Source organism: Pristiophorus japonicus, chromosome 19 (genome assembly GCF_044704955.1).
Source record: "Pristiophorus japonicus isolate sPriJap1 chromosome 19, sPriJap1.hap1, whole genome shotgun sequence".
Classification (NCBI taxonomy): Eukaryota; Metazoa; Chordata; class Chondrichthyes; family Pristiophoridae; genus Pristiophorus; species Pristiophorus japonicus.
Window position 1 is genome coordinate 76,380,551 of NC_091995.1, and position 288,358 is coordinate 76,668,908.

At 47.2% G+C, this 288,358-nt stretch overlaps 4 protein-coding genes across 8 annotated transcripts; 1 reads left to right on the plus strand and 3 right to left on the minus strand.

Annotated features, from left to right (window-relative positions):
• Positions 1-33,788: 33,788 nt before the first annotated feature.
• On the minus strand, positions 33,789-155,484 carry LOC139229965 (protein Tob2-like). 4 transcript variants are annotated; one of them, XM_070861651.1, is made up of 5 exons: positions 155,406-155,484; positions 149,787-149,904; positions 148,790-148,813; positions 100,966-101,111; positions 33,789-40,459 (listed from the first exon to the last, which is right to left on the minus strand). In XM_070861651.1, exon 5 carries the CDS (start codon positions 40,392-40,394, stop codon positions 39,477-39,479), a length of 918 nt encoding a protein of 305 aa, XP_070717752.1. In that variant the 5' UTR covers positions 40,395-40,459; positions 100,966-101,111; positions 148,790-148,813; positions 149,787-149,904; positions 155,406-155,484; the 3' UTR covers positions 33,789-39,476. The 4 variants fall into 4 exon arrangements, 3 of the variants coding, with proteins under 3 accessions (XP_070717752.1, XP_070717753.1, XP_070717751.1); XM_070861652.1 differs by lacking the exon at positions 149,787-149,904 and having other exon boundaries at positions 155,406-155,458; XR_011587869.1 differs by lacking the exons at positions 100,966-101,111; positions 148,790-148,813; positions 149,787-149,904; positions 155,406-155,484 and adding an exon at positions 66,982-67,069 and having other exon boundaries at positions 33,789-34,123; positions 37,264-40,459.
• On the minus strand, positions 118,647-155,475 carry phf5a (PHD finger protein 5A). The gene is made up of 4 exons (XM_070861653.1): positions 155,406-155,475; positions 148,790-148,813; positions 121,875-122,041; positions 118,647-121,258 (listed from the first exon to the last, which is right to left on the minus strand). Exons 1-4 carry the CDS (start codon positions 155,455-155,457, stop codon positions 121,169-121,171), a joined length of 333 nt encoding a protein of 110 aa, XP_070717754.1. The 5' UTR covers positions 155,458-155,475; the 3' UTR covers positions 118,647-121,168.
• Positions 155,485-155,916: 432 nt separating the features above from the next.
• aco2 (aconitase 2, mitochondrial) lies at positions 155,917-234,261 on the plus strand. Its single transcript, XM_070861654.1, has 18 exons — positions 155,917-155,970; positions 159,794-159,933; positions 164,993-165,251; positions 167,675-167,767; positions 171,388-171,546; positions 179,466-179,616; positions 184,543-184,647; positions 190,782-190,873; positions 195,828-195,933; positions 206,899-207,056; positions 211,122-211,195; positions 214,345-214,456; positions 219,716-219,838; positions 222,591-222,746; positions 224,353-224,544; positions 225,559-225,691; positions 227,873-227,994; positions 233,667-234,261. The coding sequence occupies exons 1-18, from the start codon at positions 155,935-155,937 to the stop codon at positions 233,799-233,801; spliced, it is 2,346 nt and encodes a 781-aa protein (XP_070717755.1). The 5' UTR covers positions 155,917-155,934; the 3' UTR covers positions 233,802-234,261.
• A 14,357-nt stretch (positions 234,262-248,618) lies between these two features.
• Positions 248,619-285,813, minus strand: LOC139230495 (GATOR2 complex protein WDR24-like). Of its 2 annotated transcripts, none has more exons than XM_070862318.1 (9): positions 285,541-285,813; positions 272,447-273,070; positions 269,527-269,704; positions 267,125-267,895; positions 262,986-263,110; positions 259,721-259,825; positions 256,392-256,729; positions 252,804-252,988; positions 248,619-249,863 (listed from the first exon to the last, which is right to left on the minus strand). In XM_070862318.1, the coding sequence occupies exons 2-9, from the start codon at positions 272,925-272,927 to the stop codon at positions 249,695-249,697; spliced, it is 2,352 nt and encodes a 783-aa protein (XP_070718419.1). In that variant the 5' UTR covers positions 272,928-273,070; positions 285,541-285,813; the 3' UTR covers positions 248,619-249,694. The 2 variants fall into 2 exon arrangements, with proteins under 2 accessions (XP_070718419.1, XP_070718421.1); XM_070862320.1 differs by lacking the exon at positions 285,541-285,813 and adding an exon at positions 283,238-283,262.
• Positions 285,814-288,358: the final 2,545 nt, after the last annotated feature.

The window sequence follows — 288,358 nt, forward strand, 5'->3', positions numbered from 1 at the left end:
CAGTCTCATGGTGTGGGAGCAATGATCAGTCTCGGGGTATGGTGTGTGAGCAATGATCAGTCTCGGGGTATGGTGTGGGAGCAGTGATCAGCCTCTGGGCACGGTGTGGGAGCAGTGATCAGTCTCTGGGTACGGTGTGGGAGCAGTGATCAGCCTCTGGGCACGGTGTGGGAGCAGTGATCAGTCTCTGGGTATGGTGTGGGAGCAGTGATCAGTCTCTGGGTATGGTGTGGGAGCAGTGATCAGCCTCTGTGCACGGTGTGGGAGCAGTGATCAGTCTCTGGGTATGGTGTGGGAGCAGTGATCAGTCTCTGGGTATGGTGTGGGAGCAGTGATCAGTCTCTGGGTATGGTGTGGGAGCAGTGATCAGTCTCTGGGTATGGTGTGGGAGCAGTGATCAGTCTCTGGGTATGGTGTGGGAGCAGTGATCAGTCTCTGGGCACGGTGTGGGAGCAGTGATCAGTCTCTGGGTAAGGTGTGGGAGCAGTGATCAGCCTCTGGGTATGGTGTGGGAGCAATGATCAGTCTCTGGGTATGGTGTGGGAGCAGTGATCAGTCTGTGGGCATAGTGTGGGAGCAGTGATCAGTCTCTGGGTATGGTGTGGGAGCAGTGATCAGTCTCATGGTGTGGGAGCAGTGATCAGTCTCTGGGTATGGTGTGGGAGCAGTGATCAGTCTCTGGGTATGGTGTGGGAGCAGTGATCAGTCTCTGGGTACGGTGTGGGAGCAGTGATCAGTCTCTGGGTATGGTGTGGGAGCAGTGATCAGTCTCTGGGCACGGTGTAGGAGCAGTGATCAGTCTCATGGTGTGGGAGCAATGATCAGTCTCTGGGTATGGTGTGGGAGCAGTGATCAGTCTCTGGGTATGGTGTGGGAGCAGTGATCAGTCTCTGGGCACGGTGTAGGAGCAGTGATCAATCTCTGGGTATGGTGTGGGAGCAGTGATCAGTCTCTGGGTACGGTGTGGGAGCAGTGATCAGTCTCTGGGCACGGTGTAGGGGCAGTGATCAGTCTCTGGGTATGGTGTGGGAGCAGTGATCAGTCTCTGGGCATGGTGTGGGAGCAGTGATCAGTCTGTGGGCATAGTGTGGGAGCAGTGATCAGTCTCTGGGTATGGTGTGGGAGCAGTGATCAGTCTCCGGGCATGGTGTGGGAGCAGTGATCAGTCTCTGGGTACGGTGTGGGAGCAGTGATCAGTCTCTGGGCATGGTGTGGGAGCAGTGATCAGTCTCTGGGTACGGTGTGGGAGCAGTGATCAGTCTCTGGGCACGGTGTGGGAGCAGTGATCAGTCTCTGGGTATGGTGTGGGAGCAGTGATCAGTCTCTGGGCACGGTGTGGGAGCAGTGATCAGTCTCTGGGCACGTTGTGGGAGCAGTGATCAGTCTCTGGGCATGGTGTGGGAGCAGTGATCAGTCTCTGGGCATGGTGTGGGAGCAATGATCAGTCTCTGGGCACGGTGTGGGAGCAGTGATCAGTCTCTGGGCACAGTGTGGGAGCAGTGATCAGTCTCTGGGTACGGTGTGGGAGCAGTGATCAGTCTCATGGTGTGGGAGCAGTGATCAGTCTCTGGGTACGGTGTGGGAGCAGTGATCAGTCTCATGGTGTGGGAGCAGTGATCAGTCTCATGGTGTGGGAGCAGTGATCAGTCTCTGGGCACGGTGTGGGAGCAGTGATCAGTCTCTGGGTATGGTGTGGGAGCAGTGATCAGTCTCTGGGTATGGTGTGGGAGCAGTGATCAGTCTCTGGGCACGTTGTGGGAGCAGTGATCAGTCTCTGGGCATGGTGTGGGAGCAGTGATCAGTCTCTGGGCATGTTGTGGGAGCAGTGATCAGTCTCTGGGTATGGTGTGGGAGCAGTGATCAGTCTCACGGTGTGGGAGCAGTGATCAGTCTCTGGGTATGGTGTGGGAGCAGTGATCAGTCTCACGGTGTGGGAGCAGTGATCAGTCTCTGGGCATGGTGTGGGAGCAGTGATCAGTCTCTGGGTACGGTGTGGGAGCAGTGATCAGTCTCTGGGTATGGTGTGGGAGCAGTGATCAGTCTCTGGGTACAGTGTGGGAGCAATGATCAGTCTCTGGGCACGGTGTGGGAGCAGTGATCAGTCTCTGGGCACGGTGTGGGAGCAGTGATCAGTCTCTGGGTATGGTGTGGGAGCAGTGATCAGTCTCTGGGTATGGTGTGGGAGCAGTGGTCAGTCTCTGGGCATGGTGTGGGAGCAGTGATCAGTCTCTGGGTATGGTGTGGGAGCAGTGATCAGTCTCTGGGCACGGTGTGGGAGCAGTGATCAGTCTCTGGGTATGGTGTGGGAGCAGTGATCAGTCTCTGGGTACAGTGTGGGAGCAATGATCAGTCTCTGGGCACGGTGTGGGAGCAGTGATCAGTCTCTGGGCACGGTGTGGGAGCAGTGATCAGTCTCTGGGTATGGTGTGGGAGCAGTGATCAGTCTCTGGGTATGGTGTGGGAGCAGTGATCAGTCTCTGGGCATGGTGTGGGAGCAGTGATCAGTCTCTGGGTATGGTGTGGGAGCAGTGATCAGTCTCTGGGCACGGTGTGGGAGCAGTGATCAGTCTCTGGGTATGGTGTGGGAGCAGTGATCAGTCTCTGGGTATGGTGTGGGAGCAGTGATCAGTCTCTGGGTATGGTGTGGGAGCAGTGATCAGTCTCTGGGTATGGTGTGGGAGCAGTGATCAGTCTCTGGGTATGGTGTGGGAGCAGTGATCAGTCTCATGGTGTGGGAGCAGTGATCAGTCTCTGGGCACGGTGTGGGAGCAGTGATCAGTCTCTGGGCACGGTGTGGGAGCAGTGATCAGTCTCTGGGTATGGTGTGGGAGCAGTGATCAGCCTCTGGGCACGGTGTGGGAGCAGTGATCAGTCTCTGGGCACGGTGTGGGAGCAGTGATCAGTCTCTGGGCACGGTGTGGGAGCAGTGATCAGTCTCTGGGTATGGTGTGGGAGCAGTGATCAGTCTCTGGGCACGGTGTGGGAGCAGTGATCAGTCTCTGCGCATGGTGTGGGAGCAGTGATCAGTCTCATGGTGTGGGAGCAGTGATCAGTCTCTGGGTATGGTGTGGGAGCAGTGATCAGTCTCTGGGCACGGTGTGGGAGCAGTGATCAATCTCTGGGCACGGTGTGGGAGCAGTGATCAGTCTCTGGGCATGGTGTGGGAGCAGTGATCAGTCTCTGGGCACGGTGTGGGAGCAGTGATCAGTCTCTGGGTATGGTGTGGGAGCAATGATCAGCCTTGGTGTAAGGTGTGGACATTCTGGATCATCGGTGAACATGAAGCATAGGCTAGCAAATTTTCTTTTCAAATACAGAACTACACCTCATTCTACAATAGGGTGAATTATTGATGATGCGTAGGCTGAGGACACGTCTCAGTGTATTACAACCGAATCTGTCCGATAAGGAGGAGAAGGTACAATCTGTGCAGAAACGCTATTAAACCTGGTGCTTTCAGGCGGGTGATCAGGTCAGAGACCTCAGTCTGTCGAAAGAGGAAAGTCCACGCAATTGGGACATTGGTTCAATTATTCGCACATGCAGTACTTGGTCAAAATTGGTGACTGCATCAGGAAGGTTCATGTGGATCAAATGTTTCTAGCGAGTGATGCACCTTTGGTAGATGAGCAGATGAGTTGGCAGGTCCAAGTACTTCAACAGAAACAATGGTCACAATGTCCATATCCCCACCAACTCAGATACAGCCAACTGAAGACGGTTCTTCAGGTATGGGACAATCTCGCAGAGACTCTGTATCATCCCGGGTGGGGGGTGGGGGGGGGGGGTGGAGTTGGGGTTCAGTTGAGAAGATCAATGAAAAAACGCAAACCAACCAGACTTGACAACTGGGAATATCAAGATCTTAGGAAGAAAGCTAACACTAGGACAGATGTAAGGGTTTCAAGGAAACTCAAGAGGGCACAGGAAGATCGAGATCAGGAATCCTAGGCTCAGAAATTCTCCAAGACGGTCTCCAGAGCCGAATAAGAATATAGTAAACGGACAAAGCCAGCCAACTGCAAAGAAATGGAGGTTGCAGCAGGTGGAAGATAAAAGCTTGCAACAAGATATTCAGGCTCAGCAGTCAAATTTGTAAAACGGTAATCATGATCAGTAATCTTTTGAAATATTGTACAAATACCTTGCTTCTAAAAAAAAAAGGGGGAAGCAATGTAACGTATGCACCTGTGAGTATGCTCACAGGTTTGTAGAGCCAGGGTGTCCTTGGAGATGGAGCACGCGGTGTCCACCGGTACGCTTGCGGCCTTCCGCGAGAGGTGGGCGCCGGAGGGACTGGAGTGCATCATCACCCCCGGCAACCAAATTTTAATTTGATTTCACATGTTTTAAAGTTTAATTTGTTCTCATTGCCGTTTTTGGTGTCCCCCGAGTCAGGGGGCACTAGTATAATTTGCCTCTCTGTGCCCTAAAAAACCCCACAAAAAACCCCACTAAAAAAACAAAAGAAAAAACGAAAAGAAAAAAAAAGGGCACTTGAAAAGTATTTGGAGTGCTTTCCCCCTTTAATAAGGGGGCACTTGAGTTAATGTTTGTTTTGTTTTTGCAACAAAAGAGTTGTAGAGCTGTTGCATTGTGAGTGGCTCGGTCAGTCACATGATGTTCACAAGACTCAATAAAACCCCAGCCAGTTGGGTTCGGGGGACCCACGATGAGGTATGCAGTTGTGAGCCTAGTGGATGAACTGGCAATGTGTCGTGTGATTGTTAAACGGTTGTTAATAAACCAACTCGTTCTTAATAGCAATATGTTGCTATGAATTCTTAAGCAAAGAACCCACGAAGCAAATACATTACATGGTGAGCCCCCATTTCAGAGGGCAGTTAAGAGTCAACCACATAGCTGTGGGTCTGCAGTCACATGTATATAGGCCAGGGCAGGTAAGGGCAGCAGATTTCCTTCCCTAAAGGACATTAGTGAACCAGATGGGTTTTTACGACAATCCAATAGTTTCATGGTCACCATTGGTGACACTAGCTTTTTAATTCTAGGTTTATTTAACAAACTGAATTGAATTCCCCAGCTGCCCTAGTGGGATTTGAACTCATGTCTCCAGATCATTAGTCCAAGCCTCGGGATTGATTAGTCCTGTAACATAACCACTATGTTACCAATAGAAGAGACAACTCAGAGGGGAGAGTGACAAAGAAGGATTCCCCACGACCGTTCCATCGACAGGGAAGTGTTAGCCTGCCTCAGTGGGTAGCACTCCCGGCTCTGAGTCAAGAGCCACCCCAGGGGCGCTGAGCACATAATCCGGGCTGGCACTCCAAAGCAGCACTGAGGGAGTGCTGTGCTGGTCGCTGCACCATTGCTGGCCGTGCCTTCAGCTGCCGAGGCCCTAACCTCTGGCATTCCCTTCCTGAACCTCTTCGCCGCTCACGTTGCTGTTGCTAAACCGAGGCCCTGTCTGCCCCCTCAGGTGGCCGTACACGGTCCCACAGCACTGTTTGAAGAAGAGATGGGGTGTCGATGGGCTGGAAATACTGGCCTCCCTGGGTCCGTGCGGAGCATGCGCTGAAGACCAACTTTTCCGATCTACCAAGCTGGAGCTCGACGGATCCAATGCATCTCAGGCGTGAGGACATTGTGGGATTTACCCATATCTTGCCCAGCAAATGTCCTCGAAACTCAAAATTATAGTCTACTTTTACAGGCGTAAGAGTTTAAAAACATACAAAAATATAATTAAATTAAATTTTAAAAACACATTATTTTTTAAAACCTTGCCCACCACGTTAGTTATTTTTACCATAATTTTAAAAAGCTTTGTAAAACTCGAAAAAAAATGTACTCTAAGGTATTTATTAACTTTAATTTTAATGATGTGAGGTGTGTTTTTTATTATGTGTTTAGTGTGTTTGTTTTTTTTCCCTCATTGATAGCAATGAGAACTGGTAGATACGCAGCTCCCGTTGCTATTAATGAGAAAGCTGTGGAATACTGTACCTGATTGGCTGAGCAGTCACACGTGACTGCACCGTCTGCGTAGGAACCTGAAGGACGGGAGCGCGCTCCGTAGCGCGGGAAGAGAAGGCCTCCCCACCGGAATCCCACGCTCCTCCCGGCCCACCCGCGGGAAGCCTCCGACCGCAATTTCAGCCCCAATATTTATCTCTCAATCAGCATCATTATCACAGGTTAATAATGCCATAAAATAAGCAAACCAAGCACTAGGGTTTATTTCCAGCAGGTTAGAATTGAAAAGTAGGGAAGTTATGCTAAACTTGTATCGAACCTTGGTTAGACCACACTTGGAGCACTGCGTACAGTTCTGTTCGCCATATTATAAAAAGGATATAGAGGCACTGGAGAGGGTGCAGAGAAGATTACAAGGAGATAGACTATGAAAGTAAACGAGCGCAAAATATAAAAACAGATAGCAAGAGTTTCTATAGGTATATAAAAAGGAAAAGAGTGGCTAAAGTAAATGTTGGTCCCTTAGAGGACGAGATCAGGGAATTAGTAATGGGGAACATGGAGATGGCAGAAACTCTGAACAAATATTTTGTATCAGTCTTTACGGTAGAAGACACTAACAATATTCTGATAGTGGATAGTCAAGGGGCTATAGGGGGGAGGAACTTAACACAATCACAATCACTAAGGAGGTGGTACTCAGTAAGATAATGGGACTAAAGGCAGATAAATTCCCTGGACCTGATGGCTTACATCCTAGGGTCTTAAGACAAGTAGCGGCAGGGATTGTGGATGCATTGGTTGTAATTTACCAAAATTCCCTGGATTTTGAGGAGGTCCCAGCAGATTGGAAAACTGCAAATGTAACGCCCCTATTTAAAAAAGGAGGCAGACAAAAAGCAGGAAACTATAGACCAGTTAGTCTAACAGCTGTGGTTGGGAAAATGTTGCCGTCCATTATTAAAGAAGCAGTAGCAGGACATTTGGAAAAGCAAAATTCGGTCAGAGTCAGCATGGATTTATGAAGGGGAAGTCATGTTTGACAAATTTACTGGAGTTCTTTGAGGATGTAACGAACAGGGTGGATAAAGGGGAACCAGTGGATGTGGTGTATTTGGACTTCCAGAGGCATTTGACAAGGTGCCACATAAAAGGTTACTGCACAAGATAAAAGATCATGGGGTTGGGGGTAATATATTAGCATGGATAGAGATTGGCTAACTAACAGAGATAAATGGTTTATTCTCTGGTTGGCAACCAATAACTAGTGGGGTGCCGCAGGGATCAGTGCTGGGACCCCAACTATTTACAATCTATATTAACGACTTGGAAGAAAGGACTGAATGTAACGTAGCCAAGTTTGCTGACGAAACAGATGGGAGGAAAAGCAATGTGTGAGGAGGACACAAAAAATCTGCAAAAGGACATAGACAGGCTAAGTGAGTGGGCAAAAATTTGGCAGATGGAGTATAATGTTGGAAAGAGTGAGATCATGCACTTTAGCAGAAAAAATCAAAAAAGCGAGTTATTATTTAAATGGAGAAAGATTGCAAAGTGCCGCAGTACAGCGGGACCTGGGGTTACTTGTGCATGAAAAACAAAAGGTTAGTATGCAGGTACAGCAAGTGATCAGGAAGGCCAATGGTATCATGGCCTTTATTGCAAAGGGGATGGAGTATAAAAGCAGGTAAGTCTTACTACAGTTATATAAGGTATTAGTGAGACCACACCTGGAATACTGTGTGCAGTTTTGGTTTCTATATTTACGAAAGGATATACTTGCTTTGGAGGCAGTTCAGAGAAGGTTCACTAGGTTGATTCTGGGGATGAGGGGGTTGACTTATGAGGAAAGGTTGAGTAGGTTGGGCCTCTACTCATTGGAATTCAGAAGAATGAGAGGTGATCTTATCGAAATGTATAAGATTATGAGGGTGCTTGACAAGGTGGATGCAGAGAGGATGTTTCCACTGATGGGGGAGACTAGAACTAGAGGGCATGATCTTAGAATAAGGGGCCACCCATTTAAAACAGAGATGAGGAGAAATTTCTTCTCTGAGGGTTGTAAATCTGTGGAATTCGCTGCCTCAGAGAGCTGTGGAAGCTGGGATATTGAATAAATTTATTACAGAAATAGACAGTTTCTTAAATGATAAGGTGATAAGGGATTATGGTGAGCGGGCAGGGAAGTGGAGCTGAGTCCGTGATCAGATCAGCCATGATCTTATTAAATGGCGGAGCAGGCTCGAGGGGCCTTATGGCCTTCTCCTGTTCCTACTTTGTTATCTTCTTATGATACCAGAAATGCGAGGGTATACATATCAGGAAAGGATAAACAGTCTGGGTCTCTTTTTTCTCTTGGAAAAAAAAGGCTGAGGTGTGACCTAATAGAGGTCTTTAAAACTATGAAAGTTTTTGATTGAATGGATACAGAGAGAGTGTTTCCAGTTGTCGGGAAGAGCAAAACTCGAGGTCATCAATATAAGATAGTCATTAAAAAATCCAATAGGGAATTCAGGAGAAACTTCTTTACCCAGATAGCGGTGAGAATGTGGAACTCGCTGCCACAGGGAGTGGTTGAGGCGACTAGTATCGATGCATTTAAGGGGAGACTGGACAAGCACAGGAGGGAGAAGGGAATAGAGGGTTATGCTGATAGATTTAGATGAGGAAAGACGGGAGGAGGCTCGAGTGGAGAATTAACACCGGCATGGACTGGTTAGGCCGAATGGCCTGTTCCTGTGCCGTATATCCGATGTAAATCAATGGTTGGGCCGAATGGCCTGTTCCTGTGCCGTATATCCGGTGTAAATCAATGAAATGCCATTTCTGGGATCCTGCTGTGTGCAAATTGGCAGCTGGTTTCCACTGGGCCTCGGGCCCTCAGCTCCTCCCGCCACCCGTCAGATGTGGGCAGGGTGGATGTAAATCATCGAGGGGGTTGGATGAGGCCCCGGAAAACACACACATCAGAGAGTAATTATAGATCCTGGACGTAAAGGGTTCGATTGTCCGTGCACAAATTCCTGGCCTGACTCTCAGATTCCACAGAATCTTCTGCTGACAGAACACGCGCAGCATCTCCGGGGCTGCTTGCTCCCTCCACACACAGAACACACACTGTCTGACCTACTTAACTCAATAGACTCCTGCTTTCTGCCTTCCTGTCCTTCTCCAGTCAGTTCCTGCTGTTAGGAATAAAAAGAAAGACTTGGATTTATGTAGCGCCTTTCACGACCACCAGACGTCTCAAAGCGCTTTACAGCCAATGAAGTACTTTTGGAGTGTGTAGTCACTGGAAGGAATAGCAACAGGAGCAGGCCATTCAGCCCCTCGAGCCTGTTCCGCCATTCAATGGGATCAAGGTTGATCTGTATCGTGACTCCATCTACCCGCCTTATCGCTTAATATCCCCGGCCAACAAAAATCTATCTATCTCAGTTTTTTAATTTTCAATTGACCTCCAGTCTCAACAGTATTTTGGGGGAGAGAGTTCCACGTTTCATCTTGTTTGTGTAGCAGTGTGTTTGCTGCAGTCATTCATTCTCATTGTACAAATGTTTCTCTTCCCCCTCCGCCCCTTGGTCATCTACACGTTGCCCCTCGGCGACATCATCCGAAAACACGTTGGCAGTTTCCACCTGCACGCTGACGCCACCCAGCTCTACCTCACCACCACTTCTCTCGACCCCTCCTCGGTCTTTCAATTGTCAGACTGCTTGTCCGACATCCAGTTCTGGATGAACAGAAATTGTCTCCAATTGAATACTGGGAAGACCGAAGCCATTGTTTTCGGTTCCTGCCACTGACTCCACCCCTCTCTCCAACTTCTGTCTGAGGCTGACCCAGACCCAGACTTAATCTCATACTTAATCCTGAAATGAGCTTCCGGCCACATATCCGCAGCATAACTAAGACCGCCTATTTCCACCTCCGTAACATCGCCCATCTCTGCTCTTGCCTCAGCTCATCCGCTGCTGAAACCCTCATCCATGCCTTTGTTACCTCTAGACTTGACTATTCTTGGCTGGCCTCCCACATTCTCCCCTACAGAAACTAGAGGTGATCCAAAACTCGGCAGCCCGTGTCATAACTCGCACCAAGTCCCGCTCACCCATCACCCCTATGCTCGATGACCTACATTGGCTCTCGGTCTGACAACGCCTCGATTTCAAAATTCTCATCCTAGTTTTCAAATCCGTCCATGGCCCTCGCCCCTCCCTATCTCTGTAATCTCCTCCAGCCCCACCACCTCCTCTAACTCTGCCCTCTTGAGCATCCCTGATTATAATCGCTCAACCATTGATGGCCGTGCCTTCTGTTGCCTGGGCCCAAAGCTCTGGAACTCCCTCCCTAAACCTCTCTACCTCTCTCTCCTCTTTCAAGACGCTCCTTAAAACCTACCTCTTTCACACCTGCCCTAATTTTTCCTGATGCGGCTCGGTGTGAAATTTCTTATCTCATAATACTCCTGTAAAGCGCCTTGGCACTTTTCACTATGTTAAAGGTGCTATATAAATACAAGTTGTTGTTATTGTTGCCCTTTATGTTCCCGACGCCCAGCACTGTCTGTGTCGAGCAGGGGGTGTGGGGATGGTGGGGGGAGATGTGGAGAGGGGGGTGTGGGAAGAGGAGGTGTGGAGAGGGGAGGGGTGGGCTGTGGAGAGGAGGGGGGGGAGGGGAGGCGTGTGGGCTGTGGAGAGGAGAGGGGGGAGGGGAGGCGTGTGGGCTGTGGAGAGGAGAGGGGGGAGGGGAGGTGTGTGGGAGGAGGGGAGGGGGGGAAGGGTGTGGGGAGAGGAGGTGTGGGAGGAGGGGAGGGGGGAAAGGGAAGGGTTTGGGGAGGGGAGGTGTGGGGAGGGATGTGGGGGGGGGGGAAGGGTGTGGGGAGAGGAGGTGTGGGAGGAGGGAAGGGGGGAGGGGACGGGTTGGGGAGGGGTGTGGGGGGTAGGGGTGTGGGGAGAGGAGGTGTGGGAGGAGGGGAGAGGGGAGGGTGTGGGGAGTGGGGGGAAGAGGTGTGGGAAGGGGAGGTGTGGGGTATGGAAGGAATGGAGTGTGAATGCCCGTGTTGGCTCGTGTACAACACACCGTCCCGTGCGCAGCTGCCAGTTTGATCCGCGGACTGAGCGGAGTCATTTGTGGCACAGCAGTTGGCCTCGGTCCCCGAGTGGTCCCTGTGGGTCCCCCGCTAGTGCGGACATCGGGCGAGGTCAGGATCTAACTCCCAACATCCAGGCTCCCATAGGTAGACTGGCCCCTTGATCGGAAGTGACCGGCCTCTGGAGATCTGCACCCCAGTGACAGTGGCCCTTCAGAGCGGATGAGGGGAGAAAAATAAAGGGAGGTTGGACGAGACAATAAAGGCAATCAGATCCTCTGTGTTTGGCCCCGCTCCTTGTCTCTAGCTGCTGGTCACCTCACCAGTCCTGGCCAAGCTCACCAACTCAAACATCCAGGTGAAGGTTCCAGGGATTTCTCACCGTTTTCTCTCCACTGAACCCCCTCCAGTCCCTCCCCCAACATACTAGGAGTGCAACTCCTCGATTTAAAAGATCTCATCCAAGGCCTTGCACTCCCCCCACCCCCCAGCCCTACTCTTATCTCTGTAACCTCCTCCAGCCCTACAACCTTCCCAGATCTCTGCACTCCTCTAATTCTGGCCTCCCCAATTTTGATCTCTCTCCACCATCGGCGGCTGTGCCTTCCGCTGCCTAGGCCCTAAGCTCTGGAATTCCCTCCCTAAACCTCCAGGCCTCTTTCCCTTAAGACGCTCATTAACACTTATCTCTTTGACCAAGCTTTTGGTCATCTGTCCTAATATCTCCTTATGTGACTCGGTGTCAAATTTTGTTTGCTGATCGCTACGCCTCACTATCTCTCCTTCTTCCTTTAAGACGCACCTTAAAAGGGAGGATGTTTCCTCTGGTTGGAGAGTCTGGAACCAGGGGTCACAGTCTCAGAATAAGGGGTTGGCCATTTAGGACTGAGATGAGGAGAAATTTCTTCACTCAGAGGGTGGTGAATCTTTGGAATTCTCTACCCCAGAGAGCTGAGGAGGCTCAGTCGTTGAGTATATTCAAGACAGACCGATAGATTTTTGGATATTAAGGGAATCAAGGGATATGGGGATCGTGCAGGAAAGTGGAGTTGAAGTAGAAGATCAGCCATGATCTCATTGAATGGCGGAGCAGGCTCGAGGGGCCGAATGGCCTACTCCAGCTCCTAATTCTTATGTTCTTATTAAACCTACTTGTTTGACCAAGGTTTTGGTCATCTGCCCTAATTTTGCCTTATATGGCTCTTTGGGGCAAACTTGGTCGCCGCCCATTTCTTGGCGGTCCCTTTTTGCCGCTCGCTGCCGCCGGGTCCTGTCGGAAGCCACTTTCGGTTCCGTTGTGTGGGCGGCAGCATCAGTGGCAGGCAACAGCAGTCGGCGGGCGGGAACGGCAGTAAGCGGCCAGTGTCATCAGTGTGCGGCAGTTGGAGGCCTCTCCACTCGGGGATCTTTGGAGGGCCTCCAATGCGCATGCGCGAGTCTCCGCCTTTATTTTGTTGTCGTTTTTGTCTTCCGCTGTGTCGTCATTTCGGGGCCATTTGAGGCTGATTGCTGTACTGCGCATAAAGACACAGCACTTTATTCCACCTGTGAGTGTGAGAGGGGAGAGGAGAGAGTTGGAGGTTGGAGAGGAGAGAGTTGGAGGTTGGAGAGAAGAGAGTTGGAGGTTGGAGAGGAGAGAGTTGGAGGTTGGAGAGGAGAGAGTTGGAGGTTGGAGAGGAGAGAGTTGGAGGTTGGAGAGGAGAGAGTTGGAGGTTGGAGAGAAGAGAGTTGGAGGTTGGAGAGGAGAGAGTTGGAGGTTGGAGAGGAGAGAGTTGGAGAAATTGAGACACACAAACTGTTGAGCAGCCATTTGTTTCATCATTGACGATGAGTGGCCATAAACCAGCCATGAAGACTGGCAAAACCAGGCACAGAGCTCCCTGGTTTAATGAGCAGGAATTGGAGGAGCTCATGACGGAGGTGGAGCGCAGGTATAAAGACCTCACCCAGGATGGTCGTGGCAAGCCTCCACCACCCCAATACTGACGCATTTGGAGGGAGATTGCTGAGATCATGTCCACAATGGGCAACGTTGAGCAGGATGGGACCAATGCTGGAAACGTTGGAACGATTTGCTGGCGGCAACAAGAGTGAGCAAAAATGTATTCGCCCCCTCCTGTCCAACGCCAAAAAGGTTGTGCGCCAGATGTGCGTGTGTGTGTGTGTGTGTGTGTGTTGGGGGGGGGGGGGTATTAGCAAAGGGGCTAAAAGCTGCAACGTTTCTTTGTGCAGAAGAAAAACGCATCCAAGGCAGCGAGCCTGAGTAGGACGGGAGGGGGAGCAGCAGAGGTGATCGAATTGAGCAGGCTGGAGGAACGTGCGTTGGCATTGGTGGGTGACTGCCATGCAACCACAAATGTTGATGGTAAGGTTATACTAATCTGCGGTCTGAGCGATGCTCATGGCACGAAAGGACATGCAATGTTAAGGCACTCGCAGTCTACCACATACTTTGTTGCCCAGTATTGGTGTGCCCATGTAGAGATGGAACTCCTTGGTGGCAGAATGTGAGATGGCATGGCTGACATCTCAGCTTGCCCAGCACCACACTCCCCTCCCCCTGCCCCCACCCCCCCCACAGACTGAAATGTCTTCCTCTACTTGCAGATGTTGACTCGGACAGCACAGATCAAGGCACACCATCGATCTCTGGCCTTCAGAGAAGCCGTCAGACTCCCATCGTTTCCCACCCCAACGTTGCCCCCAGCGGCTCCTTCCTCCACCATGCCCCTCCCCAGATCACCCATTTCCACTGCTCCCACCTCCGCCACCCTGAGCCACGAAGAGGAGAGAGGAGGGAGAAGGGCTCGTCTTTGAGGCCCTTGAGCGCCAGGAGCAGGAACAGGATGACAGCAGCCTCCTGCCATGTGAGCCAGGCGTCAGCAGAACCTCGGCGTCGGGCTCCGAGTTCCCGGGGTTTGGAACGGACTTCACACTGACAAGCTCAACCAAGCGCAGAGGCCGTGGTGCGAAGGCAAGCGAGGCGCCAGAACCCACCAGGAGCGAGCAACCAGCTGAGGATGCAGCACCGCTCTCTGCAATTCAGGAGATGGTCCAGCTATCACGGACGAGCGTGCAGATAGGTCGCGCTATGCTCCAGACCATGGCTGTGATCGCTGGCAGCATGGCCACCTTCACCCAGCAGCACGATGACAGGATGGACCGGCTCATCACCGCGTTGGAGCGCACAACCGAGAGCGTTTGAGGCGATGAGGCAAGAGATGGCTTCTGGACACGTAGTGCAAGCCCCCGAGCCCACCCCCTCAAGGCAGACAGGTCTGGAGGAGCAGGAGATCCCGGTGCCTTCGGTCACGGCCCCTGCCTTCTCACCAAGACGCACACGTCTGCAGACATCCCGTTGTCCTCCTGCACAACCTCGACAACCAGAGGCAGTGAGGGGCAGGGGAGTGGCACACCTTGGGGCAAGGAAGAGGAGCTTGGGCATCGCTTCAAGGGAGGGGGGAGGGGGGGGGGAAGAGAGGTGGTCGTGCCAGGTAGAGGGGTAGGTGTTACTGGTGTAAATGTAATAATGTTATGTAACCTTTGTTATTGTGTACTTGTAAATACACTCACATTGCTGACCCTCTCTTGGTGAGTGTCTGATTTTAACGTCATGTGTGGTGCCTTGTGAGAAACACACATCTGTCCCTCAGGTCATCAGCTTTATCAGGAATATCTTCCCATCCCCATATGACTGCGCTGTATAATGGGCACGGTCATCAGGCCATCACAACACGCTTTATGTGCTGTGAGGGTTCTTCGATGTGTCAGATTAATTACATCTCTCAGAATAGACTTATGTCCGTCACCACAGCAAGGCACGCTGGGTACAGGCCTTTTGTGATGAATCAACAGATTTTATGAAATAGTTTTCTTGCCGTACAAAGAAAGACACATTAACAAGGCGATAGTGTAAGTGTAGACGTTGAAACCTCAACGGTCAGCCACTGAGTCACCACGCGCTTGTCTCTTGCTGTGTTCTATTGACCGTCGTCCTTCCTCAGTTTGGACTGTAATCGCGCTGCCCCTAAAGTCAAATAGCTGTAACTTTATACCCTTTTCCTCTCAGACAAATGTTGTCAGAGTCTGCAGCTGTCTCAGGCTTACAATAGATCATTCTAACCCTAACCCTCTCACCCTCTGTGTGATATGTAGTGCTTCCCTGAGAACTTCTTGAAGGGCTGTGTCACAGAATTCATTAATCAGCTTGGACAGACAAAACGTGACTTTTCACTTATATTCAAGATTATTTTGCCTCGGCCATTGGGCTTCTCAATGAAGGTTTTTCTGCAAGGTCAAAGAACGTTTCCATCATCCTGGACACATTTCAGTCGCTTTAATTACATCCAAATTAAGCCTGAAGTGAAGCAACATCCACCTAACTTTTTCCCAGCAGTCCCGCTCCTGATGGTCGAGCGACTGCACGATCCCCGCGCTGTGCAGCGCTGCAGCACTCAGAGCCCTTCGCCCTGCGCCTGACTCACGGCCAGCTCACACCTGCTTTTTGCCAGCGGTCCTTCTGGCAGGTCGATCTGAGGCCACCGTCCCTCACCGTCTGGCCGATTTGCAGCATCCTGCATGGGCGAGCGGCATGACGTCCGCAACCAATCCCGCACCAGGCGCAACCTGGACAGTCCAAAGTCGCCCAGAAAACAGACAGACATTCCCAGCGGATCCTCGTTCTGAGCAGGATTACTATTGCAACAACACACCATCAGTAGGGTAAAACTAACCTGCCTCAACAACGTGCATTTATAAAGCTCGCCTTACTACATTAAAGGCACCATATAAATGAAAGTTGTTGCTGTTGCCTGCTATGCAATGCAGACAGTGAGACCAGGCGGACCCCATTGACTCTGTGGCCCCGTCACTGCTCCCCCTCTGATCCCACAACACTCGGTGCCCTGCTGGCAGGGGTGTGGAAGGGCGAGTGGCCGATCTCTGCCACTGAGTAACCTCCAGAGGGAGGCTCCCTGCCAAGGGAACATCTTACAAACAATTCGGCGGGCAAGGGGCAGGCTGGGAGTACAAGGGGGGACTCGCCGAGACTCTGCCATTAAAAGCAGAAAGTGCTGGAGGCGGTGATGATGATAGATTGAGCAGACTGGGTCTTTACTCGTTGGAGTTCAGAAGGATGAGGGGTGATCTTATAGAAACATTTAAAATAATGAAAGGGATAGACAAGATAGAGGCAGAGAGATGGTTTTCACTGGTCGGGGAGACTAGAACTAGGGGGCACAGCCTCAAAATACGGGGGAGCCAATTTAAAACCGAGTTGAGAAGGAATTTCTTCTCCCAGAGGGTTGTGAATCTGTGGAATTTTCTGCACAGGGAAGCAGTTGAGGCTAGCTCATTGAATGTATTCAAGTCAAAGATAGATAGATTTTTAACCAATAAGGGAATTAAGGGTTACGGAGAGTGGGCGGGTAAGTGGAGCTGAGTCCACGGCCAGATCAGCCATGATCTTATTGAATGGCGGAGCAGGCTCGAGGGGCTAGATGGCCTACTCCTGTTCCTAATTCTTATGTTCTTATGGAAGGGCAAAGGGCAGGTCAGTCAGCTGCTGAAGGGGAAAAAGACCGGTTAATGGCTGGGCACCTTCCATCAGCCTCGATGTTAACCTGCCGTTTGCTCCCCAGGCCCAGTGCTTTCTGTCCCAGACAGAGGATGTAGTTGGCAGTAGTTGTTTTCGATACATGTTCTAATCAGCAACACCGGGAGCAGTGTGGAGACATGCCACTGCAGGGAGCAGCACGAGCTGGTGCAGGAGGCCGACGGCTTGGGGAAGGGTGCAAATTGGCTGCCGTGTTTCCTACATTTCAACAGCGACTACACTTCAAAAAATACTTCATTGGCTGTAAAATGCTTTAAGGTTGCGAAAGGCGCTATATAAATTCAAGTCTTTCTTGACCAGATAATCGGTGTTAGTAATGTTGGTTGAGGGATAAGTATTGGCGGCCAGGTCATTATTTTTTTCTCCCTCTCCAACGAGCCGCCCCTCCCCTCCCCCACCCCTCCAGACACGGGGGTGGATTTAATGAAAGAGAAAGCGTAGTGCTAATAAATTTAAAAGTCATTCAATTAGAGTGGTAAACACAGGCAGCAAGAGGCCAATTACATCTCACGCTACAGCACGGTTATATTTAGCAGCTAGCTTTCATATCTGGCCCACTCACCACAGCTGATGTACTGAAGGCATCAACTGCCAGGAAAGGTAGGAGTTCTGGCTTTGCTTTGGTCCTTACTGGGGGGAAATCTCCTTCGCAGCCAATCAGCTTTTGCTGAACGATTCTCAGCTTTTTCTATTCATTCGCAGGATGTGGGCATCGCCGGCAAGGCCAGCATTTATGGCCCAGCCCTAGTTGCCCTCGAGAAGGTGGGGGTGAGCCGCCTTCTTGAATACACTGAGTGGCTTGCTAGGCCATGTCAGAGGGTGGTTAAGAGTCAACCACTTTGCTGTGGGTCTGGAGTCACATATAGGCCAGACCAGGTAAGGACGGCAGATTTCCTTCCCTAAAAGGACATTAGTGAACCAGATGGGTTTTTAACGACAATACGGTAGTTCCATGGTCACCATTACTCATTCTTGCATTTTATTCCAGATTTATTTATTTAACTGAAATGAATTGCCCCAGCTGCCGTGGTAGGATTTGAACTCACGTTTCTGGATCATTAGTCCAGGCCTCTTGATTCATCATCATCATCATCATAGGCAGACCCTCGAGTCGAGGATGACTTGCTTCCACGTCAAAAAGTTCACAGGTGTTTCAATGATGGACCTAATATTCCAGTCCTGAACTACATGTTGAAGGATGGAAGATGCCTGTGCGTGGATTTTTTTAACGTGTGGTGACCGTTGTACACCAGCCACCACACGGGCTTGACAGAGCTCGGTCTTGGTCCAGTGGCGACTTGAGACCTGCTCTGCTGCCCCTGGGCCCTTGCCTCTCCTGGGCCCTGATCACGTCCCTCTACAATCTCTCGCCGCTCCTTTGCCCCGACCTTGCCGCTGCTGCAGTACCTGCCCACGCTCCAATCACCGACCTGGACCTTGATGACCTCTGGATTACTAGTCCAGTAACATCACCACTTTGCTACCATACCCATATTTTCATCTGAAAATATTAAATATTAAAATGAAGCCTGCCTTAGTAAGGCTCTTTTGTTACGCTCAGTGCACTTTAATCAGGTGCGAGCGAGTGAGTGAGCACAGCTCTTTCTGACCGTATTATCGGAGCTATTGACATCCCATAACCGGCAACTCTGAAACTAACATTGATGCAAATGGATAATGGTCGTTTGTATAAGCGACGGCCCATTTTAAGCATGGGCGCTTTAAGTGGTGGGGACCGTATATATCCAATCCCGTTTGAAAGCTATGAAAGGGGAAGAGAATGAGGGAGGGTAGAGAGAGGAAGAAAGAAGGAAGGAGTGTAGAGAGGGGAGGAGGAATGTTAGAGAGGGGGGAGAGAAGGAGGGAGGGTGTAGAGAGGGAGAGGGAAAGAGGGGAGAGAAAGAGAGGGGAGAGAAGGAGAGAGGTGAGGTGAGGAGGGAGGGGAGAGAACAGAGAGGAGGGAGGGTAGACATTGGGGAGAGCAAGGATGAGTTGGGCAGAAAGAGGGAAGGGACAGGGCAGAGGGGGAAGATGGAGGGAAAGTGAAGAGTGGGAGGGTGAGTAGAGGGAGGAAGGGTAGAGGAAAGGAGTGAGGGTGGGAGTGTGGAGAGAGGGAAGGAAGGAGGGTAGGGAGAGAAGAGGAGTGGGTGGAGGGAGGAGAGAAGGAAGGGAGGCTGGAGAGAGGAGGGAGGGGGTAGAGAGAAGGGAGGGGTTAGGGAGAGGGAAAGAGGGAGGGTAGAGGGAGAGGGAGCGGAGGGTGGAGAGGTGAGGAGGAAGGGTGCAGAGGGACGGGAGGGTAGAGAGAAGTGGGGGGGGGGGGCGGTGGGCAGGCATGGTATTAAAATGCACAGTAGCACCACCAACCTCCAGCCTATCAGAGGCGAGGAAGCTGTGAATGGAGGCGACTATAAATGTGCTGGCAGCGTATTTATAGATTCAGCATTCACTGAAGCCACAAAGCCTCTCTGTGTCTGAGGAGACCACTCTGCCTTCACTGCTGGAGTCATTGCGATTGCTTCCAATCCCAGCACTTTGCTGCAGTGTTTGCCAACCTTTCCTCCTGTTAACCAACTATCAGAGATGGTTTGTGGGGCTAACACTGCTGTGACCCACCCCTGCCAAAGGTGCACACCGTTTTCCGAGGTCCACAGGCACGAGGCACCTTCCTCTACCCTGCCCAAGTGGTCTGGGTCGTTTACACAGCCTGTTAGGTACCACGGCCAAACCCAGGCCTGACCACATCCTAGGCCCACCCACAGCAGCGACCCGTGGCCACCAATCAGGAATCCTGGCTGACTTTCACTCTCTCTCTCTCTCTCTCTCGAGGTGAGGCGACCCTTCAGCCAAATGTGGTGCCTCATGAGGTCAGTTCGAATCATAGACTCATACTGTAATGTATTTGCTTCATGGGATCTTTGTTTAAGAATTCATCACAATACATTGCTATTAAGAACTAGTTGGATTATTAGCAAAAAGGTTTAACAATCACACGACACATTACCAGTTCATCCACCAGGCTCACAACCACCTGCCTCATCGAGGATCCCCTGAACCCAACTGGATGGGGTTTTATTGAGTCTTGTGAACATTACGTGACTGGCTAAGCCACTCACATTCAACAGCTCTACAACTATTTTAGTTGATCTGTAAATCAAATGCCCCCTTATTAAAGGGGCACTAAAAACCAAATAAACAAATTAAACTTTGGACATTAAACGGATCAAATTAAAATTTGGTTGCCGGGGGTGATGATGCACTCCAGTCCCTCCAGCGCCCACCTCTCGCGGAAGGCCGCGAGCGTACCGGTGGACACCGCGTGATCCATCTCTAAGAACACCCTGGCCCGGATGTAAGCGTGGAAGAGAGGCAGGCAGTCAGGCTGAACGACCCCCTCGACCTCCCGCTGCCTGGACCGGCTGATGGCATCCTTGGCCGTGCCCAGGAGCAGTCCTCCAAGGAGGCCCTCGGACCTACCCGCTCCCCTCCGCACAGGGTGCCCAAAGATCAGGAGTGTTGGACTGAAGTGCAACCAGAATTTGAGGAGCAGCCCCTTTAAATAGTGGAATAGGGGCTGCAACCTACACAATAACATGGAACACTGACTCCTCTGGACCGCAGAAATTGCAGGCGGCCTGGGAGTCCGCGAACAGACTTAAAAATCTATTGCAAAAGACTGCTCTGTGCACCATCAACAGCTCTACAACTCTTTTTGGAAACAAAAATAAACATCAAATCAAGTGCCCCCCGATCTGGGGGACACTTCAACAGCTCTACAAACCTGTGAGCATACTCACAGGTGCAAACATTAAACATACAAGGGTACAAAAAAAGATTTTCAAGGAAGAAACCAGAACTGAGAGGTTATAATGATCAGGAAAGGATGAACAGGCTGGGTCTCTTTTCTCTTGGAAATAGAAGGCTGAGGGGTGACCTAATAAAGGTCTTTAAAATAATGAAAGGTTTTGATAGAGTGGATGCAGAGAGAGTGTTTCCACTTGTCGGGAAGAGCATAACTAGAGGCCATCAATATCAGGTAGTCACCAAGAAATCCAATAGGGAATTCAGAAGAAACTTCTTTACCCAGAGAGTGGTGAGAATGTGGAACTCACTACCACAGGGAGTGGTCGAGGCGAATAGTATCGATGCATTTAAGGAGAGGCTGGACAAGCACAGGAGGGAGAAGGGAATGGAGGGTTATGCTGATAGATTTAGATGAGGAAAGACGGGAGGAGGCTCGAGTGGAGCATAAACGCCGGCATGGACTGGTTGGGCCCAATGGCCTGTTTCTGTGCCGTATATCCTGCATAATTAGTGCACGTCTTTCTTTCTTTGAACCGTAATCAAATATGTTATGTTATGTGCAATAAACAGCAATGAAATCAGTGATGCGGTTATTGTGTTTTGGGGGTGTTGGTTGAGGGATGAATGTTGGCCGGGACCCCACCAACCCTCCCTCTGGCCATAGTCAGACAGTGGCCCGGAATTTGCTGCAGTGACGATATTAGCGGCAAACACAGTGACGAATTCTTGCAAGGAATTACTGGGAAAATAATACTCGAGGGTGAATACCTTTCCCAGCTGGGGCTAATTGTGGAGCAGCAGGCAGTGTGAGAAAGACTTACCTATCCAATCCTGCTGGCTTCAGCTCCGAGGTCAGGAAAACATATTACAGTAAGCTACGGTTTGAATACTGCTGCTTCCTTGGGAGCTGCGGTTCGGCTCATCTCTCCATTACAATAAAGACCTTTCCTCCTGCGATCCCACGGGAATCAAGATCCCGGCACTCATTCCACCCACGCTGAGCTTTTAGAGTCCGTCGTCCAGCAAATAGCCAATCAGGTCAACGGCATTTCTAAAATCTCAGCCTGACCCAGCGAGAAATAAATTGTCTCAACCATCATCGACACCGACAACTTGCATTTATTTAGTGCCTGTAACGTCCCAAGGCGTGTCACAGGAGTATTATGGGATTTTAAAAATTTAACACCGAGCTGCACAAGTAGAAATTAGGGCAGATAAGCAAAAGCTGGGTCAAAGAGGTATGTTTTAAGGAGCGTCTGGAAGGAGGAAAGAGAGGTAGAGAGGCGGAGAGGTTTAGGCAGGGAGTTCCAGAGCTTGGGGACCAGGCAACAGAAGGCACGGCCACCGATGGTGGAGTGATTACAATCAGGGATTCTCAAGAGGGCAGAATTAGAGGAGCGCAGACATCTCGGTTGGGGGTGGGGGGGGGGGTGGGGTCGAGGGGCTGGAGGAGGTTACGGACATAGGGTTGCAGAATAATGGACCACAGGAGGCCAATCGGCCCATCGTGCTGTCCCAGATCTCTGAAAGAGCGATCCAATCAGTTCCACTCCCCCTGCTCTTTCCCCATCCCCCCGGAATTTTTTTTCCCATATTAAGTATTTATCCAATTCCCCTTTGAAATTCACTATTGAATCTGCTTCCACCGCCCTTTCAAGCAGTGCATTCCAGATCACAACAACTCGCTGCGTAAAAGCAAATGGAATGTTGGCCATTATTACAAAATGATTTGAGTATTGGAGTAAAGACGCCTTACTGCAATTATATAGGGCCCCGGTGTGACCACACCTGGCCGATTGTGTAGTTTTGGTCTCCTTACCTGAGGAAGATAACTGTTAAGGGTATTGGTGAGGCCACACCTGGAATACTGCGTGCAGTTTTGGTTTCCATATTTATGAAAGGATATACTTGCTGTGGAGGCAGTTAAGGGAAGGTTCATTCGGTTGATCTGGGGATGAGGGTGTTGCCATAGAGGGAGTGCAACAAAGGTTCATCAAACTGATTGCTGGGATGGGGGCGGGGGGGGGGGAGGGGGATTGTCCCATGAGGAAAGATTGAGTAGACTAGGCCTATATTCTCTAGAATTTAGAAAAATGAGGTGTGATCTCATTAAAACATACAAAATTCTTACAGGGCTTGACAGGGTAGATGCAGGGAGTCTAGAATCAGGGGTTAAAGTCTCAGCATAAGGGGTTGGCCATTTAAAAACATGGAAATCTACAGTGTAGCGCATTTCAGCCCATCGTTTCTGCGCCGGCCGACAAAGAGCCGCACGGCCCTCTGTCAGTAGCCCTGAAGGTTACAAATTTGCTGGAATTCTTTGATGTAATGAACAGGGTGGCTAAAGGGGAACCAGTGGATGTGGTGTATTTGGACTTCCAGAAGGCATTTGACAAGGTGCCACACAAAAGTTCAACATAAAAGTTCACGGGGTTGGGGGTAATATATTAGCATGGATATTAGATCGGCTGACAAACAGAAAAGAGAGAGTCGGGATAAATGGTTCATTCTCTGAATGGCAACCAGTAACGAGTGGGGTGCCACAGGGATCAGTGCTGGGACCCCAACTATTTACAATCTATATTAACGACTTGGAAGAGGGGACTGAGTGTAACGTAGCCAAGTTTGCTGACGATACAAAGATTGGAGGAAGGGCAATGTGTGAGGAGGGCATAAAGAGGCTGCAGGAGGTCATAGACAGGCTCAGTGTGTGGGCAAGAATTTGGCAGATGGAGTATAATGTTGGATAATGTGAGGTCATGCACTTTGGCAGAAAAAAAATCAAAGAACAAGTTATTATTTAAATGGAGAAAGATTGTAAAGTGCTGCAGTATAGTGGGACCTGGGGGTACTTGTGCATGAAACACCAAAGGATATTATACAGGTACAGCAAGTGATCAGGAAGGCCAAAGGAATCTTGGCCTTTATTGCAAAGGGGATGGAGTATAAAAGCAGGGAAGCCTTGTTACAGTTATACAGGGTATTGGTGAGGCCACACCTGGAATACTGCGTGCAGTTTTGGTTTCCATATTTACGAAAGAATATACTTGCTGTGGAGGCAGTTCAGAGAAGATTCACTAGGTTGATCCGGGGATGAGTGGGTTGCCTTATGAGGAAAGGTTGAGTAGGTTGGGCCTCTACTTACTGGAATTCAGAAGAATGAGGGGTGATCTGATAGAAACTTATAAGATTATGAGGGGGTTTGACAAAGTGGATGCAGAGAGGATGTTTCCACTGGTGGGGGAGACTAGAACTAGAGGGAATGATCTTAGAATAAGGGGCCACCCATTTAGAACTGAGATGAGGAGAAATTTCTTCTCTCAGAGGGTTGTGAATCTGTGGAATTCGCTGCCTCAGAGAGCTGTGGAAGCTGGAACATTCAATAAATTTGACAGAAATAGACAGTTTCTTAAAACGATAAAGGGGATAAGGGGTTATGGGGCGTGGGCAGGGAAGTGGAGTTGAGTCCATGATCTTATTGAATGGTAGAGCAGGCTCGAGGGGCCTTATGGCCTACTCCTGTTCCTATTTCTTATGTTCTTATATAAACCTATGAACAATGAACAATGGCAGAAAGGTAAAGAGCACCCAGCTGTCCCAGTCCGCCCCACACAACCGCGACACCGAAACATTCTACACTCCACCCCAACCAGTCTCCTGGGAGAGGCAAAGAACAGATAAAAACCCAGGCCAATTGGGGAAAAAAAAATCTGGGAAAATTCCTCTCCGACCCATCCGGGCGATCGAAACTAGTCCAGGAGATCACCCTGGCCGTATTCTATTCACTGCAGTACTTGCCACTGTATCTGCGCCAGCCAACAAGAGGTTAACCAGTCTAATCCCAATTACCAGCTCAAGGTCTGTAACCCTGCAGGTTACGGCACTTTAAGTGCCTATCCAAGCACCTTTTAAATGTGGTGAGTGTTTCTGCATCCACCACACTTTCAGGCAGTGAGTTCCAGATCCCCACAACCCTCTGCGTGAAGAAGCTGCCCCTCAAATCGCCTCTGAACATTCCACCAACCATGTTAAAACTATGCCCCCTCATAATTTATCCCTCCACCAAGGGAAATAGGCCCTTGCTATCCACTATATCCAGGCCCCTAAAAATGTTGTACACCTCAATGGAGCACTTCTCTTAACCTCCTCTGTTCCAATGAGAACAAACCCATCCTATCCAATTTGTCCTCATAGCTAAGATTCTCCATTCCAGGCAGCATCCTAGTAAATCTCCTCTGCACCCTCTCTAGTGCAATCACGTCTTTCCGATAATACAGCGACCAGAACTGCACGCAGTACTCCAGCTGTGGCCTAACCAGAGTATTATACAATGTAAGCATAACCTCCCTGCCCTTGTATTTTATGCCTCAGCCAATAAAGGCAAGCATTTCGCATGCCTTCTTAACCACCTTATCTAGGACTGAGATGAGGAGAAATCTCTTCCCTCAGAGGGTGGTGAATCTTTGGAATTCTCTGCCCCAGACGGTTATGGAAGCTCAGTCTTTGAGTATATTCAAGCAGAGATTGATAGATTTTTGGATATTAAGGGTATCAAGGGATATGTGGATAGTGCAGGAAAGTGGAGTTGAGGTAGAAGATCAGCCATGATCTCATTGAATGATCTACTGCTCCTAATTCTTATGTAATGAACTTTTGACTTTTTGGCTAATTGAAAACCCAGCTTGCAAATTAACTATAAACTACAGACTTCTGTCTTTTTTATTTCTGGGATGTGGGTGTTGCTGGCGAAGTTGGCATTTATTGTCAGTCCCTAATTGCCCCTTGAGAAGGTGGTGGTGAGCTGCCTTCTTGAACCGCTGCAGTCCGTGTGGCAAAGATGCTCGCACAGTGCTGTTCGGGAGGGAGTTCCAGGATTTTGACCCAACGACGATGAAGGAACGGCGATATATTTCCACGTTAAGACGGCGTATGACTTAGATGGGAACATGGAGGCGATGGTATTCCCAGGCACCCTCTGCCCTTGTCCTTCTAGGTGGTAGAGGTGGCAGGTCTGCTGCTGAAGAAAAACAAGAAACTGGCAGAACAGAAAAGTTTGCTACTTTGGACACTGCAACAAAAAGGACGACGAGAGAAGAGGAGGCCCCGTTTATGGCAGGTGGTAGCGATAAGACTAAGCCTTAACTTTATAAAAAGGAGAATGAACGCTGCCATTAGCAGGAGAAACAAATGACAAAGAAATCCAAGAATCGTTTTGGTCGTGATGCCCGGGTTCATGGGTCTGGTTAATCCCGTGGTATGAACCGTATTCCACAGTTGCGAGTATTGTTTAGCTCTGTTGTTTATTGTTGGGCAATCGAATAAAAAGTGTTTAGTAATCTTTATTCGTCAACCACCATCACGAACACAGATTTAGCCATTATCACGTTGCTGTTTGTAGGAGCTTGCTGCGCGCAAATTAGCTGCCGCGGTTCCCACATTACAACAATGACTACACTGCAAAAAGTAATTCATTGGCTGTAAAGCACTTTGGAACGTCTTGAGGTTGAGAAAGGTGCTACATAAATGCAACTCTTTTTAATCTTGATACCAGTTTCTGTGATTGTTGTCTGCGCTCAGGTTTGGAACTAGTTATCAAAATTATTAATCCTACACCTGCGCCCATCTTTCAAAACCTCCAGAACTCTTCGCTCCTCTCCTACTCCGTGTCCACTGCTGTCACTCCTTTTCCTTTCGTAACTTCCACTGCCCCGAGTGAGTGCAAGATTCTCACTCTATTGGCACCTCCCCCCATCCCTCACCCGAATTGGGTGATCATCTCCAGCCTGCATCGCCCAATCCAGGTACCTCCATCAGCAGCAGATCATTCAGCTTTGCCTTTCTGTAACTCCCTCTCAAAACATTTCACCTCATTACCTGGACGCTGACCTCCAAAATCCTCCTCTTTGGCAGCACATTTAATATCTCTAACCTCTCCTCCCTCAAAGTCCTGCAGTTTTCCTCTTTTTATATGGAATGCTGTACTATTGGAAGTGGTTGGTATTGTCAGCCATTCCCACAGGGAAATTTCAGAACTCTAGTGGTCATCTCCTACAGTGAGCTAGTTTCCAACCAACCCACCTCAGAGCTAACGCACGGTAATGATTTGTAGATATTCCAGCCTTGGCAGCTTACCAGAGCATTGCCTGACTGGACATTAATCTTTGGAACAGAATCAATATCTTCATTTCTATGGAGAAGGGCATTGCAACCTTAGAGGTCTATAGAACATGACTTCACAATTGCAGATTAAACGCAAATTCTGCATATTCATTGTATCACTGCCTGGAATGACAGCATTCATTACTTACAACCAGTAACATTTTAATACTTTTGTCTTTCGGATGAGGCATTAAACCAAGAACCTGTCTACTCTCTCAGGTGGACGTCAAAGATCCCATGGCACTAATTCGAAGAGCAAGGGAATTATCCCCAGTGTCCTGGCCAATATTTATCCCTCAACCAACATCACTAGAACAGATTATCTGGTCATTGTCACATTGCAGTTTGTGGGAGCTTGCTGTGCACAATACAACAGCGACTACACTTCAAAAGAAAAACCCTTCATTGGCTATAAAGAGCTTTGGGGGGTGGGGGGGGGAAACATCCCTAGGTCATGAAAGGTGCTATATAAATACAAGTCTTTCACATTCATATACCCAATGACCCCACTGATCATAGCTCTATAGCCATGTGGTGTTGGCCCTCGATGAAGTCAAGTTTTGAACAGCATTATTTGCAGTAATGCCCAGCATGCACTCTGGCTTTTCCACTTGCCTTTGGTGAATTTTGCCCTTACATTTAACATGGCAGTACAGGCTGGACTGTTGAAAGATTGCATGCTGAACTCCCGTCAGATCAAAGAGACAGGCACAGAGTTAGGCTACACCACTGCTTAGGCCACAGCTGGTGCACTGCGAGCAGTTCTGGTCACATTACAGGAAAGACGTGATTGCACTATTAAGAGTGCAGAGATTTATGGAGGATGTTACCAGGACTGGAAAATGTTAGCTGAGGTAAGATTGGATAGGCTGGGATTGTTTTCCTTGGAACAAAAAGGAGGCTGAGGGGGGACCTTATTGAGCTGTACAAAATGATGAGGGGCTGAGAGAGGATAGGAGGGGTCAAGATTTAAATTAGTTGGTGGAAGGTTTAGAGGGGAGATGAGGAAACATTTTTTCACCCAGCGGGTGGTGAGAGTCTGGAACTCACTGCCTGAAAGGCTAGTAGAGGCAGAAACCCTCACCACATTTTTAAAAAGTTACTTGGATGTGCACTTGAAGTGCCGTAACCTACAGGGCTACAGATCAAGAGCTTGAAGGTGGGATTAGGCTGGCACAGACACATGGGCCAAAATGGCCTTCTTCTGTGTCGGAATTCTCTATGATTCTATAAGCTAGGAGGACACTACTGGAAGAGAGAGTCTGTACACTCAACCAGGTTGAACAGAAATCCTGAGCATAAACTGCCCAAGATTTGGCACACATTATACTCGCTCCAAGATAAATTATTGAACGTTTTGCTGTGCATTAGTGTCCATTTAGAACCAGCTCAAGATCACATCCAAACACAGTTGGGAGCGGTAGCATAGTGGTTGTTACAGAAGTGCCGAGCAGATGATCCATATCGGCCTCCTCCCGAGTCCCCACCATCACAGAAGTCAGTCTTCAGTCAATTTGATTCACTCCACGTGAAAGCAAGAAACGGCTGAGTGCACTGGATACAACAACGGCTATGGGCCCCCGACAACATCCCGGCTGTCGTGCTGAAGACGTGCTCCAGAACTAGCCGTGTCTCCAGTCAAGCCGTTCCAGTGCAGCTACAACACTGGCATCTACCAAACAACGTGGAAAACTGCCCAGGTATGTCCTTCCCACAAAAAGCAGGACAAATCCAGCCCGACCAATTACCACCCCATCAGTCTACTCTCAATCAGCAGCAAAGTGATGGAAGGTGTCATCGACAGTGCTATCAACTGGCACTTACTCCTCAGCAACAACCTGCTCACCGATGCTCAGTTTGGGTTCTGCCAGAACCACTCGGCTCCAGACCTCATTACAGCCTTGGTCCAAACATGGACCAAAAAGAGCTGAATTCCAGAGATGAGAGTGACTGCCCTCAACATCAAGGCAGCATTTGACCGAGCGTGGCAGCAAGGAGCTGTAGTAAAACTGAAGTCAATGGGAATTGGGGGGAAAACTCTCCACTGGCTGGAATTATACCTAACACAAAGGAAGATGGTTGTGGTGGTTGGAGGTCAATTATCACAGCTCCAGGAGTTCCTCGGGGCAATGTCCTAGGACCAATCATCTTCAGCTGCTTCATCAATGACCTTCCCTCCATCATTAAGGTCAGAAGTGGGGATGTTCGCTGATTGCACAGTGCCATTCGCAACTCCTCAGATAATGAAGTAGTCCATGCCCGCTTGCAGCAAGACCTGAACGACATTCAGGCTTGGCCTGATAAAGTGGCAAGTAACATTTGCATCACACAAGGTGATCTTATCGAAATGTATAAGATTATGAGGGGGCTTGACAAGGTGGATGCAGAGAGGATGTTTCCACTGATGGGGGGAGACTAGAATAGAATTAGGGAGCACAATCTTAGAATAAGGGGCCGGCCATTTAAAACTGAGATGAGGAGGAATTTTTTCTGAGGGTTGTAAATCTGTGGAATTCACTACCTCAGAGCGCTGTGAAAGCTGGGACATTATCTCTGAATAAATTTAAGACAGACAGTTCCTTAACCGATAATGAATTAAGGGGTTATGGGGAGCGGGCAGAGAAGTGGACCCCAGTCCATGATCGGATCAGCTATCATCGTATTAAATGGCGGAGCAGGCTCGAGGGGCCGTATGGCCTACTCCTACTCCTATTTCTTGTGTTCCTATAACAAGTGCCAGGCAATAACTATCTCCAACAAGCGAGAGTCTAACCACCGCCCTCAACATTCAACGGCATTACCATCGCCAAACTCGCCACCATCAATATCTTGTGGCTACGAGAGGTCAGAAGCTGGGTATTCTACGGAGAGTGTCTCACCTCCTAAAGCCACAAGGCACAAGTCAGGAGTGAGATGGAATACTCTCCACTGGTCTGGACGAGTGCAGCTCCAACAACACTCAAGAAGCTCAACATCCAGGACAAAGCACCCCATCCACCACCTTAAACATTCACACCCTCCACCACCGCACACAGTGGCTGCAGTGTGTACCATCTACCACCTAGAAGGACAAGGACAGCAGGCACATGGGAACACCCCTCCAAGTCACACACCATCCTGACGTGGAAATATATCACCGTTCCTTCATCGTCGCTGGGTCAAAGTCCTGGAACTCCCTCCCCAACAGCACTGTGGGAACACCTTCACCACACGGACTGCAACGGTTCAAGAAGGCAGCTCACCACCACTTTTGAGGGCAACTAGGGATGGGCAATAAATGTTGTCCTTGCCAGTGATGCCAACATCCCATGAACAAATTTTTATTTTTTTTTATTTTTTAAAGTCTACTTCCTATGGCAGTCTGGGTACTAATGTGCTTAATAAACCCAATATGCTGTAATGCTACATTGTTCTTAATTTACCATCTCAATATGGTCTCCAATCATAGAATGGTTACAGCACAGAAGGAGGCCATTCGGCCTGTGCCAGCTCTCTGCAAGAGTACTTCAGCTAGTCACACTCCCCCACCCTTTCCCCATAGCTCTGCAAATATTTTTCTTTCAGGTACTTATTCAATTCCCTTTGGAAAACCACGATTGAATCTGCCTCCACCACCCTTTCAGGCAGTGCATTCCACCATTATCACCAGTGGCTCAGTGGGTAGCACACGTGCCTGAGTCAGAAGGTTGCAGGTTCAAGTCCCACTCCAGGCCGACACTCCAGTGCAGTGCTGCACTGTGGGAGGTGCTGTCTTTCAGATGAAACATTAAACCGAGGTCCCGAGGGAGTTAGTTATGGCCCTTACGGCCAAAGGGATCAAGGGGTATGGAGAGAAAGCAGAAAAGGGGTACTGAGGTTGAATGATCAGCCATGATCTTATTGAATGGCAGTGCAGGCTCAAATGGCCTGCTCCTGCACCCGATTTCTATGTTTCTATGTCTGCTCTCTCTCAGATGGTCGTAAGAGATCCCATGGAACTATTTTGAAGAGCAGGATGTCCTAGCCAGTATTTATTCCTCAACCAACATAACAAAAGCAGATTATCTGGTCATTAACACATGGCTGTGTGTGGGAGCTTGCTGTGCGCAAGTTTGGCTGCTGAGTTTACCACATTACAATAGTGGCTACACTCCAAAAGTACTTCATTGACTGTAAAACAGACATCCAGTGGTCATGAAAGACGCTATATAAATGCAAGTCTTTATTTTATAAGCAACAAACTGTAATTACCATTATTTCATCCATCTATGCTTAAAATGCTTTCGTTAGATAGCTTCATAGATATGAAGGACAATCTCCAATTGTTTGTCAACAATTTAAATGGGCACCCACCCCAAACTTACATTTTATTGGACATTTAGTAAGCACACTTGGCCCTTTTAAGGGATGCCTTGTCTTGCGAGAGATTGTCAGCCTATTTGAATCCCGGTTCTGGGAGGTGAAAGGACAGTGTTTAAGAGACAGAATGATAAAACTCAAGCCCCTAAAATCGGGTCAGACAACATCAGATTTCCCAACTGGCGGAGCAACTAGATTGATTGCCCCTTGAAAATTCTAAGTCTAATTCTGCCTCCTATAAAATGAGAGGATGGTTTCAATGTTCTTGTTAATTTTTCGTTGGGGCCATGCAGCCCCTTAAATACCACACATGCACTTTTCTTCCCCATTTAAAAGCTGGTGAGTCAGCTGCGCGGGGTTTTAGCGCTGCGTGGCTTAAAGGGAACATTGGTTGGTTTACACCAGTCTTTTCCTCTCCCCCCCCCCCCCCCCCCCCCCCACCCCAAATAAAACCTGCTCCAAATTTCTCCCCTCGTCAAGCATGGTCCCATGGTACGAGAGTTACTGCTTTTGTGCTTCCATTAAAAATATATCCAAGGTGGGTGGGTGGGTTACAAGATTTACCACATTTCTACGTGCAGTACAAGTCACGTCACTCAAGCTGCACTTAATGTGGACTCTAATATTTGCATTTATATAATCACCTTTCACAACTTCAGGATGTCCCAAAGCGCTTTACAGCCAATTAAGTACTTTTTTGAAGTGTAGTCACTGTTGTAATGTAGGAAACACTGCAGCAAATTTGTGCACAGCAAGCTCCCACAAACAATGTGATATAACCAGATCATCTGTTTTAGTGATGTTGATTGAGGGATAAATATTGGCCCAGGACACTGTGGATAACTCCCCTGCTCTTCTTCGAAATAGCGCCATGGGATCTTTTATGTCCACCCGAGAGCAGACGGGGCCTCGGTTTAACGTCTCATCTGAAAGACGGCACCTCCGACACAGAAGCACTGAGTGTCAGCCTAGCTTTTGTGTTTGAGTCTCTGGAATGGGACTTGAACCCACAACCTTCTGACTCAGAGGCGAGGGTGTTACCTCTGAGCCACGACTGAGAACTCCACAAAGCGACGATGTTAAACATTTCTGATGTTACGACTTAGTGGTAAGTGAACAGCCTACATTTGGATCCGAATTTTCAGATCGAGAACATCTTCAGTACCAACTTTTTTTGGTTGTTTTTAAGCCGCCCCTATTTAGATTAGGGATTCTCTTTGGGGGGCTAAATTGGCAGCAAGCTTTCTGGTCAACGAGAGACAGGAAATTAGCCAATGCTTTGCGACGAAAAACAGAGTGGAACGAAATAAGAACTCATCAGTCAAACATTTTCTTGGGTTGCTGCAAGGGTCAAGACACCAGGCTGACTGAAAAAAAGTTACTCCATCCCCTAGGCAAACAATTCCATGTCATTAGGACAACAGGTGACATACAAATCAAAACTGAATATCTTTGCTCCTGTGAACGTGCTTAACAAGTTAGAATTTTTTTTCTTTATATAAAAAAAAGGAAAAAAGTGAAATGCAAGGTTTTAAAGAATTGAAAATAGCAAGAGAAAATGCAATACTTAACTTGTTTTCTTAGTTAACTGTTGAAAGATGAGTGATCTCACTAATCCATGCTGGCGTGTTATACCAATGTTTCCTTTGGCTACATCCTGCGCTCCTCCAATTAGAACGTAACACAAGAACATAAGAAATAGGAGCAGGAGTCGGCCATTCGGCCCCTCGCGCCTGCTCCACCATTCAGTAAGATCGTGGCTGATCTGATCTTGGCCTCAACTCCACTTCCCTGACCACTCCCCATAACCCTAGACTCCCCTGTCGTTCAAAAATCTGTCTATCTCCACCTTAAATATATGCAATGACCCAGCTTCCACAGCTCTCTGGGCTACAGTCAATAGTGAGCAACCACTGTGGGCGCAAGATCAAGCAAACGAATATGCTCCCCTTTCATCCTTGTAGGAAGATGGCCCGCAGCTGCCAGACATCTTCTAACATGCAGCGCAGTTCGGATCGGGGGAAAACCAAAGCTGAATACAACTGCTCCCTGGAGCAACATAGAAACAGAAACATAGAAAATAGGTGCAGGAATAGGCCATTCGGCCCTTCGAGCCTGCACCGCCATTCAATAAGATCATGGCTGAACATGCAACTTCAGTACCCCATTCCTGCTTTCTCGCCATACCCTTTGATCCCCTAGTAGTAAGGACTACATCTAACTCCTTTTTGAATATATTTAGTGAATTGGCCTCAACAACTTTCTGTGGTAGAGAATTCCACAGGTTCATCACTCTCTGGGTGAAGAAGTTTCTCCTCATCTCAGTCCTAAATGGCTTATCCCTTATCCTTAGACTATGACCCCTGGTTCTGGACTTCCCCAACATTGGGAACATTCTTCCTGCATTTAACATGTCTAAACCCGTCAGAATTTTAAACGTTTCTATGAGGTTTAAACGTTTCTATGCGTACTTTGGAATTCTCTACCTCAAAGAGCCGTGGGTGCTGAGTCGTTAAGTATATTCAAGGCCGAGAACGACAGATTTTTGGACTGGCGGGGAGATGGGGAGGGAAAATCAGGTGGGAAAGTGGAGTTGAGGTCACAGATCAGCCAGGATCTTATTGAATAGCGTGGCAGGCTCAAGGGGCAGAATGGCCTACTCCTGTTCCTATTTCTTATGTTATGTACACCAGACAAGTTTTTAAAACTCTGGTTTCGTTGAACATTGCATGCAGGAACCCAGTGCCCAGCAGAGAGGTTAATTGCTATAAAGAGCTGCCCGATTTAATCTAGAAATCATTTTTTTTTTAAAAAAAAGAGGTACTACACACCAGAAGCTCCAATTTTCATGCTTTTAATACAAACTTAAAAAAGATCCGGAACATTATAAACTATACAGCTCTGACCTCACCTACAACAAATCTGCAAAAAACATTTTAGCGTCAAGCAAGTATTGCACAATGTTCCAAAGTAGAAAATTGGGATATTTTTCAGTCTACAATAAAGGAATTATTTGCATCCGCTTTCCTTAACAGAAAATAACCATTCCTTTCAAAAAAGTAAAATGTACATAATTTGAAAAAATCCTGCCATCATTTTCTTTTTCTGAAGCATACAATGTCAATATCTCTTGGTTTTCAATTTTTTTTTTTGAAAAAATAATTTGTTGCATATGAAATCTGAAATGAAATTACAATAATGTACATTAGAAATATATACTCTTAACCTTTACAAACATAGTCAATTATTTAAGCAAAAGGAAACCAAAAGAGGAAAAAAAAAACAAGATTCCGATTGGTTAGTGCCAAATCTTTTAAAAATAAAACAATAAAACCAAGCAGTGTTTTTATGTTCAAATAAAGAAAGGCTAACATCTGCATAATACATCACATCACCTCAATGAAGAACACTTCGGGGTTGGGTGGGGAAGGAGGGGGAGGAGTAACAAAAAACCCTCAGAACAGCAAGATAGCAAATCACCAGTTTCTCTCCCCCCACCTCCCCACCTGAAAAACCTCACGAAACAGGGGTGCACTCAAATTGAAACCAAAGTATGTGCCTCCCAACTAGTTGTTTCTCTTTAAAATCGTCTTCCAATCCTTCGGCCGAGTTGAACAGAGGCAGAAAGCGAGCTGCAGTCACCGTGGCTGCTCTGAGGCACTGGTGTGCAAGAGCTCCATCTGACCCGGGTAGTTGCAAGCTCACCATTGTGTCGGCCAGGCGAGTCAGAGACGCCATGCGGCAAGAGCATTTCCGGTCAGCAAGTTCTCCTTTTGCCCTCAGTAATTCAGTCTGAACGCCCCAAGGCTCCTGGAAAGAAGCACATTTCAGGATGGCCGAAGTCTCGGAGTGGTGGGTCAGAGACTTTTTGGAGCTGCTACTTCAGTCATGAGGCCTCAAGTTTCGAGTTCAAACCTGTCTCCTATTGGATGGTTAAGCGTGTTCTGTTGTACTGTGCTGCCATCACTTTAACCCAATTGTAGCCCCCTTTTGAGGCAGAGTTCTGCCCCAGCAAATTAGGCCTGCATATTACTACAAGGCAACAGGCAATTTAGGAGGCAGACAGCCAGAGTGTCTTTGTTCACCCTACCCCATCCCTCCTGGTATTTACCTGGTAACTCGAGACTTTCCCCAACAGCAGCAAATACACATGGGATGCTAACCGTCAAACTTTGGAAGAGCACCATGATGTCTGAATGGTCACTGGGCACAAGCAGGCCGTGCAAGGATTGGTTTTATTTAAGAAGTCAAGAGCTCAAAAAGGTGTCCCTAGGATGTGACGAGAGCAAAATTTACAATGGTCCACCACCATTCTCTCCGAATCCCTTCTCAGACTCCACCCCACAAAAAGTGCAGCATTCTCCCACTGATGATAAAAAGCAACTCCAGAGAACTATACTGCACTAAGCCAGAGCAATATAATCCTTTTTTTTTTAAATGCAGACGTAGACCAGATTAGTGTTTAAATGCAACCCTTGTATGGAAACTTGTACAATTTAGTGACCATTTCCAATTGTCGCAGCAAATTATGCAGTCGCGGTATCGCTGCTTACATACACGGTCGCATTTTAGGCTGCACTCCCAACAGATTGGGGTGACAACGCCAGCAAGCCATGTTGGTCTGGGAGAGTGCGTGGGGAAGAGAAAGGAGAGAGGGAGGGAGGGGAGAGAGATGGTCACTGGATACCAACTCTAACTCTTCCTTCGACAAGGAAGAGTTTCAGCAGTCTATTGTTATTAAATATTGTAGTGTTTTATATGCGGTGACAACACATCAGCTCAAAAGATCCGTGGATCCAGCACCACATGCTGGATCTGGGGACCCCAATGATTAGGTAAGGTTGTGATGGCACTGCAGTCTAGTCTTAGTGTGGGTGCATCTAACTGCAATGACCCTCAACTGAAAGAGTGCTCAGCTCATGTGGAATTGCTATGGGTTTCTTGTATGATCAGTTCTTGGTCCCCTTACTCCAGCATGGGACCCACTCTTGCGCATTTTAATGCATAATGAAGGCTTCTTAAGAAATTTAGGACTTTGTTGTTTTCAAGACTATAAATGGAGCAACTACTTAAAAAATAAACACTGATGGCTGCATTTAGCGAGTCCTTCAGGGTTTCTTTACACTGCCCCTGATTACAATAAGTCTGGTTTCAGATAAGTGTAAGGGAAAAAGGATTCCATATATAGGCGAGGCTGAATAGTAGCATTGATGACCCTGCAATCCAATATTGCAAAAATGTTTTAATGCTGGGACCGTTCTATAAACACTGGACGTCTTTGCCCACAACAAATTGCAAATAACTGTGGATGAAGGGCAGAGACAACGGTCACCCGACTGCAACTCAGGGTATTTTTCCCCACAGGCATGGAATTGCTCTGTGGGTGAAGATCAGCAGCGTTCCAGCATACTGCACCAGAGTAACGGGACTCGGCCAGTGCTGGAGACCAACACCTGGCCAGCTCACCATGGTTTTGGGGGTGGGGGGGGGGGAGCAAGCGGGGCAAGAAGTCACCCAGGGATACCCCCAGGCATTTTCGAGTAGTCAGTTCCAATGAGCCATTAGCAAAGATGCAAGAGTCCAACAGTTGCCTACTCCATATGCAGTTTACGACTATTAAGAGTTTTTTTTTCCCCCACAGGACAGTGTTCCTGCCTGAAACACAAGCAGGGTTAAGTGCCTCTGGGCAAGTTTTACTAAACTGCTAGTTTGCATCCAGCAATTCAGCTGCACTGATTGGATGGGATGCAATAAAAACCTGCACAATTCCCACGGGGGGGGGGGGGGGGAATAAAATCAGGGAAAACACTTGCATTAGCCCACAGCAGAGCAACGCTGGGAAAGGTCTGAGCAGGTTGCCTCCTTTGGAGGGAGGAGTGGTTTGCGAGAGAAGAAAATTTGTTTTACAAGCAAACTGATGGGAGTCTCACTCCTAACCTTCTAGTATCAGCAACCTAGCAGAACGTACAGTACAAACTCAACCGCTTTGTAAATCTCAAAGTCAAATATAGAGCTTCACCCACCCATTGTTCCTCCCAAAGTACTGGAGCTGTTCTAGACAGGCTTTGGAAATAATTTAAAATGAATTCTTTTGAAGGCTGGTTTGGAATAAGCTGCTTACAGTTTGGTCAGTGGGAATGACAGGGTGCGCAGGGAATAGGAAAGCACTAGTATGGGGTCAAGAATATTCTGGGGCGAGTGAAGGATGATCAAATATCTCCTGCATATATTCGTATTACGTGTTTCCTTTGATATGCAAAACCCACATTAATCTTTGCTGTACGAGAGATTCTAAACCGAATCAACTGTTCTAACAAACCTTTTAATTTGGTCAAATATTGCAGCTGCAGCGAAAATGGATCAGCAACGCTCCGAAACATTGGGATAAAGTGTTTATAACAATCTCAGCACTGCTGTCCCTACTCATCCCGGGGACTGACATAACCAGGCTGGTCATCTAGGACAGGTTAAACAAAAACACCAGTTTAAAGATTGTTTGCTGTCGCGAGGACAATGCTCGAAGTTCCTAAGCTTTCTTTTGTTGTTGCTGTAAATTGCAAGAGAACAAACAGTAAGCCCTGCTGCACACGGCCTCTCACGTTTAGATGTAGCAACTGATCGAACATCATGGTTTTACAATACAGTAATCACGTCGAAAGGGGCCTCGATAGAAAGCTCTTCACATGTCCAGATAAAGATGTCTCTGGAGCACCTTCCCAATTCATTACTGAACTGGGCCAGTGCAACCAGCTTCACTCAGTCGCACAGTGAAGTGTGGTTCCGATTAGTTACACAGGTGAATTGGGACATCCCAACTTCACCATTCCTCACTTTCCAAAAGTTCAGTACCTCAACTGAAAACTGAAGGCAGAAAAACAGGAAAAACCCCACAGCAGTGCGGCACCTCAGTGTTTAAACATATAGGATACAGCATTTACTAAAGGTGCCGACAACTGGTGGGACAGCAATACAGCATTGCTCAACTTGAACATGGTCACTTTTCTCCTTGCTACAGGATGAGATGTCGCCCACATATTGGTGAGAATCTGGTGCGTTACTGTACAGCTGAACACATGACGCTGGAGCAGCAAGGACCCAGTGTGCAGCAGGGTTTAACAGATACTGTGGTTCCTGACTAGTTTCAGATAACACACACACACCTCTCGGGTTCCACCGTTAATCAAATCCAGACATTTTTGATCGACTCATTTGCCCTTTCAGCTGCACCCAGCAGTAGAGGCGAGTCGTGTAACGCACACAGATGTGCTTTCCCATCACCCAAACATTTTGACGACATTATTTGGTCTATTCCTAGACCCGGATCACCTCTTTGCATGGTCGGAAGGAGAAGAAAATAGCACGGCTCATGGAACCCAATTGGAAAATATTGGCGAGATGACCCTGAACTCCAGGGTTTTAAGGTACTCAAAAAAAAAACCACCAATATCTAGGATGCAAACAAACATCCAATCACCACATCTCTGCAACATCTACTTCCGCCACAATTGTTAAGTGCTCATTTCACCAAATCCGCAGGGGTAGGAGGCGGCCCTTGGCAAGACAGGGTATGGTAGATCTTCAATGTAGAACTTAAGTCACTCAGTACAAACCAAATGTATTAAGTTGTCCGTATAGCAGGATCGACAGTTATGTGCCACAGCTTCACAGGATTGTCTTTTTTTGGTTTCTTTTTTGCTAGTTGCCACAGTACGGTAAGTAATCCAAATTCGGAGATCGGCATGGACGATGAACTTCAAAGCCCTTTAACCACAACGGCGGGTTCGGTTGTAGTTCAGAGTGAGGTGTTCTTGTTGACGAGACTTGCTGAGTTTTAAAGGGAAGGAAGGGGAGCGAGAGAACAAAACGCCAAGACTCCATTGACAACCAGTTTAAACCAGTTAAGACAGACACTCCCACCGCATTAAAATGCTTGGCTTTTTGGCAGAATTCTGCTTCACTATGAACCTGCCAAACTTAATCGTCTGTCATGGCTTCTCATCCTGCAGTACTATAGCAACAATAAAAAAATATGGGAAATGTGTTCTCCTAGCAACCCTCATCCAGCTGCTACTTAACGTCTACAGTGCAAAATTAAATACAGATAAATACTGGCACAGGAGTGAGGTAATGCCCCAAATCTAATTGCTGTGAAAAACTGATAACATTACCAGTTACATACTGTGACCTTTATTTTACTCAAATTTGGAGTATTTTACTATTTCAGTATTCCACTTTTCTTTTAAGATGAACTTTTGTTGCCATATTTCCCCAAGGGACGAGTATAGAATTCTCAACAAAACAAGTTGCGTTAACTCTGGAAAAACCCATAACTTCCCAACGGATTGCAGTATGTGACTTGAACAATTTCAAAAACAAAATTTGAAAACTTAGGAGATGATAAACACTGTTTAGAGATTGTAAGTGGGGTTGGAGGTTTAATGTTAAACTGTTCCCAAAGTGCTCAGCAACACGATATATTAGTGTTGGTCTTCTTTGAGTTCTATGTATAGAAAGGGTTCTTCACTAAATATTTTAGTTAGCCAAGACAACAGGCTGAAATGGCTGGTTAGGATACTGCATGGTATTCAAGTTGAAGTCAAGTCCTTCCACAAATGGGGCTTTCTCACCCAGGTTGTTGTTATTGTAGATGGGGGGCACCTCAAAGGCATTAGGGAACGGAGCAGGGCCGGAGGACGACTGGTTCTCATTCCCGAAGTACAAGCCCAGTGAACCAGGGTAGACAAACTCCTTGGCGTTGGGAGAAAGAGAGGATGGTGGCATCTGGCCGCTTCCGAGGACCAGCGAGTGCATGGACGTGGACAACCCCTTCTGCTTCATCAAACCGTTGGTGGGGGAGCGAGTCATCCGCCGGCCACCCGTCTTCATCTTGGTGGACCCAAATTTGGTGGCAGCGAAGGCTGCAGTGGTGAACGTGATTGGCTGAGTTGACCTCGGGATGAAGGTGGGGCTGACTGAATTCCCAAAAGATGGAGACGGGGAATTGGACAAAGAGTTGCCCTGGTCGGTAATGGGCGTGAAAACTTGGGCCTCTGGGTTAAAGCTGCTCTTTATTTCCTTGTCCAATTCGGCACTGTTCTCATTGTCGTCCATGTAGAGGACCTTCACAGCCCCTTTCTCACCAATCTGATAGGACACCTCAAATGGATCAATCCAAAGGCTCAATTCTGGAGGAACATTTGCCCGGATGTCTTCAATATCCAACCCACTCCTCCTTGCCGCCTGCTCAACAATGGGATCCACAGTTTCTCCAATATGGACACACCGGTACCCGGATCCTTTCAGGGGCTTTTCTGGGTACCAGTGGCCTTCATATTTCTGTTTTAACAACCGCTCCAGCTCCTCCCCAAAGAGGTCTGCACGTCGCCTGGGTAATTTGTTGTACAGGTAGGAGATAATGAAATTTAAAGCCACTTTGATCTCCAAATGCATCCTTGATGTGTGGTGACTGGGGCAAGGCAGTGTAGAAAGAGCTTCTTCAAGTCGTCACACAATCCCTTAAAAAGGAGAAAAGCAGCAGTTAGTTCACAAACTGGTAGTGTACATTTTCTGTGTGCAACTGTTAAGTTTTAATGAACAATGGATTGGTGGTTTATCCTTGCTCTATAGGAATTCATAAGAAATAGGAGCAGGAGTAGGAGTAGGCCATTTGGCTCCTCAAGCTTGCTCCACCATTCAATAAGATCATGGCTGAGTTTATGATCAGGCCTCAGGTTTGTATCCAGCTTCAAATTTCAGTCAGGACACCAGGAGTCAGTTAGCAAAGGTGAAGGGAAAGTCTACACAGAGGGGTAGCCAGAGATAAAATTTGCGCCACTCACTAAATTAGTTATAGGGTGGCAAAATCTAGGGAGCTGCTTACTGCCATCTCTGCCAAGTCAATCCGTCATGCACGACTTTCTGAAGATTTTTGGGAGGGCCGAAGAAAACAAATCCAGGAAATCTGGGGATAAAGGAAAATCAACAGAAAATATTTGACCAGTACAAGTCTCAGCTTAGGGCTATTGGTACTGGCAGGCTACAGGAAAAACTCCTGCAGAAGTGGTTAAGGGGAGTTTTAATAAAGGTGTTCAAAACTATGAAGGGTTTTGATATAATAAATAAGGTGAAACGGTTTCCAGTGGCAGAAGGGTCGATAACCAGAGGACTGAGATTTAAGGTAATTTGCAATGAACCAGAGGAGAGATGAGATTTTTTAATATAAACAGTGAATTATGAAAACCTGGAATGCACTGCCTGATTTAATACTTGGAGGAAAGATTGGCAGGGAAAAGGGTAGGGGAGTGGGACTAATTGGATCGTTCTTTCAAAGAGCCGGCACAGATATGATGGGCTGAATGGTCTCCTTCTGTGCTGTGTCATTCTATGATTCCATCAGTGAAGTTATGTGATACACAATCGCATCAAATTGGCTCACCCTTAGTGACAGACCTGTAATCACCAGCACTTCACCCCTTGCTGTATAGTTCAAAGCATTCTTTCTAGACTTGGTCTCGGTTTGGACAGACAAATTGTACTGCTGGTCATTGTCAAGTGAAGATTGCGCAAAGAGAAATTCCTACTTGCATCATTACACTTCACGCAGATCCCAGTGACAGCACTGCCAAGCTACGAGGCAGTGGCATCAACAGGATATCCTCGACCTGCATTCGGTTTTCAGAAGAGGAACCGAGCAGAGACTGGACTCTGATACAGGGAAGGAAAGAGAATCCCCTTGGGTAAATAGTTGGTGAGCCGTTTGTACATCTTGTATGATTGTAGTCTGAAGGAGCTGCAAAGGTTTGGGGAACAGGTTACAGACCTGCTCTCCCATCTGCAGCAAAGGGAGGCGAGGAGGGGGCAACCTGGCATCTCCTGCCATATTCCTGTGCTCAATTCCAACACCAAGATTTCAAATTCCATTTGCAGAAACTATTCTTAGCTGAGATCAATGAGAGGTAATCGCATTGAAACATACAAGATTCTGAGGGGGATTGACTGGGTAATGCCAAGATTGTGTTCCCCGGGCTGGAGAGTCTAGAACCAGGGGGCACAGTCTCAGGTTAAGGGGTTGGCCATTTTAGGACTGAGATAGAGGAGGAATTTCTTCACTCAGAGGATTGTGAATCTTTGGAATTCTCTGCCCCAGAGCGCTGTGGATGCAGAGTCTCTGAATTTAGTCAAGGCTGAGATCGATAGATTTTTGGTCTGTAGGGGAAATCAAGGGATAAGAGATCAGGCAGGAAAGTGGAGTTGAGGTCAATGATCAGCCATAATCTCATTGAATGGCGGAGCAGGCTCGAGGGGCCTTATGGCCGACTCCTGCTCCTAATTATATTCTAAGAGTGTTCAACTCAGCCTCAGCAGATTCTGGATTAAGTTAACCAAGGTAAAAATTAGAATTTTTTGCTTTTCATTGCATGAGACAGGAGCAAGCAGCTATACAATTTAGATTTTTAAGTTATCATACTGCTACACATCTCATTTCAATTACACAATTGCAGAAAATCTTACAAACTGTACTTTGAGAACTTTCTGCACTCAAACCCAGAAGAAATGCTCACTTTTCTAATGCAAATTTCTCTACCCGACAAAAGAACACAATGTTACAAGAACACAAGAAAAAAAAAGATTCTGTGGACTGCAACTCTGTTCAAGTCTCACAGTAAGTAGTGTCAGAAGATTGTGGATTCGAATCCCACACCAGAGACTTGAGCACAAAGATCTCGGCGGACACTCCAGTGCACTGTCAGATGAGACGTTAAACCGAGGCCCCGTCTGCGCTCTCAGGTGGATGTAAAAGATCGCACGGCACTATTTCGAAAAGGAGCAGGGGAGTTATCCCAGTGTCCTGGGCCAATATTCATCCCTCAATCAACATAACACAAACAGATTATCTGGTCATTATCACATTGCTGTTTGTGGGAGCTTGCTGTGTGCAAATTGGCTGTTGCCTAACCCTACATTACAACAGTGACTACACTTCAAAAAGTACTTAATTGGTTGTATAACACATTGGGATGTCCGGTGAAAGGTGCTATATAAATGCAAGTCTTTCTTTTCTTTGTTGCATCAAAGATTAAGATCCAATCACTGGAGCATGAACAGGTGCCAGCAGTCACAGTGGGTCACCATACCAATGAGATGGTCAGATCACCCAATAGTGATATCTGGCATGTTGCAATGTTCCAAGCTGCTACTGCGCTTGTGCCAAGTCCACTTGCATCTTGCAAGTCCATCTGTCTCATGCTGCCAGCACCATCCAGTTCCAAAGTAACTAGATTAAATATCCACAGCCAAGCAAGACAACGTGTTGGTGCGAACTGGATTCTTTCCTGTCCGTTCTCCCCCGCCCCACCCCCACACGAGAGTTTCGAAATCACAGCCAGCCAGGGAGAGGCTAGTAGACTTGTCAAAGATCAGGCTAAGAAAAGGCGGGTGCTCACACCAGGTTTGTAGTAGCTAGCCCCCGGTGCAGTACAAGCAGAAGTGGACAACCGGTCACACTCGTACAGCAGCATAAGGCAGCACAAGGAGAGGACGGAGAAGGATAAAAAGTATATTAGAAACAAGTTGCGAGGACTGCCCAATGATGCAAGATGGACTGCATCCCCAGCTTCTCACATGCCGAATTTTTCATACAAGAAATACTGCTGTGGAGCAGTCTATGAATCCTGGGTTTTGGGGGGTGGGGGGGGGGGGCGACAGGAGCACCTAAAACAGATCATTGACAGAAAGACTTGCATTTCTATAGTGCCTTTCATGACCTCAGGCCATCCCAAAGCAATTTACAGTCAATGAAGTACTTTTGAAGTGTAGTCACTGTTGTAATGTAGGAAACACAGCAGCCAATTTGCACACAGCAAGCTCCCACAAACAGCAATGTGATAATGACCAGATAATCTGTTTTTTTTGTTATGTTGATTGAGGGATAAATATTGGCCAGGACACCGGGGATAACTCCCCTGCTCTTCGAAATAGTGCCATGGGATCTTCGACATCGACCCGAGAGCGCAGACGGGGCCTTGGTTTAATGCTCGTGAAAGACGGCACATCCGACAGTGCAGCACTCCCTCAGCACTGCACTGGAGTGTCAGCTTAAATTTTTTGTGCCCAAGTCTCAGGAGTGGAACTGGAACCACAACCTTCTGACTCAGAGGCGAGAGTGCTACCCACTGAGCCACAGCTGTAACAAATAGAATCAATGTGGGAGAAACTTGCTATAGAGTCGGGTGTCAGAATGACATTAAAAGGTAAGCACCACATTAAAAGCTTCACGCAGGGGTGGTGGAGGGGGGGCGTAGAGAAAGAGAAGGGAAAAAGAACTAAACAATTGGCTATCAGCCCCACAAATGTCAAACTCGTGCATTAAATGTGGTCACATCTCCCTCTTGTCAATTGGAGTAGAGAGCCAGGTAAGAGCTCATGATAGGAGACACCGTCCTGTTACCAAAGGCCTTTTATATATGATCAAAATGATTGTCATATTGATGGACAACCAACCACTGCTACTTCTCGAAAACCAGGTCTTCTCCAGGGCAACCAGCTGCTGATTACTGAGCATCACTGCCCGAGGTCTGTACCAGGGAAGAGGTCTTCAGGGAGAATTTGCAATGTTGCAAATACAATGGATTGCAGGGAAGCACAAAAAACAGCTTCTCACCAGTACTGCAATGAACAAAATCTGCAGATCAGCTTTACATTCAACGGCATTACAAAACAGCCTGCACTTTGGGTGGCACGCAAGCTTAAAAGAGCTTTGCAGATATTACCTGGAACACAGTGCTCGACAATCGAATATATGTAGTAGGGCCAGTGTTAAAAATATCGTCAGTGGAAGGCACAGAACTGGTGTGATAGACCAGTGTAATCTGGCATGTAATGACAGTACCAATGCACTAAATGCAAGCCTAGGCTTGTATTGTAGTAGCAAAGCAAATCAAATGTCAATATCCAAGTCAGATATCCAGGCCAAAGCTGCCGATGCCTGCAAATTTACTCTGCTCAATGATGTGCTCCAGGGTCTGATTAGGAGACCAACAGTCACATGATGGGGATGCTTTAATCTTCCACCTATGGAGAAGGTGGTTGATGGTTGTCTTGGAGGGGAAGGTTTGATCCTTCAGGTTGTACAGGGGGATCCTCTATAAGGAATGCATTCTGTATATCACAGTTCTTTCAAGCATTTTGCCATCGGTCATCAAGGCTGTGGGGAGGTCGCTGAAAAGCTTCAGCGACGGTCCAAAATCCCAAGTCTAGTGATACAATGGTGCATCACAGGATTATAAAACTACTTGCTGCCAGTCACACGCCTCCTTTACACTTACTCAATCCAACTGGGCATTAACGTACAATGAGGCATATGGATATCAGGTGGTTTATTATGCCAACAAGAATGTTGGCACAAGAATGTGTTTAAACCACTGGCACAGTAATGCTGAGTAAATAACTGCAGAGTTGAAGATAATTTGTTAAATGCTCAGTGTGAAAGCCAAAGCGTACACGTGCTGAAGAGGGTATATGTGGCATTCATTTGGCGGCAAATAGAATTCAAATAGGGGGAAATGTGGCGTGGCTTAGCACTCTGGAATGTTTCACCATACGACTCTAAGAGAGCTGGTTTCAGCCCCGTCAGCGGAGAGGCAACCAATCCCACACACTTGCTATCTACGAGTTTCTTTACATTGAAGGAGTCCAGCTCTTCTGTCCGAGCAGCGCTCAGAAACAAGGGCGAGGGGCTCCAATTGTCTGCCGGTTGGGAATTCAGATTGGCAGTGCCCTCGGCCACTTTCAAATTTGAGTGACCCAGGAGAGATGACAGGAGCGCTTTTATTTTTTTTTATATAAATATATTTATTTTTATTTAAATGTTTTCATCCAAAACTCAGCAGCCTGTGCCCTAAATCGCTCATCACCTCCTGTGCTCGCTAATCTATGCTGGCTCCCGGATAAGCAACGCCTCAATTTCAAAATTCTCATCCTTGTAGTCAAATCCCTCCATGGCCTCGCCCCTCCCTATCTCTAATCTCCTCCAGCTGCCATCATTCACACAACCGAACAAATTTATTAGTGTTTTTAATTTCCTTAAAGTAAGAGCATCTAAACCCAACAACAGTTCAAATACAGAAAGTCATGCTGCCGGCTGTATAAATATTTATACATGGCTGGCACAAATTAAAATTCCAACTGCAACATCCTTGATATTTCCAGCATTATGTTGATTAAACAGTAATTTAATTCTGGGCCAAATTCATTCAGCTCCGCCAGGGCAGCCCATGGGTTACAGTTGGCCTCAGCACCCGAGCTAAAAGGATTTTGGTGGGGATGGGGGAAGAGCAATGAGCCAAGGTTCTGCCTCAATCACTATCCAGTGACCGTGCTGGAAATTGCAAAATTGAACGTATCGCTGATGCTATGTTTAATTCCTGTTCACTGTGGAGCTTATTCAGAATAGCTTCGAGTGTCAGCCGTGGCTCAGTGGGCAGCACCCACGCGTCGGAGCCAGTAGGTTGTGGGTTCAAGTCCCACTCCAGGAACTTGAGCACATAAATCTCGGCTGACACTCCAGGGCAGTGCTGAGGGAGCGCTGCACTTTCAGGAGACATATTAAACATTCTCTATCTGGTCTCTCATGTGGACGCAAAAGATCCCATGGCACGATTTCGAAGAAGAACAGGGGAGTTATCCCCAGTGCCCTGGCCAATATTTATCCCTCAATCAACATAACAAAAACAGATTATCTGGTCATTATCACATTGCTGTGCACAAATTGGCTGCCGCATTCCCACATTACAACAGTGACTGCTAGAATAAATAGGCCATTCAGCCCATCGTTTCTCCTTCACCATTCAATATCATGGCTAATCTTTGACCTCAACTCCACTTTCCCGCCCGATCCCCATATTCCTCGATTCCTTCGGAGTCCAAAAATCTATCGATCTCAGCCTTGAATATACTCAATGATTCAGCATCCACAGCCCTCTGGGGTAGAGAATTCCAGAGTCACAACCCTCCTGAGTGAAGAAATTCCTCATCAGTCTTAAATGGCCTACCCCTTACCCGGAGACTGTGCCCCCTAGTTCTAAACACTCCAGCCAGGGGAAACAACCTCTCAGCATCTACCCTGTCAATCCCCCTCAGAATCTTGTATGCTTCAATGAGATCACCTCTCATTCTTCCAAACTCCAAGAGGAGTATCGGCACAACTCCACTTTCCTGCCCAATCTCCATAACCCTCGATTCCCCCCCAGAGTCCAAAAAACTATCGATCTCAGCCTTGAATATACTCAAAAGACTTAGCATCTACAGCAGTGAATTCCAAAGGGTCAATTGAAGTTTGAGATAGATAGATCTTGGTTAGGCAAGGGACTTGGAGCAAAGGCAGGTTAATGGAGTAGAGGTACAGATCAGCCATTTGATCAGTTCAAGTGGGGCATAAACACCAGCATGGACTGGTTGGGTTGAATGTCCCATTTCTATGGCTTGTACTTTCAGTAATTCTATGCAGTCTATGACCCATTTGAGTGACGGAACAGGCTTGAGGGGCATTGAATGGTCTACCCCCGTCCCTATGAGGAACAAACAGATTCAAGATGTCACCATTAGTTCCATTTCAGTAGTGAAATGAATTACGATCAACACCCTTCTGTCTGTCTTGTAGAATATTTGTAACTAGGTGTGCTAATGTACACAGGGAGAAAATGGTGGAGAAGTTACTGGCTCAACTAGAAGATCACAAAACTGCTGGCTGATCACCCTTGACGGCTGTTAATCACAAATGATATTAAGTGCATTTTTTATAAAAATATGGAGTGGGTTGCCTCCCTCTTCAGTCTGAGCAATGCTGCAGGCTGTCTGGAAAAGGCCCAGTGCCAATAAACACTCCAAAGCAAAATTCAGTTTATCAGCATCACCTGCCCGCTGCAAACACCACTTCAGAATCTGTAGTTTATACAGTGCTAGATTATACCCACTGCCACAATTACCCCAGCATGTAATGAAACACAGAGGTGCAAGGTCATTGTGAAGCTGGGTTATTTATGTTAATACACACTTTACCCCATCTAGTAACCACTCAATAGCCTGTGAGCGACATGGCCTGGCTTCTAAATGTTCAGCATTGTTCCCATCCCTCTGCTGGACCTGCTCCGAGGAGAAACCATGATGCAAGGTCTTACTGCACCCAAAGACCAGCTGCGTCTTTTCTTCACACTATTCTCATCTTATGACGATACTCTCTGGAGTTTAAAAGAATGAGGTGATCGCATTGGAACATACAAGATTCTGAGGGGAATGACAGTAGATGCCGAGAGGCTGTTTCCCCTGGCTAGAGAGTCTAGAACCAGGGGGCACAGGTCTCAGGATAAGGGGTCGGCCATTTAGGACAGAGACAAGGAGAAATTTCTTCACTCAGGAGGGTGGTGAATCTTTGGAATTCTCACCCCAAAAAGCTGTGGATGCTGAATCGCATATTCAAGGCTTAATTAGATAGATTTTTGGACTCTAGGGAAATCGAGTGGTTTGGCGAGTGGGCAGGAAAATGAGGTCGAAGATCAGCCATGATCTTATTAAATGGCGGAGCAGGCTAGAGGGGCAGTATGGCCTACTCATAACGTAAGAAATAGGAACAGGAGTAGGCCATTTGGCCCCTCGAGCCTGCACCACCATTCAATACAATCATGGCTGATCTGATCATGAACTCAGGTCCACTTCCCTGCCCGCCCCCCATAACCCATTATTCCCTTATCAGTTAAGAAAACCTGCTCCTGCTCCTAATTCTCGTGTTATGAACTCCTTTCCAAATTGTGAAGTCTGAGAATAGCTTGTTGCAGCAGCGCCTGTACATGATAGGTTGGTGAAACCAGCACATTTATACTGTCGATGACTTCACCATCACAAAGGCAAAAATATGCCTGAGGCAGCAGATGGGACTCCTATCCCCTCTAAACAAATCGAGGCACTCCGAACAACATGTTTAAAATTTAAAATCCTTTTGAAACTGCACCATTTTCACCTCCTGAAGGTGCTTACTCATGCTGGGCTCCTTTTCCAATTCAGCACAGTGCTCAGGGGGCCATTCTTAATGTGAGAGTCTAGACCATGAGCAACTAGTCAGACAGCATGGGCTGAGGGATTCACAGCCAAGGCGGACCCAGCTCACAGCCTTGCACCTTCCCACAGGGGTCACTCGATTGCAATCAGGAACCATGCCCGATTTTTCCAGCTCTTCTGGCCCAGCAGCACAAGGTCAATGGCAACACCTCCTGTCGCCACTCGGGTTGGATCAGCATACACAGACCAGGAATCAAACCACGAACCTCCCTGGTCAGTTCGGTTCAGTTCTTATAAGCCAACCGCTGGGGCAGCTAGTTTTGCCAGTTTGGAACAAATTCATTTCCCTGCAGTTACGTTAGATTTCTTTTATGAGTTCCGCTTCTGAGCTCCAATTTACTTTGACAAAAACAGAACCCATCAAGTCATAGAATCATAGAAATTTACAGCACAAAAGGAGGCCATTCGGCCCATTGTGTCCACGCCGACCGAAAAAAGCTACCAGCCTAATCCCACTTTTAGGCTCTTGGTCTCGACACTTCAAGTGTATATCCAAGTACCTGTACTTTTTAAAATGTGATGAAGGTTTCAGGCAGCGAGTTCCAGCTGCCCACCACCCTCCGAGTAAAAAAAAAAAAAAAGGTTCTCAACTCCCCTCTAATCCTCCTGCCAATTTAAATCTATGCCCCCTGGTTGTTGACCCCCTCTGCTAAGGGGAAATAAGTCCTTCCTATCCACTCTATCTGGGGCCCCTCATAATTTTATATACCTCAATCAGCCTCCTCTGTTCCAAAGAAAACAAACCCAGCCTATCCAATCTTTCCTCAGCTAAAATTCTCCAGTCCTGGCAACATCCTTGTAAACCGATAGCAGTTTCAAAGGGACAGCAAAGTGTATGGGGGGGGGGGGGGGGGGGGCTGGTCCAAGTTTCCAAGATCCACCAGCATCTGTATCAGAAAGAGTTGCACACCGACCAGACTGTCCCAGGCCCCGTTCCTAGTCTGTGCTGATTTAGTTCAGCCAGGGTAGCTAACATGAGCCTAGGGAGAGGAGGGAAAGAAAGCATTCAATAAGTTTTAATAAGTAATATTCACACTTTGGTTAACTCTCACTGGCAATGATACAGCTGCTGCACAAACCAGATTTGATGGCTAGTCAGTGACTTTATAGATAGCAATGGGGATACAAGTGAGCTCTGCTGTAATGCTCTTAACAGTCAAACTGTTTAGGTTCATAGATTCTTCTCTGAGGGTTGTAAATCTGTGGAATTCACTGCCTCAGAGAGGTGTGGAAGCTGGGACATTGAATAAATTTAAGACAGAAACAGACAAGTTTCTTAAACGATAAAGGATAAGGGGCAATGGGGGAGCGGGCGGGAAAGTGGAGCCGAGTCCATGATCAGATCAGCCATGATCTTATTGAATGGCAGAGCAGGATCGAGGGGCCGTATGGCCTACTCCTGTTCCTATTTCTTATGTTCTTATGTACAATGGCCACTTGTGTAAACTACTAGGGCACTGCAGTACTTATGGAAGTGTACCCCAGCAGAAATGATCACCTTCGGGGTGACGATTAGCAAAAGAGTTTACAGCTGCAAACAGGAGCCAAACATCAGCTTTCAGTAATTCTACACTCCCATTTGCCACAGAGTGTCAGCTGTGGCTCAGTGGGTAGCACTCTCGCCTCAGTCAGAAGATTGTGGGTTCAAGCACCACTCCAGAAACTGGAGCACAAAAATCTAGGCCGACACTCCCAGTGTCGTGCTGAGGGAGTACTGCACTGTTGGAGATGGCATTTTGCGGATGAGACATTAAACCGAGGCCCCATCTGCTCTCTGGTGGATGTAAAAGATCCCATGGTACTATTTCGCAGAAGAGAAGGAGTTCTCCCTGGTATCTTGGCCAATTCCCTCAATTAACATTACTTTGTTTAAAAAAAACAGATGATCTGGTCATTATCATATTGCAGTTTGGGGGAGCTTGCTGTGCGCAAATTGGCCGCCCTGTTTCCTATATTAGAACAGTGAATACACTTAACGTACTTCATTGACTGTAAAAGCGCTTTTGGATGGCTGATGGTAATAAAAAGTGCTATGCAAGTCTTCCTTCAGATCACATTAACCTCTAATAACGATGACGAGACTGCAATTCTCTCCTCTGGGACGCTAAAGGCTGCTCTTGTTGCTTGCGTACAGAAGGTTTCATGTCACTTGTCGGCAATGCACATGCCATTTCCTTTCTTCCATGTGTCACATGCCATGCACCAATCTGTCAGAATGGTGGTCAAGTAAGCAGCTGCCATCACTCTGCCAATTCTGGTCTGCAAGCATCTGTTCGAGCTGCATGGGAGCGACCCAGATTACATCACCAGCTATTTTCCCTTACCTCCCTCACAAACAAGACAGGAAGCGCATCAGCTGAGAAACTCGCAGGTGCAAACTCTCAACCCTTCAACAAGGAGGTGCAATTTCTGGGCAGCATCAGATAGAATTCTCAGCTGATTTATCTCAAGATTTCACTTCAAATGCAAAGAATTACTACCGGTTTACCATACTGAGCCTATCTGCTCAGGAAATTAAGAACTGATGAGCATTTAAACACAGAAACTCACATTGTACATTTAACAGGGAAAAGAGAATTGTAATGTATTTGCTTCAATGGCTATTTGCTTAAGAATTAGTAGCAACACATTGCTATTAAGAACTAGGAGGTTTATTAGCAAAGGTTTAACAATCACACGACACATTACCAGTTCATCCACCAGGCTCACAACCACCTGCCTCATCGTGGATCCCCCGAACCCAACTGGCTGGGGTTTTATTGAGTCTTGAACATCACGTTACTAGCTAAGCCACTCACAATTCAACAGCTCCACAGACCTGTGAGCATCCTCACAGGGGCATACATTACAAGAATGAATTAGTTAAAACTGTTAAAGGGGCACATGGGTAATGTGGTGGGCAACAGCACTCTTCACCTCTGCTCTGGGTGAGAATTCAGCCCAACAGCTGGAGTGAAATCTCCTCAATGGCTGCAAGGATGTTCAAGCCAGAAAGTCAGTAGTTACAGTGCAGTCACCAGATCCAACGCCACTGTATAAAACTGTCCCTTATTCAACACCGTTGGTTGGTACAGAAACATCCCACAGTTATTTCCCGATTCCACCGCACAATTATTCAATGCTGCTTTCCAGAGGGGCAGCTTGGGAAACTGTACAAAATTCCACATTTCAGGTTCCCTGATGGCTCAACTTTATCGAAGAGGTCCCTAGTGGAATCACTGGTCTGCTCTGTGCAACTGTGGGGAGGCTACAGATGGCTTCAATGGAGGGGTGGGAGTAAATGGGGAGAGATGTCAGTATGTCACACTTGTACTCCTAGTGGCCAGTAGGTCCCATTCACCCATCATCACTGTGCCTGCTGACCTACACTGGCTCCCGATCTGGCAGCGCCTCAATTTTAAAATCCCTCCATATCTCTAGCCTCCTCCGGCCCTACAACCTTCCAAGATCTCTGCGCTCCTCCAATTCTGTCCTCTTGAGCATCCCCCATTTCCATCGCCCCACCATTGATGGCCGTGCCTTCAGCTGCCTGGGTCCCAAGTTCTGGAATTCCCTCCCTAAACCGCACCGCCCCTCTACCTCCTTCAAGATGCTCCTTAAAACCGACCTCTTGGAGCAAGCTTTTAGTCACCTGTCCTAATATCTCTGTGGCTCAATGTCAAAATTTTGTTTGACAACGCTCCTGTGTAGTGCCTTGGGATGCTTCGCTACTTTAAAAGCGCTATATAATTGCAAGTTGTTATTGTAACAACGCAGTTTTGGTGATGGGGATCAAGGGTTGTCAGTTACAATGTTGTACAGACATCCAAAGGAGGAGGAGGAGGAGGAGGCAGCGACATTTTCAAATCAAGGTTAAAGATCAGCTTTATCAAGCAGCCCCAGAGTAACAGATTTCCTAAAACACATGCTTTGTTCTGAAAATCTTGCAAGGCTTCTGGCACCTCAACATTGTGAAACCAAAACCATTTTGAATGACTTCCACCATACATTAGCCTCGTCCACCCTACGCCATCCCAGCTGCTCACTCACCCAGGCTGAATCCAAAAGGTGCAAATCCCATGTCCTGTTCAACCAAGTACTGAACACCAATACTACCCATGTCCATCTCCAATAGTTGCCCCATCTCCCTTCTTACCTCGCCACTGCTGAAATCCACATACATGCCCTTGTTACCTACTTCCCCAACACTTCCCTTGATTATCTCCAAGAGTGCCACCCCATATAAACCACAACTCCAAGAACCTCATTGTACACAACAACTTGTATTTATATAGTGTCTCGAACATAGCAATACACCAAGGCACTGCACAGACGTACAACCAAGCCAGTCACCACCGGGTCCCACCACCTAGTCCCCCCACCCATCTAATCTTCACGAGCTTCCTATACCTCAATGCATAAACTTCAAAATCCATGTCCTAATTTATAAATCTCACCACAGCTACATTCCACTTCACCTCTACATCTTCCTCTGCTGCAACTTCTGGTCTTTGGTCCACCATATCACCCATTCCTCAGATACTATATCTGCACTTAAACCAAAATCTCTTTCCTCCCTTGTGGCTCGGCGAGTAGCTGAGCGATACAGACTAATGAAGCATCACCGCTGAACCCAATCTCATCTTAAAACATTCATATGATGCACACACTTCCACCAAGGGTCTCCGGATAGCAATCAGCAATCTGAATCATTCCCATTTTTCCCCTCCCTGCAGATCCTCGGGGCTACTCACCAGATAAAACTCCAGCTTCAATCCACAATCTGCACTGTGTTGGCGGATCTCAGCGGGGCCAGAAGCAGATTACCTCTGGCCTCAGCATACGAGATTGAGGGGGGAGGGGATTGGCTGGGACTCCCAGTCATGACCATTAACCAGTAACCGGTCAAAGTGTGAGAAGATCAAATGATTTGGCTTAGCTGGAATGCTATCTATAGTTGAACGGCCTGGCGACCCTCACCGTCAGGGCTCTCAACACAACGGTCACTTGGGGGAGGTGTCAAAAGGAAACAAGCGCTTATGAAACTGCACTTTCAGAAATGGGAGAAACTGGTAAGAACAAAAAAGTTAAAAAAAACAAAAATCATGTCATTTCTCCAGACGGCAGATGATGATGATGATGGCGCTTTTCCCATTTACATTTCTAGACCCATCTCGTGTTTCTTTACTTGTCCCATTACCATCTCCTTTTGCCTTGCACCCTTTTGTCATTTAATCTCTCCTGCCTTTTCCCTCCCCAGACCTTCCCTTTCTTGTCCTCTGTACTTGCTTGGAACCCGTTTATATCTCCAACATTTTCCAGTTCTGATGAAAGGTCATCAACCTGAAATGTTAATGTTGATCTTTGTGAAATGTATAAGATTCTGAGGGGGCTGGACAGGGTGGATGCAGAGAGGATGTTTCCCCTCGTGAGGTAATTCAGAACTAGGGGGCATAGTTTCAGAATAAGGGGTCGCCCATTTAAAACAGAAATGAGGAGGAATTTCTTCTCTGAGGGCTGTAAATCTGTGGAATTCTCTGCCCCAGAGAGCTGTGGAGGCTGGGTCATTGAATATATTTAAGGCGGAGATACAGATTTTTGAGCAATAAGGGAGTAAAGGGTTATGGGGAGCGGGCAGGGAAGTGGAGTTGAGCCCAAGATCAGATCAGCCATGATCTTATTGAATGGCGGAGCATGCTCAAGGGGCCAAATGGCCGACTCCTGCTCCTATTTCTTATGATAACTTTTTCTCTCTCCACAGATGCTGCCTGATCTGCTGAGTATCCCCAGCATTTTGTTTTTATTTTAAAAATCATGCCGCTTGCATAAATATCATGAGCTGCTAAAAACATTAGTCATAAACAGTTGTCAGCCGTGGCCCAGTGGGTAGCAAACTCGCCTGAGGCAGAAGGTTGTTGGTTCAAGTTCCACTCCAGAGACTTGAACACAAAAATCTAGGCTGACACTCCAGTGCAGTACTGAGGGAGTGTTGCACTGTCAGAACATGGGAACGCCATCACCTGCAAGGTCCCCTCCAAGTTACACACCATCCCGACTTGGAAATCTATCGCTGCTGGGTCAAAATCGTGGAACTCCCTCCCCAACAGTACTGTGGGAGCACCTTCACCACACGGACTGCAGCGGTTCAAGGCGGCGGCTCACCACCACCTTCTCAAGGGGAAATTAGGGATGGGCAATAAATGCTGCCTTGCCAGTGTCATCCACATCCCAGGAACGAATACATTTTTTCAATAGGAACATAGGAACAGTTGCATTGTCGGAGGTGCCACCTTTCAAATGAGATGTTAAACCGAGGCCCCGTCTGCTCTCAGGCGGACGTTAAAGATCCCATGGCACTATTTCGAAGAACAGCAGAGGAGAGCTCTATTCACAGAAAAGGAGAATATATGGGGTCTATACAGGAACGGCAGCACAGTGGTTATATTACTGGATTAGTAATCCAGAGGCCTAGACTAATGAACTGGAGACATGAGTTCAAATCCCACCACAGCAGCTGGGGAAACTTATAGTTAATTAAATAAATCTGGAATAAAAAGCTGGTCTCAGTAATGGTCTTCACTCAGAGGGTGGTGAATCTTTGGAATTCTACCCCAGAGGGTTGTGGGTGCTCAGTTGTCAAGTATATTCAAGGCTGAGATCAATAGATTTGTGGATACTAAGAATCAAGGGATATGCAGGTTGGGTGGGAAAGTGGAGTGAGGTCGATGATCAGCTATGATCTTATTGAATGGTGGAGCAGGCTCAAGGGGCCGTATGGCCTACTCCTGCTCCTAATCCTTATGTACTTATTTAATTATGAAGCAAAATTGAAGTGATGGGTTTTTCCAATGACTCTGGATTTCCTCAGGTACATAAGAACATAAGAAATAGGAGCAGGAGTCGGCCATTTGGCCCCTCGAGCCTGCTCCGCCATTCAATAAGTTCTTGGCTGATCTGATCAGCCTCAGCTCCACTTCCCTGCCCGCTCCACATAACCCTCGACTCCCTTATTTAAAAATCGGAATATCTCCACGTTAAATATATTCAATGACCCAGCCTCCACAGCTCTCTAGGGTAAAGAATTCCACAGATTTATAACCCTCAGAAGAAATTCCTCTTCATCTCAGTTTTAAATGGGCGGCCCCTTATTCTGAGACTATGTCCCCTAGTTTTAGTTTCGCTTACGAGTGGAAATATCCTCCCTGCATCCACCTTGTCGAGCCTCCTCATTATCTTATATGTTTCGATAAGATCGCCTCTCATTCTTTTGAATTCTAATGAGTAGAGGCCCAACCTACCCTCATAAGTCAACCCCCTCATCACGGGGTAGCACAAGATCAGCTATTTATTCTACATTGCAAACTAAATGATTCATTCCAGAACATGACTAGACTTGCCAATTACTTCCTCCTACTCCGGACAGATTTGTTGAACTAAAGAGACCACATCCTAAAATGGATACGCCCACTGTGAAATTACTCTCCCTCTTTGCCTGGAGGCAATGACTCACATCAACATTTGGATCCACAAGCAGCAGCTCTCTGGTACCTCTACTACATAGCCACCCTGTGCGCATAGGATGCTCCAGCACAGGTGAATCTGCACTGTGCTCATCCAGCATCTAAACTTCAGCCAAGGTTGGTGGATAATTAGGAGCGGGTATCCTGGCTGAGATGTCCTTCTCCAGCCTGTGGATACTGGAGCAAAGTGGAGCACCCCCACTGTTGCCTCAGCAGAGACTGACTAATTCTGCATGGAACAAATCCTGGTCTCTTATATAACAGGGAGCATCCACTGAACAGCAGGTGGCCATTCAGCCCCGCCATCCCCTTCTGCCAGCTTAACTCCACTTCCCTGCCCGCTCCTCATAACCCCTTATTCCCTTATCGGTTAAGAAACTATCTATCTCGGTCTTAAATTTATTCAATGATCCAGCTTCCACAGCACTCTGAGGCAGCGAATTCCAGGTTCACAATTCTCAGAAGAAATTCCTCCTCATCTCAGTTTAAGATTATGCCCCCTAGTTCTAGTTTCCACCATCAGTGGAAACATCCTCTCTGCATCCACTTGTTCAGCCCCCTCAATCTTATTAGTTTCAATAAGATCACCTCATTCTTTTGAATTCCAATGAGTAGAGGCCCAACCAACTCAACCTTTTCTCATAAGTCAACCCCCTCATCTCCAAAATCAACCTGGTGAACCTTCTCTGAACTGCCTCCAAAGCAAGTATATCCTTTTGTAAATATGGAAACCAAAACTGCACACAGTATTCCAGGTGTGGCCTCACCAATATCCTATGACTATCAAGACTTCCCTGCTTTTATACTCCATCCACTTTGCAATAAAGGCCAAGATACCATTGGCCTTCCTGAACCTGCATACTAACCTTGTGCGTTTCATGCACCAGGACCTCCAGGTGCCGCTGTACTGCAGTACTTTGCAATCTTTCTCCATTTAAATAATAACTTGCTCTTTGATTTTTTTTTCTGCCAAAGTGCATAATCTCACACTTTCCAACATTATACTCCATCTGCCAATTTTTGCCCACTCACTTAGCCTGTCTATGTCCTTTTGCAGCTTGTGTGTGTCCTCCCCACCCTCCTTCCTCTCAAGGCCCCATACCACACATGCTAACTTGCTTCCAGGTCTCGCCTAATTGTCCGAATCAGTCACTGGGAGGAGCACAAGCTTGGACAGGATGAAGTGCCTGCCCCATCAACGACAACGGCATGTAGAGAAGGCAGCTGCTGACGTGTAGCTGCATAGCACTGTTCTGATGCGCCAAAGGGTGTGGGATATTGCATTTGTCAATCAGCTGAATTTTTTTTTGTGAAGGGTGAAAGAGAAAACGGGAATGAAAACTAATTTTGCTCCTCCAGTCCTAAAAGCGCTGATTCCTTGCTGGAGTTTGTAGCACAAGCAAGCATCCTCCACTACCTTGCCCGAGTATCTATTATTCATGCATGAGCCTTGATAAACTATTTGATCATGAATGGCACCACAACCAAACTATCATTTCCTCAGCAGATGCTATGCATGTGGACGATGAAGAGCTGTCAGTGAATTTCCCCTCCCTAGTTCTTATGTGCCAATTGTGGCACTCCTACCACCCACCTTGGCAGATTTCAGTTAACTTGGAATAAAATAGGGACTAAACCTGGGAAAATGCTGGTCTGCATGACTCAGTGGCTTGCTGGACAAACCTGCTGTACTAGCCGAGAGCCTGCTAAAACTTGCTAATTGTACATTTTTGCAGAGAAAAAAATACTTCTGTCCAACTACACCATGCATCAGTGGAAAAAAAATAGCATCAGTAATGGTGACCATGTAACTACTGGATTGTCGTTAAAATCAAGCTGGTTCACGAATGTCCTTTAGGGAAGGAAATCTGCCGCCCTTACCCGGTCTGGCCTATACGTGACCCCAGACCCACAGTAACATGGTTGACTCTTAACTGCCCTCTGAAATGGCCTAGCGAGCCACTCAGTTGCATCAAACCGCAACGACAAAGTCACTGTGGAAGTGCCTTCACCTCACGGGCTGCAGCGGTTCAGGAAGGCGGCTCACCATCACCTTCTCAAAGGCAATTAAGGATGGGCAATAAATGCTGGCCTTGCCGTGATACTCACATCCCAAGAAGGAATTTAAAAAAAATTAACCTTGTTGCTACAGAATAGCCACTGCAGCTTTGACACTACACTATTCTGTATCGACAACTGAAGGGATTATCACGAATGCAAAATGCTGATTATTCACCAGGCACACAATACTGTGACTTGAGAAGCAAACATATTTTTCTGAAATAATACAACCGATTACCTAGAGCATATAACGATGCCAAGGAGCAATTAGAAGCTGATCTAGGGATTCAAATGGTTTATATATAGAATGGTTACCTGCGAGTGTTACGGGCGGTAATCTAATCAAGGGGTTTAGATACACGTACCACAAGAGCAGTGCTGGGTCAGTTTATAGCCATTGTTCAAACGCCACAATTACCTGGGAGCGATCCGCTTACAATATGCAATTGCACTTTTATGGGTCCATTTTATTCTGCATCATGGCCTTTCTATGAAAGCCAGCATCTGTATACACACACGCACAGACTGCCAGTGAGCTCAGTGCTCCAGCTGTGACGCGACAGTCACACGAGCAGATTAACAATATCATTAATGAAGGTTCTACCAAAAAATATATGCTCGTTCAGTAGGTTGAACCACAGAGGCCCGGTTTGATCTCTGGCCTGTTTTGAGCTGAGCTAGTTGATCTCAGTGCGAGCATGACAATTTTCCTCATCATCTCAAGTTAAAAGATGAATTATAAAAGGGTTTTGATAGAGTAAATAAGGAGAAACAGTTTCCACTTGCCGATGGATCGGCAATCAGAGGACACAGATTTAAGGTAATTGGCAGAAGAGCCACAGGCAAGATGAGAATTTTTTTTTTTTTTTTTTAAAAAGATGAGAGTTGTTATGATCTGGAATGCACTGCCTGAAAGGGCAGTGGAAGTAGATTCAATTTTTTGAATAACTACTTGGGAGGAGAAAATTGCAGGGTTATTGGGAAAGAGCAGGGAAGTGGGACTAATTGGGTAGCTTTTTCAAATGCCGGCACAGCCACGATGGGCTGAATGGCCTCCTGCTCGCTGACCTACATTGGCTTCTGGTTAAACACCACCAAATTTCAAAATTCTCAGCCTTATTTTCAAATCCCTCCATGGCCTCACCACTCCCCATCTCTAATCTCCTTCAGCCTCAACCCTCCCTCCAGAAATGTCTGCGCTCCTACAATTCTGCCCTCCTGAGCATTCCCGATTATAATCGCTGAACCACTGGAGGCGGTGCCTTCTGTTGCCGAGGCCCCAAGCTCTGGAGCTCCCTACCTAAACCCCTCTCCCTTATTCAAGATGCTCTTTAAAACATACTTCTTGGACCAAGCTTTTGGTCACCAGCGCTAAATTCTACTTATGCGACTGTCAACATTTTTATCGCATTATTACTCGTGAGAAGCACCTTGGGCCGTTCCACGTTAAAGGCGCTATATAAATACAAGTTGTTGTTGTAAGATTGCATGGTGACAGAAGGGAGGAAACCAGACAGGTTCCTTGCTCCTCACTGCACTCCAGTGACCTCTAACTGAAGAGATCCTGTGCGTGGATGTAGGATGACAAGGAGCAGCAAGCTTGCCTGTAATGTCCACCAGTTGAATTGCCTGGAGGTACTCATCGTCTCAACAAGTGTCCCCTACTGACCCCGTCAAACCACAGCCCAGTGGATGTCCATTTTTTTTTTCCTCAGTTTGGTTTTAAATTTGCTTTGCAAACCTCAGCCTTACCACCTTCAAAAGTCCTCCTGGAAATCCTTCTCTTTAACCAGACCTTTGACAACCCTTTTAATGTCTTTTTCAGCTCCACTCTCTCCCCTTGCCCTCAGCTCAATTTCCACCATTTCTGTTCCTTTGCTTCACATGAGCAATAAAATCTGCTATGTACAAGAGCACGGGAGCAAAGTCCGTGCAAATGTTCAGTGTCCAGTACAAACGTAGCTTCACAAAAACACAGGCCAACTATGCTTTATGAGTGGGCTCCTGCTATGCTATTTTAGTGCTCTGACACAATATTGTTTTAATTACACAATTATACTGCTGTGAAAAGTATACGCTGCAAGATTCCAAGTGAGAACATCTCCACCTAGATTTCGCTTTCAATTGTGTGCAGTTTACACGCATTGATAAGCACATTCTAAGGTTTCTGCCTCCATTTTGAGCAGAGCAGCTACAAAATAAGCAGTCATGGCACTTTTTAATAATGTCTTTTTCTGGGTGATTTAAAAAAAAAATTCCTCCCAATTAGCTCATAGGATAGCACAGCACAGGAGGCCACCATTCGGCCCATCGAGCCTGAGCCAGCTCGTTCAAAGAGCAAAGCAGTCAGTCCCTCTCCCCCGCTCGCTCTTCTCCTTCAAATATTTATCCAATCCAATCCACCACACATCGCCGCTGGTTTGTCTGCCAATCACCTTCAATCTGGGCCCTCTGGTTACCGACCCTTCAGCCATTGGAAACGCTTTCTCTTTATTTACTTTCTCAACCCTTCATGATTTTAAACACCTCGATCAAATCTCCTCTTTGTGTTCCAAGGAGAACCATCTCAACTTCTCCAGTCTATCCACCTAACTGTAATCCCTCAACCCTGGAACCACTCCAGTAAATCTCTTCTGAACCCTCTCCAAAGCCTTCACGTCCTTCCGAAAGTGCGGTGCCCACAATTGGTCATTATATGCCGGCTGGGCTCAAACTAGCATTTTATAAAGGTTTAGCATAGCTTCCTGGCTTTTGTACTTGATGTCTCTATTTATAAAGCCCAAGATCCCATATACTTTATTGATTGGTCCAAAGAGTAGCGAGATCATGGATCAGAACAGGTCCACGGTTTCGTTGCCAGACTGTGCTGAGCCAGCGGATCTCAGCTTCGGCAGGAGCATGGGCGCAACAACTGGCCCAAGTGCCCCTGGGCTGGCAAGGAGACAACCTGCCAGGGTTGCCCAGACCCTCAATGGCAGCATGGATGTCAGGGGAGCAGCACAGAATGGCGCTCAGCTGTAATGGTTGAATAACCCATTGAGACAGTCATAGCTCACATGGAAACAATAGCCATTTGGGTGATGCACAAGAAGCCCGTGGAACTATCCCAGGAAAGATCAACTGTTGCACGGGAGGAGAAAATTAGCAGAGAAAAACTTTGGTCACATTTGGTCAGTTTCTCCAACACAGGCCTCATAAGGTTCAAGCATTTGCACCAATAGATTGCCTGCAATTATGGACGATTTGCCCTCGAGCCCTGCGAGGGGAGCGAGTGAGCAAGAACGTACCTTACCTTACACGCAGAGAAGAGGTTCCTACTTGTGGACAAGTCCAAAACCAGGGGCCATAAATACAAGATAGTCACTATTAAATCCAATAGGCAATTCAGAAGCATCTTCTTGACCCAGAGAATGGTGATAAAGTGGAACTTGTTACCACAGGGAGTAGTTGAGGCGAATAGCACAAATGCATTGAAGGGAAAGCTAAATCAGTATGAGAGAGAAAGGGATACAAGGATATGCTGATGGGGGTGAAATGAAGTGAGACAGGAGGAGGCTCATGTGAAGCGTAAATACCAGACGACCACTTGGGCCAAATTTCCTGTTCCTGTGGTATGGACTCAATGTAACTATGCAAGTGTGGGGAGAAGGGAAAGCAGTTTTTGAATCTGCACGCTAGTACTCAATCGCTGCGGCACATTACGCCAAAGCATTGGGAACGTCATTAACAAAATGAAAAATTCACAGCACGTTTGCAGAGACCCAGGACGATTTGGATTAATAGCTGCAGGCATTCGTCTCCCTGGTGAGGCAAATCTCCAAAGCTAAAAAAGATTTGCATTTATATAGCACCTTTCACAACCTCAGGACATCCCAAAACACTTTACAGCCAATGAAGTACTTGCGAAGTGTAGTCACTGTTGTAATGTGGTAACTGCAGCAGCTAATGTGTGCACAGCAAGCTCCCACAAACAGCAATACGATAATGACCAAACAATCTGTTTTACTGATGCTGATTGATGGATAAATATTGGCCAGGACACCAGGGATATCACCTCTGCTCTTCCTCAAAATAGTGCCATAGGATCTTTTGCGTTCACTCGAGAGGGCAGACAGGGCCTCGGTTATAACGCGTCATCCAAAAGACGGCACCTCCTGCAGTACAGAGCTCCCTCAGTGCCGCACTGGAGTGAAGCCTAGATTTTTGTGCTCAGTGCTGGAGTGGGACTTGACTCCACAACCTTCTGATTCAGAAAGGAGGGTGCTACCAGCCAATTGCCAATGCTGTAGAACTGAGACATCAGCTTTGAGAAATGTGAGGCTGCACAGTGAAGAATGTCAGACTAATAACATCTCCCCATGATCGAGCTGTAATGGCAACAGACCACACAGGCCAGAAGGTTGCCAGGGTTGTTCCTGGGTCTTTGTTCAGTTAGCTGATGGTGGCAGTCGGGGCACTGCAGCCAGTCTCCACACAACAGGCGGTGCTGGGGAGGGCAAAACGTTCCTGCTCCTGATCAGCATCCAGCAGCTTCTGCTGAAAAGTGTGCACGTGGCCAACAGACAAGGGCAGGATCAGCTTCAACTGGAATGCCCTCTGCAGTCATCAGCCTGCCAACACACACTGCCTCGCCACTTGGGCAAGATACCTTGTGCCTGCATGGGTTTGCATCCAGCCGAGCATCTCAGGGATCGAGCACCAAAATCTAGGCTTCACTTCAGGATGGGAAGGGAGGAAAGGGAAGAAAATCAGAATGAGGATAACTTTCCTTTTTTTTTTTAAATACATGGACATCAGTTTCAAAATGGAGATAGAAGATGAGCACCAAGCTCAACTGAAGATGCAAACGTGAGCGGTTGCAGTAGTGTAGCATACTAGCCGGGGTTTGAATCCAGCCGAGACTGATTGGGCTAATCTCCTGAAGGTCAAAAGTAGAACACGTTTGGAACAGTCTGAGCTCTTAACAGGCACAGCTCCACAAATTACCAATCTCAGAGACTGCATGTGTGGCCATTGTGGAAACTGGTGCAGTGGGGTGGGGTGGGAAAGGAAAGGCTGCTCTGGTGTAGTGGAGACTGAAGCCCACTACTGAATCTTTCACTCTGCATCTTGCTACAGCATACCCGACCTTCGACACAAGGCAACAAAGCAGGAAACATTTCATTTACCCCAGGATTAACGATGTCCCAATTTTTGGCACATTTTGTGTATAAGGCAGATCACGTCAGCACTGGGGCATTGAACCACATACACGAGTTTCAACCCATCAGTACGAGGAGGCTTCACATCTGTGCCAGCATAAAAGGACAATATGCTAGTCCATTGTGTCGCTCAATCCCACTCAGGAAATTCTTCACCCACACTGATCAACACATGGAATAGACTTCCAGACAGAATAGTGGAAGGGGCAAACTCTGGAATCATTGAAAGAAACAATTGGATACAGCAATCAAATATACGGCACAGGAGGCCATTCAGTCCATCATGTCCATGATGACCCTTTGAAAGAGCTATCCAATTAGTCTCACGCTCCTGCTCTTTCACCATAGCCCTGCAAATTTCTCCTTTTCAAGTAGATATCCAATTCCTTTTTTAGAATTATAGTTGAATCTGAATCCACTATCTTTTCAAGCAGTGCATTCCAGATCATAATTCGCTGCATTAACATCTCATCTCCCCCTTGGATTGTTACCAATTATCTTAAAATCTGTCTCCTCTGGTTACTGACCCTCTTGCCAGTGGGAACAGTTTCTCCCAATCTACTCCATCAAAACTCCTCATAATTTTCAGTACCTCTATCAAATCTCCCCTTAACCTTCACTGCTCTGAGGAGAACAACCCCAGCTTCTCTGGTCCCTCCATATAAATAAAGTTCCTCACCCCTGGTCTGATTCGAGTAAGTCTCTACTGCAGCCTCTGCAAGGTCTTGACATCCTTCCTAAAATGTGCGCACAGAATTGGACACAACACTCCAGCCTCTGATTTATAAAGGTTTGGCATAACATCCTTGCTTTTGTACTCTGTCTCTATTTATACAGTCAATAATGCTGTATGCTTTTTTTTAAAATAAAAGCAGCCTTGTCAACTTGGCCTGCGACATTGAGAAATTTGTGTGAACCCCGAGGTGTCTCTGTTACTACACATCCTTTAAAATTGTACTACGCTGTATTTAATTTATATTACCTGTCCTCATTCCTCCTTTCAAAATGCAATGCTTCACACTTCTCTGCATTAGATTTCATCTGCCATGTGTCTGCCCATTTCACCAGTCCGTCTGTCTATGCAATTTGGCACTATCATCTTTCAGAATGGATGGATGAAGATGGGCCAAATAACCTTCCTCATCCATAATTACCTTGTGATCCAATGAAATGATCAGTTGTCCCTGGTGGCAAGGGGGAATATGCAGTGGTAAGGAAGAAGCCAGAAATTGTTTACTGGTGGCATGCTGAATTACACTCGGGTCTCTGAAATCTGAAACACGAGGTTTCATTCCCACATCTCATCGCAGGGAAAATGTACTTGGACGTGCACTCGAAGATGCTGCAACCTACAGGGTTACAGACCAAGAGCTAGAAAATGGGATTAATCTGGATGGCTCTTTTTCCGTTGACAGACACGGTGGGCTGAATGGCCTCCTCCTGTGCTGTAAATGTCCATGATTCGACAGTGAATGCTACAGTTTTGAAGACGATTCTGCCTGCAGGTAAACTTGGGAATGGATTAAAATCTGCAGTGGCAATTGCTAAATCATTTACCCAAATACTTTGCAGCAGCAGCAGCACCCTAAAGTCATCACAGGCAGAAGAGGAGGATAATGGAGAGGCTCACTGTAAATGACTGCTACCTTCAACCATATTTTTCCAGCATTATTTTAAAAACAAAATAAAATGCACCCAACCCAGCTAGTGCTGGGCGTCACAGCTTTTCTTTCAAACAAACTGGCTAAGTGGCCAAGCAAACCAAATAAGGAGCCCCGCAGGCTTAAGACAACACTGCAAAGGCTGGGTGCCTCGCTCGCGCCGCACCACGGGAGTTGTAGTCCGGCCCGGCGCGCTGACGCTGCCGCCACCGCGGCCAGCAAACTACAGCTCCCAGAGAGCAGCGGGGGGCGCGGCGCGCACATGCGCACCGAGCCGTTTAAAAGCCTGCAGCGCAAGCGCAGTGGCGCTCCCTCCTCCCTCTCTGGATTGCTCAATATTAAATGTCCCTGAGCCCATCCCCCTCTCTCTTCACAAATTCCATTAAAATCAAACCAAACCAACCGAGGGAAGGAAGGAAAGAGACATAAAAACGTCTCCACCAACCTTTACACTTGCACCAATCAATCGGTGAGGTATTGCATTTTTAAAAACCCAATAAATTTGTACAGTTGCCAAGAGAAAAATCTCTCAACTTAAAAAAAAGGGTCCAGCCCAAGGACTTTAACCTTCCAAATCCCCTAAACCTTCTCTGAACCTGCTGCATCATTTGAAAAATATTCCATCCCATATTTCAAAGCAGCACCACCATTTATTTATTTTAGTTAATAAAAAAAAATCCTCCCAATGATCGAGATGTGGCATTTAATCCATTAATAGGCATCTCCACTTGGCACTGAAATTACTGACTGAACACGTCAACAACTGTGTCTCTCTCCGCGTATTTTTATGAAAAAAATAAAAAGTACAGTTTTATATATCTCAAACACCTGGGTTTAGACTTGGAGAAAAAAAAAACACCATTTTACTTGAAGTCATCAAATATAAATATACCTCAAATACAGGATCATTTTAAGGGGCTTTTAAAGAAAATAAAGGTATGAATGGAAGGGAAAGAGAGAGAGAGAGAGAGAGAAAACTACATTTTAAACTCAACAGCTACATTTTACATCACATTTTAAACTCAATCTCTACCCTTTTACATTTTAAAAACTCAATCTCTACCCTTTTACATTTTAAACTCAAAAATCGACATTTTAAACTCAATCTCTGCCTTTTTACATTTTAAACTCAATCTCTACCTTCTTGCATTTTAGACAACCGCTACCTTTTAACATTATAAACTCCCCTCAGGTATAAATTGATATCAATTATACTTGGGGGGGGGGGGGGGGGAACACAAGGCCTGCTTTAAAAAAAAAAGACATAATAATTGGAAAATACGAACGACAGAAAAATTAAAATTAGACAAGCGCTGCAAACTGACAATAGGGTTAGTGGAAGCCCCAGATATTGGGAGAGAGAAAAATAATAAATGTCTCTCCCACCCCCCCCACACACAGGGTTATGGAGGGGGATTAAAAAAGGAGGGGGGGGGATGTTATTATCTGACTGAAGCGAACAGTTATTTTGATTTTGGCGATGTTTTATTGCCGAGAGAAGGCTTACTTGCCGTGCTGGGGGAGGCTGTGTGCCGGTGCTCCCGCCGCCTGTCAGCCCGAACCGCCTCTGCCCAAACTTTGGCCCCGGCTCCCCGGCGCACTTATACCCGCTCCCTCCCCACCGTCAGCCGCCGCCTGCGGGACTACTTTCACCCCCTCACACACACACACACATACACTTTCTTCCCTCACGTTTAAAAAAAATCAACCCCCTTCCAATAAAACACCAACCCTTTTATTTTTTTACCGCTTGAGATTATTATATTTTTTTTATCTTCGTTTTTTCTTTCCTTTTTCCCCAATGAGGACTATTTTCTCCTCTCCTCCCCAGTGGCGGAAGGAGACTGACGCGCGCGCACGACGTCAGGGGCGGTGAGGCGGCTCCCTCCCCCCCCCCCCCCCGATCCTAAAAATAAAGCGGCGTGCTAGCAACTCGGCTCTGATTGGTCGCGGCCCGAACACCAGTCGCCGCTGGTTGGTCGGCCTCGCCGGCCAATTGGTGGCGGCGTCGCAGACGTCAGGCTCGCGTCAGTGAAAGGAGGACTTGCATTTAAATATCGCCTTTCACGTCCTCAGGACCGCAGCAAAGCGACCTGCATTTATATGTCGCCCTTTCCTTTCATATCCTCAGGTCATCCTAAGGCGCCTTGCATTTATATAGCGTCTTGCGCATCCGCAGCACGTCCCAAAGCGGCTGACATTGATGTAGTGACTTACACATCGTAAGGACGCCCCATAGAAACCTGCATTTATATATCGCCTTTCACATCCTCAGGATGTCCCAAACTGACTTGCGATATAGTGACTTTCGCATCCTCCAGACGGCCCAAAATGACTTGCATTTATACAGCGCCTTTCACAGGATGTCCCAAAGGTGCATTTATATAGCACCTTTTACATCCTCGGGACACCCCAAAGCAACCTGCATTTATATAGCACCTTTCACATCCTCAGGACGTCCCAAGCCAACTTGCATTGATATAGCGACTTTCACATCCTCATGGCATCCCAAAGCGACTTGCATATCCTCAGAACGTCCCAAAGTGCTTTAAATTTAATGAAGTGTAGCCACTGTTACTATGTAGGGAAATGTATAGCCAATTTGCGCACAGCAAGCTCCTGAGGTGTGATTAATGCCCCTCCCTGACTGGTGGGCACTGCTGGGACTGGAGTGCCCAGTGTATAATAGTAATAACATTATTATTTCAGAGTATAAGATTCCTTTGTGGTTTTGTGATTAAGTTCTTTATTCGTTGTGCTGTTTAAAAAGGGGAAATTTTTGTTTGGTTTTCAGTTGGTAACACTGGGAAATCCAGCATCTCCTTATGGGTTATTTTAGAAAAGGATACTTATTTTGGTACTCAAACGCTCCACAAACCACAGAAATAACTACAAAATACAAATAGCAATTAGATAAATGACTAGATAATCGATTGAGGGATAAATATTGGCCAGGAAACCGGGGAGAACTCCCCTGCTCTCCTTTGAACAGTGCCATGAGATATTTTACATCCATCTTGGAGAGCAGACAGAGCATCGGTTTAATGTCTCATCTGAAATACGGCCCCCTCTCACACTGTCGTGCTCCCTCAGCACTGCACTAAGGTATCAGCCTAGATTATGTACTCAAATCTCTGGAGTGGGACCTAAACCACTGACAAGAGTGCTACCATGGAGCCTAAAATGAAAGTATCAGCAGAGGTTTCGAAATGCAACGCGCTTCAATGAATGTTTGGTAATGTCATTTTCTGTCTTGGGACTTGAGCACAAAAATCTACGTTGACTCTCCAGTACAATACTTAGGGAGTGCTGCACTGCCGGAGGTGCCGTCTTTCAGATGAGACGTCAAACCGAGTCTGCTCACTCAGGTGGACATAAAAGATCCCATGGCACTATTTCGAAGAAGAGCAGGGGAGTTATTCCCGTTGTATTGGTAGGCAGAGGAAACATGACAAGGACATCCTCAAAGCCTCCCTGATAAAGTGCAACATTCCCACTGACACCTGGGAGTCCCTGGCCAAAGACTGCGCTAAGTGGAGGAAGTGCATCTGGGAGGGCGCTGAGCATCTTGAGTCTCATCGCCGAGAGCGTGCAGAAATCAAGCGCAGGCAGCGGAAAGAGCGTGCCCCACCCACCCCTTCCCTCAATGACTATCTGTCCCACCTGTGACAAGGACTGTGGTTCTCGTATTGGGCTGTTCAGCCACCTAAGGACTCATTTTTAGAGTGGAAGCAAGTCTTCCTCGATTCCAAGGGACTGCCTATTCAAAAACTACTTCATTGGCTGTAAAGTGTTTTGGGACGTCCGGTGGTCATGAAAGGCTCTGTATAAATGCAAGTCTTTCTTTCTTTATATCAAAGCAAGTTATCTATTTGCGTGAGATGATATTGAGGAAAGGGATGATCTGAATTCAGATCCGTCTCACAAATTCTACCACACTGCGATGTAGCAAAATAGAATGGAAACAGTCTTTATTGGTAGGGAATAATAGTGACCCGGGAGTGAGTTACAAGCTAGAATTTATTCAAGAGGTTAAGATGGCGTATATATTTATTCGTAGAATGTACTGAATAAGCAAAAGTGAGTTACAGAGAATAGTCGAATCAAGGTATTCAGATAATTTATATACAGGAGGGAGCAGCGTGTGGCGGCCCAGCCCAGAAATCGGCGCGGTCCCGGGTCTGCAAGACCATCAGCAGGCCGGAGCCATCAGAGGGAGCAGCGTGCGGCGGCATACCACTGCAGGAGGGCGATGGCCTACGAAGCCAGGTCGTTGATTGCAGTGCGGGAAGGCACAGGAGAAGGGGTGAAGGAGCGGCAAGAGTTTCTAGAAGGAAGTGACCGGGGAAGTGACCAGGAGAGGCGTGAGTCTGGGGCCCCGCAGAGGCGAGGGCCCAGGGGCAGCACGGGCCAGCCCACACTGCGATATGTGTGCACACGAGGTCCGTGCAGCAGAGCAGGTCTCCAGTCGTCTTGGTCAATCCTTGCCACTGGACCAAGACCGAGCTCTGTCAAGCCCGTGCGGTGGCTGGAGTGCAACGGCCACCACACGTTAAAAAAATCCTCGCACAGGCATCTTCCACCCTTCAACATGTAGTTCGGGACCTGGAATATTAGGTCCTTCATTGAAACACCTGTGAACTCATCCCTTTTTGGCGTGGAAGCAAGTCATCCTCGCTTCGAGGGACTGCCTATGATGATGATGATGATGATGATACAGGAAGAATTATGCATATCCATGAATGAACAAAGAACACTTGTCTAATTGTGGAGTTTGAGAATCTGTAGAATAATCGATGTCCAGGAGCGCACTAATCTAATAGATGGTTTCAGGTACCATCACAAAGTACAGAACCAGAGATAGAGCAAAGCCTTGTGATCGTTCCCCGATATCGGTTATACTGCAGGATTAACAATTTAATATGTGGGCAGTGCTGGATGTGGCTGGGAGTTTACTGTGCATCATGGTTTTTGCTCCTCATACAAAGTGAGTTCTTCTGGTTCATTTCCCATATTACAACAGTGATTACACTCAGAAAGTACACTCTGTAAAGTGCTTTGAGATGTCCAGTGGTTGTGAAAGGCGCTATATAAATGCAAGTCTTTCTTTATATAAGTGTAATTTGTTGTTGTTCTAATAGGATACCCCTCAGCCTATTCAGTCTTTCCTCTAAGTTCTGAACAAATAATAAATACAGTAATATTTCTTTTTTCTATTCTGCTAACTATCTTATATAATATCGCCTCTCAGGCACTTCCTATGCAGGCTGAAAATGCCCTGTTTCTCCAGTCTTTGCAGACCATTGATACTCTGGATCAGCCTCATGCCCCTTCTCTGCGCTGCCTCCATAATGATTTGCTGTACCTTGTATTTCACTTGGCTTTGTGTTCTATTGAACACGATCTAAACAATTCCGTTGAATGTGTCCCAGTCTGAGTATTGTAATGTTTTTTCAATGCCTATTATAACAGGATTAGCTAAATGCTGACTGCAATGGCAAATCTCTTTTAATGACTAAACAGTACCAGAGAGGTTTGCTTAGTTGATAAAACAGTCCAGCGCCACTGCCCCCAATGGTTCTAGGGGTGCATGCAATGCCCAGCCACACACTTGGCAAAGATCACCAGTATAAGTACAGATGACGAGGCAGATTTGACCCAACTAGCTCATGCGTCCATACACACCCAATGTCCCCATCGTAGCGCTGAACTGTCTCTTTATTGACCCCAAATCTTTTTGCCAGCATTACTCTTACCTGGGAGCCCTTTCCAGGTATTGGTCACTTTTTGTGTAAAGTACTTCCTAACATCGGTCCTGAACTTGCCTTTTAACAGAGTGTACACCTGTGTCCCTGGTCCTGCAGTAACTTTAAAATAAGCGCACTGGATTGACCCCGAATATCTTACAGACTTCTACAGGGCCAATATATCCTTAGTAGGACCGCCTATTTCCACTCTCCTTAACATCGCCTGTTTCCACCCTTCTCTCAGCTCATCCGCTGCTGAAGCCCTTATCCATGCCTTTGTTACCTCTAGACTTGACTACTCCAATGCACTCCTGGCTGACCTCCCACATTCTACCCGATTCAACTAGAGGTGACCCAAAACTTGGCTGCCCGTGTCCTAACTTGCACCAAGTCCCGCTCACCCATCACCCCTGTGCTCACTGACCTAAATTGGCATCCGGTTAAGCAACACCTCGATTTCAAAATTCTCATCTTTATTTTCAAATCCCTCCGTGGCCCTCGTCCGTCCCTCCCTATCTCTGTGATCTCCTCCAGCCCCACAACCCCCCCCCCCCCCAAGATGTCTGCGCTTCTCTAATTCTGCCCTCCTGAGCATCCCTGATTATAATCGCTCAACCATTGGTGGCCGTGCCTTCTGCTGCCTGGGCCCCAAGCTCTGGAACTCCCTCCCTAAACCTCTCTACTTCTCTTTCCTCCTTAAAGACACTCCTTAAAACCTACCTCTTTGATGAAGCTTTAGGTCACCCGTGCTAACTTCTACTTATGCAGCCCGATGTCAAAATGTTATCTCATAATAGTCTGTGAAGTGCCTTGGGTCAGTTCATTATGTACTATAGAAATACAAGTTGTTGTTGTTGTTGTTACTGGGGTGCATTGTCCAAAACTGAACACAGTACTCCAAGGCTCTGTACAACTAAAGCTTCACTTCTTTACTTTTGTATTCCAGCCCCCTTGAGATAAAGGCCAACATTCCAGTAGCCTTTTTAATTATCTTTTGGTGATTTGTATGTATGGATAGCTAAATCCCTTTGCTCCCCCACAGTTCCCAGTCTCTCACCATTAAGACTGTTGTGTCCTTAGATGCTCTCGTAATGACTCCACGAGGCAGTGTGTTGTACTTGAACTGTAGTGACCTTTATATGATAACTCCAGAGTGAGGATCACACCTGGTGGCCTGCCTTTTATACTAGGCCAGGCACACCTGTACAGGTAACCTGCAAGTCTCCCACTGCTGTGCCCTCTGGTGGCACACCTTGTGATAGTACCAACAGTAGCTATGTAGGATACATGACATCACTCTCCCCTGAGCCTTTAGTGCAAATCGCCTCTGCATTGATTGTGTTCTGGACTTAGCTCTATGTGGGTTCTATCTGGTTGACCCTTGGCAGGTCGTTTCAATCTTGGGTGAGTGGTTGGTGCAGTAGAGTGCTGGTGGTTGCTATTTGTGTGTGTCCCTGAACACTCCATTCTCCCCACCGCGTCCCCCCACCCCCCCTCCCCCACGTATAAATTATGCCGGAGGCTCATTGCATTCATATACATTCAAGTTCAGGAAAACAGGTTTGCATTATATTTGTGGTTCCGTTGTGAGACAAGTACGTTAGACTGGTGAAATACATTATCGATACGTGCTGGGAATCGGTAACCGGTGCTTAAGGACAAACTAGTTCCAGAGCTGCTGGATTGTGTCCCTGGAGTCTGGTGGCGGCTCGGTGCCCAGTGCTGGCAGTGGGAACCCGGTTGGCTCGAGTTGCCTACTCGCGGGGCTGTTGCCCTGGTCCCTAGTGTCAGGCCGGTTCACAGATGCCTGCGACCTCCCTGTCCTTTCTTTGCACCCTGGAGCGCTGCTGTTCCCTGAGGTGCTGCCGCCTAGCAGTGCACAGTGACTCGCTGGCCTGGGCATTGTTTGGTTTGGGATCCTGGCTGGTCTCGGTCCCCTTTGGGGGAACTGTGGCGGGTGGCACTTCATTTACGGGTATGGCCTTGGTGGCGATGGGGTCTGGAGACTGCGCCTTAGCACAGTCTGCTCCTTCAGGCTCGTGGCAGTTGGTGCCATTGGGTGCCTGAGAGGTGGAGCCGATCAGGGGCATGGTATTGATACCAGTGCTGTTGTCCTGCTGAAGTCGCTTGCTCTGCAGCTCGTGTGTGTTAGCTGCTTGTGACCACACTCCATGGTGCATGACTCTGGTCCCCGGAACGCAGGCTACAGCATTGGTTAGCTCGCTGGACCTGTGTGCTTCCGATGGGTGTCTGCCCGCTGCATTGGCTGCGTGCAGTTGAAATCCTACATCGCACAACTTTTCATTACTTATGATGGGCACTCTGTGGGTCCAATCGCGATAGCGCGACTTTTCCTCACTGGTTGTGCGTACACAATTCAGATTATCATTTACACATTTTACATGATTGCGCGACTTTTCCTTGCTCATTGCATGTACACAACTCTGATTATCATTACACATTCTGTCTCTGACTTACAGTTACTATTACATTGCTTGAGTGTGTGGAACTGTCCCTTTAATTGTAGTGGGTTGCAGGCCTCCTTTAAGAGAGCCTTGCTTGCTTTACCCCAATCCTCTTCTCCGTTTGGTGCCACGTGTTGCTCCATCAGTGCTGCACCTCATGGTCTGCATCATTTTCTTCAGCGGCTCATTTCGTGGTTTGGGCGCTGTTATGTATGCAACCCTTGGTAACCTGTATCATACCGCCACCAGAGGACATACCTGTTGGAGTCCCAAGGGATCCCAGCATCCCTTGGGAGCACTGTATATAAGCAGGCCTCCCATGCTGTACCAACGCTCTGGAGTTTGATTGAAGAAGCTAAGGCCACACTTACTCATTGTCTACAGTACTCGGTTGCATCACTTTATTATGAGTTTAACAACTGGCGATGAGATAAAGAACAATCACGCGAAAATGCAGAGAAGTGTTGGTATCCTGGAGAAATTCTCTGAAGGGGACAATTGGGAGGCCTTCGTGGAGAGACTCGACCAATACTTCGTGGCCAATGAGCTGGAAGGGGACGAGAACGCCTCCAAATGAAGAGAGATCCTCCTCAACGTCTGTGGGGCAACAACCTATGGCTCATGAAGAAACATCTAGCTCCGGTGAAACCAACAACCAAATCGTATGAGGAACCATGTACCCTGGTCCAGGAGCACCTAAATCTGAAGGAAAGCGTTGTGATGGCAAGGTATCGATTTTACACATGTCAATGAGTCTGAAAGCCAGGAAGTGGCGAGTTACGTCACCGAACTAAGGCGCCTTGCAGGACATTGTGAATTCTATGGAGTCCTTGAGGAAATGCTAAGAGACTTCTTTTTGCTTGGCATTGGCCATGAGGTTGTCCTCCGCAAACTATTGACTGTTGAAACACCGAATCTGAGCAAAGCCATAACGATAGCCCAGGCATTTATGTCCACCAGCGATAACACCAAACAAATTTCGCAGCATAAAGAGGTTTCGGCAAGTACTGTACACAAAGTAATGTAGTTTTCAGGCAGAAATGCATATGGCAGAACGTACACACCGGCAGCTGCACGACCTCAGATGACCCAGAGGCCGCCATGAATCGTTAATGTGAGGCAGTTAACACCTTATTGGCGCTGCGGAGGTGATCGAGCCCATCAATGCCGCTTCAAACACTATGTGTGCAAAGGCTGTGGAACAAAGGGACACCTCCAGAAAATGTGCAGACGAGCTGCGAACCCTGCAAACCACCACGTTGCAGAGGAGGATCGATCCATGGCGGATCAGGCTGAACCAGAGACTCGAACCGAGGAGGCAGAAGTATACGGGGTACACACCTTCACCACGCAATGTCCACCAATCATGCTAAAAGTCCAGGAATTCCAGTATCCATGGAACTGGACATGGGTGCGAGTCAGTCTATCATGAGCAAAAAGGCCTTTGACAAGGCACACAGGCCCAAGCTTAGCCCCATTTATACCAAGCTGAGAACTTACACCAAAGAGCTGATTCCTGTTATTGGCAGCACAGAAGTAAAAGTCTCCTATGGTGGAGCAGTGCACGAACTCCCGCTATGGATTGTACCAGGAGATGGCCCCACACTGTTCGGCAGAAGCTGGCTGGGAAAAATCCGCTGGAACTGGGATGACACCCGAGTGCTTCGTCCGTCAACAACGCCTCCTGTGCCCAGGTTCTGAGCAGGTTCCCGTCGTTATTTGAGTCAGGCATCAGAAGTTTCTCGGGGGCGAAGGCGCAGATCCACTTGGTTCCCGGTACACGACCCATCCACCACAAGGCACGGGCAGTGCCATACATGATGTGAGAGAAAGTGGAAATTGAACTGGACAGGCTGCAGCGGGAAGGCATCATCACACCGGTGGAGTTCAACGAGTGGGCCAGTCCGATTGTTCCGGTTCTCAAAGGCGACGGCACGGTCAGAATTTGTGGGGACTATAAAGTAACAATTAACCATTTCTCGCTACAGGACCAGTACCCGCTACCCAAGGCAGATGACCTATTTGCGACCTTGGCTGGAGGAAAGACGTTTACCAAGCTGGACCTGACCTCTGCCTACATGATGCAGGAATTGGCAGAATCTTCGAAAGGCCTCACCTGCATCAACACACACAAAGGTCTGTTCATCTACAATAGATGACTGTTTGGGATTCGATTGGCCGCGGCGATTTTTCAAAGGAACATGGAGAGCCTGCTAATGTCGGTTCCACGCACCGTGGTTTTCCAGGACGACATATTGGTCACAGGTCGGGACACCATCGAACACTTGCAGAACCTGGAAGAGGTTCTAAGTCAGCTAGATTGCATGGGGCTCAGGTTGAAATGCTCGAAGTGTGTTTTCCTGGTGCCAGAGGTCGAGTTCTTAGGGAGAAGAATCACGGCAGATGGCATCAGACCCACCAACGGCAAGATGGAGGCCATCAAGAACGCGGCAAGACCACAGAACGTGACGGAGCTGCGGTCGTTCCTGGGACTCCTCAACTATTTCGGTAATTTCCTACCCGGGTTAAGCACCTTGCTAGAACCCCTACATGTGTTGCTGCGCAAGGGAGACGACTGGGTATGGGGGAAATCACAAGAGGCTGCTTTTGAGAAAGCCAGAAATCTGTTATGTGCCAACAAACTGCTTGTTCTGTATAACCCATGTAAACGTTTAATGCTAGCTTGTGTTGCATCTTCGTACGGGGTCGGGTGTGTGTTACAACAAGCAAATGAATCGGGAACATTGCCTATGCGTCCAGGAGTTTGTCCAAGGCCGAAAGGGCCTACAGCATGATTGAAAAAGAAACTCTAGTATGTGTTTGCGGGGTGAAAAAAATGCACAAGTATCTGTTTGGTCTCAAATTTGAGTTAGAAACTGACCATAAGCCGCTCATATCGCTATTCTCAGAGAGCAAAGGGATTAATACCAGTGCCTTTGCCCGCAACCGAAGATAGGCGCTTACGCTGTCTGCATATAACGATTTAATTCACCACAGGCCAGGCACAGAGAACTGCGCTGATGTTCTCAGTCAGCTACCATTGACCACCACCAGGGTGGAAATGGCACAGCCTGCAGATTTGCTCTTGGTGATGGATGCATTTGAAAATGAAAAGTCACACATTAAGGACCGCCAGATCAGGACCTGGACCAGTCAGGATCCTTTACTGTCCCTTGTAAAAAACTGTGTCCTCCATGGGAGCTGGTCCAGCATCCCAGCGGAGATGCATGAAGAGATCAAGCCGTTCCAGCGGCGCAAAGACGAAATGTCCATACAGGCGGACTGTCTTTTGTGGGGTAATCGTGTGGTTTTGCCTAAGAAAGGCAGGGAAACGTTCAGATGCGACCTACACAGTACCCACCCAGGCATTGTAATGATGAAAGCTATAGCCAGATCCCATGTGTGGTGGCCTGGCATCGACTCAGATTTGGAGTCTTGCGTGCACCAATGCAACACTTATTCTCAACTGAGCAATGCACCCAGGGAGGCACCACTAAGTTTGTGGTCATGGTCCTCCAAACCGTGGTCTAGGACCAATGTTGACTTCGCTGGCCCGTTTCTAGGCAAAATGTTTTTGGTTGTTGTGGATGCTTATTCAAAATGGATTGAATGTGTAATAATGTCTGTAAGCACGTCCACTGCCACCATCGAAAGCCTACGAGCCATGTTTGCCACGCACGGCCTGCCTGATGTCCTTGTCAGAGACAATGGGCCGTGCTTCACCAGCGCTGAATTCAAGGAATTCAAGACCCGCAATGCGATCAAGCACGTCACATCTGCCCCGTTCAAGTCCGCATCCAACGGCCAGGCAGAACCGGCAGTCTAAACCATTAAGCAAAGCTTGAAACCTGTGTTTGAAGGCTCCCTGCAGACCCACCTGTCCCAAGTCTGCTCAGCTGCCGCACCAGACCCCACTCGCTCACCGGGGTTCCCCCAGCCGAGTTGCTCATGAAAAGGGCGCTCAAAAAAAGGCTCTCTCTTGTCCACCCTGATCGCCATGATCACGTCGAGGGCAAGTAGTAATCTCGGGATTGCTACCAGTGCCACGTGCTAGTCAGAGTAGGAATCGCATGATAGCACATATGAATAGTGACTTGAGCAGTGGTGCAGCAGGGAGGGATTCAAATTCCTGGGGCATTGGAACCGGTTCTGGGGGAGGTGAGACCAGTACAAACCGGACGGTCTGCACCTGGGCAGGACCGGAACCAATGTCCTAGGGGGAGTGTTTGCTAGTGCTGTTGGGGAGGAGTTAAACTAATATGGCAGGGGGATGGGAACCAATGCAGGGAGACAGAGGGAAACAAAATGGAGACAGAAGCAAAAGACAGAAAGGAGATGAGTAAAAGTGGAGGGCACAGAAACCCAAGGCAAGAAACAAAAAGGCCCATTGTACAGCAAAATTCTAAAGGGTCAAAGTGTAATAAAAAGGCAAGCTTGAAAGCTCGGTGCCTCAATGCGAGGAGTATTCGGAACCCAGGAGAGGGCTCTGAGCTAGTTAGAGTGGGTGAGAGCGCAGATGAACAGGACCCCAAGGAAGAATGCAAAAGGCAGGAGGCAACAGAGCAGAGTAGCACTGGGGTAAGTGTAAACCACAAGGTGATAGGAAGGGACAATATGTATGAATATAAAGGGGCTGCAGAAGGGGTCAAAACTAAAAATCATGGTTTAAAAACTAGTATTAAAACACTCTACCTAAACGCATGCAGCATTCGAAATAAAGTAAATGAGTTGACGGCACAAATCATTACAAATGGGTATGATTTGATGGCCATTACAGAAACGTGGTTGCAGGGTGGCCAAGACTGGGAATTAAACATACAGGGGTATCTGACAATTCAGAAGGATAGACAAGAAGAGAAAGGAGGTGGGGTAGCTCTGTTAACAAAGGCTAATATCAGGGCAGTTGTGAGAGATGATATTGGCTCGATGCAACAAAATGTTGAATCATTGTGGGTGGAGATTAGAGATAGTAAGGGGAAAAAGTCACTGGTGGGCGTAGTTTATAGGCCCCCAAATAATAACTTCACGATGGGGCGGACAATAATCAAGGGAATAATAGAGGCATGTGAAAAAGGAACGGCAGTAATCATGGGGGATTTTAACCTACATATCGATTGGTCAAATCAAATCGCATGGGGTAGCCTTAAGGAGGAATTCATAGAATGCATACGGGATTGTTTCTTCGAACAGTATGTAACAGAACCTACAAGGGAGCAAGCTATCTTAGATCTGGTCCTGTGTAATGAGACAGGAATAATAAACGATCTCCTAGTAAAAGATCCTCTCGGAATGAGTGATCACAGAATGGTTGAATTTGTAATACAGATTGAGGATGAGGAAGTAGTTTCTCAAACGAGCGTACTATGCTTAAACAAAGGGGACTACAGTGGGATGAGGGCAGAGTTAGCTAAAGTAGACTGGGAACACAGACTAAACGGTGGCACAATTGAGGAACAGTGGAGGACTTTTAAGGAGCTCTTTCATAATGCTCAACAAAAATATATTCCAGTGAAAAAGAAGGGCAGTAAGAGAAGGGATAACCGGCCGTGGATAACCAAGGAAATAAAGGAGAGTATCAAATTAAAAACCAATGCGTATAAGGTGGCCAAGGTTAGTGGGAAACTAGAAGATTGGGAAAATTTTAAACGACAGCAAAGAATGACTAAGAAAGCAATAAAGAAAGTAAAGATAGATTACGAAAGTAAACTTGCGCAAAACATAAAAGATAGTAAAAGCTTTTACCGATATATAAACCGGAAGAGAGTGACTAAAGTAAATGTTGGTCCCTTAGAAGATGAGAAGGGGGATTTAATAATGGGAAATATGGAAATTGCTGAGACCTTAAACAATTATTTTGCTTCGGTCGTCACAGTGGAAGACACAAAAACCATGCTAAAAATTGCTGGTCACGGGAATGTGGGAAGGGAGGAGCTTGAGACAATCACTACCACTAGGGAGGTAGTGCTGGACAGGCTAATGGGACTTAAGGTAGACAATTCCCCTGGTCCTGATGAAATGCATCCCAGGATATTAAAAGAGATGGCGGAAGTTATAGCAGATGCATTCGTTATAATCTACCAAAATTCTCTGGACTCTGGGGAGGTACCAGCGGATTGGAAAGCAGCTAATGAAACGCCTCTGTTTAAAAAAGGGGTCAGACACAAGGCAGGTAACTATAGGCCGGTTAGTTTAACATCTGTAGTGGGGAAAATGCTTGAAGCTATCATTAAGGAAGAAATAGCGGGACATCTGGATAGGAATAGTGCAATCAAGCAGACGCAACATGGATTCATGATGGGAAATCATGTTTGACTAATTTACTGGAATTCTTTGAGGATATAACGAGCATGGTGGATAGAGGTGTACCGATGGATGTGGTGTATTTAGATTTCCAAAAGGCATTCGATAAGGTGCCACACAAAAGGTTACTGCAGAAGATAAAGGTACGCGGAGTCAGCGGAAATGTATTAGCATGGATCGAGAATTGGCTGGCTAACAGAAAGCAGAGAGTCGGGATAAATGGGTCCTTTTTGGGTTGGAAATCGGTGGTTAGTGGTATGCCACAGGGATCGGTGCTGGGACCACAACTGTTTACAATATACATAGATGACCTGGAAGAGGGGACAGAGTGTAGTGTAACAAAATTTGCAGATGACACAAAGATTAGTGGGAAAGCGGATTGTGTAGAGGACTCAGAGAGGCTGCAAAGAGATTTAGATAGGTTAAGCGAATGGGCTAAGGTTTGGCAGATGGAATACAATGTCGGAAAATGTGAGGTCATCCACCTTAGGAAAAAAAACAGTAAAATGGAATATTATTTGAATGGGGAGAAATTACAACATGCTGCGGTGCAGAGGGACCTGGGGGTCCTTGTGCATGAATCCCAAAAAGTTAGTTTGCAGGTGCAGCAGGTAATCAGGAAGTCGAATGGAATGTTGGCCTTCATTGCGAGAGGGATAGAGTACAAAGGCAGGGAGGTCCTGCTGCAACTGTACAGGGTATTGGTGAGGCCGCACCTGGAGTACTGCGTGCAGTTTTGGTCACCTTACTTAAGGAAGGATATACTAGCCTTGGAGGGAGTACAGAGACGATTCACTAGGCTGATTCCGGAGATGCGGGGGTTATATGATAGATTGAGTAGATTGAGTAGACTGGGTCTTTACTCGTTGGAGTTCAGAAGGATGAGGGGTGATCTTATAGAAACATTTAAAATAATGAAAGGGATAGACAAGATAGAGGCAGAGAGGTTGTTTCCACTGGTCGGGGAGATTAGAACTAGGGGGCACAGCCTCAAAATACGGGGGAGCCAATTTAAAACCGAGTTGAGAAGGAATTTCTTCTCCCAGAGGGTTGTGAATCTGTGGAATTCTCACGAACTCCAGTTGAGGCTAGCTCAAGGAAGCAGTTGAGGCTAGCTCATTGAATGTATTCAAATCACAGATAGATAGATTTTTAACCAATTAGGGAATTAAGGGTTACGGGGAGCGGGCGGGTAAGTGGAGCTGAGTCCACGGCCAGATCAGCCATGATCTTTTTGAATGGCGGAGCAGGCTCGAGGGGCTAGATGGCTTACTCCTGTTCCTAATTCTTATGTTCTTATGTTATCAACAAAGCATGTACCATGATCGCGCAAACTTGTCACGCGATATTGAAGTCAATGACCCTGTATTTGTACTCAACTATGGACTTGGTCCCAAATGGCTTGCTGACACCATCATAGCCAAAGAAGGAAGTAGGGTGTTTTAGGTCAAACTGGCCAATGGACTAATGTGCAGAAAGCAATTGGACCAAACCAAACTACGATTCACGAACAGCCACGAGCAACCTGAAGAGGACACCACCAATTTTGACCCTCCAACACACACACAAGTGGCAACTGACATCACGGTCGACCACGAAGCTGAATTCACCTTGCCCAGCAGCCTGGCAAGGCCAACTGCCCAGCAGCCCAGCGAAGAACCAACCAACTCACCCACACATGCAGTTGTACCAAGACGATCGACAAGGGAGCGAAAAGCCCCAGATTGTCTCATCCTGTAAATAAATGTACTATTGACTTTAGGAGTGAGTGATGTTATGAATGCAACCCTAGGTAACCTGTATCACACCACCACCAGAGGACATATCTGTTGGAGTCCCAAGGGATCCCAGCATCCCTTGGGAGCATTGTATATAAGCAGGCTTCCCATGCTGTACCAACACTCTGGAGTTTGATCAAAAGCTTGTTTAAAGAGGTAGGTTTTAACAAGCATCTTAAAGGAGGAAAGAGAGGTAGAGAGGCGGAGAGGTTTAGGGAGGGAGTTCCAGAGCTTGTGGCCCAGGCAGCTGAAGGCACGGTCACCAATGGTTGAGCAGTTATAATGAGGGATGTTCAAGAGCAGAATTTGAGGAGCACAGACATCTTGTGGGATTGTGAGGCTGAAAAAATTACAGAGATAGGGAGGGGCAAGTCCATGGAATGATTTGTAAACAAGAATGAGAATTTTGAAATCGAGCCAATGTAGTTCAGAAAGCACAGGGGTGATGGATGATCTTGACTTGGTGTGAGTTAGTTCACGGGCTGCTGAGTTTTGGATGACTAAGTTTACATCGTGTGGAAAGTGGAAGGCTGGCCAGGAGTGAGTTAGAGTAGTCAAGTCTAGAGGTAACAAAGGCATGGATGAGGGTTTCAGCAGCAGAAGAGTTCGTGAGAGGCGGCAGCAGCGTCAAGAGGCAGCGGCCTGCAAAGGCTCAGCAGTCGGGCAGTGCGGGGAGTTTGTGGAGAGGCGGGGCTTGTGCAGCTGCAGCAGGGAGAGAAGGCAAAAAAGAAGTAGAAAGAAATCGAAAGGTGACGTCACAGCCAAGGGGGTAAGTGATTGGCTGGTGATTGGTAAGTCGTTTTTCTTTTTCTTTTCTATATCAGTAAGTAATCTTTAGCATTGTTGTTGCCCAATTAAGTTAATCCAAAGGTTAAGTCATGGCAGGAGAGCTTGGACACGTGTTATGCTCCTCCTGTACTATGTGGGAACTCAGGGACGCTTCCGGTGTCCCTGACGACTACGTGTGCGGGAAGTGTATCCGCCTGCAGCTCCTGACAGACCGCATTGCGGCACTGGAGCTGTAGGGAGGATGAACTCTGGAGCATCCACGATGCTGAGAATGATGTGAATAGCACGTTTAGCGAGTTGGTCACACTGCAGGAAAAGGTTACACAGACAGATAGGGGATGGGTGACAAACAGGAAGAGCAGTGCAAGGCAGGTAGTGCCCTGCGGTCATCCCCCTGCAAAACAGATAGACCGCTTTGGGTACTGTTGGGGAGGATGACTCATCAGGGGAGGGCAGCAGCAGCCAAGTTCATGGCACCGTGGGTGGCTCTGCTGCACAGGAGGGCAGGAAAAAGAGTGGGAGAGCGATAGTGACAGGGGATTCGATTGTAAGGGGAAGAGTTCGGCGTTTCTGTGGCCGCAACCGAGATGGTATGTTGCCTCCCTGGTACAAGGGTCAAGGATGTCTCGGAGCGGGTGCAGGACATTCTGAAAAGGGAGGGAGAACAGCCAGTTGTCGTGGCATTTCGGTACCAATGATATAAGTAAAAAAAAATGGGATGAGATCCTACAAGACGAATTTAGTGAGCTAGGAGCTAAATTAAAAAGTAGGACCTCAAAAGTAGTGATCTCAGGATTGCTACCAGTGCCATGTGCTAGTCAGAGTAGGAATCGCAGGATAGCTCAGTGTCATGTATTCAACCAGCATTGTAACCCATGTATAAACTGACCTAAGTTGTACACCATGAGAACACTGACCACTAGGTGGGAGACACTCCTAACCTGGACCTTCGGGTATAAAAGGGGAAGCTCCACCCACCTTCATCACTTGAGTGCTAAGGAATAAAGGACAGGTCACAGACTGACCTTCTCTCAAGCATGGGCCTCGTGTGCATTTATACTGTATAGTAAGGACGTATCAATGGCGACAAGAAACTGGGATTTAAACCACGCGAGCATGGCCACTAGCAGAACAGACGAGAGGTACTGTGTTAAGGAATGGTTGGGACAGAGATTCAACATTGTTAAAGCAGCACACAGTTCTCCAGGCAGACAAGGGCAGTCAGGCATGACCCAACATGTAGTCGAACCCAGAGGGGGAGTTCGACAGAGACAATGGCAAGATGAACAGCGATTCACGCCATTGCAAGGGACAATGCGGCCAGTAATGGGGCCATCAACACCTGTTAATGGTGCACTCAAGGACAATAACAAGGGCAGTCAGGGACACTCGACTGGCAAGGGACCTTTTGTTTCAAACCGCAACTCATGCTGGAGGCCGGACTTTGCAGAGATGAGCAAAATACCTGCAGAAATTGCAGAAATGGACACTGGGGGAAATCGCTGGAAGCTGAAGTTCAGCGAGTTCATGTGGAGCAAGTATACAGTTCATACACCAGGACGCCACCGATAATGATGAAAGTGCTCCTCAATGGCATCCCAGTATCAATGGAGCTAGACACGGGGACCAGTCAGTCCCTGATGGGTATCAAACAGTTCGAAAAGTTGTGGGCATCCAAGGCCAGGAGGCCAAAATTATCGCCGATTGACGCACAGCTACGGACTTACACAAAGCAGATCATTCCGGTGCTAGGCAGCGCCACGGTAGTCGTGACCCACAAAGATTCGGAGAACAGGTTGCCACTCTGGATTGTCCCAGGGGACGGTCCCGCACTACTGGGGAGGAGTTGGCTTGCTGTCATGAACTGGAAATGAGGCGATGTCAATGCAATTTCCTCTGTGGAGCGAGTATCATGCTCACAGATCCTGGATAAATTTGACTCATTATTTCAACCCGGCATTGGCACTTTCATGGGGGCCAAGGTAGTGATTCACATAAACCCGGACGCCAGACCAGTACACCACAAGGCCAGAGCGGTGCCGTACGTGATGCGGGAAAAGATAGAAGGCGAATTGGACCGCCTGCTGAGGGAAGGCATCATCTCGCCAGTCGAATTCAGTGACTGGGCGAGCCCGATTGTGCTGGTGCTCAAGGCGGATGGGTCGATCAGGATATGTGGCGATTACAAGGCCACCATCAATCGGGTGTCACTCCAAGACCAGTACCCGCTACCGAGAGCGGAGGACCTCTTTGCGACGCTATCCGGTGGCAAACTTTTTTCAAAATTGGACCTGACCTCAGCTTACATGACCCAGGAGCTGGCGAGTGAGTCGAAGAAGCTGACCACCATCACGACACACAAGGGGTTGTTTGAGTATAACAGATGTCCGTTCGGGATTCGCTCGGCCGCCGCGATCTCCAACGAAATATGGAAAGCCTCCTCAAGTCGATTCCAGGGACGGTGGTTTTTCAGGACGACATCCTCATTACGGGTTACGATACTGAAGAACACCTCCACAACCTGGAGGAGGTGCTACGCAGACTGGACCGGGTAGGTCTGCGACTGAAAAAGGCGAAGTGCGTCTTCCTAGCTCCAGAGGTAGAATTCCTGGGGATGAGGGTAGCAGCAGACGGGATCAGCCCTACTGCGTCCAAGACGGAAGCGATCCAGAGAGCACCCAGACCCCGCAACATGACAGAGCTGCGTTCGTTCCTGGGGCTCCTGAACTATTTTGGTAACTTTCTTCCCAAATTGAGCACGCTGCTAGAGCCGCTACACATGCTCCTACGCAAAGGTTGCGAATGGGTCTGGGGGGACAGCCAGGAAAGGGCTTTTAATAGAGCACGCAATTTGTTATGTTCCAACAATCTGTTAAAGCTATATGACCCATGTCAGAAACTTGTGTTAACGTGCGATGCGTCGTCCTATGGTGTCGGGTGTGTGTTGCAGCATGTCAATGCCAAGGGTCAGTTACAGCCGGTAGCTTATGCCTCCAGGAGTCTGTCCCAGGCAGAAATGGGCTACGGGATGGTAGAAAAGGAGGCGCTCGCATGTGTATATGCGGTAAAGAAAATGCACCAGTACCTGTTTGGCAGGAAATTTGAGCGGACTGGGCAGCCACGTACAGGGCATGCCCTGAGAAATTTAAACCATTTCACAGGCGCAAGGATGAACTCTCGATTCAGGCCGATTGCCTACTGTGGGGAAACCGCGTAGTCATGCTCCAGATGGGCAGAGAGGTGTTCATCAGAGAACTCCACAATGGGCACCCGGGCATTGTCACGATGAAGGCAATTGCCAGGTCACACAAGCAGTGCAGATAATCAAACAGGGGATGCTCAGATTCCAAGGGGGTTCCCTACAAACCCGCTTATCACGCCTCCTGTTGGCCTATAGATCCCGACCACACTCGCTCACAGGGGTTCCACCCGCAGAGCTACTAATGAAAAGGGCGCTCAAAACCCGATTATCCCTTATACACCCCACCATGAAAGAAATTGTCGAGAGCAGGCGCCAGTCACAATATCACTACCATGACAGGAATGCGAGAGCGCGATGTATCGATGTAAATGATCCTGTTTTTGTCCACAACTACGCTGCAGGGCCCAAATGGCTCGCAGGCACTGTGGTTGCCAAAGAGGGAAATAGGATTCTGGTAGTTAAACTTACCAATGGACAAATCTGCCGCAAACATGTGGATCAAACAAAAAGGAGATTCAGCAACTCCATAGAAGAAGCAGAGGAAGAACACGATATAGAGGTCAATCCACCACAGGTGACCGAACACCGGAACCAAAGGGAGGAGAGCCCAGTCACTGTGGGCAGTCCGGACAGGCCTGAGGCACTGCAAACAGCAGACACTCAGGCCAGCGCCCAACAACTGGAGCCCCAACTCAGGCGCTCTACAAGGGAACGTAAACCACCAGAGAGACTCAACCTGTGATCCCAATAAGACTTTGGGGGGGGAGGTGATGTCATGTATTCAACCAGCATTGTAACCCATGTATAAACTGACCTAAGTTGTACACCGTGAGAACACTGACCACTAGGTGGGAGACACTCCTAACCTGGACCTTCAGGTATAAAAGGGGAAGCTCCACCCACCTTCATCACTTGAGTGCTAAGGAATAAAGGACAGATCACAGACTGACCTTCTCTCAAGCATGGGCCTCGTGTGCATTTATACTGTGTAGTAAGGACGTATCACTCAGATGAATACGTGGCTTGAGGAGTTGTGCAGAAGGGACGGATTCAAATTCCTGGGCATTGGAACCGGTTCTGGGGGAGGTGGGACCAGTACAAACCAGACGGTTTGCACCTGGGCAGGACAGGAACCAATGTCCTGGGGGGAGTGTTTGCTAGTGCTGTTGGGGAGGAGTTAAACTAATATGGCAAGGGGATAGGAACCTATGCAGGGAGGCAGAGGGAAATAAAAGGGAGACAGAGGCAAAAGATAGAAAGGAGACTCATAAAAGTGGAGGGCAGAGAAACCCAAGGCAAAAAACAAAAAGGGCCACATTACAGCAAAACTCTAAAGGGGCTAAGTGTGTTAAAAAGACAAGCCTGAAGGCTCTGTGCCTCAATGCGAGGAGTATTTGGAATAAAGTGGACAAATTAACTGCGCAGATAGCAGTTAATGGATATGATGTAATTGGCATCACAGAGACATGGCTCCAGGGTGACCAAGGCTGGGAATTCAACATCCAGGGGTATTCAACATTTAGGAAGGATAGACAGAAAGGAAAAGGAGGCGGGGTGGCATTGCTGGTTAAGGAGGAAATTAACACAATAATAAGGAAGGACATTGGCTTGGATGATGTGGAATCGGTATGGGTAGAGCTACGGAATACCAAAGGGCAGAAAACGCTGGTGGGAGTTGTGTACAGACCACTAAACAGTCGTAGTGAGGTTGGGGACAGCATCAAACAAGAAATAAGGGATGTGTGCAATAAAGGTACAGCAGTTATCATGGGCGACTTTAATTTACATATAGATTGGGCTAACCAAACTGGTAGCAATGCGGTGGAGGAGGATTTCCTGGAGTGTATTAGGGATGGTTTCCTTGACCAACATGTCGAGGAACCAACTAGGGAGCTGGCCATCCTAGACTGCGTGATGTGTAATAAGAAGGGACTGATTAGCAATCTTGTTGTGCGAGGCCCCTTGGGGAAGAGTGACCATAATATGGTAGAATTCTTTATTAAGATGGAGAGTGACACAGTTAATTCAGAGACTAGGGTCCTGAACTTAAGGAAAGGTAACTTCGACGGCATGAGGCGTGAATTGGCTAGAATAGACTGGCAAATGATACTTAAAGGGTTGACGGTGGATAGGTAATGGCAAACATTTATAGATCACATGGATGAACTTCAACAATTGTACATCCCTGTCTGGAGTAAAAATAAAACGGGGAAGGTGGCTCAACTATGGCTAATAAGGGAAATTAAGGATAGTGTTAAATCCAAGGAAGAGGCATATAAATTGGCCAGAAAAAGCAGCAAACCTGAGGACTGGGAGAAATTTAGAATTCAGCAGAGGGGGACAAAGGGTTTAATTAGGAGGGGGAAAATAGAGTATGAGAGGAAGCTTGCTGGGAACATAAAAACTGACTGCAAAAGCTTCTATAGATATGTGAAGAAAAAAAGATTAGTGAAGACAAACGGAGATCCCTTGCAGTTGGACTCAGGTGAATTTATAATGGGGAACAAAGAAATGGCAGATTAATTGAACAAATACTTTGGTTCTGTCTTTACGAAGGAAGACACAAATAACCTTCCGGATGTACTAGGGGACCGAGGGTCTAGAGAGAAGGAGGAACTGAAGGATATCCTTATTAGGCGGGAAATTGTGTTGGGGAAATTGATGGGATTGAAGGCTGATAAATTCCCGGGGCCTGATTGTCTGCATCCCAGAGTACTTAAGGAAGTGGCCCTAGAAATAGTGGATGCATTGGTGATCATTTTCCAACAGTCTATCAACTCTGGATCAGTTCCTATGGATTGGAGGGTAGCTAATGTAACACCACTTTTTAAACAAGGAGGGAGAGAGAAAACGGATAATTATAGACCGGTTAGCCTGACACCAGTAGTGGGGAAAATGTTGGAATCAATTATTAAGGATGAAATAGCAGCACATTTGGAAAGCAGTGACGAGATCGGTCCAAGTCAGCATGGATTTATGAAAGAGAAATTACGCCTTACAAATCTTCTGGAATTTTTTGAGGATGTAACTAGTAGAGTGGACAAGGGAGAACCAGTGGATGTGGTGTATTTGATCTTTCAAAAGGCCTTTGACAAGGTCCCACATAAGAGATTGGTGTGCAAAATCAAAGCACATGGTATTGGGGGTAATGTACTGGCATGGATAGAGAATTGGTTGGCAGACAGGAAGCAGAGTCGGGATAAGCGGGTCCTTTTCGGAATGGGAGGCAGTGACTAGTGGAGTGCCGCAGGGCTCGGTGCTGGGACCTCAGCTCTTTACAATATATATTAATGATTTGGATGAAGGAATTGAGTGTAATATCTCCAAGTTTGCAGATGACACTAAACTGGGTGGCAGTGTGAGCTGTGAGGAGGATGCTAAGAGGCTGCAGGGTGATTTGGACAGGTTAGGTGAGTGGGCAAATGCATGGCAGATGCAGTATAATGTGGATAAATGTGAGGTTATCCACTTTGGTGGCAAAAACACGAAGGCAGAATATTATCTGAATGGCGGCAGATTAGGAAAAGGGGAGGTGCAATGAGACCTGTGTGTCATGGTTCATCAGTCATTGAAAGTTGGCATGCAGGTACAGCAGGATGTGAAGAAGGCAAATAGCATGTTGGCCTTCATAGCTAGGGGATTTGAGTATAGGAGCAGGGAGGTCTTACTACAATTGTACAGAGCCTTGGTGAGGCCTCACCTGGAATATTGTGTTCAGTTTTGGTCTCCTAATCTGAGGAAGGACGTTCTTGCTATTGAGGGAGTGCAGCGAAGGTTCACCAGACTGATTCCAGGGATGACTGGACTGACATATGAGGAGAGACTGGATCAACTGGGCCTTTATACACTGGAGTTTAGAAGGATGAGAGGGGATCTCATAGAAACGTATAAGATTCTGACAGGACGGGACAGGTTAGATGCGGGAAGAATTTTCCCGATGTTGGGGAAGTCCAGAACTAGGGGACACAGTCTTAGGATAAGGGGCAGACCATTTAGGACTGAGATGAGGAGAAACTTCTTCACTCAGAGAGTTGTTAACCTGTGGAATTCTCTACCGCAGAGAGTTGTTGATGCCAGTTCAAGAGGGAGTTAGATATGGCCCTTACGGCTCAAGGGATCAAGGGGATGCAGAGAAAGCAGGAAAGGGGTACTGAGGTGAATGATCAGCCATGATCTTATTGAATGGCAGGCTCGAAGGGCCGAATGGCCTACTCCTGCACCTATTTTCTATGTTTCTATGCTTCTAAGAGCTGAGGCAGGGATGGAGTATGTCTATATGTACTTTTATGTATATTTATATATATATGTGTCTATATGTACTATGTCCCTTTGTATTTCCTGCTCCCGTCCACACAACTTACTGTGCCTCCGGACATAGTGTCATCTTCAAACTTCATCCAAGTTATACAGTAAAAAGCGGAGGCTCCGGTACCGATCCCTGGGGAACACCACATGCCACCAATCCATTTATCCTTATTCTGTTTCCTACCTCCCAAACAATTATCACCCATGTCACAAGATTTCCTCCAACAGATTTGCTAACAATCTATTGTGTGGAACTTTATCAAATGCCTTCTGGAAGTCCAGAGATCACACTGCCCTATCCACCATGCCAGTGACCTCTTCAAAAAATTCAACGAGATTAGTCAGGCATGACCTACCTTCAAAAATCCGTGCTGGCTCTCTTTGACCAGTGTCTACTTGTCCAAGTACTCAGTCACTCTATCCCTGATGATAGATTCCAGCAACTTCACCACAATTGATGTTAAACTGGCGCGTCTGTATTTACCATGGGGGGAGTTTTGCCGGGGGGTCAGCGGGCGCGATCGGTGGCGGGTCGGGTGGGAATTTTTTTTTGACAGCGAGTCAGCAACCCACTGTCAACCCATTGCCACACGCCTTTCCCAAATGTCATTTCTGTCGGCGCTGTGCTTATCCGAGCTTATTAGCGGCGGGGGAGGCAATTCAGGTCATTATGACCTTGTTAACAGAGGATTAAGAACTATTTTCAACTCGCCTTCAGAGTTTACCAGCTCGCCCACGGGATCCACGCTGCTTCGGGATCATGTCAGGTAAGCAGGTCGGGAGTTGAATGGCCATGGAATCATCTCATTACTTGACAGGTGCAAATGTGCGATAAAAGCACCCATTTCACAACCATTCACTTTCTAAAATCAGAAGCTGTTGCTTTGGAAGGCACGTTAAGCTTTATGCAGGTTTCAAGTGTTTGGAGCTATCTCTCTATCCAGTGTCATTGGAACAACCTCTCTCACCATTGGCAGATCGCTCCTGTCATCTCAAGTTCACCTGCCATCTATTACATCAGCATCAGCGACCTTGAAACTATCTCACCTTGGTCCTCAGAATCCCACCACGATCAGCCCCAACACCAGCAGCACCAGCCATACCAGCAGCACCAACAGCAACACCAACACCAACCTTCTTTGCAATCAACTGAAGCTGCACAGGACACCAACCACATTGCTGCCCGGGAGGCCAGGGATGGCCTCACCATGGCCAGGTTTACTTCACTTGACGCTGTACATGATGCGCCAGGTTGGCACCATCCCACACCAACACCATAAAGCATCCCTACAATGGCCAAGCCACTGCTTTCACACTCATCAGCATTGCGGGGGCCACCTATATGTCTCACTATTCACTGCAACTCACTAAGCCACTTCCAAAGGTTTGCATAAATCTGTCCAGAAATGCAAAGTGTTGAAAATAAAGATTTCAATATTTGACAGCACATCAACATAAACTTCACATGAACATTGGCTAAAACACATAAGTGCCTACTCTTGGATTTTGTTAGTTGGTATGATTACAGTAGGTTGAGGGTGGCTAGTCAGATGAGGAAGTGATAATGTAGATAAAGAAAGGGATAGATGGAGGTGTAAGGTAATTTGATGTGAGTAAGGATGTGCAGGAGTAGCGTAGGGAAGGCAGAGTGTTGGGGATGTGATGAGTGGCACAGCAGGATGAGGTTGAATGTGGCTTTGCAGTACATAAGACCCTAAGAACATAAGAAATAGGAACAGGAGTAGGCCATATGACCCCTCGAGCCTGCTCCGCCATTCAATAAGATCATGGCTGATCCGATCATGGACTCAGCTCCACTTCCCCGCCCGCTCCCCATAATCCTTTACTCCCTTATCGGTTAAGAAACTGTCTATTTCTGTCTTAAATTTATTCAATGACCCAGCTTCCACAGCTCTCTGAGGCAGTGAATTCCACAGATTTACAACCCTCTGAGAGAAGAAATTTCTCCTCATCTCAGTTTTAAATGGGCGGCCCCTTATTCTAAGATCATGCCCCCTAGTTCTTGTCTTCCCTATCAATGGAAACAGCCTCTCTGCATCCACCTTGTCAAGCCCCCTCATAATCTTATACGTTTCGATAAGATTACCTCTCATTCTTCTGAATTCCAATGAGTAGAGGCCCATCCTACTCAACCTTTCCTCATAAGTCAACCCCCTCATCTCCGGAATCAAGCTAGTGAACCTTCTCTGAACTGCATCCAAAGCAAGTATATCCTTTCGTAAATATGGAAACCAAAACTACAGGCAGTATTCCAGGTGTGGCCTCATCAATAACTTATAGAGCTGTAGCAAGACTTCCCTGCTTTTATACTCCATCCCCTTTGCAATAAAGGCCAAGATACCATTGGCCTTCCTGATCACTTGCTGTATCTGCATACTATCCTTTTGTGTTTCATGCACAAGTACCCCCAGGTCCTGTTGTATTGCGTCACTTTGCAATCTTTCTCCATTTAAATAATAACTTGCTCTTTGATTTTTTTCTGCCAAAGTGCATGATCTTACACTTTCCAACATATTATTCCATCTGCCAAATTTCTACCCACTCACTTAGCCTGTCTATGTCCTTTTGCAGATTTATTGTGTCCTCCTCACACATTGCTTTTCCTCCCATCTTTGTATCGTCAGCAAACTTGGCTACGTTCCACTCGGTCCCTTCCTCCAAGTTGTTAATATAGATTGTAAATAGTTGGGGTCCCAGCACTGATCCCTGTGGCACCCCACTGTTACTGATTGCCAACCCAAGAATGAACAATTTATCCCTACTCTCTGTTTTCTGTTCGTTAGCCAATCCTCTATCCATGCTAATATATTACCTCAACCCTGTGAACTTTGTCAAATGCCTTCTGGAAATCCAGATACACCACATCCACTGGTTCCCCTTGATCCAACCTGTTCGTTACATCCTCAAAGAATTCTAGCAAATTTGTCAAACAAGACTTCCCATTTGTCGTTTCGTGATCTACTGAGATCATTGAAAGGTTTGCGCCACTGCAGCCTGGCCCTCCTGATGACATCCCTGCTTGTGTCCTCCTATGCATTGTGCAACCAGACTGCGTTGGTATCTTGAGGAGGTCTCTTCCGCCCATTGGAATGGAAGAGAACCTCCCTGCGTGCTGTGTCTCCCTCCATAAGCTTCTGGGAGTTATGGGAGAGCCTGGGTGTAGTGATTGTCATTGTTTGCAGCACCTCAATACTGTAGAACACTGACAGCACAAATGTCAAAATTAATTTGCGTATGGTCCCTTTAAGGAAACCAGCAGATGACACGTCATCAAATTATGTCATCAGACACGCTTCCTTTAATTGGCTGGCCACCGTGCTGGAGAGGCTTAACACGCCCAATCAGAGGAAAATTATTTTGGTCAGCAGGCTGGAGCAGGCCAGGGGCCCAGTGAGGTTGGTAATTTCATCCCTCCTCCACTTCTTAAATAATGCAGTGACATCGGCAACTTTCCAATCCAAAGGCACGATTCCTGAAAACAGACAGCTTTGACAATTATGGCTAACGCATTTACAATTTCCTCTGGTATTCCTTTTAATAACCTGGGGTGGAAACCATCAAATCCTGGAGATTAGTCTATCTTAAGTCCCAGTATTTTCTCCATTTTTTTTGTTTACTTGGATTAAATCCACTAAGTTCCTCTACTTGACTTATTTTTAGATTGGTGACCATGAAGGTGTTGGATTTTCGTAATAAACCAAACGATTCATTAATATACTTCTGGGAAGGAAACCTGCCGTCCCTACCTGGTCTGGCCTGTACGTGACTCCAGTCCCACACCAACGTGGTTGACTCCAAACTTCCCTCTGATGTGGCCGAGCAAGCCACTCAGTTGTCTCAAAGTACTACCAGTGGTTCAAGAAGAAGGTCCAGCACTACCGTCTTAAGGCAACTAGGGATGGACAATAAATGCTGGTCTTGCCTACATCCCAAGAATGAATAAATGAAAAGAGAGATAAACACTTGGAATGGACCCTGGAAAGAGTATTGGAGGGAAAAAGAAGCCTTGCAATTGTTGAAAAACCAATTGGATGCTGCAATGGAAGGGGGTTGCAGGGAGAGAGGACACTGGAGTCTTTTGGTTGGATGCATTAAGATGAGCCACAAGGCCTTCCTCATCCATAATTATTTTCTGATCTTTTATGACTTAAAAGAAAGAAAGACTAGTGCCTTTCACGATCATCAGATGTCTCAAAGCGCTTTACAGCCACTGAGGTACTTTTTGAAGTGTAGTCACTGTGGCAAATGCAGCAGCCAATTTGCACACAGCAAGCTCCCACAATGTGATAATGAGCAGATAATCTGTTTTCGTGATGTTGGTTGAGAAAGAAAGAAAGAGTTGCATTTATATAGCATCTTTCACATCCACCAGATGTCTCAAAGCGCTTTACAGCCAATGAAGTACTTTTTGAAGAGTCATCATCATCATATGCAGTTCCTCGGAATTGAGGAAGACTTGCTTCCACTCCCAAAGTGAATTCTTTGGTGGCTGAACAGTCCGATACGAGAGCCACAGACCCTGTTACAGGTGGGACAGACATTCGTCGAGGGAAGGTACGGGTGGGGCTGATTTGCCGCGCGCTCCTTCCACTGCCTGTGCTTGGCCTCTTCATGCTCCTTGCATCGAGCCTCAAAGAGCTCAACGCCCTCCCGGATGCACTTTCTCCACCTCGGGCGGTCTGCGGTCAGGGTCTCCCAGGTGTCAGTGGTGATGTCGCACTTTACCAGGGAGGCTTTGAGGCTGTCCTTATAACGTTTCCGCTGTCCTCCTTTGGCTCGTTTACCATGAAGGAGCTCCGCATAAAGAATTTGCTTCGGGAGTCTCGTATCTGGCATACGTACTATGTGGCCTGCCCAGCGAAGCTGATCGAGTGTGGTCAGTGCTTCAATACTGGGGATGTTAGTCTGGCCGAGGACACTGATGTTGGTGCGCCTGTCCTCCCAGGAGATTTGCAGGATCTTGCGGAGACATCGTTGGTGATATATCGCCAGCGACTTGAAGTGCCTTCTGTACATTGTCCATGCCTCAGACCCATACAGGAGAGCGGGTATTACTACAGCCCTGTAGACCATGAGTTTGGTGGTAGATTTGAGGGCCTGGTCTTCAAACACTCTTTTCCGCAGGCAGCCAAAGGCTGCGCTGGCGCACTGGAGGCAATGCTGAATCTCCGCATCAATGTCTGCCTTTGTTGATAAGAGGCTCCCGAGATATGAGAAATGGTCCACGTTGTCCAGGGCCGCGCCGTGGATCTTGATGATTGGAGGACAGGCTGGTGTAGGACATTTGTTTTACGGATGTTAAGCGTAAGGCCCATGCTTTCATATGCCTCAGTGAATACATTGACTATATCCTGGAGTTCAGCCTCTGATTGTGCACAGACGCAGGCGTCGTCCGCATACTGCCGCTCAATGACAGAGATTGGGGTGACCTTGGACCTGGCCTGGAGGCGGCGTAGGTTAAACAGCTTCCCACTGGTTCTGTAGTTTCATTCCACTCCAGCGGGGAGCTTGTTGACTGTGAGGTGGAGCATGGCAGCGAGGAAGATTGAGAAGAGGGTTGAAACGATAGCACAGCCCTGTTTGACCCCAGTCCGGACGTGGATTGAGTCTGTGATGGATCCGTTGGTAAGGATCACGGTCTGCGTGTCATTGTGAAGCAGGCGAAGGATGACGACAAACGTTTGGGGGCATCCGAAACGGAGGAGGACGCTCCATCAACCCTCGCGGTTGACAGTGTCAAAGGTATTTGTAAGATCGAAAAAGGCCATGTATAAGGGCTGGCACTGCTCCCTGCATTTTTCCTGCAGCTGGCGCGCTGCAAAGATCATGTCTGTTGTGCCCCGTAGGGGACGAGATCCACATTGTGATTCCGGGAGGCGCTCCTCCCATAGGGAGAAGACGATTGAGGAGAACTCGAGCAACAACTTTCCCAGTGGCTGAAAGCAGTGAGATTCCCCTGTAGTTGCCGCAGTCGGACTTGTCCCCCTTTTTAAAAATGGTCACAATCACTGCATCTCTTAGATCTCCCAGCATGCTCTCCTCCCTCCAGATAAAGAGATGAGGTCATTTATCCGCGCCAACAGTGCCTCTCCGCCATATTTTAGCGCCTCAGCAGGGATTCCATCCGCACCCGTAGCCTTATTATTCTTAAGCTGTTTTATGGCTTTTCCTACCTCGTGCAATGTTGGAGTTTCACTGAGTTGGTGACGGGTCGCATGCTGCGGGATGGAATCGAGAACACTCGAGTCAAAGGCAGAGTCTTGATTGAGGAGATTTTCAAAGTGCTCCTTCCATCGGGCTCTGACCGCCTCGGTGTCCTTGATGAGTGTTTCCCCGTTCTTGGCCAGGAGTGGGGTGGGGCCTTGGGAGTTTGGACCGTAGGTGGCCTTGACTGCAGTGAAGAATCATCTCATATCGTGGCTGTTGGCCAGTTGTTGTATCTCATGTGCTTTCCCCATCCACCACTTGTTCTTTAGGTCCCGAGTTTTTTGTTGGACCTGAGCCTTGAGCCGTCTGAAATGTTGTTTTGCTGCTCCCGAGTTGGGCTGTTGCTTGAGGCTCAAAAATGCTTTGCGCTTGCGATCTATTAGTTCTTCGATTTCCTGATCATTTTCATTAAACCAGTCCTGGTGTTTTCTGGTTGAGTGACCAAGTGTCTCTTCACAGACACTGGTTATAGAGGCCTGGAGGGCAGACCAAGTGCTATGGGAATTCAGCATCTCAGGGTCATCAAGGCACGCCAGATTGGCTGTGAGGCGCTGGCTGTATAGGGCTCTCTTAGCTGGGTCTCTAAGCGCCCCGACATTAACTTTTTTGCGGAACTGCTTCTGCTATACCCTCTGCTTTGGGGCAATGTTAATGTTGATGATGGATCGGATTAGGCGCTGGTCCGTCCAGCAGTCATCATGGCGCGGGTGATGCGCACATCCTTGCGATCCCTGGCTCAGACGATGACATCGTCAAGCAGGTGCCAGTGCTTGGAGCGAGGGTGTTGCCACGATGCCTTGTATTTGTCCCTCTGGCGGAACAGGGTGTTGGTAATGAAGAGTTCATGTTCGAGACATTTGATGAGTAGTCACTGTTGTAATGTGGGAAACGTGGCAGCCAATTTGCGCACAGCAAGCTCCACAAACAGCAATGTGATAATGGCCAGATAATCTGTTTTTTTGTGATGTTGATTGAGGGATAAATATTGGCCCAGGACACCGGGGATAATTCCCCTGCTCTTCAAAATAGTGCCATGTGATGTTTTACATCCACCTGAGAGAGCAGACAAGGCCTCGGTTTAATGTCTCATCCGAAAGGCAGCACCTCCGACAGAGAAGCATTCCCTCAGCACTGCACTGGAGTGTGCCAGCCTAGATTTATGTCCTTAAGTGGGACTTGGAACCCACAACCTTCTGACTCAGAGGTGAGTGTGCTACCCACTGAGCCACAGCTGACACACACAGTAGCAGTCTGTTCAGGAACTGAATCGGTGAGGAGCTTCTCAGATCTAACCCATCGTATGATTTATTATTTGCCAATTGCTGAGCTGAGCTGCAAAGATCTTGCTGATCGGAGGACACAAGACCGAGAGCCAAATGTTTATTCATAGTGTTGATCAGCACAGTATATTTTATAATTCAAGGTAATGAATATTCCTGTAGTTCATCATAAAAATGACCTGGGGATACTGCAGGTCTTAAACAACAAATCCCCAACACTTTTAGTTCCTACACTATAAAATTGATATACCTTCAGGTCCAAGATTATGCAGCACCACTCTAAAATGAAAAAGGATTTTGAAGACTATTCGTGTTGTGTATGAAGAAAGAGTCTGACTGGATATACTGTGAGCTCAAAGTAAAGTGTGACCGTAGTCTTTTATTGCAGGTCTTCAGAGTGCCTCTCCAGCCTGTGAGGCCTCCTTACGTACTTGTGCTCCCAAGGGATTATGGGATCCCTTGGGACTCCAGGGGATGAGCCCTCTGGTAGCTGTACAAGGTAAATACAAGTTTACATATATAACAACACTCCCCCACCCCCCCCAAAGTCAACAGTGTAACTATTTACAAGGTGAGACGATCTGGGGCCCTTTTTTCCCTGGTTGATCATCTCGGTGCAGATGCTGGTATTGGTGAACATTCTGCTGGGCCCTCGCTGGGCTGCTGTGCAGCTGGCCTTGCTGGGCTGCCTGGTGTGGTGAGTCCTGCTGGGCTGTTGTGGATGTTGGGTTCTACTTCGTGGCCAACCGCGGTGTCGGTTTCCACTGGTGTGTATGTTGGGGGGTCAAAGAAGATCAGGTCCAAAGTGGGTTGCTCAGGATAGTCCGTGAATCTGAGTTTGATTTGGTCCAAGTGTTTCCGGTGAATGAGTCCATTTGAAAGTTTTACCCAAAACAACTTGCTCCCCTCTTTGGCCACGACAGTGCCGGGAAGCCACTTGAGACCTTGTCCATAATTCAATACAAATACAGGATCAATGATTTCAATTTCGCATGACACATTTGCGCTATCATGATATGTACTTTGTTGAAGCCGCCTGCTCTCTACCTGTTCATGTAGATCAGGGTGAACTAATGAGAGCCTTGTCTTAAGTGCCCTTTTCGTGAGCAGTCCAGCAGGTGGAATTCCAGTGAGTGAATGGGGTCTCGTGCGGTAACAAAGCAGGACTCGGGATAGACGAGTCTACAGTGAGCCTTCAGTTACCCTCTTCAAGCCCTGCTTGATGGTTTGCACTGCTCTCACTGCCTGACCATTGGATGCTGGTTTGAACAGGGCAGATGTGACATGTTTGATCCCGTTGCGGGTCATGAATTCTTTGAACTCGGCACTGGTAAAACATGGCCCGTTGTCGCTCACAAGGACATCGTGCGTGGCAAACATGACCCGCAGGCTTTCAGTGGTGGCAGCGGACGTGCTTGCCGACATTATCTCACATTCAATCCATTTGGAGTATGCACAAGGAACATTTTACCCAAGAATGGGTCTGAATAGTCGACATGGACTCTAGACCACAGTTTGGAGGGCCAAGACCATAAACTTAGTGGCACCTCCCTGGGTGCATTACTTAACTGCGAGCATGTATTACATCTGTGCACGCAGGACTCTAAGTCCGCATCGATACCGGGCCATCACACGTGGGATCTGGCTATCGCTTTCATCATTACGATGCCTGGGTGGGTGCTGTGGAGGTCACTGATGAAGGTGTCTCTGCCCTTCTTGGGGACCACTATCCGATTTCCCCACAGAAGGCAGTCTGCCTGTATAGACATTTCATCTTTGCGCCGCTGGAATGGCTTTATCTCTTCCTGCATTTCCACTGGGACACTGGACCAGCTCCCGTGAAGCACGCAGTTTTTTACTAGGGACAGTAAGGGGTCCTGGCTCGTCCAGGTTCTAATCGGTTGGGCTGTGACAGGTGATTGCTCACTCTCAAATGCTTCCATAACCATGACGAAATCTGCGGGCTGCGCCATTTCCACCCCCGTGGTGGGCAAAGGCAGCCTACTGAGAGCATCGGTGCAGTTTTCTGTGCCTGGCCTGTGGCGGATGGCGTAGTTGTATGCGGACAACTTGAGCGCTCAGCTCTGGATGCGGGCCGATGCATTAGTATTTATCCCCTTACTCTCGGAAAACAGGGATATCAGTGGCTTATGGTCAGTTTCCAATTCAAATTTTAGCCCAAACAGGTATTGATGCATTTTCTTTACCCCATAGACACACGCTAATGCTTCTTTTTCAATTATGCTGTAGGCTCTCTCAGCCTTAGACAGACTCCTGGATGCATAAGCAACCGGTTGCAATTTCCCAAAATCATTAGCTTGTTGCAATACACACCTGACGCCATACGAAGACGCATCACATGCTAGTACCAAACGCTTACATGGATTATACAACACAAGCAATATGTTTGAGCATAATAATTTTCTAGCTTTTACAAAGGCATTTTCTTGGCTTTTGCCCCAAACCCATTCGTCTTCTTTACGCAGTAATGGTGCATTGGTTCTAACAGTGTGCTGAGACCCGGTAAGAAGTTACCAAAATAGTTAAGGAGTCTTAGGAACGACCGCAGCTCCATCACGTTCTGTGACCTCGGTGCGTCCTCGATTGCCTCCGTCTTCGAATCGGTGGGCCTGATGCCATCCGCCGCGATTCTTCTCTCCAGGAACTCCACTTCAAGCGCCAGGAAAACGCACTTTGAGCAGTTTAACCTGAGCCCCACGCTCGCTTGTGTCCCGACCTGTAACCAAGATGTCGTCCTGGAAGACCACCGTGTGCGGGGACCGACTTCAGTAAGCTTTCCATGTTTCTCTGGAATATCACTGCCGCTGATCGAATTCCAAACGGGCATCTGTTATAAATGAAGAGACCTTTGTGCTCGATAGATTTTTGGACTCTCGGGAAAACAAGGGATATGGGGATCGGACGAGAAAGTGTTGAGGTCGAAGGTCAGCCATGATCTTATTGAGGGGCGGAGCAGGCTCGAGGGGCTGTATGCTCCTAATTCTTAAGTTCTTTCTTACTTAGGTTAAAGGACCTCTGTCCTAACTTTTGAAAGACAGCATCAGATGACTAAGGAGTAAGTGTTATCCTTTATATATTAATATATAAATAAATAAATAAAAAATATATAAATAAATAAATAAAAATAAAAAAATAAAGTATGCAGCACAGAAACAACGCTCTAATAGGACAACAAATACAGAAAGATATGGTAATCTGATGTCAGAAGCACGGAAATCTGGTGCCCTTGTGGACTCTTAAGATCTAAGAAGCCCAGTTTGAAAACCACAATATTATTACGTGTGTCAGATTTTACCAGTCTAGATATGTCCCTGTTTCCGATCAGGTTTAGTTCTCTAATTACTGGCTATAGCTTGTCAGCAATAATTCCTCTCACCTTTCAGTGTCCCTCTTCCATTAAGGTACCGCAGCACCATATCGTATGAAACGTGTCGTATCTTGGAGACAGTATCAAGCTGAAATAGTCTGACATCACAGCAGCATAATACATCAGTTGTGTGGTATCCCGGGTGCAGCAACAGGCTGAAGGAAGAAGAAATAGATGGTGATTAGTGAGTGTAAAGAAAAGGAAGAAAGACTTGGATTTAACATCATCATAGGTGGTCCCTCGAACGAGGATGACTTGCTTCCACGAGAGTTCACAGATGTTTCAATGAAGGACCCGATGTTCCAGCCCTGAACTCCAATTGAGAGGGTGGAAGATGCCTGTGAGTGGATTTGTTTAATGTGTGGTGACCGTTGCACACCAGCCACCACACGGGCTTGACAGAGCTAGGTCTTGGTCCAGTGGCAAGGGTTAACCAGGACGACCGGAGACCTGCTCTGCTGCACGGATCTAGTGCCCTCACATATCGCAGTGTGGGCTGGCCCGTGCTGCCCCTTGGATTTATATAGTGCCTTTCATGACAACCCAAAGCACTTTACAGCCAATTAAGTACTTTTTGAAGAGTAGTCACTGTTGTAATGTGGGAAACGCGGCAGCTAATTTACACACAGCAAGCTCCCACAAACAGCAATGTGATAATGATCAGATAATCTGTTCTTGTTATGTTGATTGAGGGATAAATATTGGCCCAGGACACCAGGGATAACTCCCCTGCTCTTCTTCGAAATAATGCCATGGGTTCTTTTATATCTACCTGAGAGAGCAGACGGGGCCTCGGTTTAACATCTCATCCAAAAGACAGCTCATTCGGCAGTGCGGCACTCCCTCAGCATTGCACTGGGAGTGTAAGCCTAGATTTTTGTGCTTAAATCTCTGGAGTGGGACTTGAACCCACAACCTTCTGACTCAGAGGCGAAAGTGCTGTCCACTGAGCCACGGCTGGCACTGTTGTGGTCATTTGGAGTATAGTTTAAATATATTTTGATATTAAATGGTGAATGGAGAGCCCAATCAGAATGAAGCAAGATGTTGGCCTGAAGAAAGCAGGCAATAGCCATGTCAGGTAACAAGGGACGGGGAGTTGGCAGGAGATCAGATAGTCCATCTCACTTACTGTCACAAGCAAGCTCGGAACTTCAGTCGATGCTTCAGGGCACGTTTGCCCACAGGAAAAGCAGAGGATACAAGATCCCAAATGGCACAGTTGGTAACAAAACACCCCAATGCAACATTGGAAAAGATTCAAGAATGAGATCAGGTAAAGTAATATCGGTGGACATGCGTGCATATTTGTAGAATCTTTCCTGACCTGTTGCCAATGCAACTCGAACTGGATCATAGCAGAAAGAAAGATTTTGCATTTCGATAGCACCTTTCACAACCTCAGGGCGTTGCACAACGCTCTACAGTAAAGTAATGAAGTACTTTTGAATTGCGGTCACTGTTGTAATGTCGAGTACGTGGCAGACACTGTTCCCTGTAAGGTGCGCCCGCGCACTGCTTCAGGGAACCCGCGGAACCGGTCTGTGAATGTAAAAGCCCACGCAGGGCCAAAAAATTACAGGGAACACAAGCATAGCCTACGTGTCAGCTGTGGTTCAGTGGGTAGCACCCTCGCCTCTGAGTCACAAGCCACTCCAGGAACTTAAGCACAGAAATTTAGGCTGACACTCCCAGTGCAGTGCTGAGGGTGTGATCAGACGTTAAACCCGCCTGCTCTCTCAGGTGGATGTAAAAGATCCCACGCCCACTATTTCGAAGAAGAGCAGGGGAGTTATCCCTGGTGTCCTGGCCAATATTCATCCCGCCACCAACATCACTAAAACAGATTGTCTGGTCGTTGTCGCATTGCTGTTTGCGGGAGCTTTCTGTGCGCAAATTGGCTGCCGCGTATCCTACATTATAACAGTGACTACACTTCAAAAGTGCTTCAGTGGATGAAAAATGCTTTGAGATGTCGTGAAAGGTGCTGTGGAAATGCAAGTCTATCTTTTTTTAAGATTTGTGTATCTCTGCTCTCCTGCTCCACTTTAAGTTTTACCATTTGGTATATATTTCTTCTCCTTAGCCATCCTTCCAAAATGTAGTACCTCTCATTTCTCTGCATTAACTTCCGTCCAACATCTATCTGGCCAATCTTCTAGCCCATGTCCTGCTGAAGTACAAATATGCGAGCAATGATGGACAGGAAAAGACCCTCAGGTCCATCCAGCCTGTCCCACACAATCACGATGCCTTATGCGCCACAATAAATACACTCTCCGCCTCACTCAAGGGCCATGTGATCTGCTGGGAGAGGCGAGAAACTAGATATAAAATCCAGGCCACCTTGGATATCCCTCTCTGACCCACTTAGGTGATCGAAACTAGTCCAGGAGATCACCCTGGCCCTGATTTACGTTGCAAGATATCTACGTCTTGTAAGAGGTGATTGCCACCCCAGCCAGAAACAGCTCCGGCTCTCACTTGCAAGTGCCAGGTGTGACTCAATGGGTAGCACTCTCACCTCTGAGTCAGAAGGTTGTGTGTTCAAGTCCCACTCCAGTAACTAGAGCACAAAAATCCAGGCTGACACTCCAGTTCAGTGCTGAGGGAACGCTGCACTGTCAGAGGTGCCGTCTTTCAGATGAGATGTTAAACCGAGGCCCCATCTGCCCTCTCAGGTGGCATAAAAGATCCCATGGCACTATTTCGTAGAAGAGCAGGGGAGTTATCCCTGGTGTCCTGGCCAATATTTATCCCTCAATCAACATAACAAGACAGATTATCTAGTCATTGTCACATTGTTGTTTGTGGAAGCAAGTTGGCTGCCGCGTTTCCCACATTACAACAGTGGCTGCATTCCAAAAGTACTTCACTGGCTGTAAAACGCTTTGGGACGTCCTGTGGTCGTGAAAGTCTTTCTTTTCACTTGAAAGAATTCAGCGAATTAGCATCGACCGTCGGCTACCTGTTCCAGAGGCCCACTATTCTCTGGGAAAAGAACCACCTCTTGACATCTAAACCTAGATCTGCCTTTGCATAATGAGCTTGTGACTCCTGATCCCCCGAACCTATTTAGTTGAAATAAACTATTTACACAAACATAATATAGTCCCTTAATAATCTTATAAAGCTTGATCAAATCACCTTTAAGTCCACGCTTCTCTAAAGTGCATGTTTCCAGCTCTCTGAGCCTATCTTGGTAACCATGATACTTTAAACTGGGAGTTTACTAGTGGCCCTTCTCATTTAAAAAAAAAATTCATTCCTGGGATGTGGGCGTCGCCGGCAAGGCCGGCATTTATTTCCCAATCCCTAATTGAGAAGGTGGTGGTGAGCCGCCTTCTTCAACCGCTGCAGTCCGTGTGGTGAAGGTGCTCCCACGGTGTTGTTCGGGAGGGAGTTCTAGGATTTTGCCCCAACGACGATGAAGGAACGGCCGAGATATTTCCAAGTCAGGATGGTGTGTGACCTGGAGGGGAACGTGGAGGTGGTGGTGTTCCCATGCGACTGCTGCCCTTGTTCTTCTAGGTGGTGGAGGTCGCGGGTTTGGGAAGTGCTGCCGAAGAAGCCTTGGCGAGTTGCTGCAGTGTATCTTGTAGATGGTACACACTGCAGCCACGGTGCGCCGGTGGTGGAGGGAGTGAATGTTGAAGGTGGTGGATGGGGGGCCGATCAAGTGGGCTGCGCCCTTTGCCAAAGTCTCAATATCACCCACCAAGTGAGGAGACTAAAACTGGACATATAATGCTAACTGAGGCTTAACCAAGGTCTTGTACAAGGACAAAATAGTCATCATCATCATAGGTGGTCCCTCGAACGAGGATGACTTGCTTCCACGAGTTCACAGGTGTTTCAATGAAAGACCCGATGTTCCAGTCCTGAACTCCAATTGAGGGGGTGGAAGATGCCTGTGCGGGAATTCTTTTAACGTGTGGTGGCCGTTGCACACCAGCCAACACACGGGCTTGACAGAGCTAGGTCTTGGTCCAGTGGTGAGGATTAACCAGGACAAGTGGAGACCTGCTCTGCTGCACAGACCTAGTGCGCGCACATATCACAGTGTGGGCTGGGCCCGTGCAGCCCTTGGGCCCTCGGCTCTTCTGGGCCCCGTACCCTCATCTGTCGCACCTCCGCCACGATCTTTCGCCGCTCCTCCGCCACAAACATTCACCGCATCTCGCCAAACACTCGCCGTTCATCCGCCCCGACCTTCCCACCTCTCTGTACCGGGGACCTGCCGATGTTCCTGCCCACACTTCAAAACGGCGAATAGGGTTTGATGACGTCACCCAGTCTCCCATCTCAAAATCGTCGCACACTTGGAGCAGCTCGCGCTGGAGGTTGAAGAGGTATGCCACTCCAGCTCTTTTATAGCCCGACCTGCGGAGCTGTTCTCCCTATGCTTTGTCTTATAGTCAATTGTCCTATCTTAATACTTTGTCTTATAGTCAATTGTTCTATCTTCATCATAGGCAGTCCGTCAAAATCGAGGAAGACTTGTTTCCGCTCTAAAAGTGAGTTCTCAGGTGGCTGAACAGTCTCATCTCCAGTCTCATCGTTCTCGTCTGGAAGGAGGAGAGCATGCCCGGAGATCTCAGAGATGCAGTAATCATGACCGTCTTTAAAAAAGGGACAAGTCCGACTGCAGCAACTACAGAGGAATCTCACTGTTGTCAGTCACTGGGAAAGTCATCGCGAGAGTCCTCCTCAACCGTCTTCTCCCTGTGGCTGAGGAGCTCTTCCCGGAGTCACAGTGCAGATTCCATCCACTACCGGGTACAATGGACCATGATCTTTACGGCGCGACAACAACAGGAGAAATGCAGGGAACAGCACCAACCCTTGTACATGGCCTTCTTTGACCTCACAAGGGCCTTTGACACTGTTAACCTCGAGGGACTATGGAGCGTCCTCCTCCATTTCGGCTGCCCCCAAAAGTTTGTCACCATCCTCTGCCTGCTCCACGGTGACATGCAGGCCGTGATCCTGACCAACGGATCCACCACAGACCCAATCAATGTCCGGACCAGTGTCATTGTCCTATAAGCACACTCCAACACCCTATTTGCTCCAGCTATTGCTTCATGGCATTGTCCGTGAGGCTTTAGAGATCTATGCACTAGAACGCCTAGATCTCTTTCTTTCTCACTAGCTCTAGTATTTTTCCCCGAAGTGTTATGCACGTGTTCAGCATTCGCTCTGCCCACATGCATAACACTGTACTTTTCCCATTCCCGGGCCCCATCCCGCAGCACAGCTAGATCTGTCTGTAGTAGTCGAACATTGTCTACAGTCTTGACTCTGATCTTGGCATAAAGTCATTTACAATCCTCTTCAAAGTTAAGCACGCTCCCTATTTTTGCGTCAGCTTCAAATTTACATACTGTGCCTCTAAGGCAAGGTCATTTACATATATGTTGAGAATGGTCCCAACAGTGACCCCCAGAAGACACCACCTTTTACATCTCCATGGTCTGAAAAACATTAATCAACCAGTACTCTCCATTTTCTGATCTTTAACCAAGTTCCTATCGATACTTCCACAGTCCCTTTAATACCATGGATCTTAATTTTATCAATAAGCCTCCAAGGCACTGTAATGTATTTGCTTCATGGGTTCTTTGCTTAAGAATTCATAGCAACATATTGCTATTAAGAACTAGTTGGTTTATTAGCAAAGGTTTAACAATCACACTACACATTACCAGTTCATCCACCAGGCTCACAACCAGCTGTCTCATCGTGGATCCCCCGAACCCAACTGGCTGGGGTTTTATTGAGTCTTGTGAACATCACGTGACTGGCTAAGGCACTCCCAACTCAACAGCTCTACAAACCTGTGAGCATATATTACAGTCCATGTGGTGAAGGTACTCCCACAGTGCTGTTAGGGAGGGAGTTCCAGGATTTTGACGCAGCGACGATGAAGGAACGGCGATATATTTCCAAGTCAGGATGGTGTGTGACTTGGAGGGGAACGTGGAGGTGATGGTGCTCCTATGCGCCTGCTACCCTTGTCCTTCTAGGTTATAGAGGTCGTGGGTTTGGGAGGTGCTTCCAAAGAACCCTTGGCGAGTTGTTGCAGTGCATCTTGTAGATGGCACACACTGCAGCCACGGTGCGCCGGTGGTGGAGGGAGTGAATGTTTGAGGTGGACGGGCATACATTACAGGCGGGACCTCATTAAAAAACCCCTTTCAAAATCCAGATACATAACATCCATTGCATTTCCTTTCTCAATACCATCTCCTACTTCTTCAAAGAACTTCGTTAAGTTTGTCAGGCATAACTTGCCCTGTACAAATCCATGTTGGCTGTTGTTAATTAACCTATGTTTTTCTCGGCGAATATTAATTTTATTCTGTATTACGGTCCCTGGAAGTTTATTCACTGCTGATGTTAGATTAACTGGTCCATAGTTACCTGGTTTATTCCTTTCTCCTCTCTTGGCAACTCTTCAGTCTCCTGGCACAACTTCCATCTTGAAAGATGTTTGAAAGATTGTAGTCAGAGCCTCTGCCGTTTCCTCTCTGGCTTCCCCTGGCATTCAAGAACACATGCCATCGAGGGCTGGTGCCTTTTCCACCAATTCTTTCAGTCTACTTCCCCATCTACTGCCACCATATCAAATCGCTCCACCTCTTCCTCTTGTAACCTTTCATTCCCACTACCAAACTCTTCGGTGCAAACTGAGGCAAAGTATTTGCTTAGTATCTCTGCCATTTCTTCATCCTCCACAAGAGAGAATTAACTTGCATTTCTATAGCGCCTTGCATGATCTCAGGATGTCGTCCCAAAGTGATTTACAGCCAATGAAGTGCTTTTTAAGTGTACATCACTGTTGTAATGTAGGGAAACACAGATTTGCACACAGTAAGGACCCACAAACAGCGATATGATCATCTTTTTTTAGGTATTGGTTGATGGATAAATATTAACCAGAACTCCCCTGCTCCTCTGGACCTGTTTCTGGCTGAGGTGGTGATCACCTCATACAAGATGTAGATATCTTGAAACGTAAATTGGGTCCAGAGTTATCTCCTGGACCAGTTTCGATCACCTATGGGGGTCGGAGAGGAATTTCCCAAATTTTCCCCTGCTCCTCTTCGAAATAGTGTTCACCTGAGAGGCCAGATACTTCCCTTTTCATCTTTAGTCAGCACTACAATTTCTTTAACTGTTTATGTTCACTATATCCCTCAATGTTGTCGATCTTTCTTCATACCTCCTTTCAGCCTTTCTAATCTTTGTTGTTTACCCTCTATATTCAGCTTGATTTTCTTATTTGTATTTAATTTGAATTCTCTATTCATTCAAGGAACCCCCAGCTTTTGCTGAAACACCTTTCCTTGTGAGCATGTGTCTAGTCAGTGCCCTAATCATCCAGAACAGGAGCAACAATATTGTGGGAACGCCATCAGCTCCAAGGCCACACACCATCCAACACCTTCATTGGCACTGGGTCAATAGCCTGCAATTTTTGGGAGCACCATCGCCACAAGGTCTGCAGTGAGTCTGAAGGGAGCAAAGGTGGCCTTTCCAGCGGTGCCCACATCCACAAAAAAACCACATGCGCAGAAGGTCGTTGCTGGGGAAGCTTTGCCATTCCACATCATTGGGCTATTGCTGAGCCGAAAGGCGCGATCCAAAAAATGGCCGATGTTCCAGCAATCATGAAGGCTGATACATCGCCAAGGCTGGAACATCGGCCATTTTTTGGGAGATAGCCAGCAAAGTGGAAAGTCTAGCGCAAAGTGTTTTAAAAACACTTTCCTAGTTGCTTCGGTGGGGTGAGGACCTCCCTTTAATATATATTGGTGTTTTGTTCCTACTGAACTGGACCAACTCGTAGCTCATACTGCAGGCTCAGTGGGGGTCTTCTCCCCTTATCCTGAGTAAAGAAAGAAAGAAACAACTTATATTTCTTTAGCGCCTTTCATGACCTCAGAACGTCACAAAGCACTTTACAGCCAATGTAGCACTTTTTGAAGCGTAGTCACTGATGTAATGTAGGAAATATGGCAGCTAATTTGCGCACATCAAGCTCCCACAGACAGCAATGTGATAATGACCAGATCATCTGTTTTAGTGATGTTGGTTGAGGGATAAATATTGGCCAGGACACCGGGGAGAACTCTCCTACTTTTCTTCCAATTGTGGGCTATTTTACATCCAGCTGAGAGGGCAGACTAATCCTTGGTTTGACGTGCCATCCAAGAATACTCTTACCAGTCTGTGTGCCCCTGGGCTCAATACTCATGGTCTGGCCAGTTGGCCAAGCTGTGGTTCAGTGCTCTCCCCTTTTCGCTTCTTGCTCTGCAGGAAAAGGGCACGAGAACACTAGTCGGAGGCAGGGTTATTGCAGCTTCCATACACCAAGAGGCTGGTGGAGGACCTTTGTCTTACAGATGTTTAATGTAAGGCCCGTGCTTTCATACGCCTCAGTGTTGACTAAGACCACCCTAAGTGGAGGAAGTGCAGCCGGGAGGGCGCTGAGCATCTCGAGTCTCATTGCCGAGAGCATGCAGAAACCAGGCGCAGGCAGCGGAAGGAGCGTGTGGCAAACCAGACTCCCCACCCACCTTTTCCTTCAATGACTGACCCGCCTGTGACAGAGACTGTAATTCCCGTATTGGACTGTTTAGTCACCTAAGAACTCATTTTTAGAGTGGAAGCAAGTCTTCCTTGATTTCAAGGGACTGCCTATGATGATAACTCCAAGAGGACAGACCATATCAAAGTTGGAACTTGCCAAAAGAAACTGGCTTCTGTTAGTGTGGCGAAATGCGAGGCGGTTATTTGGCAACTGCCCACAATGGCATGACTGCAATCAGGGACTAACTATGTGGATCCTCAGAGGTTCAAATTTGTATCCCATTACTCCAAGGATGCTGCATCTCAGCATCACGAGAGTGGCCATCAAAAACGATGTGAATCAAAATCGTGGCCCTCAAAACAATGTCAGCGAGTAATACACAGCAACACAGTTGCCTCTGGAGAAAATTCAAGGAACACACCCAGCTCACAATGCAGCTCGCCTACCCCTTCAGTCTGTCAGCTCCTTACTTATGTTAGTTTGTGAACAAAAACACTCGTTAACCTCGTGCAAATCCTGACTGTACCTGGCAAAAGTCACTGACGTTCGTAGGCCTCAGGAGCAGATTTGCTTTCAGCACCGTGCGCTGGGCCACAGACAATGAAGTACATTGTGACGCCTCAGGCAATCAGCCACATAAAGCTACAACCACAAAGCTTTGTAGCGCTATTGGGCTTGGCACAGGGAAAATGGGACATTACAAAATTGCACTGCAGAGCTGAGGGGACGTTTGAAGCTCGCCGATATCAGGCATAGATGGGTTATTGTGACATCACTACGACCAGCAAAGCAAAACAGAACTTAGCAAATTTTGTAACTTCAGCTGAAAGGAATGCGTAGAGTCTATATGCTCAACATGAAATTACTCCTCATTCCATGGGAGTTTCAAAAGGATTACAAATGGAGAGGTTAGAACTATCAAGATTGAGGCTCTTTTCTCTAGAAAAGAGGTTGGGCAGTAATCTGATAGAGGTCTTTAAAATTATGAATGTGTTCGATAGGGTACACGTAGAGATGGTTCCACTTGTGAGGGAGACAAAACACTAGGGCGTCATAAATGATAGTCACTAATAAATCCAATAAGGAAATGAGGAGAAACTTCTTTACCCAGAGAGTGGTGAGAATGTGGAACTTGTTACCTCAGGGAGTAGTTGAGGCGAATAGCACAGCTGCATTTAAGGGGAAGCTGGATAAACACATGAGGGAGAAAGGAATAGAAGGATATGTTGATGGGGTGAGATGAAGAGGGGTGGGAGGAGGCTGGTGTGGAACATAAACACCGGCACGGACCTGTTGGGCCGAATGGCCTGATTTGGAACTGTACATTCGATGTAAAACTCGGGAGGGGGGGGGGTTGAATTGGGGAGAATAGATGATCCCAGGAGATCGCCGAGGTTTGTACTTTTCTGTATTTGTTGACTTATAGAAAGAAAGACTTGGATTTATATAGTGCCTTTCACCACCACCGGATGTCTCAAAGCGCTTTACAGCCAATTAAGTACTTTTGTAGTCACTGTTGTAATGTTGGAAATGTGGCAGCCAATTTGCACACAGCAAGCTCCCACAAACAGCAATGTGATAATGACCAGAAAATCTGTTTTTGTGATGTTGATTGAGGGATAAATATTGGCCAGGGATAACTCCCCTGCTCTTCTTCGAAATAGTGCCATGGGATCTTTTACGTCCACCTGAGAGGGCAGACAGGGCCTCGGTTTAATGTCTCATCCATAAGACGGCACCTCCAACAGTGCAGTGCTCCCTCAGCTCCGCTGGGCGGGCCACATTGTTCGCAAGACTGACGCAAGACTGACACAAGACTCCCAAAGTAAGCACTCTACTCGGAACTCCTACACGGCAAGCGAGCCCCAGGTGGGCAGAGGAAACGTTTCAAGGACACCTTCAAAGCCTCCCTGATAAAATGCAACATCCCCACCGACACCTGGGAGTCCCTGGCCAAAGACCGCCCTAAGTGGAGGAAGTGCGTCCGGGAGGGCGTTGAGCACCTCATCGCCGAGAGCGTGCAGAAACCAAGCGCAGGCAGCGGAAGGAGCTTGCGGCAAACCAGTCCCACCCACCCTTTCCTGTCTGTCCCACCTGTGACAGAGACTGTAACTCCCATACTAGACTGTTCAATCACCTGAGAACTTATTTTTAGAGTGGAAGCAAATCTTCCTCAATTTCGAGGGACTGCCTATGATGATGATGCACTGGAGTGCCAGCCTAGATTTATGTGCTCAAGTCCCTGGAGTGGAACTCAGAACCGAGTGTGCTGCACACTGACGCTATAAATACTAATAAATTATACTAATAAATAAGTGTTTTCTGTGATTATGGAGCTGTTTTTCCTAGGGCGAGGGGATGGAAGGTTATTCTCCAGGAATCCACGAATATTTGCAAAAGCAGCAGCCGACAGAAAAGTTTGAAAAACAGTGATGCAGGAAGTCTGAAAAGATTTACTGTGGTATTTCCTTCTCCTTGGTTTCCTGGTTTGAACATCTCCAGATTCTGCACTCGTGATCCAATTGCTGATGGGACCCGCCCTACGTGACATCAGTCGAGCAGCTCCCTGATGAATAAAAGAAAAACTACGCTAATCTTAAGTATCTCCAGCACAGCCAGGGGAATATCTAGGATTCTGGATTCTTTGCTGGTGTTTTGAGAATCATTAGCAATGTGTGAGGACACAAAAAAACCTGCAAAAGGACACAGACAGGCTCAGTGAGTGGGCAAAAATTTGGCAGATGGAGTATAAAGTTGGAAAAGTGTGAGGTCATGCACTTTGGCAGAAAAAATCAATGAGCAAATTATTATTTCAATGACGAAAGATTGCAAAGTGCCACGGTACAGCGGGACCTGGGGGTACACTTGTGCATGAAACACAAAAGGATAGTATGCAGGTACAGCAAGTGATCAGGAAGGCCAATGGAATCTTGGCCTTTATTGCAAAGAGAATGGAGTATAAAAGCAGGGAAGTCTTGCTACAGTTATACAGGGTATTGGTGAGGCAACACCTGGAATACTGCGTGCAGTTTTGGTTTCCATATTTAAGGATGAATATACTTGCTTTGGAGGCAGTTCAGCGAAGGTTCACTAGGTTGATTCCGGGGATGAGGGGATTGACTTATGAGGGAAGGTTGAGTAGGTTGGGCCTATATTCATTGGAATTCAGAATAATGAGAGGTGATCTTATCGAAACGTATAAGATTATGAGGGGGCTTGACAAGGTGGATGCAGAGAGGATGTTTCCACTGATGGGGGAGTCTAGAACTAGAGGGCATAATCTTAGAATGAGGGGCCGCCCATTTAAAACAGAGATGAGGAGAAATTTATTTTCTCAGAGGGTTGTAAATCTGTAGAATTCGCTGCCTCAGAGAGCTGTAGAGGCTGGGTCACAGAGATAGGCAGTTTCTTAACTGATAAGGGAATAAGGGGTTATGGGGAGTAGGCAGGGAAGTGGACCTGAGTACATGATCGGATCAGCCATGATCGTATTAAATGGCGGAGCAGGCTCGAGGGGCTGTATGGCCTATTCCTGCTCCTATTTCTTATATTCTTATATTCTTATTTAATGCCATCCATCTTTCTACGTAAACCACAACCATAAACCAATGGTGTTGGGCAGGAGATTAATAAAACACACTTACAGGAGCCATTTACATCAACAATACCCTCCCATACCTCTTACCCGTTAAATATGAAGACTGCATCCCCAGTCCTTATCTTTGCCCTAACGGTGAAGAGTTCATCCATGTTCAGTTAATAGACTGCGATGTACTAGCCCATAGACAAACGTAAGAACATAAGAAATAGGAGCAGGAGTAGGCCATATAGCCCCTCGAGCCTGCTCCGCCATTCAATAAGATCATGGCTGATCTGGTCTTGGCCTCAGCTTCCCTGCCCGCTCCCCACAACCCTTGACTTCCAATGAGCTTCTGACATAGAAAATTACCCAGTTAGTAGCTGAGCTATACAAACCAGGAAGATCCCAGGTTTGATTCCTGGTCTGTGCTGAGCTAATTGCTATTCGGTGAGGTAGTGTTCGGGGTGCTGCAACTGGCCTTGGTTAGTCTCAGGTGAAATGAATGCCGGATTGCTCTGTGGTAACCTCGATATGTATTTGGCTCTATCAGCCTTCCTGGCTGGCACCTCAACCAGAAACCGGTTGCATGCTACTTTGGTGTCCTCGTCAACCCTGAGCCGACCGCTTAACCTACATCTGGCCAGTTGGTCAACTTGGACCACATTTTTCCAGTTCTAGAACATTGTGCAATTACGCTCTTGCCTCTCTCCCGATGGAATTGAAACTCTCAAATGGTCACCTTCAACACCAACAAGGATTTAATTCTGAAATGTTCTCCTTGCCGATCTCCACCCTTCACAAGCTTCTACTAAGTCGCGCCCATTTCTGCAACAGTTTGTCTGATTTCACTCCTAAATGGCCCAGCTCTGTTGAAAGTATTACAAACTATTTACATCATAGAAACAGGCCAGTTGGTCCAATAGATCTATGCTGGCGTTAATGCTCAACACAAGCCTCCTCCCAGCCCTCTTAGAATATAAGAACATAAGAATTAGGAGCAGGAGTAGACCATACAGCCCCTCGAGCCAACTCCGCCATTCAATGAGGTCATGGCTGATCATCGACCTCAACTCCACTTTCCCGCCTGATCCCCATATCCCTTGATTCCTCTAGATCCAAAAGTCTAGTGATCTCAGCCTTGAATATACTCAATGACTCAACATCCATAGCCCTCTGGGACAGAGAATTCCAAAGATTCACAACCCTCCGAGTGAAGAAATTCTTCCTCATCTGTCTTAAATGGCCGATCCCTTATCCAGAGATTATGCCCCCAGGTTCTAGACTCTCCAGCCAGGGGGAAACAACCTTTCAGCATCTACCCTGTCAATCCCCTTCAGAATCTTGTATGTTTCAATGAGATCACCTCTCATTCTTCTAAACTCCAGGAGATATAGGCCCATTCTACACAATCTCTCATCATAAGACAGCCCTCTCTTCCCAGGGATCAATCAAGTGAACCTTTGTTGCACCGCCTCCAAGGCAAGTACATCCTTCCTTAGATAAGGAGACCAAAACTGTGCACATTACTCCAGGTGTGGTCTCACCAAGGCCCTGTACAATTGCAGCAAGACTTCCTTACTCTTAAACTCCAACCCCCTTGCAATAAAGGACAACATGCCATTTACCTTCCTTATTGCTTGCTGTACCTGCATGCTAGCTTTCAGTGTTCCTTGCATAAGGACACCCAAATCTCTCTGAACACCAACATTTAAGTTTCTCACCATATAAAAAATATTGTTTTTCTATTCTTCCTATCAAATAACCTCATATGTCACTACATTATACATCATCTGTCATCTTACTGCCCATTCACTTAGTCTATCTATATCCCTTTGCAGACGCTTTGTGTTTTCCTCACAGCTACTGTCCCACCTAGCTTTCTATTGTCAGCAAACTTGGATACATTACACTTGGCCTCCTTCATCAAGGTCATTAATATAGATTGTAAATAGCTAAGGCCCCAGCACTGATCCTGCGGTACCCCACTAGTTACAGCCTGCCAACCTGAAAATGACCCGTTTATCCTTACTCTGTTTTCTGTCCGTTAACCAATCCTCTATCCATGCTCATACATTACCTCCAATCCCATGAGCACTTATCTTGCGTAATAACCTTTTATGTGGCACCTTATCGAATGCCTTTTGGAAATCCAAATATACTACATCCACTGGTTCCCCTTTATCTGCCCTGCTAGTTATATCCTCAAAAAACTCTAATAAATTTGTCAAACATGATTTCTCTTTCATAAAACCATGTTGACACTGCCTAATCATGTTATGATTTTCTAACTGCCCTGATATCACTTCCTTAGCAATGGATTCCAGCATTTTCCCGACTGATGTCAGGCTAACTGGCCTGTAATTCCCTGTTGTCGCTCTCCCTCCTTTCTTGTTACATTTGCTACCTTCCAATCTGCTGGGACCCTAGGATCTAGGAAATTTTGGAAGATCAAAACCAATGCATCCACTATCTCTGCAGCCACCTTTTAGAATCCTAGGATGTAGGCCATCAGATCTTGAGGATTGTTGGGTTTAAGTCCCATTAGTTTCTCTAGTACTTTTTCTCTACTTACATTAATTACATTAAGTTCCTCACTTAGACCCTTGGTTCCCACCATTTTAGGTATGCTTTTTGTGTCTTCGACTGTGAAGTCAGATACAAAATATTTGTTTAACGTTTCTGCCATATCCTTACTCTATGAGCTAGTTAGCCGTCATGACCCTTCGGTTCAACCTAGCCCGGAAGCAGTGCACTGCGGTCATTAGTACATACGCCCCAACACTGGAAGCTACAGACGAGACCAAAGGGGACTCATTCGGAGGACTCACTTCAAACCATCGTCAACACATTCACCATAGCATACGAGAGCATGGGCGCTACATTAAACATCCGTAAAACAAAGGTCCTCTATCAACCTGGACACATGCCCCCCGATTATCAAAATCCACGAGGCGGCCTTGGACAACGTGGGCCATTTCCCATACCTCGGGAGCCTACTGTCAACAAGGGCAGACTTCGATGACGAGGTCCAGCACCACCTTCAGTGTGCCAGCGCAGCCTTTGGTCACCTAAGGAAGAGTGTTTGAAGACCAGAAAACCGGCACAAAGCTCATGGTCTACAGAGCAGTAGTGATACCTCCCCTCCTCTATGCTTCAGAGACATGGACTATATACAGCAGACACATCAAAGCACTGGAGAAATACCACCAACGCAAGATCTTGCAAATCCATTGACAGGATAGGCGCACCGGCAGTGTTCTCGCTCAGGCCAACATCCTCAGCATCGATGAGTTCCGATGGACGGGCCACACTGTCCATATTCCTGACACGAGACTCCCAAATCAAGCGCTCTACTCGGAGCTCCAACATGGCAAACAAGCCCCAGGTGGGCAGAGGAAACGCTTCAAAGGCACCCTCAAGGCCTCCTTGATAAAGTGCAACATCCCCACCTGCACCTGGGAATCCCTGGCGCAAGACCGAATAATCCGGGAAGGCGCCGAACACCTCTAGTCTCTTCGCCGGGAGCAAGCAGAGACCAAGCACAAACGGCGGAAGGAGTGCATGACAACCCAAGCACCCCAACTTCAACCACCATCTGCCCAACCTGTGACAGAGACTGTAGGTCCCACATTGGACTCATCAGTCACCTGAGAACTCATTTTTAGTGTGGAAGCAAGTCATCCTCGACTCCGAGGGACTGCCTAAGAAGAATCCTTATTCCCCATAATAGTTTTTCCTGTCTCAGCCTCTGCGGGACCTACTTTTGCTATTCTCTTCCTTTTTACATACTTGTAGAAGCGCTTACAATCTGTTTTTATATTTCTTGCTAGTTTTTTCTCATTCTGTTTTTTCCCTTATCAATTTTTGGTCATCCTTTGCTGGTTTCTGAAACTCTTCCACTCCTCAGGCTTACTACTAATCTTCGCAACATTATAAGCTTCTTTCAATCTAATGCAATCATCGCTCTTTATCTAAAGCGGTCAATGCTCTCATCTAAACCCATCCTTCTATTCCTTTCTCCCTCATGTACTAATCTGACTCCCACTTGAATGCAGCTATGTTATTTGCCTCAACTACCCTGTGGTAGCAAGTTCCACATTACAAGAGTGACTACACTCCAAAAAGTACTTCATTGGCTGAAAAGTGCTTTGCGACGTCTGGTGGTGGTGAAAGACGCTGTATAAGTCCCAAGTCTTTCTTTTCTTTCTCTGGATAAATAAGTTTCTCCTGAATTCCCCACTGCATTTATTATCTTATATTTATGGCCCCAAGTTCTGGTCTCGCTCACAAGTTGAAAGGTACGTCTACCCTATCAAACCCTTTCATAATAAGTCCTCTAACAGGTCACCCCCTCAGTTTATTTTCTGGAGAAAACAGCCCCAGCCTGTTGAAACTTTCCTGATGGGTGGGACCTCTCAGGTCTGGTATAATTCTAGTAAATCTTTTTTTTGCATTATCTCCAGTGCTTCTATATCCTTTTTATAATATGAAGACCATTAATTTATATTTAAAAACTTTAATTTTGAGATTTATGCACGCTTGTTCTGGATTCCTCCACTAGAGCAAATTCATTCTATCCACTCTATCAAATTTTTAAATCATTTTAAACACCTCCATTAGATCCATTCCTCAATCTTCTGTACTCAAGGGGATACAAGCCACCTTCATCCAACCTATCCTTATAATTGAGCCTTTTAAGCCCTGGTATCATTCTGGTGAACGTATGCTGCACCTACTCAAAGGTAAATATCCTTCCTGAGGTATAGTACGTAAAACTGAATGGAGTACTCCAGATAGTCTGACCAAGGCTTTATATAACTGAAGCATAACTTCCTCCGCGTTCTGCTCTAGCCTCCTTGAGATAAAAGGTCAACATTCCTTTAACCTCTCCTTGAGCCTTTAGTGATGTGTGTACCTGGTCGAGAGGTGGGCACCTGAGGGACTGGAGTGCATCATTTCAACAGGGAACAACATTTTCAGTTAATTTGTCACGGTGTGCTTTTACAAAAGGGGGCACTTGATTTAAAGTTTTAACCCAAAATAGTTGTCTACCTTTACACCTAAACCCCTCTGCTCCTCCAGTTTCTAACCATTTAAAAAGTGGATGACCTCACAATTCCCCTCATCGAACTCCATTTGCCACAGCTTTGCCAACTCATTTCATCTAGTAATGTCCCATTGCAACGTCCTGATCCTAGCTCCACTCCTTACTGTGCCCCTCAACTTGCTGTCATCTTCAAACTTGGATATACAACTCTTCATTCCTTCATCCAAGACGATGAAAAATATGGTGAAAAGCTGAGGCTTGAGCCACATCCCACCAATCAATCAGAGTATGTATCTCTTGTGTGGAACCTTATGGGAGTCCATGCAGATGATATGCATTGATAATCTCTTATCCGCCAGGATAGTGGCATAACACTGCAGTCCTCTTCACAGTTAACATATGTTTTATATTCAGCGTTCTAAAGTCACGATGACAATTGCAGAAAGTATAAGCAGACACACGTAGAAAAAAAAACTGGTTTATTTAAAAAGACACACCGTGAAGAAATGGGAACAATCATAGCTCAATAATGAAAGCATTCAAACACAATCTTCAACTACAAGTGAAGGTGGAGACACTTCATTCAAAACGGCTGCTGGAGCACGCAATCTTTCAGGCTCGCATATAATCTCGTTACGTCCCATCCAACAATCCAAACCTTCCTTTGGAAGGAGGCACGATACATTTATTCGGCGGTACAAACCGGTTACAATGAGCGACAATGTAAGAGAACCAAACAGCAACAATCGCCAAAACCTCCTGGATATGGTCAATACAAGTAGATTCTGAAGGAACGGTGGAAAAGAGGGCTTTCCATTCTGGACTGATTTTGTACTGAGACACTCTGACTGTTGGCCACCCACTCTTTCAATTGAACCAAGGGGTTTAATCACTGTTTCCTTGCACTAAAAACGGCACAAATGAGGTACAAGCTTAAATGGAGACAAAGTTATTAGCAGCTTTGAATAAATTCCCAATCTATTTAAAAGGAAGACTCCAGGATAAGGTGCCACACTGGCCTCGTCTAAATATTTAAAATCGCCCTCCACCCCCCTGGATGACTTCTGCCAAATGGCCTCAACTGTGGCTCTACCTGAACTGCCCTTGACCCTCAGTGCTGAAACAGGATGGGACTTGTCCAAGCTTGGCCGCCAGTCCCAGTATCGGGAAGGGGTTCACGCTGGGAGCCAAAGCACATCAGGTTTTAGGAACTGAATGTGTGACAGATAACAATCCTCCCTTCCACTAATTAGGAGGCCAGGCACTTTGCAGCAAGCTTTTTTAGCAAGTTAAACATTTCATGTGGTGAGGGATTAGAGGTGAAAAAAAACGTTGCTTTATCCTAAAGTATTTTAAAAATCAGTAAACATTTTCCATTTACCCAACATTGTAAAAAAAAAAAAATCCTAATTAATAAGCCGGAACTCTACCAGATCCTTCAACCAAGTCGAGCACAAGATAGGAAACCACAATTAACTGGCAGGAAGGCTGTTTCAAGAAACAAAAGCAGTTCGCTTACAGTGCTTAAAGATGGAGAGACGGAGTGATGGTTTTCCCGGGGTTAGTTCCCACACTGCACGGAATCCGATTCATTCCTTCAATTCTGGTTTAAAAGATGGCAACCATTTCCACCTGGTTTTGGGGTTGTGCTTTGCAATATGACCCAGCAATGCAACAGACTAATGCTTGCATCACTTCGATTTGGCACCGTCTCTCATACTCGCTGAAAAAGGTGCTGACTCTTGCTGTGCAAGGGTCATAAAAACTATTTAAAAAAACACCCACCGAAGCTCACCCCTCTGGTAATCCTAACTCTTCCAGAAGAGCACCCAAGCTGCATTGGGACTGCCCCGAGCATTTCTGTACCGACTGCCTTGCCTGGTGTGATATCCCATTTGCACTGGTAGCCCAAAGTACCTCATTTAAGTAACCGTTATTTAGACGCAAGCCTCGACATTCAGGCCTTAAAATGCTATGTGACCATCATGACTGGGTGTAATAAATCACATCAGAGTGTGATTCTGCCCCCACTCAACCACACACATACACACGCAAACTTCCAGCAGGCATTACTGCACAGCAATCAGATGTAGAAATACTAGCTGCTTCCCCCGTCCCGGCCCAGGGTGTTGTGGCCAACTGCAGCCCCTCAACTAAGGTCAGTGAATTCCGCACTGACTAGAGATCAAGCTTGAACTCTTTGCGGCTCTGCACTGCCGTGTGGTCACCCAGCGAGACCGTAGGGGAACAATATCTTCCAACAAATATCTTCATAAATACTCGAGTCATGCCACTTCTCAATGGGAATAGCTTATTGCAAGTGAAAAATAAAATATATTTATAGGAAACGGTCAGTGAAACTGTCCTGTCAGGAAGTGTGTTGGAGGACCGACATGAAAGACAGCTTTCGTATCACTCACAAATAGGCTTGAAACATGAAACCCAAGATAAAAATTAAACACCCAAGCTTCTGCCAGAGTGAATCAACAGTACGAGGCTGGGCAAGGAACAGTCATCTGCAGCCAGTGCCTAAATGTGAAATACACGGGATTTTGCAGCCACAGAGAAGTTATCAACACTAACTGACTAACTAGTCCCCAGTCGCCAAACTCACAACCAACTAACAGTGGGTCCTCCCAATTCTTTTAAAGGCTGAAAATAAAATCAACAGATTGGCAAACACAACTTGTTCCTGCCCAGAAAGAGATCGCCGGGGTTGTTGCTGCAGAGTGTTCTGGTATTGATTCCACTGCCAGAAATACCTTACTTCAATTCCAAAAATCACTGGGAGAAAAAGAAAATATGCTAGTCACTAAAAAAAAAAAATTTGAACTGGTGTGTACCCATCGCCCTCCTCCACATGCTGCCCGATTTGTGCCATCAAATACCAGTGTGAGGCAGCAGTGTTAAACCATCCTACACAAGACTGCCCCAGTGTCCCCACATTCAGTTGGAACATGAGAGATTCCCTGTAGCCATTTTGGGATCACCTCTTCTTAAAGCCATACTTTTTCCTTTCGTAGAACAGGTCAGTTTTTGAGCTGCCAAGATTGACGATTTTCGGACACCCATCTCGCTAGGAGGCAAAATAAATAAAGGGTAAATAGTGCCGGGGGAATAAAAATCACCACCACAATTCAGTATTCACACAACCTCACCGCCAAATGTGCAGCTATGGAGCAGATGTTGCCAGGTTTGATCGCCAACCGGTGTTGCGTTAGATACATCAAGCTAGGGAAACAGTTGGGATTTTTCAACAAAGCTGGGAGTGGGGGGGGGGGATGAGGTAGAGCTCCGGGTTCTCATTAGCTAATGATTTGTGTTGGAAAGTGAACACTTGTGAACATCGGGCGAGGACAGAAAAAAAAAAAGAGGGCTTGCTGCCAATGTTCTCTGGCTAAGCTCAGTCAGGAAGTAAGGCCCCCTTGGGCAAGGCATTCGAGGACGACTGGTGCCTGTACAAGTCTACCGTTGTGTGTGCGTCAGCTCACTCGGGAAAAGAGGGAGAAAACTTTCAAAAGAATAATTTTTCAAAGATGAAGATTTGAGTTTGGAAGAATGCAAAGAGTGTCCCTTCAATAAATCAGATCCTAGAATCAGGGGCCATTGTCTGTACAGTAGTGCCATTTCTGAGCACACTATTTGATGGCTAAATTTCATTAGCTTCAGAAGAAAATTCTCATCAAACTTACGTCTTTTTCCTGGATGGTACACTCCTTGCAGTAATAGGCATCAGACACGCCTGGGCCACCACAGATCACACACCGACCCTGGTAGGACCCATAGTTACACTCGTCACAGATACGGACTAGCGTGCATGGCCTGACATAGGAATCGCAGATCACACATTTACCGTCACCTAAAAGGGAAGGCAATCATAAAAATAACAAACATGAATGTATGTAGGATATTTCAAAACGCTTTATGGCAAATGAATTGCTTTTGAAGTGCATCATTATGTCGATAAACATGGCAGCCCGTTTGCACAGAGCAAGGTCCCACAGAGAACCTGTTTTAGTGATGTTGGTTCCGGGATAAACATTAGCCAGGAAACCAGAACGCCCTGTTCTTCTTTGAATAATATCATGATGCGGGTTAGCATACTGGCAGCAGAGTTTTGGATGGGTTCAAGTTTATCGAGGGTGGAAGATGGGCGGCTGGCCAGGAGAGCATTGGAATAGGCGAGCCAGGAGGTGAGTGCTTTACTTCCTTGGTTACTGTGGTAGGTGTTGCTTAAGTAAATATACACGTGAAGTACATTTACCTGCATTGTATGTATGGTGTTTCTATTATAATTCGTGCACGTATTACCACAGCTCCACCTGTGGTTAGTCAGAAATTTCCATCGGACAACTTTGCACGAGGCCATTCACAAAGTACTTACATCCTGCATTACCGTAAGATCCTGCAAATCCCCTGGGAGGACAGACGCACCAACAAGAGTGCCCTCGTCCAGGCTAACATCCCCAGTATTGAAGCACTGACCACACTCGGTCAGCTTTGCTGGGCAGGCCACATAGTTTGCATGCCAGACACGAGACTCCCTAAGCAAATGCTCTATACGGAGCTCCTTCATGGCAAACGAGCCAAAGGTGGGCAGAGGAAACGTTACAAGGACACCCTCAAGCCTCCCTGGTAGAGTGCGACATCACCACTGACATCTGGGAGACCCTGGCCTAGGTGGAGAAAGTGCATCCGGGAGGGCGTTGAGCTCTGTGAGTCTCAACTCGAGAGCGTGAAGAGGTCAAGCGCAGGCAACGGAAGGAGCGCGCGGCAAACCAGTCCCATCCACCCCTTCCCTCGACGAATCTCTGTCCCACCTGCTGGTGTTTATGCTCCACACGAGCCACCTCCCACCCCTCTTCATCTCACCCCATCAGTATATCCTTCTATTCCTTTCTCCCTCATGTGTTTATCCAGCTTCCCTTTAAATATATCTATACTATTTGCCTCAACTATTCCCTGTGGCAGCGAGTTCCACATTCTCACCACTCTCTGGGTAAAGAGGTTGCTCCTGAATTCCCTGTGGGATTATAGCGGCTATCTTATATTTATGGCCTCTAGTTCCAGTCTTGCTCGCAAGTGGAAACATCTTCTCTATGTCTATCCTTTCATAAACTTGAAAACCTGCATCAGGTCATCCACCCCTCAGTCTTCTTTTTTTCTAAAGCAGGAAATCCGTCATTTCATTTCCAAATGGAGGATGAACACAAAATAGTAAATGTTCTGAATGATTACTTCCTCCAAATATTCATGGGAGAGGACATGAGCAACGCGTGCTCCACATTCAGAGACAGCCAAAGCATCATTTGTGACTTTGATATAAATGAGCTGCAAGTCTGGACAGGCTTAAAACCAATAAAACTGCAAGGAAAGGTGGATCTTATTCCAGAATGAGAGACTGCAAGCATTTTGTAAATCACTGAATCATTTTGAGGGAATCACTGGACACTGAGAAGGTATCAGTAGACTGGCAACAGGCTAATGTGGTGCCCATATTCGAAAAAGGGGAATACATACAGAACCATTAGAAACAGAAAATGTGGGAAACAATAATCAGGTGGGTTAACATTGTGTAGGGAACAGATGAAGCGACGGTTATGTAGAACCCGTCAGGCCCGGAAATAATGACAGATGAACAGCATTTTAAAAAGGAATAGAGCCAAGAAGGGGAGAGGGGAAATTACACAAGTTAACTATAATTGGATTACAATAAACAAGAGATGTCTGAGTTTTTACTTCAGACAACAGGAAGAGGCACAAAAGAAATCAGAGAAACAAATAATGTGTGAATAGCTGAGGCAGCAAACATAAGAAATAGGAGCAGTAGGCGGCCATTCGGCCCCTCAAGTCTGCTCCGCCATTCAATAAGATCATGGCTGATCTGATCATAGACTCAGCTCCACTTCCCTGCCCGCTCCCCATAACCCTTTATTCCCTTATCACTCAAACATCTGTCTATCTCCGCCTTAAATATATTCAATGTCCCAGCCTCCACAGCTCTCTGGGGCAGAGAATTCCACAGATTTACAAGCCTCAGAGAAGAAATTCCTCCTCATCTCAGTTTTAAATGGGTGGCCCCTTATTCTGAGACTATGTCCCCTAGTTCTAGATTCCCCCACGAGGGGAAACATCCTCTCTGCATCTACCTTGTCGAGCCCCCTCAGTATCTTATAAGTTTCAATAAGATCACCTCTCATTCTTCTGAACTCCAATGTGTATAAGCCCAAACTACTCAACCTATCCTCATATGTGAACCCCCTCATCTCAGGAATCAACCAAGTGAACCTTCTCTGAACTGCCTCCAATGCAAGTATATCCTTCCTTAAATATGGAGACCAAACCTGTATGCAATACTCTAGGTGTGGCCTCACCAATACCCTGTACAGTTGTAGCAGGACTTCTCTGCTTTTATACTCTATCCCCTTGCAATAATGGTGAACATTCCATTTGCCTTCCTGATTACTTGCTGTACCTGCATACTCACTTTTTGTGTTTCATACAGCAAGAGGTAAATCAGGTCGGAATTGAACCTGGAAAATGTGGCAAATCAGGGCGGGATCCAATTGTCAGAGTAGAAAAGTAAGACAACACCAAGCACGCAGACGCCGCTGCAACAAGGCACTCTGATGAAGGGTCCCCAATCCTCGTGTCACTCCGATGAAGGGTCCCCAATCCTCGTGTCACCCAGTTTCACTCCACATTGCCAGCATTCCCTCTCAAGGAAAGGGATGCTATAGTTAAGGTCTGGAGTTATTAAAGACAATGTTAAGGCCGGAGGGCTTCAGATTTCCCAGTGGAAAGATAAGGTGCCGTTCCTTGAGCTTGTGGTGAGCTTAACTGGAACAGGGCAGAACGCCAAAGGCAGAGGTCAGAGTGGGAGTTGAACAGGGAATTGAAGTTGCAAGCAACAGAGATCACAACTGCTGACAGAATGGAGGTGATCAACAAAATGGCCATCTCTTAAGTATTCACCAAACACTGCTTTGCTGAACACCTGTGACCTGTTGCTTGCTAGATTTAAATTCCCATTCTGATCTCTCCATCTTTGGCCATCTCATGAATTAAACTGAATGCCTGCAATTCATTAAAGTTAAAGCTGTAGGGACCCAGGATAAATCTTGGAAACATAAGAAAATGGTTTAAGAAAACAGGTAATTATTAATATAATATGCTGGATGGTGGTGGGGGGGGGAAGGGGGGGGGGGGGTGCCTACTGTTGGACCACTCACTACTGTTTCAATTTTGCTTCAATGACATGGATTTAAAAACTCAAAGCAAAGAAGTCAAAGTTGCGGATGGTACCAATCGAGAAGGGGCAGCGGAATCAAAGGGTGCAGCTCAGAAATTACACAATGATTTGGGTAAGATATGGACATGGGCAGAAAATGGCAGATTTAATGTACACAAGTGCAAAGTGCTATACACGGGAAGGATAAATACTCCATGAATAGTGTACTCCATGAATAGTGTACTCCATGAATAGTGTTGAAATAGCGAAGCATGAAATTGAAAGAAACCAAGAAGCAGACCGTGAGACTGTGTCCAGCTATGGTTGCCAGGAAACATGCCATTACAATACATCCACTGCGAAGAGCAAGTTATTATTTAAAAGGAGAAAGATTGCAAAGTGCCGCAGTACAGCGGGACCTTGGGTACTTGTGCATGGAACACAAAAGGATAGTATGCAGGTACAGCAAGTCATCAGGAAGGCCAATGGTATATTGGCCTTTATTGCAAAGGGGATGGAGTATAAAAGCAGGGAAGTCTTGCTACAGTTATACAGCGTATTGGTGAGGCCACACCTGGAATACTGTGTGCAGTTTTGGTTTCCATATTTATGAAAGGATATACTTGTTTTGGAGGCAGTTCATAGAAGGTTCACTAGGTTGATTCCGGGGATGAAGGGGTTGATTTATGAGGAAAGGTTGAGTAGGTTGGGCCTCTACTCATTGGAATTCAGAAGAATGAGAGGTGATCTTATCAAAACGTGGAAGATTATGAGGGGGCTTGACAAGGTGGATGCAGAGAGGCTGTTTCCATTGATGGGGGAGACTAGAACGAGAGGGCATGATCTTAGAATAGGGGCCCGCCCTTTTAAAACTGAGATGGGGAGAAATTTCTTCTCAGAGGGTTGTTAATCTGTGGAATTCGCTGCCTCAGAGAGCTGTGGAAGCTGGGACATTGAATAAATTTATGACAGAAATAGACAGTTTCTTAAACGATGAGAGGATAAGGGGTTATGAGGAGCGGATGGGGAAGTGGAGCCGAGTCCATGATCAGATCAGCCATGATCTTATTAAATGGTGGAGCAGGCTCAAGGGGCCGTATGGCCTACTCCTGTTCCTATTTCTTGTGTTCTTCGCGCCTCCGCAGAGACTGAGGAAATTCAGTGATGGGGCGGGGGTCATGGAAAGAGGATGAAACCTGCATTCTATTATTACTGTGCTTCTCGGAGTTGTTGCTCCGTTGCAGCACTCCAAAGGATTGTACTCTCCCTCGCTACAGATCACAGAACGATTTGGGACAGTCAAACATTTGAGACCCAATCCCAAAAAGGCAGCATGGCAACTTCAGGAAAGGATATGATAAATGAAGAGGGAAAAAATACTCAATACTCATCATCAGTCATACCGGCACATGTCTTGATTAGCATACCCAGAAACATGTCCCACAATCGGCCCTTAGGAACCCAGAGATTGTTGTGGGGAGACTTCACCCTTTTCTTGCACGTTGCTTCGAGACCGATTGTGCCCCTGCAGCTATCTATTTTTACATTAAGAATTGCTCACAAAATCAAGAAGACTGCAAATCGCGCCCAAAATCTTGAATCGTGACTGGAAACTTCAACTCAGTAACTGGGACAACTGGCTGACTAGCTTTGTTGAGCTGAAAGACAAGGCAATTCTCATGAAATGTAAAAGGATAACATTGGTGCATTTGTCCCACCCACAGTAGCAATTGGAACTCAACAAGTATACCAACAAGGACAGAAAATGGTGGGAACACTTAGATCAGGGTCAGCATCCATTGAGAAAACAGATGAGTTAACATTTCAATGTAGACCCATCAGTTCTGACAAAAGGTCCAACATCTAAACCGTTAACTCACCTGCTTACTCCACAAGTACGGACTGACCTGCTGAGTGTTTCCAGCTCTCTCTGCCTGAGATTTCCAGTGTCTGCAGTTTGAAACTGTTCTGTTTAGGTTGATTCTGACAGTCGATTATTTTAAACTCAGATTTTTCAATTTCAAAACACAACACTGTTTAGAGACTGGGAAACTGTTCACTCTCATTCAATAACACAAGACCATTCAGGCAAGAAGTAGTAACCAACTTATTGGCCTACATTGGCTCCCAGTTAAGCAACGCCTCGGTTTTAAAATTCTCATCTTTATTTTCAAATCCCTCCATGGCCTCACCCTTCCCCATCTCTATAATCTCCTCCAGCCCCACAATCCCTGCGCTCCTCTAACTCTGCCCTCCTGAGCATCCCTGATTGTAATCGTTCAACCATTGATGGCCGTGCATTCTGTTGCCTCGGCCCCAAGGTTTGGAACTCCCTGGCTAAACCCCTCTGTCTCTCTTTCCTCCTTCAAGACGCTCCTTAAATCACACCTCTTTGACCAAGCTTCTGGTCACTTGCACTAATTTCTACTTATGCTGCTCGGTGTAAAATTTTTATCGAATAATACTCCTGTGAAGCGCCTTGGGATGGTTCACTATGTTAAAGGCGCTATATAAATACAAGTTGTGGTTGTTGTTTTCTTCCTCTAAAATACCAACAGTGCAATTCTAATTTGCTCTTTCTTCCCCTGGGTTCATAGAATGATACAGCACAGAGGGAGGCTATTCGGCTCATCGTGCCTGTGTCAGCTTTTTGAAAGAACGATCCAATTAGTACCACTCCCTCTGCTCCTTCCCCGTAACCCTGCAAATTTTGCCTTTTTAAGTGTATATCGAATTCCCTTAAAAAGGCAAAATTTGCAGGGTTACGGGGAAGGAGCAGAGGGAGTGGGACTAATTGTATATCCAATTCCTTATTGAAAGTTACTATTGAATCTGCTTCTGCCGCCCTTTCAGGCAATGCATTCCAGATCGTAACAACTTGCTGCGAATTCAAATCTTAAAATCAAATTAAATCTTGGTTAAATCAAAACTCACTGCACCAGCTCTCACAGGACCTCAAACCAGTGGAACACTTTACAGCCTTCAATCTTTCTTTCCTCCTCAATCTATAAACTCTTAAAACCCAATCTCCAGGTCACCTAATCAGGGCGTTGGTGAGACCACACCTGGAGGACTGCGTCTCCGTATTTAAGGAAGGATATATGCAGCCCCTGTTTCATTATTTGAAGGGGCTGCTCCTCAATTTCTGGTTGCACTTCAGTCCCACACTCCTGATCTTTGGGCACCCTGTGCGGAGGGGAGCGGGTAGGTCCGAGGGCCTCCTCGTAGGACTGCTCCTGGGCACGTCCAAGGGGGCCATCAGCCGGTCCAGGCAGCGGGCGGTCGAGGGGGTCGTTCAGCCTGACTGCCTGCCTCTCTTCCGCGCGTACATCCGGGCCAGGGTGTCCTTGGAGATGGAGCACGCGGTGTCCACCGGTACGCTCGCGGCCTTCTGTGAGAGGTGGGCGCCGGAGGGACTGGAGTGCATTATTACCCCCGGCAACCAAATTTTAATTTGATATAAACTTGAGCAGCATTTGGTATGCCTGTTCATACAATCCTTCCAGCTCGTACTCAAAAGCTATGTTGTCGATGGTGGGATCCCGAAGACCAAATTAAAGTTTAATTTGTTTATTGCCGGATTTTTAGTGTCCCCCTCCCCTTTTATAGGGGGCACTTGTAAATTATATGATTTTAATGCCCCAAAAAAAAATCACAAAAAGGAAAAAAAAAACAAAAAAAAAGAGGGCAGGTATAAGTGTCTGGAGTGTCCCCCAGATTGGAGGGCACTCGATCTAATGTTTGTTTTGTACTCCCTAAAAGAGTTTTAGGGAAGGATATACTTGCATTGGAGGCAGTTCAGAGAAGGTTCACTAGGTTGATTCCTGAGATGAAGGGGTTGTCTTATGAAGAAAGGTTGAGCAGGTTGGACCTATACCCATTAGAGTTTAGAAGACCGAAAGGTGATCTTATTGAAACATCAACGATTCTGAGGGAGCTTAACAGGGTACTTGTCGAGAGTTTGTTTTTCCTCGTGGGGGAATCTGGAACTAGGGGGCATAGTTTCAGAATAAAGGGTTGACCATTTAAAATAGAAATGAGGAGGAATTTCTTCTCTGTGTGGGTCGTGAATCTTTGGACTGGGGCATTGAATATATTTAAGGTAGAGATAGACAGATTTTTGAATGATATGGAAGTCGAGAGTAATGGGGAGCCCAAGATCAGATCGGCCATGGTCTTATTGAATGGCAGAGCAGGCTCGAGGGGTCAAATGGCCGACTCCTGCTCCTATTTCTTCAGTTCACTTGTACCAAATTTTCTCTCCCTATTCTTTGCAACTTTGGTGCTACCCTGCAGTGTGGGCCTTGAGGTTTCTCAATTATTTTCTTGCGGTACTGTGTGTGACAGCGAGTTGGCTGTGGCATTTGTGGAAACAGCTGATGAGGTTTATATTCCAGTCTCTAACCTTCCCAACTGGACCCCTGCTACCGACCCAGCTTCTGCCTCAGGCGGTGTGCAAGCTGCACAAGCATGTAGGGACAGGCATGCAAAAACAGAAACAACTTTATATAGCACACTTCACATCTTCAGGATGTCCCGAATTTCTTCACAGCCAATGAATTACCACCGAAGTGTAGTCACTGTTATGTATGCAAACGAGGGAAACTATTTCCATACAGCAAGATCCCGTAAACAGCAATGAGATAAATGTCCAGCTCATATGTTTTTGTTATGCTGGCAGAGGGATGAATGGTGAGACAGACGACTAGATAATTCTCTCCTCCACTTTGAATCATGCCATGGGATCTACTGCATTGGCCTGAAAATGCAGATGGGGTCTTGGTTTATCATCTTATCCGAACCACAGCACCTCTGACAATGTAGCACTCGATCGGTGTTGCACTGAAGTGTCAGCCTTGATTATGTACTAAAGTTCTGGAGTGGGGGCTGAACTGAATCCACTACTTTATGACCTAAAGGCAATAGTGCCACCACTGAACAATCTCGACATGTGGAGTGAGTGGACGCGAGTTTATGCTGCTAATTCTCTACGCGGTGAATTCCCTGTCTCAACTGCATTACCAGGATGACACTGCCTGCAAAATAACTCTAGCTTGGGCCTGAACACTTCTTAGTAGCAGAGGCCTTGGAGCAGATCACCTACTTGTCCCTTTATCCAGAGAATAAAAGGGAGAAAGATTATAAAGAGATTACCAGAGATCAAACACTGCAACAATAGTTTCCTAACATTCCATGAGTCAGTTGAACAGTGTTTCTGAAGACTTTGATTACAATAAAAAAAAATCAAATATCAGCTCCTTCACCTAATTGTAGGTGGAATTTTCCATTATTACATCCCAAGGATTTCCACCGCTGGCCATAGACTACTGCTCCTTCCATCAGAACGCACAGGCACATCCTGCACAGAACTAGAGACGAGCTATTTTGCTTTTTAAAAAAAAGTAATGTTCCTTTTCAAAATGAATAAGAGCCAATTCTTCGGAAGAGGCGCTTCCCCCTTCCTGTGGTATTTCAAATGGAAATTGAGCACAAGATCGCGTAACCTTGTGCAAGCCCTCTGTCGGAACACTGAGTTGGCAAGCCCGCTCTGCACCCTTGGTGCCAACCTGTGTTGGCTGCTACAAAGCTCATGAAGCCTGCCCTCCTTTAACCAGTTGTTTGGTGCTGACATTTCTACCTGACTCAGCCCTCATCTCCTTCAGGTATTCAGACGTTCTCCGTCTCGTAGATGTCCTTTATTTCTACCGTTTATTGCCTTCTATGGTCTTGCGCTAAATCACGGCTGCCATTTAACCATCTCCTGCTATCAACTTAAGCACTTTACAGGTCATTCCATTTTTTAGCGTTCAGAGCGAGAGACACGTTACATGCAAGAGTACATGTGTGTGTGTGTGTGTGCTGTGTTTCTTACCCTCCCTTTTCCATTTTTTCCTGTTCACTTCTTAAATGTTGCGCGTTTGCAATACTCTCTAATTTGGATGAAGGGTTCACAGCATACATTATGTCATCTGTTCTTTCTGTAGATGCTGCTGAGCGCTTCCAGCATCTGAAGTCTTTTGTTTGTTTCCTTGCACAAGCCCCTTTTTTCCCCTTCTCCACCCCCGCGTTGTTGGATGTGCTACCTTTCAGACGAGAGGTTAAACCGAGGCCCTGTCTGCCTGTTCAGGGGAATGTACAAGATCAAATGACACTATTCAAAGAGAAGCAGAGGAGTTGCCCATTGTCCTGGCCGATATTCTTCCCTCAACCAAAACAAATCAAATGGTCATTCATCGCATGACATTTGTGGGACCTTGCTGAATGCAAAGTGGCTGCCATGTTTATCTACACAACAGTTCAAAAAGCAATTGGCTGTGAAGCACTCTGAGGCACCCTGAAGATGTGAAAAGCACTACAGAAGCACATTTTCCCCCACTGAAATCTGCCCTGGAGGGGTGCAGACAGCTGTAATTTCAGCATACTTTATTTTCGTGAGCTGTGCTTCCAGAAATCCATTACATGTACATTTTGAAAATCCACAAAAGTTTGAAATTTAAAACCAATGCTTCTCTGTTCAGTGCACAATTAGCACAAACGAGGAACCAGAGAAACAGCCGACTCCACCCATGGCCTGCGCCACTTAAGTTCCACACAAGAAGTTAAGATGGTGCACCTGTTGTTCCAAGTCTCTTGCAATGGAATCTCATGAAAGCAAGGGACTCCACCCTAGGAGTGTGCATCTCAACTTTTCCCTTCCATTTTGAAGCCATTTTCATCTGATTTAGGTCCTTCATCCTTTCCTCCATCAAAAAAAAACCTGCAAGACAGACGACGTATGCAAGGGGGCACAATTTGTCCTCCAATTTTCCCTTCCTTTGTAAACTTGCCTCTGCCGTGAGCCACTGGTTGACAGAGAAAGCTGCACTCAGCGAGGTTAACGGCTCCTACATTGATCAGAAGGTTGATGCAGACTGGACCAGAGACTGCTGCATTGAAGTCAAAGCTGCACGATTTCTTACTCATGTGTGAAAACACTCGGGTTCACAGAGCCGGTTTCCCTACACTGGAGCGCACGGGTAACGGTTAACTGCTATTAGCTGAAAAATTGAACAAAACAGTTGACAAATACAGACAGTGCGAGGGAAAAGATTAAGAGGGATAAAAAGAGAAAGGAGAATGGGGTGTGGCAGTGCAGGCTACAAAAATAAAAGTGACCTTGAGCCTGACAGTCAGAAAGCTGTATCTGCATCAGTAGTTTGACAGGTCAGGGGGTTGCAGCACAAGATGGGAGTGAAGCCAATGGTTGATAGAAGATAAAAGGGATGTAGAGGAAATGCTACAGTCTGATCCAACTAAGGTCAGCTCTTTTCTTTTGCAGCTACAAAAAACAGAAAAGCCTGCCTGTATCCTTGGCCCGTGGGACCGGCTTTATAGCCTGGATTCCCATGGTGCAGATACCCCCAGTGCCAGGCAGACTGTGTGCCAGCCAATGCCAATGCTTATTTCTAAACAGGAACATTTACTCGGGGATGGACTCAATCCCCACAGATTTATGTTGCAACCGTGGAATGCAGCCCAGCTTTTCCACAAAGTCAGCCTGAGCTTCAATTGCATCTTTAGAGGGAAATGATAATCTATCTGGCTGTGGTACAGGAAGCAGTGAATCGGGCTTTCTGTGTAGTAATTAGATGAAGGAACTTAGAAAAATAAGAACATTGCGGGCTTGAATAAAGTTTTGTTTTCATTCACTGAACTCTAGCGACTTGTAATACTTCACCAAACCTTTCTGGTCCAATTTTCAATGTTTCCCTCCCTCTCAGCCCCACACAATAAGGAAACTAGAACACTCACTCACCATCGAATAGTCAAATAGAGAAGCTAAACCAGTTTGCCAATCTATTGCCTTAGACAATGTGGGGAGGAAGGAAGGAAGGACAAATTTACATTTATATAGCGCCGTTCACATCCTCATGACGTCCCAAAGTGCTTCACAGCCAATTAATTACTTTAAACTGTGAACATAGCAAGCAATTTGCACATAGTAAGGTGCTTCAAACAGCAATATGATGAATGACCAGATAATCTGTATTTTTTTTTTTAAAAGTGGTGTTGGTTGAGGCATAACTGTTGGCCAGGACACCAGGGAGAACTCCCGTGCTCTTCTTTGAATGGAGGCATGGGTTCTTTTATGTCCATCCGAGAGGATAAATGGGATCTCGGTTTAACGTCTCATCCGAAGACGGCACCTCCAACAGTACAGCGCTCCCTCAGCATTGCACTGAAAAGTTACCCTCGTCTACGTGCTCCAGACTGGATACAGACTCTATGACATTATAAGGCTACTTGGATATGGTTAGTAAAAAGGAATGTCTCGGTTACTATCGATCATCCTTGCTAAAGCACTGAATCGGAAACACATGAACTCCAGGAACGTTCTGAGCTTGGCCTTCCCCCCGTGTTGAGTTAGCTGGGATGGTGGGATTGGTACTACAGCTGGGATCAATACTGGGAATGGGAGGAAAAAAACAGCAAACAAGCCAATCGCTCTTCAATCATGATCCAGTGACTTCAACTCAAGACAGGATTGAGTACGGATGCAATGCCTTCCACAGGCCACCAAAACCCATCTCGGCTCACACTTTGAAGAATGGGCACTTGGCTGAGGCACTGGAGAGTGGCTAGTGCATCCTAGTGGGAGCCCATGTCTTCACGGGTATGGTAGCATAGTGGAGTAGTTAAAGGTCCTGCCATTGGATTAATTTCTTTGTAGAGAAGATCTTAAGTTTTACAAAGAAGTCCCCGGAGAACTCGTCTGACCTAATGGTGAAAACTTTTCCAGGTTCTGCTGCTGATATTTACAAAATGTTAGAAATTTGAAGCGGACTGGCGTTCATATTAGTCAGCAGAGCTTCCCTGATGTGCAGGTTTTGGTGCAGTATGCCAAGTTGGCCACTCAGCCTTTGAGAGGAGTGAGTGGATAATGATAAAATGTGGCTTGAAAGAATGGGTTATTTTTGTCAAATTAAGACTGGTTTAAGCTCGGCTGTTGTGCTCTCTGGACATAGCCAATGACTTGCACAATGTACTGGTGGGCTGTTGGTGCCCATAGTTCTGGAATTTCCAACAGAGGTTAGACCCAGATCGTGGCAGAGGTGCGGCGAATGAGGGTACGGGGCCCAGAAGAGCCGAGGGCCCAGGGGCAGCACGGGCCAGCCCACACTGCGATATGTGCGCACTAGGTCTGTGCAGCAGAGCAAGTCTCCAGTCGTCCATGTTAACCCTTGCCACTGGATAAAGACCTAAGCTCTGTCGAGCCCGTGTGTTGGCTGATGTGCAACGGTCACCACACGTTAAAAAAATCCACGCACAGGCATCTTCCACCCCCTCAATTGGAGTTCAGGACTGGAACATCGAGTCCTTCATTGAAACATCTGTGAACTCATGTGGAAACAAGTCATCCTCGTTCGAGGGGCCGCCTATGATGATGATGGTTATGTTACTGGACTAGTAATCCAGAGACCTGTACCAATGATTTAGAGACATGGGTTCAAATCCCACCACAGCTGGTGGGAAATTTAAATTCAGTTAATTAAATAAATCTGGAATAAAAAGCTAGTATTGTTAATGGTGACAATGGGCCTAACTTTGAAGGTATGAGACGTGAATTGGCTAGGATAGATTGGCGAATGATATTTAAGGGGTTGCCTGTGGATGGGCAATGGCAGACATTTAGAGACCGCATGGATGAAAAAATACAACAATTGTACATCCCTGTCTGGCGTAAAAATAAAAAAGGGAAGGTGGCTCAACCGTGGCTATCAATGGAAATCAGGGATAGTATTAAAGCCAAGGAAGTGGCATACAAATTGGCCAGAAATAGCAGTGAACCCGGGGACTGGGAGAAATTTAGAACTCAGCAGAGGAGGACAAAGGGTTTGATTAGGGCAGGGAAAATGGAGTACGAGAAGAAGCTTGCAGGGAACATTAAGACGGACTGCAAAAGTTTCTATAGATATGTAAAGAGATAAAGGTTAGTAAAGACAAACGTAGGTCCCCTGCAGTCAGAATCAGGGGAAGTCATAACAGGGAACAAAGAAATGGCGGACCAATTGAACAAGTACTTTGGTTCGATATTCACTGAGGAGGACACAAACAACCTTCCGGATATAAAAGGGGTCAGAGGGTCTAGTAAGGAGGAGGAACTGAGGGAAATCCTTATTAGTCGGGAAATTGTGTTGGGGAAATTGATGGGATTGAAGGCCGATAAATCCCCAGGGCCTGATGGACTGCATCCCAGAGTACTTAAGGAGGTGGCCTTGGAAATAGTGGATGCATTGACAGTCATTTTCCAACATTCCATTGACTCTGGATCAGTTCCTATGGAGTGGAGGGTAGCCAATGTAACCACACTTTTTAAAAAAGGAGGGAGCGAGAAAACAGGGAATTATAGACCGGTCAGCCTGACATCAGTAGTGGGTAAAATGATGGAATCAATTACTAAGGATGTCATAGCAGTGCAGTTGGAAAGAGGTGACATGATAGGTCCAAGTCAGCATGGATTTGTGAAAGGGAAATCATGCTTGACAAATCTTCTGGAATTTTTTGAGGATGTTTCCAGTAGAGTGGACAAGGGAGAACCAGTTGATGTGGTATATTTGGACTTTCAGAAGGCTTTCGACAAGGTCCCACACAAGAGATTAATGTGCAAAGTTAAAGCACATGGGATTGGGGGTAGCGTGCTGACATGGATTGAGAACTGGTTGTCAGACAGGAAGCAAAGAGTAGGAGTAAATGGGGACTTTTCAGAATGGCAGGCAGTGACTAGTGGGGTACCGCAAGGTTCTGTGCTGGGGCCCCAGCTGTTTACACTGTACATTAATGATTTAGACGAGGGGATTAAATGTAGTATCTCCAAATTTGCGGATGACACTAAGTTGGGTGACAGTGTGAGCTGCGAGGAGGATGCTATGAAGCTGCAGAGCGACTTGGATAGGTTAGGTGAGTGGGCATGGCAGATGAAGTATAATGTGGATAAATGTGAGGTTATCCACTTTGGTGGTAAAAACAGAGAGACAGACTATTATCTGAATGGTGACAGATTAGGAAAAGGGGAGGTGCAACGAGACCTGGGTGTCATGGTACATCAGTCATTGAAGGTTGGCATGCAGGTACAGCAGGCGGTTAAGAAAGCAAATGGCATGTTGGCCTTCATAGCGAGGGGATTTCAGTACAGGGGCAGGGAGGTGTTGCTACAGTTGTACAGGGCCTTGGTGAGGCCACACCTGGAGTATTGTGTACAGTTTTGGTCTCCTAACCTGAGGAAGGACATTCTTGCTATTGAGGGAGTGCAGTGAAGGTTCACCAGACTGATTCCCGGGATGGCAGGACTGACCTATCAAGAAAGACTAAATCAACTGAGCTTGTATTCACTGGAGTTCAGAAGAATGAGAGGGGACCTCATAGAAACGTTTAAAATTCTGATGGGTTTAGACAGGTTAGATGCAGGATGAATGTTCCCAATGTTGGGGAAGTCCAGAACCAGGGGTCACAGTCTAAGGATAAGGGATAAGCCATTTAGGACCGAGATGAGGAGAAACTTCTTCACCCAGAGTGGTGAACCTGTGGAATTCTCTACCACAGAAAGTTGTTGAGGCCAATTCACTAAATATATTCAAAAAGGAGTAAGATGAAGTCCTTACTACTAGGGGGATCAAGGGGAATGGCGAGAAAGCAGGAATGGGGTACTGAAGTTGCATGTTCAACCATGAACTCATTGAATGGCGGTGCAGGCTAGATGGGCCGAATGGCCTACTCCTGCACCTATTTTCTATGTTTCTATGTTTGCCCAACCCCATTTTGTGGCGCACTTACCTTAAGTGCGCTGACTTTGCGCGCTGGAAACGGCGCTGGAAAAAAGGGGCCCCATCCTGGCCGCTCTCCGAGTCCCCGGAGTCCCGGCGTGGTGTGCATTCTGAAGTGGGGGGGGGGGGGGGGGGGGGGGGGGCGGAGCAACAGGCCAGCACCAAAAACATTGCCGGCACCTGCGCGCATGCGCAGTGAAGTCTGCGCGCATGCTCCTGCCCTCTCAGCGTGTCCTGCGGGGCGTGAGCAGGACCCGATGCTCGCAGCCTCTATCACTGGCCAAAGGGACGCCCCAACCTTCGTCGCACTCTATCCATGGCCGAGTGGCCTCCTGCACCTGCCGGCCGCTGAGTTCGTGGGCGAAGTAGGACTTCGGTTTTATTTCTTATTTATTGATTGTGCTTGAAAGTTTTGATTGGGGGGGGGGGGGGGGGGAGGAGGAGAAGAGTTTTTCTAGCCGCCGCCCCCCCCCCCCGGATGACATCGCGGCCAGCAGCTCGCATTTCTCTGGTTGCTCTGCGTAGCTGCCCGCCCCCGGTGACATCATGGTAGGATTTACTTCATTTTTATTAGCATTTTAATTGTTTGAGCTTTTCCTTGCAATGTTTGGTGCTTGGTTGTTGAGGTCCTCTCCAGTTCCCTTCCCTCCCCTATCCCTGCCCAAATGTGCGCTGCTTTTTCTTCACTGCCCGCAAGATTTTTCAGAGCTGGCCACATACGCTGACCTAAATCGAGTTGGAGTAAGTTTTAGCTGGCCAAAGTGGTACAAATGGCCAAAACTGACCCCTTTTGAAAAAAAACTGACCTAAAAAAAAAAATCACACCTATCTGACTTACTCTGGAGCAAATTCTTTGGGGGGAAATGGCATTTTTTTTAAACTTACGCCAGAAAAAACAACTTATCCAAAAAATTGATGCAAGTCATGGCCAAAGTTGGGCCCAATGAAATTGGTTTGTTGTAAAAACCCACCTGGTTCACTAATGTCCTTTAGGGAAGGTTACCTGGTCTGGCCTATAGGTGATTCCACACCCACAGCAATGTGCTTGACTCTTAACTGCCCTCTGAACTGGCCACTCAGTTGCCCACTTCAAAATACTGCAGCAGTTCAAGACGGCGGCTCACCACCACCTTCTCAAGGGCAATAAATTCTGGCCAGTGACGACCACATCCCGTAAAGGAATAAATAAAAGAGCAAGCTTCTATGCAAACTATTGTGGATCTGCGGTTATCTGAGCTTCACTAGTCCAATTACGTGACAAAGCTCACACTGAAGAGTACACATGCAGAGAATAACTATGAAAACACAAACTAATTCACATAAAAACAACAGCTCGGACACAAAAGCAAATCAAAATTCATCTCCTGTTAAAAATATAGTGTTGTCTCCCTCCATTTAAGCTTGGACCCTGGTCAGTCCCCAACTGGACAACCTGAGTCTTTTCCCATCACTAAGGAGCCAGTTGCTAACAAGTGTGAGGCGAACAGTGTGCCAATTTTTCCCTCTTCCTGTTCTGGCAGTCAGAAAAAATGATGGAGGGATAAGGCCATTGTTACCGATCCCTGTTCAGTATGTATTACCAGTGTTTGGGATGGTCGGCCTAGGGAGGTATTTGAGGCTGGTAACACCAGTAATTCTATAAGGAAGTTGGGCAAGAAAATCAATTGAGAGATATAGGGAGTGAACAGTGTACTGTATTCTGTTTTTGAACCATGGGTCTAGTCAGATGTGCCAAAATGGTCATTTCTGGTCCGATCCACTGAGAGGGGACAGAAAAGAAAGTATACAAGAAAAAGAAAAACAACATGAAAGTTTGATGAACAGTTCCTTTACTTTCTTGTGAGATTATGCTGTAGGTGCTGGGAAAGTCCTTGGCTGTTTTTTCTGCAACAGAACAGTGTTGTGAAAATGTGGCATCACAGGTAAAATAACATAACCCTGTAAACCACATCCAGCTGTATAAATCAGGGCGGTGAGGAATTTAGTCAAGTTCCAAGCTTGTGGGAAATGTTCAACAACAACTTGCATTTATATAGCACCGTCAATTTAGTAAAACATTCCTCGGCACTTCACAGGAGCATCCTCAGATAACATTCGACACCAAGCCACAAAAGGAAATATTGGGACAAGCGACCAAAAGCTTGGTGAAAGAGGTAGGGTTTAAGGAGCGCCTTAAAGGAGGAGAGAGAGGTAGATAGGTTTAGGGAGGGAATTCCAGAGCTTACAACCTAGACATCCAAAGGGACTGAACAGGTTAGATGCAGGAAGAATGTTCCCGATGTTGGGGAAGTCCAGAACCAGGGGTCACAGTCTAAGGATAAGGGGTAAGCCATTTAGGACCGAGATGAGGAGAAACTTCTTCACTCAGAGAGTTGTGAGCATGTGGAATTCTCTACCACAGAAAGTTGTTGATGCCAGTTCGTTAGATATATTCAAGAGGGAGTTAGATATGGCCCTTATGGCTAAAGGGATCAAGGGGTATGGAGAGAAAGCAGGAAAGGGGTACTGAGGTGAATGATCAGCCATGATCTTATTGAATGGTGGTGCAGGCTCGAAGGGCCGAATGGCCTACTCCTGCACCTATTTTCTATGTTTCTATGTTTCACGATATCCACTTGAATTGTGAAAAATAGTTGTACAGTTAAGAGTTCAGATTTTGTTCTTCCAATCTTGGGTTGTATTTTTGAACTACTGTGAGGTACAGGTGCTTACAGGATGATCACTGGTGACAAGGAATTAAGAGTGCTGCACAATAACTACAGGTTTGACTTTTACCACGGCATATTGGTACCAAACTATACAATATTAAATATCTTGTATCTGCAGGCACTGCCCGTCACCTTTCTCCATGATAAATTTGTGCCTGTGTAAACTTGTCAATGTTGTCAATACATCCTGCCTCACTGTGGAGGTGCTGCAGCATCACAACTGGCAGGAGGGCGTCATTACCAGTTCACACAGACAATTTCAAGGATATATTGTGGAGATAGGAAACTTCTAATAGAAATATTAAAACAATGGTAAGAATGCACGACTGCTTCGCCTGAAGTCTACATTTGGCTTGACTCAAGTGTGAAACACCACAGGAGATCGACTAGTACAAATCCAAGTACAATAATTTGCTTCTCCGGTCACAGCGAGAGCATTAACAGAGTGCTAACTCCTGGCCACATTCCAGTAAACCCGGATGGAAAGTGTGCATCCGTATACGGAGAAGGGGGCAGGAAGAAGGGGCAGGTTGGGTTTAGCTATGTCCCTCTGTGGTCGAATCACATGCCAACTGTCAGGATTCAACAATCACTTCAGAGGTAGCAGAGAAATTAAAAAAAAAGAGAAACTCTGACATTTCTATAGCGCCTTTTACAACCTCAGGACGCTTTACAGCCAATGAAGTACTTTTTGAAGTATAGTCACTGTTGTAATGTGGGAAACGCGGCAGCCAATTTGCACACACCAAGCTCCCACAAACAGCAATGTGATGATAATCAGATAATCTGTTTTAGTGATGTTGATTGGCCAATATTTATTCCTCAGAGAACCAAGGAGAATACTGCTGCTCTTTGAATTAGCGCCATGGGATCTTTTACCGCCACCCGAGAGAGCAGACGATGCCTCAGTTTAAGGTCGCATCTGAAGGCACTTCTGACAGAGCAGCACTCCATTGTAGTGTCAGCTTAGATTTTTGTGCCCAAGTCTCTGGAGTGGGACTTGAACCCACAACCTTCTGACTCAGAGGGGAGAATGCTGCCCACTGAGCCACGGCTGACATTATCTGTGAAACTGTACTCGGCAAGAACCAATGCAGTTAGATGACATTCTTTTTTTTAAAAAAAAAAGCAAAATGCAATGCAGGATTAAGTCCGAAGAAGAAAGACTTGCACTTATACAACACCATCTCACATTTCTCAGAAACTTCCCAACTTACCACACAGCGAATTACTTTGAAGTCCAGTCACTGTTACATGGGAACAGGAGGAGCCCCTCAAGCCTGTTCCGCTATTCAAGGAGATCATGGCTGATCTGCAACCTGACTCCATATACCTGCCTTTGCCCCATATCCCGAATACCTTTGGTTAACAAAAAGCTATCAATCTCAGATTTAAAATTACAAACTGATCCAGCATCAATTGCTGTTTACGGAAGGGAGTTCAAAACTTCTACCATCCTTTGGGCTAGATTTTCCAGTTTTTGCGAAAACGGTAGTTTTACTCCAAAATTACCGGTTTCGCTGCGCTACCGTTTTTAGGCCAAACTTTCGGCCTTTACATCTGCGCCACATCGGTTAAGATCGGCGCTGCACGAGGATTCGCGGCGCAAACTGCGAGTTTCGGCAACTTTAGTCCGGGGCCGGTAGCGCTGCAAGAGGCACCTTTGGGGGGGGGGGTAAACATTCACAAAACATAAAAAAAACCCTTACCTACTAAATCGCTGCAAAATAATTAAAAAATAAAAACTTTAACTTACCCGTTTGCAGGTCTTCATACTGCCCGCTGCTGGCAGGGCTGCAGCGACAGGTTTGACCATGTCGGTATTCTGGGCATGGCGTACGGGTCCAGAGAGAGCCGAAAGAGTGATTCAATCTGCATCGTTGCACGTTGACGCACCTCACCCCGGCGGTATGTGGAAGCGCCACCGCAAGGAGGTCACAGAGGATCCCGTCGACTGGGTTTTTGCTGCGGTGGGTCAAATCGCGGCAAAAACCTGGTCGCAAAGTCGGTGAAAATCCAGCCCTTTGAGTGTAGAAGTGTTTCCTAATCTCACTCCAGAAAGGTCTGGCCCCAAGTTTTAGACTTTGCCCCCTAGTCCTAGACTCCCCAACCAGCAGAAATAGTCTCTCTATCTACTGTATCTGTTCCCCTTAATATCTTGAAAACTTAAGATTAGATCATCCCTTAACCTTCTGAATTCCAGGGAATCCAACCCTAATTTGTGTAACCTCTCCTCGTAACTTAACCCTTGAAGTCCAGGTATCATTCTCGTAAATCTACGCTGCAGTCCCTCCACGGTCAATATATCCTTCCTAAGGTGTGGTGCCCAGAACGGCTCACAGTGCTCCAGGTGTGGTCTAACCAGGGTTCTGTACAGCTGCAGCATAACATCTACCACCCCCTTATATTCTAGCCCGCTATATTCTAGCCTTTGTGATTACTTTCTGTACCAGTTCGTAACATTTTAATGATCTGTGTATCTGGACCCCCAAGTTTCTTTGGACCTCTACTGTTTTTAAACATTTCACCATTTAGAAAGTACCCTGTTCTATCCTTTTTAGGTCCAAAGTGGATGACCTCACCTTTGATTACTTTGAAATCCAGCTTTACAGTTTTGCCCATCTATCAATATCACTTTGTAACTTCATGCTTCCATCTGCACTGCCTACAATGCTGCCTATCTTTGTGTCATCTGCAAATTTGGATCTGTGGCTCTCTATCCCATCATCTAAGTTGTTAATAAATACTGTGAATAGTTGAGGCCCCACCACAGATCCCTGTGGGCACCACTAGTCACGTCCTGCCAATTTGAGAACCTACCCATTATCCCTACTGCCTGTCTCCTGCCACTCAGCCAATTTCCTGACCAGGTCAATAATTTGCCCTCAATTCCATGGACTTCTACCGTAGTTAACAGTCTCTTATGTGGGACTTTATCAAAAGTAGCAGTCACATATTGCACAGCAGATTTAATAACCAGTTAATCTGTTTTTCGGTATTGATTGATGGAATTTGGCCAGCATGCCAGCTTAGCACCCTGTTCGACTACAAATAGTGCAGTAGAATCTTCAACATTCACCTAAACAACTGGAACAGGCGGATTGGGTCTCTGTTTAACATCTCATCTGGAGCACAGCACCTCCAACACTACTGAAGCACTGCACGGAAATGTCAGGATAAATTATTCGTTCTAGTCCTGGAGTGGGAATCTGGTTCAGGAGGTAAGAGTAACTCTGAGACCGCCCTGCCCCCCGCCACCCCCCCCTCCCCCAGCCCATAGGAGCAAGGAGGAGGCTATTCAGCCCCTCGAGCCTGTTCTACCATTCTATTAGATCATAACCTCAACTCGTTTACTCGCCTTAGCTCCATATCCCTCAACATCCTTACCTAACAAAACTTTTACCGATCCCAGTCTTGAAAGGAAAGCTACAATTCACCCAACATCCACAGGCTTTTGGGGGAGAGAGTTCCAGATTCCCACCACCCTTTATATGAAAAGTGCTTCCTGATTTCCTGCCAAATGGCCGAGCTCTAATTTTAAGATTATGTCCCCTCGTTATTAGTTCCCCCACCAGGGGAAATAGTTTTGTTGTAGCTACCCACTCAAATCCGGGTAACATTTTCATCACCTCAATCAGATCACCTCTCAGTCGCATATACTCAAGGGAATACAAGTCAAGTTTATACAACCTGTCCTCACAATTTACCCTTCGAAGCCATGGTATCGTTCCGGTGAATCTGTGATGCACCCCCTCCAAGGTCTATATACCCTTCCTAAGGTGCGGTGCCCGAAACTGAATGCCTGACCAAGGCTCTAAACTGAAGCATAACCTCCTCCCCATTGTAATCCAGCCCCCTTGAGGTAATTCCATTATTTGATTGCTTTTTGTACGTGTGCACTAACTTTAAATGATGTGCGTACTTGGATTCCCAAATCTCTTTGCTCCTCTACAGTTCCTAGTTTCTCACCATTTAGATGTATCTTTCTTGGGTCCAAAGTAGTTGACTGCATACGTGCCCACATTAAACTGCATCTACCATAGATTCAGTGAGTGGGCAAAACTATGTCCCTTTGCAACTTCCTGCTCCCATCTGTACGACTTACTCTCCCCTCCTGGCAACTAGCTCCCAGTGTCATTTTATCTGATCAAATGACATGTCCCAGATTGCAAAAAGGTGCCAGATGGACCAAGCAGGGCTGAAAGGAGCCGATACTGAAGTCCCAGGAAACCCCTTAAAAATGTCAAGAAACATGACAAATAAGGAAGCTGCTCCATAGAGAGTTTGAAGTGCTGGTGGTAAATAAGCAATCATCGCCCTGTGCTGTTTTTTTTGTTGAAACATTAACCATGCAGCTCTGGTCATCATATTTCTCCTGAAAAATAAACGATGGGACTTCACAAAATATTCCCAAAAAAGTTAATTAATGCCAGAGCTGCAACTCACCGTGGAGAAAAAAAGAGACAGGATGAGCAAAGTCAGCTCTTTGCAGCTCCAGCCAAAATGCAGTGTGCACATTATACAACAACTGTAATTAACGCTGCAAACCAAGAACTATCACCATAAACAACCTTTATAGGACTTCATTAAAATGGAGAATGTTAAATCTCATTGAGGTGCTAAATTATTTTTGAAGGGTTTTGATAGGTAAATCAAGAAAATCTATTTCCATTGGTTGGTTAGTTGGTATTAAGGTATATAAATTTAAAACCATCTAAAAGGATGCAATATATTTTTTAGTAAATATATTGTGAAAGCTCCAAGAAGTTTCACCTGGACAGAAGAGTAAGGGGGTGGGGGTGGAGAAAGAAACAAGGCGACAGTCACTGAGCAATATTAGCAAGTATTGGGGGAGGTGACTGAAAGCACGATTAGGCAGGTTGGTTTTGAGGAAGCTTTTGAAGATGGTGAAAGATGCAATAGAGGGGTTTAGGAAGAGAGTTACAGAGTGCTGGGCCTAATGGCTGTCGGCACTGCCACCGATGGCAGAGTGGAAGGAGGGCCATGGGGAATGGACAGCAGAGCAGACATGGAAAAGCAAAGCATGCGAACTAATGTGTTATCTTGGAGCTCCTGTTGTGGACTTGTAGTTTTATGTTTGAATATTGAATCAATTGAAGGCCGAAGCCACTGTTTTCGGTCCCCAACACAAACTCCGTCCCCTAGCCACTGACTTCATCCCTCTCCCCAACTCCTATCTGAGGCTGAACCAGACTGTTCGCAACCTTGGTGGCATATTTGACCCTGAAATGAACTTTTGAGCACATATCTGCAGCATAACTAAGACCGCCTATTTCCACCTCTGTTACATCACCCGTCTCCGCTCTTGCCTCAGTTCATCCGCTGCTGAAGCCCTCAGTCATAAGAAAGAGGAACAGGAGAGTAGGACATATGGCTCTTCGAGCCTGCTCCGCCATTCAATAAGATCATGGCTGATCTGATCATGGACTCAGCTCCACTTCCCCGCCCGCTCCCCATAACCCCTTATCCCCTCATCGTTTAAGAAACTGTCTATTTCTGTCTTAAATTTATTCAATGTCCCAGCTTCTACAGCTCTCTGAGGCAGCGAATTCCACAGATTTACAACCCTCGGAGAGAAGAAATTTCTCCCCATCTCTGTTTTAAATGGGCGGCCCCTTATTCTAAGATTATATCCTCTAGTTCTAGTCTCCCCAATTAGTAGAAACATCCTCTCTGCATCCACCTTGTCAAGCACCCTCATAACCTTATACGTTTCGATAAGATCACCTCTCATTCTTCTGAATTCCAATGAATAGAGGCCCAACCTACTCAACCTTTCCTCATAAGTCAACCCCTTCATCCCCGGAATCAACCTAGTGAACCTTCTCTGAACTGCCTCCAAAGCAAGTACCGTATATACTCGCGTATCATGCGACTTTTGAAGACCTAAATTGTAACCTAAATTTGGGGGGTCGCATGATACGCGAGATACAAAATTTGCGGGTGTGAAGTGCTGGCCAAGATTAGGCTGTTAGGCTGTTAAGCAGACCGTATCCACGCTGAATCTCGGCAGGTATCTCCTGGGCTGGATTGCAGCCTCTATTGTCACTTGTACTGTATCTTTGCTGTGGTATATCCTTTCGTAAATATGGAAACCAAAACTGCACGCAGTATTCCAGGTGTGGCCTCACCAATACCTTATATAGCTGTAGCAAGACTTCCCTGCTTTTATACTCCATCCCCTTTGCAATAAAGGCCAAGATACCATTGTCCTTACTGAACTTGCTGTACCTGCATACTATCCTTTTGTGTTTCATGCACAAGTACCTCCAGGTCCCGCTGTACTGCAGCATTTTGCAATCTTTCTCCATTTAAAGAATAGCTTGCTCTTTGATTTTTTTCTGACACTTTCCAACATATACTCCATCTGCCAAATTTTTGCCCACTCACTTAGCCTGTCTATGTCCTTTTGCAGATTTTTGTGTCCTCCTCACACATTGCTTTTCCTCCCATCTTTGTGTCATCAGCAAACTTGGCTACGTTACACTCAGTCCCTTCTTCCAAGTCGTTAATATAGATTGTAAACAGTTGGGGTCCCAGCACTGATCCCTGCAGCACCCCATTTGTTACTGGTTGCCAACCGGAGAATGAACCATTTATCCCGACTCTCTATTTTCTGTTTGTTAGACAATCCTCTATCCGTGCTAATATATTACCCTCAATCTCGTGATCTTTTATCTTGTGCCTTTGTTATCTCTAGAATTGACGACTCCAACGCACTCCTGGCTGGCATCCCACATCCTACGTAAACTTGAGGTGATTCAAAACTCGGCTGCCCGTGTCCTAACTCGCACCAAATCCTGCTCACCCATCACCCGTGCTCGCTGATGTACATTAAAACAACGCCTCGATTTCAAAAGTGTCATCCTTCTTTTCAAGTCCCTCCATGGCCTCGCCCCTCCCGATCTCTGTAACTTCCTTCAGCCCCACAACTACCCCCCCCACCCCCACTCCGAGATATCTGCGCTCCTCTAATTCTGCCCACCTGAGCATCCCTGATTATAATCGCTCAATCATTGGTGGCCGTGCCTTCTGTTGCCGAGGCTCCGAGCTCTGGAACTCCCTGCCTAAACCTCTCTATTTCTCTTTCCTCTTTCAAGACACTCCATAAAACATACCGCTTTGACCATTTTTTGGTTCACCTGCGCTAATTTCTACTTATGCGGCTGGGTGTCAAATTTATAATCGCATAATACTCCTGTGAGGCGCCTTGGGACGTTTCACTACGTTAAAGGTGCTATATAAATACAAGTTGTTGTTGTTGTTGTAGGCCACAGTGGTGCAGAACTTTCCTAGCCCAAAGCCAACCACTTCGTGCCCCTGAATACCTTGCTTCTCTGGTCCTGTGCTCTTGTACCCTACATTCTTGCTCTCCCCCCACCCAGCACAACGGGAGAGAGTCAATATAAAGACGGAAACTGCAACACCAAAATCACTGGGAATTAGGCACGAAGCAGAGAAACAGTTACAGGAAGAGAGCCATTACCACGACTACTTATTTCTACCTCATCAAAAGGGATCATGCAGAGGTCGGGCAGAGAGAAGAAAATAAAGATTTGTAAACAAGGATGAGCATTTTGAGGTCAACGTGCAGAAACACGAGAGTCAACGGATGAGGAGCAAAAGGGCGACAGTTGAGCAGAGCTTGGTACAGGCTAGGGTATGGGCACCAATGCTCTGGGTTAGTTGGCGCTTGTAAGGGGTAGAACTCAAGAAGCTAGAAAGCAGAGTGCTGGAAAAGGAGGAGAGTTTTAGCCAGCCATACTGCATGGAAGGGGGTGGGGGAGAAGATCACAACTGGCACACATTATGTGACTAAGGTAGAAATAAGTAGTCATCTTCATGGCTCTCCTCCTGTAACTGTTGCTTCGTGCCCACTTCCCAATTATTTTGGTGTTGCAATCCCCATCTTTGTTTGTATTGAGCCTCTCCCATTATATTGGGAGGAAGGAGTGTTGGAAAATAGGAAACGGGGTCAGAGGACCAGAGAATCAAGGAGAACTAAATGGTTGGCTTTGGGTTAGGAGAATCGTGTACCGCAGTGGCCTCAGACACAGCACAGTAAGTCAACGACTGCAACTCTGGGAATGGAAGGCAAGGCCGGAGCTGGTGAGGATGACAGGGTTATGGAGGAGCAGTGAAGGCTCCTTGAAAAATACACACAGCAGCAGAGACAGGGGGTGGGGGCGTCTCGGAGAATTAAAAGAGGGGACACAGAAAACTGGCATGGTGTTCAAAGGCCTTTAGCCCTTTTTGTTTTGAAAGTTGGAACTTGTTTTTGTGACAATGTGGAATTTGAGAGATAATTAAATACGCTGCATACTTGAGAGTGTTTAAGTGTTTCTTTGATTGTAAAATTGGAGCCACTCATTAAAAAGCAACACATCAGCACATTCCCCTCCCTAAGGACATGTTGGACATGTTCCCACATCCCACAGACTTGTGACAAATTCAAAAGATAAATGTCTCCCATTTTTCTAAAGGGATATATAGACCAATAATGAGACTTTATGTGGCTGTTTTCCGTACCTTCCTTCCCTTTAATGCACAATAAAACCCCACATTTGAGAACAAACTGAACGGTTACAGCTCAATAGTTGGATCACCAATGGCTGTACTAAACTTTCCAGCGAGTTTATGCCAGATCAGGGACCTTGAACACGGAGCTGTGCCTTGTGCTTTAATCAGCACTTTGCCCTCGACCGCAGTTTGAAAAACACTCATTAGAACCATAAAGATCCAGTGACCTAGTTGCCAACTCTTTTAATTAGGAGCAAATATGCAGGGAAGTAACAGACTGCAAAGAGAGATGGTTACAAAAATAATCAAGACACAAAAATACTTACATTTCTCACACAATCGCCCAATAGCTGTAACATAAAAAAAGAACTCAAGTCAGATGAGGATTGACGTTTTGCAATGAAGTCTGATTTATTTTTTGCTGAGATATAAGTAGTATTTGTGAAATGCATGAGAGAAACTTTCTAACAGGCACAGGTTCAGTCAGGCAACGGAGGGTGTGGGGAGAGTAGACAAAGAGAACAATTTCTGACATTCACTTATTTACAGCAATACGAGTGAACAGTGAAAATTTCCCCCTGGGCGTGGTGCCCTGCTTGCATTGTACACTCTCTTGAAACAGTGATCTACAGGGAGCACGATCGCCCCTCCCTATCTCTGTAGTCTCCTTCAGCCTCACAATTTCCCCCCTCGCCCCTGGATGTCTGCGCTCCTCAAATTCTGCCTTCTTGAGAATCCCCGATTACAATCGCTCAACCATCGGTGGTCGTGCCTTCAGCTGCCTGGGCCCCAGGCTCTGGAATTCCCTCCCTAAACCTCTCTGTTTCTCTTTCCTCCTTTAAGATGCTCCTTAAAATCTACCTCTCTGACCAAGCTTTTGGCCATCTGGCGTAATTTTTTATGCGACTCGGTGTCAAATTAATTTTTGTGTGTCTTATAACACTCATGTGAAATGCCTTGGGACATGTTACTACTGCTATATAAATACAAGTTGTTGTTGTACTAACGGACTATATTCAACAGCAGCAGGGTGAGACTTTTACGAATGAACCTTTGTGCACTGCACAAACAAATAGATACATGGCACTGCCCAAGAAAAGGGGGAAAGAAAAGTTCAGGCAGAGCGATCCATCTGGGTCTGCCCTGCCCATGTCCCGATGACCAGTTCGGAACAGTACTGATGACACTATGGGAGCAGGATGGTGCTTGGCGGAAGAAATTACAAACAGTGGGAATTTTAGTTTCAGCAACAAGCTAGAGTGGCATGGCTAAGTAGGGACTTGGAATCAGGTCACCGGCTGAGCTCACGGAAAAAACAGTTACCTTTAGGTGAGCTTCTGGTTCTTTAACCTTGTCCTGCCAGGTACAGCCATAAAACTTCCAAGGCAGAATGGAGTCTGTCACATTTCTCTCAACCATTTTGTAGCTCATCACCCGCTTCCTGTAGTTATCGAATGCAGACACAGCAGTTATACTGCCGGCTACCCGCAGGCAAGCACAGATTATTATATAGAACTGTTTCAAGTATACTGTATACCAGTGGTCTGACATTAGTCATTAGAGCATAGTTGGAGTACTGTGTTCAGTTTTGGAATCCACACTATAGGAGGAAAGAGAAAGGGCAAGTGCAGACTCACGAGGATGATGCCTGGCATAAAAACAGATGATTTCATTCGAACAGAGCAGATTGAGGTGTAATTTGATAGAGGCATTTAAAATTATAACGGGAGCAGACACAGAGTAGACAGAATTAATTCCACTAATTAAATCCCATCATGGCTTGCCCCTCCCCATCTTGGTTCCTTCCTCCAGCCTTACAATGCTCAGAACACTTTATTCCTCTGACTCGCAGCTCTTGTGCAACACCTCCCCTTCACCCCACCGTCGGCAGTTATGCCTTCAGCTGTCTGCTCCCCACATTCAGGAATCCCCACCCCCCCCCACCCCGAACACATCTGCCCCCTCCTGCAAGACTCTCCTTAAAGCCCATCTCTTCCACCAAGTTTTTAGTTACCCCTCTTAGGATGTCCTCCTTTGGCTTGACATCTATGTTCATCTGATTATGCCTACATTAAAAGCACTATATTAAGACAAGCTGGTGTTGATTTAGGGGTCTAGAAGAAGGGGACATAGATACAAGATTAAATGCAAGAGATTTAGGACAGAGAGCAGGAGAAACTTTACAAAAAGTGTTGTGAGGCTGTGGAATTCATTGCCAGAGTTAGTGACTGAAGCAGCAACCAGGCCAATGTTTCAAGAATAAGTTAAGGGAATAAATGGATATACGAACAGAGAAAGACAAATGAAAGACTTGGATTTATATAGAGCCTTTTATGACCACCAGACATCTCAAAGCGCTTTACTGCCAATGAAGTACTTCTGAAGTGTAGTCACTTTGGTATGTAGGAAACGTGGTAACCAATTTGCGTACAAACAGCAATGTGATAATGACCAGTTAGTATTTTTTGGTTTTGTTATGTTGATTGAGGGATAAATATTGGCCAAGACACTGGGGATAACTCCCCTGCTCTTCTTCAAAATACTGCCATGGGATCTTTTACGTCAACTTGAGAGAGCAGACGGAGCCTCAGTTTATCGTCTCATCCGAAAGACGGCACCTCCGACAGTGCAGCACTGCACTGGCGTGTTAGCCGATATTTATATGCTCAAGTTCCTGGAGTGGGACTTGAACCCACAACCTTGTGACTCAGAGTCGAGAGAGTGCTAACCACTGAGCCACAGGTGACACAGAGCCGGAACATGGGATGAAAACCATTGCTTACAAGGAAAGCAGTTAGTGGAGACTTGGCACTTCCCAGCGAGAGAAAAAAATCCTGAGGAAGAATGCATCTCCAGAAGCCCCACAGGTTTGGCTCCTTGCAGCAAACTCTATCAGTCCTGGGAAGGGGTCTTGGCCAAGGAATGGACTTGATACTCAAGCACCCCCATGGTTAATTTATGGACCAAGCTACAACCAGATACAGACTTTTAAAAAGGAAAGGCACCCTTTTTAATGTCAAAATGACCAGGTGTGTCCAAAAATCAGCCGCACAGAGCCCCGGCAACTGTGGTCCATTTGTGCTTCTATTTCTTATGGATTGGTTTGCCCAGTTTGAATTTCATGGTATTGTCGCATTGGTGAATTAAATCTAAATGAGAACAAAATCATCGATTAGCATCACCGACTTGACATCTATGCAAATTAATGGAAACATTGGCCCAGATTTTCTTGCAGTGGTGAGATCGGATATGTAGCTGCCTGGCACGCTGATGAGAAGCTCCTCCATATTTTCCTGCAATCTAATTAGAATACGCTGCAGCGAAGGTGGCGGAAAGTCGGGAGCGGCGAGGACATGTTACTCCCAGCGACTCACCGAACATATAAACAGGGCGCCACAGTAAAGTCTGAAGACTGGCATTTATGTGAAGCCGAGTTGTGGCACTCATCAAATGCGCTGCTTCCACCAGGCAGATCTCTTTCTTCTCAGTGGAATCGGCCGGCCAGCTTCTGGTTTAGACAACGCTGTCAAAGCATCACGAATTTGAGCATGGAGATTTCAAGGGTGTGCGAAGCCCGTTCTCCAGCCTCAGAGTGGCTCATGTTTAACCGTGCAAGCAATTAAAAACACAAATCAGCTATAAGTCATGCCACTAGAGCCATTATTGACGTGTGAGTGGCAGCGGCGTGCAAACTGGCGACAATCCAGCAAAATCGCGATCATCGTGGTTCGGGGAGGGGGGGGGGGGGTGTGGGGCGGAGAGAGAGAGAGAGAGAGGGAGGGGGAGCTATGAAAATTTGTCACCAGTTGCTTTTGACAAGAGGAAAATGTAGAGCGCCACAAGTTATTTACTCCACGATATCCTCTTTCTTTTGCACCGCTCAAGGGTCCTGATGATATAGATGGCCAATTAAAATGCCGCAAGTCCCCGGGAAAATACGGACCAGCGATTTAAACTAGATATGTAGCTCCTGAAGCTACACAGCGCACACCTATGTGGCCAAAGACAAAAAGCTTGGACATCCGTGAACTAGAGAGTGAGTGATCAAAGGATCACAATTTTATACAGCGGTTGATTCCAATCCTAATATTCTCAACAAAACACTAACTGTTGTTAGTTTTACAGCTATAAGTAAAATACTGAAGGTTACAGCTAAAACATCAACCTTCCTTTCAGATGCTTATCAGTAGTTCCAGCATTCTATTTGTTTACGTTCCAACAATTAAGCATTTTCTTTCCAGCTCCACAAATCAAATACCTTTGCCACATTTTCTCTCCTTCATATGGTTTTAGAGGATCAATCTGTCAATGCTACTGTCCTGTCATCATCATCATAGGCAGTCCCTCGAAATCGAGGAAGACTTGCTTCCACTCTAAAAGTGAGTTCTCAGGTGACTGTACAGTCCAATACAGGAATTACAGTCTCTGTCACAGGTGGGACAGACAGTGGTTGAAGGAAAGGGTGGGTGGGGAGTCTGGTTTGCCGTATGCTCCTTCCGCTGCCTGCGCTTGTTTTCTGCATGTTCTCGGCGACGAGACTCGAGGTGCCCAGTGCCCTCCCGGATGCTCTTCCTCTACTTAGGGTGATCTTTGGCCAGGGATACCCAGGTGTCGGTGGGGAGGCTTTGAGGGGGTCCTTCAAATGTTTCCTCTGGCCACTTGGGGCTCGCTTGCCGTGTAAGAGTTCCAAGTAGAGCGCTTGCTTTGGGAATCTTGTGTCGGGCATGCGAACAATGTGGCCCGCCCAACGGAGCGTGCGGCAAACCAGATTCCCCGCCCACCCTTTCCTTCAACAACTGTCTGTCCCACCTGTGAGAGAGACTGTAATTTCAGTATTGGACCGTACAGTCACTTGAGAGCTCACTTTGAGTGGAAGCAAGTCTTCCTCCATTTCAAGGGACTGCCGATGAGTTATCTCATTTCTCTCTCCTACCATTCTTAAATAATGTAGTGTCGTTAGCAATTTTCCAATCTAACAAGCACAATTCTCAATTCAAGAGAGCTTTGAAAGATTCTAACTAATGTACAGATACTTATTCAAATATAGTGGGTATCTATACATTAATAGATGAAAGATCTTACAGCTGAATGCACTTCCTGACAACCTTAGGTCAGCTGTGGCTCAGTGGGTAGCACACTCGCCTCAGAATCAGCAGGTTGTGGGTTCAAGTCCCACTCGAGAGACTTGAGGACTAGGCTGACACTCAAGTGCTGCACTGTTGGAGGTGCCGTCTTTCGGATGAGACGTGAAACCGAGGCCCGTCTGCTCTCTCAGGTGGACGTAAAAGATCCCATGGCACTATTTCAAAGAAGAGCAGGGGAGTTATCCCCGGTGTCCTGGGATAATATTTATCCCTCAATCAACATAGCAGAAAAAGATTGTCTGGTAATTATCACATTGCTGTTTGTGGGAGTTTGCTGTGTGCAAATTGGCTGCTACATTTCCCACATTACAACAGTGACTACACTCCAAAAGTACTTCATTGGCTGTAAAGCGCTTTGAGACATCTAAAAATGTTCTTATGCTCATGATCTTATTGAATGGAGGAGCAGGCCCGAGAGGTCGTATGGCCTACTCCTTATTCTTATGTTCTCACCTTGCCTTACCAACTTCAAAAGATTATAGATCTGGTGAATAGGAATCAAAAAGTAAAGATACATTTCACAATTTAAAATGGGGAGACTAAATTATACCTACACACTCTGGTCTAATTATTCCTCCGCAGCAACCCCCCCCTCCCCACACAAACATGCTCTAAATGCACTTCACCTGAACACAAGAATTAGGAGCAGGAGTAGGCCCCTCGAGCCTACTCCGCCATTCAGTGAGATCATGGCTGATCTTCTACCTCAACTCCACTTTCTTGCACTATCCCCATATCCCTTGATTTCCTTAATATTCAAGAATCTAGCGATGTCTGTCTTGAATATATTCAAAGTCTGAGCCTCTACAGCCTTCTGGGATAGAGAATTCCAAAGATTCACCACCCTCTGAATGAAGAAATGCCTCGTTATTTCATTCCTAAATGGCCAACCCCTTATTCTGAGACTGTAAGCCCTGGTTCGAGGCTCCCCAGCTGGGGGAAACATCCTCTCTGCATAAGTATTTTGCATGTTTCAATGAGATCACCTCTCATTCTTCTAAACTCTAAAGAGAATATGAGTCTAGTCTACTCAATCTCTCCTCAGCCCAGGAATCAGTCTACATACAAGTCTGCCCTCCATGGGCCTGTGTTGACTGGAGTATAGAAGAATGAGAGGGGTTCTCAGAGAAACATATAAAATACTGATAGGACTGGATAGGTTAGGTGCAGGAAGAATGTTCCCGATGTTGGGGAAGTCCAGAACCAGGGGTCACAGTCTAAGGACGAGGGGTAAGCCATTTAAGACCGAGAGGAGGAGAAACTTCTTCATCAGAGAGTTGTTAACCTGTGGAATTCTCTACCACAGAGAGTTGTTGATGCCAAGTCATTGGATATATTCAAGAGGGAGTTAGATGTGGCCCTTACGGCTAAAGGGATCAAGGGGTATGGAGAGAAAGCAGGAAAGGGGTGCTGAGGTGAATGATCAGCCATGATCTTATTGAATGGCGGTGCAGGCTCGAAGGGCCGAAGGGCCTACTCCTGCACCTATTTTCTATGTTTCTATGTGTGAGGGCGATTGACTTTCACACGTGCAGACTGGATTCAGCGCAAGGGCCAAAGTGGGGCTAGTTATGGATCAGTTTGGGGGATATGTGGGGTGGGTATTCCCAGCTATTCCCTGCTGGCTGATTTTTATGTCCTAGCTCTTTATGAAACTCGACAAGAACTCGCTGCAACTTCTCGCGGCCGAGCTCAGGGGCCTGGCCCGGCCCGGCCCCACCGGTAGAATGGACAGTCGCGGTGCTCCGTGTGTAGTTATATCCCGGGGAAGGGGTTCTCGCTCCCCTCGCTCACTCACCCACTCCGGCCTGTTTCCGACAGAAGATCAAGTCAGGATGATGCTTCGCCATCACGCCGCCTAACCGCCACCAGCAGCCGGAAGCACCATCTGCGCGACCTCTGACCTCTGCTCACCTCAGTCCAAAAAAAACAACAAATTCAACGTTCAGAGCGGGGGGGGGGGAAGTAATATCAAATTATATTTGAAAGAATAATCTGCAAAGAAATCTATATATCAGCGTAAAAGTGAGTTATATTACGAGGACGCTGGACGCCAGAGAGCGGGCACTTCCGGTGGCAGGAACTAGAAGTGTGAAGTTGCAAGAAAATACAATTTCGGCTACAAGCGTTACAAGCTGCTCGCTGTACAGGTTAGGTTTTATAACTATTTTAATTTATGTTCTCCAACGTGGTTGCTGACATTTGTTGTTGGCCAGGAGGGGTGATTTTAAGCGATGGTTTTACCTCAGCGGATAGGACCTGGCGGTGGCTATATAATGCCGGCTCTGTGACGTCACCGGCAGGCGGCATCTTTGTCAGTGAACAAAATGGCGGCGCGCGTCCTGACTGCCCGCGGACTGCAGGTACCGAGCGCGGCCCGAGGGGCCTTTAAACCGGGGGCACAGTAAGGCGAGGAGCCGCGCCGGCCACCGGCCACCGGACTTCCTAGCTCCATCTGCTCTTTGCCACCTTTTTTTTGTTTGAAATATTAAAGCGCTGGCGGCCGCCGCCAACCGGTCACTGCGGATCCCTCCAACAACCTGTGCCAGGGCAGCCGAATTTCCATGGCAACCGGTTCAGCGGTCAGGATAATACCCGGTTTAAGATTTCGGTTCTTGGTGGTTTGGGTGGTGGGGGGACAAGATTTAGGTTTGAAATATAAGAATAAAGGTTATGGAGGGGTGCAGGAGGGAGTCCAAGGGCACTGGAAAACTCCTTGAGGGCCAAGGTGACAGCAAGGTTACACCAGTCCTGCTCTATTCTGGCACAGTAGACACTAATTAGCTGGCATTGCACTGTTATCAACTGAATAATCTGTTTTCGCCCCCCCCCCCACCTTTTCCTATCGTTACTTCAACAACACTAATGACAAAAGAAGAACTGCAAGTGTTGACTGCATCACTGGAAATCCATCAACACAGCAAAGGACACGTGAATGTCTTTTGGGGGGGGGGGAGATCCCTTTACCAGAACTGGGAAGGGAATGGCTAGATTGTCTGATCTGTCAAAGGTGTTGCACTGAACGTGTCCTCAGTGAATAAATCCGAACAATTAAAATTTAAAAAAAGGTTTGATTCACTCCAGGATCTGCATTTTGCAGTAGCATCTCTAGGGCTTGATGAGTCTTTGGGTCCTCTGGTTAAGCATCCATGTTGATTATATGATTTTTGTTTCTTTATGGACTTGTGACTAACTTTTATTTGGTTTCTTTACCCCACCCCTCCAATGATTTGAAATGAGATTGGGGATTATGGAAGAGGAAGATTTTCCTTGTGCTATGTTGGAGTGCCTTTTAAGGTGCACTAGGCACAGCAGGAAAGAGGTACTGAGGGAATGATCAGCCATGATCATATTGAATGGTGGTGCAGGCTTGAAGGGCCGAATGGCCTACTCCTGACCTATTTTCTATGTTTCTATAAGAAAGCCTATAGTATAAACCTTCACCCTGATTAGTATGTTATTACTGGGATGCAGAACTCTGACCATTGAATAAATGCCAGGGTATCTGTGTACAAATATAATGCATGACCTGTTTTGTAGTAGAGAAAGTTGGCAAAATTCCAAACTGGCCACGAGATTGAAACTGAGCATTTAAGGTGATACCAAGGACAAAGAGCAGTACAAGGTTTCTCTCTCTCTCTCTCTCTCTCTCTCTCTCTCTCTCTTTCGCCCTACTACAGGGTGAGAAGGTGTAACAGTCTGCAGCTCAGACTCACTTATCAAAAGATGGTAAATTTCACTGAACTTTGGCATAACTGACCTGTCATATGTCAATCACCTGAGTGGTTTGTGATAATCATGGAGTATGGGCCACAGCTTCTGCTTGGATGGCTGAGACTGCAATGTCGCATGTAATTTCATTTTAATCTGTATACTATACATTTTTTATTATTTGAGGTTTGAGTGTGTCGCTGTAATTTTATTTCTTTAGACTTGGTTTCTCTGTTGGACATTTTTATTATTCGTTCCTGGGATGTGGGCAAGGCCAGCAATTATTGCCCATCCCTAATTGCCCTTGAGAAGGGCAATGGTGTTCAGAGGGACCTGGGTGTCCTTGTACAAGTATCACTGAAAGTTAACATGCAGGTACAGCAAGCAGTTAAGAAATCAAATGCTTTGTTGGCCTTTATTACAAGAGGATTTGAGTATAAGAGTAAAGACGTCGGGTGCCGCCTTGAACCGCTGCAGTCCGTGTGGTGAAGGTACTCCCGCAGTCCTGTTTTGGAAGGAATTCCAGGGTTTTGACTCCATGATGATGAAGGAACAGCAGTTATATTTCCAAGTCAGAATGGTGTGTGACTTGGAGGGGAACCTGGAGGTTGTGGCGTTCCCAATCGCCTACTGTCTGTGTCCTTCTAGGTGAGAGGTCTTGGATTTGGAAAGTGTTGCTGAAGAAGCCTTAGCGGGTTGCTGCAGTGCAATTCAAATATATCAATTTAAAAATGTGGAAGCTGGCTGGCTGGCTCCAGTGATACAAAAAAAAGCGGGCGTTGAAACATTTCTTTGACAAATCTGTTTGAGGTTACAACTAGTAGAATAGATAAGGGGGGAACCAGTGGATGTGGTGTATTTGGATTTTCAGAAGGTATTCGATAAGGTGCCACACAAGGTTATTAAACAAAATTAGGGCTCATGGGATTGGGGATAATACATTAGCATGGATTAAGGATTGGTTAACTGACAGAAAACAGAGAGTAGGAATAAACGGGTCATTTTTGGGTTGGCAGAGGCTTCAAGGCAGGCTAAATGAGTGGTCAAGAACATGGCAAATGGAATAAAGTGTGGAGAAATGTGAAGTTATCCAATTTGGTAGGAAAATTAGAAAAGCAGAGTATTTTTTAAACTGTGCAAGATTGGGAAATGTTGGTGTCCTTGTACACGTATCACTGAAAGTTAACATGCAGGTACAGCAAGCAATTAAGAAAGCAAATGGTATGTTGGCATTTATTACAAGAGGATTTGAGTATGAGTAAAGACATCTTTCTGCAATTATATAGAGCCCAGGTGAGGGCCCTTACAGGGCTTGACGGGGTAGATGCAAGGAGGATGTTTCCTCTGGCTGGGGAGTTTAGAACCAGGGGGCACAGTCTCAGCATAAGAGGTTGGCCATTTAGGACTGAGATGAGGAGAAACTTCTGCGCTTAGGATAGTGAATCTTTGTAATTCTCTACCCCAGAGGGCTGTGGATGCTCAGTTGTTCAATATATTCAAGACAGAGCTATCCAATTAGTCCCATAACCCTGAGAATTTTTCTTTTGCAAATATTTATCCAATTTGTCCTTTTGAAAGTTATTATTGAATCTGCTTCCACCACCCTTTTGAGGAAGTGCATTCCAGATCATCATAACTCCCTATGTTTTTTAAAAAAAACCCACCTCATCATCTCCGCCCCCCTCGTTCTTTTTTTTGGTGCAGGCTCGAAGGGCCGAATGGCCTACTCCTGCACCTATTTTCTATGTTTCTATGTTTTGCCACTCCTTTATCAGTGTCAAGGGATCCAGAGATCAACTGTCTTCAGAAGATGAGAATTAGGAGCAGGAATAGGCCCCTCGAGCCTGCACCACTATTCAATAAGATCATTGCTGATCTTCGACTTCAACTCCACTTTCTCGCCCGATCCTCATATCACTTGATTTCGCCTAGAGTCCGATAATATATCGATCTCAGCCTTGAATATACTCAACAATTCAGCATCCCCAGCTCTTTGGGGTAGAGAATTCCAAAGATTCACAACCCTCCTGAGTGAAGAAATTCCTCCTCATCTCAGTCTTAAATGGCTGACCCCTTATCCTGGGACAATGCCCTCTAGTTCTAGGCACTCCAGCCAGGAGAAACAACCTCTTGGCATCTAACCTGTCGATCCCCTTATATGTCATGCTCCAACTGCTGCCACAGTTAACTCAGCACAGAACTGGAATTAGGTGACGATCTTGTATAGTTTGACTGTACTCCAGAGACCCGTAGTGATAAATACTGTTCTAATTCTAATTGACCTTGGCTCTTGACTTCCCTGATGCTTGACTTTTTTTTTGTTGCCTGTGTAGTGACACGTTTACTATGACTCCCATGGAATGTGTGTCATCAAGGTGGGAATTCATTCGTAATCGACCCACTGGGCTTTTGCAGTTCAAATAAAACATGTCTTTTTCTGTGCCTTTCATAATCTGCTCTTTTCACTTGTTGCAGCAAGCCCTGGGCCATGGTGCCCGGAGGTACCACCTCTCCGCCGTGTGCCGGCGAGCCAAAGTGTCCATGAGCCGCTTCGAGCCCCTCGAGTATGTCAATTATGAGATGCTGCGGAAGAACATTGACATCGTTTACAAAAGGTACATGGAAAGGATGTTCAGAGATCTTCCTGGTCACCACATTACAGGAAAGATGTGGTTGGACTAGATAGCATACAGAGGAGATTCACGAGGATGTTGCCAGGACTGGAGAATTTTAGTTATGAGGAAAGATTGGATAGGCTGGGGTTGTTTTCTTTGGAACAGAGGAGGCTGAGGGGATACTTAATTGAGGTGTATAAAATTATTAGGGGACTAGATAGAGTAGATAGGAAGGACCTATTTCAGTAGTGATACCCACCCTCCTATATGGCTGAGACGGGGACTATATACAGCAGACATTTCAAAACACTGGAGAAGTACCACCGGTGCTGCCTGCACAAGATCCACAAACCCCCTGGGAGGACAGACGCACCAACGTCAGTGTTCTCGCTCAGGCCAGCATCGAAGCACTGACCACGCTTGATCAGCTCCGTTGGGCAGGCCACATTGTCCGCATGCCCGATACGACACTCTCAAAGCAAGCGCTCTACTCGGAGTTTTGTCACGGCAAGCGAGCCCCAGGTGGGCAAAGGAAATGCTTCAAGGCCACCCTCAAAGCCTCCTTGATAAAGTGCAACATCCCCACTGGCACCTGGGAATCCCTGGCCCAAGACTGCCCAAAATGGTGGACGAGCATCCGGGAGGGCACTGAGGACCTCGAGTCTCATCGCCGAGAGCATGCAGAAATCAAGTGCAGGCAGCAGAAAGAGCGTGCAGCAAATCTGTCCCACGCCCTTTCCTTCAACCATTGTCTGTCCCACCTGTGACAGAGACTGTAGGTCTTGCATTGGACTCCTCAGTCACTTGAGAACTCACTTTTAGAGTAGAAGCAAGTCATCCTCGACTCCCGAGGGACTGCCTGTGATGATGATGATGATGTGTAAAATTATGAGGGGACTAGATAATGTATAGGAAGGAACTATTTCCCCTACCAGAGGGGTCAATAACCAGGGGGCATAGATTTAAAGTAATTGGTAGAGGATTAGAGGGGAGTTGAGGAGAACGTTTTTCACCCAGAGGGTGGTGGGGAACTAGAACTCACTGCCTGAAAGGATGGTAGAGGCAGAAACCCTCATCACCTTTTTAAAAAGTACTTCGGTTATGGCACTACAAGTGCATATCCACCAGGCAGGGATAGCTCTTTTTCGGCCGACAGTCCTGAAGGTCTGATGGTGACTTCCTGTTAAGAGTTTACTGATTTTAGAAGGCTATGTTGATGGTGTTAGATGAAGTAGGTGGGAGGAGGCTCGTGTGGAGCATAAACACCGGCATAGACTTGTTGGGCCAAATGGCCTGTTTCATTGCTGTAAATTCTACTGTGCTTTATGTTCCAACAGACTGGAACCTGAGATCCAAAAGCCTGTATTTCACCCCTCCTATGCACTTTCCCTGGTCGTGCTTCCAGTTTCAGCTGTGTGGGCGGACGCTGGGAATGAACTGGGATACTCAGCGTTTCTTTTAGCCTCTTTATCTACCTGTGGTATCCTAATCGTTCCTCAGTACCTTGCCACCTCACTGCCATGAAGTCTTCACTGGGATAGTTGCAGGGAAGACACCCTGTCCTCCCTCGTCACAGCGGAGAGGGGCCTTCCCAATGCTAAACTTGCACCCCTAACATTGTTGCTTAACACTCTTAGTAGTTGGTTGCAGACTGCCGCTGGCAGAAGCCTCATCACATCTCTCGAATGTCTCTGGCCGGACATACAGTGAATTACTTGGACAGCTTTGGTATCGGCAGCAGCCCTTTTGCGCACAGCAAGTTCTCTCAAACAATGAGACCAATGCCCAGTTAATCTTTTGGTGCTGAGAGTTGAGGGAGGAATGTTGCTTAGGACAGTAAGAGAACGTCCTGCTTTTCAACTATAACCACAAAATCTTTAATATCCACCTGAGCCACTGAAACAGGCAGGTGGGAATCTTGGTTTAACATCTGAAGGACAGCCCCATATCCAGTGCAACATCATCATCATCATCATAGGCAGTCCCTCGGAATCGAGGAAGACTTGCTTCCACTCTTAACATGAGTCCTTAGGTGGCTGAACAGTCCAATACGAAAGCCACGGTCCTTGCCACAGGTGGGACAGACAGTCGTTGAGGGAAAGGGAGGGTGGGACAGGTTTGCCGCACGTTCCTTCTGCTCCCTGCGCTTGTTTTCTGCATGCGCTCAGCGCCCTCCCGGATGCACTTGCTCCACTTAGGGCGGTCTTTGGCCAGGGCCCAGGTGTCGGTGGGGATGTTGCACTTTATTAGGGAGGCTTTGAGTATGTCCTTGTAACGTTTCCTCTTTCCACCTTTGGCTCGTTTTCCATGAAGGAGTTCCGAGTAGAGCGCTTGCTTTGGGAGTCTCGTGTCTGACATGCGGACCGATGTCTATGTCAAAGCGTCTTAAGTTTTCGGGCAACTATGGCGGTGCGGTGTCCCGGCCTGTTGCTGTTGGAGTTGTCCATGAGGGTCCTGATGTTTCAGGCCCCGAACTTCATGTTAACGGAGTGGAAGATGCCTGTGCGTGAGTTCTTTTAACATGGGGTGGCTGTTACACATCGTCTACCACACGGGCTTAGCTGAGCAAGGTCTTGTCCAGTGGCAAGGGGGTCCAAGACGACTGGAGACTAGGCACTGCAGTATGAGCCTAATTGCTTATGGCGAGATGTTGGCCGCAAGCTCGGCGCCGAGTAGCACCCTTGATGGTAGGTGGTCCAAGGCTTGGTTGGGGGCAGGCATTGGGAGGGTCATTGGTCTGCTGGAGCTCCGTGTGGGAGTTCAGTAAGGAGTGGAAGAGTCACAGTCATGATGCCCACCAGTTAGGCCAGATCATTAGTGAGGAAGGAGAGGTCCAGCCGTCGAGGAGGAGAGGCCCGATCCTGCTGGAGGGATGTAGGCCTGTCGCTGGAGGGAAGAAGGCCCGTCGCTGGAGGGTGGGGTGATGCCCCGGTCGCCTGGTCAGAGACTCATCTGCTTGCCCCTTAGTATTTCACTGCTCAAGCCTTGGCTTGGGTCTTCAATCCACAATGTTGGAGGCAAGAGTGTTACCAACTGAGCTAATATGGCACTTGCCTGCCTGCCCCAACAGTCTGGACATGTCATGGAGGAAGAAAAATATTGCCACAGCTGAAACTTACCAGGTACTGACATTGATTGTGAGTTCCGAGATTCACTCCAGAACTTGATCACATAATATAGGCTGACACTCCTAATGCAGTATTAAGGGAGTGCTACATTGTCAGAGGTGATGTTTTTCAGACAGACGTTAAACCAAGACCACTGTTGCCTGTTCAGGTGGATGCAAAATGTCCCATGGCACTATTTGAAAAGGAGCAGAGGAGTTACCCTGGTGTCTCTTAACCAAAATGCCACCAAAATATTTATTATTTATCTGATTTACTGTTTGTGGAATCTTGTGTGCAAATTGGCTACCTTGTTTGGCTGCGTAACCATAGTGGCTACACTTGCACTTCTTGGCTGGGAAGCACTGTGGGATGTACGAAGGATGTGAAAGATGCTGCACAAAGGCTGGTGCCACTGCCAGTCCTTGCAATTGGTCCTTGATGCAATGCCATGGTGTTAGGGTTTTTGCACCCTTTCCCAATTATTCGACGTGACTCCAATATAGTACAATAGTATTTTATTAGGTATTACACAAAAGTCAGTATTTATAGGTGCCATAGCAGTAGTTTACAGTACAGAACGAGAATGGTATCACCCGTGCTGTCCTGGGTAGAATTCGTGCCCTCTTGATAGGAGACTTGAAAGAAGTTTCCACCCCACCTGGGGTCTCTTCAGCCTCGCCCCTTGTCTTGGTCTCGCCCTGCCTGAGGTATCCTCTGTTGGCCCTGGTCTTGTCTTCATACCGCCTGGTGTAACCTCTATCTGGATCCTCCTCCTCATGGGCCACTGCTGCCTGGTTCCTCTCGAGGGTCAGCCCTTGCTCCTGGTGCTCTACAGCCTTTTATGTCACTTTTGAGGGTGGTTGCAGGGGTCGATATTGACACAGGTATCTACCCTACTGAGGCCTTTCCAAAGGGTGGGCTGGCCAATTCAGCCCATTCCCCATTCCTACCTTTGATGGACAAAGAGTGACTGGTCCTCAAGATGTCATACCTTCATGGCTGACCAATCATTGGCTTACAACAGATCTGGCTCTTGCTTTTTCTCAAGGCCTTAGCCAGCAACTTCAGGAACTGTTATCTCCTGTTCTACAGACAGTGTCTGGTCCCAGGCCTGATAATTCTTCGATACTATTGTAAAGACTGTCTTATCTAGTCCCAAGACCAGTTAGTTGATTTGCACACTGTGTTAATTGTGTGAAGACAGAATGCGTCTTTCTCTTAGTTTTGAAAAGCTTGACAAACTTTTGGCTTTATGACTACTGTATACTTGTTTCATATGAAAAAGGTGATTGTATAACGAACTGTAAAAGTTGCATATCAAAAATACATGTGGTACAATGAATCAAGGTGCATGTGTGAGGTTAGAACAAGTGTTTACAATCTGTTGGTAGTGATCAGGTACATTTCTGGTTAATAAAGGTGATTTCACAAAATACATATCCAGTACAGATTTAACATGTAGAATAGTTTTTCAGTGGTATGATTGGTTGGTCATGTATATTTAAAAACAAACATGTTCCCCATGTCAACCATTATAAATGGAGACTAGCAGTGTAAACATGTCACATTGTAATTACACCCTTCTGCCAGTGGCGGGGCAGGATAGGCAGAGTTTTATTTCGGGTGAGGATATACGAATTTATAATGGCAACGTATCAAAATAAGGATAGAATATATATGGAGTGGATTATGTTTGCATACCTTGGTCCCATTCCCTCCTGCTTCCAATCCCACTTAGCTGATGACCATTCTTGGTCTTGGGTGCCTTTGTGCAATGCCACGGGAGAATGGTGTATTCTATAAATGTAATAAACGCTGGTGTGTTATAACCACAAAATACTTGTACTTCAAAAGCACAAGTGTTGCATTAATTAGGGATACTTATTGGTTTGGTTTTCATCTACACATATTCACAACTCATTTGTAACATTTAGTTTTGCCTTCTACGATAGATTGGACAAACCACTGACCTTGTCAGAAAAGATCGTGTATGGTCATCTCGATGACCCTGTCAACCAGGCGATTGGTCGTGGGGAGACCTATCTGCGCCTCCGACCTGACCGGGTGGCCATGCAGGATGCCACAGCTCAGATGGCCATGCTTCAGTTCATCAGCAGCGGGTTGCCCAGAGTTGCCGTGCCATCTACAATCCACTGTGATCACTTAATCGAGGCTCAGATTGGTGGAGACAAAGATCTGGCAAGAGCCAAGGTAATCTATTGTGTGCAGCACTTTGCTGTGTTTTGATGGTGTGATGAAATGCTATTTAAATGCAAATATTCTCCGATCATCATCACAGGCGGTCCCTCGAGGAAGACTTGCTTCCATTCCAAAAGTGAGTTCTCAGGTGACTGTACAGTCCAATATAGGAATTACAGTCTTTGTCACAGGTGAGACAGACAGTGGTTGAAGGAAAGGGTGGGTGGGGGAGTCTGGTTTGTCGCACACTCCTTCCGCTGTCTGCGCTTGATTTCTGCATGCTCTCGGCGACGAGACTCGAGGTGCTCAGCGCCCTCCCGGATGCTCTTCCTCCACTTAGGGCGGTCTTTGGCCAGGGATTCCCAGGTGCCGGTGGGGATGTTGCACTTTATCAAGGAGGTTTTAAGGGTGTCCTTGAAATGTTTCCTCTGCCCACCTGGGACTCGCTTGACGTGTCGGAGTTCCGACTAGAATGCTTGCTTGGGGCATCTCGTGTTGGGCATACGGACAATGTGGCCCGCCCAATGGAGCTGGTCGAGTGTGGTCAGTACTTCAATGCTGGGGATGTTAGCCTGATCGAGAACACTGATGTTGGTGCGTCTATCCTCCCAGAATCTTGCAGAGCAGCGCTGGTGGTACTTCTCCAGCGCTTTGAGGTGTCTAGTGTATATAGTCCATGTCTCTGAGCCATAAAGGAAGGCAGGTATCACTATAGGCCATAAGCTTGGTGCCAGATTTGAGGTCCTGGTCTTCAAACACTCTCTTCCTTAGGTGACCGAAGGCTGCGCTGGCACACTGGATGCGGTGTTGGACCTCGTCATCGATGTCTGCCCTTGCTGATAGTAGGCTCCCGAGATATGGAAAATGGTCCACATTGTCCAAGGGAACGCTGTGGATTTTGATGACTGTGGGGCAGCGCTGTGTGGCTGGGTCAGGTTTGTGGAGGAGCTTTGTCTTACGAATATTTAGTGTAAGACGCATGCTTTCGTACGTCTCGGTGGAGATGTTGACGATGGCTTGGAGTTCGGCCTCTGTGCGCAGACGCAAGCGTTGTCCACATACTGTAGTTCGATGACTGGAGCAGATGGAATCCCCACCGATGCACTAAATATGACCTCATCTCTCATCTGCAAGGAGGAGAGCATGCCAGGGGAACTCGGATGCCGTAACCGTGACAAAAAAAGGGGACAAGTCCGACTGCGGCACCTACAGAGGAATCTCCTTGCTGTCAGCCACTGGGATAATCATTGCAAGAATTCTCCTCAACCATCTTCCCCCTGTGGCTGGAGGGATCCTCCCAGAGTCACAATGCAAATTCCGTCCACTAAGAGGTACAACGAACATGATCTTCTCCGCGTGACAACTACAAAAGAAATGCAGGGAACAGCACCAACCATTGTACATGCATGGCCTCCTTTGACCTCACAAAGGCCTTTGACACTGTCAACCGTGAGGGTCTGTGGAGCGTCCTCCTCTGTTTCGGCTGCCCCCAAAAGTTGTCACCATCCTCCGCCTGCTCCACGGTGACATGCAAGCCGTGATCCTGACCAACGGACCCACCACCAACCCAATCCACGTCCAGACCGGGGTCGAGCAGTGTGTCATCGCACCAACGCTGTTCTCAATCTTCCTCGCTGCAATGCTCCATCTCATTCTCAACCAACTCCCCGCTGGAATAAAACCAGTGGGAACCTGCTCAACCTTCGCCGTCTCCAGGCTCGATCCAAAGTCGGCCCATCCTCTGTCATCGAACCTCTGTTTTGATGGTGTAATGAGATGTTATTTAAATACAAATATTCTCCGAGCATACAACCGTGGTGTTGTGCACCACATAATATGGTCTCTCTCGCATGTCTCTATTGTTCTTATGTTGCTTGTTTCTCTCTGCATCTCCTCTTCAGCTTCTTAACTTCTCCTTTGTCTCTGTCTCTTCTGTTTCTCTCTCTCTGCTCTTTTCTTTGGATTGTGGGTATCCACTGAGCATTCTCTTGCCATCACCTTAATCCCATCGCACTTCTATCTCATCGCACCTCTGACGTACACCTCTCATCCTCAAATTACTTGCTTCATCTGTTTCCCCCAAGGAGGCATTGTTGCTTTCAGAATGCAATTTGTTCTTGAAATAAATCCAATTGGAATGAGGACTCCCCTCTCTCCTCTGTCTCCCCCCCGCCCCCTTCCCCACGTTACAAGTTATTTTAGGGATTGATTTCTATATTCTAAAAATGTTAAACATTGAACATGGCAAATTATAGCTGCAGATTACAAATGAACTAAAGTGTGCCGAAAGATTTTCCTCATTCGTTAGTATATTTGTGACATAACCTCTGACCAAGCGACAGAAGCAAATATTGAGCAAATGATTAGTCTGAGCTGATCTCAGTAACTTGCTTTTCACACTGATCACTTAACTGTCTTTTTTTTTTACTTTGTAGGAAATGAACGAAGAAGTTTATAATTTCTTGGCGACGGCGGGAGCAAAATATGGAGTTGGCTTCTGGAAACCCGGCTCTGGTATCATCCACCAGGTGACGTGTCAAAAATCAATCCTCCCTCGCTCGCTCTTTAAAGTTTTCTCCACAGCCCCTTCCTCTCGGCCTCTCCTTACCCTCCCGTCTTCCCCCTCCCCACCCACCCAAGAGCGACCGCATTAATTAACAATTTTGGTTTCCTATTGCGTACACCAAACGGCGCTCAGCAGGGTCTCTGAGACTGTAACAACATAAGAAATAGGAACAGGAGTAGGCCATCTGGCCCTTCGAGCCTGGTCCGCCATTCAGTAAGATTATGGCTGATCTGATCTTGAGCTTAGCTCTACTTCCCTGCCCTCTCCCCATAAGCCTTGACTCCCTTTATCTTTCAAAAATCTGTCTGTCTATCCACTTTAAATATATTCAATGATCCAGCCTCCACAGCTCTCTGGGGTAGAGAATTCCACAGATTCATGACCCTCAGAAGAAATTCCTCCTCATTTCCGTTTTAAATGGGCGACCCCTTATTCTGAAACTATGTCCCTAGTTCTAGATTCCCCCACATCCTCTCTGCATCTATCCTGTCGAGCCCCCTCAGAATCTTATACCTTTCAATAAGATCACCTCTCATTCTTCTAAACTCCAATGAGTATAGGCCCAGTCTGCTCAAACTTTCTTTATAAGACAACCCCTTTATCCCGGGCTCCTCTTTACCTCTTTTACTCTTTCCAAATGCAGCTGTGAGCAGAAGCAATTGCCAAGCAGTTCCCACTTCGGATGAAATCCCTGACCGCCGTCGCAAAGCTGCTAGCGTAGCAGCGCAGAGGGTTTTGGCTGACTCTTGCACATGCCAGCCATGAGCGGTTAACGCTCGCCGCTTACTCAGTGCCATTTTACAAATGAACGCGTAGCTGTTACGAATTGGATCTCACCACTGGAATTTGAGGCTGAATAGGATGCATCGATGGCAGCTTTGATCACAGCAGGGTGAATGGCAGCACAGCCTCAGCAGCTTTGCCTGTCCCGCCTGCTTCAATTAACAGCCTTTAATTTATTCCCCCCCCCCCCGCCCCCCCCTAGAGGGGCTGACTCGCTTCGGCTTAGTTCCTCTGTCTGGCAGTCCAGCCGTGACTGGGAATTCGCATTGTAGGGAACTGCAGGTGAGACCCTACATCCCCTGAATCCACAGAGCAAGGAGTAAAAGGCTGGATTCCCAGAAGCTTTAGCCTGCCAAGCTAAGGATTCCTAATTACAAACATTTCAGATGTACACCGCATTCCAGATGGTGTTGGGACCATTTGCTCCAAAGTGCTGTGACCAGGCACCTTTCCACAGAGTCTGTTCGAGTGGTTGGGCTATCAGGAATTTCAGACTTGCAAACGGAATATTCATGTATATAAATATTCAAATGTGCAAAGCTTTAGGTGTAACTGCACAGCCAGATCAAGTTCACAGCCTACTGATCATTTTCATTTGTGGAATGTTAATGTTGCGAACATGCGAACAATGACTGACAGGTAAAGACCCTCTGGTCCATCGAGCCTGTCCCACACAATTGCGATACCTTGTGTATTCCAATATATACAGTCCACCCCACCCGAAACCATGTGATCTCCTGGGAGAGGCAAAAAAACATTTAAAAAAAAATCCCCAGAAAAATCTGGGAAATTCCCCTCTGACCCATCTAGGCGATTGAAACTAGTCCAGGAGATCACTCTGGCCATTAAATTCCTGCAGTACCTACCTTCTGTAAGCGGTGATCGCCGCCGCAGCCAGAAACAAATCCAGCTATCGCTTGAAGGAATTCAGCAAGTCTGCATCCACCACATGAAACAGCAGCTTGTTCCAGAGGTCTACTGTTCTCTGGGAAAAGGACCACCTCCTGACGTCTAACCTAGATCTAGCCTTATACCCCTGGTGCTGCCTAACTTATTTAATTGAAATAAACTGTCAGCTGGAACACTGTCTTATCAACTATCTTATAAAGGTCAATCATATCTTTCCCTCCCCCTCCCCCCCCCCCCCCCCCCCCCCCCAGCCCCCATAGTCTACACTGCTCTAAGGTATAGAGTCCAAACGTTCTTAGCCTAGGTGCAGCGACTAGCTCCTCTCGAGGCTCTGAACATCATTGTGTGATCGCTCACTGAGCTGTGTGAGAGCAATGACTGGCTTATCTATTTAGTTTCTATTTCTTACGGTGGTCTGCTTTAGTTTTGCATGGTGTTCCTTCTACTTCCCAGATAGCCCAACTGAAAAGGGAACATGAGGCCATTCAGCCCCTCAAGCCTGTTCCACCATTTCAGTTCGATCATGCCAGATCTGTTAATTTCAATTGCCCACATTGGTTCCATTATCCCTTAATACCCTTGCCTTACAAAAATATATTAATCTCAGTTCTGGAATTTTCAATCAACTGCTTTTTGGGGGAAGAGTTCCAGATTTCTACTATCTTGTGTGTGTGAAGTGCTTCCTGACATCACCTCTGGCTCTAATTTTAAGGTTAAGCCCCGTTATTCGAGACTTTCCCATAGCCAGCAATATTTTTGGTTTTATAAATGGGGTATATAAGAGTGTCAGAGTAAAGTCGTAATGAATTTACGGAATGCATTGGTTAAGCCACAGATTGGGTACTCTGTGCAGTTTTGGTCACCCTATTATACACAGGATATTAAAACCAGAGAGAGTGTAGGAGATTCACTGGGATAACACCAGCAATGGGAATCTATAGTTATGAGGAGGGACTATTTCTACTCAAACAGAGAAGGCTAAGAGAAGATTTAATAGAGGCCTTAAATTTGTATGGGGTATTATAGAATGAATAGAAGATTTTTCCTCTGGGAGTCAGTACTGAGGGGTTATCAATTTAAACGTTTGAGGCGGAGGAATGTAGTCAGAAGCAATTTCTTCAACGGATTGCTTTGCAGCGAATGGTTGAGACAGAGATCGTTTCATTTTGTTAGGAAAATTGGATAAATGTGGGAGAGAGCAGGGCCATGGGATTAGGTTTACCTTGCTCTAGGAAAGAGCCAGCACGCATACGATGGCCTCCTGTGTTGTACATTACTGTGGTTCTATGGGCCAGGCTCGACAGCGATGTTAACTAGTCTGCCAGCACTCGCTGTATAAATTCATAGAGCGATAATAGAGGGTGATCAGCTCCTGTGGAACTGTAAAGAAAGACTTGCATTTCTGCAGCGTCTTTCGCGACCACCGATCGTTTCAAAGCACTTTACAGCCAATGAAGTACTTTTTGAGGTGCAGTCACTGTTGTAATGTGGGAAACGCGGCAACAAATTTGCGCACAGCAAGTCCCCATAAACAGCAATGTGATGATCAGATAAACTGTTTTTATGTTGATTGAGGAATAAATATTACCCAGGACACCGGGGGGTGACTCCCCTGCTCTTCTTCGAAATAGTGCCGTGAGATCTTTTACATCCACCTGAGAGAGCAGACGGGGCCTCAGTTTAACGTCTCATCCGAAAGACGGCACCTCTGGCACTGTAGCACTCTCTCAGCACTGCACTGGAGTGTCGGTCCAGATATATATGCTCAAGTCACTGGAGTGGGACTTGAAACTCCAGCAAGAGATTGTCATGCTGCGGAGAAGAAAGTAAAAGTTGCACTGAGACGGCAGCCTCCACTGTGTACTGACAAACATGTGATGTTGCTTGCAGATTATTTTGGAGAACTATGCTTACCCTGGTGTCCTGCTGATTGGCACAGACTCACATACTCCTAATGGTGGCGGTCTAGGCGGCATCTGCATTGGAGTTGGCGGGGCGGATGCCGTGGATGTGATGGCAGGAATCCCTTGGGAGCTGAAGTGTCCAAAGGTAAAAATATCTACTTTGATTTGTTAAAATTACAGTTGCCTTGACCAATAACGCTCATAACTGCCAGTCAGCCAGGTGCATGGACCTGCCTGCGATCAATACTGAAGGGAACGAAATGTGGTCGGGCTCCATCTGGGTTCTTGTGTTGTGCACCTTGCCAGATGAAGGCAACAACTGACGGGCTAACTTGCAAAGGCACCGCATGTTGTCATTGACAGCATTGTGTCGCTGATGGTGAAAACTGTTTTACGCTCTCCCATTTAAGAAAACTGAACGGCAGGTGGAGCCAAGAATACAGCAACTTACATTTACATAGCGCCTATAACGTAGTAAAACATCCCAAGGCGTTGCACAGGAGCGTTACACTGAAATATCAGCACACAGTTATATCACTGTTGCAGCTTCTGTGCTGCTGAGCTATCCTATCTGAATTACAACTCAGTGGTGAGAGAAATTCAAATTGTGTGTGTCTTAATTGTCCATCACTGGGCCCCTCCTAACCCTGATTGTGCCTGGTTAGCTAGATATTGGCAGAGACCAGGACTGGGATAACAGATTTTTTTTTGTAGTCACAAGATTTGACTATACTTCACAATGAGCAAGGCTGTTGATTTAAATTTTAACAGCTACCTGACAATTTGGTGGGTCAGTGGGCTGCCCGATGTGCTTCTGAGCCATACAGCAGATGCCACATTCCAGATCTGGTCTGTGTTGGATCAACTGATCTTAACCAGCACAGCGGCAGAGATGTTGCAGTTGGCCACGTTGCGTTAAGCTTTTTAAAATTCACTTTTATGGGATGTGGACATCGCTGGCAAGGGCAACATTAATTGCCCTTGAGATGATGGTGGTAAGCCACCATTTCAGAGGGCAGGTAAGGGTCAACCACATTGCTGTAGGTCAGGAGTCACATATGGACCGGACCGGGTAAGGCCGGCAGATTTCATTCGAGGACATTAGTGAACCAGATGGGTTTTTACGACAATCTGGTAGTTACATGGTCACCATTACCAATACTGGCGCTTTATTGCAGATTTATTTAATTAACTGAATTTTAATTCCCCAGCTGCCATGGTGGGATTTGAAAACTCATCCCCGGATCATTAGGGAATTAAGGGTTGCGGGGAGCGGGCGGGTAAGTGGAGCTGAGTCCACAGCCAGATCAGCCATGATCTTATTGAATGGCGGAACAGGCTCGAGGGGCTAGATGGCCTACTCCTGTTCCTAATTCTTATGTTAGTCCAGTAACATGAGCACTGTGCCACTGTACCTGAAGCGAGGGAGGATTGATTCCTGCTCCTGATCACGATCCACTGGAATGGTCACGTGTGTGATTGTTGGGTGAGGACCGGTTCGGGCTTTCCCTCCCACACACTCTCACTGTCTTGGCCAACACAACAAGGCTGGCCATTTTGCCAACACTCCTGAAAGTTGTTGGTACTTTGACGGTTAAAGACAAACCCCTAGTTAAACCACACCTGGAGTACTGCGTTTCAGTTCTGGGCTCCACACCTTAGGAAAGATATATTGGCATGCAGCATGAAGGGAGTGCAGCGTAGATTTGCCAAAAAGTTAGCAGGACTCGAGGTTAAATTACGAGGAGTGATTACACAAAGGAGTGTTGTATTCCTTGGAATTTAGAAGATTAAGGGGTGATTTGATTGCTGTTCAGGGGAACAGATAGGGCCGATAGAGAGCAACTATTTCCACTGGTTGGGGAATCTAGGACTAAGGGACATAGTCTAAAAATTATAGCGAGGGCTTTCAGGAAAGAACGACTTGCATTTATATAGCACATTCCATGACCACCAGACGTCTCAAAGCGCTTCACAGCCAATGAAGTACATTCTTGGAGTGCAGTCACTGTTGTAATGGAGTAAAGTTAGGAAACACTTCGACATGCAAAGGGTGGTAGAAGTTTTGAACTGTCTTCCACAAACAGCAGTTGATGCTGGGTCAGTTGTTAACTTTAATTCTGAGATTGATAGATTTTCGTTAACCAAAGATATTAAGGGATATGGGGCAAAGGCAGAACAGGCTGGAGGAGCTAAATATTCCTACAAAGGGGCCACAGATGCAGTTGTAGAATATCTCTGGCCTGGTGATTGCTCACTATTCCAGAATGATTCTGGAATGTAAAGATAAATCCCGGCTCCACTGCTAACTGTCTTTTTAAACCCCTCTCCCCAGTCGCCACCTTCACCTCCAACAATAAGTGTGAGGAGCTCATGGGCTTCTTTGTCTCGAAGATCCGTTCGGCCACCTCTGCTTCTTCCCTTCCTTCTCCTAAGGATTCCCCCTGCCCCAGCCCTGACCTCACATCTTTCTCCAGTTTCTCTCCGATCTCCACTCGTGACCTTTCCGAGCTCATCCTGTCTGAGGCCCACTTCCTGCTCCCTTGACCCTATTCCCACCAAACCGCTGACCACCCAACTTCCTTTTCTGGCTCCCATGTTAGCTGACATTGTTAACGCTTCTCTCTCCTCAGGTACTGTCCCCCTTCTTCAAATCTGCTGTCATCTCCCTTCTCCTCAAAAATCATCCCCCGATCCCTCCGTCCTTGCAAACTTACCGCTCCATCTCCAACATCCCTTTCCTCTTCAAAGTACTTGAACGTGTTGTCGCCTCCCAAATCCGTGCCCCTCTTTCCCACAATTCCAGTTTGAATCCCTCCAATCAGGTTTCTGCCCCAGTCACCGTGCCGAAACATAAGAACATAAGAATTAGGAACAGGAGTAGGCCATCTAGCCCCTCGAGCCTGCTCCGCCATTCAATAAGATCATGGCTGATCTGGTCGTGGACTCAGCTCCACTTACCCGCCCTCTCCCCATAACCCTTAAAAATCTATCTATCTTTGACTTGAAAACATTCAATGACCTAGCCTCAACTGCTTCCTTGGGCAGAGAATTCCACAGATTCACAACCCTCTGGGAGAAGAAATTCTTTCTCAACTCGGTTTTAAATTGGCTCCTCTGTATTTTGAGGCTGTGCCCCCTAGTTCTAGTCTCCCCGACCAATGGAAACAAACTCTCTGCCTCTATCTTGTCTATCCCTTTCATGATTTTAAATGTTTCTATAAGATCACCCCTCATCCTTCTGAACTCCAAGGAGTAAAGACCCAGTCTACTCAATCTATCATCATAAGGTAACCCCCTCATTTCTGGAATCAGCCTAGTGAATCGTCTCTGTACCCCTTCCAAAGCCAGAATATCCTTCCTTAAGTACTTCAGGTGCGGCCTTACCAATAACTTATACAGTTGCAGCAACACCTCCCTGCTTTTGTACTCCATCCCTTTCGCAATGAAGGCCAACATTCCATTTGCCTTCCTGATTTCCTGATTACCTGCTGCACCTGCAAACTAACCTTTTGGGATTCATGTACAAGGACCCCCAGGTCCCTCTGCACCACAGCATGTTGTAATTTCTCCCCATTCAAATAATATTCCCTTTTACTGTTTTTTTTTTTCCCAAGGTGGATGACCTCACACTTTCCGACATTGTATTCCATCTGCCAAACCTTAGCCCATTCGCTTAACCTATCCAAATCTCCTTGCAGCCTCTCTGAGTCCTCTACACAACCCGCTTTCCCACTAATCTTAGTGTCATCTGCAAATTTTGTTGCACTACACTCTGTCCCCTCTTCTAGGTCATCTATGTATATTGTAAACAGTTGTGGTCCCAGTACTGATCCCTGTGGCACACCACTAACCACTGATTTCCAACCCGAAAAGGACCCATTTATCCCGACTCTCTGCTTTCTGTTCGCCAGCCAATTCTCTATCCATGCTAATACATTTCCTCTGACTCCGTGTACCTTTATCTTCTGCAGTAACCTTTTGTGTGGCACCTTATCGAATGCCTTTTGGAAATCTAAATACACCACATCCATCGGTACACCTCTATCCACCATGCTCGTTATATCCTCAAAGAATTCCAGTAAGTTAGTTAAACATGATTTCCCCTTCATGAATCCATGCTGCGTCTGCTTGATTGCACTATTCCTATCCAGATGTCCCGCTATTTCTTCCTTGATGATAGTTTCAAGCATTTTCCCCACTACAGATGTTAAACTAACTGGCCTATAGTTACCTGCCTTTTGCCTGCCCCCTTTTTTAAACAGAGGCGTTACATTAGCTGCTCTCCAATCCGCTGGTACCTCCCCAGAATCCAGAGAATTTTGGTAGATTATAAACAAATGCATCTGCTATAACTTCCGCCATCTCTTTTAATACCCTGGGATGCATTTCATCAGGACCAGGGGACTTGTCTACCTTCAGTCCCATTAGTCTGTCCAGCACTACCTCCCTAGTGATAGTGATCATCTCAAGGTCCTCCCTTCCCACATTCCTATGACCAGCAATTTTTGGCATGGTTTTTGTGTCTTCCACTGTGAAGACGGAAGCAAAATAATTGTTTAAGGTCTCAGCCATTTCCACATTTCCCATTATTAAATCCCCCTTTTCATCTTCTAAGGGACCAACATTTACTTTAGTCACTCTTTTCCGTTTTATATATCTGTAAAAGCTTTTACTATCTGTTTTTATGTTTTGCGCAAGTTTACCTTCGTAATCTATCTTCCCTTTCTTTATTGCTTTTTTAGTCATTCTTTGCTGTTGCTTAAAATTTTCCCAATCCTCTAGTTTCCCACTAACCTTGGCCACCTTATACGCATTGGTCTTTGATTTGATACTTTCCTTTATTTCCTTGGTTATCCACGGCTAGTTATCTCTTCTCTTGCCGCCCTTCTTTTTCACTGGAATATATTTTTGTTGCGCATTATGAAAGAGCTCCTTAAAAGTCCTCCACTGTTCCTCAATTGTGCCACCGTTTAGTCCTTGTTTCCAGTCTACTTTAGCCAACTCTGCCCTCATCCCACTGTCGTCCCCTTTGTTTAAGCATAGTACGCTCGTTTCTGACACAACTTCCTCATCCTCAATCTGTATTACAAATTCAACCATATTGTGATCACTCATTCCGAGAGGATATTTTACGAGGAGATCGTTTATTTTTCCTGTCTCGTTACACAGGACCAGATCCAAAATGGCTTGCTCCCTTGTAGGCTCTGTTACATACTGTTCTAAGAAACAATCCCGTATGCATTCTATGAATTCCTCCTCCAGGCTACCCCCTGCGATTTGATTTGACCAATCGATATGTAAAATCCCCCATAACTACTGCCGTTCCTTTTTCACATGCCTCCATTATTCCCTTGATTATTGACTGTCCCACCATGAAGTTATTATTTGGGGGCCTATAAACTACGCCGACCAGTGACTTTTTCCCCTTACTATCTCTATCTCCACCCACAATGTTTCAACATTTTGTTCATTGGAGCCAATATCATCCCTCACAACTGCCCTGATATCATCCTTTATTAACAGAGCTACCCCACCTCCTTTCCCTTCTTGCCTATCTTTCTGAATCGTCAGATACCCCTGTATGTTTAATTCCCAGTCTTGGCCACCTTGCAACCATGTTTCTGTAATGTCCACCAAATCATACCCGTTTGTAATGATTTGTGCCGTCCACTCATTTACTTTATTTCGAATGCTGCGTGCATTTAGGTAGAGTGTTTTCATCCTAGTTTTTAAACCATGATTTTTAGTTTTTACCCCTCCTGCAGCCCTTTTAATATTCAGTGGCCCTTTTTGTTTCTTGCCTTTGGTTTCTCTGCCCTCCACTTTTACTCATCTCTTTTCTGTCTTTTGTTTTTGTCTCCTTTTTGTTTCCCTCTGTCTCCCTGTATTGGTTCCCATCCCCCTGCCATATTAGTTTAACTCCTCACCAACAGCACTAGCAAACACTCCCCCTAGGACATTGGTTCCGTTCCTGCCCAAGTGCAGACCGTCCGGTTTGTACTGGTCCCACCTCCCCCAGAACCTGTTCCAATGCCCCACGAATTTGAATTCCCTCCCTGCTGCACCACTGCTCAAGCCACGTATTCATCTGTGCTATCCTGCGATTCCTACTCTGACTAGCACGTGGCACTGGTAGCAATCCAGAGATTACTACTTTTGAGGTCCTACTTTTTAATTTAACTCCTAGCTCCTTAAATTCGTCTCGTAGGACCTTATCCCTTTTTTTTTTTTACCTATGTCGTTGGTACCAATGTTCACCACAACAACTGGCTGTTCTCCCTCCCTTTTCAGAATGTCCTGCACTCGCTCGGAGACATCCTTGACCCTTACACCAGGGAGGCAACATACCAACCTGGAGTCTCGATTGCGGCCGCAGAAACACCTATCTATTCCCCTTATGATTGAATCCCCTATCACTATCGCTCTCCCACTCTTTTTTATGCCCTCCTGTACAACAGAGCCAGCCACGGTGCCATGAACTTGGCTGCTGTTGCTCTCCCCTGATGAGTCATCTCCCTCAACAGCACTCAAAACAGTGTATCTGTTTTGCAGGGGGATGACCAGATGGGACCCCTGCACTACCTTCTTTGTACTACTCTTCCTGCTGGTCTTCCATTCCCTAGCTGGCTGTGGATCCTTCTCATGCGGTAAGACCAACTCACTACACGTGCCACTTATGTCATTCTCAGCATCGTGGATGCTCCAGAGTGAATCCACCCTCAGCTCCAATTCCGCAACGCGGTCCATCAGGAGATGGAGGCGGATACACTTCTTACACACGTAGTCGTCAGGGACACCGGAAGCGTCCCTGAGTTCCCACATGGCACAGGAGGAGCATATCACGTGACCGAGCTCTCCTGCCATGCCTTAACCCTTAGATACCCTTAAATTGGTAATAACAATGTTACAGTTTACTTACTGATATAAAAATAAAAAGAAAAGCTACACACCAATCACTTACCCCATTGGCTGTGACGTCACCTTTTGATTCCTTTCTACTTTTTTGCTTTCTCTCCCGCTGTAGCTGCACCGGTACGCCTTTTATAGGCTCTCATCAAAGTCACAAATGACATCCTCTATGACTGGGACAAAGGCAAATTATCCCTCCTTGTCTTTCTTGACTTGTCTGCAGCCTTTGACACAGTTGACCACTCTATCCTTCTCCAACACCTCTCCACCACCGTCCAACTGGGTGGGACTGCACTCGCCTGGTTCCATTCCTATCCATCTAATCATAGCCAGAGAATCACCTGCAACAGCTTCTCTTCCTTGGCGACATCCTCCGAAAACACTCAGTTTCCACATGTACACTGATGATACCCAGCTCTACCTCACTACCACTTCTCTCAGCTCAACAATCCCCGCCCCTCCCCCACCCCGAGATGTCTGCGCTCCTCTAATTCTGCCCTCTTGAGCATCACTGATTATAATCGCTCCACCATTGGTGGGCGCGCCTTCTGTTGCCTAGGAACTCCCTCCCTAAACCTCTCCGCCTCGCTTTCCTTCTTCAGGATGCTCCTTAAAACCCACCTCTTTCACCTGCCCTAATTTCTCCTTATGCAGCTCGGTGTCAAATTTTTCTCCCTACTCCTATAGTGCCTTGGGATGTTTCACTACATTAAAGGCGCTATATAAATGCAAGTTGTTGTGGTGTGGAATTCGGGTCCTGCACAGATACATAAATGGAGCTGAACCGTAATCAGATCACTGGTGTTCGTGGAACCACATCACGGAAAATCAGTGCTTTTGTAGAAAGGGGGCGGGAGAGAAGAAACACAGCTCTTTATGTTTGAGGGATTTTAGAATCCACATCAATTGCTGTTCGTATATTTCCCTGTGTGGTACATGCAAACTACAAAACCGGTTAAAATTCCATCCTTAAAGTGGGTCTCCTTCATACCAGCATTGAATCAGTGTGCAAAAAATTGGATTGTTTTACAGTAATAAGCAATGGTTCATTCAGACTGCTCCTACCTCTGTTTCTGGTCATTCTGGCGCAAGCTGGTTTCACCTCGAGGTGTTTGGAATATTGTGAAGTAAAACACTTTGTTTGCTGTTTAGGTTATCGGAGTAAAACTGACAGGGCATCTGTCAGGCTGGACTTCTCCAAAAGATGTCATCTTGAAAGTGGCTGGCATTTTGACGGTTAAAGGGGGCACTGGTTCAATAGTAGAATATCACGGGCCAGGTGTGGAGTCCATATCCTGTACAGGTACGTAAGATAGAGCTGTACTGCAAGGTCACTCTAGACAATCATAATGGTATGTTTACAATATTGCTTTCCTTCCTACAATCTGCAGGCTATTAAAGTTTATCCTCGCCTAATCACTGCCCTAGTTTACCTTGTCTTCTGTCCTGTTTTTTTTTCAACCTTGAACCATCTGGCTGTGGTTCTTCAGCTTACCTTATGCTTTGGTTTGTTTTGCTCCTTGTGCTGTTTTAGCCGATAGTGGGGATACTGTAATCAATGTTCCTGAACTGCGAACAGTTTTGGTCTTTAAGGAGGGATATCCTTGCATTGGAGACGTTTCACTAGATTGATTCCTGGGATGAAGAAAGATTGAGCAGGTTGGGCCTATACGCACTGGATTTTAGAAGAATGAGAGGTGATCTTATTGAAACATACAAGATTCTGAGTTGGCTTGACAGGGTCGATGCAGAGAGGATGTTTCCCCTCGTCGGGGAATCTAGAACTAGGGGCCATAGTTTCAGAATAAAACAGAGATGAGGAGGAATTTCTTCTCTCCGGGTTGTGAATCTTTGGAATTCTCTACTTCAGAGAGTTGTGGAGACTGGGTCGTTGACTATATTTAAAGCGGAGATAGAGAAATTTGAGGTTATGCGAGCGGGCAGGAAAGTGGAGTTGAGGCCACGATCTTATTGAATGGCAGAGCAGGCTCGAGGGGCCAAATGGCCTACTCCTATTATTGTGTTAAGCCGTGCGGTGGTTTGGAGGTGGAGGTACTGCACAGGCCGGTCACCGGCTTTTGAATGGAAAAACTGCACATTTGTGGAAATTTGAATGGGCCATACATCATTAAAGGGGCCATGTACCCCCCCACCCCCCCAAAAAAAATGAGGAAACATTGAATATAATTACTCTTGGCATCCCTAAGGGAGAGGGGAAAGTTAGCCAGAGGTCCTGTTGCTCATCACAATCAGTTAACGCCTGCAGGAATTGGGTGCATGTGTGGTGACGCATTTGGGTGCGTTATAACATAGAAACATAGAAAATAGGTGCAGGAGTAGGCCATTCGGCCCTTCTAGCCTGCACCGCCATTCAATGAGTTCATGGCTGAACATGCAACTTCAGTACCCCATTCCTGCTTTCTCACCATACCCCTTGATTCCCCTAGTAGTAAGGACTTCATCTAACTCCTTTTTGAATATATTTAGTGAATTGGCCTCAACAACTTTCTGTGGTAGAGAATTCCACAGGTTCACCACTCTCTGGGTGAAGAAATTCCTCCTCATCTCGGTCCTAAATGGCTTCCCCCTTATCCTTAGACTGTGACCCCTGGTTCTGGACTTCCCCAACATTGGGAACATTCTTCCTACATCTAACCTGTCGAACCCCATCAGAATTTTAAACTTTTCTATGAGGTCCCCTCTCATTCTTCTGAACTCCAGTGAATACAAGCCCAGTTGATCCAGTCTTTCTTGATAGGTCAGTCCCGCCATCCCGGGAATCAGTCTGGTGAACCTTCGCTGCACTCCCTCAATAGCAAGAATGACCTTCCTCAGGTTAGGAGACCAAAACTGTACACAATACTCCAGGTGTGGCCTCACCAAGGCCCTGTACAATTGTAGCAACACCTCCCTGCCCCTGTACTCAAATCCCCTCGCTATGAAGGCCAACATGCCATTTGCTTTCTTAACCGCCTGCTGTACCTGCATGCCAACCTTCAATGACTGATGTACCATGACACCCAGGTCTCTTTGCACCTCCCCTTTTCCTAATCTGTCACCATTCAGATAATAGTCTGTCTCTCTGTTTTTACCACCAAAGTGGATAACCTCACATTTATCCACATTATACTTCATCTGCCATGCATTTGCCCACTCACCTAACCTATCCAAGTCACTCTGCAGCCTCATAGCATCCTCCTCGCAGCTCACACTGCCACCCAACTTAGTGTCATCCGCAAATTTGGAGATACTACATTTAATCCCCTCGTCTAAATCATTAATGTACAGTGTAAACAGCTGGGGCCCCAGCACAGAACCTTGCGGTACCCCACTAGTCACTGCCTGCCATTCTGAAAAGTCCCCATTTACTCCTACTCTTTGCTTCCTGTCTGACAACCAGTTCTCAATCCATGTCAGCACACTACCCCCAATCCCATGTGCTTTAACTTTGCACATTAATCTCTTGTGTGGGACCTTGTCGAAAGCCTTCTGAAAGTCCAAATATACCACATCAACTGGTTCTCCCTTGTCCACTCTACTGGAAACATCCTCAAAAAATTCCAGAAGATTTGTCAAGCATGATTTCCCTTTCACAAATCCATGCTGACTTGGACCTATCATATTACCTCTTTCCAAATGCACTGCTATGACATCCTTAATAATTGATTCCATCATTTTACCCACTACCGATGTCAGGCTGACCGGTCTGTAATTCCCTGTTTTCTCTCTCCCTCCTTTTTTTAAAAAGTGGGGTTACATTGGCTACCCTCCACTCCATAGGAACTGATCCAGAGTCAATGGAATGTTGGAAAATGACTGTCAATGCATCCACTATTTCCAAGGCCACCTCCTTAAGTACTCTCGGATGCAGTCCATCAGGCCCTGGGGATTTAACGGCCTTCAATCCCATCAATTTCCCCAACACAATTTCCCGACTAATAAGGATTTCCCTCAGTTCCTCCTCCTTACTAGACCCTCCGACCCCTTTTATATCCGGAAGGTTGTTTGTGTCCTCCTCAGTGAATACTGAACCAAAGTACTTGTTCAATTGGTCCGCCATTTCTTTGTTCCCCGTTATGACTTCCCCTGATTCTGACTGCAGGGGACCTACGTTTGTCTTTATTAACCTTTTTCTCTTTACATACCTATAGAAACTTTTGCAATCTGTCTTAAAGTTCCCTGCAAGCTTCTTCTCGTACTCCATTTTCCCTGCCCTAATCAAACCCTTTGTCCTCCTCTGCTGAGTTCTAAATTTCTCCCAGTCCCCAGGTTCGCTGCTATTTCTGGCCAATTTGTATACCACTTCCTTGGCTTTAATGCTATCCCTGATTTCCCTTGATAGCCACGGTTGAGCCACCTTCCCTTTTTTATTTTTACGCCAGACTGGAATGTACAATTGTTGTAGTTCATCCATGCGGTCTCTAAATGTCTGCCATTGCCCATCCACAGTCAACCACTTCAGTATCATTCGCCAATCTATCCTAGCCAATTCACGCCTCGTACCTTCAAAGTTACCCTTCTTTAAGTTCTGGACCATGGTCTCTGAATTAACTGTTTCATTCTCCATCCTAATGCAGAATTCCACCATATTATGGTCACTCTTCCCCAAGGGGCCTCGCACAACGAGATTGCTAATTAATCCTCTCTCATTATGCAACACCCAGTCTAAGATGGCCTCCCCCCTAGTTGGTTCCTCGACATATTGGTCTAAAAATCCATCCCTTATGCACTCCAGGAAATCCTCCTCCACCGTATTGCTTCCAGTTTGGTTAACCCAATCTATGTGCATATTAAAGTCACCCATTATAACTGCTGCACCTTTATTGCACGCACCCCTAATTTCATGTTTGATGCCCTCCCCAACATCACTACCACTGTTTGGAGGTCTGTACACAACTCCCACTAAACGTTTTTTGCCCTTTGGTATTCTGCAGCTCTACCCATATAGGTTCCACATCATCCAAGCTAATGTCCTTCTGAACTATTGCATTAATCTCCTCTTTAACCAGCAATGCTATCCCACCTCCTTTTCCTTTTATTCTATCCTTCCGAAATGTTGAATACCCCTGGATGTTGAGTTCCCAGCCCTGATCATCCTAGAGCCACGTCTCTGTAATCCCAATCACATCATATTTGTTAACATCTATTTTCACAGTTAATTCATCCACCTTATTGCGGATACTCCTTGCATTAAGACACAAAGCCTTCAGGTTTGTTTTTTTAACACCCTTTGTCCTTTTAGAATTTTGCTGTACAGTGGCCCTTTTTGTTCTTTGCCTTGGGTTTCTCTGCCCTCCACTTTTCCTCATCTCCTTTCTGTCTTTTGCTTTTGCCTCCTTTTTGTTTCCCTCTGTCTCCCTGCATTGGTTTCCATCCCCCTGCCATATTAGTTTAAATCCTCCCCAACAGCACTAGCAAACACTCCCCCTAGGACATTGGTTCTGGTCCTGCCCAGGTGCAGACCGTCCGGTTTGTACTGGTCCCACCTCCCCCAGAACGCCCTCTCCTGGTTCATTGGCAGCTATCATTCCCTGTCACGCATGGATAATGGCCTCTTAGATGAGGTATCAGAGGGCTACTGCCTCTGGACACATACTCCAGCTGGGAGACAATGCCTTCAGGAGACAAAGGAAAACGAATAAGGAGAGAAGGCTAATTGTAATGCCTGCAATTTCTCACACATTGGGAACAGGGAGACAATCTCACATCAGAAGGTGGGAATGCTAAATCCTCATGGCTTCTCATGCATCTTTCGTTGGCCAATTGAGCAGCAGGGGCCTAGTCCAGTCTAGAAGTAAGAAAAGGCATGGAGAAGGGTTGGGTTTCAGCAGCAGATAAGCTGGGGCAAGAACAGGCGATGTTTTATTGAACCACAGCAACCGGCAAATGGAGCCTCCGATTAACAGTGGATAGTATCTATGCCATTTGCAGCGCTCCCTCAGTTGAGCACCGGAGTGTCGACAAGATTATGGAACTCAAAACCATTACCTTCTGCTCAAGCGGCATGCAAGTCTATCAATAAAATTGGGACTACTGTGCCCTATCAAACTAATTCTGATCTCGCCTGCATGGTTATTTAATATACTCCCAGTTCCTGCAGCTTTTGTTTACCGTCTCCCAACAACTGCTAGATTTTGTTACCGGAGGGCGCTGGTAGAATTATGCTGCTACCTGAGCAACAATGGGAAATTCCAGTTTGAGCTATAACCGAACCTTTTTCCCCTTCCAGGCATGGCGACCATCTGCAACATGGGGGCCGAGATCGGAGCGACCACCTCCGTTTTCCCCTACAATTCCAGGATGAAGACATACATGGACAAGACCGGCAGAGAAGGTGGGTCCGAGGAGAATGGCTGACTTACTTACTTGTTGATAATTGCACCTAGAGGGTAGATGAGAATTTATTCGATAGTATTTCAAAGTGTGGTTCAAAATGAACAAGTGATGGGACATGAGTGACGAAGGAAGACTGGAGTAAGTTGGTCTCGTTTAGCTTGAAAAGAGGTGACTGAGATGTTACATTATATAGCTTGCATTGTAGAAATATGTAGACTGTAATGTATGGATGAGTTAAATCCAAAGTATGTCTTCAGCATTTTCAGCCTTGTTCTTAATTTGAACGGTCAGTATGTCAGAAAGAGCTTCTTTATGTAACAGTGATGGAATGGCCTTCTGAGCAACGTTTCCTGCAGGCTGCACTATGTTGCACAGCCTGTTTCTTTCAAAGCGCAATCCCTTTAAATTTCTGCGCATGCGCAGTATTCCAATATAAAAGCTTGTGAGCGAACAGGGAGGGAAGTTGGAGATTACTGCGCGGCCGCACACGCGCACAGCTTAGAGGGAACATTGCTTCTGAATATATCGATACAGGCGGAAACCTTTGTCCGTTCAAGATTTGTGAAGCTTTTTCCCTCCGCGACTGCACTAAGTTGAGGCGGCCACCTCTGTATTTACCTCGTGCTCACATTATCGGTGCATTACAGAGATTCTCTTCCATCATTAAGGCTACTAAGTCTTTAAGTCACAGCTCCTTTGAAGATTCAGTTGCTAAATTCACCGCCCAGCGTGGACCAAATTAATAATGCTTTGGGTTTGGGGCTGGGTCTGCGCTGCTAAGACTAGAGCAACAGTCGGGGAGGGACTGTAATTGGCCTCGGTGTGGGCTGAGGTGGATTGCTATCATTTCAATTCAGCGGCCTCCTACTGCTGACCTCAGCAACTCCACCAAGCCCGTTTCTGTGCTGCGCATTCTTCATCCGCCCCCACCCCACCCCCAAGATGAGGGGAATCGGCATTCTGCATTTATGTCCAAATATTAAGACCGAGGGAGAGGCCAGTATTCCTCATTTGCTGGTGTGCTCCACGCATTGTTCCACTCTGCCAGCTACTGAGATGAACTGAATCTGTTTCGGGCACACATTTCGGAAACATGAAAATAATTCTCTAAACCTTCTTCTATCAAGCAGGAATCAGCAGTGAGTTACTGCTTCAGTTTTGTTCTTGGCTTTCGGACACCGCCTAAGTCTAGTAACACTACAAGCGCACTGCAAATTCCACATTTTGTCTTTAGAATAATGTGGGAGGGGGAGGGAGAAGGGAAGGCAGTAACTGGCCATTGATTACACTGTCCTCAGCCAGCAAGCAGCGAGGCATTTTTATGTATGCAATTATTCAAAATATTACACTATAAATTGAGCGGTGGGACTTCTCTATGTAGCCTGGAATACTGTGACTCTGTTTGAATTTCCACCCCTTTCACATGGAATTTTACCCCCTCTCCTGAAGTCGCCATCTATTCTGCATATCCCCAGGGTATTTATCCCAGAGCACTAAAGGAGACTAGGAAGATTAGCGCGGTATCGACCGTTATTGTGAGGGAGTTATTGGAGAGGAACCAGGAGCTGGGCATTAGGCCAACATAATGCCCATATTCAAAGAAGACGACAACTCAGATACAGATCACTACAGACCCATTAGTATTACTTCAATCCCATGTGAAATAATGGCATCGATTATCGGCTGTAATACTAAATTAGTAAACAGCAGTTAACAGCCCATATAAGAGCTGAGATGCTGGCTATCGCTGACCAGCCTCTTTGACTTTATTGAGGAAGTGACCTCTTAAGGGGACATTACAACAAAGCATGCCTAGATTTCCGAAGGCATTTATAAGAACATAAGAATTAGGAACAGGAGTAGGCCATCTAGCCCCTCGAGCCTGCTCCGCCATTCAACAAGATCATGGCTGATCGGCTGTGGACTCAGCTCCACTTACCCGCCCACTCCCCATAACCCTTAATTCCCTTATTGGTTAAAAAATCTATCTATCTGATTTGAATACATTCAATGAGCTAACCTCAACTGCTTCCCTGGGCAGAGAATTCCACAGATTCACAACCCTCTGGGAGAAGAAATTCTTTCTCAACCTGGTTTTAAATTGGCTCCCCCGTATTTTGAGGCTGTGCCCTCTCGTTCTAGTCTCCCCGACCAGTGGAAACAATCTCTCTGCCTCTATCATGTCTATCCCTTTCATTATTTTAAATGTTTCTATAAGATCACCCCTCATCCTTCTGAACTCCAACGAGTAAAGACCCAGTCTGCTCCCATCTATCATCATAAGGTAACCCCCTCATCTCCGGAATCAGCCTCGTGAATTGTCTCTGTACCCCCTCCAAAGCTAGTATATCCTTCCTTAAGTAAGGTGACCAAAACTGCACGCAGTACTCCAGATGCGGCCTCACCAATACCCTATGCAGTTGTAGCAGGACCTCCCTGCTTTTGTACTCCATCCCTCGCAATGAAGGCCAACATTCCATTCGCCTTCCTGATTACCTGCTGCACCTGCAAACTAACTTTTTGGGATTCATGCACAAGGACCCCCAGGTCTCTCTGCACCTCAGCATGTTGTAATTTCTCCCCAATCAAATAATATTCCCTTTTACTGTTTTTTTTTTTTTCCCCAAGGTGGATGACCTCACATTTTCCGACATTATATTCCATCTGCTAAACCTTAGCCCATTCGCTTAACCTATCTAAATCTCTTTGCAGCCTCTGTGTCCTCTACACAACCCGCTTTCCCACTAATCTTTGTGTCATCTGCAAATTTTGTTACACTACACTCTGTCCCCTCTTCCAGGTCATCTATATATATTGTAAACAGTTGTGTTCCAGCACCGATCCCTGTGGCACACCACTAACCACCGATTTCCAACCCGAAAAGGACCCACTTATCCCGACTCGCTGCTTTTTGTTAGCCAGCCAATTCTCTATCCATGCTAATACATTTCCTCTGACTCCGCGTACCTTTATCTTCTGCAGTAACCTTTTGTGTGGCACCTTATCGAATGCCTTTTGGAAATCTAAATACACCACATCCATCGGTACACCTCTATCCACCATGCTCGTTATATCCTCAAAGAATTCCAATAAATTAGTTAAACATGATTTCCCTTTCATGAATCCATGTTGCGTCTGCTTGATTGCACTATTCCTATCCAGATGTCCCGCTATTTCTTCCTTAATGATAGCTTCAAGCATTTTCCCCACTACAGATATTAAACTAACTGGCCTATAGTTACCTGCCTTTTGTCTGCCCCCTATTTTAAACAGAGGTGTTATATTAGCTGCTTTCCAATCCGCTGGTACCTCCCCAGAGTCCAGAGAATTTTGGTAGATTATAACGAATGCATCTGCTATAACTTCCGCCATCTCTTTTAATACCCTGGGATGCATTTCATCATGACCAGGGGACTTGTCTACCTTGAGATCCATTAGCCTGTCCAGCATTACCCCCCTAGTGATAGTGATTGTCTCAAGGTCCTCCCTTCCCATATTCCCGTGACCAGCAATTTTTGGCATGGTTTGGCTTTTGTGTCTTCCACTGTGAAGACCGAAGCAAAATAATTATTTTAGGTCTCAGCCATTTCGACATTTCCCATTATTAAATCCCCCTTCTCATCTTCTAAGGGACCAACATTTACTTTAGTCACTCTTTTCCGTTTTATATATCGGTAAAAGCTTTTACTATCTGTTTTTATGTTTTGCGCAAGTTTACTTTCGTAATCTATCTTTCCTTTATTGCTTTCTTAGTCATTCTTTGCTGTCGTTTAAAATTTTCCCAATCCTCTAGTTTCCCATTAACCTTGGCCACCTTATACGCATTAGTTTTTAATTTGATACTCTCCTTTATTTCTTTGGTTATCCACGGCTGGTTATCTCTTCTCTTACCACCCTTCTTTTTCACTGGAATATATTTTTGTTGAGCACTATGAAAAGCTAAAGTTAAACTCCAAGGTGTGGGATGAGACCGAGGTATGAATAAGAGACTGGCTGTGAAGGGTGAGAAAACCAGAGTTACATCTGGGTGGGGGGGGGGGGTACTGTGTAGTGAGTGAATCGGTGTTGGAACCACTAATTCCATCAGAAATCAAATGCAAATTGGTTAAAAATGCAGATTATATCAATCTAGGAGGTGCAATGCATTTGGAGGAGGCAGTACAGAAAGTACAGAATTGGTTGGACAAAATATACAAGTGGGCAGAACAAAGGTAGCAAACTATTCTGATTGTAATGGTTCTCTGGTCAAACATGACCTTGCATACTTTGTCTAGTTCTGGTCATGGGGACATGCAGTTTTAAAGGCAGTGCAGAGAAGAGCCATAGATTATTGATCTAAGTTACAAATAAAAGCTGGAGAAACTTGGGGCTGGACCTTCCACTATGGTTGTTATCGCCCAAAAATGGACGATATTTCCAGCCTTAGTGTTTTTTTTCAGGATCGCTGGAATGTCGCCCATTTTAAAAACCACTAGCTTCGCCTTTTTAATTTGGGCGATGGCCTTAGTGATGTGAAGTGGGCCTTAGCGATGTATTCAGTCGTGCAAGGCTGGCATCCATAGCAACAGCCGTTCTGCGCATTTGTGCTTTTTTTCAGGCAAAGAGCTTTTCCCACAGGAGTTGACAGAAAGAACAGCGACCTAGTCCCCATCAATAACATAAAAACCTTTCTTTTATTCTAGCCCCTGTTGCTTTATAAAATGAAATCTATCAGCCAACTGAGGTGAACTCCATTTCCTTCCTTAAGGGATAACATACTCTAGTTCTGCTTCTACTTGTACTGTGGACAAGATGGGGAAAAAAATCCATGATTAAAATTAAACCCTGACATTACAGCAATGCACTTGTATGCAACTTTTCTCATTTTATTCTACCATCTCTATTCTGCAGCATGTGATTAGTGATCAATACTAGTTGAGAAATTACAACCCCCCCCCCCCCCCCCCACATCACTATAAATACCCTTAATTTGTCCTCAATAAATACAAAGTGATTAGATGATTGGCAAGAGTTAAAAAAGCCCTTAAGATCACTCTCAAATTGATTCTCCTGACAGCCTTTTAGTACAGATCTCCCCGTAGTGCCGAGTTATTGCAGCTTTTCTTCAGCCTATTTTTGGGCAAATTGTGGGCGAAATGCTGATAATCTGGGCCATAATGGGGCGCAAGTTTCCGTTATGAGCACTATTCTCGTCCTTGAATGAGGATGACTGCATTTTTATTTTAAGTAGGCCGGGCGATGCAGCTCGTTCAGCAGTGCCGAAAGTTGGGCCGGCAATAATCGGGTGCTCGTTTCCACTTTTCAGCAAAAATATGGGCGATAGCCTGCATCTCAGCTCTTACATGGGTGATGATGTGCCAAACAAGGCATCAGAGAGTTGGTCTAGAGATATTCAAGACTGTAAATAGCACAGAAATGGTAAAGTCAGAAAACTATTACATTAAATTTTAAGAGGATGTAACCAGAACTGAAGAATTTTAGTTGTGAGGAAAGATTGGATAGACTGGGGTTTTCTTTGGAACAGAGGATGCTGAGGGGAGCTATATAAAATTCAGTTGTATAAAATTGAGGGGCCCAGATAGAGTGGATAGAAAGGACCTATTTCCCTCAGCAGAGAGGACAACAACCAGGGGGAGCATAGATTTAAAGTAGTTGGTAGGAGGTTTAGAGGCGAGTTGAGAATTTTTTCACCAGAGGGTGGTGGGGGTCTGGAACTCGCTGCCTGAAAGGGTGGTAGAGGTACATTTCAAAAGTACTTGGATGTGCACTTGAAGTGCCGTAATCTGCAAGACAACAGACCAAGAGCTGGAAAGTGGGATTAGGCTGGATAGCTCTTTCGGCTGACGCAGACACGATGGGCTGAATGGCGGTCTCCTGTGCCGTAAATTTCTATGATACTAAGTTAAACCTGAAGCTCCAACTGCAAGATGCCATTGTAATCACCGAGAATAGAACAAGGGGACATGGGTTCAAACTAGTAACGGGTAAATTTAGTACAGATACCAAGGTTTTTCCTTCACCGTGATCAGACGGAATGGACTCCTGGATAGAACCAGTTGAATGCTGTTCTAGGAGAGACGGAGTGTTACAATGAGCAGTTCTTTAAAGGTTTTTTCCTTCCACAATTTTCAGAGGTCGCTGCCTTAGCTGACGAGTTCCAAGACCTGCTGGTTCCTGACGAGGGCTGTGAATACGATCAGCTGATTGAAATCAACCTCAGTAAGGTAAGGAAGCCTCGACAGCTTCTGGTAGTAACTTTCAGTCAGAACCTCATAGCGTCTAGCCCACATTGTTTTAAAACTGGATTCAGCCCTCCTCAGTTTATTTCATGAGTCATTCACTAGAGAAAGAAAGACTTGCATTTATATAACAACCTCAGGGTGTCCCAAAGCAATTTACAGCCAATGAAGTACTTTAGAAGTGCAGTCACTTTTGGGAAAGGCTGCAGCCAATTTGCGCAAGCTCCAGCAAACAGCAATGGGATAAATGACCAGATAAACTTTTGCTTTATGTCACCTGAGGGATAAATGTTGGCGAGTATACCGGGAAGAACTCTTCCATGGGATCTTTCAGGTCCACCAGAGAGGGCTTGAATGTCACTGACCTCTGACAGTGTAGCACTCCCTTAGTACTGCACTGGAGTGTCAGTGTAGATTGTGTCAAGTCTCGAGTGGGGCTTGAACCAAAAACCTTCTGACTTGAAGGCAAGAGTAGGAATAAAAGGGTCCTTTTCAGAATTGTAGGCAGTGACTAGTGGGGTGCCGCAAGATTCAGTGTTGGGACCCCAGCTATTTACAATGTACATTAATGATTTAGACGAAGGAATTGAATGTAATATCTCCAAGTTTGCAGACGACACTAAGCTGGGTGGCAGTGTGAGCTGTGAGGAGGATGCTAAGAGGCTGTAAGGTGACTGGGACAGGTGCATGGCAGATGCAGCATAATGTGGATAAATGTGAGGTTATCCACTTTGGTGGCAAAAACAGGAAGGCAGAATATTATCTGAATGGTGAAAGATTAGGAAAATGGGAGGTGCAACGAGACCTGGGTGTCATGGTACATCATTCATTGAAAGTTGGCATGCAGGTGGTGAAGAAGGCAAATGGCATGTTGGCCTTCATAGCGAGAGGATTTGAGTATAGGAGCAGGGAGGTCTTACTGCAGTTGTACAGAGCCTTGGTGAGGCCACACTTTGAATATTGTGTACAGTTTTGGTCCCCTAATCTGAGGAAGGACATTCTTGCTATTGAGGGAGTGTAGCGAAGGTTCACCAGACTGATTTCCCGGGATGGCAGGACTGCCATATGAAGAAAGACTGGATCGACTAGGTTTATATTCACTGGAATTTAGAAGAATGAGAGGGGATCTCATAGAAACATATAACATTCTGACGAGATTAAACAGGTTAGATGCAGGAAGAATGTTCCCAATGTTGGGGAAGTCCAGAACCAGGGGTCACAGTCTAAGGATAAGGGGTAAGCCATTTAGGACCGCGATGAGGCGAAACTTCTTCACCCAGAGAGTGGTGAACCTGTGGAATTCTCTCCCACAGAAAGTTGTTGAGGCCAGTTCGTTAGATATATTCAAAAGGGAGTTAGATGTGACCCTTACGGCTAAAGGGATTTAGGGGTATGGAGAGAAAGCAGGAATGGGATACTGAAATGCATGATCAGTCATGATATTGAATGGTGGTGCAGGCTCGAAGGGCCAATGGCCTAGTCCTGCACCTATTTTCTATGTTTACCCACTGAGCCATGGCTGGCAGTTACCATGTTGTCTTTATTGTTCTCTGCCGACTGCTGCAGGTCATTTTGGAGCTAGCAACTGACCACTGCAACGGTAAAAGCCACTAGTCCTCCATTTTAACGGTAACTAAACCTGTGTTTGTTGTTGTGCTTTCACACACGCGCGCACAACACGCCAATATACCACGGTCTGTGCGGAGTTCGCTGCTGCTGATTTTTCTCCATTGCCCTTGACTGGATAGGGTAGGAGGAGGCTCGTGTGGAGCATAAACACCGACAGGACTAGTTAGGCGGAATGGCCTGTTTCTGTGTTCTACATTCTATGTCATTCCCGACTGAAATTGAACAACCTGGTGACATTCACTCTAGGAAATCGGCAGCTGATGTCAGGTAGCAGATGGTGACCGACACTTGTGGGGACGAGAGGGAGGGGGGTGGAAATTAGCAGAAAACGGAGTCTGAGATTGTCTTATCCTTCGTCGGCTGAGTGAACTGTCCCGCCTGAAGCTGAGCCATGCAGACTAGGAAGGTCATTGGTTCGAACATTGAGACGTGGGCAACAACGGCAAGGTCGCCATTTATTGTCCACTCTCCATTGCCCTGCGAAGGTGACGGGACGGTGGGTCTTGTTCTTGAGCCACTATTCTTGATAGCAATTTAATGCAACGGAGTGGCTTGCGAGCCCGCTTCAGAGAGCATTCAAGAGCCAACCGCTTTGGTGTGGGACTGGAGTCGCATATAGGCCCAGACGGGTACAGGCGGCAGGTTTCCTTCCCTACATGACATTATTGAACCGGTTGTTTTTTTTTTGTGACAATCTGATACCTTCACGGTTAATTTTACTGATGCCAGCTTTTTGCTGCCAGATTTTCAAACTGAAATCAAGTTCTCAAGCTGCCAGGCACCAACGAATCTTACGGCACAGACGGAGGCCATTCGACCCGTCGTGCTTGTGCCATGTTTGGATTTGAACTCTCGTTTTATCTGGTTTTTGCCTCTCCCAGGAGATCACATGGCTCCGGTTGGGGTGGAGTGTAGATGTTTTCAGTATAAGGAGTGTCGCAGTTGTGTGAGGCGGACTGGTTGGGCTGGGTGCTCTTTGCCTTTCCGTCATTGTTCATGGGTTTATATGTAACCTTTAGGGCTGCTGACCGAGGGCCGTGCGGCTCTTTGTCGGCCGGCGCAGACACGATGGGCCGAAATGGCCGCCTCCTGCGCTGTAAATGTCAATGTTTCTATGTTCCCTTGATTATTAATTCAGTGGATTACTAATTCAGTTGGACATCAACCCTTGGCAACAGGGGCACGGCATTTGATCTCCACATACCTGTGCGAGGGCTAAATTTGAGATGGCTGCTTCTTCCAGCTATCCAGTAATACCTGCTGAAAACACTTGGATATCGGGTGAAGCACGATACGGTGTAGTCCCCGCTTTCAACACCATCTGGTGGCAATCTGTCTGGGCTGACGTGAGAAATTGCCATTTCATTGCATTACAACAGTGACTGCACTTCAAAAGGACTTCATTGGCTGTAAAACGCCTTGGAACGTCCTGGGGTCATGAAAGGCGCTATATAAATGCACATCTGTCGGGTGTGATATGGTCGGGGCCCAGGGGAGGCGTGATTTCGGGGCCAGGGGCCCAGGGGAGGCGTGAGTTCGGGGCCAGGGACCCAGGGGCAGCACGGTCCAGCCCACACTGCAATATGTGTGCGCACTAGGTCTGCAGCAGAGCAGGTCTCCAGTCGTCCTGGTTAACCCTTGCCACTGGATAAAGACCTAGCTCTGTCAAGCCCGTGTGGTGGCTGCTGTGCAACGGCCACCACACGTTAAAAAAAAAAAATCCACGCACAGGCATCCTTCCACCCTTCAGGATGGAGGTCAGGACCTGGAACTTATCCTTTTTTGGCGTGGAAGCAAGTCCTCCTAGTTTCGAGGGACTGCCTATGATGTCGGGTGTCTTTTTTTATCTGGGTGAAGTAGTAGAGGACAGCTGGCAACCACTGAACCAAGCTCCAGTGTGAGATGCTGCCTTTAGAAATGGAGACAATTTATTTTAATTCAAATTTTTTTTGGTACGTCCAAGCCTAGTGCAGTTTGTTTGCGTGGATGTTTGAATACACGATTGTATTGACCTGCTGCATTCCCATTCTCATTGATCCACTTAGAATTGTACTAGTCCCCGTCCAGTGAGCTAATGTTTATTTCAAGCTGTCCAACCTCTGATTTATTTGCAAAAATCTATTTGGATTTATTTTTAGTGACTTGCAACCATTTGCATTTTGAGAACACACAAACCCTCTTGATTATCGCTCCTTTCCCTACTTCCATTCCGAGCGTGAGTGGCAAATTGATGTTGTTCCCAGTTCCACAGAACAATGCCTGCATTCTCAGTCAGTCCAACACACACCAATCCCACAGGAGCGTCGAGCGCATAACTGTGTGCGTTGATCCAGCAAGCTGCAAGCGGCCTCATTAATAGCTTCACTGAATTCTGCATATTCTCCTCCTCTTGAAAATCAGCAGTTTGTTGCCAAGTGTGAAAGTTCCACCATTACTTTGTTAATTGATGGCTCTGAGCTCCAGATTTTCCTTTGTTGGACCTGGCAAGCTCTGTCGACCACGGAATATTACAGCGAAAATCTGAAACAAAAGCAGGAAATGCTGGAAATACAGTGGTTCCCCTCCCACCCCCCCACCTGAAAAGATGGGACAACCTTTTGGGTAGAGACCCGTTGTCATGGTTTTTTTTTTTTTCCCCCTTTTTCTGATGTTGGCAAACCTGTGCGCTCCCAGCATTTTTATTTCACAGGAATCTAAGTCCACTTCTGACAAGCAAGCTCTTTGATGCCTGAATTGTGGAATTGAGCCGTGCGGAATAGGAAAGTCTCCTCGGCCTGATACTCAACCAGGGTGGCAGTAGGGTAAGGTGCAATTGGTCTCGTCCTCTCTCCCCTCCGCCATTCCCCCCCCCAGGGTAGGAGGGATAAGGTCGATTTAAGGTCCCTGTTTTATCCAGTGACATGCATGACAGGATTGGAAAAAGACAAGGATTTACATTTATATAGCGCCTTTCACAACCTCAGGACATCCCAAAACACTTTACAGCCATTGAGTACTTTTGGAAGTGCAATCATTGTTGTAATGTGGAAAACGCGGCAGCCGATTTGCGCACAGGAAGCTCCCACAAGCAGCAATGTGACAATGACCCAGATAATCTGTTTGTGATGTTGTTTGAAGGATAAATATTGTCCAGGACACCGGGGATAACTCCCCTGCTCTTCTTTGAAATTGTGCCATGGGATCCTTTACGCCCACCTGAGAGGGCAGACGGGGCCTCGGTTTAAAGGCTCACCCGAAAGATGGGTCCTTGCACTTTGCAAACTAACCTTTCATTACATTGCTGGAATGTGCTTATTTTTTTCTGTTTCAGCTTAAACCACATATCAATGGACCCTTCACTCCTGACCTTGCACACCCCGTGTCGGAGGTCGGAGCAGTGGCAGAGAAGAACGGTTGGCCCCTTGATATCCGAGTTGGTAAGTGACACACACTTTCAAGCAGCTCTGTTTTGCTTTGACAACCAGGAGTGGATTAATATACAGTGACCCTTTGAGATAGCAGCTAGGGTATCATTCCAGGGTATCCCTCTTTTTTTTTTTTATTGAATGTGTGCTGTGGGTTGATGGGGATAGGTATGTTCAGGTTTGGTTTGGTTTTTGTCTCTAGCTGCCCCTATGGCTAAAGTAAAGCCCCTGAGCCAAACAGACAGGTCATCCCAAGTGCTGAGTTACCCAACCTCTGGGGCAGCAACAAGGGCACGAAAATTGGCCACAGTGCCCTTGGATTTGGGAAGAGAACTTCCAGGGTTCCTGATAGCTGCCCAGCGACTCCTACTGAGAGAACGCGTGTGTGGGCAGGGATTGGGCTCGCTGTCACATTCTCCATAATGGCAATATCCAGATAGGCTGTTGAGACACGTCATTGAGGCTCTCACATAATAAATAATGTCAGCCAAACCCCTGAAGAACTGCTCCAGTGAGCGAATCAATGCTTTGGGGGCATGGGGTCGGAACAACCAAAAAATAAGTCTGTTCTACTACTGGAAATAGTTGTCCTGGTGGATACCATTTGTACACTGAATGAAATAATCGCTGTATGTATGGGTGCCAACAGCTGTGGGAGCCTGTATGTATTGTAGTGCAGTAATAATTCGGAGACTAATTTACGTGGAGTTTCACAACACGGTTCAGATAAAGTATTCAAGATTTTAAAAAAGCTTTTATTGCTGTCATATTTGGGTAGCATCCTGCAGCGAATTATAAGCCGATGATGTGCTGACCAGTTGAGAGTGTCATAATCCAGCAACAACAACAACTTTAACTTGTATAGAGCCTTTAACATGGCAAAACATCCCAAAGCGTTTCTCAGCAATGTTATCAAACAAAATTTGAAACTGAACCGAAGGAGGAGGAGATATTGAGGCAGATGACTGGTCAAAGAGGTAGGTTTTAAGGAGCGCCTTAAAGATAGGAGAAGTGGAGAGTTTTAGGAAGTGAATTCCAGAGCTTGGTGCCCAGGTAGCTGATGCCACGGCCACCAATGGTGGAGTGATTACTGTGATATATTCTTACTATATCACTAACAAAAATTTCAGCTAGAGAATCCGATTATTCTATCTTCGTTCGCTAATAATATAAGAAATAGGAACAGGAGTAGGCCATACGGCCCCTAAAGCCTGCTCCGCCATTTAATATGATCATGGCTGATCCGATCATTGTCTCGGGGCCCACTTCCCTGCCCGCTCCCCATAACCCCTTATTCCCTTATCGGTTAAGAATGTGATATATTCTTACAACATCACTAACAAACACTCTCTACAAGATGGCTCCAATACAGAAACCTGTCACCGTGTGAATTTTCCATGTGAGCCGTTTATTATTTACATCAGTGGTTGCATTGCCGCAGTAGTCCACCAGGGGGCGCTCTATTACAATTGCAATTGGGGATGCATGATAGGCCAGAATTGGAGGAACGCAGAGATCTCGGGGTTGTATAGAGCTGGAGGAGCTTACAAAGATGGGCGAGGGCCATAGAGGGATTTGAAAACAGAATTTTAAAATCGAGGCGTCGCTCAACCGGGAGCCAGTGCAGGTCAGCAAGCACAAGGGTGATGGGTGAATGGGACATGGTGCGAGTTAGTATATGGGCAGCAGTGGACACTGGATGGCAGACTCCTAATAGCAGGACTCTCGCTCAACTCCCCTTACAATTCAGCATTTTCACTGCCTCTGCGTGTGTGTGCGATAGTGAGTTGGAGGATATGCTGTTTTATAACAGGAGGAGTGTTATCAGTAAAATGTGACCAGGAAAATGATACAGGAAGTGTGACATTTACAAGGAGCGTGTGCTGTATGCAAAGCTTTTCAATATATTATGTAAAAAGATAATAGAATCATAAAATGTTCCGGCCCATCAAGTCTCTCTATTTTCTTGCAGGAGTCACTTTGTCGAATGCCACTGTCCTACTCATCCTATACCCTTTAATATTCCTGGTTTTCAAGCAGCTACTTAATTCCCTAAAAAAAAATGGAGATGTTCAGGCGTAAATTGTAGTACATGGATAGTAAATCGTAATTGGATGTTGCGCTGCACCAAATCACTTGGGCACTTGTAAATGAATCATCTGTGCTGGATTGCAGTCTCTTGGGTTCTGTTAGATAAGCAGCCAACCCTTTCTGTATTCTATGAGCAGCACTACCTTTTTTTCCTCTGAAATTTTCATCCACAATTCTGTTGTCCCCAGGCTCAACTACATCAATGCTCTCCTCCCCAGCTTCCCGAAATCTATTCTGCGTAAACTCCACTGCCTTCAACTTATCCCACATGAACGCCCACTTCTCACCAACCTCGAATGCCTTTCCATCGCCACATCAAATGTAAAATCACTGCATTTTATCTGCAATGCTTTGTGTCGAGTATGAACTTTATTCAAATGGTTGGACCCAGTTTCTCAGATGTGTGTCCAGCAAAGGCAGCTGTGCAGCATAGATTCTTTTCTCTCTCTCCTGTGCAAAGTTAGCTACCAAAATCAAAGAGCAAGTTATCATTTAAATGGAGAAAGATTGCAAAGTGCTGCAGTACAGCAGGACCTGGGGGTACTTGTGCATGAAACACAAAAGGATAGTATGCAGGTACAGCAAGTGATCAGGAAGGCCAATGGTATCTTGGCCTTTATTGCAAAGGGGATGGAGCATAAAATCAGGGAAGTCTTGCTACAGCTATACAGGGTATAGCTGTAGCTGTAAGGCCACACCTGGGATACTGCTTGCAGTTTTGGTTTCCATATTTATGAAAGGATATATTTGCTTTGGAGGCAGTTTAGAGAAAATTCACTCGGTTGATTCCGGAGATGAGGGGGTTGACTTTTGAGGAAAGGTTGAGTAGGTTGGGCCTCTACTCATTGGAATTCAGAAGAATGAGAGGTGATCTTATGGAAACGTATAAGATTATGAGGGGGCTTGACAAGGTGGATGCAGAGAGGATGTTTCCACTGATGGGGGAGTCTAGAACTAGAGGGCACAATCTTAGAATAAGGGGCTGCCCATTTAAAACAGAGATGAGGAGAAATTTCTTTGAGGGTTGTAAATCTGTGGAATTTGCTGCCTCAGAGCTGTGGAAGCTGGGACATTGAATAAATTTAAGACAAAAATAAGACAGTTTCTTAAACGATAAGGGGTAATTGGGAGTGGGCAGGGAAGTGGAGCTAAGTCCATGATCAGATCAGCCATGATCTTATTGAATGGCGGAGCAGGCTAGAGGGGCCGTATGGTCTACTCCTGTTCCTATTTCTTATGTTCAATTGGGAGTGTTCCTTGTGTGTCACTACTCCGACAACTAGTGCCCCCTGTTGCGATGCTGATCCAAGCTGTCCTGTAATGGGTGGGGGAGAGGAAGGTACTGGGATGCAGACACTTTCAATTGACACAAAATGATATTTGAAGCGTTGGTTCTCCCCTGGGTGATTTTGAACATGTCTTCCTGTCATCTGACTCGAGCAGTCTCCAGGCGTGCTTCCAGGCAACACTTGTTCAACCAAAATACAGTCTGTAGTACTGGGGGAGCTGCAGAGAAAATATCCTCATATAACATACAATTACAGAATTCACAAGCCTGAAACAAAATTGGGAGATTAAAGGCATTCATAAGAACACAAGAATTAGGAGTAGGCAATTTCTTCCCCCTTGAGTCTGCTCCGCCATTCAATGAGATCATGGCTGATCTTCTACCTCAACTCCACTTTCCTGCACTATCCCCTTATCCTTTGATTCCCTTAATATCAAAAAATCTATCATTCAACCCCTTGCCCTTACAATAGTGGACATGCAGATCAGACTACCAGAAGAAGTCATTATTTCTGGATTAGTTAAAACGTATTAAAGGGATCTGGGCCAAGAATTTTCTCCTTCCGCTACCTGCACCTGGCCTCTTCATGCTCCTTGCGTCGATCCTCAGAGCTCAACGCCCTCCCAGATGGACTTTCTCCTCCTCGGGCATTCTTCAGCCAGGGTCTCAGGTGTCAGTGGTGATGTCGCACTTTACCAGGGAGGCTTTGAGGGTGTCCTTATAACGTTTCCGCTGTCCTCCTTTGGCTCATTTACCATGAAGGAGCTCCGCATAAAGCATTTGCTTCGGGAGTCTCGTATCTGGCATGTGAACTATGTGGCCTGCCCAGCGAAGCTGATCGAGTGTGGTCAGTGCTTCAATACTAGGGATGTTAGCCTGGTCGGGGACACTGATGTTGGTGCGCCTGTCCTCCCAGGAGATTTGCAGGATATTACGGAGACATCATTGGTGATATATCTCCAGCGACTTAAGGTGCCTTCTGTACATTGTCCATGCCTCAGACCCATACAGGAGGGCGGGTGTTTCTACAGCCCTGTAGACCATGAGTTTGGTGGTAGATTTGAGGGCCTGGTCTTTTCCGCAGGCGGCCGAAGGCTGCGCTGGAGGCAATGCTGAATCTCCGCATCAATGTCTGCCTTTGTTGATAAGAGGCTCCCGAGATATGGAAAATAGTTCATATTGTCCAGGGCCGTGCTGTGGATCTTGATGATTGGAGGGCAGTGCTGTGCGGCGATGACAGGCTGGTGAAGGACCTTTGTCTTACGGATGTTAAGCGTAAAGCCCATGCTTTCATATGCTTCAGTGAATATATTGACTATATCCTGGCGTTCAGCCTCTGAATGTGCACAGAAGCAGGCATCGTCCTCATTACTGCAACTCAGTGACCGAGGTTGGGGTGATCTTGGACCTGGCCTGGAAGCGGCGTAGGTCAAACAGCTTCCCACTAGTTCTGTAGTTTAATTCCACTCCAGCGGGGAGCTTGTTGATTGTGAGGTGGAGCATGGCGGCGAGGAAGATTGAGAAGAGGGTTGGAGCAATAACGCAGCCCTGTTTGACCCCGGTCCGGACGTGGATTGGGTCTGTGATGGATCCGTTGGTACGGTCTGCATGTCATCGTGAAGCAGGCGAAGGATGTTGACAAACTTTTGGGGGCATCCGAAATGGAGGAGGACGCTCCATAGACCCTCACGGTTAACAGTGTCAAAGGACTTTGTAAGATCGAAAAAGGCCATGTAAAAAGGCTGGCACTGCTCCCTACATTTTTCTTGCAACTGGCGCGCTGCAAAGATCATGTCTGTTGTGCCCCGTAGAGGACAAAATCCGCATTGTGATTCTAGGAGGAGTTCCTCGGCCACCGGGAGAGAAGACGATTGAGCAGAATTCGAGCAACAACTTTCCCAGTGGCTGAAAGCAGTGAGATTCCCCTGTAGTTGCCACAGTCGGACTTGTCCCCTTTTTAAAAAATGGTCACAATCACTGCATCTCTGAGATCTCCCAGCATGCTCTCCTCCCTCCAGATGAGAGAGATGAGGTCATGTATCCGCGCCAACAGCGCCTCTCCGCCATATTTTAGTGCCTCAGCAGGGATTCCGTAGCCTTGTTATTTTTGAGCTGTTTTAAGGCTTTGCCAACCTCGTGCAACGTTGGGGTTTCACTGAGTTGGTGGTGGGTGGAATGCTGCGGGATGGAATCGAGAACACTCGAGTCAAAGGCAAAGTCTTGATTGAGGAGATTTTCAAAGTGCTCCTTCCATCGGGCCCTGACCGCCTCGGTGTCCTGCCCGTTCTTGGCCAGGAGTGGGCTGGGGCCTTGGGAGTTTGGACCGTAGGCGGCCTTGACTGCAGTGAAGAATCCTCGCATATTGTGGCTGTCGGCCAGTTGTTGTATCTCCTGTGCTTTCTCCATCCACCACCTGTTCTTTAGGTCTCGAGTTTTTTGTTGGACCTGAGCCTTGAGCCGTCTGAAATGTTGTTTTGTAGCTCCCGCGTTGGGCTGTTGCTTGAGGCTCAGAAATGCTTTGCGCTTGCGATCTATTAGTTCTTCGATTTCCTGATCGTTTTCATTAAACCAGTCCTGGTGTTTTCTAGTTGAGTGACCAAGTGTCTCTTCACAGACACTGGTTATAGAGGCCTGGGAGGGCAGACCAAGTGCTATGGGAATTCAGCATCTCAGGGGCATCAAGGCACGCCAGATTGTCTGTGAGGCACTGGCTGTATAGGGCTCTCTTAGCGAGGTCTTTAAGTGCCCCGGCATTAACTTTTTTGCGGCGCTGCTTCTGCTGTTCCCTCTGCTTTGGGGCAATGTTAATGTTGATGGTGGATCGGATTAGGCGCTGGTCCGTCCAGCAGTCGTCAGCTCCTGTCATGGTGCGGGTGATGCGCACATCCTTGCGATCCCTGGCTCGGACGATGACAGTCAAGCAGATGCCAGTGTTTGGAGCGAGGATGTTGCCACGATGCCTTGTATTTTTCTCTCTGGCCGAACAGGGTGATGGTGATGAGTTCATGTTCTAGACATTTTGTCAGGAGTAGGGTACTGCTGGAGTTGGCTTTCCCTACCCCCTCTCTGCCAATCACTCCTCCCCAGAGGGCTGTGTCTTTGCCAACCCTGGTATTAAAATCACCCAGGAGGATCAATTTGTCGCCCATGGGGACAGGAGACCAGGCTGTCTCGAGGTTGGAATAAAAACCCTCTTTAGCCTTGTCCGTTGCATCGAGTGTGGGGTCGTACGCACTGATGATTGTGGTACATTGGTTCAGAGATAGGGTGATACGGGGAGTCATGAGGCGTTCGTTGACCCCACAGGGGGAGTCTTTGAGGCGGTTGACCAGCCCATTCTTGACGGCAAAGCCGACTCCATGAAGGTGGCTTTCTGCCTCTGTTTTTCCTTTCCAGAAGAAGGTGTAACCCCCACCATGGTCCTTCAACTGGCCTTCCCCTGCCCGCCGGATCTCTCTTAGGGCGGCGATGTCAATGTCAAAACGTCTGAGTTCCAGGGCAACTACGGCGGTGCGGCGTTCTGGCCTGTTGCTGTTGGGATTGTCCATGAGGGTCCTGATGTTCCAGGTCCCGAGCTTCATACTGACGGAGTGGAAGATGCCTGTGCGTGAGTTATTTTAACATGGGGTGGTTGCTGCACACCGGCTACCGCACGGGCTTAGCTGAACAAGGTCTTGGTCCAGTGGCAAGGGGGTCCAAGACAACTGGAGACCAGGCACAGCTCGATAAGCCTAATTGCCTACGGCGAAGTGTTGACCACAAGCTCGGCGCCGGGTAGATGGCCCGAGGCTTGGCTGGGGGGGCAGGCATTAGGAAGGTGATTTCCAAAGTTATTTTAAAAGATTAAAAGTTGATAAAGATTCCCAATTTATTTCAAAAGTTTCTAAGAGTTGTTAAAAATCTAAGATGTAAATCAATAATAGGTTATAAAAGTTTCCCCAATTTAAAAAGTTTCTAAAAGTTGTTAAGTCAAAGATGTAGGTTAATAATAAATGTTTAAAAGTATTTCGGTTGAGAGTCTAAAAATGTAAGTTTTAAAACTTGTCAGTCCTCCGGCTCAGCTGCTGAGGTTGGGCCACGCCTCCGGTCGATATCCCGCTGAAGGGGGAAGGCGAGCCAGCCTGAAGGTGCCGTTGTCGGTGGTCTGGGCGCGGCTGGTGTCCTTGGAGCTCCGCTGGGCTGGAGCCCCCGCTCTCCCGGCGTCTCCGCTGGGCTGGAGTCCTGGCGTCTCCGCTGGGAATTCTTGGAAGACGGTCTCCACCTCCAGCTGGCTAAGAGTATCACTTTGCTGTGAGGTATAAGCGGAGCAGTCATTAATGTCATCCTTCTGTCCCCGGCCGAAGGGACTCCACACCGACCGGGAACTGCAAGTACGTCTCTCGTGGCCGATACACCCTGTTGGGAGGATGAGGATGTCTGCGAGTTGAATGTCTTTAATACTTATATAAAGACTCCACAAGGCTCTGTACTGTGCTCAAACTGGTGTGGCCTTAGCTCATTTATTTCAACTCTTACTGTAGTCATGAGCCAACTATGCAGTACCTTATCGAAGGCCTTTTGAAAATCCAAATATATCACCTCTATTGTAGTACCCTTGTCTGCTCTTTCTGTTACTTCAAAGAATCATGACCCCTTTTGAAATCTGTACGGATTAATTCCTTCCCGTATTTTTGTTTTTTAAATGTTTTTTCTATTGCATAGACCCCCATCAGTGCCAGGTTAGGTCCCTGGTCTGTGCTGAGTTAGTGGGGCTCAGCTGATGGAGTGATGGGGTTGCTATAGTTGGTCTCAGACCCTCGGAAAGCAAATATCTGCCAGGGGTCCCACTTACTGATTGTTCTCCAGTGGAAGTCTGGACGTTTGCATGTCTGTTGAGGATGAGATCAGGGTTGGTTCGGATGCCCTTCCCTTTCTCCCTTTTAACTCCTTCACCCAGAGAGTGGTGAGAATGTGGAACTCGCCACCACATGGAGTAGTTGAGGCGAATAATATAGATGCATTTAAAGGGAAGCTAGATAAGTGCATGAGTGAGAAAGGAATAGAAGGATATGCAGATAAGATTTAGATGAAGTCGAGGGAGGAGGCTTGTGTGAATTATAAACACTGACATAGACCAGTTTGACCAAATGGCCTGTTTCTGTGTTGTAAATTCTATGTAAATTTATATAATCTTTGAGTAAGGTTTCCATTATCTTTCCTACCACCGACATTAAGTTAGCTATTCTATAGTTCCTTTGACTTGCTCTGTTACCCCTTTTAACTAATGGGAATCACATTAGCTGTCTGCCAGTCCTCTGGCACAATTCCCTTTTTCTAATGAATTTTTATGTAAATATATAAGTGCCCTGCTATCTCTTGCCTAACTTTTTAGTATGCGCAAGTGCAATCCATCCGGATCAGAGGTTTTATCCTTTCTAAAATTGTTTAGTTTTTCAATTACCTCCCCCTTTCTATAATAAATGTTTATCTTTTTTTAATCTCTTCTAAGGTCATACCCACCATGTTAAGTAACTATTTCTGCCATGTTGCTGTCATTACCTGTGAGTTTATCTTGTGCATCCCTTAGTGGCTCTATCCCTGTCCTGATTTTTCTTTTGTTATTTGTGTCTGTACAATTCCTTGATAATTTGATTTTGTAGTTCCTCTTTGCCTTCCTAATTGGTTTCTGGAATTCTATCCTAACCTCTTTGTGTTCCCATTGTTCATCCTCTCCTTTTATTGTCTATGTACTCAGTGGACGCCATTTTCTTTAGTTTCAATGTTGCTACAACTGCGATGGTTTCTCATCCTGTTCCTCCAACAGTTATCCCCAGGCTCAACTACACCAATGCTCTCCTCCCTGGCTTCCCGAAATAAAAACCTCATTGCATCGTAGGATCCCGACACTTAAATATTAACGAGACCCAACTACCATTGTAGGAGGAGGAAGCCTCAGCCACCATTTTACCCTAGCAGTTCTGCTTCTCCCAGTCTGTGGAAAATTAAAATCGCCCATTATAATAACCGTTATATTTTTGCTACATGCTTCCCTGATCTCTGTATTTACACCTAACCCCCCACTACATCACTACTTTCAGGAGATCTGTAGATAACTCCTACCAGAGTCTTGCATCCTTTACTGCTCCTTAACTCTACCCGTAGTGTTTCCACTGCCGATCACCAATATTGAAATCCCTTCATTCTACTGCAGGACTTGTTTTTTTTTTTTAAATCAGTGTTACTTCACCTCCTTTCCAAATTTCCCAGTCTTCCTTAACAATCCTTTAACCTGGAATATTTAGCTGCCGATAATGCTGTAAAATTGGAAACTGGCAAATGAAGAAATTTGTTGGATGCACCTTGCACATTGAACCTGTTATGTATGCATGTTAATGATGTACTGTAACACGAGACCTGAATATACCACACCTGTACACCAGAGGGTGCTGCTGGTGGAGACCTAAGGGTCACCTGTACACTGCTGGTAACCAAATATAAAAGGGAGCTCACCTCTTGGTGTCCTCACTCCAGGAGCTGCATTAAAGGACTACAGCCTGTACAGTTCAAGTGCCTTACCCCTGCCTCGTGGAGTCATTGAGAGTGCTTGCATACACAATAGAACCGTTATTTTGAGTGGGGTTTTTTTTGAGGAGGGGGTGGGGGAATGAAGAGTACACGTTACAAAGGGTGCATGGCTTCTGATTCTCCCATACACCTTGCGTGCATCCCCATTCAGCTAGTTAGACTGGAGTCTCAGAGGCTCGAGAACAGTGGCTTTGACGTAGGAGGAGAGAAAATAAAGCAGTAAGACGACGACTCCTTGTGGTGCGGCTCCGCAGGTGGCCGGTATTAGAGGAACGGTAACCTAGTGATTATGTTACTGGACTAATGATCCAGAGACGTGAGTTCAAATCCCACCACAGCAGCTGGAGAATTTAAATTCAGTCAACTAAATAAATCTGGACTAAAAAGCTAGCATCATCATAGGCGGTCCTCATTCATAAAATGGTGACCATGAAACCATGAAAAAACGCTCCAAGCATTCTCAATACATTGCCCACGCCACCACAACATAAATCGCAAAAAAAAATTAAAAGAACAAACGATCACACTTGCCTGAGGTCGGCATTACTCACCTCACTGCAGCCGGTATAGGTTGGACCGCTTGGTCCCAGTAGGGCAGGCTGCGGGGCGGACGGGTCGGGCAGGACTCGGTGAGCCAGGGACGTTGCACACCGGGCGCAACTCTTCTGGGCGGTACTGCTCTGCGCCGCCACAAAACCAGCCCCAGAAACCCCCGCGGGGTGCTGGAGGCTGACCGCCCGCCCAGAACAGCTCATTGCCGCCGATCCGTGGTGAAAACCGAGGCGGACATCACTGGAAAATGCAACCCCAGGTTCTTTGGAAATGCCAGAGTGACTGATGACGGGCAGCAAAAGTGGAAGATTACTCAAGTCCTTAACAGTAACATTTCTCCTGTTTAGCACTTGTTTTATTAAATAGTGTGTGTGTGTGTGTGTGTGTGTGGGGGGGGGGAAGCAGAGAGAAATAGAGTTCAATGTATAAAAACCCTGTCTGGATGCCAGTGCTAAGTTGGAGCAATGTTTTTGTGTTGGCAGGTCTGATTGGCAGCTGTACCAACAGCAGCTACGAAGATATGGGCCGCTCAGCTGCCGTGGCACAACAGGCACTCGACCACGGCCTGAAGTGTAAGTCACAGTTCACCGTAACGCCAGGCTCTGAGCAGGTCCGGGCGACCATCGAGAGAGATGGATATGTGAGTACGCAACCGCAATTCTGTTCCTAGTGTGCTTCAATGAAACCCATGATGTGGTCTCCAAGATTGTTTCCACCTCTCTGCTTAAAGCAAATTACCAGTCCTTTTGCTCCTGCCCCATCCCCAATATTCTCTTCCTGCATGAAGGCACAGACGCTTCCTGGGGTACAGTTCCACATGTGCTGAGATCTCTGCTTTCTCCAGTTCTGGCCTCTTGCACATCTCCGATTTTAATTGTTCCATCATTTGCAGTCGTGCCTTCAACTGCCTCGGCCTTGAGCTCTGGAATTCCCTCCCTAAACCTCTCTGTCTCTCTACCTGTCTCTCCTCCTCAAAATGCTCCTTAAAACCTTTTGACCAAGATTTTGGTTACCTAATATCTCCCTATGTGGCGCTGGTCCAGTTTTGTTTGATAATCGCTCCTGTGGGACGTTTTACTATGTTAAATGCAGTTAATATAAATGCAGGTTGTCGTTGGGAGCCTCTCTAGTCCCTCATCATTCTTCCAGTATGAGCCTAGACATTGAGTGTTGGCAGAATATTCATCCTGTTGATCCCATCCTTACCTACACTCCAACAGTTTCTCCCACACTCTAACCTGATGGTGAAGAAGTTAATTGCAGTGTCCCAACTGCAGTCCCAGTGACGCCCACATCCCATGAACTAATAATTGTTTTTTTAAACTCCATGCTACTTTTATTGCCCACTGGGTCATTGGAGGAGCTCAGTTGACTTTTTGAAGTACAGGTTGAACCCACCCCCCACCCCCCCCCCCCCAACCCCCCTTATCCAGAACCACCCTTTGTACAGAACCACTCCCAGCCACCGGGTGGCGCATGCGCAGAACTCTGACATGAACAAATTGAAGTCCTTCCTTGCTGCCGACTCCCGCAATCACTGGCCTGACCCCGCGATCCACCGCGCCCCCCCTCCCCCCAATGATCTCTCTGCCACACTCCCTGCCCCAAGCCAGCCAGCTCTGATATCCCCTTGCTCAGTACCTGTACCATTCAATTTAACGTGACCACCCCATGTCCAGAAAAATCCCTTATCCAGAACAGGCCAGGTTCAGAGGGCTCCGGATAAGGGAAGTTCAACCTGTATAAGATTTCAATTTTGCACTTGTATTGTAGGTCTTTAGGTGAACCTTGAATCTGGCTTGGCATCTTGTGCACTGATGTACTCTGTGGTTGTCAGTATTGCAATTTATGCTGGTGAGATCAATGCCTTGGATCTTAGTGGGCTTGTCTTTTGCTTTTGTGACTTGTCCATAAGAATTAGGAGCAGGAGTTGGCCATTTGGCCCCTTAAGCTTGCTCTGGCATTCAATAAGATCAATTTACATAGTAAATCATTGGTTCTCGGACTAAAGTCTCTGGACCCTGGCGGAGAAGTTGGTTGTGGTGGGAATCCATGGAGCCATCCAATTTCTATCCGTCGGATATTTTTCTGTATGTGATCTTCAACCTCAACTCCACTTTCCCGCTCGATCTCCATAATCCCTTGATCCCTGAGTGTCCAAAAATCTATTGATCTCCATTGTAGTCGCACATCAAGTCTCAGCTGTGTTCGTGAGGTTATTTGTTCAAATTCAATGGATTGAAAGAAAGTGGGAGTAATTTTGGTGAATTGAGTAGATTCGGGATTCTTCAACTCCCTTTCCATAGCCGGGTACTCGGAGAGCCAACAGCCCTTCGGGTTTTTATAGTGTGCCCTTGGATATCTCGAGGATGGTGGGTGTTCACTCCAGATGATGTAAGTTGGCAATTTACATAGTAAATCATTGGTTCTCGGGCTAGAGTCTCTGGTCGCTGGGGGAGAAGTTGGTTGTGATGGGACCCATGGAGCCATCCGATTTCTATCCGTCGGATATTTTTCTGTGTTGACTTACTACTACATAATTTCTGCTTTGTAGACGAATAAACTCCCTGCAGTGATAGCAAAGCATTCCTTTTGAGTAGTTGAAGCTGTCTTTTGAAAGGTAGCACAGGGTGGGGGAGGGGCAGGTGGTCTGAGTACGTGTCAATATTTATAGCTTTCCCTCTACCCACAAGTTTGAAAAGCACATCCACATCCAACCATTGTGGCATTGCAAATGTCATGTCCATTGCTGTTCTGAGAGCTCATCGGTAGCTAGGGCTAGTACAGTTGATCTCAGCATCTCTGGGTGAGAATTACATGGAATGTACAGCACCAACAGGCCATTTGACCCAGCAGGTCCATGCCGGTGCTTATGCTCCACACGAGCCTCCTCCCACCCCTCTTCATCTAATCCTATCAGTATATCCTTCTATTTCTTTCTCCCTTGTGTTTATCTAGCTTCCCCTTAAATCATCTATGCTATTTGCCTCATTTACTCCCTGTGGTAGCAAGTTCCACATTTTCACCACTCCTCTGGGTAAAGAAGTTTCTCCTGAACTGCTCATTAGATTTATTACTGACTATCATGTATTTATGACTCCATGGCTCCCCACAAGTGAAAATATCTTCTCTACGTCCACCCTATCAAACCCTTTCATGATCTTAAAGACCTCTATTAGATCACCCCTCGATCATCTCTTTTCTAGCCTGTTTCCTGATGAGTATAACCTCTCGGTTCTGGAAAGGGGGAGATTGAGCAATTGGTCAGGGTTCCCGCTCCTGATCATCACTGAGTAACTCGTGCTGGAAACTGCAGCAGTGCCGATGTCAGCTGAGAACAGCCTGGGAGTGCTGCGTTCTACATCCAGCTGTTTGCTGATGCTCACTATCCTGGCTCTTGCATGAATAATGGGCTTGTGAGGGAAGGTAACGGAAGACCCAGCCTGAGTCTGTGTCTTCAGGGGCGGAGGGAAGTACAAATTTGGAAAGAAAATAAAGAAGTTGAATACAAAAATTTTTTTTTATCCTAATTCTTTAGCACTTGTATTTTTAATAAAGGTTTTAAAATGCTATCGGTAAATATTTATATGTAATGGATGATTAGGGATAAACTGTGTGTGACAGAACTGTGGTCCCTATTTTACTCCTTTAATGTCACTAGCGGAGACCAAGACCTGGAAATTCCACCATGCAGGGCCTGTTTTTCAGGTGCTAAACAGCTTCCTAAGCCTCCAATATGGCGAGTGCATTTTCATCTGGGAGTGCGTCGCTAACCATTTTGAACATGGCAGTTTCGCTCGCGTCGGGAGTGGTCACTGGGGACATTTAACGGGGAAATTTATTCAAATTGGGGTCCTGCAGGGCTCGTTTCCCATTGCCCAAAGTCCCAGCGCTTCACTCGTCAGGTCCTGCCCTCACTGAGCACATCGTGGCACTAACCGGCAGGCAGGTCCCCCTCCCCCCATACTTATCTGAATATGGAGCTGGGAAGAGCAGGAGTCCAAGTTGAGATTTACGCAACCAGACCTAAAAAAAAAACCTAGCCACCAAAGTCATTGGACTGAGAGAGATAGCACATTTAAAGAATGTGGACTGCTCTCCCTGGACACCAATCCACCGCCCCGTCCCCCCACCCAATTCCCGGGGGCCCAATCTCCCACCCCGGCCTCTTTATTGGAAATATAAAGAAAAGAATGGGATCAGCGGCAACTCCCTGCTCATTCGACGTTCCTCAGTCAGTCGGGTTGTGGGTTGAAGCCCAGAAATCTGTACTAGTATAGTATTAGGCAGTCCCTCCTATCGAGGATGACTTGCATCCACACCAAAAAGGGATGAGTTCACAGGTGTTTCAATGAGGGACCTGACATTCTAGGTCCCGAACTACAAACTGAAGGGTGGAAGATGCCTGTGCATGGATCCTTTTAATGTGGGTTGGCTGTTGCACACCAGCCACCACACAGGCTTGACAGAGCTAGGTATTGATCCAGTGGCAAGGGTTCGCCAAGACGACTGGAGACCAAGCTCTGCTCCAGAAATTTGTGGAGCCACAAGAACAGATGAACTCCACTGATTCAGGCAAAGACCTTTTCTGCATTGTGAAGCTTTGCTCTAAGGAGGAGCAACAGGCTAATTGGAAGTGAAGGCAAGGGTCTTTCTCCCAATTCAACCCATCTTCTAGACTTAACTCTACTTTCTGTCTTCACAGGCCAAAATCCTGAGGGACGTCGGTGGGATTGTTCTCGCTAATGCGTGTGGGCCCTGCATTGGACAGTGGGACAGGTAGGAGAGTTCCACTTCAATTTTCTACTCACTGCACTAAGCAGTAGGCCATTCGGCCCCTCGAGCCTGCTCCGCCATTCATTAAGATCATGGCTGATCTTCTACCTTATTCCACTTTCTTGTCCTATCCCCATATCCTTTGATGCCCTTAATATCCAAAAATATATCGATCTCTGTCTTGAATATACTTAACCACGGGTAGGGAATTCCAAAGTGATTACATTTCTCCTCATCTCAGTCCTAACTGGCCAACCTCTTTTATTCTGAGACTGTGACTCCCTGGTTCGAGATTCTCCAGCCAGAGCAAACATCCTCCCTGCATCTACTCTGTCAATCCCTATAAGAATTTTGTATATTTCAATGAGATCACCTCTCATTCTTCTAAACTCTAGAGAATATAGGCAGAATCTACTCAATCTCTCATCATAGGGCAATCCCTCATCCCAGGAATCAGTCTGGTGAACCTTCGTTGCACTCCCGCTATGGCAAGTATATCCTTCCTTGGGTAAGGAGACCAATACTACACCGTACTTCAATTGTGGTTTCACCAGGGCCCTATATAATTGCAGTAAGACGTCTTTACTCTTATACTCAAATTCTCTTGTAATAAAGGCCAACATACCATTTGCTTTCTTAATTGCTTGCTGTACCTGCATGTTAACTTTAAGTGATTGGTGTACAAGGACACCCAGGACCCTCTGAACACCAACATTTCCCAATCGTTCGCCATAAAAATTCTCTGCTTTTATAATTTTCCTACCAAAGTGAATGATTTCACATTTCTCTACCAAAGTGGATGATTTCACATTTCTCCACATTATATTCTTTTTGCCATGTTCTTGCCCACTCACGTAGCCTGTCTCTATCCTCTTGAAGTCTCTTTGCATCCTCCTCACAAATTACATTACCACCTAGCTTTGTATCATCAGCAGACTTGGATATATTATATTTGGTCCACTCATCCAAATCATTGATATAGATTGTGAATAGCTGGGGCCCAAACACCGATCCTTGCGGTACCCCACTAGTTAGTCTGCCAACCCGAAAATGACCTGTTTATGCATACTCTCTGTTTTCTGTCCATTAACCAATCCTCAATCAGTGCTAGTATATTACCCCCAATCCCATGAGCCTTAATTTTGTTTAATAACCCCTTGCGTGGCACCTTATCGAATGCCTTCTTAAAATCCAAATACATCACATCCACTGGTTCTCCCTTATCTATTCTGCTCGTTACAACCTCATAATAATACATTTGTCAAACATGATTTCCCTTTTCATAAATCAGTGTTGACTCTGCCCAATCCTATTATTATTTTCTAAATGCCCTGTTGCCACATCCTTAATAGAGTCTAACATTTTCCCTACGACTGATGTCAGGCTAACTGGTTTGTTGTTCTCTGTTTTCTCTCTTTCCTTTCTTAAATAGCGGGGTTACATCTGCTATGTTCCAATCCGCGGGTACCGTTCTAGAACCTATGGAATTTGGGAAGATGACAACCAATGCATCCACTATCTCTATGGCCACCTCTTTCAAAACCCTAGGAAGTAGGCCATCAGGTCTAGGCGATTTATCAGCTTTCAGTCCCATTAGTTTCTTCAGAAACTAGCTTATCTTCCCACCTATGGTACTGGCTGGTAAACATTGTGTTAGAATAAGTGTAAGATGGGTAGAAATTGGGATTTACACAACCAGACCAAAGAAACCCAGCCTCCAGCTTCCAAAGCCATTGGTCTGTGAGGTACCTGAGTGATGTCATGTCCAGCAGTGTGGCTCCTTTGCACTGATCTGACTACCATTCTATTTTCAAATGTATTGATTGAGTCAACTCGGCCTTTATTCCCTCCAGAGTTTAGAAGAATGTGAGCTGATCTCAGTGAAATGTATAAAATTCTTATGGGGCTTTACAGGGTTGATGCAGGGAGGATGTTTCCCCTGGCTGGGGAGTCTAGAACTTGGGAGTGAGTAGAATTGGCCATTTAGAACTGATTTGAGATATTTCTTCACTTCTTCACTCAAAGGGTGGTGAATATTTGGAATTCTCTACCCCAGAGGGCTGTGGAGGCTCAGTCTCGAGTATATTCAAGACAGAGATCGATAGATTTTTGGAATTTAGGGGAATCAAGGGATATGGGGATAGTGCAGGAAAGTGGAGTTGAGGTTGAAGATCAGCCATGATCTTATTTAATGGTGGAGCAGGCTCGAGGGGCCAAATGGCCTACTCCTGCTCCTAATTCTTGTATCCAATGATACCAACGGTAATTTTTTAAAATGAGTAATATTGATGGACTCGGTTGACATCCTACATCATAAAAATCCCATGTTCAATCCTTGTTCTTGACAGCAGTGGGCACTAAAGCACCAAGCATCCTCTGGAATTGCGAGGGGAAGGGGGTTGAAATCTCCTCGGCGTTTCAATACTGATCCCTGTCCAGTTAGCTTGAACATGTGTATGTTGACATTGGGCAGGGCTTTGCTAAGATGGCCGCCTTCACAGTCGAATAACCTGCCAACGCTCACTGTCCAGACTCCCTCATAACGAACCGTTGCTCAAGATTTCTTCGAAGAGTCGCCGACCTTTGTGCCTCAGCAAGAGTTGGCGGCGTCAGGAGAGAAGGGGAGAAAAATGTACAAAGCAAAGCTCACCTAGATATAATCAGATGCCCGATGAACTTGGGAGGTGTCCCATTTAAGCTGTGATGATGAGATAGGCAACACCAGCCAGAAGATGGTAAAATGCTATTAATTTTAATGCTGTCAATGCTATTTTAATACTCATGTAAGTTAATGTCCTACTAATGAAAGTTTGCCCGTAAGTGCCCCACCGATGCAGTGGGCTACTGTGCTTTAAAGCAGCAGTGCACACCACTTCGAGGAGCTGAGGTGAGGCACTTGTCCTTAAAGGGATGAATTGAGTGGACAGCTCAGCTGAGGCTATTGGATCCCCTTATTTGGTTGTTGACCAACAGAATTGCCATCTGCCTGGCTACTCCGTTTGAATTGTTACTACTTCAATGAAATGACTTGATTGGTCTGTTGTGAATGTTTGAATAAAATCCCCTTTGAAGAAAGTTTTCAAACTGTCATTTTGCCTATTCCTGGGTCCAACTTACCTTTTATCTTTTTAAAAAAAAAATTTCTCCTCCAGACGGGACGTTAAGAAAGGCGAGAAGAACACCATTGTGACCTCCTACAACAGAAACTTCACTGGGCGCAATGATGCCAACCCTGCCACGCATGCCTTCGTAACATCGCCCGAGGTAAAATCTACAGGACGCCTCTGTGTTTTGTTTTTAGTTTTAATTTTCAAAGAAATCCGATGACGCTTCATTAAGACCGACTCGAAAATAACAGCATTGATACATTTAACGGGGAGACTTGCATGAGGGAGGAGAGAATAGAGATTATGGGGCAGGTATGGAAACTCTAATTAGAGTGGGAGAAGGGTTGTATTGAGTTAGAAACAGCTTGGGCCAAATGGCTTGTTGCTGTGCTGTAGATGCTATGTAATAATGGCCACTTGGATGAAAGGAAATTACTACCCACGAAACTATACCCCAGCTAGGGGTTTAGGGAATCACCAAACATTAACGGCACAGAAGGAGGCCATTCAGCCCATTGTGTCTGGCAGCCGAAAAAGAGCTATCCAGCCTAATCCCACTTTCCAGCTCTTGATCCATAGCTCTGTAGGTTACGGCACTTCAAGGGCATGCCCAAATACTTTTCAAATGTGAGGGTTTCTGCCTCTAGCACCCTTTCAGGCAGTGAGTTCCAGACCCTCACTACCCTCTGGGTGAAAATAATTCACCTCAACTCCCCTCTTATCCTCTACCAGTTACTTTAAATCCAAGCCCCCTGGTTGTTGACCCCTCTGATAAGGGAAATAAATCCTTCCCATCCACTGTATCTAGGCCCTTCCTAATTTTATACACCACAATAAGGTCTCCCCTCAGCCTCCTCTGTTCCAAAGAAAACAAACCCAGCCTATCCAATCTTTCCTCATAGCTAAAATTCTCCAGTCCTGGCAACATCCTCGTAAATCTCCTCCGTACCCTCTCTAGTGCAATGACATTCTTCCTGTAATGTGACCAGAACTGCACGCAGTACTCTAGCTGTGGCCTAACTAGTGGCCTGTTTCCATATGATTGCAATCTTGTGAAGCTGACTGCTGCCAGCCTGTCTGGTCCCTGAGAAATACCCGGTGTGGCCATGGGTTTTAACCCCTTGTTTCCAGCGATGAAGAAACGAAATCAAAAATTTACTACAGATTTTTTTTTTTAATCTGTTTTGTTACAGCTGCACAAGTATCGTGTCAGTGCAAAACCGACACGATGGTAGCCAGCTTTTGGGATAAAATGTGCCCAGTATCCAGCTGATGTGCTGTGGCGAGGCTACTGATTAAGACAGCTCATCTTGACCACCTTGCTTGCCCTCTTAACTGAAGGAGGCAGGTGCACCGAGGTTTGAGAGAAGATAGGACGGACACAAACAAAACCAGCTTAAATACAGTTCATAAATGGATTTCTAGTCGTCATTGTACAAGAAGGACTTCATGATTTATAAGAACAAAATACACACAGCACAGGATTTTGGCTCCACCTTAGATTTGTTTGTTTATTGAACTCAAACAATTCTCCCCCCCCCCCCCAATACAAATCCCTCTGTGATTTGACCAGAATAACACACAATCCACAATACAAAACCCCCTACACATGGTTATCTGCCACTGACATGAAATACCACAGTTTAAACTCTTCCGCGATTTGACTGCTACTTACAAAATTATTCTGATAAATCCCCCTTGGGCTGAAACTCACAATTGCCCACACAGCTGGTTGTTCTGGTGTCGATTGTAGGCTTGGACTAGGTGACCAACCTCTGTCCTTCTTCCCAACTGCAGTCACACGCTCCGAAGGTGTAGTCTTTTTTTTAAATAAAGATTCATATCACAATATCTCAAACATATTTCCTGTTGAATTGTCTGATGGTTAACACCTTTTAATTATCAGCTTATTCCACGCCCTGGTCTAGACTGGACCAAGTGGACATGATCAGTCCTCATGCTGTTTAATACAATGCAACCCTTCCATGGTAAAAGATACCTGGCGCCAAAGTTAACAAATGTTGCTCTTTCTTCTTGGCAGGAACCATTCATGATGGTAATGGCCGTCATCCATTGTCTATGCTGATGGCATGATCAATACCTTAATTGTATTAAATCAATGGCAGTTGTCCTGTATCATTGTATATGATGTCTCTTTTCCAGTCTTTTAATTAAGAACTTTAAAAAAATTTAAAAAAAATAGGAGCCAGGAGTAGGCCATTTGACCCTTCGAGCTTGCTCCGCCATTTAATAAGATCATAACTATCTGATCATGGACTCAGCTCCACTTCCCTGCCTGCTCCCCATAACCCTTTATTCCCTTTATTGCTCAAAAATCTGTCTATCCATGCCTTAAATATATTCAATGACCCAGCCTCCACAGCTCTCTGGAGCAGAGAATTCCACAGATTTACAACCCTCAGAGAAGAAATTCCTCCTCATCTCAGTTTTAAATGGGCGGCCTCTTATTCTGTGACTATGTCCCTTAGTTTTAGTTTCCCCTATGAGTGGAAATATCCTCTCTGCATCCACCTTGTCGAGCCCCTTCATTATCTTGTATGGTGCGATAAGATCATCTCATTCTTCTGAACTCCAATAAGTATAGGCCCAACCTATTCAACCTATCTTCATAAGTCAACCCCCTCATATCCGAAATCAACCTGCTTTAAACTTCTCTGAACAGTCTCCAATGTAAGTATATCCTTCCTTAAATACGGAGACCAAAACTGCATGCAATATTCTAGGTGTGGCCTCACCAATACCCTGTACAGTTGGAGCAGGATTTCCCTGCTTTTATACTCCATCCTCCTTGCAATAAAGGCCAACATTCCATTTGCCTTCCTGATTACTTGCTGTACCTGCATGCTAACTTTTTGTGTTTCATAAACAAGGACCCCCAGGTCCCTCTGTACTGCAGCATTTTGAAATTTTTCTCCATTTAAATTATAATTTGCTTTTCTCTTATTTCTGCCAAAGTGGATAACCTCATATTTTCCCACATTATACTCCATCTGCCAAATTTTTGCCCACTATCTTAACCTGTCTATATCCCTTTGCAGATTTTTTGTGTTCTCCTCACAATTTGCTTTCCCACCCATCTTTGTATCATCAGCAAACTTGGCTACATTACACTCGGTCCCTTCATCCAAATCATTAATATAGATTGTAAATAGTTGAGGCCCCAGCACCGATCCCTGCATTAGGCAATAACAATTCTTTAACCCTGTTGTCTCATGATAATGTTACTTCCAGTCTCTTAATGAGCCATAGTTTTGTTGCAATGTTTGAATTAACCCCTTACTGCATTGCCCACCTCTTCACAGTCCAATCATGTCTGTGGGTTTGGGTTAGGGTTAGGGTTTTACAGTTGATGGGGGGAGGAGAGGAACAGATCCTACATTGGACCTTGTGCTTGCTCTGCAGTTTTTAAGAACGAGATACGGTTGTTTATGCCGCAGTGATTTAATCAGTTATTCAATAATTCAATCTCCACAGAACGGGCAGGACACAAGAGCTGCTTGTTAGAGCACTCTCGGGGTGGGGGGGTGGGGGGCATGGGTAACTACTAACTACACGGTGGGGGGTGTGAGCATGGGTTGCTGTTAGGATTTAAAGGAGCGTAAGCTTTACCATGAGGAAAGCACATCTCCCTCAATATTCCCCCTTGCTCTTTCTGGGGTTGTGATGTAACCCCCCAGGATGGCAGGACTGACGAATGAAAAAATGTGTCTGGATCGACTAGGCTTGTATTCAATGGAATTTAGAAGAATGAGAGGGGATCTCATGGAAACATATAAAATTCTGACGGGACTGGACAGGTTAGATGCAGGAAGAATGTTCCCGATGTTGGGGAAGTCCAGAACCAATAAGGATAAAGGGGTAAGCCATTTAGGACTGAGATGAGGAGAAACTTCTTCACTCGGAGAATTGTGAACCTGTGGAATTCTCTACCACATAAAGTTGTTGGGGCCAGTTCATTTAGATATATTCAAAAGGGAGTTGGATGTGGCCCTTACGGCTAAAGGGATCGGGGGGGGTGTGGAGAGAAAGCAGGAATGGGATACTGAAGTTGAATGATCAGCTGTGATCATATTGAATGGCGGTGCAGGCTCGAAGGGCCGACTGGCCTGCTCCTGCACCTATTTTCTATGTTTCTAAATTTTCCAATAAGTGGTACAATGTTGGTTTCTGCATCCTAGTTTCAAACCTGCTCTATAGGCAAGCTGCATCCTGCAGTGGGGGTGGGTGGACAGACAAGGGTGAGTCAGACCAAGTCACTGTTGTGGACCACCTAGTAGTGATGAGAAGATGGTATTGGCAAGAAATTCCTGTCTTGGCTTTTATCTACAACAGCTGCTGGATGAAGGGTGAGGATAGGATGGGATTCAGTTGTGAGGTCTCCCACAGGACAGGGGTGGAAGGTTTGACTTGCAGTTCTCAGTTATTGGCACTGGGTGTTGCTAATGAGCAATGCAAATGGTCCAGCAACCAGACTTCTGACACAAGGTCGTCGAGCTGAATTTTTTTTTAGTTCTTTCACGGGATGTGGGTGTCTCTGTCAAGGCCAGCACCTATTGCCCATCCCTAATTGCCCTCGAAGGTGGTGGTGGTGAGCTGCCTTCTTGAATGGCTGCAATCCATGTGGTGCAGGTACTCCCACAGTGCTATTATACTTTGTAGTGGTTTGGTGCAACTGAGTGGCTTGCTGGGCCATTTCAGAGGGCAGTTAAGAGTCAAACACATTGCTGTGGGTCTGGGGTCACATATAGGCAAGACTGGGTAAGGACGGCAGATTTCCTTCCCTAAAGGATATTGGTGAACCAGATGGGTTTTTATGCCAAACCGGTAGTTTCATGGTCACCATTGCTGGCACTAGCTTTAATGTTTTAACACTACCGTCAAAGCCTCCCTGATAAAGTGCAACATCCCCACCGACACCTGGAGTCCCTGGCCAAAGACCGCCCTAAGTGGAGGAAGTGCATCCGGGGGCGGGGGGGGGGGGGCGCTGAGCACCTCGTGTCTTATTGCCGAGAGCATGCAGAAATCAAGCGCAGGCAGCGGAAAGAGCGTGCGGCAAACCAGTCCCACCCACCCTTCCCTTCAATGGCTATCTGTCCCACCTGTGACGGAGACTGTGGCTCTCGTATTGGACTGTTCAGTCACCTAAGGACTCTTTTTTTTTTAAAGAGTGGAAACAAGTCTTCTGTGATTCCGAGGGACTGCCTATGATGATGATGATTAACTACCTTCCTATCCCCACAGATGTTGTGTTTCCAGCATTTGCTGTAAATTACTGTTGTTGTTATGATGTATTAATCTTGTGACCCCTCTCCCCCCATTTAACATTAAAGGCCAGTGGAATGCTGTCGGGACAGTGCTGCCATCAGGTTGATAATGATTATGATTGTGTCCTCAGATTGTCACCGCCTTTGCCATCGCTGGCACTCTGAAATTTGACCCCGAGCGCGACTCACTGACTGGAGCTGATGGGAAGAAGTTCAAACTGACCCCACCGAATGCTGAGGAGCTGCCAAGCAAGGTATGTGGCAATGTGACACTCTCTGACAGACAATCTAGCAAGCAAAGTGGTGAATTTGTTCATCAAAAGCATATCTTTTACACTGCAGCAGATCCTGTTTACGTGCTCACGTGTGGTAATGCAATCTTCCCCCATTTTATGAAACCTTAACTGAAATAAGGACATAAGAATTAGGAGCAGGAGTAGGCCATGGAGCGCCTCGTGTCTGCTCTGCCATTCAATAAGATCATGGCTGTTCTTCTACTTTAACTCCACTTTCCCATCCTACTCCTATAATCCCTTGATTTCCATAGTGTCCAAAAATCTATCGATCTCTTTCTTAAATATACTCAATATCCCAGCCTCCACATCCCTCTGGGGTAGAGAATTCCACAGATTCACCACCTGCTGAGTGAAGAAGTTCTTCCTCATCTCTGTCTTAAATGGCCGACCCCTTATCCTGAGACTATGCCCCCTGGTTCTAGACCCTCTAGCCAGGGGAAGCAATCTCTCAGCATCTAACGTGGTGGGAGGGCGAAAGGCTCGAGTGCTGAGATGAGGTTTTTCCCCATCATTTTTACACTATTATTCTCTGCCCAACCCACCCAAATCAGTTGTTTCATAGAGACAAGGTTAATCCCAAGAGAAGGAGCTAAAATTAGAGCGACGGTTCCTCAGGTCTTGGCTGACTCATTTGCCTAAACAACAAAAATCAACACTTCAAAGTAATTAATTTACATGATGCACTTTGTGATGAGACAGTGCGTATATATTTTTTTAAAGAAAGACTTGCATTTCACAATCTCAGGACATCCCAAAGCGGTTTACAGCCAATTAAGTACTTTTGAAGTGTAAACATTGTTGTAATGTAGGAAACGTGGCAGCCAATTTGCGCACAGCAAGCTCCCATAAACAGCAATGTGATAATGACCAGATAATCTGTTTTTTTTTTTGTTATGTTGATTGAGAGATAAATATTAGCCAGGACTCCGGAGATATCAACCCTGCTCTTCTTTGAAATAGTGTCGGGGGATCTTTTACATCCACCTGAGGGCGGACGGGGCCTCCGTTTAATGATCTTCTGAGTGTTACCTTCTGAGTGTTACCCACTGAACCACAGCTGACAGTACAATAGGGAGGTTGTGAAGTCTCGCTCATTGAATGGTCAGTTTGTGATTTCTCGGAGGTGTGCAATTCTGTGTGTCTTGTAATCACACTCCGATATTTCACTGTAAACCTTTCAGCCAGTCACCCACCACGATAGCAGGATCTCCATTATCCGGTACAACTGAAGGGCCCCGGATGGATAATGGAAACCAGTGAATAACTGAGGGTCCTCAATGTTTGATATTTCACCTATGTTACAGACACATGGAAATGAAAACATGTACAATGACAGCAGCAAAAGAAATGTGCCGTTTTATTCACCAAGGAAATGAAACACAAAAACAAAAGCTGTGCCCTGAGGTTTGGCGCTGTGGAACTTCCAGTGAATATTATTTTCGGATGCAAACAATTGCACAAGACTCAGACAAACCGTTTAATATCTGCAATGATAAGAGTGAAATAAAGAACTTCGTGTCAGCTGTGGCTCAGTGGGCAGCACTCTTGCATCTGAGTCAGAAGGTTGTGGGTTCCAGTCCCACTCCAAAGACTTGAGCACATAAATCCAGGCTGACACACCAGTGCAGTGCTAAGGGAGTGTTGCACTGTCGGAGGAGCTGTCTTTCAGATGAGACGTTAAACCGAGGCCCTGTCTGCTCTTTCAGGGGGATGTAAAAGATCCCAGGACACTATTATGAAAAAGAGCAGGGGAATTATCCCCGGTGTCCTGGCCAATATTTATCCCTCAATCAACAAAACAAAAAAAAACATGATCTGGTCATTATCACATTGCTGTTTGTGGGAGCTTGCTTTTGTGCAAATTGGCTGCCGTTTTTCCCACATTACAACAGTGACTACACTTCAAAGTACTTCATTGGCTGTAAAGTGCTTTGAGGCATCTGGTGGTCATGTAAGGCGCTATATAAACGCTAACCTAGTTGTTGATATATGTTTGGATATATTTAAGAGGGAGTTAGATATGACCCTTACGGCTAAAGGGATCAAGGGATATGGAAAGAAATCAGGAAAGGGGTACTGAGGGAATGATCAGCCATGATGTTATTGAATGGTGGTGCAGGCTCGAAGGGCCAAATGGCCTACTCCTGCACCTATTTTCTGTTTTAAGTCTTTCTTTCTGATCAGATTAAATCTGCATACTTACTTATGATAAATTAAGGCTTTATATCCGTTTTGGAGATTGCTACAGCAACGGTCACTGGTTACTCAGTTGGTGATTACGCTTCTCATTTAAAACTGAGCAATAAGCTTAGGATGTTTGATCTTTTCTGGGTTACCTGGCCCCTCTCGGGGAGGTGGTAGAAGTAGTAAAATTGCCTCAATGATCCTGGGCTAGCGAATGGATTCTCGCTTCTGATTGCTGTCCAGTGACCTTTGCTGGGCAATGCAAATATGGATCTTGGCCAAGGAAAGGATCGGCCGCACCAGTGATGCCCCTCTGGTTGACATTCACTATCTAAGCTTAACCATAGAAGTACGGCTTCTTGAGCGCAGTAGCTACCTGTATCTGTCTGGTTCCTGTGGAACCATACCCAACAAGATCCTTTAGGGGATGAGGGGAAAAATTGGTGGAGGGGTTGGGGAGAAGAAATTATTATTGCTGTGGAATAGACTGCAAGGTTGCTGTGAATTCTTTATTTCCATCTTGAAGGGCTTTGATCCTGGTCAGGACACGTACCAATACCCACCGAAAGACACTAAGGGCATTAATTTGAACGTGAACCCAAAGAGCAATCGGCTGCAGCTGTTGACGCCATTTGACGTGTGGAACAAGAAAGACTTGGAGGACATGCAAGTCCTGATCAAGGTCGGTTGTAGATTGTTTGTGCTTTGGGAAAACTCGCTTGGGTCTGTCCCTGCATCAAATTTAGGCGAATGGGTCTGATGGCAATGTGCTTTGGATACCTAATATGTAATTGGCAGGCCTGACACCTGGGTGGCTTGTATTGAGTTGTGCTGAGTTAGTTGGCCTCAACCAGCGCAGTGCTGCAGACATTCAAGCTTGTGCTTTCCCAATATGGGCTGCATCCCGAGCAGGGCCGCGGAGATGCCCTCTGAATCACAGCCGACCCTCCAGCCCCCAGATCTGGAGGCGGGCCAAAATGAATTGCGGCAGGTCTCGCATTGAGAGCGATTGCACAGGCCCCTCTCCGAGGGGAAAGCAAAATCATCTGCGGCCTCCTCCGCCAGCCTTCGAACACTGGGCACCAGGGCCCAACAGGCGGACCAGATGTCCAGTGTTCAAGCAGAGCCGTCATTGTATGTAATCTGGTTTGCGTGTCCCTCAGCACATTTCTGGCTCCGGATGTGCCAGAGAACTGGAGGGACCTGGAACGTGCCAGGCACATTGGGGGTAAGTGGTCGTTGAGGCAGAGTGCCAGTGGGTTGCTGCCACCCATGCAACCATATAGCAGCAAGTTGGCATCTTCAGGATAGAAGGCTTGCTTGTATGCATGAGTGTACATTATTTATTTCAGCTTGCTGATCATGCAGGTTTTTTTCATTCCGAGATCATTCTGTAATTTGAATATATTTGAGCCATTTTGCGTTGCCTTTGGGACCACATCAGCTTAACAAAATGGAAGCCTTCTCTCTCTCTTTCTCTAGTTGTAAACTTCCTCAGTGAAGTTTTGGACAGAATTGACACAATTCTTGATGGACATGAGTCCACAGCGCACTTACTGCCTGTGAGTTGATGTTAATTGGCGTAAAGTTTCATAAAGATAGTACCAATTATGAGAGGCCTAGATGGTGCATAGAAAGGACCTATTTACCTTTAGTAGAGGGGACAATAACCAGGGGGCATCTACTTGAAGTAATTGGTAGAAGGATTAGTGGGGAGTTGAGGAGAAATCTTTTTCACCGAGGGTGGTGGGGGTGTGGAACTCGTTGAAAGGGTGGTAGAGACAGAAACCCTCACCACATTTAAGAAGTACTTGGATGTGCTCTTGAAGTGCGGTAACCTACAAGGTTACGGACCAAGAGCTGGAAAGTGGGATTAGGCTGGGTAGCTCTTTGTCGGCTGGCACAGACACCATGGTCCAAAATGCCGCCCTCCTCTGCTGTAAATTTCTATGATTCTAAGGACCACAGGCCTTTAGTGCTATGGGATATGAGAGAGAAAAAAATGGTTCATATTGGTGCATTATAGAGGATTGCTATTCTACAGCTGTAGTAAGAGTAGAGAAGAGTGTCTCTACACTACATGTGGGAGTGATCGATGCCAGAAAAAGTGGAGGAAGTGCTCCATTCTTCATCTAGGGATCCTTCCCCTTGATGGCACAGCTTTGGTCTCCAGCCCTCTAATTGGAAATCTTGTGCGTAAATGTTGGAACACTCGTGGCTTCTAATTATTGATCTGTGGGTTAGTTACACTATTATTTCCTATTGTGATTGGTTTTGCTTTATTTTAGGTGAAGGGCAAATGTACCACTGATCACATATCTGCTGCTGGGCCTTGGCTGAAGTTCCGTGGCCACTTGGACAACATTTCAAATAACCTGCTCATCGGTGCCGTTAATATTGAGAATGACGCAGTGAATCAGGTCAAAAACCAGATAAGCAACCAGTATGGGCCTGTGCCAGACACTGCACGTGCTTACAAGGTGAGTGAGTGTGCAACAGGAGAGAATTGTGCAGCTTCCCTGATTTCTTCGTGGGTCAATCCACGGGTTTCCTTGTCTTTTGGCTGGTCCATGTTGGACAGCAATAGATGGTTATGCAATCGGTCTCCGTGCCCTGCTGAAAAGTGCTAGTCTGGTGGCGACGGAATTGGGCGTGACTTTGTTACCTCTGGACTTGACCATTCCAACGCACTCCTGACCGACCTCCCACATTCTACCCTTGAGGTCATCCAAAACTCTGCCGCCCGTGTCCTAACTTGCACCAAGACCTGCTCGCCCATCTTCCCTGTCCTCTCTCATTGGCTCCTGGTTAAGCAGTGCGTCAATTTTAAAATTTTCATCCTTGTTTTCAAATCCCACCATGGCCTTGCCGCTCCCTATCTGTGTAGCCCCACATTCCCCCGAGATCTCTATGCTCTGCCAATTCTGACCCCTCTCCTCCTTTTAAGACGCTCCTCAAAACCTACCTCTTTGACCAAGCTTTTGGACATCTGCCCTAACATCTCATGTGGTTCAGTGTCACATTTTGTTTGATAATCACTCCCGTGAAGCAACTTGAGACATTTTACTACATTAAAGGCACTATATAAATGTAAGTTGTTGTTGATATCGACCTCCGTCACTTGCCTGCATTCGATATCTAGGCTTGCGCATGACCTGGTCGAAGTATCAGAGAGCATCTCCACCCCAGGAAGTGCTGTTGCTTCCAGGAGATTGGGAAGGGCAGCTAAAGGGACAGAATTGGTCATGAGTCTATTTTAGGGTTGCCAACTCTCCAGGATTGCCCTGGAAGCTCCAGGAATTAAGACACTGTTGTGATAAACCAGGGTGAGAACATTAGTTGTGAAAGTATTGCAGGATGGGAGAAAGAAAGGCTGTTTGACCTGGCGGGGCGGAGGCGGGAGGTCATGTGATGAAACCTCCAGGAATGCAACCAACCAGAGTTGGCAACCCTAGAACAGAGTGAAGTGTAAAGCTGTTTTTCCTTTCCCCCAGAAACAAGGCATCAACTGGGTGGTGGTCGGTGATGAGAACTATGGGGAGGGCTCCAGCAGAGAGCATGCTGCCCTCGAGCCTCGGCATCTAGGAGGTCGCGCCATCATTGTCAAGAGCTTCGCTCGAATTCACGGTAGGTGTATGTTGTGGAAATTGAAATTTCATGTCAGAGATACCGTCTACTCACATTCAAACAGAATGAATTATGCTATAATTTGAATTTAGTGTCAATTACAGCAGAGGGGGAATTTAGTGAATTGGTGACTTGGAACGAAGAGGAGTGATTTAGTTAAGTGGGCCGGGGTATCTCCAATTGAATGATCTATCGCACTTTCCCTGTGTGGAATCATGGCTGCTTCAATCATCTGCAACTGCAGGTATATCGGGAATTGCTGAATCGCAGGGATTCGCTCATTCATCTGTTGTTTTTGCATTTCTAAGTTACCTATCCTTGCGTTGGGAGGAACGTTGTTCTCAAGGTCTTTCAAAACCAAGGCCAATAGACCAAACCCTAGAGAGACTCGAACTGATGGACTCACTGCGTGTGGACCCTCCGATCAGTGTCCAGTACCCTCATTTATCTGAAACTGATGTGGTCCCTGGTTAGAAGTGTTATTTTTTGGCCACCTGGATATAGAAAACCCATCTCTCTGCTTTAAAGTCAGCAAACTGGTGAGAACTCCATGAGCTAACTTCCATTTGCCTGATGTAGAGCACACAACCTCTCCTCGTATGAACACTCCTCACTTGCCTGACTCAGAGATTAGGGACAGGTTGGCAAAAGTCAAGGCTTGGGTGCCACCCCATCCCACCCCAAGGCTGCATGAGCTGCTGTTGGAGTTTAATTGCACAACGTATCAGCACAGCTTCTCATTGCTTGTCCAGCGAGGACAACCTCACCCATTATGACATTGGCTTGTAAGGTTACGTGGAGCTGAGTGAGACAATTTCTAGTCCTAGGAAGGAACATAGGAACAGGAGTAGGCCAATTAGCCTCTCGATCCTGTTCTGCCGTTCAATGAGATCATGGATGATCTGTGACTTAACTCCATATACCTGCCTTTGCCTCATATCTTTTAATACCGTTGGTTAAAAGATAACAAAAATCTATCAATCTCCGATTTTAAATTGACAATTGATCTAGCATCAACTTTCATTTGCGGAAGAGAGTTCCAAACTTTCTACCATCCTTTGTGTGTAACTTTTAGACCATGCCCCCTAATCGTAGACGCCCAACCAGCAGAAATAGTTTCTCTCTATTTACCCTATCTGTTCTCCTTAATATCTTGAAATATAATATAAGCCTCAGTGGTAGAATCAAATGGGGCTAAAAGGGTAGAATTATGAGGACAGGTTGCATAGACTCAGCTTGTATTCCCTTGAGTATAAAAGATTAAGAGATAAAAAGATAAGACTTGGATTTATATAGCGCATTTGTCGACCATCAGACGTCACAAAGCGCTTTACAGCCAATGAAGTACTTTTGGAATGTAGTCACTGTTGTAATGTAGGAAATGCGGCAGACAACTTGCGCACAGCAAGCTCCCACAAACGGCAATGTGATGATGGCCAGCTAATCTGTTTATTTTTGTTATGATTGAGAGATAAATATTTGCCAGACACCCGGGGATAAGTCTCCATCTCTTCAAAATAGTGTCATGAGAGCAGATGGGGCCTCGGTTTAACGTCTCATCTGAAAGACAGCACCTCCGACACTGCAGCACTGCATTGGAGTGTCTGCCTAGATTTTTTTTTGGATCCGGTTATTTGCACTGTTTCTGGCTGATTGGCACTCCATTATCACATGACCTGATTGCTCCTGGAGGATAAGCCACACCCAGATGTTTCTCATGTGTGGAACTGCCCAGCCCAAGTTCTGAGTGACTTCGCAAAGTGTAATTCGAGCCATTCTGACTTCAGAACTCCCCTGCAAGCAGTCACAGAGAGGATAGAGCTCACAGCAAAAGCTTCCCAAATCCATGATCCAACCCGTGTATGCCTCCCCCAGCCGAAATTCCTGACCTTACCTGCCTCCCCCCACCATAGATGGGGCATTGTGTAAACCCATAATCTTCTGTCTTGGAGGCAAGGGTCCTACCCACTGAGCCACAGCTGACACTCCCATTTTAACCTCGATTAGATCATTTAGTATGGGGCATGGAACCCACAAACTTCTGACTGAGGGCAGAGTGCTACCAGGTGAGGCAAGCTGACTTGTCTCCACTGCAGTTCAATCCTTATATCAGTGGTGAGCTTCACTCTTCAATATACATAAAAGAAAAATATCAATGTGAACTCTGTGCTTTCTTTGCAGAAACCAACCTCAAGAAGCAAGGCCTACTGCCTCTGACTTTCAACAGTCCTGCTGATTACGACAAGGTGCAGTCAGATGATAAAGTCTCCATCCTTGGGCTGAAGGAATTTGCCCCTGGAAAGGTACTCGAGTGGAGTTGTGCTTCTTTCTGCCTGGAGCTCACTCGGGAGCTTCGTACTGTAAATTTCTCAAGACCGTACAAGTTGAGGACAAGAAAGATCATTCATCCCATGGAAGACCATCCCGCTCTTTATAGTATCCAGCTGTCCCAAAACTTTATCAGTTATTCAGGAAAGCAGTTTGTCTTAATATCTGGTTTTAAACTTACTCTCTCCTAATTTAAATTTATGTCCTATGGCCCTACTCTCCCAGTTTACTTTAACATTCTGGCTTTACCTTATCATATTGCTGTTTGTGGGAGCTTGCTGTGCACATATTGGTTGCCACATTTTCCACATAACAGTGACTACACTCCAAAAATAATTAATTGGTTGTAAAGCGCTTTGATCTGTCCAGTGGTCATGAAAGACGCTATAGAAATCCAAGTCTTTTTCTTTTACCAGCATCATTTCACATTTCCAACTAATGAGCATTTACAAAGCCATGCACATTTGTCTGCTCTGCAGACCAGGAGCCTGGGCTGGCAAAACTGAGCCAGATCCCTCTTGTAATGTGCAGGCTTCTTCTGTCCTGTATAACACCCGAGTCATCCCTTCAGAGAATCGTAGAACTTTACGGCACAGAATGAGGCTATTAAGTCCATCGTGTCTGAGCTGGACGAAAAAGAGGCTAACCCGCCTAATCCCAGCTCTTGGTCCGTAGCCCTGTAGATTATGGCACCTGAAGTGCATATCCAAGTACCTTTTTAAATGTGGTGAGGGTTTCTGCCTCTACCACCCTTTCGGGCAGTGAGTTCCAGACTCCCACCAACCTCTGGGTGAAAAAAGTTCTCCTCAACTCTTCTCTAAACCTTCTTCTACCATCTGCTTTAAATCTCTGGCCCGTGGTTGTTGACCTCTTTGGTTAGTTTTCGCCTGTCTGTTGCGGAACAGCTTTTGCACTCCAAGGACACGTGCTCGCTATTGGACCTGTAGGTCTTGTTAACACCTAGTCTGAATTTAAGAAGGCCTGAGAACTGGTGGTTATAACCCCAGCAGCAGTGGGTCCCATATTCACACACTTTTTCTCTTGAGCAAACAAGCTAACTCTACTCCTAGTTAAAGTCAGACATCACAAATATAACACCATGTATGGATGCTGCAAGTATTCAAAGTAGCCTTGCTGGTTCTTTCTGTTCGTAGCTCCAAGTTGGGGAAACGTCGGATAGAAAATGGGTCGCATCGTGCCTGTTTAACAGATGCCTTCCTAAGGCCTGAATGTCTAGGTCATCAGATCCACATTGGTTCGTTCATGTTCGAAATTAAAAGCCAAATTTATTTTTCAATTGGAAGAAATTTCAGCTTGGGAATTTTCTATCGCTTTTTTAAAAAATTGAGACGCCTAAGGGGAGGGCCAAGACCTTTAGACACCATCCAGGAAGAGCAGTGCAAGAAAGATAGTGCAGGGGTCCCCTGTGGTCATCCCCCTGCAAAACAGATACACTGCTTTGAGTACTGTTGGGGAGGATGACTCATCAGGGGAGAGCAGCAGCAGCCAAGTTCATGGCACCGTAGGTGGCTCTGCTGGAAAGGAGGGCAGGAAAAAGAGTGGGAGCGCGATAGTGATAGGGGATTCGATGGTGAGGGGAATAGATGGGCGTTTCTGCGGACGCAACTGAGACTCCAGGATGGTATGTTGCCTCCCTGGTGCAAGGGTCAAGGATGTCTCAGAGCGGGTGCAGGACATTCTGAAATGGGAGGGAGAACAGCCAGTTGTCGTGGTGCACATTGGTACCAACGACATAGGTTAAAAAAAAAGGGATGAGGTCCTACGAAAAGAATTTAAGGAGCTAGGAGCTAAATTTAAAAAGTAGGACCTCAAAAGTAGTAATCTCGGGATTGCTACCAGTGCCACGTGCTAGTCAGAGTAGGAATCGCAGGATAGCGCAGATGAATACATGGCTTGAGCAGTGGTGCAACAGGGAGGGATTCAAATTCTTGGGGCATTGGAACCGGTTCTGGGGGAGGTGGGACCAGTACAAACCGGACGGTCTGCACCTGGGCAGGTCCCGAACCAATGTCCTAGGGGGAGTGTTTGCTAGTGCTGTTGGGGAGGAGTTAAACTAATATTGCAGGGGGATGGGAACCTATACAGGGAGACAGAGGGAGACAAAAATGAGGCAAAAGCAAAAGACAGAAAGGAGATGAGGAAAAGTGGAGGGCAGAGAAACCCAAGGCAAAGAACAAAAAGGGCCACTGTACAGCAAAATTCTAAAAGGACAAAGGGTGTTAAAAAAGCAAGCCTGAAGGCTTTGTGTCTTAATGCAAGGAGTATCCGCAATAAGGTGGATGAATTAACTGTGCAAATAGATGTTAACAAATATGATGTGATTGGGATTACGGAGACGTGGCTCCAGGATGATCAGGGCTGGGAACTCAACATCCAGGGGTATTCAACATTCAGGAAGGATAGAATAAAGGGAAAAGGAGGTGGGGTAGCATTGCTGGTTAAAGAGGAGATTAATGCAATAGTTAGGAAAGACATTAGCTTGGATGATGTGGAATCTATATGGGTAGAGCTGCAGAACACTAAAGGGCAAAAATCGTTAGTGGGAGTTGTGTACAGACCTCCAAACAGTAGTAGTGATGTTGGGGAGGGCATCAAACAGGAAATTAGGAGTGCATGCAATAAAGGTGCAGCAGTTATAATGGGTGACTTTAATATGCACATAGATTGGGCTAGCCAAACTGGAAGCAATACGGTGGAGGAGGATTTCCTGGAATGCATAAGGGATGGTTTTCTAGACCAATATGTCGAGGAACCAACTAGGGGGGAGGCCATCTTAGACTGGGTGTTGTGTAATGAGAGAGGATTAATTAGCAATCTCATTGTGCGAGGCCCCTTGGGGAAGAGTGACCATAATATGGTGGAATTCTGCATTAGGATGGAGAATGAAACAGTTAATTCAAAGACCATGGTCCAGAACTTAAAGAAGGGTAACTTTGAAGGTATGAGGCATGAATTGGCTAAGATAGATTGGCTAATGATACTTAAGGGGTTGACTGTGGATGGGCAATGGCAGACATTTAGAGACCGCATGGATGAACTCCAACAATTGTACATTCCTGTCTGGCGTAAAAATAAAAAAGGGAAGGTGGCTCAACCGTGGCTATCTAGGGAAATCAGGGATAGTATTAAAGCCAAGGAAATGGCATACAAATTGGCCAGAAATAGCAGCGAACCTGGGGACTGGGAGAAATTTAGAACTCAGCAGAGGAGGACAAAGGGTTTGATTAGGGCAGGGAAAATGGAGTACGAGAAGAAGCTTGCAGGGAACATTAAGGCGGATTGCAAAAGTTTCTATAGGTATGTAAAGAGAAAAAGGTTAGTAAAGACAAACGTAGGTCCCCTGCAGTCAGAATCAGGGGAAGTCATAACGGGGAACAAAGAAATGGCAGACCAATTGAACAAGTACTTTGGTTCAGTATTCACTAAGGAGGACACAAACAACCTTCCGGATATAAAAGTGGTCAGAGGGTCTATTAAGGAGGAGGAACTGAGGGAAATCCTTATTAGTCGGGAAATTGTGTTGGGGAAATTGATGGGATTGAAGGCCGATAAATCCCCAGGGCCTGATGGACTGCATCCCAGAGTACTTAAGGAGGTGGCCTTGGAAATAGCGGATGCATTGACAGTCATTTTCCAACATTCCATTGACTCTGGATCAGTTCCTATCGAGTGGAGGGTAGCCAATGTAACCCCACTTTTTAAAAAAAGAGGGAGAGAGAAAGCAGGGAATTATAGACCGGTCAGCCTGACCTCAGTAGTGGGTAAAATGATGGAATCAATTATTAAGGATGTCATAGCAGCGCATTTGGAAAATGGTGACATGATAGGTCCAAGTCAGCATGGATTTGTGAAAGGGAGATCATGCTTGACAAATCTTCTGGAATTTTTTGAGGATGTTTCCAATAAAGTGGACAAAGGAGTACCAGTTGATGTGGTATATTTGGACTTTCAGAAGGCTTTCGACAAGGTCCCACACAGGAGATTAATGTGCAAAGTTAAAGCACATGGGATTGGGGGTAGTGTGCTGACGTGGATTGAGAACTGGTTGTCAGACAGGAAGCAAAGAGTAGGAGTAAATGGGTACTTTTCGGAATGGCAGGCAGTGACTAGTGGGGTACCGCAGGGTTCTGTGCTGGGGCCCCAGCTGTTTACATTGTACATTAATGTTTTAGACGAGGGGATTAAATGTTGTATCTCCAAATTTGCGGATGACACCAAGTTGGGTGGCAGTGTGAGCTGCGAGGAGGATGCTATGAGGCTACAGAGTGACTTGGATAGGTTAGGTGAGTGGGCAAATGCGTGGCAGATGAAGTATAATGTGGATAAATGTGAGGTTATCCACTTTGGTGGTAAAAACAGAGAGACAGACTATTATCTGAATGGTGACAGATTAGGAAAAGGGAAGGTGCAACGAGACCTGGGTGTCATGGTACATCAGTCATTGAAGGTTGGCATGCAGGTGGTTAAGAAAGCAAATGGCATGTTGGCCTTCATAGCGAGGGGATTTGAGTACAGGGGCAGGGAGGTGTTGCTACAGTTGTACAGGGCCTTGGTGAGGCCACACCTGGAGTATTGTGTACAGTTTTGGTCTCCTAACTTGAGGAAGGACATACTTGCTATTGAGGGAGTGCAGCGAAGATTCACCAGACTGATTCCCGGGATGGTGGGACTGACCTATCAAGAAAGACTGGATCAACTGGGCTTGTATTCACTGGAGTTCAGAAGAGTGAGAGGGGACCTCATAGAAACGTTTAAAATTCTGACGGGTTTGGACAGGTTGGATGAAGGAAGAATGTTCCCAATGTTGGAAGTCCAGAATCAGGGGTCACAGTCTGAGGATAAGGGGTAAGCCATTTAGGACCGAGATAAGGAGAAACTTCTTCACCCAGAGAGTGGTGAACCTGTGGAATTCTCTACCACAGAAAGTTGTTGAGGCCAATTCACTAAATATATTCAAAAGGGAGTTAGATGAAGTCCTTACTACTCGGGGGATCAAGGGGTATGGCGTGAAAGCAGGAAGTGGGTACTGAAGTTTCATGTTCAGCCATGAACTCATTGAATGGCGGTGCAGGCTAGAAGGGCTGAATGGCCTGCTCCTGCACCTATTTTCTATGTTTCTATGTTGGAGAGAAGATGAGAGAAATTAAATAGTTGGGGGTTAGGTGAAGTTGGACTTGGATTTTACAAAACCCTGTAGCTTTTAGGAGGGAAAGACGACTGAATTGCATAGCATTTACAGCACACACAAACAGGCCATTCAGCCCAACTGGTCCATGCCAGTGTTTATGCTCCACACAAGCCTCCACCCACCTTATCGCATCTCGCTCTATAAGGAGGAGGTAGTTCTACAGTTTTTGATATCTTGGGGACTACGTTACAGTAGGAGAAGGTGCAGGGTGTGCACGAGGGTGTAAAATGGAGGAGGTGTGTGCAGGGATGAGGGAGAGGAAAGATCAGAAGCACAACGACCTCCAAGTAATGATAACAGTATCTGCACTAGCCCTGGCACATTGCTGGGCATCTGCAGTGCGCACTCGATTCACTTACCCCACCACCTAATTTGACGTTAATATTTTCTGCAGTCGGGTCTCATTTTTCTTTGTTCTTTCTCCTCGTCCTCTTTCAGCCTCTCACTTGTATTCTTAAGCACAAGGACGGCAGCCAGGATACAATCCAGCTCAACCACAGCTTCAACGAGGGCCAAATTAAATGGTTCCAAGCCGGCAGCGCGCTCAACAGGATGAAGCAACTGCAGGAGTGAAGCCACCTGCTCCCGGAAGGCAAGGGAAAGGGGGTCTGTGTTTCCAAGGACATGATTGTACTAATGTAGCTATTGCTCGGTCTTGACCCACCACCACCTCACCCTCCAGCCATCAGTACCGTGACATTCAGCTGTTGTGCACAGTCCAGTCTGATTTTCAGACATCTTCTTTGGACAATCTACAGTTTGCCTGTCTTAGTGATTGTTTTTAAATATAAACTCGTTCATCGTCTCCTACCTCGGCGTGAAGTGAATGGAGTCTAATTTCTGTGGTCCTCTTAGATGCTATTTATTTTTATTTTATGTAAATTTGTTTTGCCCCTCTGCCAGGAGAAACCAAATAACAGAGTCTGCTTCCTTTCAGTGTTTCAAGATGTCGCCAATCAAGTAACATTTGGTTCATGTGGTTTTCAAAAAAAAAACCACAACTGACTTAATAAAATCTGGAAATTGAAACTTGTTCTCGTGAGGGCTGCTGGTCTCTATAGGAGGTGTGTATGGTGGTACTGTATATCAGGATATCTAGCTAAGGAGCCTGTGAGGACTGGTAAATGACAGCCGGTCTCTTTTTGGAGGTATGTGTAGTATTGCTTTCCAACATGTTTTTTTTTGTCAATGGCAAGTCTGGCTTTCATTACCCATCCCTAGTTTCCCTTGAGCACCACTGCAGTCCGCACAGTGAAGGTGCTCTCACAGTGCTGGAAAGCGAGTTCCAGGATGTTGGCCCAGTGACGGCGAGATATGTCCACGTTAGGTTTGGTGTGTGACTTGGAGGTGATGGCGTTCCCATGCACCTGCTGCCCTTGTCCTCCTAGGTGATGGAGGTCATCAAGGAAGCCTTGGACAGCAGCTAGCGTAGCCGCGGTTCACCGGCGATGGAGGTTTAGGCTAGTGGTTGAGGTTCAGATCAAATGGACTGCTTTATTCTGAATGGTGTCAAGCTTCGAGTGCTACAGTTGCATCCATCCAGGCGTACGGAGAATATTCCGTCACACTCTTGTCATGTTCATCATAGGTGGTGGAGAGACATTGGGCAGTCAGGAGGTGAGCCACTTTCTAAAGAATACCCAGCCTCTGACCACCTCTAGTAGCCAGGGCATTTATGTGGCTGGTCCATTTGAGTTTTTGGTCAATGGTGGTCCCCAGGATGTTGGGGGACTCAGCAATGGTAATAGCATTGAATGTCAATGGGAGGTGTTTAGGTTCTGTCTTGCTGGAGATGGTCATTGCCTACTGCAAATGTAACTTGCCATTTATCAGCCTAAGCCCGAATGTTGTCCAGCTGAGGATAGTTGGGTCTAGCGAGCTGCCTGCAGGAACTTCTGCGGTGATGTTCTGTGGCTGAGATGATCAGTGTCTAACAACCACAGCCATCTGCCTTTAGTATGACTCCAGCTACTGAACCAAATCCCCGTTGAATCCAGTTTTATAAGTGCTCCTTGATGCCACACTCAGTCGTATGCTGCCTAGATGTCAAGGGCTGTCACTCTGGCCTCAGCTCTAGAATTCAGGTCTAGTGTCCACGTTTGGACCGAGGCTGTGATGAGGTCTGGAGCCAAGTGGTTCTGGCAGAACCCAAACTGGGCATCAGTGATCAGATTATTAGTGAGTTCTGCTTCATAGCACTGTTGATGACCTCTTCCATCACTTTGCTTTTGATTGGGAGTAGGCTGATTGGACAGTACTTGGTTTGGTTGGATTTGTTCTTTTTATGGGACAGGACATATCCTAGGCATTTCCACATTCAGGTGTCAGTGCTGTAGCTGCACTGGAACAGCTAGTGAGACTAGTTTTGGAGCACAGGTCTTCAGCACTACAGTCGGGACCCGGACCTTTTGCCGTGTTCAGTGAACTCGTCCGTTTCTTGATATCTCGTGGAGTGAATCAAAATGGCTAAAGACTGGTATCTGTGATGGTGGGGACCTTAGGAGGAGACCTAGAAGGATCATCCACTCAGCACAACTGAGTAAAAATGGTTGTAAATGCTTCAGCTATTTTGCACTCGGGTGACGGGCTCTGCCATTGTTGGGATTGGGAGTATTCATGGAGCTTCCTCCTCCCGTTAACTCCCTAGCCCAGGAGACTGTGAGGGCTGCTCTGTGACTGCTGGTCTCTTTTGGAAGTGCGTGCAGTAAATCTATTTAATAGTTCTCCAGTTACTGCGTTCTCAATAACCTGATTTTGATTGGATTTTTTTCTTCTAGAATAAATTGTTTTTTGCAAAGCAGTTGATCAGAATTGAAAAACGCTACAAGCTTTGAGGTGGAGCGGGAGAAAGAAATTGGATTTTTAACAAAATAATTTTACTTCTGGGCATCTGAGCTGTTGACCATAGAGAAGTAGTCCAGGTGATGTGTTTGCTCGTCTAAACCAGTAACATCATTCCCTCAAAGATAGTCGGTGTTCAGAACATAACATAAGAATTAGGAGCAGGAGTAGGCTATACGTCCCTCGAGCTTGCTCCGCCATTCAAATAAGATCATGGCTAATCTTCCCCTAGAGTCCAAAAATCTATCTATCTCGGCCCTGAATATACTCAACGATTCAGCATCCACAGCCTTTTGGGGTAGATAATTGCAAAGATTCAGGACCCTCCGAGTGAAGAAATTCCTCCTCATCTCAGTCTTAAATGACCAACCCCTTTATTCCTAGTCCTAGACTCCACCCAGGGGAAACATCCTCTCAGCTGTCTGTCAATTCCCCTCAAAATCTTGTAAGTTTCAATGAGATCACCTCTCATTCTTCTAAACCCCAGAGAGTATAGGCTCCGTCTACTCCATCTCCTCATAGGACAACCCCCTCATTCCAGGAACCAATCGAGTGAACCTTCGTTGCACCGCGCCTCTAAGGCAAGTATGTCCTTCCTCAGATAAGGAAACCAAAACTGTGCACAGTACTCCAGGTGTGGTCTCACCAAAGCCCTGTTCAATTGCAGCAAAAATTCCTTACTCTTGAATTCCATCCTCCTTGCAGTAAAAGCCAACTTCCATTTTCCTTCCTAATTACTTGTTAACTCTGTTTCCTGTACGAGGATACCTAAATCTCTCTGAACACCAACATTTAATAGTTTCTCACCATTTAAAGATATTCTGTTTTTCTATTCTTGCCAAAGTGAATAACCTCACATTTCCCCACATTATACTCCATCTGCCACCTTATTGCCTACTCACTTAACCTGTCTATATCCCTTTGCAGTCCTCCTCACAGCTTACTTTCGCACCTAGCTTTGTATTGTCAGCAAACTTGGATACATTGCACTCGGTCCCTTCATCTGAGTCATTATTATAGATTGCAAATAGCTGAGGCCCAGCACTGATCCTTGCGGCACCCCACTAGTTACAGTCTGCCAACCTGAAAATGACCTGTTTATCCCTACTGTGTTTTCTGTCTGTTAATCAATCTTCTATCCATGCTAATATATTACCCCAACCCCATGAGCCCTTGTCTTGGGTAGCAACCTTTTATTTGGCACCTTATCGAATGCCTTTTGGAAATCCAAATATACTACATCCACTGGTTCCCCTTTACACTGCTACATACATCCTCAAAAAACGAATACATTTGTCAAACACTATTTCCCTTTTTATAAAACCATGTTGACTCTGCCTAATCGTATTATTTCCTTGATAATGGATTCCAGCATTTTCCCGACGACTGATGTCAGGCTACCTGGCCTGTAGTTCTGTTTTTTCTCTCCCTCCTTTCTTGAATAGCAGGATTACATTTGTTACCTTCCAATCCGCTGGGACTATTCTAGAATCGAGGGAATTTTGGAAGATCACAACCAATACATCTACTATCTCTGCAGCCAGCTCTTTTAGAACCCTAGGATGTAGGCCATCAGGTCCAGAGGATTTGTTGGCTTTTAGTCCCACTAGTTTCTCATGTACTTTTGCTGTACTGATCTTAATCACTAAGTTCCTCACTCTCATTAGTCCCTTTGTTCCTCACTAGTTTTTTCGTACGTTTTTTTGTGTCTTCTACTGTGAAGACAGATATAAAATATTTGATTAAAGTCTCTGCCTTTTCCTTATTCCTCCTTATAATTTCTCTTGTCTTTGCCTCTAAGGGACCAACACTTACTTTAGCTACTCTCTTCCTTTTTTACATTCTTGTAGAAGCTCTTGCAATGTTTTTATGCTCGGTCGTGTAGCATGATTAGCAATCTGGTTTTTCTTCCATCTGCTACCCAGCCCCTCAAAATGTTCAGTAATTGGTGAATCTATCCTACTACTGCCGTGATACTGCAAGATCCCACTTTTCAGCTTGTGGGGTAGCATTGTTGAACCCTCCTTTGCTCTTTCACTATGTGTTTATATTGGCATCAGCCACGGGTCTACAATTTGAAAAATAGAATCCTCGATTTGAAGTTCAGGCTGGTGCTCGGGTTGCCAACTCTGGATGCGTTCCTGGAGGTTTCATCACATGACCGCACCCCTCCAACTGCCCCGCCCACTCACTCCCCTCATTGGTTGCCCAACGCGTCCATTCTCGCAGTGCCTCGCCTTCCCAAACTAGTTGGAAAGTGGAAGGCTATATGTTAACTGATGTGGTATCCTCTGACTGTAGTGGTTATGGTAACAGTCTGCTTCACCATTCAGTAAGACCTCAACTCCACTTCCCTGCCTGCTCCCCATAACCCTTGACTCCCTTATCTGTCTCTTTCCACCTTAAATATATTAGGTAATCCAGCCTCCACAGCTCGCTAGGGTAGAGAATTCCAAAGATTCACAACCCTCTTGAGAGAAGACATTCCTTCTCATTTCCGTTTAAAACGGGCGACCCCTTATTCTGAAACTATGCCCCCTAGTCCTAGATTCCCCCACGAGGGGACATGAGGAAACACGTTCTTGTGTGAGTGATTAGGATTTAGGAAGCACTGCCTGATAGGGCGGTGGATACGAATTCAATAGTAGCTTTCAAAAGGGAATTGGATAAATACTTGAAGGAGAAAAAAGTTGCAGGTTTATGGGGTAAGAGCGGGGGAGTGGGACTAACTGGATTGCTTTTCGAAAGAGCCGGAGCAGATTCGATGGGCCGAATGGCTTCCTTCTGTGCTGTACTATTCTATGATTCTATAATGCAAAAGATTGTAAGTCCCACGAAAATCTCAGGCGTGCTGTACCACCCTTTTGCCAGCTGTTTGGCTATTTATGTTCAGCGTGTTTATTTTAATTAGCTCTTGGGATGTGGGTGGTGTTGCCCTGAGAAGGTGATGCTCGGCCTTTCGTGCTTTGTAGGCAATTATTTTTTTTGTGACAACGGTGAGGCTTACTTGGCCACCTCCAGAGGGCATTGAGAATCAACCATGTAGTATGGGACTCGACTCACATGTAGGCAAGACCCTTATCCTCATGGGCAGTCCCTTGAAATCGAGGAAGACTTGCTTCCACTCTAAAAGTGAGTTCTCAGGTGACTGAACAGTCCAATACGGGAATTGGTCTTTTTCACAGGTGGGACAGACAGTGGTTGGAGGAAAGGGTGGGTGGGGAGTCTGGTTTGCCGCACGCTCCTTCCGCTGCCTGCGCTTGCTTTCTGCATGCTCTCGGCGACGAGACTGGCCCTCCCGGGTGCTCTTCCTCCACTTCGGGCGGTCTTTGGCCAGGGACTCCCAGGTGTCAGTGGGGATGTTGCACTTTATCAGGGAGGCTTTGAGGGTGTCCTTGAAGGCGAGACCAGGGTAAGGGTGACACATTCCCTTCTCTGAGGCAGTTTGGTTTTAACGACAATTTGGACACTTTTTTCCAGTGCCAGCCAACAAATTGCCAGATTTATTGAGTTCAGTTTCAGAACTTGCCAGGATGGGGATTTGAACTCTGGATTGCTAGTACCAGTCTGGTACCATAACCACGACAGTCAGAGGCTGCCACATCAGTGCATTTGATAGAAGTAGAAGTCATCTCGTTTCCCCAGCTGCTGTGTTAGGTCATTGCTGCTACCTTCATCTCCTGAAGATGTTAACACATGGGGTAAGGGTCTTGCAACCATACCGTACCACACCTGCGAGCACAGACCAGTGTGGCCAGGCTATTCAACAATGGAGGGGCATCATAGCCAAGCTAGGAACAGTGGTAGGCCATTGAGCCCTTGTAACCGGTTCCGCCATTAGATCATGGCTGATCTGTATTGTTTCCTCACCCAGGCTCTGACCCACACCTCCGAGAAGTTGCATCAGCAGAGAACGCGAACCGGCTTCCCAACTTCTGTGTCCTTTTTGGATGTAGGTGGCATTGGGAGAAGAGATAGTGATGCTCCTCCAATGGCTCAGGAAATCAGTGAGTAAATGAGCCCTGCAAACCAGGATGGTCCCAGCTTTGATCCCTGCAGTGTGCTGAATTGGGCTGTAACGATTAGATCAGCATATTTTGTTGGGTATAGAAAGATTGGTCAGGGTTCTTGCTCTTGATCTTGATCTTGATCAATGCCTGCTGAATAATGCCCATGTGTGGCTGTCGGGTGATAACAGTGGGCTCGGCCATGGTCAAATAGCCTGCAGTGTTGGCCTTGGCTCAGTGGTAGCGCTCTCGCCTGAGAGTTCCACTTCAGAGACTTGAGCATATAAGCCAGGTTTATGATTCAGTGCAGTGCCGAGGGAGCGCTGCACTGTCGGAGGTTCCGTCTTTCCGATGAGACGTTCAACCGAGGTCCTGTCTGCCCCCTTGGGCGGACGTAAAATATCCCATGGTTACTATTTCAAAGAAGAGCAAGAGAGTTCTCCCCGGTGTCTGGGCCAATATCCCTCAACCAACATCACTAAATAAGATTATCTGTTATCGGAAAATAAATAATTTTTTAAAAAGCATGACATTTTAATTAGAACCAGTTCTACAGAATTTCTATCAGGGATGTTATCAGAACATAGTACTGTCATTATCTTCTTTTTGTTTAGAGCTTGCTGTGGGCAAATTGGCTGCTGTATGCCCTACATTACAGCAGTGACTACACTTTAAAAGTGTCTGTAAAGCACATGGGACGTCCTGGGGTGGTGAACCACGATAAATAAATGCAAGTTGGCTCATTTGCTGCCATTCACCATTGAAGTTTACTTGAGGATTGGCCACTTGTGTGAGGTACCCAAACAGAGAACTGTACCTCAGCCATAAATGAACAGGGTTGACGATGGGGAAAAAAATCTGGCAAGACTGCAAGAGTTGAATCAAAATGAAATCACTGAATTTCCAAAGGAACACCTTCAGTGATAGTTTTGCTCCATATTAACTTTCATTTGAATTCTGCACCCAGGGTGCCAGGAATGTTTACAATATCAGTGGAAGAAAAAAGAAAAGATCTGCATTTATATAGCACCTTTCACGACCTCGGAACGTACCAAAGCGCTTTGCAGCCAATGAAGTACTTTTTGGAACTGTACTCACTGTTGTAATGTAGGAAACGTGGCAACCAATTTGCGCACAGCAAGCTGCCACAAACAGCAATGTGATAATGACCAGATAATGTTTTTGTTGTTTGAGGGATAAATATTGGCCCCAGGACATGTGAATAACTCCCCTGCTCCTCTTCAAAATAGTGCCATAGCTTCTTTTACATCCTCCTGAGACAGCAGCCAGGGCCTCTGTTTAATATCTCCTCCAAAGGACAGCACTCCCTCAGTAATGCACTAGAATACCAGCCTAGATTGTGTGCTCAAGTCCCTGGATTTAAGACTATCAACCCACAACCTTCTGACTCAGAGCTGAGGATGCTACCCACTGAGTCACAGCTGACACAAGGAATAGCGCGATCGGGCAGGAAAGTGGCGTTGGCAAGTCGAAGATCAGCCATGATCTCATTGTGTGGCGGAGCGGGCTCCAGAGAACGAATGGCCTACTCCTCCTATTTCTTAAGTTCTTAAATGTGTGTTTGTGTTGGAATTGAATAAATTCAGCAGCTGCAGAGAGTAAGGGCAAGAGAAACACAATTCCACACCTATAGTTAGTTGCATGCCTGCTGTTTAGAAGATCCCTTTAAATTAAAACACAGCATCAGTTAACATATTGCAGACATAAAAGACCTTTACGCATTGGGTTTTTCCTTTGCTTCAATGAAAATTCCATTGAGACTTGTGTTTTTAAACAGGTTATTAGTTAAATCTAATAAATAAAAACAGAAAATGCTGGAAATCTCAGAGGGTCCGGCAGCATCACTGTGGAGAGAGAAAGAGTTAACGTTTCGCGTCGATGTGCCTTTGTCAGAACCAGGTCATCGACCTGAAACATTAACTCTGTTTCCACAGATGCTGCCTGACCCGCTGAGATTTCCAGCATTTTCTGTTTTTATTTCAGATTCCAGTATCCGCAATGTTTTGCTTTTGTATTAATTTAGTAAATGAGTTATTAATTTGAAGTGTCGCAGGGGAAGAGGCTGTGCTGTGCAGTGTTCTGAGATACCAACGGAGGAAGCAAAGACCAGGAAAACCGGAGATTATCTTCCCCCCACTCCCCTGCCAATTTTCAGGCCTGCTCTATTGCTGACTCGGCAAGAATCTCGTCCATGTGTCAATTCTTCATGTACTGGCCTGGAACTTTCAAGTGTGTCAAGAAGCTTTTGAATCTTGTGAGTGCAAAGCTCTCTGCTGATTGTGGGTTGTCAGACCCCCTGGCTTAGCCCGGAGTCTCCAGGAATTCAGGATTCACCTCCTGGACGTTGCAGCCAGCCACACCAAGGGAGAAAAAAAAATCACAGGAGCATTAAGAAAAATAGTTATTTCATTTTCTTTAAGCACTTTTGTCAATTATTTCTAAAGATATTAGGGGGGGGGGGAGGGGGGGGGGAAGGCTGTTTGACTGGGCTGGGGGAGAGAGGAAGGCTGTTTGACTGGGGAGTGGGGGAGGCTGTTTGACTGGGCCCTGGGGGGAGGGGGAGGAGGGAGAGGGGGGAAGGCTGTTTGACTGGGTGAGGAGGTGGGGGAAGGCTGTTTGACTGGGCCCTGGGGGGTGGGGGAGAGGGGGGAAGGCTGTTTGACTGGGGGGTGGGGGAGAGGCTGTTTGTCTGGGTGAGGAGGTGGGGGAAGGCTGTTTGACTGGGCCCTGGGGGGGTGGGGGAGAGGGGGGAAGGCTGTTTGACTGGGTGAGGAGGTGGGGGAAGGCTGTTTGACTGGGCCCTGGGGGGGTGGGGGAGAGGGGGGAAGGCTGTTTGACTGGGTGAGGAGGTGGGGGAAGGCTGTTTGACTGGGCCCTGGGGGGTGGGGGAGAGGGGGGAAGGCTGTTTGTCTGGGTGAGGAGGTGGGGGGAGGCTGTTTGACTGGGCGAGGAGGGGAGATTATGTGGTGAAAGCTCCAGGGATACATCCTATCAGAGTTGGTGAGCCTAAGCTGAGTTCACAGAACCTAGCTGATTTTCCCCAGGCCCCCCCCTGTCCCCAGCCTCCTAGCCCAAGGTGCTAGCACTACCCCTTTCCTTTCCCCCACTGCCCCGGGATCAGCACAGACGGGAGTAAGAATCTGGAGACCTCCTGGTCTGTAGGCTCGGCACCACATTAGAATCACCCCATTGTCTTCAATGGGCGAAGGAAGCTTTGACGTAAGCCATTGTCTAGAGCACATAAAAACATAAGAATAGGAGCAGGAGTTGACCATTTTAGCCCCTCCAGCCTGCTCCCCCATTTAATAAGATCATGGCCGATCTGATCTTGGCCTCAAGCTCCACTTCCCTGCCCACTCCCCATAACCCTTGACTCCCTTATCGTTCTGAAATCTGTCTATCTCCACCTTAAATATATTCAGTGACCCAGCCTCCACAGCTCTCTGGGGCAGAGAATTCCAAAGATTCATGACCCTCTGAGAGAAGAAATTCCTCCTCATTTCTGCTTTAAATGGGAGACCTCTTCTGAAACTATGCCCCCTAGTTCTCGATTACCCCACGAGGGGAAACATTCTCTCGGCATCTACCCTGTCAAGCCCCCTCAGAATCTTATACGTTTCAATAAGATCACCTCTCATTCTTCTAAACACCAATGAATACTGCGGCAGTTCTGATTACCACATTACAGGAAGGATGTGATTGCATTAGAGAGCGGTCAGAGGAGATTTACGAGGATGTTGGCAGGACTGGAGAATTTTAGCGATGAGGAAAGATTGGATAGACTGGGTTTGTTTTCTTTGGAATAGGAGGCTGAGGGGAGATTTAATTGAGGTGTATAAAATTATGAGGGGCCTAGATAGAGTGGATAGGAAGGACCTATTTCCCTTAGCAGAGGGGGCGTAGATTTAAAGTAATTGGTGGAAGGATTAGAGGGGATTTGAGGAGAATTTTTTTCACCCAGAGAGTGGTCGGGGTCTGGAACTCACTGCCTGAAAGGGTGATATTGACAGAAATCTTCACCACATTTAAAAAGTACTTGGATATGCACTTGAAGTGCTGTAACCTACCGGGCTACGGACCAAGAGCTGGAAAGTGGGATTCGGCTGAGTAGCTCTTTATGGCCAGTACAGACACGATGTGCTAAATGGCCTCCTATGCCATAAATTTCTATTATTTTAATGTACAAATTGGTTTTTAATGTGTATATTGAACACGTGCATTTTATACAAAAGCATTCATGTAAAATGTACAGCCCCAGCAAACCACTGTACCATCTATAATAAAAACCTTAGTTATGGGAATTCCTGCCATCTTTTCCATTATAAATCCTTAAATCTACATTCAAAATGAACACTATGTAAACGCATCATGTAATTGCATTCTCCTTCCAGTGGAGGCACTGCAACAATAACTTGTATTTATATAGTGCCTTTAACGCAGTAAAACATCCCAAGGTGTTTTACAGGAGCGGTATAAAACAAAATTAGACACTGAACCACATTCAGGCAGAAAGCTTGGTCAAAGAAGTAAGTTTTAAGGAGCGTCTTAAAAGAGGAAAGAGAGGTGGAGAGGTTTAGGGAGGGAGTTCCAAAGCTTGGGGCACAGTCAACTGAAGGCACGGCCACCAATGGTTGAGCGATTATAATCAGGATTGCTCAAGAGGGCAGAATTAGAGGATCGTTGATATATTTTGGGGGGGGGGGCCAGTGGTGTGGCGATTACAGAGTAAGGGAGGGCGAGGCTGTGGAGGGGTTTGAAAACTAGGATGAGAATTTTAAAATTGAGGCGATGCTTAACTGGGAGCCAATGTAGGGGCAGCTGAGGTTTAGATGACCTCATGTTTACGGAGGGTAGAATGTGGGAGGCCAGCCTGGAGTGCGTTGAAAGAGTAGCAAAGGCATGAATGAGGGTTTCAGCAGCAGATGAGCTGAGGCAGGTGTGGAGACGGGCAATGTTACGGAGGTGGAAATGGGCGGTCTTAGTTATGGCATGGATATGTGGTCAGAAACTCATTTCAGGGTCAAATATGACACCAAGGTTGCGAACAATCAGGTTCAGCCTAAGACAGATGCCAGAGGGATGGAGTCGGTGGCTAGTGAATGCAGTTTGTGGTGGGAACCGAAGACAATGGGTTCGGTCTTCCCAATATTTAGTTGGGGGAAATTTCTACTCATCAAGTATTGGAAGTGGGAAAAGCAGTCTAACATTTAAGCGATTGAGAGAAGCACCATAGGCAATATTTGGAATTTATAAATGAAATATATAAAACTAATGACAGACTATATGACTTTAAAAAGGGAAATTAATTACAATTGCATGTCCTGGACCTAGTATTCCCTACTTTGCTCAGTGAGTAGCACCCTCGCCTCTGAGTCAGAACGTTGTGGGTTCAAGTCCCACTCCAGGAACTTGAGCGCACAAATCCAGGCTGACACCCCCAGTGCAGTGCTGAGGTACACTGCGCTGTTAGAGGTGCCATCATTTGGATGAGATATTAAACTCGGGGGCCCCCTTGGCTCTCAGGTGATTGTAAAAGGCGCTATTGTGAAGTGCAGGGGAGTTCTCGTCCAATATTTATCCCTCAACCAACATCACTAAAAATCAGATTATCTGGACATTATTTAATTGCTGTTTGTGGGAGCTTGCTGTGCGCAAATTGGCTGCTGCGTTTCCCACATTATAACAGTGACTATACTTCAAAAAGTACTTAATTGGCTGTAAAGCGCTTTAGGACATCCTGAGGTTGTGAAAGGCAATATAGAAATACAGATTTTTCTGTAACCATTCTCTCCTGGTGACGACACTGGGTCTTGAGTGCCATGTACATTGCCATGGGGACAGGAACAGTAATGCATTCACGCTGGTTGACTTCTACAAGGTGTTTGGTGCATCAGGTGCTGCGTTGTGACCGATCCGTTCAGAAACCTGCGGCTTTATCACCACCGGCATTTTCCTGTTGCAGACTTGCCGATCTTCCAGCAGCGACTCGAGCCACGCGGATAAGTGCAGACTCTTGTCACGGTATGTCACGTCAAAATGCCGACTCCGCTTATGAGCTGGAGGTGCCAAGAAATAAGCTTTGTGTAGAATACAGCTGTAAATTCAGACTTTCTAACAAACATCCTCCACCCCCCCCCCCCCCACCATCCCCACATTTTGGGGTTGTGTAATCACAATGTTTGAAACACATCTTTGCTAAGTCAAAGGCGACATGAGGAAAAGCTTTTTGACGCAGCGAGTGGTTAGGATCCGCGATGCACTGCCTGAAAGGGTGGTGGAGTTGAGGGGCAAAGAATTGCTTGGCGTGTGTTGTCCTGCTTTCCCGAGATGATACCGCCCAACTTCTCTTCTTAGGCAGTCCCCCGGAGTCGAGGATGACTTGCTTCCACACTAACACGAGTTCTCAGGTGACTGATGAGTCCAATGCGGGACCTGCAGTCTCTGTCACAGGTGGGGCAGACGGTGGTTGGAGGGATGGGTGGGTTGCCGTACGCTCCTTCCGCTGTTTGCGTTTGGATTCCGCGTGCTCCCGGCGAAGAGACTCGACGTGTTCGGTGCCTTCCCGGATGCTTCTCCTTCACGTTGAGCGGTCATGGGCCAGGGATTCCCAGGTGTCGGTGGGGATGTTACATTTTTTCAGGTAGGCTTTGAGGGTGTCTTTGAAGCGTTGTCTCTGCCCTCTTGGGACTCGCTTGCCGCGATGTCGTTCGGAGTGCCTGTTTCAGGAGCCTTGCATCGGGCTACAACGCTGTTTTGTCTACACACTGCAATTTGGGTAAAGGGGAATGCGGGTTGTACAGACCAACGCAGCAAAGGGCGATGGCTGCTTCTCAAGAGAAAGGAATTCTCCGGTTGGGGCGGAGTGTAGAATGTTTCGGTGCAAGGGGTGTCGCAGTTGTGCGAAGTGGACTGGTTGGACCTTTCCGCCATTGTTCATTATTCATAGCTTTCTATGTAACCTTCAGGGCTGCTGACCGAGGGCCGTGCGGCTCTTTGTCGGCCGGAGCGGACACGATGGGCCGAAGCGGCCTCCTTCTGCGCTGGCGGTTTCTGTGTTTCAATTGGCGGCCGCGTGTTCAAGTGCTGGCTCAATGATACGATGCACCTCTGAACCAGAAGGTCATGTGTTTATGCCGCACTGCGGAGACTTGAGAGTCCGTAATCCAGGTTGATGTTTCCGTGCAGGGCTGAGCGAGTGCCGCCTTGGGGGTGGGAGGTTACACTGAGACACTTGTGTAAAATACTGCTGTAAATTCAGTCTTTCTAACAAACATCCCTCCCTCACCCCCCTCTCCCCACCACATTTTGGGGTGGTGGAATCACCATGTTTGAAACACGGCTTTGATAAGTCAAAGGCGACACGAGGACAAACTTTTTCATAAATATAAGTTAGTCAATAAATCCAATCGGGAATTCAGGAGAAACTTCTTTACCCAGAGAGGTGTGAGAATGTTGAACTCGCTCCCACAGGGAGTGGTTGAGGTGAACAGCATAGATACATTTGAGGGGAAGCTGGATAAACACACGAGGGGGAAAGGAATAGAGGGATATGCTGATAGGGTGAGATGAAGAGGGGTGGGAGGGGGCTCGTGTGGAGCATAAACACTCAGTTGGGCCAAATGGGCTGTTTCTGTGCTGTATGTTCCATGTAACCTCTGGATATTAAAGATCCTGTGGCTCTATTTAGTGACTGGGGGTGGGGACCTTGGTGGATGTATATCTCCGGCCCGGGGGGGCACTGAGACCCATTGAAGCATCCGAGCTGCTGTAGGAGCTGAGACCAGCTCCAGGCCACGGACGGAATGGGAGTCCTCCCACCTCTGTGGGGTTCCGAAACCAGAAGAAGGTGCTGTGTAAACACCAACCTTTTCCCTTTTTTAGTTGCCTCTCCACTCATACTATCCCTTATAGTGGAGTTCTGAATGAACTCACTCTACTGGGCTATCACCCCTTGAATGAAAGTGCTTTCAGCCACTTCTGCACAGCTCCGATAGCTGGCTTCATATTCGCACTGGGCAGAGGGCGGGGATCGGGGTCAGAGGGCGGGGATCGGGGTCAGAGAGCAGGGATCAGGGCTTCAGCCTATTCCAGCTCCTTGGTTGGGGGGAGCGGAAGGAGGGAATTCATTTGTTTTCTTTGAGCTCCCCTCCCCCTCCCCCTCCCCCTCCCTGCTCCGACTGCAGACGGACTGGGTTTGATTATCTCCAGGCCTCTGCCACTCCAGGCTGGTCAGTAGGAGGCACGAGTGGACAACTGTCCCTCTGATATCCCCACCGTCGGTGGAAGAGCAAGGCCAGTTTCTAACCGGCGCAGAGCTAAGCTTGGGAACGCAATCCGATCTACAACCCCGCCCATCCAGGCACTGCTTTTCCAATGTGCTGGGCCATCACCCTGTATTTGATAATGTGTGGCTCCCCACCCTCTCCAACCCACCAAGAAGATTTTGTTCTTCTTTCCACCTAGCCCTCATTCCCTCCTGCCCCCCCCCCCCCACCACCACCCCCCCAAACAACAGCCTAGACAGTCCTGCCCAATGGCCATCATGGGCCCTTCCGTGGTTACCCTGCACACGTGAGCAGAACACAAATGTCCCCAAACAGCTTTAGTTTGCCTCTACGACCCGGCCCAGAACGGCACGTTCTTCCTCTCACACTCCAGTCCTTGTTGCCGAGACTGCGACTGCCAGTTGGACTCTCCCGGTTGAGGGAGCCCAACGCTTCTGGGTCCTCCCGAGGAGACCGCCACAAAGAATGACTTAGCAGAATGTTACAGTCCCACTCTATGCAACTTCGGAACAGAGGAGGCTGAGGGGAGACTTTATCGAGGTATATAAAGTGATGAGGGGCCTAGATATGATGGACAGGGAGGGCCCATTTCCCTTACCAGAGGGGGCGTAGATTTAAAGTAATTGGTAGAAGGTTTAGAGGGGAGTTGAGGAGAACTTTTTTCACCCAGAGGGCGGTGGGGGTCTGGAACTTGCTGCCCAAAAGGGTGGTAGAGGCAGAAACCCTCATCGCATTTTAAAAAGTGCTTGGATGTGCACTTGAAGTGCCGTAACCTGCAGGGCTACGGAAGATGGGATTAGGCTGGGCAGCTCTTTGTCGGCCGGCACGGACGCGATGGGCTGACGTTTGTGCGGTAGATTTCTATGATTCTATAAAGTGTTAGGTTGAGAGCCCTGTGTGTGGGGGGGTGGGGTAAATAGCCCTTCCTCATAATAATTGAAAGTAGAAGTTGTCCCTGTGAAGCGTGCTCAGTGCATGAATGATTTGTACTGGGGTGCACAGTGTCTAAAATCTGCCCACATTGTGGGTGTGTATCCACAGTGTCTGTTGCCGGGTGTTTGGGCAATGCACAAGTCTACCCAACAACAGGCCCCCCCCCCCCAGTTAAACGGTCCATTGCGTTTCGGTTCAGGAGCGAATCTCACTGGACGGGGGCACCCTGTGTAACTGGATTCCTTCCACTCTGCGTCTCTGTGCTGAAGCTGGCTGGCGCCAAGCGTCCCCGTACCCTGAAATCCTGGCCCGCTGTTGTGACGATGCCCGCCGGCGGTGCCCCGCGAGGGGTGGGTGGGGGAGGGGGCGAGCGCTCACGCTAGGTGTATTCACAGAGGTGCCCACATCCTGTCGGGCAGTGGGAGTGGTGCTGGAACCAGTCCATGACATGCTGGAGGTGCCCTCCGTGGGTACATCCCTGGCACCACACAAACAGCCCCTTCACTGCATGGTGGCATACCGCACAGGTGCTGGCTCCACGGCGACACCTAGCAACACAAAGACCACCAATCGTAAACAATAGATACACTTCCATTTCAGCGGATCAATAGACAACAACAACTTGCATTTATAGAGCGCCTCTAACATAGATTTCTATGATTCTGTAAAGTATTAAGTTGCGACCCCTGTAGTGGGGGGGGGGTGGTAAATAGCCCTTCCCCATAATAATTGAAAGCAGTAATTGTTCCTGTGAACCATTTATCTGGGGGCGGTGGGGGGAGGGGGGGGAAGCTGTTGTTGGGGAGACATGTCTGTTGCCCAAAGTGCTTCACGGGAGTGTTATCAGACAACACAAATAAATTTGACACCGAGCCACATAAGAAATTATGGCAGGTGACCAAAGGCTCAAAGAGGGAGGTTTTAAGGAGGAAAGAGAGGCGGAGAGGTTCAGGCAGGGAGTTCCAGAGCCTGGGGCCTAGGTAACAGAAGGCACGGCCACCAATGTTTGAAGATTATAGTCAGGGATGCTCAAGAGGGCAGAATTAGAGCGGGGGGGGGGGGGGCTGGAGAAGATTACAGAGATAGGGAGGGGCAAGGAGGGGATTACAGAGATAGGGGCAGGGGGGGTGGGGGGCTGGAGGACATTACAGAGATAGGGAGGGGCGAGGAGGGTATTAGAGATAGGGAGGGGCGAGGAGGGTATTAGAGATAGGGAGGGGCGAGGATGGTATTAGAGATAGGGAGGGGCGAGGCGGGGATTACAGAGATCAGGAGGGGCGAGGAGGAGATTAGAGATAGGGAGGAGCGAGGAGGGATTACAGAGATGAGGAGAGGTGAGGAGGGATTAGAAATAGGAAGAGGCGAGGAGGGATTACAGAGCTAGGGAAAGATGAGGAGGAGATTAGAGATAGGGAGGGGTGAGGAGAAGATTAGAGATAGGGAGGGGCAAGGAGGGGATTACAGAGATAGGGAGGGGCGAGGAGGGGATTACAGAGATAGGGAGGGGCGAGGAGAGATTACAGAGATAGGGAGGGGCGAGGAGAGATTAGAGATAGGGAAGGGCGAGGAGGAGATTAGAGATAGGGAGGGGTGAGGACCATGGAGGGATTTGTAAACCAGGATGAGAATTTTGAAATCGAGACGTTGCTTAACCTGCGGACAGACCCAACTCTCACCCCTCCCGCTGAGTGTTATCCACTTTGGTGGTAAAAACAGAGAGACAGACTATTATCTGAATGGTGACAGATTAGGAAAAGGGGAGGTGCAAAGAGACCTGGGTGTCATGGTACATCAGTCATTGAAGGTTGGCATGCAGGTGCAGCAGGCGGTTAAGAAAGCAAATGGCATGTTGGCCTTCATAGCAAGGGGATTTGAGTACAGGGGCAGGGAGGTGTTGCTACAGTTGTACAGGGCATTGGTGAGGCCACACCTGGAGTATTGTGTACAGTTTTGGTCTCCTAACCTGAGGAAGGACATTCTTGCTATTGAGGGAGTGCAGCGAAGGTTCACCAGACTGATTCCCGGGATGGCGGGACTGACCTATCAAGAAAGACTGGATCAACTGGGCTTGTATTCACTGGAGTTCAGAAGAATGAGAGGGGACCTCATAGAAACATATAAAATTCTGAAGGGGTTAGACAGGTTAGATGCAGGAAGAATGTTCCCAATGTTGGGGAAGTCCAGAACCAGGGGTCACAGTCTAAGGATAAGGGGTAAGCCATTTAGGACCGAGATGCGGAGGAACTTCTTCACCCAGAGAGTGGTGAACCTGTGGAATTCTCTACCACAGAAAGTTGTTGAGGCCAATTCACTAAATATATTCAAAAAGGAGTTAGATGAGGTCCTTACTGCTAGGGGGATCAAGGGGTATGGCGAGAAAGCAGGAATGGGGTACTGAAGTTGAATGTTCAGCCATGAACTCATTGAATGGCGGTGCAGGCTAGAAGGGCCGAATGGCCTACTCCTGCACCTATTTTCTATATTTCTATGTTTCTAAACCCAGTCATTCGTGAGGGTTTTGATCGAGTTGATGGGGAGAAACTGTTTCCACTGGCAGAAGGGTCGGTAACCAGAGGTCACAGATCTAAGATAATTGGTGAAAATACCAGTGGGGCGAGATGAGAATTGTTTTATCACAGCGAGTTGTTGTGATCTGGAACGCGCTGCCTGAAAGGGCGGTGGGAGCAGGTTCAATAGTAACATTCGAACGGGAATTAGATACAGTGGAGTAGAATGAGAGGTGATCTCATTGAAACATACAAGATTCTGAGGGGGATTGACAGGGTAGATGCTGAGAGGTTGTTGCCCCCTGTCTAGAACCAGGGGGCACAGTCTCAGGATAAGGGGTCGGCCATTTAAGACTGGGATGAGGAGGAATTTCTTCACTCAGAGGGTGGTGAATCTTTGGGATTCTCTGCCCCAGAGGGCTGTGGATGCTCAGTCGTTGAGTATATTCAAGGCTGAGATCGATAGATTTTTGGACTCTCGGGGAATCAAGGGATATGGGGATCGGGCGAGAAAGTGGAGTTGAGGTCGAAGATCAGCCATGGTCTTATTGAATGGTGGAGCAGGCTCGAGGGGCTGAATGGCCTACTCCTGCTCCTAATTCTTATGTTCGTATAAATACTTGAAAGTGAAAACTTGCAGGGTTACAGGGAACGAGCTGAGGAGTGGGACTAATTGGATCACTCTTTCAAAGAGCCAGCACAGGTATGATGGGCCGAATGGCCTCCTGTGCCGTATGATTCGATGACTCAACACTTTTTTTTGATGACACTGGGGAATGGGGTACTTGCCCATTTCGGGTAATCTAACCCGAATACCTTGTCCCAGGTACCCATTCAGGTCGGGACAGGCCCACGCCACCAGCGGCAGCTAAACTAGCGTGGAGCCACCCCCTCCACCACCCCCTCCCCCGCCCCGCCACAGGATGCAGCCAGCGAGCCAGCACCCGCCCACGCGAGAGAGCCGCCACGTATTTCACTCGCCTCTCGCACATCCAGCCGCGGGTGTTCATCGGCCGCTTGCAGTTGTTGCAGTTCACGTGCAAGGTCGTCGAGGCCTGGTTCAGGCAGTTGATGGATCTGCACGTGCTCAGTTTGATCACCTCGTTGGCCACGTTCCAAAGGCGGAAGCGTTGGAGCAGGTCGATGTAGGACATATACCAGTGCTCCTGGTGGGTATAAAGATAACGACACGTGTAACTCCGACTGATACACAATCACTATTACGTCAGCCAGTGGCTCAGTCAGTAGCGCCTTTCACGACCACCGGACGTCCCCAAGCGCTTTACAGCCAATGACGTACTTTTGAAGTATAGTCACTGTTGTAATGTGGGAAGCGCGGCAGTCAATTTGCGCACAGCAAGCTCCCACAAACAACAATGCGATAATGACCAGATAATCTGTTTTTAATAATGTTGATTGAGGGATAAATATTGGCCCCAGGACACCGGGAATAACTCCCCTGATCTTCTTCAAAATAGTGTCGCAGGATCTTTTACGTTCACTGAGTGTTTTGAGACGTCCAGTGGTCGTGAGAGGCGCTATAGAAATGCAAGTCTTTCTTTCAATCTAACCTCGAGTGTTGACTTCATTTCTGTCTCGATCACAGCCTCACAACACTCTGTGTGAACAAAATTGACTGGCCTCTGTTCTAGAATCATACAGCACAGAAGGAGGCCATTCAGCCCATCGTGCCAGTGCTGGCTCTTTGAAAGAGCGATCCCATTAGTCCCATCCCCCCCCCCCCCTCTTTCCCCATTGCCTTTCCCTTCAGATATTTATCCAATTCCCTTTTGAAAGTCACGATTGAATCTGCTCCCACCGCCCTTTCGGGCAGCGCGTTCCAGATCACAACAACTCGCTGTGTTTAAAAAAAAAAAAAAAAAATCTCCGATTTTCCCACCTGGATTTTTTGGTAGTTACTTTAAACCCGTGTCCTCTGGTTACCGACACTCCTGCCAGTGGGAACAGTTTCTCTCTATCTACTCTATAAAAAAAAAAACCCTCAGAATTTTGAACCCCTCGATCAAATCTCCCCTTAACCTTCTCTGCTCTTCGAAGAACAATCCCAGCTTTTCCAGTCTCTCCACATAATTCAAGTCCCTCATCCCTGGTACCTTTCTAGTGAATCCCCTCTGCACCCTCTCTAAGAACGTCACATCCTTCATAAAATGTGGTGCCCAGAAATTGACACAATATCTGAGGTCTAACCAGTGATTTATAAAGGTTCACCATAATGTCCTTGCTTTTGTACCTATATTTATACAGCCAAAGATCCTGTATGCTTTTTTAACAGCTTTATCAACTTATCGTGCCATCTTCAAAGATTTGTGTACGCAAAACCCCTTGTCTCTCTCTTCCTGCACCCCCATTAACATTTTACTATTTAATTTATATTGTCTCTCCTCATTCTTCCTAAATCGCTAACATTTAATCTTGAATCAATGGCCCCTCTGCTGCTCTGAACCGCCTGCTTCTAACTACCATGTCCCATCCTCGCATCATTTTTCAAAACTTCTATTCTATCGCTCCGTAATCTACGTTGCTCTATGGGAAGCATACCCAACTCTTCCGTCAGTCTGCGCTGAGGTCAAAGGTCGGTATGTAGCCCCTGCACCGCCCACTCATTCATTTTATCCCTAAGCTCTGGAATATCCTCCCTAAACCTCTCCGCCTCTCTTTCCTCCTTTAAGACGCTCCTTAAAACCTACCTCTTTGACCAACCCTTTGTCCTAATAGCTCCTTGTATGATGCAGTGTTAAATGTTGATTGATAACACTCCTGTAATATCACAGAATGCTTACAGCACAGAAGGAGGCCATTCGGCCCGTCGAGCCCGTGCCGGCTCTCTGCAAGAGCACTTCAGCCAGTCCCACTCCCCCGCCCTTTCCCCGGAGTTCTGCAAGTTTTTTTTCTACAGGTACTTCTCCAATTCCATTTTGAAAGCCACGATTGAGTCTGCCTCCACCACCCTCTCAGGCCGTGCATTCCAGATCCTAACCACTCGCTGGGTAAAAAAGTTTTCCTCATGTCGCCTTTGGTTCTCCTGCCCCTCACCTTAAATCTGTGTCCTCTGGTTCTTGACCCTTCCACCAATGGGAACTGTTTCTCTCTATCTACTCTGTCCGGACCCCTCATGATTTTGAACACCTCGATCAAATCTCCTCTCAGCCTTCTCTGCTCTAAGGAGAATAACCCCAGCTTCTCCAGTCTATCCACGTAACTGAAGTCCCTCATCCCTGGAACCTTTCTGGTCAATCTTTCTGCACCCACTCTAAGGCCTTCATATCCTTCCTAAAGTGTGGTGCCCAGAATTGGACACAGTACGCCAGTTGAGGCCGAATCAGTGTTTATAAAGGTTCATCATAACTTCTTTGCTTTTGTACTCTGTGCCTCTATTCATGAAGTCCAGGATCCCGTAAGCTTTTTAACTGCCTTCTCAACCTGCCCTGCCACCTTCAACGATTTGTGTACATATACCTCCAGGTATTTCTGTTCCTGCACCCGCTTTAGAATTGTACCCTTCAGTTTATATTGTCTCTCCTCATTGTTCCTACCAAAATGTATCACTTTGCACTTTTCTGTTACGTTTCATCTGTCACGTGCCCGCCCATTCCACCAGCCTGTCTATGTCCTCCTGAAGTCTATCGCTCTCCTCCTCACTGTTCACTACACTTCCAAGTTTTGTGTCATCTGCAAATTTTGAAATTGTGCCCTGTACACCCACATCCAAGTCATTAATATAGAAACATAGAAAATAGGTGCAGGAGCAGGCCATTCGGCCTTTCGAGCCTGCACCACCATTCAATATGATCATGGCTGATCATGCAACTTCAGTACCCCATTCCTGCTTTCTCTCCATACCCCTTGATCCCTTTAGCCGCAAGGGCCACATCTAACTCCCTTTTGAATATAGCCAATGAACTGGACTCAACAACTTTCTGTGGCAGAGAATTCCACAGGTTCACAATTCTCTGGGTGAAAAAGTTTCTCCTCATCTCGGTCCTATATGGCAATATATATCAAGAAAAGCAGTGGTCCTCGAACCGACCCGTGGGGAACACCAGTGTATACCTTCCTCCAGTCCGAACAAACGTTCACCACTACTCCCTGTTTCCTGTCGCTGAGCCAATTTTGTATCCAAGCTGTCACTATCCTTTTTATTCCATGGGCTTCAACTTTGCTGCAAGCCTATTATGTGGGACTTTGTCAATTGCCTTTTTGGAAGGCCATGTACACTGCATCAACCGCATTGCCCTCATCAGCCTGTTCACTCATCAAAAAACTCAACTAAGTTAGTTAGACGCGATTTGCCTTTAATAAATCCACACTTGTCCAAGTGACAGTTAATGCAGGAAAGTGGAGTTGAGGTAGAAGATCAGCCCTGATCTTATTGGATGGCGCAGCAGGCTTGAGGGGCCGAATGGCCGACTCCTGCTCCTATTTCTTATTTTCTTATGTCTTTTGTGAAGCCACTTGGGGCTTTTTCCTACAGTATATTGTACAAGAGTCGACGCATTCAGCAGGGAAGGGCAAGCTGGGGCGATTCACCCTGATCTTGTTTGGCCCTACCTGCGTCTGCTCATCGATTTCTTTCTTAATCCTGTCCCCGAGCACAATCAGGACAGATATGGCCATCTGCACGTCTCCCTGCTCGGCGTAGAAGCACATCATGTCGCGGACGATGGGGTTGAAGTAGGCGACGGAGAACCCGTGCTCGAACGGCGGCTGCGAGACCGAGACGAGGGAAATGCCCTCGGTGGGAGTCAGCGAGACGGAATCTGCCTCGTTGCCGCTGATGTGGGGCGAGTTCGTCTTGTCCTGGAAGTGGTCGAGGGCCGTCGGGTGGTCCAGGATTTCGTGCCGCAGCGGGAAGCCCTCCTGCGGGAGGATGAACTCGTGCTCTTCTCCTGAGGGAAAGAAAAACCCAATCGTGAATCCTCGACCACAGGACACTCCCCCTGCGTCCTCCAACACACTCCTGGCCGGCCGCCCACATTCCACCCTCCGTAAGCTAGAGCTGATCCAAAACTCAGCTGCCCGTGTCCTAACTCGCACCAAGTCCCGCTCACCCATCGCCCCTGTGCTCACCGACCTGCATTGGCTCCCGGTTAAGCAACGCCTCGATTTCAAAATTCTCATCCTTGTTTTCAAATCCCTCCATGACCTCGCCCCTCCCTATCTCTGTAATCTCCTCCAGCCTCACATCCCCCTAAGATCTCTGCGCTCCTCTCATTCTGCCCTCTTGAGCATCCCTGATTATAATCGCTCAACCATTGGTGGCTGTGCCTTGTGCTGCCTCGGCCCCAAGCTCTGGAACTCCCTCCCTAAACCTCTCCGCCTCTCTACCTCTCTTTCCTCCTTTAAGACGCTCCTTAAAACCTACCTCTTTGACTACTGCCTTAATTTCTTCTTATGTGGCTTGGTGTCAAGTTTATGTTTTATCTTAAAACATACTCGTGAAGCGCCTTGGGACATTTTACTACGTTAAAGGCGCTATATGAATACACGATGTTGCTGTTGTAGCTCGGTGGGTGGACACTTCCTGGTGTGGTACTGAGCAGGAAGATGCCGGGTCTAATTCCTGTCGTGGCTGAATTCGGCGAGCTCAGCCAGAACAGCAGGAGTAGGCCCCGATTGGCCTCTGCACATCCTGGGCTGCGCAGTGCGGAAAGAGCCAAGGTTCCTGCTCCTGATGGCTATCCAGTGAAGGATCAGGTATGTCTGTAAGGTTCCCCTAGAGTCAAACAACCTACCGGACACACACTCTATCCAGTCTCGAACATGAAGAATGACCATATGGAGGAGAGCTGGCGGTTTTGTGGAACCGGCACCCCAGTGTGGATCGGGGCGAAGAGGGGAGAAAATTCTCTATCTCATAGCTTCACTACAAGAGACAGTCCAACCTAAGCCAGTCTAAGGGTTTGCTAGAGTAGACGCAGAGAAGATGTTTCCACTTGTGCTTTTGGTGGTCATCTAGAACCCGGCCTTGCCGAGCTGGTCTCCAGTCGTCCTGGTTTACCCTTGCCACTGGATAAAGGCCTAGCTCTGCCAAGCCCGTGTGGTGGCTGCTGTGCAACGGTCACCACACGTTTAAAAAATCCACGCACAGGCATCTTCCACCCCCCTCAATTGGAGTTCAGGACTGGAACATCGGGTCCTTCATTGAAACATCTGTGAGCTCTTGTGGAAGCAAGTCGTGCTCATTCGAGGGACCGCCTATGATGATGATGAGAACCCGGCTCGATGGTTCCCTTTCCTAGCCCAGAAGCCGAGGCCAATACTGGCGCCCACTCCTGGCAACCTGACTTCGCATAGACCGGCCACTGAACCTGGGTGCTTTACATCGAATTTCACAGAATCATCGAATGGTTGCAGCACGGAAGGAGGCCATTCGGCCCGTCGAGCCCGTGACGGCTCTCTGCAAGAACACTTCAGCCAGTCCCACTCCCCCGCCCTTTCCCCATAGCCCTGCAAATTTGTTCCTTCAGGTACTTACCCAACTCCCTTTTGAAAGCCACAAATGAATCTGTCTCAGCCAGCGTATTCCCAATCCTAACTACTCACTGCGTAAACAAGTTTTCCCTCATGTCGCCTTTGGTTCTTTTGTCTTAAATCTCTGTCCTCTGCTTCCCGACCCTTCCACCAATGGGAACAGTTTCTCTCTATCTACTCTGTCCAGACCTCTCATGATTTTGAACACCTCGATCAAATCTCCTCTCAACCTTCTCTGCTCCAGGGAGAACAACCCCAGCTTCTCCAGTCTATCCACGTAACTGAAATCCCTCATCCCTGGAATCATTCTCGTAAATCTTTTCTGCACCCTCTCTAAGGCCTTCACATCCTTCCTAAAGTGCGGTGCCCAGAATTGGACACAGTACTCCAGTTGAGGCCGAACCAGTGTTTTATAAAGGTTCATCATAACTCCCTTGCTTTTGTACTCTATGCCTCTATTTATGAAGCCCAGGATAACCGTATCCTTTAACCGCTTTCTCAACCTGCCGTGCCACCTTCATCAATTTGCACACATACACCCGCAGCTCTCTCTGTTCCTGCACCCCCTTTAGGATTGTACCATTTAGTTTATATGTCCTCTCCTTATTCTTCCTACCAAAATGTATCACTTCGCACTTTTCTGCATTAAACTTCATCTGCCACGTGCCCGCCCATTCCACCAGCCTGTCTATGTCCCTTGAAGTCTATCACTATCCTCCTCACTGTTCATTATACTTCCAAGTTTTGTACCATCTACAAATTTTGAAATTGTGCCCTGTACACCCAAGTCCAAGTCATTAATATATATCAAGAAAAGCGGTGGTCCCAGTACCGACCCCTGGGGAACACCATTGTATACCTTCCTCCAGTCCGAAAAACAACTGTTCACCATTACTCCCTGTTTCCTGTCACTGAGCCAATTTACAGCACAGAAACAGGCCACTCGGCCCAACAGGTCCATACTGGGGTTTCTGCTCCACACCAGTCTCCTCCCACCCTCTTCATCCCACCCCATCAACATATCCTTCTATTCCTTTCTCCCTCATGTGTTTATGCAGCTTCCCCTTAAGTGCATCGATACTTTTCGCCTCAACCCCTCCCTGTGGCAGCGAGTTCCACATTCTCACCACTCTCTGGATAAAGACGTTTCTCCTGAATTCCCAAGTGGATTTATTAGTGACTATCTTACATTGATGATCCCTAGTTCTGGTCTCCCCCATAAGTGGAAACACCTTCTCTACAACGACCCTATCGAACCACTTCATAATCTGGAAGACCTCTATCAGGTCACCCCTCAGCCTTGTCTTCTCTCGAGAAAAGAGCCCCAGCCTGTGCAATCTTTCCTGATAGCTCGAACCTTCTGGCAGCAGCTGGAGCGAGGGGCTATTTCCCGGTCACTCACTCACCTGGTACATTTTCATGGTCGACGATGAAGAAGTCGTCTTCATCAGCTTCCCCATCGCCAAACAGATAATCTGCCGGGGCATCGCTGCCCTCCGTCTCCTCGTTCTCTGAAAGAATGGGAAATGCAGAGCCATGTTACTGGAATATAAAGCCCCTTCCATTCAGGCCTGAAAATGTTAAAAGGATTCAATAGGGTAGATAGAGAGAAACCGTTTCCTCTGGTGGGGGGGGAAGTCCAGAACAAGGAGGTTTAACCTTAAAATTAGAGCCAGGCCGTTCAGGGGTGATGTCAGGAAGCATTTCTTCACACAAAGGGTATTGGGAATCTGGAACTCTCTCCCCCGCAAAAAGCTATGGATGCTGGGTGTCGATTGGAGTTTTCAATACAGATCGATAGATTTTTTTTTAATCAGGAAAATAATATCAAGGGATATTGAGAAAAGGCGGGTGAATGGGGTTGAGGTGCATTCAGCTATGAACTCATCGAAAGGGACGAGGTTCTGAATGTTGAATGGTGGAACCGGCTCAAGGTTCTGAATGGCCTACTTTGGTTCCTAGGTCCCTCCGAGTCAGAAAGTTGTAGGTTCAAGTCCCACTCCAGAGACTTGAGCACAAAAATCTAGGCTGACACTCCCAGTGCAGTGCTGAGGGAATGCTGCACTGTTGGAGGTGCCGTCTTTCGGATGAGACATTAAACCGAGGCCCCGTCTGCTCTCTCAGGTGGACGTAAAAGATCCCATGACACTATATTGGTGTCCTGGCCAATATTTATCCCTCAATCAACGTAACAAAAGCAGATTATCTAGTCATTATCACATTGCTGTTTGTGGGAGCTTGCTGTGCGCAAATTGGCTGCCGAGTTTCCCACATTACCAGAGTGACTACACGTCAAAAAGTACTTCATTGGCTGTGAAGCGCTTTGCGATGTCCTGTGATGATGAAAGACACTGAGGGAGTGCTGCACTGTCAGAGGTACTAGCTTTGGGATGAGATGCTAAACCGAGGCCCTGTCTTCTTTCAAAGAAGTCTTTCTTTCTATGCAGGTATGCAGTGGGAAAAGGCAAGTTTGGGGCTGGTGTTCTGAAAGACTTGCATTTATATAGCGCCTTTCATGACCTTAGGACATCCCAAAGTGCTTTACAGCCAATGAAGTACTTTTGGAGTGTAGTACCTGTTGTAATGTGGGAAAGGCAGCAGCCAATTTGCGCACAGCAAGCTCCCACAAACAGCAATGTGATAATCTGTTTTAGTGATGTTGATTGAGGGATAAATATTGGCCAGGACACCGGGGATAACTCTCTGCTCTCCTTTGAAATAGTGCCATGGGACTCTAGTCACTGTTATAACATAAGCTAGGTGGGGAAATATTGAGCTTAAAGAATTATTAAGATTGAAACACATATGGGCAGAAATTGGGTTGCGTCCCGTTTGGGGGCGGTAACCAAGGGGAGGCGGAACTTACGGTGTCTGGTGTGGAAATCCCGTCCTGACCACGAACTTGCCGTTACAGGAAGCGGAGCACAATGTCGCTCGCTCCACCTTCCTTTGGGGCGGGCTCCCCGCGTAGGGCTGACGCATTTCAAAGCCCCTCCCCTTCCGTTAAAGGCCTCCGCCGGGCCACCAGGGCTGGGCAGTGTCGTGGACACAGCCCGGCGCTGAGGCGGAGTGCCGGGCTGCACGACCCCACGATGGCACAGCGGAACGGGCCGACCGGTGAGTCAGCCGTAGGCAACAAAAAAATGGCGCCGCACGCCGCAGCGCACCTGCCCCTTTAACTGCCGCCCCCGCCAGCGGAAGTCGGCCCGGGTCGGGCCGGCGCTGACATCGCCCGCCCCAGCCTCGCGGGGCACTGGCCAAATTCCACCGCATGGGCGGAAATGGGTCGGTGCACGCGGTGACGCGCTACCGTGTTCGCGCCTCCGCGAACTCGCACGCAATTTTCGCGGGAGCCAGTCGCGCCCCCACCCCGGAGGCACGATCGGGAGGCGCAGAGCTGGGGAATTTCGGCCCCGTAAGCTTTTACAACTCAGGCTTTACCTCACAGCAGGGGGCAGTGTGAGACTGCTGCAGTATAGCAGGGGCAATGAGCTGCTATGGGAGCATGCATCTACCGTTGTTCACAGCAAAGCTTATGGCTCGGGGAAAGCAATGATAGGAAGAAGTAACAGCATGGGGCCCCTCATCTCTGCCAATCGGTTCAAACAATTGGGGCGGTTATAAAACATCAGATAGTGCTGCATCCTGCAGGAAGTATAACCACAAAGAAAATGGTGTAAGGAAGCGATTGAATGATTTTTCTTAGTTAGAAAGAAAGTGACCTCTTGCTGCCTTTGAGACCCAGTGGCGTAAACAGGCTTGGAGAAGTCATCTTCACGGGCCCTCATTAAAACCCACACACATGAGCAATTAAGACGTGAAACTAATATGCGCTACTCTGTATGGGTGGTGTTTAAGATTAATGTGTTGTCAATAATCAATAAAGTGAATTATCAGACCTATTACAGGCTCTGGATTTACGAATCTGTTTGAAGAGTAAAGGGCCACAGAAGGTCCTTCTGTTTGTTAAAAACACACAGTCATTCTGAAACGAGCTGGATTCATAGAAATACAATTGGGGGAATAACATTTGGTATTCTGAGGGATTTGGGGGTCCTTGCACATGAATTAAAGAAAGTTAACATACAGGTACAGCAAGCAATTAGGAAGGCAGCCAATTTGCACACAGCAAGCTCCCACAAACAGCAACGTGATAATGACCAGATAATCTGTTTTTGTTATGTTGATTGAGGGATAAATATTGGCCCCAGGGAGAATTCCCCTGCTCTTCTTCAAAAGGGCAGATAGGGCCTCAGTTTAACATTTCATCAGAAAGATGGCATCTCTGACAGTGTAGTGCTCCCTGGGAGTGTCAGTCTAGATCTAGGTGCTCCAGTTCTGGAGTGAGACTTGTCTACACAACTGTCTAACTCAGAGGCAAGGGTGCTACCCACTGAGCCACAGCTGACACTTGGTGTTGTAAATCTTTGGCATTCTCTACCTCATAGGGCTGTGGATACTCAGCCAATGAGTAAATTCAAGATTGGGATCGATACATTTCTGGATATGAAGAGAATCAAGGGATATGGGGATTGGGTTGGAAAGTGGAGTTGAGGTCGAAGATCAGCCATGATCTCATTGAATGGCGGAGCAGGCTCGAGGGGCCGTATGGCCGACTCCTGCTCCTAATTCTTAGGTTCGAATGAATAAAGCCCCCACATATCTTAGTACCTTCGTTGGTTTGCAGTAAGGTGATGGTTGAATCCAGGGGTAAGCTGTCCTGCCGGTTCTCCATTCGGGCCCGCTCCAGTTTGACTTCACTTCCTAACGCTGTCGTACTATCTTTCATAGTAAAGCTGCAGAGAGGAGGGTGGGGAAGAGGAGAGGAGAGAATCAGCAGTCAATCCTCGACAACCCTGAACAATGTACTCCACGGCAGATGGTGCAAAACCAGAGCCCGGGGTCAGTACAGCGAGCGTGCCCAAACTGACGGGGCGACTCGCGATGATGTGGTGCCTTACCATGCTGTAAACTCCCAAACACTTCATGCAATGAATTCCATATTGAGGGGGTTGACTTATGAGGAAAGGTTGAGGAGGTTGGGCCTCTACTCATTGGAATTCAGAAGAATGAGAGGCGATCTTATCGAAACGTATAAGATTATGAGGGGGCTTGACAAGGTGAATGCAGAGAGGATGTTTCCACTGATGGGAGAGACTAGAACTAGAAGGCATGATCTTAGAATAAGGGCCGCCAATTTAAAACAGATGAGGAGAAATGTCTTCTCTCAGAGGGTTGTAAATCTGTGGAATTCGCTGCCTCAGAGAGCTGTGGAAGCCGGGTCATTGAATAAATTTAAGACAGAGATAGACAGTTTCTTAACCGATAAGGGAATAAGGGGGCGGGCAGGGAAGTGGAGCTGAGTCCATGATCAGATCAGCCATGATCGTTTTAAATGGCAGTGCAGGCTCGAAGGGCCTACTCCTGCACCTATTTTCTATGTTTCTATGTTATCGCTGTTCCTCGGGCAAAACACAGCCACCATTCTGCCCCCCGCAACTTCCCGGAAACAGTAATGATCCAGCGAATGGGTTTCCGCTGGTGTTGGCTACGGGCTGAATGTTGGCCAGCACATGGGGAGCTGCCTGCTCTTCGAACATCCACATGAACCACCCCACCAGGTAGATGGGGGTCTCGGTTTAACATCTCATCTGAACAACACCTCACCTGGCAGTGCGGCACTCCCTCACCACTGCACCGTCTAGATTATAGAATCATAGAATGATACAGCACACAACGAGGCCATTCGGCCCATCGTGCCTGTGCCAGCTCTTTAAAAGAGCGATCCCATTAGTCCCAGTCCCCTGCTCTGTCCTCAGAGCCCCGCTACCTTTATCCCTTCAAGTATTTATCCAATTCTCCTTTTGAAAGCTACCATTGAATTTGCTTCCATCACCCTCTCAGGCAGTGCAGTCCAAATCGGATTGAGGAGATTGAGCCTAGTCTCTCAGGATTTAGAAGAATGAGAGGTGATCTCATTGAAACACAAGAGTCTGAGGGGGCTTGACAGGGTAGATGCTGAGAGGTTGTTTCCCCCTGGTTGGAGTGTCTAGAACCAGGGGGCATAGTCTCAGGATAAGGGGTTGGCTATTGAAGACTAAGATGAGGAGGAATTTCTTCTCTCAGAGGGTTGTGTATCTTTGGAATTCTCTACCCCAGAGGGCCATGGATGCTCAGTCGTTGAGTATATTGATGGTTGAGATCAATGGATTTTTGGGCTCTGGGGGAAATCAAAGGATATGGGGACAGTGCAGGAAAGTGGAGTTGAGGTAAAAGATCAGCCATGATCTCATTGAAGACTCGAGGGGTCTTATGGCCTACTCCTGTTCCTAATTCTTATGTTGACCACTCGCTTTGTAAAAAAAGAATGGTTCCTCGTGTCGCCTCTGGTTCTTGTGCTCGAGTGTGGGGCTCGAACACACAACCTTTAGACCCAGGGGTGAGGTTCCTGCCATCCCCTGCTGTACTGAGTCAAACATGTCTGGGGAGCATCAACCCTGGAGCGAGTCCAGGGCACATGACTGCGACAGCCAATCACGGTTGCTGCACTCAGCAGGATGTCAGGGTCAGTGCCACCATCTCATCGGCACCATGGCAACTGGTGCTGCGTTTCCGTAGAAACACCTGGGGAAAACTGCATTTTCCTTGTCCAGTTTACATTTGAAAATGTAAAATCATGCTTTTTGGATCATGATGACTGTGTAAGTTATTGCTTGGACTTAATCCCAGAATGGAGAATTAGTGTGAGCAAAATATATTGTACATCTGTGATAAACAAATTCTTGCATTTCTATAGAGCCTTTCACAAACACCAGATGTCCCAAAAAGCTCTATCTAGCCAATGAAGTACTTTTTGAAGTGTAGTCATGTAGCAGCCAATTTGCGCACAGCAAGCTCCCGCAAACAGCAATGTGATAATGACCAGGTAATCTGATTTTTTGTTATGATGATTGAGAGGTAAATATCGGCTCCGTACACCGGGGATAACTTCCCTGCTCTTCTTCGAAATAGTGTCATGGGATCATTGACATCCACCTGAGAGAGCAGACGGGGCCTCAGTTTAATGTCTCATCCAAAAGACGGCACCAATGACAGTGTGGCACTCCCCTGGGTATGTCAGCCTGGATTTATGTGCTCAAGTCTTTGGAGTGGGACTTGAACCCACAACCTTCTGACTGAGAAGCAAGAGTGCTGCCCACTGAGCCACAGCTGTATGCACATATGTACTGCCTGTTACATGTATTTAGTATGCTGTGCTTATTCTACGTTGCGTTTTGTAAAGTATGTTGTAGCAATGTTGTTTGTGATACAGGGTATGTACGGTGTACCTCCTGACTCGACTATTCCAATGCTCTCTTGGCCACCCTCCTATCTTCCACTCGATGTACACTTAGACTTATCCATTTACCCCTAGACTAAAAGGTAGTCTCCGCCTCTGCCTCTGCTCTTCTGCTGCTGAAACCCTCATCCCGGCCTTTGTTACCGCTAGACTTCACTACTCCAATGCACTCCTGGCTGGCCTCCCACCTTCCACCCAACGTAAACTGCAGGTGATCCAAAACTCGGCTGCCCGTGTCCTAACTCGCACCAAATCCCGCTCACCCATCACCCCTGTGCTCACTGACCTACTTTGGCTTCCGGTTAAACAACGCCTCGATTTTAAAATTATCATCCTTGTTTACAAATCCCTCCATGGCCTCACCCTTCCCTATCTCTGTAATCTCCTTCAGCCTCTCAACCCCCCCGAGATGTCTGCGCTCCTCCAATTTTGGCCTTTTGGGAATCCCCGATTTCCATCGCTCAACCATTGGTGGCCGTGCCTTCAGCTGCCTAGGCCCCAAGCTCTGGAACTCCCTCCCTAAACCTCTCCACCTCTCTCTCCTCCTTTAAGACGCTCCTTAAAACCTACCTCTTTGACCAAGCTACTGGTCATCTGTCCCAATATCTCCTTAGATGTTTCGGTGTCAAATTCTGTCTGAGTATATACTCCTGTGACATTTTACTAGTTAAAAGTGCTGTATAAATGCAAGTTGTTCTGATTTAGGATTTACCTGAGAACAGCACTGCCCATAACTCGGAGTCACATTTTTGTGAAGCGCCTTGGGATGTTTTGCTACGCTAAAGGTGCTATAGAAATGCAAGTTGTTGTTGTGTCTGTAATGGTGTGACGGTGTTTGGTGTGACGGTGTTTGGTGTGACGGTGTTTGTTGTGACGGTATATGGTGTGACGATGTTTGGTGTGACGGTGTTTGGTGTGACGATGTTTGGTGTGACGGTGTTTGGTGTGACGATGTTTGGTGTGACGATGTTTGTTGTGACGGTGTTTGGTGTGACGATGTTTGGTGTGACGGTATATGGTTTGACGATGTTTGGTGTGACGGTGTTGGTGTGACGGTGTTTGGTGTGACGGTATATGGTGTGACGGTGTGACGGTGTTTGGTGTGACGGTGTTTGGTGTGACGGTGTTTGGTGTGACGGTGTTTGGTGTGACGGTATATGGTGTGACGGTATATGGTGTGACGGTGTTTGGTGTGACGGTGTTTGGTGTGACGGTGTTTGGTGTGACGGTGTTTGGTGTGTCGATGTTTGGTGTGACGGTGTTTGGTGTGACGGTATATGGTGTGACGGTGTTTGGTGTGACGATGTTTGGTGTGACGGTGTTTGGTGTGACGGTGTTTGGTGTGACGGTATATGGTGTGACGGTGTTTGGTGTGACGATGTTTGGTGTGCATGTGATGTATGTTGCACGGTATGAAGCGTGTGTGAGGGTGGGCTGACGGAGCGCCAGTCGCCCCCCAGATACACTGTACCTGCTGAGCGGGTGAGCCACTTTGCCGGCGCCCGGCACCATGTTGCCGGTGGCCGCCGGCCCGGCGTAGATGATCTTCAGCATGGTCCAGATCTGGGCCACCTGGTAGCGCCGCAGCTCACGGGCGACGGCGGCGTTGCGGTCACACAGCTCGGGCAGCGGCCCGCCGCTCAGGCAGTAGCGCCGGGCCGTCTTGGCGAAGCCGTCGGTGGAGGCGGCGCCCGGCTGGCTCTCGAAGACGCTGAGGGCGCTCGCCACGTTGGTGAACTGTTCGGCCGGGTCTTGCCGGCGGATGAAGAAGAAGGGGTAGCGGCGGTCGGGGCCGTAGGACTTGCGGTGCGACTCGGCCGGGCACAGGCCCTCCTTCAGGGCGAAGGCCACATCGCCGAACAGGCTGACGCACAGCCCCTCCGGCACCGCCTGGCTGGCCGGCCGCCGGGCGTCCTTGAAGAAGTGGTGGTAGAGGGTGCTGTCCTTGGAGCCGGACAGCAGGTAGTGGGGGTCGTGGGCGTGGCGCCAGGCGATGCCCGTGGTGACATCCTTGTGCTCCTCGAACATGGCAAAGGGCACGTAGGGCCGGCGCACGTCCCAAACGTAGATGTTGTGGTCGACCATCATGGAGCAGGTGGCGATGTGGTGCTTGCGGTCCGGGCGCCACAGCACGTGGGCCACGGAGGCGATGGTCTGCACGCAGTACGTCTCCCTGGCCTTGTAACCCGTCAGGTCCCATACCTTCACCATCTTGTCCCGGCCACCTGTCACCAAACAGCCCCTGCAGGACAAACGCAAAGGCATCAATACCGGCCCAACCAGCAAGGCCCGCGTTGCTCGGCCCCAGATCCAGCCAGACTTTCCCTCCCAGACCCGGGCTGGGACACTGAAGCCAGTTGCAGCAACCCTGGCTGCAGTTCGATGGTTTTGTGCCAGGATCCCACTGGATGGCGGAACAGGCTCGAGGGGCTGAGTGGCCTCCTCCTGCTCCTATCTTGCTCAATCCTTGGAGAGTACCAGCAGGGCCCAGTTCTTTTGTTTGAAGACACTTTAGGCAGTAAAAGGAAGAAAGACGTACATTTATATAGCGCCTTTCATGACCACCGGATGTCTCAAAGCACTTTACAGCCAATGAAGTACTTTTGAAGTGTGGTCACTGTTGTAATGTGGGAAACGCGGCAGCCAACTTGCGCAAAGCAAGCTCCCACAAACAGCGATGTGATAATGACCCAGATCATTTGTTTCTAGTGACACTGATCGAGGGATCAATATTGGCCAGGACACCGGGGATAACTCCCCTGCTCTTCTTCAAAATATTGTCACAGGATCTTTCATGTCCACCTGAGAGAGCAGACGGGGCCTCGGTTTAACGTCTCGTCTGAGAGACAGCACCTCCGACAGTGCAGCACTCCCTCAGCTCTGCACTGGGAGTGTCAGCCTGGATTTATGTGCTCAGGTCCCTGGAGTGGGACTTGAACCCACAACTGTCTGACTCAGAGACGAGGGTACCTACTGGCTGACACATAGCAGGTCTGAAGACTTGTACACAAAGAACTATCGCCGACCCGGAAAGTTCCCCACCCCCTCCCACAGTTTTACTCGCTGAATAATCTTTGCCGGTGACAGAACAGCACTGTCTGATGTTGTACCAACCAACAGGAAGGCAAATGGAATGTTGGCCTTTATTGCAAGGGGGATAGAGTATAAAAGCAGAGAAGTCCTGCTACAACTGTACAGGGTATTGGGGAGGCCACATCTGGAGTACTGCGTACAGTTTTGGTCTCCGTATTTAAGGAAGGATATACTTACATTGGTGGCCGTTCAGAGATGGTTCACTCGGTTGATTCCGGAGATGAAGGGGTTGACTTATGAAGATAGGTTGAGCAGGTTGGGCCTATACACATTGGAGTTTAGAAGAATGAGGTGATCTTATCGAAACACTTAAGATAATGAGGAGGCCCGACAAGGTGGATGCAGAGAGGATATTTCCACTCATAGGGAAAACTAAAACTAGGGGACATAGTCTCAGAATAAGGGGCCGCCCATTTAAAACAGAAATGAGGAGGAATTTCTTCTCTCAGAGGGTTGTAAATCTGTGGAATCCTCTGCCCCAGAGAGCTGTGGAGGCTGGGACATTGAATATATTTAAGGCAGAGATAGACAGATTTTTGAGCGATAAGGGGAGTGAAGGGTTATGGGTAGTGGGCAGGGAAGTGGAGCTGAGCCTATGATCAGATCAGCCGTGATCGTATTGGATGGCGGAGCAGGCTCGAGGGGCCGAATGGCCAACTCCTGCTCCTATTTCTTGTATTCTATACTGAATCGTGTATCCATGTGCACGTTGGTGTGGCGCTTGTGTACCTGTGCGGTGTCTCTGTGCGCGCGCGCTCCTCGCTACCTCGCCGGTCCTACCTGTCGTCCGGGTGCCAGTCACAGGAGAAGACAGGCCCGTTGTGCGCCGTGAACATGCGCTCGCAGCGGTCCGGCCTCCGCATGTCCCACAGCTGCACGTTGCCGTTCTCGAAGGTGGCGGCGAAGGTGAAGAAGTCTCGCACGCTGAAGTGGACGTCCCGCACGCTCTCCGACTGACCTGCAGGGGGCAGCGCACCACAGTAAAGGCACGGGCGGCGGCCGGGGCAGATGGGAGGTGGGGCAGGGAGGGGCTTCAGGCTAACACAGGGGGCCAGAGCTTTACCCTCCGTGTAACCGGACAACTGACCAGCCAACGGCTTGAAGCAGACCCTCGGCCTACAGGCGAGGTACTTGTTGGAAGTGCAGTCACTGTTGTAATGTGGGAAATGCGGCAGCCAATTTGCGCACAGCAAGCTCCCACAAACAGCAATGTGATAATGACCCAGATCATCTCATTTTTTTTTGTGACGTTGATTAAGGGATAAATATTGACCAGGACACTGGGGATAACTGCACTGCTCTTCTTTGGAATAGTGCCGTGGGATCTTTTACTACTAGTAGTTTGTTGAGGGATAAATATTGGCCAGGATACCGGGGAGAAACGCCCCTGCCCTGGGATCTTTTATGTCCACCCGAGACAGCAGACGGAGCCTCAGTGTGAAAGAAGGCACCTCCAACACTGCAGCACACCCTCAGTACTGTACTGGGGGATGCCGGACTAGATTATGAGAGCCAACAATGCAAATTAAGATTTCTCCTGGTATACTTGACCCCCAGCCCTTCCCCGAGATAGGTTTTTAGGTTTCAAAGAGTGTCTCAAAAGAGAAGAGCGATGTAGAGATACGGAATTCCAGAGCTTAGGGCCTGAACGGCTGAATGCACGGCCACCAATGGTGGAACGATGGAAGTGGGCGAAGCTCAAGAGGCCAGAGCTGGAGAAGGGTAGATATCTCGGGGGGGGGGGGGGGGGTTATGGGGCTGGAGGGGATTACAGAGATAGGGAGGGGCGAGGCCACGGAGGGATTTGATAACAAGGACGAGGATTTTAAAATCGAGGCGTTGCTTAACTGCTTAATTAGGTCAGCGATGGGTGAGCGGGACTTGGTGCGAGTTAGGACATGGGGCAGCGAGCACAGGGGGTGATGGGTGAGCGGGACTCGGTGCGAGTTAGGACACGGGGCAGCGAGCACAGGGGGTGATGGGTGAGCGGGACTCGGTGCGAGTTAGGACACGGGGCAGCAAGCACGGGGTGATGGGTGAGTGGGACTCGGTGCGAGTTAGGACACGGGTAGCGAGCACAGGGGGTGATGGGTGAGCGGGACTCGGTGCAAGTTAGGATATGGGCAGCGAGCACAGGGGTGATGGGTGAGCGGGACTCGGTGCAAGTTAGGATATGGGCAGCGAGCACAGGGGGTGATGGGTGAGCGGGACTCGGTGCGAGTTAGGACATGGGAAGCGAGCACAAGGTGATGTGTGAGCGGGACTTGGTGCAAGTTAGGACACGGGTAGCAAGCACGGGGTGATGGGTGAGCGGGACTCAGTGCGAGTTAGGACACGGGTAGCGAGCACAGGGGGTGATGGGTGAGGGGGCTCGGTGCGAGTTAGGACACGGGTAGCGAGCACAGGAGTGATGGGTGAGCGGGACTCGGTGCGAGTTAGGATATGGGCAGCGAGCACAGGGGGTGATGGGTGAGCGGGACTCGGTGCGAGTTAGGACACGGGTAGCGAGCACAGGGGTGATGGGTGAGCGGGACTCGGAGCGAGTTAGAACACGGGCAGCGAGCACAGGGGTGATGGGTGAGCGGGATTTGGTGCGAGTTAGGACATGGCAGTGAGCACAGGGGTGATGGGTGAGCGGGACTGGGTGCGAGTTAGGATATGGGCAGCAAGCACCGGGGGGTGATGGGTGAGCGGGACTCGGTGCGAGTTAGGACATGGGCAGCGAGCACCGGGGGGTGATGGGCGAGCGGGACTCGGTGTGAGTTAGGACACGGGGCAGCGAGCACAAGGTGATGGGTGAGTGGGACTCAGTGCGAGTTAGGACATGGGGCAGCGAGCACAGGGGGTGATGGGTGAGCGGGACTCGGTGCGAGTTAGGACACGGGCAGCGAGCACAGGGGTTGATGGGTGAGCGGGACTCAGTGTGAGTTAGGACACGGGGCAGCGAGCACCGGGGGGTGATGGGTGAGCGGGACTCAGTGTGAGTTAGGACACGGGGCAGCGAGCACGGGGGGTGATGGGTGAGCGGGACTCAGTGTGAGTTAGGACACGGGGCAGCGAGCACAAAGTGATGGGTGAGTGGGACTCGGTGCGAGTTAGGACACGGGCAGCGAGCACAGGGGTTGATGGGCGAGCGGGACTTGGTGCGAGTCAGGATATGAGTTTTGGATGAGCTGGAGATTATGGAGGGGAAAGATGGCCGGCCGTCCTTGGTTGCGTTGGATTAGTCAAGTTTGGAGGTAAGAAAGGCGTGGATGAGGGCTTCAGCAGCAGATGAGCTGGGGCAAGGGGGCAGGTGATGTCAGAGGTCTTTGTGAAGGGGAGGAAGCAGGTTTGGAAGCACAGCTCGGGGGGAGGTTGCGAAGGGTGTGGTTGAGCCCAGGGCTTCTAGATTCAGGGTTGTGTGTGTGTGTGTGTGTTAGGCCCATGCAACAGAGCCTGGTCTCCAATCGCCTTGGATCCCCTTGCCATTGGACCAAGACCTAGCTCTGCCAAGCCTGTGTGGTGGCTGTGAATTCACGCACAGGCACCTTCCACTCTTTAAAATGAAGTTCGGGACCCGGAGCATCATGACCCTGGTGGACAACAGCGTTTGGAACTCATCTCAGTGAGGAAACAAGTCATCATCCTCGACTCTGGGGGTGCTGCCAAAGAGAGAGAGTGGAGCCCGAGGCGGGGAACGAGGGGTCCGGGGCCCTACCTGAAAAGGTACAGACGGATTCCTTCCTCCTCAGGTCGAAGCATTTCATGGAGCCGTCCTGCGAGCCGCTCAGCAATATGTAGAGCTCCAGCGGGTGGAAGCACACCTTGTTGACGGTGCGCTTGTGCTCCATGAAGAGCTGGTCCTGCTTGTTGCGGGAGGGCCTGGCCAGGTTCCAGGTCACCACCGCCCCGTTGGTGGCGGCCGTGGCCAGCAGGTTCTCCTCCATCTGGTGCCAGGCCACGTCGGCGCAGCTGAAGTTGAGCGAGGGCTTGCGGCCCACCCGCAGGTTGGCCCGCTCGCTGAACTGCTCCTCCTCCACCGCGTAGATCTTGAAGATGTTGCGCCCAGCCACCGCCACCTGGCTGCCGTCGCGGCACACGCTGATGGCATTGGCCGGGGCGTCCAGGCTGCAGCACAGGGTCTTGCCGCCACCGCCAGCGGCGCTGCCTCCGCCCAGAGCCGTGGCCATTCGCGCCATGGCCAACGACCCCTGAACTGCCGAGTCACTGGGGGTTCCGCTGCCTCCACAGCCAATCGGGCTTCATGCCCCGGTCCGGGGGCCCCGCCCAGCAAAGCAGGCAGCGGTCAAGTCATCGATGAGCGCCACCACGGTTATCGGACCTAGAGAGAAGAACGAGAGGGACCATTCTGATAATCCTTATTTAAGGGTGGAGTATAAAAGCAGGGAAGTCCTGCTACAACTGCACAGGGTGTCGGTGAGGCCACACCTGGAGTACTGCGTGCAGTTTTGGGTCTCCGTATTTAAGGTGGGATATACTTGCATTGGAGGCAGTTCAGAGAAGGTTCACTCGGTCGATTCCGGAGATGAAGGGGCTGTCTTATGAAGAAAGGTTGAGCAGGCTGGGCCTGTACTCACTGGAGTTTAGAAGAATGCGAGGTGATCTTATTGAAACGTAGAAGATTCTGAGGGGGCTCGACAGGGTAGATGCACAGAGGATGTTTCCCCTTGTGGGGGAATCTAGAACTAGGGGGCATAGTTTCAGAATAAGGAGTTGCCCATTTAAAACGGAAATGAAGAGGAATTTCTTCTCTCAGGGGGTTGTAAATCTGTGGAATTCTCTGCCCCAGAGAGCTGTGGAGGCTGGGACATTGAATCTATTTAAGGTGGAGATAGAAAGATTTTTGAACGATAAGGGAATCAAGGGTTATGGGGAGCGGGCAGGGAAGTGGAGCTGAGTCCATGATCAGATCAGCCACTGTTATATATGCAGACGACAGATATACTCTCTGTGTAGTCACTGTATAGTTGCATAAGATGAAGACTTGTTTACTTGATGTACTATCAATACATGCTGGCAGCACTAGGGGGTGCAACTGGTGGAGACTGGGGTTTCCTGCCCTGGTGGCAGGGGCTGTATAAAAGACTGCTCACCATGCTTGTGCCTCACTCTGGAGTTACGAATAAAGGACCAAGGTCACTACAGTTTGAGTACAACACATTGCCTCATGGAGTCATTCATAGGTGCATTACAGACATAACAGCCATGATCTTATTGAATGGCGGAGCAGGCTCGGGGGGCCAAATGGCCTACTCCTGCTCCTATTTCTTATGTTCTCATGTTATGTAGAGAGGGTATTGAACGGACTGTGTGAATCAGTAGGCGAACAAACAGAAAGATTTGTCCCATATATAATGAAATTTATAAACACGTTCTTTCTCAATCTTTGCGATTTTGCTGCACATACAGTGCTGTAGATAACCTCCCCCTCCCTATGATAACGATGGAGTTGTGGGGGAAGTGTGAACACAGAGGCTGAAGGCTGTTCGAATCATACAGCGCAGAAGGAGGCCATTCGGCCCATCGTGCCTGTGTCGGCTCTCTGAAAGAGCGATCCAATTAGTCCCACTCCCCCTGTTCTTTTCCCTAGAGTCCTGCAATTTTTGTTCCCTTTTTAAGTAGGGATCCAATTACCTTTTGAAAGGTACTATTGAATCTGCTTCCACCCCTGTAATGTATGCACCTGTGAGTATGCTCACAGGTTTGTGGAGCGGTTGTCCGGAGGAGGCGGGGTCCCCAATGGAGTGCACTCTATGCGGGAATCCTCCCACTATTTATTGGGGACTTGGCCTGGAGGTTGTTGCACGGAGCAGTCCCGTGCAATAAGTTTTTAAGTCGGTTCACGGACTCCCAGGCCGCCTGCAATTTCTGCGGTCTGGAGGAGTCCGTGTTCCACATTTATGTTGTATGTGTGAGGTTGCAGCCCCTCTTCCACTATTTGAAGGGGCTGCTCCTCAAATCCTGGCTGCACTTCAGTCCCACACTCCTGATCTTTGGGCACCCTGTGCGGAGGGGAGCGGGTATGTCCGAAGGCCTCCTCGTAGGACTGCTCCTGGGCACGGCCAAGGGGGCCATCAGCCGGTCCAGGCAGCGGGCGGTCGAGGGGGTCGTTCAGCCCGACTGCCTGCCTCTCTTCTGCGGTTACATCCGAGCTAGGGTGTCCTTAGAGATGGAGCACGCGGTGTCCATCGGTACGCTCGCGGCCTTCCGCGAGAGGTGGGCGCCGGAGGGACTGGAGGCATCATCACCCCCGGCAACCAAATTTTAATTTGACCGTTTAATGTCCAAAGTTTAAGTTGTTAATTTGTCGGTTCTAGTGTCCCTTTTAAGGGGCGCACTTGATTATAGTTTAATGAAACTAGTTGTGGAGCTGTTCAGAGTTGGGAGTGGCTTAGCCAGTCACGTGATGTCCACAAGACTCAATAAAACCCCAGCCAGTTGGGTTCGGGGGATCCACGATGAGGCAAGTGGTCGTGAGCCTGGTGGATGAACTGGTAATGTGTCGTGTGATTGTTAAACCTTTGCTAACAAACCAACTAGTTCTTAATGGCAATGAGTTGCTATGAATTCTTAAGCAAAGAACTCATGAAGCAAATACATTCCAAATGCCCTTTCAGGAAGTGCATTATGGATCACAACAAATTGCTGCGTAAATAAATTCCTCATCTCCCCTCCCCCGGCTTTATTGCGGGTTATCTTAAATCTGTGTTCTCAGGTTACCGCCCTCCCCGTCAGTGGAAACAGATCCTCCCTATCTGCTCTATCAAAATCTCTCCTTATTATGAACACCTCTATTAAATCCCTTTAACCTTCTCTGCTCGAAAGAGAAAAAACCCCAGCTTCTCCAGTCTCTCCACATAACTGATGTTCCTCATCCCCGATAGCATTCTGGTAAATCTCCTCTGCACCCTTGCTAAGGTCTTGACGTTCTTTCTAAAGTGCGGGGCCCAGAATTGGATGCAATACTCGAGCTGAGGTTTTGTGTATACAGCTGCCCGAGGGAGTTTTCACTTCTACTTGTCAGAAATTCTTGACCTTAAGACCTTGCCGAAGGAACAATATTCAATATGGCAGAGGCAGTGTGTGTGTCACTTGCAGTCTACCCCTCCAACCACCACCCCCCCCCCAGCACCTCCCCCTCTTGCGGTTTGCTTCCTCGAAAATCCCTCAGGCAAGTACTTCTTGTATCAGTAGGGACAAGGAGTGCCAGTTGACCATGGGGGCCATCGCATGCAAGAGAAGCACGCCTTTTACCGACAACCGTGTCTCACAGCTTTTCTTTACGTCTCAAGGACTCCCAGGTCAGGTGTAAAAAAAGACACAAAAACTGGAAATCTCCAATAAAAAAAAACCCGAAAACGCTGCAAATTCATGGCAGGTCCATCGGTAACTTGGAGAAACTTGGGTTAACCTTGCACGTGGGATCCTTCTGTGACCAATCTCACATCGGGACAGCAGGAGGCCATTCGGCCCCTCGAGCCTGATCCACCATTCAATGAGATCACAGCTGACCTGTATCTTAACTCCTTTTAACCCGTTCTCGATACACTAACCTAACAAAAACCTGGCGATCTCAGCCTTGAAAGTTCCAATTGATCTCCAGCATCCAGAGACTTTTGGGGGAGAGGGGGAATGGGGAAGGGGGAATGGGTCGGGGTGGTTATGGGGGCTGGGGGGGATGGGAGTTGAGGGATGAGGAAGTGGGAGATGGGAGGTGGATGGAGAGGATGAGGCTGAGCAGGGGGATGTGGTCTGGGAGGAAAGGGGTCTGGGAGAATTGGGGGGGGTAGAGGTCTGGGGGGGAGGGGGTCTGGTGGAATGGGGGTAGAGGGTCTGGGGGGAGGGGGTCTGGGGAATGTGGGGGAGGGAGTCTGGGGGGGAAGGGATGGGGGGAATGGGGGAGAGGGTCTGGGGGAATGGGGGTAGAGGGTCTGGGGGGAGGGGGTCTGGGGAATGTGGGGGAGGGAGTCTGGGGGGGAAGGGATGGGGGGAATGGGGGAGAGGGTCTGGGGGAATGGGGGGTGAAGGTCTGGGAGGGAGGGGGTCTGGGGGAATGGGGAGGAGGGAGTCTGGGGGGGAAATTGGGGAGAGGGTCTGGGGGAATGGGGGGTGAGGGTCTGGGGGGGAGGGGGTCTGGGGGGAGGGAGTCTGGGGGGGAAATGGGGAGAGGGTCTGGGGGAATGGGGGGGAGGGGGTCTGGAGGGAGGGGGTTGGGGAGGGGGTCTGGGAGGGAGGGGGTTGGGGAGGTGCTACCATTTCCCAGGAAATTGCCCGGGAATTTGCGGAGGTGCTGCCCAGGACTCCGTCAGTGATCCCGGGCTGCTGTTAATGGCCCTTCCCTCCATTAATGATCCGGGGCCGATATCAGTGACCTATAACCTCTATTAATAATCCAGGGCCTGTAGTAAAGATCGGGACCACCGTTCATGAATGTAACTCGTGGTAATTGTGGGAAAATGGCAGCTGATAGCAGTGATCATTACCCAGTGACCCCACTTTGGGCAAACGCAGCCTGGGCTCCTGGGTTAGAGAGAGGAACATCAGCCAGGGTCCCCGGTCCCGACCCTGATCCAGTGACCCCTGCTGTAGCATTCAGCTGGAGTGCCTCCCCTAGTAACAATGGCCTGCCAGCTCCCAGTTGCCAGAACGGCCCCTTGGGCAAGGTATTCGGGGGAGATGGGGCCCCCACCATCTGTGTAACTGAACCCCAATATGAGTCAGCACCTTCAGAGAAGGAGGGAAAATGGGTCAACGGACAAACAGTGGAATGTGATGGTGAGCCCATCTTAGGTAACTCCACTGTCCTGCACTATCCCCATATTCCTTGATTCCTTTAATATCCAAAAATCTATCGATCCCCATCTTCAATATACTCATCGGCTGAGCATCCACAGCCCTATGGATTCCAAAAATTCACAGCCCCAAGTGTCAGCCATGGCTCAGTGGGCAGCACCCTCGCCTCTGAGTCAGAGGGTTGTGGGTTCAAGTCCCACTCCAGAGACTTAAGCACAAAAATCTACACTGACGCTCCCAGTGGAGTGCTGCACTGTCGGAGGTGCTGTCTTTTGGATGAGATGTTAAACCGAGGCCCTGTCTGCTCTCTCAGGTGAATATAAAAGATCCTATTGCGAAGAAGAGCAGGGGAGTTATCCCCTGTGTCCTGGGCCAATATTTATCTCTCAATCAACATAACAAAAAAAACAGATTATCTGGTCATTATCACATTGCTGTTTGTGGGAGCTTGCTGTGTGCAAGTTTGCTACAGCGTTTCCTATATAACAACAGTGATTACACTCAAAAGTACTACATTGACTGTAAAGCACTTTGAGACGTCCAGTGGTTATGAAAGGCACTATATAAATCCAAGTCTTTTTTTTCGAGTCAGAAGTTCGCGGGTTCAAGATCCACTTCAGAATTTGAACCCATAAACTAAGCTGACACTGTCAGCGCAGTACTGAGGGAGTGCTGCAGTACTGAGGGAGTGCTGCACTGTCAGAGGGGCAGTACTGAGGGAGTGCTGCACTGTCAGAGGGGCAGTACTGAGGGAGAGCTGCACTGTCGGAGGGGCAGTACTGAGGGAGTGCTGCACTGTCAGAGGGGCAGTACTGAGGGAGTGCTGCACTGTCAGAGGGGCAGTACTGAGGGAGTGCTGCACTGTCGGAGGGTCAATACTGAGGGAGTGCTGCACTGTCAGAGGGGCAGTACTGAGGGAGTGCTGCATTGTTGGAGGGTCAGTACTGAGGGAGTGCTGCACTGTCAGAGGGTCAGTACTGAGGGAGTGCTGCACTGTCAGAGGGTCAGTACTGAGAGAATGGTGCAGTACTGAGGGTCAGTACTGAGGGAGTGCTGCACTGTCAGAGGGGCAGTACTGAGGGAACGGTGCAGTACTGAGGGTCAGTACTGAGGGAGTGCTGCACTGTCGCAGGTGCTGCCTTTCAGATGAGATGCTAAACCAAGCCGAGTGTACCTGATCAAGTTATCAAAGAAAAGACCCCAGGGCACAATTTGAAGAGAAGGGGAGGCTTTCCCGCTGCCCAACTGGTCATGCAGTTCATTGCTGTTTCTGGGACCTTGCTGTGCACAAATTGGCTGCCACATTTGCCGAGAGTAATTCATTGGGCTGTGAAGTGCTTTGGGGCATGGTGAGGATGTGAAAGGTGCTATATAAATGCAAGAGGCGAGATTAGGAGACTTTTTTTTACATAGCAAGTTGTTACGATCTGGAACACGCAGCCTGAAAGGGCGGTGGAAGCAGATTCAATAATAACTTTCAAAAGAGGAATTGCATAAATATTTGAAGGGGGAAAGTGTGCAGGGCTACAGGGAAAGAGCTGGGGCAGTGAGACTAACTGGATCGCTCTTTCAGAGAGCCGGCACAGGAACGATGGGCCGAATGGCCTCCTTCTGTGCTGTAAGATTATTTCTTTTACCATGTAACAGCAACAAAGGAAAGAAAGACTTGGATTTATATAGCTCCTTTCACAACCAGCGGATGTCCCAAAATGCTTTACAGCCAATGAAGTCCTTTTGGAGTGCAGTCACTGTTGTAATGCGGAAGGAGCAGCCTGGCGGCCTAACTCAGCAGTCTGAGCGGCCCCCGGCCTGCGAGCACCATCGGAGTAGGCAGGGGAGCAGAAGGAGCAGCGTGGCAGCGTACCACTCCAGCGAGCAGCACGTGCTGGAGCAGGAGAGCAACGGCAGTGAAAAGGGACATCACCAAGGCCCAGGTCGGTGATTGGAGCGTGGGCAGGTACAGCAGGAGCGGCAAGGTCGGGGCAAAGGAGCGGAGAGAGATTGTAGAGGGACGTGATCGGGGCCCAGGAGAGGCGTGAGTTCTGGGCCCAGAAGAAATGAGGGCCCAGGGGCAGCACGGGCCAGCCCACACTGCGATATGTGTGCGCACTGGGTCCGTGCAGCAGAGCTGGTCTCCAGTCGTCTTGGTTAATCCTTGCCACTGGACCAAGACCTAGCTCTGTCAAGCCCGTGTGGTGGCTGGTGTGCAACGGTCACCATATGTTAAAAAATCCACGCACAGGCATCTTCCACCCTTCAACATGTAGTTCTGGACCTGGAATATTAGATCCTTCATTGAAACACCTGTGAACTTTTTGACATGGAAGCAAGTCATCCTCGATTCGCAGGACTGTCTATGATGATGAATGTGGGAAACACGACAGCCAATTTGCACACAGCAAGTTCCCACAAACAGCAATGTGATAATGATCAGATAATCTGTTTTTGTTATCTGCATTGAGGGATAAATATTGGCCCAGGACACAACCCCCTGCTCTTCTTTGAAATAGCAGCATGAATCTTTTACATCCACCAGAGAGAGCAGACAGAGCCTCGGTTTAACATCTCATTCGAAAGACTATGCCTCTGACGGTGCAGCACTCTCTCAGCACTGCACTGGAGTGTCAGCCTAGATTTTTGTGCTCAAGATCCTGGAGTGAGACTTGAACCCACAATCTTCTGACTCAGAGGTGAGGCTGCTACCCACTGAGCCACAGCTGACCCCCCAAGAGCTAGGAATCACTGAGGTTAAACCCGGTTTAGGCCCCTTTAACAAACGTCTTTGCATCAACTCCCCGACAGATTTGAGAATAAGCCAGACCCAAGTAATGAGTCAAAGCTTCACTGCTGCTCCTGGCCAAGTCACTAAGTTCCACTCCTAATTATAGAAATATGAAATGAAACACTGAAGTAGCAAGGACATTGACTAAAATAGAATGTTTTCATTTATACCCAGACCAGCTGCTCCCAGCACTGGCCCTGCTACTTACAGCCCTGACTCCTAGACTCCTAAACCCCAGTAACCCATCTCTCACAGACCAGGCCAGGCCAACCAGGCCAATTAGCCCCAATCTTTCTTCCTTGCCGGTTTGGCCTGTATGAATTTTCCAAGCCTGGAGTTTTCAGCAGTGCTGTTGTTGGGTAAATCCTAAATCAGGACCACTTGCATTTATCATCATCATCGGCAGTCCCTCGAAATTGAGGAAGACTTGCTTCCACTCCAAAAGTGAGTTCTCAGGTGACTGAACAGTCCAATACGGGAATTACAGTCTCTGTCACAGGTGGGACAGGCAGTGGTTGAAGGAAAGGGTGGGTGGGACAGGTTTGCCGCACGCTCCTTCCGCTGCCTGCGTTTAGTCTCTGCATGCTCTCGGCGACGAGACTCGAGGTGCTCAGCGCCCTCCCGGATGCTCTTCCTCCATTTAGGGCGGTCTTTGGCCAGGGACTCCCAGGTGTCGGTGGGGATGTTGCACTTTATCAAGGAGGCTTTGAGGGCTCATTTATAGAGCATCTTTAACCTAGGAAAAGGTCCCAGGGCGCTTCACAGGAGTATAATCAGATCAAATTTGACACCGAGCTACGCAAGGAGATATTAGGACAGGGCTTGGTCAAAGAGGTAGGTTTTGAGGAGCATCTTAAAAGGAGGAGAGGTAGAGAGGCGGAGAGGATTAGGGAGGGAATTTCAGAGCGTGGGGCCTAGGTAGCTGGTAGGCATGGCCGCCAATGGTTGAGCGATGGAAACCAGGGATACTTAAGAGGCCAGATTTAGAGGAGTGCAGAGATCTCGGAGGGTTGTGGGGCTGGAGCAGGTCACAGGGAGGCCATGGAGGGACTGGAAAACAAGGATGGGAACCCCAAAATCGGTTCGTATTGGCAACGTAGAGTTGAACTTCATATCCAGTCCATAAGGTTCGAGGGTGCACACTTAACTGGGCCGCGAGGGCAACAAGCTAAGATGCTGGTGGTGTAGTGTGTGAGTATGATGAGGGAGTGAACTACACAGAGGCCCTGGTTCCTCAAACCATGCTGAGCTAACTGAGGCTAACCAAGACACAATCACCGACCTGGACCTTGCTGACGTCACTCTCCGCTGCCGTCGCCCTCCTGCACCAGCTCGCGCTGCTCCCTGAAATGGCCTCCATGCTGCTCCCGAGGCCGCACCTCCGCTCCTTTTATGACCCCGACCTTCCGCTGGTGTTCTCACGCAGGGCGGGGCTTCCACGCTGCTCCTGGGAGACTGTGGAGGGATGTGATCGGAGCCCATGGGAGGCGTGAGTTCGGGGCCCAGGGGCAGCACGGGCCAGCCCACACTGCGATATGTGAGCGCACTAGGTCCGTGCAGCAGAGCAGGTCTCCAGCCATCTTGGTTAACCCTTGCCACTGGACCAAGGCCTAGCTCTGTCGAGCCCGTGTGGTGGCTGGTGTGCAACGGCCACCCCACGTTAAAAAAATCCACGCACAGGCATCTTCCACCCTTCAACATCTAGTTCGGGATCTGGAATATTAGGTCCTTCATTGAAACACCTGGGAATTCAACCTTTTTTGGCGTGGAAGCAAGTCATCCTCATTTCGAGGGACTGCCGATGATAACGATAACCAAGACAGTAGTTGGAAATCTACAATTAGCTCCAACTTTCTTGGGCTGAGGAAGGGCGGGGGGCGAGAGGGACATCAACCAGGATTTCCGCCCATTTCTGTGACCTCCTCCAGCCCCACAACCCTCCGAGATATCTGAGCAGACACACCGTGGCACCAGGCCCCAGCAGGGGCCTGTTCCCATCCCCCCCCCCAGGGGCTGAAATCACAATCGCTGCAGCTGGGATGACACAAGGAGAGGAAAGGGGAAGTTAATGTGCGAGAGTGGAGACTCAGCAACTTTCACTGAAACAACGGCAGGCACAGCGAGCCAAGCCAACCACGAACCAACGGCAAGCTGAGTGATCTATTTCCCGGTTAGTACAGTTGTAACCCACGAGAATCCCAACAATCGTTTGGAAACTGTTTTAAGACGATCGCAACAAAAAAAGAAAGTGTTGCATTTATATAGTGCCTTGACGTCTCAAAGCACTTTACAGCCAATGAAGTACTTTTGGAGTGTAGTCACTGCTGTAATGTGGCAGACAATTTGCAGACAGCAAGCTCCCACAAACAGCAATATGATAATGATCGGATAATCTGTTTTTGTGTTGATTGAGGGATAAATATTGGCCCCAGGACACCGGGGATAACTCCTCTGCTCTTCTTCGAAATAGTGCTGCGGGATCTTTTACGCCTACCTGAGAGAGCAGACGGGGCCTCGGTTTAACGTCTTCTCCAAAAGACAGCAACTCCGACAGTGCAGCACTCCCTCAGCACTGCACTGGAGTGTCAGCCTGAATTGTTTTGTGCTCAACTCCCTGGAGTGGGACTTGAACCCACAACCTTCTGACTCAGAGGCAAGGGTGCTGCCCACTGAGCCACAGCTGACACAGGGCCCTGTTTGCCAGTGCCATCACGAACGGTTCAATCCACAGAGAGAGATTTCCGTCACCCTTAACCTCAGTCGCCACCCCATACCAGGACACTCAACCTGGTTCAATGTGGACAACTGAGTTTGCATCGTGATCCCCATTGGACCTCATGTGAGATTAAGTGGCCCGCGTTTCCGCTCTTGCTCATGACCCCAGTGCGTGGGTGAGGATGTGATCAGGCTTACCTGTGATGCCCCTCAGAAAAAGCCCATCAGTAGGGCTCGCACATGAAGACTCACCGGTTGGGTGGGCTTGAGCACTGATGGAATTGTACCCTCCATGGAGGGGGAAGATGAACCATTTACCCCTAAAGGTAGTCTCTGCCCCGCCTCAGCTCATCTGCTGCCGAAGCCCTCATCCACGCCTTCATTACCTCGAGACTTGACTATTCCAACGCACTCCTGGCTGGCCTCCCACGTTCTACCCTACGTAAACTAGAGGTGATCCAAAACTCGTCTGCCCGTGTCCTAACTCGCACCAAGTCCCACTCATCTATCACCCCTGTGCTCGCTGACCTACATTGGCTCCCGCTTAAGCATCGCCTCGATTTTAAAATTGTCATCCTCATTTTCAAATCCCTCCATGGCCTTGCCCCTCCCTATCTCTGTCATCTCCTCCAGCCCCACAACCCCTCCCCTGAGAACTCTGCACTCCTCTAATTCTGCCCTCCTGAGCATCCCTGATTATAATCGCTCAACCATTGGTGGCCGTGCTTTCAGCTGCCTGGGCCCCAAGCTCTGGAACTCCTTGCCTGAACCTCTCTGCCTCTCTGTCCTCCTTTAAGACAATCCTGAAAACCTACCTCTTTTGACCAAGCAGCTGCCCTAATATCTCATGTTGCTTGGTATTAAATTATGTTTTATAACAGTCCTGTGAAGCGCCTTGGGGTACGTTTTACTGCGTTAAAGGCTCTATATAAATGCAAGCTGTTGTTGTTGTTGTAGATGCCCCGCCCAGTGTAGTACTGAGTTATACCGATCAGGATCCAGTCCTGGTTGGAGCTGCTGCTGCCTCAGTCGCTCTGGAGGTTAGGGGTCAAGCTCCTGCTCAGTGTCCAGCGGCTCTTGCTGCGACGTACCTGAGTGTACATGGACCTCACGTCAGGATGGGGTGGTACTGGGCCCCCCCAATGCCTCCCCGGACCTCCCGCCCTGCTGGCCATGACTGTCTCACGCTGGGGGGGGGTGGGGTGGGGATACCTTCGAACCAGACCCAGTGCGGGTCAGGACCTACGGGAGAGGATGGGAGAGCCACAACGTATCGCAAGTTCAACACCGAACCTCAGTACACAGGATTACACCGGATATACGGCACAGAAACAGGCCATTCGGCCCAACCAGTCCATGGGGCGTTTATGCTCCACTCGAGCCTCCTCCCCTCTTTCCTCATCTAAATCTATCAGCATAACCCTCCATTCCCTTCCACTAGGCTCATTCCAGAGATGAGGGGGTTACCTTATGATGATAGATTAAGTAGACTGGGTCTTTACTCGTTGGAGTTCAGAAGGATGAGGGATGATCTTATAGAAACATTTAAAATCATGAAAGGGGACAGACAAGATAGAGGCAGAGAGGTTGTTTCCACTGGTCGGGGAGGCTAGAACTAGGGGGCACAGCCTCAAAATACGGGGGAGACAATTTAAAACCGAGTTGAGAAGGAATTTCTTCTCCCAGAGGGTTGTGAATCTGTGGAATTCTCTGCCCAAGGAAGCAGTTGAGGCTAGCTCATTGAATGTATTCAAATCACAGATAGATAGATTTTTAACCAATAAGGGAATTAAGGGTTACGGGCAGCGGGCGGGTAAGTGGAGCTGAGTCCACGGCCAGATCAGCCATGATCTTGTTGAATGGCGGAGCAGGCTCGAGGGGCTAGATGGCCTACTCCTGTTCCTAATTCTTATGTTCTTATGTTCTCCCTCGTGTGCTTGTCCAGCCTCCCCTTAAATGCATCAATACTATTCGCCTCAACCACTCCCTGTGGCAGTGAGTTCCACATTCTCATCACTCTCTTGGTAAAGAATTTCTCCCCTAAATTCCCTATCGGATTTCTTGCTGACGATCTTATGTTGATGGCCTCTAGTTATGCTCTTCCCCACAAGTGGAGACACTCTCTCTGTATCCGCTCTATCAAACCCTTTCATAATTTTAAAGACCTGTATTAGGTCACCCCTCAGCCTTCGTTTTTCGAGAGAAAAAGAGACCCAGCCTGTTCATCCTTTCCTGCTAAGTAGAAGTAGACCTGAGGTTCAGAGACTGGGGTGCAAGTCTGTGGTTCCCGGACTCTCCGAGTGCTGGGAACCAGGAGAAGATAACCCACACCCTACAACGTGAAATACCGACGGTCATAAAATAAAAATAGCTTAAAATGATAGAACCAGCCTCTCGTTGGGTGTGCGGCCGTGCTCTGCCGAAAGGACAAAGAGAATCGTTAACATGCAAGGCTAATCTTCATCAGAAACGCAGTGTACCGGGGAGTAACTAAGTCCTACCTAGAGGCTCGAGTCAGATCTCCAGTGCTGTTGGTGGTCACCGTTCTGCTCGGGTATACTCAATGAGCTGCCCTGTGAGGGCTGCAGGATCTCACACTGCCTCATCTCTCTCTCTCTCTCCCACGCCAGCCCTCCCTCTGCAAGCTCCCAGCTCTGCTGCTCTGTTCCTGCAGAGCTCCAGCCCGCTGCAGGCTTCCCAGCTGACCAGTCAAGTCAACCAGTGCACAGTGCTTGGTAAAAAGGGGCAGCATTTGTCTCACACACACACAGGGCCATCTACAGGCCGGACAGAACACAGGCAGTCCAGTCCAATGTAGGTACACTCTGAATCAAGAGTCTCTCTCTCTCTCTCTTGCTCTTGGGACCCCCGGAGTTTTATATTTAGATTTGTAGCGAGTTCTCAGATACACATACACACACACAGATACAACACATAGCAGCGCCAGAAAACTGCAAACATAACATAGAAACATAAAAAGTAGGTGCAGGAGCAGGCCATTAGGCCCTTCGAGCTTGCACCGCCATTCAATAAGATCGTGGCTGATCATTCCTTCAGTACCCCATTCCTGCTTTCTCTCCATACCCTCTGATTCCTTTAGCCGTAAGGCGTAAGAAATAGGAGTCGGCCATGCTGCAACCAGAGGCTCTGTTCAGATATTCACTGACATCCCAATCATACATGCACAGAGGGAGGCCATTCAGCCCATCGTGCCTATGCTGGCTCTGTAAATAGCTATCCATATGTCCCACTCACCCTGCTCTTTCCCCCATAGCCCTACCAATTTTCCCTCTTCATCCAATTCCCTTTTGAAAGTTACTCTTGTATCTGCTTCAGGCAGTGTATTCCAACCATAACTTGTATTTATATAGCACCTTTAATGCAGTAAAACGTCCCAAGGCGCTTCACGGCAGTGTTTAAGCCATGAACTCATTGAATGGCGGTGCAGGCTAGAAGGGCTGAATGGCCTGCTCCTGCACCTATTTTCTATGTTTCTATGTAAAACGAATACATCTGACACCGAGCCGCATCAGAAGAAATTACGGCAGATGCTTGGTCAAAGAGGTAGGTTTTAAAGGGCGTCTTAAAGGAGGAAAGAGAGGTGGAGAGGTTTAGGGAGGGAGTTCCAGAGCTTGGGGCCCAGGCAGCAGAAGGCAACCAATGGTTGAGCGATTATAGTCATGGGATGCTCAAGAGGGCAGAATTAGAAGAACGCAGACATCTTGGAGACGGGGGGGGGGGGGGGTGTTGGGGCTGGAGGAGATTACAGAGATAGGGAGGGGCGAGGCCATGGAGGGATTTGAAAATAAGGATGAGAATTCTGAAATCGAGGCATTGCTGAACGGGGAGCCAATGTAGGTCAGCGAGCACAGGGGGTGATGGGTGAGCGGGACTTGGTGCGAGATCACAACAACTCACTGCGTAAAAAAAAAAATGCCTCATCTCATCTCGAGTTCTTTTGCCAATCACCTTAAGTCCATGTCCTCTGGTTACCAAACTTCTCCGACTGGAAACAGTTTTGATACAGTTCTCCCTACTCTATCAAAACCACTCATCATTTTGAACACCTCTATTAAATCTTCCTGTAACTTTCTCTGCTCTAAGGAGAACAATCCCGGTTTCTCCAGTCTCCCCACATCACTGATGTCCCTCATCCCTGATACCATTCTGGTAGATTTCCTGTCCACCCTCTCCATATCCTTCCTTAAGTGTGGTGCCCAGAATTGGACAATATTCCAGCTGAGGCCCATCCAGGGATTTAGCATAACTTCCTTGCTTTTGTACTCTATTCCTCTATTAATAAAGACCAGGTCCCATATACCTTGTTAACAGCCTTCTCCACTTTTCCTGTCACCTTCAAAGAATTGTTGTACGTACAGCCCCAGGTCTCTCTGGTCCTGCACCCCCTTTAAAATTGCGCCATTTAGTTTATATTGCTGCTCCTCATTCTTCCTTCTAAAATGCATCACTAGGGCAGAAATCTCCCTTTCTTGGTTGCCTTTAGGCTGGACAATCCAGTAAAACAGGATCAGAAGAAAAATCTGCTTCTCCAAAGCTGGATTTTAAGAAAAGGAGGTGAGCACAGGCAAAACAGGGTTCAATTCTTGTGTTCCTAATTCCACTCGTACACACCAACTTCAATCAGGCCTGTTTCTCATTTACACAGGGACAATCAAGCTGATTTGCACATGTGAATCATCCTTTTTAAAAATCTGGTCAGCCTGTCATTGGACAAATCCCGGGGGAGATTTTTCAGACATGAGGAATTTGAGATTAGACTGGATGGTTTATTGAAGTGTATGGGAGTGAGCAGGAGAGTGGGATTGGATTGGGTGGGATATTAAAGGACGTGAGGAGTGAGATTAAACTGGTGGGTTATTAAAGGGTATGGAGAGTGAGCAGGAGAGTGGGATTGGACTGGGTGGGATATTAAAGGGCGAGGGGGAGAGTGGGATTAGATGTGAGATATGGAGAGTGGGATAAAACTGGGTGGAATATTAAAGGGTATGGCGAGAGGGATTAATCTGGGTGAGATATTAAAGGGTGTGGGGAGTGAGCAGGAGAGTGGAATTAGACTGGGTAGGATATCAAAGTGGGATTAGACTGGATTGGACATCACCAAGATCCAGGTCAATGATTGGAGCATGGGCAGGTACAGCAGGAGCAGTGAGGTCAGGGCGAAGGAACGGCGAGAGATTGTAAAGGGACGTGATCGGGGCCCAGAAGAGGCAAGGGCCCAGGGGCAGCATGGGCCAGCCCACACTGTGATATGTGTGCGCACAAGGTCCGTGCAGCAGAGCTGGTCTCCAGTCGTCTTGG

Excerpts from the sequence above, each read along its gene's own strand:
- LOC139229965 (XM_070861651.1), bottom strand. The coding sequence starts at position 40,394 with ATGCATTTGGAGATCAAAGTGGCTTTAAATTTCATTATCTCCTACCTG.
- LOC139230495 (XM_070862318.1), bottom strand. The coding sequence starts at position 272,927 with ATGGCGCGAATGGCCACGGCTCTGGGCGGAGGCAGCGCCGCTGGCGGT. Across the intron at positions 263,111-267,124 it reads GTGGCTCACCCGCTCAGCAG|CTTTACTATGAAAGATAGTA; the intron begins GTACAGTGTATC and ends TCCTCTCTGCAG. Across the intron at positions 259,826-262,985 it reads CTTACTGCAAACCAACGAAG|AGAACGAGGAGACGGAGGGC; the intron begins GTACTAAGATAT and ends CCATTCTTTCAG.
- phf5a (XM_070861653.1), bottom strand. The coding sequence starts at position 155,457 with ATGGCGAAGCATCATCCTGACTTGATCTTCTGTCGGAAACAGGCCGGA. Across the intron at positions 148,814-155,405 it reads TCGGAAACAGGCCGGAGTGG|CTATTGGGCGATTGTGTGAG; the intron begins GTGAGTGAGCGA and ends TTTATGTTACAG. Across the intron at positions 121,259-121,874 it reads GTACCATCCAGGAAAAAGAC|CGAGATGGGTGTCCGAAAAT; the intron begins GTAAGTTTGATG and ends TTTGCCTCCTAG.
- aco2 (XM_070861654.1), top strand. The coding sequence starts at position 155,935 with ATGGCGGCGCGCGTCCTGACTGCCCGCGGACTGCAG. Across the intron at positions 179,617-184,542 it reads GGAGTCCATATCCTGTACAG|GCATGGCGACCATCTGCAAC; the intron begins GTACGTAAGATA and ends TTCCCCTTCCAG. Across the intron at positions 190,874-195,827 it reads TTGAAATCAACCTCAGTAAG|CTTAAACCACATATCAATGG; the intron begins GTAAGGAAGCCT and ends TTTCTGTTTCAG.